Here is a 275,313-nt window from a genome sequence, read left to right as displayed (position 1 = left end):
TCCCGACTCCTGAGGGTTTACATTTGCAACAAAAACCGAGGGGTAGTGTTTTCGCTGGCTTATAAACCATCAAAAGAGTTTAATTTGAAAAAATACAATTTACATTAAGGCGCGTTATAACGAAACAATTATAAAGCATGTTCATGTATACAAATGTTGGCGAAATCGCGAACTAAAACCGACGAGTGTTTTATCCAACCTATGAACCGTCTTTATGCAAGAAATAACAGAAAAAATACTGAACCAATACAGTATGTCGCGGTACATTTGTATATGTGTCTTCGATTGTCCTAGCGGTGCAGCGTCCGCCCGCGTCATACCAAAAGACGTTAAAAGATGGTACTTGTTACTCTGTCGGCATCAGTCCGGACCAGTACAAGCAGACCCCCCCCCCCCCCCCCCCCCCTCCCAACACACACACACACACACACACACGTGCATGCACATCGCTATATAAGTGCAGTAATCTTGGACGCGACGTTAAACCCAATTTCGCCTCACCTCACCTAGAACTCTGAACGTTTGAAAAACCAAGTTAAAATTTCATCTGCTACTCAAATGATCATGTCTTACTAGGAAAAAGTAACACCTCATATCCAGCATGAGGTCTTACTTGGAAAACCTCCCATTAGGTTATTACGAGATAGGGAGATCAAAACCATCGTTATACATGTGTCTAGTGGTTTTGGGGAGTTTTATGTAGATTCTAGAGTCGAATTACTAACCAGTAATCTATAATAGATGTTCATTCTGTGAGTGAAACAATCATTTGGAAGCCTTACAAAATTGTAGAACCCAACTTTAATGAAATAATCCATTTGTACAATAAACACCAGACTCTAGAAAGAATATTGTGGACGTTTTGTCTTTCATTTTTCATGGTCAGTTCTTGACATGTTTCATTCTTTACACCACATGTTGTTCAATATAAAAATTCAACAATTGATGTTGTTGTACAAATATTGATTATACAATCAAGAGTAAAGACTCTACAGCTTTACAATCTGTATTTGCTTACACATTTACAAGACGTTGTGAACGAATATTTCATCAATGGTGTAACAACAATTGATGTTGTTGTACAAATATTGATTATACAATCAAGAGTAAAGACTCTACAGCTTTACAATCTGTATTTGCTTACACATTTACAAGACGTTGTGAACGAATATTTCATCAATGGTGTAACAACAATTGATGTTGTTGTACAAATATTGATTATACAATCAAGAGTAAAGACTCTACAGCTTTACAATCTGTATTTGCTTACACATTTACAAGACGTTGTGAACGAATATTTCATCAATGGTGTAACAACAATTGATGTTGTTGTACAAATATTGATTATACAATCAAGAGTAAAGACTCTACAGCTTTACAATCTGTATTTGCTTACACATTTACAAGACGTTGTGAACGAATATTTCATCAATGGTGTAAGTAAGTTTGTTCTAGGCCGCAGTCAGCAGACAGCAGTTGAAGTGACCAAACTCCGCACACAGTTCAAGGACCAAGCACCAGATGCCCCCGCCAAGCCAGCACAGATCCTCGCAAACGGCATCCACACAGCACCTGAAGATTCCGTGCAGAGCTCGGGAGACCATATATCGGTGTATGGCCTCTGGCAGCACTCAGCGTTGTATCTGTCGACATAACAGACGACAGTGACCCTTGCTGATCCATGACAGTGACACTGAATCATCAGACCGAGTGCTACTGGGAATGCTCTGCTCCATTTGGTTGTATCTAGTACTTGGTCAACGTGTTTTAAGTTTAATTTCCTTAAGACATAAGGGGTGTTTAACCACTCCTTTTAGTCGTCAGGTAAACTACGACACACAAATTGGATATCGTATTCTGCGGTCAATTTGTGAATAATCCGCGGATACGTTGCGAATAATTCGCGAATAATCAGCGGATTTCTGCGAAAACTATTTTATAGCTATAGCTTCATGGCTCTAATTGGACATTTTATCCCCCCGTCAATGCTTTGCGGGCCATGGCAATACTCTCTATATATGATGCTACACTGTGAATTAACTGCAGATTATATTTGATAAATAAACACCGGTTTGTAAAATATTCCTGCCAAAATAATGGTGTTTTTAAATATTCTTTTTGACCTGATTACTTTTATTTATGATCAACTGGAATTGTGTCTCTTTTTTGTCTACTACGAATCTATATGTCCATGTACTTTCATACAGTAGTTTGATAAATATACCACTGTGATTGACTGTGGAAGTGACAGTGAGAGTTGACGTATGTAATGGGTGTAAAATAGATTTGAGAGACATCCTAATTAGTGAGGTCATGCAGTTAACGTTGATAACAATATGAAGTGCATGGCACCCACAAAGCTTCTAATAATATTCGTTTTGGGTTAGACACATATACTTCTATTGCCAAGTGAATGACACTAATCAATAACATCACAAATACCCGGCATAGATAATAGCAGATAAAACGGTCGATATTTACCTGTAGATACCTACATAACGTACCTCAGAACGCAGAACTGATAACAACCAGACATTTTGTAGACAAGGAATTGTTACATAACAACTCAGATAATCGATGTTAAAATCACCATGTTATAGTTACCATATTCAGATCAATAGCATCTTTAATAGATTGTTTAATCGTATCAAAAAAGCGTCACTTATGTCAGATATATAATTATACGTTTCCAATCAGGTAAGAACTGTATTTACATTTAACTTGTACCCATGTTGCCTGAAGCCCACTTGGATGTAGCTGGTCCAAAACCTCAAATGAAGATAATCTTTCACATATAAAGCAACGCGAATTTAGGTCGCTTCAACTTAAAAGACGAGAGTGCATAATTTGACAAAACCATTTTCAAATCCTAATCCTAACGTATTTACTAATTGTGAGGTCTTTTTTCAAAACTATTCAAGTTCGAAGATAGTCTAATTTCTTGAGGTAGTGCATTCCACAAATTAACGGTATCTGGTAAGAATGATTATAACATCGTGTTCTACATTTTAAGGAAATTATTCATTTGAATTTTGTAAATTATAAAATATACCGGGAAAGATATTTTCATGAACAAGGTTGCATAAATATTCAGGAGTTTTTCAATTAATTATGTTGATATTTGTGCAGTTTGCAAGCACCTCTCACCACAAAAGGAAACAGAAATTGAATATGAAATGAACATGTTTCAACAGCATCACGTTCAGTGAGGACAAACATGACAAATGAATTAAAGTTGCATTGCAGTTACGGTTTTAACCACAATGTTTACGTGAAAACACAATATATTTCCCCACATGGACTTGTCAAATAAATAATTAGCATTAATAGTTTCATCATCACTTGTCAAGTTCACTAAAATGTCACCAGCTGGAACTTGTCACAGATAAAAACGTGACATGATTTCGTGACTTCCCACAGAAAAAAAAGCGACAAAACCCTTTCCATATCCAATAGAAATATCGATTGTACGATTCCGACTATATCATGAGCATGTGTTTATGAATCACTATCAAATAGTGATGACACCAGGCGTTTGCGAAAAGGTGAGCGTACCCTGCCCCGCCGGTGGCATCCGCCACAAACACATACAAAGAAAGCATTATAATCCTAAAGACATCTACACAGACAAACACATGCAAAGAAAGCATTATAATCCTAAAGAAATCTACATGGTGTTCACTACTAATTTCCTCTGATAATGAACTGTTACCTTTTGTATCCCAAGGCACCAATATTCAATATGGTCACTGGACAATTGTTAAAATAACAAACCCTTATGAGATCCTGTATACATGTCTATGGTAGTCTCTATTCATTTCCTGTGTAACGACTTTGTAGTTTCTCCATAGATTTATAATTTGTGGGGTAAGTTGGAAAAACACCTTTTTAAAAGATATCCCGAGTCCCGAAGTCTCCTCTTATTAATTCTTTAAAAAAAAAAAAGAAAAAAAAAGTGGGGTGTTCGGAAACTACAAAGTCATAACATTCTCGTCCTGTGACCCCCACCTGTCTAATTTTCCTTAGGGGTTGCTGAAAATACTGAAAAAAAAAATATTGCCTCAGGTTTTATAAATATACACATATCACTTCTGTAGACACGACAGATGTCTCGAAAATATGCTTTTTAAGAACCAAAATGTTCCTTTCAGACAAACACATGTTGGCTAACAAAGTTCCCATGCCCCCAGGTCCAGAAGAGACGCAGCTACGGAAAACGTAATATAAAACGTCATTTTGCCATGGCCACGGTCAACGTACTAGTACTATGTTTCAATTGTCACAGATAAAAACGTGAAATGATTTCGTGACTTCCCACAGAGAAAAAAAGCGACAAAACCCTTTCCATATCCAATAGAAATATCTGCATAAAGCAGAGTCGATTGTACGATTCCGACTATATCATGAGCATGTTTTTATGAATCACTATCAAATAGTGATGACACCAGGCGTTTGCGAAAAGGTGAGCGTGTTTCAATTGGTATGGCGGTACACAGTTGATCTTAGACATGGATATTGATTCACAAGGATTGATGAATGGAATCGGGATGCTTAGAAGCCTCTCTATGTGTACCTACAATGTAGCAATGACGCCCGTAACAATCTCACACAATACTGCATGTAATCCCCCTGAAGTGAGTATAGTCTGACGGCATTAGTGCATTAACATACCGCCTTGGTATTTATTCAATACATATAACAATAAACCAAAAGATGGCACATTGCAGTGATATAGATCTACACGCAGCAGGTATGGAATAGCAATATTTCGGGGGTTTTAACTTTTACACAAATGAAGAAATAAATCTTAATTGTGAAAGGAACCATTTGTCTTCCTGACCAGTGCGCGGTCAAGGAAAAAGAAAGCCATCAAAGAAGGAAGGTAACCATTTGGCTTGTGGTTCTAAACCAACATTTTAGAACCATTTAATTTGTTCTTTAATTTACTTTTCAAATATTTATACGACAGTAAATGCTTTTAATAATACTTGTGAGTTAATAAAATTATTTTTTTAATGATTTTAGTTATAATTATTTTATCAATACAGCTGCATCTTTTTTTGTGAGTAAACGTTTTAGAATTCCAATATGGACTCATAACATGTTGTATTTCAGAATGTATGTGTAGCGAACTGATATAGTTCACCACTCCCACGATAACGATTCTATCTTATATCTTTAACCGACTTCCCAATGTCAACAATTGCTGTTCATGATGTTCACAATGGCATGTTTCGATCCACAACATGGACAAGATATTTATAAAAGGAATTGAACACATGTACTCCCAAAATGGGTGTTTTTGTCACTATTTGATGTGTTAGCCTCACCACAGGGACAACCTGATATTGTTAATCTGTCGGGACCAGTGAATAGGCCTTGGTCCACCTTGCAAACCACTCGTTGATAATAAGCTGTGGTAAACGTATTTGTGTACAGAGCTACAAGCTGTTTCATAGCGTGCTCCTAATAGATTACTGAATCGGAGCATAGCGCACTAACAATCCTGCCATAATTTAAATGAATCGTAATCCCACGAAAACTGCAATATAATTTGCTTCCTAAAATACTTGCCTTCAAATATGTACTGTACTTATGTTTTCAATCATGCAACAAGAACATATCGGGTTGGGATGATCGCGACCATCCAGTCTTTCCATATTGATATATAAATATATTGCTGCACGATTTAAAATATAAGTACTCGTATTTGAAGTGTCTCATGAAGTAAATTATGTTGCGTTTGTCGTCAGATCGCGACGCATTCACTTTGCTGAAGGGTATAAAGTGCGGTGAAGATTTAGACCTGGAACATATTCAGAAAATACTATGGAACAGCCCGTAGCTCTGACAATTCCGTATCAAAATCGTTTATAGCAGCACAGAGACACGGTTACAAACCAATGGTTGATAAATAGCTCGAATGGATTAACTCGGATTCCAATTCCTTGTATTGACACAAACCCATAAAACATATCATCGATCATGTCGATATTGACCAACACTATTGACTTACATAACATACAGTTGTAAGAAGTAGATATGCAAATTTAACATGTTTTTTTCTTATATCGATAATCTGCAATTAGTGAGTGAGTGAATGAGTGAGAGATTCTTAGTTAAATGGATTTAACATTCATAGTATGCTGATATTTCCTTAAATGCTGCTAGTCAACAAGTTGAAAGGAATAAAACTCACTTCAACCTGTCTTTTAAGTCTTGTGGTAGCTAGCCACGCATTCCCACAAACATTCTTGAGTGAGTGAGTGAGTGAGATTATTAATGAGTGAGTGAGATTCTTAGTTAAATGGATTTAACATTCATAGTCTGCTGATATTTCCTTATTTGTTGCTAGTCAACAAGTTGAAAGGAATAAAACTCAGTTCAGCCTGTCTTTTAAGACTCATGGTAGCTAGTCATGCATTCCCAGAAACATTCGTTTAATGCATGCATTTTGTGAACATGAACTACCTTCTTAATGTTACCATGGATATCCATTATCTCGAGAAGGTAAAAATTGTCATTATGACTGCTGCCAGTATTACAACCTATAGCGTTATTTGATGCAAAATCAATTTTATGACATCAAATGTGGTTTAAATAACATATGTAGAATTATCACGCACATATGACATTTTTACATATTTATTATGTCTGTATACGTGTACTGTCGGCGACAAATGCTAAGTAACATTTCTTGCAGCTAAATATCGGGGGTAATTTCGTGAACAAAGGCACCCAGATAGTTCACGGTCACTTCCGTTCATACCTATTTACCCTTACCTGTGGTAATTAATTACCTCGGGAGCGATGAGGTAGCCTTGCGGTTAAAGCATTGTTCGTACCGATATAATAAGCTGACCTAGCTGCGCTCTGTGCTAGGTAATGTTGGTGTCCTTTGTTATCACACAAAGGTTCTAGCTATAGTCTTGGGACCTGGATCCGCATTATCTTTGCTATCTCTGAACATCAGACAATCACCTATCAATATTTAGCTTTGCTATCCGTTATATTTCAACCTTTCATTTGGGATTCCCGCCATCAAAATGCTAAAACTAGGCGCATAGGCGCAAATGTTAAGCATATCGCAACAGTGTCCCAAATATTGGCCGTGGTTGAATCCACTTTCCAATATGGTATTTTCCCAGATATGTATTTCAAGCTGAGAATTAACTGACAACAACTCTTTGTAAATAGCAACACAATTCTTCAAAAACCAGAAATTTGTCCTCAAACCATAGTCCATTGTCCATTCAGACAATATCATAAGCATATGTTTGTGAATCAGTATCAATTAGTGATGCTACCAGGTTTTGATAATGGTGAGCGTATCCATCCATCAATGTTTTTTTTTCAAGGTCAACTGACCCTTAATCCGTACAATGATATCCAACTACCGCGCAAAAGAAGGTATACACCCATGTTTGATGGTGGTCAAAATGAAAATAAATTATGGTTATTCGATGGTGATGTATTTGATAAGGATATTGTGTGCTTTTAGCCTCCTAACGTTTTGATAACGTTTGCAATTGTTGGCAAAATCTATTTTTTAAGTGTTTGCTTTCATATGCCAGTCAGGTTAGTACACCTTTACATCACGCATTTACATCATATCACCACGGATATATTAGATATTATATACATTTTTTCTAACATGAATAATCTTTCAGTGTTTTCAGTTACAAAATTATGACTATAAGCAGGGTAAAGTCTTAATTATACAATTATGTCAGGAATTCGCTATTAATTCTTCATATAATGGAAAAGGAAATAGAATATATTTTTCATCTTCAGTGACATTACACAATGGACAATGGATATCTTTAATACCAAACAGTCCATTTCTAACAGTTTGTATGCCCAGATATTAAAAGATTTTCTGAACATAAGTAATGTCTTTCTAAAATCTACTGTTGTGTATTCATTGCAAATATAACAATAAAATCCTAACCTTTACCGATTTACAAACATATTCTGTACCAATTTTCATTAATTGACTTGATCGAACCAATATCCAAGTCCTATTGGATTAAGTCAGCAGAACACACCAATAAATTTCCTAATGGATACGTGAGTTATGTCAGATGCTTATCCTGTTAAAGGTTAATTGTGAGTCGAGCACAATGCAAGGCAGCTGATACATGATTTCAACACAATCAGGAGGATTTCAACATAATACTTCGTGTACTTACTTGCACCTTACGTGTATATAAAACGAGTTTCGGCTGTGTATCATTATGAATAAATATACAGTCGAACCCCCCAGTCTCGAATGTACCGATATCCCGAACATATTCTCGAGCCCCGACCGCTTCACCTTATAAATGCATATTAATTTGCCCGTTAATCCCGAATGTGCGATACTCACAATATCCTAGCTGTGAATTAACATTCTTGTGGAGAGAGAGAGAGAGAGAGAGAGAGAGAGAGAGAGAGAGAGAGAGAGAGAGAGAGAGAAGAGAGATGTCATGACTGAATCAAAACACTTACCATGGTCTTCCAAGTGCAGACAACCGTAGGTCTTCGTTGTGAAGGACAACATGTGACAACGATTTTTCCCATTTATCCCGAATGCCCGATACTCACAATATCTAAGCTGTGAATTAACATTCTTGAGGCCAGATAGAGAGAGAGAGAGAGAGAGAGAGAGAGAGAGAGAGAGAGAGTGTGTGTGTGTGCGTGTGTGTGTGTGTGTGTGTGTGTGTGTGAGAGAGAGAGAGAGAGAGAGAGAGAGATGTCATGACTAAAACAAAACACTTACCAGATGGTCCTCCAAGTGCAGACAATCTGAGGTCTCCATTGTGAAGGGCATATGTGACTCCTGAAATACCACAGGTGGTAATAACAGTTCGCCCGTACCATGACAACAGCTGGACAATCGACAGTAGTTAATGTCTTAAAACGAACGAAGCATAACATGTCATTTGTATTTAATAAACGCGAAATGTTGTGATGTCGTGTAGATACACGCTATCAACCAAGTCATCTCGTAAGACCAGCATGGTTTGCTGGGGACCCTATCCAACTTGCAATACCCACGGGGTGCACTCGATTAGTTTTCAGTTAATGAGAGATGTTAAGGGCAAAGTCCTTTCTTCATCACTGATTTGAGATGACCTTTATGGATGCATTGTAACAGGTTATATCTTCACACTCAAGGTAAGGAGTGAGTGAGTGAGTGAGTATGGTTTTACGCCGCTTTTAGCAATATTCCAGCAATATCCCATGTCGGGAATTGAACCCGGGTCTTCGGCGTGACAAGCTTTAACCTCTAGGCTACCCGATCGCCCCTCTCAACGTAAGGAAAGGAAGTAAGCTATTGTATTCATTATTTCTTTCGCAAACCACCTACAATCTAACATATTCTACACATCTGATAAAAAATAATCAGAGATAATTTCTACCTGTTCCGCAGTGGAGATTTGTATTTTTCCTGGCGCGCTGAAGTCGATATTGATATATCAACGAGGCTTCACGGAGGAGTGAATAAACAACGCAACTCAATTCTCACTATACATCAATAACATGCATTGTGAATTATCTAATGCATACGAGATATAACACGCAGTTTAACAAACATGTGCGACGTCAGTTGACTTATATTATACAATAGTTGGTGATGCGACTGACTTCGATTTTACTGATAGCATCATCTCTGTTAATAACTTAACGGTGTGATGTTGTCCTTCATGTGTAACGTCATTGCGTCGCTATGAACCACGATCACTTATTGATACAACAATAATAATGAAAAATCAAACGAACTGAGTTGATAAAAACTGTTACCTGACGTTTCAGTCTGACTAACACAGCACACCTCACTGGTCATGGCGTTTGCCCGGAGAGCGATAGTTCGAGGTTTCAAGAACCGGTCGCGTCAAATGACACAAAACGTTAAAAGATGGTACTTGTTGTTACCCTGCCTGGCGCTCGGCATTAAGGGAATAAAACAAGGACTGTGTCTGAGCGGGATGGCATCTCAGTGGGCTTACACAATAAAAACGGAGTTAGTCCGGATTAGTTCAACACACACACACACACACACACACACACACACACACACACACACACACACACACACACACACACACACACACACACACACACACACACACACTCACACACACATGGGCATCGATATAAGCAATTGGTACACGATGACATGCATCAAGCATGAATTAATATATTAGTTCTATAATCAATAGAATAGAAGACAAACATAAGTTCAGATATACAATGATCACTTTCTAATAACAAGATAGTGTAATAACAGCATTAAGTCGCATACTTCAGTACATATACGGTTTGTTGACGTGGTATCTTCGGTATTACGAGGTCATGGTAATGTCTTTGCGTTAGGGAAAAAACATAAAATCCCCTCTACACAACTGCATTTGTTTGTTTTTTTTGTTTTGTTTTTTAAAATTGCGCACTATACACAAGAAAATGCTATACTCAACAATTCCTGTTTCTGTTCTGTCAGAGTTTGGTACCAAATATATTGTTTTTGACAACCCGACCGACTAGATGTTTTCAGACAAACAAAAATTGAAAATGCTTATTTATTATTCTTTTTTATTTCGACCTTCGACTTCAGGTTTTGAGAAGACATATCCGTAAACCAACCAATATAAGGCCTATTATGACAGGAAATAACTTAGGAAGTATTTTTTTCGAGAATCTCAACGGTGGTTAGATGGTTTTTTGGTTGTTGCTTTTTGTTGTTTTACGCCGCACTCAGAAAATATTCAAGCTTTATGACGGCGGTCTGTAAATAATCGAGTCTAGACCAGACAATCCAGTGATTGACATCATGAGCATCGATCCACGCAGTTTCCCACTCATCTTGGGAGTTCCTGGTCAAGTTCAGCCAACGTTGTCGGCGGCACCCTATCATGTGTTTTCAATGGGTGAAAAATCTGATTGTGATTGTGATCATGAGCATCGATCCACGCAATTGGGATACAATGACATGCATCAACCAAGTCAGCGAGCCTGACCACACGATCCCGTTAGTCGCCCTGTTACGACAAGCATAGTCGCTTTTACGGCAAGCATGGGATGCTGAAGACAACTATGCTATTCTAACCCGGATCTTCACGTGTCCTCAATTTATCACTGTAATACAGTTGTGAACACGCAATGCAATTTATAAAGTGGTCCAATGTTATAAATGTTATATTGGGGATAACTCTTTCTCAGCAAAGTACAGATTCTCGTACTTTTTTTGGTTGAGTCCCATCCGGACTCATGAACTCGTTCGAATCCCGGATGGGACTCAACCAAACAAAAGTACGAGAATCTGTTATCCCAAATATAACATGTGTTACATATGACCACTTTCTAAATGGCATTGTGTGTTCATAGCGTTCAGCCATGGGAGCCGTGCCAAATTACACTTGTCAGAGGGGTACACAAAGTACGTAATCTAGACTTCCAGTTGTCGGACTGTCATTTTGTGGAAGCCTCGGTGGCTTAGTAGGTTAAATCGCCGACTTTGTGTGCTGACGATTATGTACCTCACTCTGGCAGTGTTGTTTCAAATACCGGATGGACCGCCTCCGTGGCCTAGTGGTAGAGCGTCCGCCCGGAGAGCGGAAGGTCCATGGTTCGATCCCGGGCCGCGTCATACAAAAAGACGTTAAAAGATTGTACTTGTTGTTACCTTGTCTGGCGCTCGGCATTAAGGGGCTAAAAGAAGGACTGGTCGGCTCGGAGTCAGTATACTGTGTCTGAGTGGGGTATTCATGTTAAACTGCGGCATGGTATCTCAGTGAGCTAGCACTATAAATCGGCATCAGTCCGGACTAGTACAAGCAGCCACACACACACATACACGTGCATGCACGTCGCTATATAAGTGCAATAATCTTGGACGCGACGTTAAACCCAATTTCACCTCACCTCACCTCAAATACCGGATGTGACTCCACCCCTGAGAATACAGTAAGAAAGTGTTATCCAAAATATATCATTTGTTACATGTAATACAGTTGGTTAGCAAAGCCGCTTGTGTATAGATAATCTGATTTATTTAGTCAGAGATAATTGTCAGTATAGATTGGGTTTTCGATCTTTTTGTTGTCATCAATTGGTACAATTAGGTGCTGGTAATAAACCTGTGAACTTATTACCACGTTTTCATTCTTACTTTAGTCTTGTTTAATGACACCCCAGATCATTGGAGCACAGTCTCTGATAGTACCAGTCAAAAGGGTAAAACAATGCAATGATATAAATGATTATTATTATTATTGGGCACATTTGAAACATCGGGGCTGGAGAAATCATATCAACCTACCGAACATTGGACACTGGTGTTGTTAAGGTGGTAGAGGGCCGGGAGTAATTGGTAGGGTCAATACTTACGAGTCATGTTTTGAATACATTCGGCTGAAACTTGCGCCAAAGCTGGGCATCCACTGACAATGTGTTGGACAGTCCCATGAAATTCACTGCATATTCTACATTCCATATGTACATTGTGATGCAAAATCACACATTAACAGTGTCGAGTGTGAAGTGACTCGTCCTGAGCAGCAAACAGAAAGCCTTCTGTTTCACCTATCAGGCCATATTATAATTATTATTGGACACATTTGAAACATCGGGGCTGGGGAAATCATATCAAGCTACCGAACATTGGACACTGATGATGTTAAAGTGGTAGAGGGTGTAACTAGTACGGTAAATACTTACGAGTCACGTATTGAATACCATCGGCTGAACATGAACCATAGATGTTGACTACAACTGCTTACATACGTTTGTAATGAAGGAAGGCGAGCGTGATAAGGTGGTGAAAACGTTCACTCGTTACGCCGACGACCCTGATTCGATTCCCCACATCGATATAATCTAATGTTAACCACATGAAATCTTTGGTATACACCATTAGAAGTATATTTATGTTATTGTCATATGATGTTTTAAATCTGATTGTATGAGAACAATAATTAAATTTACATACCCCCACCAATGGTATGTTCTGTTGAGTAAAACACAAGTTACTGACCACAAAAGCCGCCAAGGACATGTACTAAAGAGTCACTGACAGTGAATCCAAACCTGCTACCTGACTGATACCTTTAGCCATCCCAGAAGGGTGGTATTATTAGGGGAAGATCACCGGGAGCAGTGGTTATCATCGGATGCACTGGCGTTTTTCCTCTCTCTCTTTTTCCATAAATTAGATAAAAATATAGAACATAAAGCCGAGAAAAAAACTAAATTTCCCCAAAATTCTAAATCGTAAATGGCAACAGGTTAGACTGACATATAAGTGAAAAAGTGATAGAAAATATTTAACGTCTTTGAGTTATGCTCCGGAAACAAACGGATGGACGGAAGGATGGATGGACAGTACTCAGTCCGAAATAATATCTATCCCCGTGCTACTTCGAGGCGGGAAACAATAAACGTCTAAATTTGCGAGGAGTCATGCCCATTCCCCATTCATTTTGTTTAAATATTGCTGAAGTCAGAGCAGGACAATGCCACACACACACACACACAAGTATTTGTAATGCCGGTTTGTCACAGAAACGTATGTGTTTAAAAGGGAAATAGCGACAGTATTTACCCTTCTTCAGATCCATCATCAATCATTGCAAAACCAGATTAGACACTTGATTGCTTGGGAAGATCAGAATATGCTTACATTTGCTATCGTTAACAATCATTGTCTGACGTAGAGAAATATGTAAGACAAATAATTAAGCTTTCCTAGTGTCTGATAGAGATTTTCTTAATCGGTCGCAAAATAAAACGAAGGTAATAGAACAAGTATTGACAACAGCCAAGGCGCATCTGGTAACAACCTCGAAGGTGGAATCGACTGACCAATCCTCTGGGATTCACATTGCGTATTGCTATCACAATTAAAGACATAGACATCACACTCGTGATTAATCTGCCACAATTAGCACTCGGCATAGCCTCGTTCTAATCGTGACAGATTAATCACTCGTGTGTAGATTTTTCGGTAACAACCGAACACAGTGGTTAATCCTTTTTCTCCCATAACAATACGCCATAAAAGGTCGAGTTCGTAGTTGAAGACTTCCCTTGTTTAGAAACCACTCTGGATTCCCTCCAGCCTCGTTTTCGAATATGGTTAGTAAGACAACTGCACCATAAACAGGTAAAAAGGATCTAGCGAAGACAACCCACACTAGTTTTCCCGTGACAGGCAAGCCACTTGTTAGCATTCATGTTATGTTTTTTGTTAACTATTAAAAGCTGATGGGAGTAACGTTTTGAGAATTAGTAATGTGAATTGATATTTGTTAATGGCTTTGGAGTACACGGTCCATAACTTTATTTGCATTCGTCTCGCCGTGACTATCATCTCACTGCGCAACACTAAATAGGCCCACCTTTTAAGTGTATGTAAATACGTTATTCGTTTATTTGTCCGCTAGAAACAAATGTTATAAACCCAATTAAGAGGGAATTAAATATTGTCTTAAATATTGTGAAATATTGTTTACGAAAAACAAGGGCCCAAGGAATTGTCAGCAGGATTGATCAGGCAAGATTCTATAAATACCATCTCAGGCAACTGATCAACTGATTACTGCTAGGTAAATCTTCTCAAATCCATCAATGGATTGCAATATTTTTGAACGAATTTTCCTCTTTAAAACTAATTTTACAGTGAATAATTTAATATGTAAAATGATGATTATTTAATGTCATCCTTTTTTCTTTTTCTTTTGTTCCTGAACATGGTGAGCACATGTTTTTATTATATAATTCTTTTTTATTCAGTTGACAATATTTCTTTTGAACATAATATTTAACATCATGACACCAAAAATGTTACTAAATGTGTTATCTAATTTCCACATATTTGTTAATGACAAGAAACAATGTGAATTTGACAAGCACAATACTTTATTCTTTGTGAAACATAAATACATAGGATATATGTAAACAATAAATTATCATTTCAATAGTTCTACAAATATTTGAATTTTAATACCCTTGTAATGTTACATTGTTATTTTACTGCAACAGTTACCTCCAAACTCTAATCTTTTCTTATTTTATAAGATAAGAAATTAAGACTTACTGATAACAGGTAATTTAACATTAACATTTTCTTCTTTTTATCTTCATGAAAACAAGACTCATAATAAATTTGTATTTTAGTGACCTGTTCATTTATGTTTTTTTTGTAAAAAGTATTAAAATTAAAATTAGACATTGCTAATGTAAGGAAATGAGGTTTATGGTAAAATGTTTTAAGAGGACCTCTGTTGGTCAATTCTTCATCACCCATAAATTTGAGTTTTTCTTTACTTACCATGTTCTGAAAATTTACACATTACACATTAAAATAATTTAAGGTCTCTGATTACAACAGCGACACAGCTTTCCACTCTCAGGCAACCAATTAGATTATGTGAAAAAAAACACTGTAAACCTTGTAATGGGAGAATAATAAATAAGAATACATTTCTTATTTTGTCATATGTCCAGTTTATCATCCCAAGAAATGCTAAATAATTATCATTAAAATTTAGCTAGCTATGCATATTGGGGATCTTTATCTGCTATGATAATATAACAATTGCATTATTAAAGAAGTGTTGTTGTTTTTCAGTAAACATGGTAAATAATAAATCTTATGTCTTCTACATGTCTTTAATACTCTTGTTTTGTCTGTTAATTCTGAAAATAATTAACTGTGATATTGAGTTTCTACCTAAAACTAATTATATGAAATTAGTTTTAAGATTATTTCATCCTATGTAAAATACAAAATATATTTTAAGATGCATAAATGTAAACCATTGTTGAAAAAAAAAATGTTTTTGAAAAAAATACCTTATAAGGTTGATTGGTGCCCACCATGTTTATCTTCATCGTTTTGTCTGCTCCCTATAAGAAATCAAAATAGTAAAGAAAAAATATAAATACATACATTACTTTTTTGAGTTTACATAGATTTAAGTATGACTAAACACATTCAGGTTTAAACGTGTTAGTGTTGTTTTTTATAACGAGTTTCTTAATTGTCCTGAGATAGTATGTTTAAATAATTGAAGTGTTCATGTTTAAAGAAAACAAATAATTATAGGCCAAAATAAATTAATTAAATTGATCTGGATAAACTCCACCCGTTGAAAGGGGAATCAACTGCTGCGGTTGCAAAACATCTTGGTCGTGATATGTACAGTCCGTCCGGCAAAGATTGATCGTTTCCTGCATTAACATTGAGTATTGCTTTAGATCCAAATTATTTGAGTGTTTATTTTCTTAAAATATGAAATTTAAGTCTCGATTATTTTAATATAACTATGAAATATGTTTCTGATCGATCGGCTCTAGATCAACACTTCGTTATAACGTGACATTTATTATGTGGTTGATAGTTGTTGTTTTTTAAAATACCAAAAACAATATGGTTTGTTTCACTATTTCATCAGTATTTTTACATGAATGAATTAACTGTTTCATTAGCTTTGTTATTAGCCTTGAAAACGCCCAGAAAAGAATGTACCGGAGTGGCTCACCTGGTCCCGTAATATCGATGCTGTATCTCGCTTCGGTTACCGTCTCCCCATTCTGCAACTGAATCTCAAACCTCATCATGAAGACTTCGAGATATAGGGACATGGCACCAACATGTTCTTTTCTATTAAAGAAAACAACGACGAGTGGGAGTTGTTTGTCATACAATAAAACACTGCAGGGAGAATAAGGGTTTATTCTACCTGCAGTGGTTTATCGTACGATAAACAACGACCACGAATCGTTTATTTCTTATATGAGATATCAATATTATATACAACCTCTTTAAGGATGTTAATACAATGTGTAAGCTTTAAAAATGTTTACCTATATTTAAATAATGATGACTCCCTGAATAGAATCCAAACTCTATTAAATAGATCATTCTAAAAGTCTCTGGAATGAGATGGCTGTATAAATAACCAGTAAGGCTTGTAATCAACAATGATTGGTTCTTTTCGCCTTGAAATAGCGATTGCCTACACAGTTCCTACACATTTAAAGACGCTGAGGTACATGTACTATATCGCCTTTCACAAAGCTATTAAAAACTACTGGGATAAGATGGCTGTTCCACATATCAGGTAAGACTGATATTAGGCAGTAAAGGTTCTTGTCACCTGGAAATAGCGATCGGCTTATACATTTCTGATGCCAAAACAGTCTGAGTCTTCTACAGTCTTAAAGGGATGCAACTGATACAAGTACAAGGAAAGAGGAGACGCAGTTCATTTCATCTTTTCGAATTGTCGTGGAGTTTTTCATTTGAAAGAAAATCATAATAAAACAACTGGAGGCAATAATAAATTAATACCCACGTACAATATGAATCTGTGTTTCTTGGACACTGGTAGCTGTAGCATTCATCTTTATTCACTGATGATGGCGACACAACACAAAAGGCAATCCTTGACTTCGGTTCAAGGTATGCAGTTGAGGACTGTAAATCTCATTTCATACTTGAGAAGGATTAGCACACGGGACACCTACAAGTATTTTACATATTGAATATCAGTACAATTGATAGAAATGTATGGAATTGAATGTAAAATGGAAACTATCTGTATTTGATATTAATATTATACCATAACAGTATGATTTTATTTAGAAAACAGATTGAAGTAGTAAGAAAGAAGTGGACATCAATATTTGTAGTCTTTTTTTGGTTTTGATTTTGTAAATCTTTTTTTAATTTTAATTTACACATTAAATTCAACTTAAACATTTGTTCGTTATTTTCAATTCTGCCTTGATTTTGGAACATATTTGATTCTGATTGAATCAGAGGTTTAAGTCACATTTATATGACTTTTTTTACATGCCTTTCTCAATACCCAGTATGAGTGCATTGTACGTATGTGTTGTCATGCATGTCGAACAATTTAACCGTTCGACTTTATCCCAATAAAGTTACAGGAACTATCGCTCTACCTTGAAAACACAGGATGTTTACAGGTCATGGGAGAACATGTTTAATAATGGATTGTAGTTTGGTAAAAGGAACTTCAGGATTGTCCTTAAACAAACACACGTAAAATATTATAGTATAGTTCCTATTGTGAAAAAGAAATGATAGCTGTCTTGGTCAACACGTGATTGATTGAATGTATGTTGAACCTAAGATAAATTTCACAATGAGTTGTAAGTGTATTTAAATAAACGTTGCAAAACCCTTTCCATAATCAAAGAAATGACTGATACAAGCAGAGGGACAGAGGTAAACTTCGTACATGACAGATTATTTCCAGTTTTTCTGTAATTATAAGCAACAGAATATAAGCACTTGTACACAACAGAAGACAATCAAAATTACCATATCGTCTTTAGTTACATCAATATAGTAAGTGCGCTATCGCGCCACCTTGATTTTCTTTTCCGTCACTTGTTCTCAGGCCGCCGTCGCATTGTAGGATTGCGTGCAGCGACAGGCAACAAACGCGTACTCTTTTATGCAAATTGTGTGAGTGGCGGATACTTCAAGTAGGGCAGGACATGCGAACATCTTCGCGAACATCTGATGTCATCACTGATTTTCATTGATCCTTTCATATAATTTTACTTCAATTTTGCCCTCTGTTTCCCCGGATCATAGACACTGGTTGCTGTCTTTGGCTGTTTGTTAGAACATTCCTTACTGTAAACTATTACTCTAAACACGTTTTCGATCGATGATCGAAGGGAGCCAAAGCTCTGTTACGAGGACAGGCGGGAAACGTTGTCCAGGTTTCCGTGTAGCGACGTGTGAGCTCTTTCATACAGCGTTGATAATAATTGATGTGCCAGGCTACAGGAGTGAACATACAGTACCATAAGCATTATGGAGGTAACTCTCATAGCATCCGCACTCACAATTTGTTGGTTTAAATTGTGTACTATAACTGTGTTGGGCACTTGCAAACTAGAGGATGTGTTTTGGTGTTTTGTTTTACAGAAATAAACGTTATTGCATAGAATTTGTGTGGCCAACACTTACCTTTGTTCTAATACTTGGTATTAATATTCCATTTCATGATTCCTAACTTTTTAAGAGTATGTTACCGTTTCATCTCAACCTGATTCATCCACCAGAGTCTTGTCCGTTTCGCGTACATTCGTCAACGCTATCACCCGAATGTCGCACTAGAATTATTACGAGGTGCGCTTTGACCTCGAAATGTGTTGATTATCATACTTAACTATTCTTTTATATCTAATCAATCTTTCAAATTGTCAAAAAAGAATTCCGTTGGGAGCACAAACCAGCTTCTGGGCATGATGTGGATGATTATATCACCTGACCAGTCTCTCTCATGGGACTAGATATAATAATGATTATTATAATCAAGCCACTTGTAAAGCACTGAACTCCTAGCCTCGTGGACATGCTCTAAGCGCAAACAAACTATTGTTACAAAGCCATCAATATGTGATCAGACTATCACTGTTCCATTGCTAATAGGGGCGGTCGGGTAGCCTAGAGGTTAAAGCGTTCGCTCGTCAAGCCGAAGACCCGGGTTCGATTCCCGACATGGGCACAATGTGTGAAGCCAATTTCTGGTGTCCCCCGCCGTGATATTGCTGGAATATTGCTAAAAGCGGCGTAAAACCATACTCCCTCACTCACTCCATTGCTAATATTCTTTGTTTGTTTGTTGTTGAACGCTACACTCAGTAATATGTCAACTATATGACGAGGGTATGTAAATAATCGAATCTAGACCAGGCAATGCACTGACTGATATCATGAGCATCGATCTTCCATTGCGATATGATGACATGCATCAATGAAGTCAGGCAGCCTGACTACCCGATCCCGTTAGTCGCCTCTTACGACAAACATGGGTTGCTGAAGACCCATTCTAACCCGTATCTTGACGGGTATGGTATTATATATTTTGCACACGCACGTGAATTATTCACTAACATTTCTACCCTCCTAACAAAAACAATGGATCATGTTATTATTATTATTATTATTATTATTGACAACAGTATCATCAAGTGAAAACACATTCTTCCTTGTTAAAATCAGGCATGGTTTAATCACAATATCTAACCTTTCAAAATTAATCAAGAGGGGAATATATCATCAGCAAAGTGAAGCCAACTGCCACAACACATAATCTGAAGGCTACCAAGTTGTGTGAACCTCCCAGAACAAGGAAATAATTTGCCAGGATAATGTTCCCCAAGAGGACAAGAAACAGTCATTTGATCTCTTCGGTATGTGAACGATTCAGGAAACCAGACGGAAATCGAGTGCACACTGATCAAATGACCAGGTTACTAATGCAGCGCTTTGAGCATGCTTTAGGGTATGGATTTGGTGCATTATAGATATGCACATTATTATCATTCTTATTGCTATTATTATCATGTACAGATTAAAATATAAAATGCAGCAGAGAGGGTTTGGGTGATCCTGGCACAGTCAGGCTGGTAAGGCTCATCATCAGTATTTGATATTGATATTATAACCTAACAAATTGACTTTAATTATTAAGAAAACACTAATTCTGTCAAACAGTAGTAAGAAAGAAATGGACATCAATATCCGGAGTCTCTTTCGGGGGTTAGATTCTTTTAATTTTAATTAATTGTAATTAACACATTAAATTCAACTTAAACATTTGTTTGTTTCTTTCATTTCTGCCTTGACTTTGGAACATATTCGTTTCTGATTGAATCAGAGGTTTAAGTCACATTTAAATGTCTTTTACATGTTTTTTTCAAGCCACAATTACATTAGAGCAGCCGATTTGAAGGTCACGTCAGTGCGGGAACTTGTGTTTTTCTCACGTCACTGATCGTGGTTAGTAGGTAATTAGACAATACCCAGTATGTGTGTTTGTTTGTTGTTTAACGCCGCACTCAGCAATATTCCGGCTATGTGACGGCGGTATGTAAATAATCGAGTCTGGACCAGACAATCCAGGGATTGACACCATGAGCATCGATCCACGCAATTGGGATCGATGACATGCATCAACCAAGTCAGCGAGTCTGACCACCCGATCCCGTTAGTCGCCTCTTACGACAAACATAGGCGCTTTTCACGGCAAGCATGGGTTGCTGAAGACCTATTCTACCCCGTATCTTCACGGGTCCCCGGAAGGTGTGCATTGTACGTATGTGTTGTAATGCATATCGAACAATTTAACCGTTCGATTTAATTCCGATAAAGTTACAGAAACCACTCCGCTACATTGTGAACGCAGGATGTTTACAGGTCACGTGGGAACGTGTTTAGTAATGGATTGTAGCTTGTTGAAAGGAACTCCAGGATTGTCCTAAAACGAAACACACGTAAAATATTATAGTTCCTATGGCGAAACAGAAATGACTGTTGTGTTGGCCAACGCGTAATTGATTCAATGCTGATCGGTGGCTAGATGTATGTTGAACCGAAGATACATTTAATCATGATTGGTAAGTGTATATAAACATAAGCTAAAGAATTAAAAGAAATAATTAAATAATTAAAAGAAATCAATGATACAATCAGAGGGGCAGAGGTAAACTTCGTACTTGACAGATTGCTCCCTGTTTTTCTCCCTGTTTTTATGTACTCACAACCAACAGAATGTAAACACTTGAACACAACAGAGGTAATTTAAAATTACCATATCGTCTTCAGTTCCATCAATCTTGTAAGTTCGCCATCGTGTCACTTGGTTGTCTCGTTACAGGTTACACACAAACAAATGTTTTCCCATAGACTTCTATAGTAACGTTATGATTTTTTTTTAAATAACTAAGCATTCAACCGCTATTACCTGTATGTGTGTGCACAGTTTGGCCTTAGAGCAGCAATAAAAAATGACCAGCTTAGTCAGCTCTTTTTCCGAGTACCGGAAGCTAAACACACCACCCCCAGTTTCGCACCAAATGTCACCTACTTGAAAATAGCTGTGGTAACATTCAGCATAAGTCATCATGTTGAGAAAGACAGTACTAAATATAGAAAAACATGGTCAGTTTTAATAACTGGATGGATGTACATTTGAAAGACATAAAAATCTTACAGAATATCCCCCAATCACAGCCTGCAGATATCTCTCGATCTACACTGAAGGCTCCCTACGAAAACCGCACTGTCCAAACTGGTTCTGATTTGGTGTAGTAGAACCTACAGGCCGCCGTCGCATGACAGGATTGCGTGCAGCGACAGGCAACAAACACTTACTCTTTTATTGTGTGATGCGGATGCTACCAGTCGGGCAGGACATGCGTACGCTCTTCGCGAACACCTCGTGTCGTCACTGATTCTCAGTGATCCGTTCATATCCTTTTTACCGCTAGTTGCTCTGTACGCCACATGGCACCTGTTTCTCCGGATAATAGACACTGGTTGTTGTCTGGCGTTGACGTTTAATTACACGACGCCATGCGCCGTGCTTTATTTGATTTTTGGTTTGAGAAAGTTACATGTGGATGAGTAACAGTTGGAAAGGTGTAGCAAACTTTCTAAAGAAACCTCATCATTATCTCGCATATGTATGAGTAGATGTGTATGTGTGAAAAACATGTATTTTCTTAAACATTCCTTACAGTAAATTATTGCACGAAACATGTTAGTTTTACTCGGCCACAATGATCGCAGGGATCGAACTCAAAGATATGAATAAATGTTAGATAGATGTAAACAAATTCTTAAAAGAAACCATATATTTGTCTCACGCATGTATAATGATATGCCTACGTAAAAATGTAGAAATCGTTATGAAAATATTTGTTAAAACATACCTAACTGTAAATTATTACACTAAACACGTAACGCTGTCCAAGCTTCCGTGTAGCGAGGTGTGATCACTTTCGTGCAGCGTGAATACTTGATATGCCAGGCTTCAGGAGTAAACATACAGTACCATAAACATGGAGGTAACACTCATGGGGAGGTTTGATTCATGGTTATATAAAACATACGTTCTCACAACGTTGAGGGTTTCACTTTTAACTATATCTGCATGTCTCCTCCCCCACCACACCCTACCCTAGCGATATTCATGTGTCCACTTAGGTACAAATGTAGTTCAGTTTAAAAATAATTCTTACAATGAAACTACTTTTAAATATTAATTATCTAAAATTATCAATAATTTTACCACTGTAGATATGCAAAACCTTTTTTAATATTATTCGGTATATCCATTGCGTCATTTCCATGATTATTCTTCAAGACAATGCAACATGTATCTAAAGCCTTTATGCCATTCTATTAATATTTCAAACTTTTATCATGCATACCTTGTGATACCCATACATCATAACAAATGTTTCACAAATCATTATTGCGAAAACATAATACTATGGAAGAGAATTTGTGGATGTCAAATTCTTTATTGTGAGGAAACACGGAGTACTTACTTATTCATTCATCCATAACCTCTCTTCCTTATGTGTATCACTTCTAAATGCCATTCAAAGACTTAACATATTACTAGTTTGGTTTTCAAGATATGTTTGTTTTCTATTTTTCTATTTTTCACATGCGTCATGATCTCATTCCTGATTCTGAAGGTGCTGTTAGCTTATGGGGCAGTCAGGAAACAGCAGTGTTTACTTTTATTCAGGTATCGATCGTACATGGATTCAGCTACTGTCTGTCATGTCTCTCGAGCAGATGGCTCACGTCCCTTGAAACAAAGACTCCTAGAAGATCCCTGTGGTATAATGTTACCAGTGTAAGGTCAATCTGTTCACACTCTTTATATCCACTAACACAACACAACAGAACTAAGATATATTAAATGAGAGCGATATTCTTGTCTGAGAATAACGTTTCGTTCTGACGAAAACCTACACTGCTGATCTTACTGATCTACTTCAAACATGCGATCAGCCTTTAACTTAAACTCTCACATGGATGCACTTATCATGCTAATCAAACTAATGATTGTCATTGTTAGGGGGGATGCCTTGCTTAAGTTAAGTTTAATGCCTTTTCACATATCAATTCTTGTTGGCAGTCTGACAACACAACCACTGCTGGTGGTAACAATGCTCTTCACGGTTGGTCTGACACTGGTCTGTTTTGGAGCAGGTGTTGGCATCGTTGGTGTGGGCATGCTGCCCTTGGGAGGTGTTGCATGCGCAGGTGCTGGTTGCAGATGGATTCTGTTGGGTCGGAACCATGTTCTGTCTTTGGTGACGACACGGCAGGAGCCCATGTTTTGGTCGAGGCATGTATACGGATACTGATTGTCTGGGTATGACGGTAGGCAGTTATGGAGAAGCCCTGGAGTATTGTAGTTTCTGTTGAAACTGGCGGCGTTCAAGCTCTTTGAGATTACTGTAAACTTCTTGAGATCTCTGTAGTTGGCCAGTACAAGGTAGCTGAGTGCGATACTTGCTACTGTTGAGCATTGTTGCTAGCCTCATGTCAACATATGTTGTTCTGTGGGTAGGTAGAGCAATATATGAGTCTTCATCAGTTGTTTCTTGTTTCTTTAACAGGTTTTTGACAGCGTTAACCATCCTTTCAATATGTCCGTTGCTTTGAGGATATTATGTTGAACTCGTGGTATATTCGATTCCCAATTCGGCACAGAAGGTGGTGAAGTTGTGACAACGGAACTGTGAGTCATTGTCTGTTATCAGTACTTCCGGAATTCCATACTCTGAAAACATGGACTTCATGTGCTGTATCAAGTTTTCTGTGAATCTAACTTCCTGGTCAACATGAACTTGCTGTAACAGGTATCGGGCGTTCTTGTAATGAAAGTCTTGAAAAGTGTTACCGGCATAAGGGTCAATCTGTTCACTGGTACCACATGGAAATTGCAATTTATTTCACCTTCTTGGTTGCATATGTGTGCTGTATGACAGCATAGTATCAATAGGTAGGTACCGTATGCTACAAAATGTCTTTGCACCATGTTGATCCTCGGGATCAAAGTTGTCTTGTATCTACACTGATCGGGATGTACAAGGTGAATAGGTTGGAAAAAACCTTACACCTCGCCAGAGATGCATGAAATGAATTGATCATTTCGAGTTCCAAAGTTAAAAAGATTCATTTTCGGCGAAATGTATGTGTGTGTGACAAAAGGAACAGGGTCAATTTGACGTGAGAAGCAAGATTTACTTACGTCACATAATACATTATGATGTCATGGTGTCGAAACATGCCGAGGAGTAAATTTGTGATGTTTTGGTTTGACGGCAGCCAGCCAGTCAGATATATATTGATCCTTTAACAAGTTGTCTACAACTTTCTTGGGTCGGTCACACAGCCTCATAACGTCGACTAGGCAGCATTTTTAAAAAAGCAAGGCAACAACATATTGACATAAACATCATGTTCATGACAAGTTAAGCACGGATTGCTTTAAATTTCAAATCAAATTATCATTTTAAAAACTGTTTGTATTAGTTTTTCTGTCGAAAAATATGCTTTGTTAAATGTTATCACTTTAGAAATAAACTTTTGAAGAAAGTTTTCCGTGTCGTGAGTTCGATAAGGATAAACCTTTGTTTTCGTAGCAGTGTTAGAACACTTTCACTGAACTTATTTTTAAACATATTATTAACAAGTAACGAACTTATCAATAATTAGTCAGAGGGAAGTGAGGACAAGTGAATGGATAATATTTGTGGGTCTTTTTAGAAAAAATAATCTGTCATATAATACATGATGTTATATGCCATGGTGAACACCCATGGACAGGAGTAAATGCTGTATTAAAGATAATTGTAGTATTTGCCGTGAACGTGTTTCTGACAAAAGTCGTCCGTCAATGGCGATGGAGCTATTGGTGTAAAAAGCGGATAATCCTTTTCACTGCAAGGGCATTTCGGAACGTAGAAGATGTCACAGTGCTTACCCTGCTCATGACTTGACAGCGGTGACCAAGCAGCAACGTCTGATTCATCTGTCCAGCAATGGTGGCGCATTCCAAGGTGAACATTCAGTCATTGATCAGTTGTTTACAAGGTGTCACCCGTCGTGACTTAAGACGACGGACGTACTAAAGATAGCTCAATATCAATTTCTGAGACTAGCTAATTAAAGCCGAAATAAAAGCGTCCAGACAATGGATCAATCATTCAGGTAATGTTTCCATGTGGTAATAAATTTAATTAAGAGCTATCAACTTTGTGTCATTGCTTTGGTTCTTAAAGACTAACGATGCAGGATATAGCTGTACAGCAAAACACGGTTAATTGTTTACATGGAATCTACATTTTCCATTAATGTATCTCCAGTGTCTGTGCAGAGTTAAATCCCATAGGCGTGCCAGAAACCTATGGCCCTGGGTTTGAGTGAGTGAGGTGGGTTGGCACCGTTATTAACAGTATTCTAGTTATATCACGGCGTGCCAGCTTAATGTGGGAGGAGGAAAGCTCGAAGTGATGCAGGTCTCAGACGTTTACCACTTCGGTGAAACCCACGATCACGGGTATGGTGCTGACAAACCTAGAAACATAATCGGAGCGAACCGGGAATCGAAACCACAAGGGACGCAACTCTGCACAGCGAATCGCGGCGCTTTAGACGACTGGTCCACCCGTGTCGTCTATGCTTCTTCAAACTCAAAAAAAAAATTCTTTTCTTTCCGAAAGGCATTTCACGACCTATATGATTATTTGTAATGACGTCAATAATATACTGATGATCCACCGATACTAAATGACGGTTTGCCTGCCGATACAGCGAAATTATCCGATGGTCGGTCGCATTTATTGACCTAAATGTACCTTGAACAACATTGAATTATTTCCAACACAGCGTGTATGTATGTTCTCCTTACAAACAACCAAAAGAGGGCACATAAATAAATAGAAGACAAGTTTGACGGCAAGTATTGATCATGTTATAAAGGTTCTCAACCACAGGCTGTTGTACACTTGAGTGGGTGTGTTGGGTTCAAACAAGTTTGTTTGTTGTTTAACGCCACTCTCAGTCTAGTATTTCAGGTATATAAATGCGGTCTGTAAAATAATCTAATCTGGACCACACAATTTAGGGACTGACAACATGATCATCTGAAATACGATGACATGAATCTTGTAAGTCAGTGAGCCTGACAACCTGATCCCTTTTGACACCTCTTACGACAAACATGGGTAGCCGAAGACCAAGCAGAACCGGATCTTCAAGGATCAGACAATTCTTTGATTAATGAACATTCACATATTGGTGTAGAAAGTCCAAAATAACTCACAACTTTCACGGAACTTTCATAGCAAATCTGGGATTCGAACCGACAATGAGCAAATTCTTATGTGGACAAGGGAAGGAACACTGCACAGCGAATTGCGGTGCTTTAGACAAAGAGACCACACTTGACTATAAATGAGAAGTGTGCCAATGATATGAAATAATCGATGGTTAACTGGTAAAACCTGCCATTGAATGCCTTTTCATAAACACATGCTCATGATATAGTTGGAATCGTACTATCGACTCTATGTTTAGCCGATATTTCTTATGAATATGGAAAGAGTTTTTATTTCCATAGTCGATAGGGATAGTTCAATTATATTACTCCTGAAATTTCTAAAGTGAGTAATCAATTTTCACAGCCTAAACACATATGTAATTATGTATTAGTGTATCGTATACATGTTCAATTATCAATTTCAATTTTCTATTTATATGAAATGGAAAACCAACCGTTGACCCAGTTGTCTTAGGAATCCTTATAGCATTGATGGGAGCTGGCATCGTAACCCATCTCAGAACATGTTATTATATTCTCCTCTCGTAGAATGGCAGCGTGGGGGAGACTTGGAAGTCAGCTAGTCTGTGAGCATAGATGTGAGCACCATCACTCATTCCTGCTACAGTTTGTTAAAAGTTATCTCTGGCTTGGTACATTTATGTAAAAATAAATTGGTTCAAGGAAGACCGGGGTACGAAATGTATTTGCAAACACAGGACCCCTGCCATGTTTGAAATGTTGTAAATTTGTCCCGATAAAGGCAAATTAATTTATTTTCAAAGATATGATGGCTAACATACCCATCAACAGGTTACATTACGCCATTTCTTAAATAATTGTAGTTTTAATCAAATTATATTTTAAAAAATACAACAATGTCGAAGTATTCTTGCGTGCTGACTTAGCGCCAGTACAGTTCATTGTTTGGATATAATGTCGCTTTAGTTTTTTTCAAATGAAAATCAAACATATGATAAAATCAACTGAGATATAATTTCTTTTGCTCCTCAGTTTACATTTGCCTTCTTCAAAACAGGATACGTATCATTTAAAAACGTTGTAATTACCATTTCAAATCGGTGTACCATTCGACGTTTCCTTGAACTGCAATGTAATTGTACCACTTATGGGGGTGGTATCGTTCCACGTTGTGGTCACAAAGATTGTTGGCACACACGAACTATCAACCATCTTTTGTCATCTACTTCGCTTTATTGCCGAAACATCGATGCAAGGTAAAAGCGTTTCTGCCTGAACTCTCTTGTGTTTCCTGCTGTCTCCTTGGTATGAATACAATGACGGTCTCACAAAGATGGAACAGATCTTCCTTCGGGCTGTCAATAGGAACTCTTTGTTTTCCCTATATAAACGTTGTTGCAATACAGGAATTACTTAAAGATCAAAGAACACTTAGCGATGAAGATAAGCTCACTAAAGTGTATGTTGATAACGATTATGTCAACAAGAGCAAACCTCCCAGACTTGTCAATGTCCATCTTGAATTGTTAAGGCACATCATCTCGACTTGTGAAGGACTCACTACAAAATAGCAACAGCAGAAAGCCTATAACCCCAAAGAGATAACAAATGTAGAACGCAAGCCTTATATCAATGCCTCATCAATGAAACAATCTCATTAATCGATGACCACGCAACAACGTTTCGGTTTAGCGTTTTATTTTACTATGGAATTATCAATACTACAGTTCGATGCTTGCAAGCAGATGCAACACACTCTGGTATGTGTAAACAAAAAGACATTTATAACCTTTAGTCAATAACACTGATGGCTTGAATGCTTCCTATAATAGAATGAAAACTTAAAATGTTGTTTTAGCAAGCATCAGTCCAAAAGTACGTGCGTGCATGCATGCGTACATGCTTGAGTGGGCGAGTGCGTAAAAGACATTTACCACTTTGGCGAAACCTCTGAGCACAAGTAAGGTAAACACCCAGAATTATAATCTGGGCAAATCTTGGATTCAAAGCAACTATCGCTTGATTCTGGGACACCTAAATGAGACAACTCTGCATAGCGAATTACAACGCCCTAGAAGACAAGACCAACTGTGTCCCTGGAGATCACATATGGATTTGTAGGTAAACTGTATAAATAAGCATTATTCATGTAACTATCTGGCTGTACCGGTGTGTACCATTCCCTGCATCATCGATCGATACTTAGCAGTTGAATCAAAACAATGACACAAAGTGCTCAGCTTTTTATTTAATATTTTATGACCATAAATTAATAGCTGAACTGCGATACCTTGGATGACTTGGCAAGGCGTTCCCCTCCGGTAGGTTTATAACTCTAAATGATAATTTAGAATAACAACTTGGTATATCAATGTTCATAGGGTTTGTTAGGCACGTATTTAAGTTACTGGGTCAGTCAAATGGTATGATTCATTGCTACACTGCATAAGTACAAAGCAACGTCATAATACAAGACCCTATTAAAATCCCCAGAGAGCCATTTTAGGATATTTTGAGTGATTATATGTCAAAGCATACTGTGCTAGCAATTAAGTTGAGTAAATATTGACATTATTTCACACACAAATATAGTGCATATTGTTAAGGCTTACGTCCTGGTGGCAAATGAATAGATGTTAAAACATCAAAGGACCAGTGCCATTAATGTGAGACCGGACAAAAATGACAAACAAAATATTCCCGTGACATTGGATCCCAATGTTATCTCAATATTAATTGTTTGGTAGATTTGGACATTTGAAGTCACCATCGAGCGCTCGTTCTAAGCCCCCGTTAATGCAAAACTGAGGCCATACATTATCAAGCTAGCATTAATAGCACTGGCCTTTTTTTCTATACATACGTCATAAAACAGGTGTTATTGCATACAGAGAATTCTCCTGGGGTGTAGTTAGGTCACGTGTTACTTACTGTGCCTCGGCCTTTGGGAATCGGTCGACCGCTACCATTAAAGCTTCAAATAGTTCTTTTGACAGAAGCAAAACAACGACGCGTGCAAAATATTTTGAAAAGAAAAATGAATTTTCAAATATCGAGACGCCGGAATATTTCCATTCGCTTCACTTACTTCGGTTTACTGTAACTGAATTCGCACTTTATCATGCAGCTGTTGATAAAAATGCCGAGGATATGATCATATTTGTCAGACACATTATTTTTTGTTCTTATTTATCGATGGTTTCAAGCTTGATGAAAGCTTTTCGTAGCGGCAAATGAGTTTATTTTTAATGGTATCACATTGTTGTTAAATATAGATGCTATTTAAGTGGAAGGTTATTTTCCAGTTCTGATGAATTCACAGGCTGTAAAAAAAACCTCAGTAAATCCCCCGTTGAACCTTTTGCAATGTTAGAAATAAAAGAAAATATTACAAGGATTGCCCCATTCTGGCTCCCGAAAGGTCAACACATTATTTATCGTGAACATGGACACAATAAGCCATTGCGTTTTCGATATTATATTCATAAGTCAAATAAGAGATAAATGTCGAAATTTGACGTAAACAAGTGTCTAAAACCCCATTAACATTTGCAAGCAATATTCAAACACTTATTCAAACTTTACGGAATAAAGAGGGTGTCACCTAAAGAGTCTGCTAAGCAATCTTAACTGTCAGATATACATCCAGTCTTGTGCATGTTACACGGCAGGCGGGTCACACGATGAGCGAATACACCAGTGAAGGTCGACCCCCCTACCTAATGGGATTTAACGGCCAAAAGTGAGCGCTGGGTGTTACATAGTGCCTGTTCATACCTGAACACAAAACAACTTTTCAGTCAGTGACCTTCCATCCTAGTGGTCAAAGCATTGTCTATGCTTGTCGTAAGAGGCGAACAACGGGATCGGGTGGTCAGGCTCGCGGATTTGATGCATGCCATCAATCCCAATTGCTTGGATCGATGCTCATTATATTAATCACTTGATTGTCTGGTCCAGACTCGATTATTTACAGACTGCCGTCATATAGCTGGAATATTGCAGAGTGCGGCGTTAACCAACAATCCAACCATCCAACCAAAGCATTGGCTCGAACGCCGAGCAAGCCCGGGTGCTCTTCCAAACAGGGTACAGGCTAGGGCGTGAATCCAATTCTTGGGGCAACAAATTATTCCCTTTTAATTTAGCAGAACAACTGCGAAAAGCGTCGGAAATCCATACCAATACGAATCTCGTCTTCTTCCAATACTTATTCACCGCCGTCATATAGCTGGAATATTGCTGAGTGCGGCGTTAAACAACCAACCAACCAACTCTCACTCCCTGCTAAGTAAGTGTTGTCAAATACATCTCCCCAATCACGATTTGGTGATGAAAAAATAATAACGAAGCAGATATCTGAAAAAATATGAACAATATATGTTAAGATATAGGACCATCGTATATTTGCCCGATGGCGACTGTGACGGCCATCTTGGCAAAAGGATGCAAGGATTAATGATGTATCCACCACAAGTCAGATTGGTGTATTAGGATGCACTGGCCAACGGAAAACGTACCAATTCGCTTATCTGTCGTTCAACACTAAGCCCACAGAACATGGGTGTCAGAAGGCTTCTCAAAACAGAGTTACGCGTTTTCAGATTATATATTTGGGTGACATTAAGTTGGTCTGTTCGTGCAGTCAAGGCAGAAAACATATTTTTCCTTCTTCCTGCAGGCCCTAGCTTTGCGTTGAATGGGGGAGAAGCTCTTTTTGTCCCGCAGAAAGAAGGGGTTCACACGTTTCATTCACCTATGGGTCGACAACCAGACTTGAGTTTTCCCTTACCCTGAACCATATCACCAAGGGTTTAGTATGTCATATTGGTTAGCTATAGAATTCGTTTACCTTGACTAAAGAGTGAGTGAGTGAGTTGGGTTTAACGCCGCTTTTAACCATATTCCAGTCATATCGCGGCGTGTCAGCTTAATGTTGGAGGAAAGCCCGAAGTGATGCAGGCCTTAGACGTTTACCAATTCGGTGAAACCCACGAACACGGGTATGGTGCTGACAAACCTAGAAACATAATCGGGGCGAACCGGGATTCGAACCCACAATTATAGATTTCTGGGGTGCCCAAGAGACGCAACTCTGCACAGCTAATCGCGGCGCCTTAGACGAAACAAATACACAGGCAGGCAGCATATTTCTGCATCAAAGTGACTAGGAATTTCTTTGTAGATGAAATACAAACATAATTGGCTGCCGCGCTGTAATCAAGTATATCCACAGCCATCCATGCGGACAGTGTGTAAACTTTTAGGGGGGGAGGACGACCCTTCCTTTTTGTAATTAATAAGGGTAGGGCAGAGGAGTTCAAGAGGGGAGATATACTCAAAGATGGGCCAAGATCAGGAAGACCTTCAACCGGCACCACTAAGAAAAGTTTTGATAAAATGCATGATATGATTGTGAATTATCTCCGACTCAACACACGCCACATATATAATACGCTAGGCGTGTGTCATAAGAGAGTTGAGAACATTCTGAAAAGGTAAGGATAAGATATAGATAGATAGATTGTATGAACAAGTGTTGCCACTTGTTAACGTAATGAGAGACTAGTAACATAGTTTCGCCCCATATCTCAAGCTCAAGGTCTTTCATGCACACAGGCAGTCCACCTAAGAAGAAAGACACGATAACATCATCATCATTTGACCAAAGGTCAACAAAGGAATTCGCATCTGTGATATCAAAGATATTTTCGAACATTTCATTTCTTTCTTGCGTATTTACAGTACATGACATAAAAATGTGTTTGACTATGTCATGGGCTACAGTTCCGATATGATTGTGAATTATCTCCGACTCAACACACGCCACATATATAATACGCTAGGCGTGTGTCATAAGAGAGTTGAGAGCATTCTGAAAAGGTAAGGATAAGATATATGGTTAAACAACTTCTTTATTACAATTAGTAGCGACATATCGGTGTGTTGTGTTGTATAAGTAAAAGGATTTATGACTGATTGGTGTCTTTGATGTGTATGTAATAGCCTTGATCACGGTTGATTGATTGTTGGAGTCTTATGATGTTGATAACTACTTAGAGTTTTTTTTATTTTGACGTCTTTGAGGCTGGTTGTAAGGACTTTGATTATGTCCCACTGGATGCTATTACAGACCTGATTAATTATCAAGTCAAGAGGACCCGGAAACTAGCTGATTAAAATATATCTGAACGTTATCAACAACTCATTGATTTTCAGTAGGATAAGCCTCTGCCCTTAAAAGCCTGGATACGTAAGCGACCCTCTCCCTCTGCGGTTGACATGGATTTCAACCATCGAGGCTTTAATCGAGAGCTTTATCACCCTCAGAGGGGGCATCGGCCTACTTACACCACATGGGGTACAAACACACGACGTAGACGTCGTTATGTAACTAAACTATTGATTAAGCTCAGTCAGCCCTGACCGTGAAAATTCAGATCGCCATGAATAATTATATATGGAGCAAGCATTTGTAAACACTATGAACACATCATAAATACTCGTCACTTATTTTGAAAGTTTCAACTTTCAAACATTAGACTTTAAACTCAGATCAGTGTAAAGAACAGAAAAATATAAATACAATGCATCATGTAGTCCAGTTATTGTCACAATGGTACGATCACGTGAGTAAAAAACTCTAGGTATATATATAGTTTTGACAAGATTTCTCCCGTGAGGATACAGGGGATAGATCACATACGAGCAGCCTCAAATTTGGATCAGGTAATAAGATTGTCGGTGTGTTATTGTATCCAAACGCCGTTCATCGTTCTCCTTACTCTCAACCACGGGAAATTTCCCATCTGTGGAACATTTCCTAATCTTGAGCTTTGATGTTCTTTAGTTCGGGTTTTAAGGGGCCTAGATGTTTAACCAATAGAAGATTGTTCACAATTACACGGAATGTGATGCACTTCTAATGCCTTTCAAAGAAGTTATTGTGAAAAGGCTTCAGCACGCTGGGTTCCAAGGTTTCCTATTCCCGATGAGTAACGCTTCAGGTTCATCATCTCTCGTGACCTAGCCAGAGACTAGACAACAGACAAAGCATTGGAAACATAAACGTCTTCTCCGAACTAGACGGCAAAGTCTGTTACACAAGCTTGCGAGGTGATGGCTTCGATTTTCCGGGGATTTCAAAGGAATCCTACTGGCTTTGGACTACCTCCCGCAAGGTCAGTCACTACCTCCCGAAATAGCCAATATTATGCTCATAGTATTAGGTAATTGGGTGAGAATATCAAGGCCAAACGTCACCAAAAGCTCATTAAATTAAAAGCTTATGCACATACACGTAAGCCTATTTTGGCATTTGAACTCATTGAACGTGCATCGTATTCACCAAAATCGTCACCCTCAACATTTATAAATGATTAATTTCATCCGTCCAGTCGAGGAATACATGGGAATATTTAATGTCCCGTATCAACCCTGCATTTAATCCTATAAAAAGCACGAACGTGTCAATAATGGCTCCCGGGAGGGAACCAACACAAGTGATTTCTAGCCAGCACTGTAATAATTAATACCCCCATTGTCAACCATACAGACATCCGTTACCAACACTCCTGTTTCGATTATTGAAAATCCACCGACGGGTGTTTCTCAGAGACAGGCATTTTCAGAAAACCTCGGTGGACTGTATAATAAGTGAAACTCGATCACTTAACAACCACCTTCTGGACAAATTGATCGTCATCTCTGGTTTTGGTGTGACGTTTGTCTGATCAGTAACCATTCATCAGAATGTATGGGATGGCTTTACATTGACCTTATCATTTTCAAAGGATTAGGACACACGCTTCGGATTCTGTGCGACAATATTCGAAGTTAGGAATATTGTTTAGAATTTCGTTTGATATTGTTCCTTCAAAGGTAAGAAATGTTTAAAAAAGTCGATTAGTTGTTTAATGCATGCAGTTTTATGTGTTAAATAGTAATAGTGATGCCATTGTGTATAAATACATGTATGATATAGTGGGAATTTACAATGGACTCTGTTTGTAGAGACTTAGAGAACAGAGATTGCTTATTATTATGGAAATCTCTTTGTCGCTTTTATTTACACGTACACGACGACCATGATGAGTACAAATTCTAAAGATATGGTTTGGTATTGTTTTTGTTACTTTGAGGGAATAGTAAATTGCGAAATTGTCTAATGCATGTTGAAATGGTGACACTCCCTGTGACATATGATCTTAACAGTTTCAAGGCATTTTATATGGCATTTTCATCATGACACAAAGTACAAGATCGATAGACGGCTGTCATGACCGTGTTAAGCTCATTGTGACACCGCCAGCTTACAGTTATTAATGCAACACACATATTAATCAGGTAGGACACCGAGTGTGTATGTGTACACATGGTACACAATCTATAGATGGTTGTCATGACTGTATGTACACGTGGAATCAAGGCTCCTGTGTCAATGTGTCCTGCAGGGATAATATATATATATATATGTATATATATAGGATGAACAACCTTTCAAGGATAATATATATAGGATGAACAACTGTCTTTATTACAATTAGGAGCGACGTTTCGATGTAGCTTGCTTGATACTGGTGTTGAACCTACAATGTAACATCTCTCCTAATTTTAAAAGAGAGGTTGTTCATCCACATATCATATCCTGACTTAGTACTTCAACTTCTAAATGCCTTTCAATGCCTTTATCACGTTAAATCTGAACATGTTGGTAATTTTGCTTTTCACACAAACAGGGTTTCTCTGGTTGACAGTCGAATAAACTTCCTCAAATGAACTTCTTAGATTGCTTTTTAGAGTTGAAGCCAAATACATATCCCGGCAACATATTTCTGCAGGCATCGAAGTGACTAGGTATTCTCTGTTGATAAAAACGAACGTAATTGGTTGGCGTGTCGTCATCAAGTATCTCCTACTGAAAAAGCCATCCCCAATAGCCATCCGTGTGGACAGTGTGCCCAATTTTAGGGGGTGATGCGCTTTCCAACTATATTGATACGACCATTTAGGTTTATGTTCAGCAACAGTGTAGCATATAACATTCTCAGTTGATAAGCTGAACATACTGATTGCCGCATAACATCATTTACAGTCTTTTCTTCCAGCGCCTACAATTTATTTATATAGGCTTTTGTAAATTAAATACGTTGATATACGTAAATACTTGTCTTAATTAATTATAGTCAAAAACAGTTTTCATCGAAGTTGAAGGGACCCACATAAATAAACCAAAACATCATTAATAAAGAAGGAATACGCAGGGACTAAGCTTTTACTTCGAGGCAAACGTAAGTTCGACACATCAAAGCTCGATACAACAGTGTTTGACTGTAGTTGATAAAGATGTTAGTGAGTGAAAAGCTTTACCGAAACATCGCTGTCAAAATGAACGATATAATAGACGAAGTTGTTACAACACGATAACACACCAACTGCATCATAACATATGCTTTGACATAAACAAAATGCACTTAACGTTTTAAGTTATTGAACGAGTCCCCGTGTGATGTCATGTTTTTTGTAACAATGACACGGGGAGTGGAAATGTATTTTTACGCACTGAATGTTTGCACAGTTTACGCGTTGATTAGAGGCGTCCTTCGTGAAGGCAGACCATGAAATCATAAAAGAACGCCAACGCAACCTCAAGCAAACTTGATAATATCCAAATAAGTAGATAAATTAAGGAACATCTGCATTCAAAGGAAACATCGCATATTCATATTTGTTTGTGTGTCCAAGTGTCAGATCTACGAGATTTTTTTAATCTTTGGGGCCAGATGATTAGGTCACTAGTATCCAAATGCAATGCATGGCGTAAGAACCGTTTCACACTATCGACCGCTGGTTTGCCTTACTCCGGCTCGATTAATTGATACAGGCTGACATGGCAGCTGGCATGTTGTGTGTACATAAAACAATATTAACTCACTGAATTACAAACTTCACTAACAATTTGATATGTTTGATACAAGCATACTTCATGCAGTACGATAAATACAGGCTGACACGGGATGGCTGGAATACTGTTGTGTGCACATAAAACAACATTCACGCACTAACTCATTTCACTAATAAAGCACAAAGTAGGCAGCCATAGTGAGTGAGTGAACAATATTTTAGTCACATGACGGCGTGTCAGCTTGATATGGGAGGAAAGTGATGTCAGTCTTAAACGTTATCTGAAACACACGAGGGACGCCACTCTGCATATTGAAGTGACATAGATGACTTAGTCATCCGTGCACAATTGGTGCAATGTACCGTTACAACTGTAACGAATACCTGACACATGAAAGGTTGAGGGTCTGATATAACGGGTGAGTCACACATGTACATGTGTGCGGAGTAGATTTTTTCATACTTTCTATACGTGTACTGTGCTAGCGTCCACTTTCTGACGTATTCTTTACTCCACGAAGAATGCAGATAATCTGCCCATGTTTTTGAAGCTGTGCAGTGATGATCAGTATTGCACGTGGCATGATGACCTTCATCACAGCAGGTTAACGTAGACAGCTGTTGAACAGATGATGTCAGCTAGTTGCTAAACAGAAGGCGCATTTTAAGAGTTAAAACTTAAATCTGAAATATATTTGCAGTCTGGTTCAATATATATAGATGGATCCTTAGTCATACGTATATGACTAAGTAATTCATACACGAAGTAATTCATAAATTCACACCCAGCACAATTTAATTCGTTTAAAAAAAAATATTTGCAAAACTATAACATTCTCTTTTCTTGTAATATACCGATGAATCGCAAGAGATCGCATGAACAGATTAGAAACAGTTCACAGAGTGTTCCAATGTAGAAATATCAGCAAGGAAATGTTCCCGTATTCGCATGTCAGTATCATTTTGAAGTCTAGTCCTTTATCATATACGAGAATGAATTTGCCTTATAACAGCGCTCAAATGGCAAGAAAAATATGATTAGATCACGACAGCTTGACTCGGTTTGCAAGTAGTCTCAATAAATATAGTAGTGTGACTTCAATGTTTTGTCAGTTGCATTGGCAAACCGATAATCTAAATATGTGACATGGTCGTGGTAGACGTGAACATAATATAAGGCCTTGAAGATCATCATATAACACTCAGAGCTTTAACAGAAAGATTCAGATATCAAGACGCATAAATCGTCATCGGTGAATGCAATCAAGCTATGGAAATGGAATGGGCACAACATAACATCAGTCCGTTGCATCTTTGGCGTCGTAAAGTGATCAATGGCAAATCATTCGAGACTTTTCTCTTACTGATTCGTATTTACAAACCCGCGACATGGTGGTGGCTGGCTCAATGATGGTGTTGGTTGGCATCATTTATAGCTACGAAACAGACATACCTCATCCAACTTGATGGTCGACTCGCAGATGTCAGTTTGGAATCCATCTGGATAACACCAGATGAAACCATGCTAGTGTGTCAAAATGGGTTAAGTTCAGGAATCAGAATATAGGGCTATTGCCCTGCGATGCTAAAAGTCACCATCGTTTACGTTGGGACAAACTCAAATGTCGCACGCACTAACATCTCGTAGAACCTCATTTGGACCTGGAGGCACGGGTGGCACAGTCGTCTAAGGCGCCGCAATTTTCTGTGCATAGCTGCGTCCCTTGGCATACCAGAAACCTATGACCGTGTGTTCGAATCTCGAGTCGTCCCGATTATGTTTCTAGGTTTCTCAAAGACAGCTCGTGGGTTTCACCAAAGTGGTAAATGTCTGAGGCCTACATCACTACGGGCTTTCTTGTCACAATAAGCGGACATTCCTTGATACAACTGGAATACTGTTAAAAGAGGCGTTAAACCCAACTCAGTCACTAACTCACTCACCTGGGTCTGTGTATTCGGATCACATGTATTGTCATTAAAACCCTCACCCAGAGCATGCTCATATGATGTCAAGCCATGTTCCGGGCCACGGACTTCACAATCATTATGAAAGTCACTCCCCTTGTCACATCCTTGATGTAATAACATTGTAATAACATGCAAGTCATGACCATTAGTCCATAAGTAATTTATTTAGATTATTCCTGCAGGTTTTATATAGTAATCTGTCTGTGTTTAAATGGTGATTGCATGTTCCAAATGATAAAAAGTCGGAATAAGAATGATTAATAAGTAAGCGGTACTTTGAAAAGGATGGCATAGTTTTGTTAATAGTAGAAATTGGCGGTCCGCGTCCACATACTTCTACTTCCAGACAGATGGATGAGGTCATAATATGAAATGTCTTCTATTAATAGTGATTCCATTGCCAGATTTACGATGCGAGGTTTTTAAGAAAATGCAAAGAAAATGCGGAGGACAGTCACAATCGAACATGGCACATTCTAGAGAGAATTTCATCGTACTAACATCGAGTTTGCGTGCAAAGATACTAATACTGAAAGACTGATTCAATGAAGACTTACGATATGGTAACTGTTCAAGTTAACCATCGTGACAAAATGGCGTTATTCATAAGCATTACAATGATCATGCTTCTCACTTCAACCGTGGGAAGATTCCATGTCTTGGACTGAAGAGGGTCGGGTGATGTGGATGGTTGTGTACAATAGTACTCCGATGATCTGACTTGTTTCTCCTGCTTTCAGTCACTGGTTCAGTCAAGTTCAAACTCGATTATGTACCAACAGCCGTGATACACATGTAGCTAGAATGTGCTAACTGGGCGTTAAACAGTATTCACCTACTAACTCACTCAGCATCGGCTATGTCTTCAAAATGGGTGTACAGGTTTTCCCTACCGACAGTTATTGTCGTTGGCGGTATTTCGAAGAGGTACAAAGTCACTATGAGGTAATCTGGCTGAGACTTCCATTAGACATTATCATTAAATAGTTCCATTGTTTGAAGAATGAAGCTGGACATACTATACAGTACATAGACCGACTGCGTGGTTAAAAGGAAAGGTTGTCTGCCTGAAGAGCGGAAGGTCGGGGGTTCAATTCCCGGTCGCGTCATACCAAAAGTCATTAAGGGGATAAAACGCACAGCTTAAAAAGTGTAGGTTTTGGTTTTCCGGAAAAGTGCCGGATACCGGCTCACTTTGAATCCGGCCCGGATATCTTCCAGATACCTTGCCCAAAAATTGTCAAAATGTTGAGGATGCGTTTGTTCTCCCAGAAGTGTGAAACGCATAAAAAATATTTGAAACTTATCAAGAAAATTGAAAATAGCTTGAGGTATACAGGCCAGATTCAAAGCGGAAAGGTATCCATATTAAACTGTGGCATGGTATCTCAGTGTGCCAACATTTTGACAGGCATTAGTCCGGACCAGGACAAGTAGACACACAGACGCGCTATATATGTGCACTAATGTTACTCCGTTATGCACCAGTCAGCTGACCTCTTTGTACAGGCACAAGAGTGAACATTTGATTGATTAATATCAGTTATTTCGAACACTGATAAATGAAATACATTTGTACCTTTGTAACACATCCGAGCTGACGAGACACCTTGGGGATATCATGAAGAGACACCCTTTTGTGGACAGATATATAACTGGGAGAGCCAAACGTAAAACGTAAAAACAAAATAATTAAAATGCGCTTAATGTACATGTGGATAAGGTTGTGAAAGAGATCAACTTTGTGTCTTTAATTCTATTCAATGCATGTTTGTCGGTTTCTAACATTAGTACGAGTTCTTTTACATGTTTTATTGTAGTCCGTTCTTGCACGAATAGCAAGTCTATTAATAATTTTCGATCGCACTTTAATATTTGTCCCAAGTTGTTGATTTCTAAAGCTGAAATCAGTTTCCAAATGCAATCTGTTAGGTAAATCTGGTGATTATTGTTAGCAAACACGTCATGACACTCTATACCTTCCTCGGTTTCCACCGGCAGCGTCAATATAAGTGTTTTTCTACTGCACTACCCACTTTACTACACAATAGAATAATAATGCTGTCATTGTGGGTAGCAAATTATATTCTTTCTATCTCGAACAGCAAGCAGTAAATGACGACTGTGATCAATAGTTTATTGACGTGAGGACTTGCTAGAAACCGTAGCATGCCGTGTGCCACTGTTGAGGACATACCTAATGTTTCGTGACTGGACTGTGAATAGTGGGGCAACCACTTGGCGATTATAAAGCTGTCATTTGAGGGTAACCATTACAAGTGAAGAGTAGCCGGTCCAATGCTGCTGTAAGTTTACATTGTAAACATCGTGTTCGGGTTTTCTTGAAACGCTTCACTTATTCTATCCCTAATACTGAATGGATACAATTAATTTTTTACAATGTTAAATGAGTTTTCAATATGTGATAGGTAGATATCATATTGTAATTATTGTTGCCGCACATAGTTTAATTAAAGTATCATTCGCCTATATACATTATCCAAATACACATTAGTTTACTTTTTTCGCCATCTGCTGGCGAGATAGATGTCCTGACTGGGTGCTGCAGTTTAACAATCCTAGGACGTTTCGTAAAGATGCACATCATGTTTGTATTTCAGTGGTACAAAATTCTATAAGCAAACCCCGAATTACCGTCCACCATATTCAACACAAACGCCTTATTTGTTGTTAAGAGCACGGAGTGCCGATGAGACTATTAATTGTGTTCTTGATGGTCGCATGTGTTCGTGTATATTTGCACTGCAAATTTCTGTCCCATGATGCCATTATCGAAACTTTGAGTGAATATACTAGTCTCAATCCAAATTGGTTTAGATATGGTTTTTCGTTTCCTATGGTACCAGCTATCATATCGAGTTATTGATAAATGAAATGTATTAAAATTATTTAATTGACCATGACTAGATTTACAGATGTACAGATTAATCAAGTTACCCTGTACACAACAAAACACTTGTTAAGTGATCATGATGAGGTGCATGATGTCCCCACAATGGATAACTGAAATGCTGTATATCTCACAGTTAACCTTAACGTTTGTCTTGAACTAAACCAACAACTGACCCATGAAAAAAAGACTTTGAAATTATGATTGAAAAAATGGGCACGTCGTTTTGGCCCATTAAACACTTGGAATAAAAACGTTCTCAGTTTTTTATTTCGAGTTGAGCGATGATCAAATATTTGCTTGACTTTGAGCATATTATTTTGACGTTACAAATATTGACTGATAGTTGATCGTAATAGAGTACTAGTTCGTCAATCATGCAATTAATCTGTCCTGATGTTAATGCCTCCTGTTTTACCTTCAACTTTGAGGATAAGCGTGAACTTCATAAACATTATAATACCCTACCGTAACAATAGTAAAATGAATTTTCAACAACACGTAAAATTGATAACACCTCAGAGGCAGACAGTAAGCGTACTTTATTGGCAACAAATATATACCTTGAATAGTGTTAAGCACTCCCGCTTCACAACTGTCATGTATCTCGAACTTCCATCTGTCGTTTGAAAAATATACATTATTACATTGATGTCTTAACTGCTGGTAGGTTGGTAAAAGAACACTGTGTTTCTCCGCATGAACACAAAGTACCGAGTCATACCATTGGTTCAGAGAAATAGCGGAAGCATCTGAAGGGTTCGCCAAATAACTATTGCCGCAGCAGCTACAAACCATATTATAAGATATTCGATTTCGGTTATCTATTCCAATACGAGTAGAAAAATATATGAAAAATGCATAATGGTTACGATCGAAAAAATATATTATTAAATGGTGCTTAACTTTTCTTAGGTATAATATAAATGTGAATGTATATTCAGAACTATATGTCAAAGATGTCAAAGATAGCATCAGCTTTTTTGATTAGATTGAACAAAAATGTGTGGCATATTTCATTCCAAAAATGATGGCATATTTCATTCCAATAATGACAGATCCATTGAGACACATTGTATACATGTGGCTCAACAGACAGTGGTATGTAAAAGCACATACACGAAAACAAACGCCTGGATATCGATTACTTCATCTATAGTTGTATTGTTCACCCAAGTCAGCTGGGGCGCTGTGTTAAACAATACCCCTTCACAATGTAACAGGATACTGAGGCTGCACACAATATTCAGACATGAAACATTGATAGAACTACACAAACCAATCTATTTACCTTCATCCAAGTACTATCTGTATCCAAAGCGATCGAATTAAAAACTGCATAACGATGAGTAGTGTATTGTCTAATATGATGAAGGTATTACAATATTCTTATTTCACACAGATGGGTTTTATGTGTAAATGTACTATTGAAAGTCTCAGTGTAATGGGTCACAATCTACTTACTAGTTGAGCCGTCACGCCGAAGAATCGGGTTCAACTCGCCACGTGAGTACGGTGTGTGATATGTATGGAATAGTCGTGATAAAGACGTAAGCCACAATTGACCAGTATCTCAATTAAAGCCTACATGAACAGAAGAGCCTGGCAATTGTCAGTCATAAGAGTCAGATACATTAATAGGATTCAGGTAATCTACGTAAGGTAATTTAAATATCCCTATTAACGATGACGTGTAACAGAAGGGCCAGTGGCACAAACCTATCGACATATGTACACAATGTTCATGCTAGCATTTAACACGACGCCGGTGCATTAACTAACCAATCTATTGCAATATTTACATTCATCAGTAGTAATCCTGCATTCCATCCCCAGCCAAAGTGTTTATGTGGGGGACTAAGTGCCCTTAAACATGTGCGGCCATAAATATTCCATTAGATTAATGATTCCAGTTTTAAAAGAGTAGTTTCTAGTGGGTCCAGACACATATTTTACGTATTCGACTACATTTTGGATTTAATGGAACATTTTATGACCCCCTAACGTTTTAAGCATGTTCTACCCTTCGCTCATTTAGATAAGTAACTATTGACGCGGATGGTCGACTTGTCAAAAGTGGCAGTTTAATTGCAAAGCATCACAAGAGACTTCCGCAGCCTCTACGCTTGTGCCCATAGTGACGAGAATACATTGACTCAAGCATCGAACCAAAAAACCTCAACTACTCTGAAACGAATCAGTGTTGTGACTGTCCCGCTGGAGTCGGTCGCATGCTTTGGATCGCTAAGCTGGAGGAATTGCAGATCTGAAATAACATGAAACGCGGTTCTGGACACTATCACTAGACAACAACACACCTGACAGGCGGTTCACTGTGGCAGCATTGTGTGAGTAGCAACTGAGTTACCCAGAGGATATGTTTGGCATGCTTGACCCAATATCTTTGTTCTCCCATATGGAATAAATAATACATTATCAGCATTCATTTATTGCATGATATGTGAACATATGTATTTTCTCGCATGCCGTGCGAACATATGTATGTTTAACAATACATCAAACAAGATAGGTATAATTGCAGTGCGACAGCTTAACGAACTTGTGGACTTCGATGGATCGGTGTTTTATTTATAGGTTGGATGTAACATGAAATTCATGGTGGACTTCGATACAGGAGGGACTCGTGTCATGAGAGTTCCTGTGGAGATATTGAGAACAGCAGTCCTGTTCGCTCTTTGTGCCTCCTTTACAACTGGTGTTGATATAGGTATGTATATTAAATCATGACTATTTAACTCTTTTGCGATCAGCGTTCCTTGTTCTAAGCATTATTTTAAGAACTATTCGCCATTCTAATCTGGGTAAGGTTTATATCACAATATATCTATAAGCAAACAATGTGGTTGGCCTGTCACCACGGACCTTGGACCTCTTGTTATAGCCACGTCTATAACTGCTATAACTGGATTAACAACCCAAACCCAAGCCCCCCTCTAATTATTGACTTGAACCACATGTTCCCGTGTTTGTTCAGATGGACACTTGATTTGCCTTGGCATGTGATTGTGACGGGAGGAAAGAGTTTTGTCACTGTTATTTATGCACAGTGACACAGATGATCCAGTTGTCTAAAACTTCACAATTTGCTATGCAGAGATCAGAAGCATAGGATGGTTAGTTCGATTCCCAGATCACCCTGATGTATTTTTAGGTTCGTCAGCACCAAAGTCCTAAATGTCTGAGACCTGCATAACTTCGGGCTGTCCTATGTTAAGCTTACCCACCGTGATATAACTGATATACTGTTCAAATGGCGTTAAACCATATTCACCAACTCTCTCATTATAAGCACAATCAACAATGCAGAAATGGACATAGTATCAATTTGTATAAAAAACGTTTATTTTGCAGGCATTATTGAGAGCCATGATGTTGAAGAAAAGCACATGAAAGCAGCGCTGAATAATGTAACAAACATCCGCTTCACACGAATAGTCGTTCCCCTTGAACAACCCTTTGTCCTTGTCCGGAATGGTACGTTCAAAGTTCATAGTCATCACTTTTTGGTTCTCTTTTCATGTAGGGGTTACGTATCCTAAACATAAAGCCAGCTCTCTGGAACAGGACAAACAGGAAGGGAAACACAAACTCATCAGAAAGTCATTAGAGAGAATAAATTTATGAAGACGGTAATGACACAGAAGAGACTTTATCGACTGGCTGTTACTAATATCAAAAGGATGATGCTCTCACCAATACAGTGCTCGTGTATTTCACCATATCGGAAGATGTTTTAGATCTAAATGAGCTACGGCCTCCTCCCCACAGAATACTGACACGTCTTGATATTACAGAAATATTGTTTAAAGCAGCGTCAAGCCCAAATCACTTGCACTCATAATGTTTTCATATATAGGGTCAACACATTTAACATCAACATTCATTACCTTTAATTGAACAAGACATTCATATATCAATCTCCACTTAAGAGTTGAGCTACGATAATGGTAATTTGTTTCAGATGTATTCAACATAATAAATAGTCTACCGATTCTTCTGGCACCGATGGACACGTGCAGCACCATACAGATCCTGCTGCGACATTACGGACACAAGAAGAAGAGGGTCACGTGTTTCAGACCAAATCCACAGCCAGAAGAAGAGGTCTTCTTCTCCCCTGCGTTACTCTTCAGTGCGAGTATTTTAACTGCCATAGAACGACTTAAGTGGTCAGCCGTCATCATAATCGGCGATAACGGCAATGGTATGTATATAATTAATAGAGTGTATATGTCATGCTGATTTTACGCCAAGAGTGTCAGACTGGTCGAAGTTTCGAACAACAGAATGATACACACAATGAAACGATTGTCCCGTTATTATCAATGCATCAAATTATCTACGATACGATAAACTTGACGTCAGTAATTTTAGACGATTAAAATTCATTGATATTATGACGCCATGCCGCAAATGTATCCGCACAATCTCTAACGAAATGCCCATTATACATCTGTTTATGGTTAATTTTTTATGAACTTGCCATCGATCTTGCACCATATGGACAAACAATCAAATACTCGACCACTGCAAGGTTAATGTGGCCCCAGCTCGCGACATGCACGACGGTATTAAAGCTGCAATACCGCTCATTACGTTATACGTGATATTTCCCTCACACATATTATCCATGATGGAGGCCAGTGACATAAGATGTTAATTAAATGTAGGTAACCATTATACCAATACCTTGGGGAGACATGGCTACACGGTGTGAAGCCCATTTATTGTGATCATGATGTGGCTGGAATATTGCTAAAAGTGGTGTAAAACCCAACGCAAACACTCACGATAGTCAGTCATACAGGCCCTAAAACAAATATATCCAATCCAGCCCATGCAAGTCAATAATGTTTGGCAAGTCTAGATTACTGCAGTATCAGGGTCTGTACAAATCTGAAAATGAAGAAAGTCTCTGGGCTCCTGTTTATTGTATTTCATACCTATAATTTAACAACTGTTTTTCTGTAAAGTATGTTCATTTCAGAGACTAGATGTTAGTCTAACACTCACTACATCTAGATCTATACATAGATCTGTACCCGTGTTCGTCCGTATACAAAGCATATGCACGCTGTTGACCCATATGGACATACCATCTAAGACGATGTACATGTATCTCTAGGACCACTCCCCATCACCACTATATTCTATCAGTGGATCGTTTCCCTCGAGTTATCTATCACTTACATATTATATATGTATATTCGACCAATTTCTCGAGGCTCCACTGCATGGTTTCAATGTTTATATTAGTATTAAGATATCAAACGTCTGAAGAATTAACAATGAATATTCAACGTGAGTTCATGTAAATAAATGCAATTTGGTCTCTTCCAATTCCACTAACTAGATCATTCCTATTAGCGGTGGCACTTTCAATTCCCACCGCAAACAATATCTACGGACGTATCATCAGAGTTGCAATGAAGTCAATAGATGATCATTGTTCTCAGAACCGCCATAATGGACTTTATTTATTAACTATTAATCATTCAGAATACCCGCGAAGGGCCGAATGGACAAGGTATGTGGGTAAGCATGGCACCCACAGCTTAGCATTAGGCCATACAAATCAATACATAGAATGCTTACTGTTGTAATCACTTCAAATTTTCCTGCACATACATATAGAACAATTCCGATCATTTAGTTATTTTAATTATGAAAGGTGAAATAAACACTTATACGTCATATCAAGTTTATGTTTTGTTTCAACAGCTACATGTTATTTTAGAATATAATATTATCTCCAAAAAAAACTAAAGACTTAAATGAACTTTTAATGTCCTAAGCATTAGAAAAGCTAACTTCATGATAGAGGGAAAATTGAAACCCTCATAGGAATAGACAAACACGGCAGAAACTTGATTTATCAAATACATCTATCTTCCTGTAATGAATAGTGTGACAGTGTTCGTTACGCATTCAGAATCGATTTTTCGGACAAGTTTCATTGTAATTGAATGGTGTGCTTACATCGGGTAACAGCTTGAACGTTATCGGTTGACTGCGTGCTCGTTTCGAGTTAGATGACAAATTGTGAGGCTGTTATACTGAAAATAACTGTACCAAACAGGCGTTGTTTTAGGCGTTGTTTAGACAGAATTATCAGTGAGTTCCGCACTTTAGTTTTAGTATGTAAACGTTTGAGATAAATCTTAGATGTCAGATCTGTTACAGTCCGTTTGATTCCATCTGAGACCGATGAATTGCTCACTAACTCAAAATCTAATAATTGCAACAAAACCAAAATGTGCACAGCGACATGAATTGGACAGACCAACTCTGATGGTTTGTCTCATAATTTTGGACACCCGAATAAAAAAACTGTTTAACAAACGATCCTCATATTGTTGACATTTTTCGCCATCCAATACCAGGGAGGACCAGTCGCTCATGGAATAGCTAGGTAATGAACAGGCATGTGCACCGTATATGGGGGTCATCTCAAAAGCCGTTTTGGGTGTTTAATCGGAGTCACAGTTGCAGGTTTCTGAAGCCGTGACAGTGCATTCGGAATCGGTGTCGCTGTTGTCCGAATCGCTATCGCCGCTGTCCGAGTCTACCCTGATGATCACTGGCTTGATTGTGGCATGGTCCAACCCACTATGTTCCCAATAATGTCTCTCTATTACATTCTCAACTTTCTCAACACACTTTTGCCACGTTTCCTGCGTGATGGTGTCTATTGATTGTTGAACCAGTTTGAATATTGTATTTTGCCTGGCAACATCCGATTTAATGATACCCCAAATTAGTTCTATTGGGTTTAAATCACAAGTTTGGGCGGCAATCGCAAAACTGAATGGCCATGTTCTTTAAGATACTCGTCAACTTTAAAGACAGGTGTGGTTTTATTAGACTTTATAATATCATACAGAACAGGTTTCGTTGCTTTTTGTTGATACGGTATTGCTTTGTGTGTCAACCATTCAATCATATCGCCCTTCCTACTGTTAGACGTTGGGGCTTTTGTGTTAGGTACCTGAACGCCATGATATGGAGCATTGTCCATGACAACCAGACTCTTGGGGGGCAATACCGGTACCAGTTGCGTTTTAACCCATTCTAGGAATACCCCTCCTTTTATTTCGGTATGATAGTCTCGGTTGTCCTTGGATTTTGCCTTGAAGACTAGCGAACAGCCTGGTAGGAACCCCCGACTCTTGCAGCCAGCATGGAGCACAATAAGCCGCTCACCCTTGCCAAGTGGCAATTTCCTGGCACAGAAATCAGAAGAGGAGCTAGGGAGCCATTGTGTTCCTGTGGTATGGGAAGCGTTTTACCACGTTTCGTCAAAGTATACGGGCTCATAACCCTCGTAACGTTTTTCTCGTATTGTGCGTAAGAAATGGTTCCTTAGTCGAACAATATCAGACCTTTCGCATTATGCATGTCTATTTTCGGAGCCTACTTTTTTGTAACGGAAACTAAATTGGTGTAGCAATTTCCATAACTGATATTTTGAAATGGTCAAAGAATGATTTGTCGCCATATATTTTTTTAGAGTACGGGGGGAGACATAGATATTTTGTTTATACAGAGTCTTAATGGCGTTTCTAACCATCTCTTATTGAAATGAATCGACTTTAAAACATCGCTTGGGTTTTGAGATGGTCCCCTCAGGTGTGTCACTGCAGGTTGAATCAGTACACCTTTTTAACATAGTTTTTAACTTCCCTTCTGTTATCCCAACTGCACGTGCAGTTCGTAAACGATACTTTTTCAAAGCATATTGTGGTCTACCTCTTTCACATTCATTTTAAATTTTTTTGAAGACGTTGCAAATTATTGACTTCGCGTCGAGTGATGTTCTCACTGTTTCAGGTATAGCAATCACACATCTATGGTTTGCTCAGCAAGCCTTACGTCACTTTCGCACATGAAACTCGCCCACCTGGCTGTTCTATGAGCGACTGGTCTTCCCTGGTATGGGATGGCGAAAAATGTCAACAATATGATGATCGTTTGTTAAACATTTTTTTTATTCGGGTGTCCAAAATTATGAGACAAACCATCAGAGTTGGTCTGTCCAATTCATGTCGCTGTGCACATTTTGGTTTTGTTGCAATTATTAGATTTTGAGTTAGTGAGCAATTCATCGGTCTCAAATGGAATCAAACGGACTGTTCTTGTGTTTTCGAATTAAGAATTAATGTTTAACCCAACGCATGAGTATAGTGAGCTGTACAAGTTGTACAATCGGAAACGTCAACGCGAGAGCATGATCAGTCTCGAAGGTAAAATAGTGATGACAATTCTAGGAATGGATAACTGAAAATCAGTGATTATACCAAGTGTTCACGAAAAGTTAAAGCATGCCCTGCTTTACCTCACATGATTTCCATTAAAAAGTGCGAATGAGGAGGGAAGTGTGAAATGCCATGCTGAGATCATATATGGGATAGCATCGTGCATGACGTTATCGTTATGACATTCTTCTCAGTAATATAGGGTGACACAGTTTACCTGTCATGTTGGTATGTACAATTATGTAAAGAACAATGTCATGCTTTCTGTATTTCTTGCAGAGGTCTGGAGTATATCTGAAGTACTTACAGCAAGAGGGTTACTTTGCCTCACCTTTACATATAATGCGTCTGATTCAAATGCTGTTATACACGAACGGATTATGAATTCGACAACAATTGATAGAGGATTTCCGTGGAACTATCTTTTGTTTGGTTCAGACAAAGGCGTGCACTTAGTGTTACATGAGGTAAGTTGTTGCTAGAATGAATGAATGAATGAATGAATGAATTAGATATATGTTAATTTTGCATTGGAAAGGAATGTAGTTTAGTCTAAGGAAAACTAGTGTTTAACCTACGGTTAACTTGCTAAAGGTAAATAGCTAGCATAGGGATTAATGGAAGAAGAGGGCACCAAATGATGATGATGAGTTTGTCTGGTTTCGTTGTATTCGAAATATTAACAACGGGTCATCACGAAAACGAATTTTATAAGACAGAATAATATAATGTTGACTATCCTGAAAATAGTTGAAATCATACCTTGATGTGACAGAAACATATCAACCATGAATGCTCATGGTTGATATGTTTCTGTCACATCAAGGTATGATTTCAACTATTTTCAGGATTGTCAACATTATATTATTCTGTCTTATAAAATTCGTTTTCGTGAAGGTATTCAACTTCAGGCTGCTATAACCTTGCATTTCACGATAACACTGTTGACTTTTTTATCTGTTCTTAACTGAGTGACAAGGTTTCAAAGTCACTGGCTTTTGAATCATTTTGTGTTTGTGCATTGAATTGGTATTTGCCTTTTTGTCATCTGTGTCATTACTGCTTCGTAATTAGATCTAGTGGAGGGTCTGCAAAATGAAAAATAATATCACAGGTAAATACGAATATATACGTGGTCCAAAATAGGATGCAGAATGGAACCATTTGAGAAGATTGTAGAGATCAAGTCTGAGAAAGCCCATATGGTTCCAGGATTGTGCAGAAGGAATTGGCGTAACGAAGTTGTTTGAATGTCTTTGCTGGTGACGCCGATTTGAGATGAATACCCTTGATATGTGTACTCTTGTGTGAACTCATGTCGTTGAACAACAGGAAGTTTACAGTGTACGTGCATACGTGTAAGAGTGTGCAATCTTGATATAGAATTATGTATCTCAAATTAGTTAGAAATCTAATTATCGCTGGTGGATAAAAGGATATATTTACTTGTCAAAGTGCATAACTACCATTTAGAAATATCAGTAACAGACGGGTAAATAATAATAATTGTGAAGGGTCGCTTAGCAGCCATGAACATTGACACTAATTGGTATTTGAAGGAAAAATTAATTCATTCAGAATTAATCCTTTCTAAACAAAAGTAACCATTATATAATTAGACATTACATATTCTTTCTAATGTATTCAAATATTACGCCGTTCAATTTAGGATTATTATATAATTAGCCAAATTATGAGGTTTTATGAAATTGATAGTAAATTTATATTTGATTTGTCTGTGCTGATAATCAATTCAAGTCCATATGGTCTTTCATAAAATATCCTTCCGCGCCCTATTCATATATCAATACATGCACACATTCTAGCTGTGAAATGGCAAAGTGATTGATTATTTCTCAAACCGATCCATCTAAACGTGTTTTACTTAGGGGGGAATGTATGGGTAACTCTCAATTCTTTGAAAATATTGTGTCCAATACCCCCGCCAGGACGGACGCCCAATCCTTTTAAGGAAAGAATAAGAATAGTAGAGAGGATATACCCCCATTATAACACATATCACCCTATACACTTTCACAAAACATGCTCTTGTGGAAAATATTTGAAACACAAACCAGAGCTCTTTGTAGCCTGCATTTAAACGGCGTTCATGGCCTTTGTCTGATCCACGTGGAATGTGTTCTCTTCTACTGTTGCACATGCCGGGGTTTTGCATCAATGATTTGCCTAATTCAACGTGAACAATGTCATTAGTAATATGATGAAACTCAAAATTATGCATATTAAATTCCAACGATTGTACAAATAGTTCATTTCATTTCCCCAAATCATAGGCTACGGGTTGGAAAACATGCTAGATTGATAAGAGAAATATATACTAGCTTTACTTGTTTTTCTTTTTTCTCTTTTTTTTTGTAGATGGGGGGTGTTTGCATCAATTATTTGCCTAATTCAACGTGAAAACTGTTATCAGTAATATGATGAAATTCAAAATTATACATATTAAAGTCCAAGGTTTGTACATGTAGTTCATTTCATAACGTCTTGTCATGCGTCGCAGGAGCCGAGGACCGCTATTAGGTATCCCCAAATCATAGGCTACGAGTAGGAGCACCGCTGGCGAAATATGCTTCCTGACAAAGTTGAAGAAGTTCACTTGAGTGTCAAAACAAAATGTGGCACTTTCTATTCCAAATGTACATTGATTGAATTGTTGGTTCAGTATAATCACAACCAACTGTCCATTCCTGAAAAATAATGTACCGTTTAAATGTTTGAATAACGTTACAGATGTGCGTGCTTTAACGACACCAGTAAACCAATGAGCGAGAAAGATCCATAACCAGGCTTCATGAAAAACAAATTGAAATTAATAATTCTTCCAGTTTTTCATTTGTGCTAACTATAAAATTACCAAAAGAAGAATATATTTCTGAGACTTATTCCGATTGTGGATTTCTTGTTGACGACAGTGATTTCGATTATTTCGAGAATTTTAAGAGAAACTATTTTTCGTATCGTCTGAGGCGCCGCTATTCGCTGTTCAGAGTTGAAGACCTTGGCCATTCCGGAAACCTACGATCCAATTTGTGATTTTCGGCACACAACACGAGCTCATTCACTTTATTGAAGCGGTAAACGTCTACGACCTGCGTTACGTCGAGCTCTCCTCCCACTTTCAACTGGCATACTGTTCAAAATGGCCTAAGACCTTAGACCTGCATAACTTTGGACTTTCCTCCCACTTTAAGCTTACACGCCCTGATATAACTGTACTGCTATTAAAGCAGCGTTAAAACCAACCCACTTAATGACTCCAACTAGAATATGGATGAAAAAGACGATTCCTTGATAACATTGACTGAAATGGTCACGGCGGTTCCAGTTCACGTTAGAAATGAACATGGTTTTGAGGATAAAATTCTCAGAAAGACAACTTCAAAGAAACTGATGATAGAACAGGCTATTAAAAGCAGTATATTTAACATTCAACCACGAATTTCGTAAATACTTGATTTTGATTGGTCAATCAGAGGTATCAAATTACAATAAACTCTCTCTTATTGAAACAGATCATTTGACTGTCGCATCACAGTCAGCGAAGCTTATATTTTTAGAACATGACTTCTTTTACAGTCATTGTCGGTAGGCATATTTAAATGATTATATGTACACTTATATGCTACAAAATGCAAAGTTGCGGTTACTACCGTATACAAAGGATGTGTGGCAATATTTCCATGCAGAAAACACGATAGAAATCTGCAGAATGTATTTCAAGCTTTCAGGACAACAGAGAGCTTGGTATTTGGCGCTTTTCTTTGTACGACTGTGACGTCATATCTTTTGCGTCACAATGAAAGATATGACGTCATAATAGTGACGTGTGGTGAAGAACGAAATCTAAACGATTAGTTTTCTTTTCGGATGCCCACCTCATGTTAGCTTACGAAGTGGATTACTACATGGTTTCAGTGCCTGCCATAAGTTCGTGTGATGTAGTAAACAAACTGCTCGAGCACACAGAGCGCCATATTTGTTTTTGAAGGCTGTTGTCCGTGTCTCCGTAATTTCTTTTTATCAAAAACCTACACAAAACACTGGACTCAACCATAGCCGCTTCACTCAATGTGGAGCGGTCGGGTAGCCTAGTGGTTAAAGCGTTCGCTCGTCACGCCAAAGATCCGGGTTCGATTCCCGATATGGGTACAATGTGTGAAGCCCATTTCTGGTGTTCCCCCGCCGTGATATTGCTGACATATTTGCTAAAAGCGGCGTAAAACCATACTCACTCATTCAATTCACTCAAAAGTTCGCGTTATATTTGGTCATGGAGATAAAGATACCGTGTTATCAATGTAGAGCGAGGTTACCTGTAGAATTAAACACGCTACATTGAATTTGGAACCGAAAACGCAGCGTAATTATCTCCTCATCATATGTTTATTATAGGAGAGCATAGTTGGCCACAAACTGAAAGACAGAAAAGGTCGATAAAACAAACGAGCCGCGCCGCGGTGAACGTTATGTATACCGTCGGTGTTTATGTTTTGTGAATGTTCATCTGGACCCTGCATGGCTGCGGAAAAGACTATAAAGAAAATAAATTTGTCAATATATAGTCTACTCTTACTTTTACGTTCGGTGTAAACAAACGTACCGCTTTAATTGGCTGACTGTTTTTGTCCTTCAGCTCTTGAATTGTGATCTACACTAATGGCTATGTTTGGAAGAGGCAGCAACTTTCAAAACTGGTATTTCGTAAACTACTTTTGCGATTACGTTAAAACAAGACATTCGTTTATCATTCTTCATTTTTAGTACAATATCATCTGAAATAAACAAGAACATGTTCACATATGTATTGTTGAATGTGACATATATAGAATCTCACCCGAGTGTCTTTTGATATCAAATATATCAAAATGAGTTGATAAAAGTGGAAAAACTCTAAGGCTAGCGCTTGCTTCCAACATCATTCTTCCAACTTTTTCAGTTTGTAGTCAGTAATAAGCAGTGTCTTAAGTGTAAAAAGTACCGCTAACAACTTCAGTAGCAGAGCCATTAGTGATTTCATTTGATTGTGACGTCATCGTAACAATAACGTCACAATGGTCAGCAAAGCATTGTGATACAATTTCATTGCAGCTGTATCTTCCATGTAGATATCGCTTTTATTAACCCAAGCGATATCGCCTGTGGGAGGCAGATTTGGATGATACAAAATATTACTTCACTTGGTTTTTTTTAAGGCTGAGAAATTTGACATCCTGAACAGACGTCGAAGCGACATGCGGTCGACATCCCAGTGGCTGGTGGTGATGCAGGAAGGGGACCTGGAGTTGTTCCACACCGACAGCTGGCTCGACAACGTCGCCATCATGGTGTACCCCAACATCTCCGCTGATTGGCCCATCATGGTAAATATCGTTCAACAATCATTTGAAGCTCATTTTCAACAATTTCGAGAACGCCTGGTGCCATAATTGTTTTTACATTGATGACTGTATTTATGTCATGTTATTAAATCTTGCTTTTACTTTTTCTTTGGCATGACATTAATCGCTGCTTTTTCTGGTCCAGTTTCAATAATTTACAGGACTCCGTGATATACAATGTATCTGGAACTAACGTTTTAGGAACAGTTCATGCCATGAAATACCATGGATTTGTTTATACATATAACCTATATCTACAAATAACAGAATTATGTTAAATGTGAAAAAGTTTCCTTTTTTACACATCTTTCCTTTTTGGGTCCTTGGGCAACATGGTTTAAAATTTAAGTGTTAATTTTATTATATTTATGTTTTTCCTTCTTTAATATGTACCCATGAAAACAGCTTGTTAAATTCTGTAAATACATTTGACCGAGACCGGTCGGTTTCCGGAATTAAACTGGGTCGTGTTTAAATAACATTGTTACTTTGCGTGATTGATCTAAAGCGGGTTTCTTAACAAGCTGAACATAATATAGATACAGTTCAACCTTTGTAAAGAAAGTGGTGTGTGTTTGCTTCAAAGTACCTTCAAAGTTATCAATTATACAGGACGGAGAATTCACAATTCATGTTGCTATGGCGTTTTCTGTTCAACAAGATATTTTCATGTTTGTCTGAAGTAATTATAAACTGAAGTCTAAATACACACTCAGTGAAGTCGATATTGCAAAATTCAGCACCAGTTGACATAAACACTCATGGCTTCAATGCTTGTTTGCCAAGTATGCAAAGCCTCCTCCATGGAAAATATTGAGTGTTTGTGAATCACTGTCATTTAGCCGATTTGATGTTAGATAAAATGTATGCATGTAGGTGTATAGGGCCTATATATATATATATCTAGTGGCATTAACACAACAATGATATTCATGTGTGATATGTTGTCCGATTTCAATGACATCACTAGCGTTCATACATTGGCTAACAAACTGAAGTTTGCTTATAGCATGTGTTGAACGTACTGTTCTGAAATCAACCACATTGAAAGTAATTGTTCAAATAATATTTGGCCTCCTAAATAATGACTGATTTGTTTGGTTATCAAACGGTACTCGGTACATAAAAGTTGACATAAGAGAATGGGACATATCTTAGGAACGGTTATGTGTCCGTAACCGTTCCTTAATTATGTTACCATTCCCACAGGGAAACAAAATATTAAGAGGAAGAAGGGACGAACAAACATATAATTGGCTGTTGGATTGACAAGAGTTGCTTGACAACTGTGTGAGGATTTTAACGAAACGTGGTATCATAATAGAATATAGAAGTTGTCATTCATAAAATACCGTGCCTTTACTGATATAATTGGCTCTCTGTACACAACGTAAGTGTAAGTATAAGCTACATGTAGTGAGGTGAGGTGAAATTGGGTTTAACGTCGCGTCCAAGATTATTGCACTTATATAGCGACGTGCGTGCACGTGTATTTGTGTGTGTGGCTGCTTGTACTAGTCCGGACTGATGCCGATTTATAGTGCTAGCTCACTGAGATACCATGCCGCAGTTTAACATGAATACCCCACTCAGACACAGTATACTGACTCCGAGCCGACCAGTCCTTGTTTTAGCCCCTTAATGCCGAGCGCCAGACAGGGTAACAACAAGTACAATCTTTTAACGTCTTTTTGTATGACGCGGCCCGGGATCGAACCCTGGACCTTCCGCTCTCCGGGCGGACGCTCTACCACAAGACCACGGAGGCGGTCAGCTACATGTAGTAATAGCAAGACATTAACATTATTCATCAACATATTTTATGTTAATTCTGTTTCGGTCCTACACAGGCTCCATAGATTATAACTTAAGGGATAACCCTAAAACAGTGAAGTGTAAAACAAAAGCATGTACAGATTCATTTATACGAGGTGAGGTGAGGTGAGATTGGGTTTAACGTCGCGTCGAAGATTATTGCACTGATATTAGCGACATGCATGCACATGTGTGTGTGTGTGTGGCTGCTTGTACTAGGCCGGACTGATGCCGATTTATAGTGCTAGCTCACTGAGATACCAGTTGTAGTTAAACATGAATATCCCAATCAGATACAGTATACTGACTCCGAGCCGACCAGTCCTTGTTTTAGCCCCTTAATGCCGAGCGCCAGACAGGGTAACATCTTGTAAAGTCTTTTGGTTAAGAGGTGGCCGGGGATCGAACCCCGGACCTTCCGCTCTTCGGGCGGACGCTCTACCACTAGACCACGAAGGCGGTCTTCATTTATACGAGCTACAACACGACATTGGAATAGGCTACCAGAAAAAAACCGTTACTTAATGTAAGAACGTGGTACATGGAAGGGGATTTCAAATATTGAAACAGGTTGTGTCAAATTATTCACAGTCGCCACAAGTGTGGCTTCAGTGATTAAACGCAGATCAGTATAATAGACATATTTTGGATATCTCTGTGGATATCAAACGAAAGATGTTTTACATGTCTTTTTCATGTGTACAAATTACTTCAATCTTCGAAATGAAATGTAATTTTACCAACCTGGATACTCTTTACAAACACTGCGATGCGGAAATTCGTATTTGAGTAAGGTGAGGTGAAATTGGGTTTAACGTCGCGTCCAAGATTATTGCACTTATATAGCGACGTGCATGCACGTGTATGTGTGTGTGTGGCTGCTTGTACTAGTCCGGACTGATGCCGATTTATAGTGCTAGCTCACTGAGATACCATGCCGCAGTTTAACATGAATACCCCACTCAGACACAGTATACTGACTCCGAGCCGACCAGTCCTTGTTTTAGCCCCTTAATGCCGAGCGCCAGACAGGGTAACAACAAGTACAATCTTTTAACGTCTTTTTGTATGACGCGGCCCGGGATCGAACCCCGGACCTTCCGCTCTCCGGGCGGACGCTCTACCACAAGACCACGGAGGCGGTCTATTTGAGTAAGAGGTCAAATCCAAATATTAGATTTTGTTTAAAACTTTGTATAATTCAATGGTTACAGTCATCCTTCACTGATGTAATACTTTATCATGTTTTATGTGTCACGGAGCGGGTTTGACACAAGCGGTTCGCTTGTTTTCCAATCCATTTTCATATTCTAGAGAAAATATATGTGTTCAAATCAGGACGAAGTTGTTGCTATATGAAAGCCGCATGCCAATTTCCCGATGACGTTATGGTACTACAGTATTCATGTTCAATAGACGAATAAAGTGGTCATTCTACCTGTCCACTAAACCAATCGTGATTGGAAAAACCCCATTATTTTTAGGTCCTAAATTGTGCACGTATCTGTCAAACGATTTGGATAATTTCCCGGGCGTAAGCATTTCCTCAACAACACAGAAAAGTGTATATTTAAGAACAACTACTAAAACCCTTACCAGTCGATATGACGAAGTAACACAGGTTCGAATATTAAGGGATTAAAAAACCAATAAAACATAAGGAGCACATATGTACATTAAGCCATTATGTTATTCTTTGCTTATAACGCCGCAGTCAGCAGTATTACAGCTATATGACGGCGGTCTGTAAATAGCCAGGTCTGGACCAGACAATCCAGTGATTGACATCATGACCATCGATATACATGTACGTAATTGGGATACGATGACATGCCTGTCCACCCGATCCTGTTAGTCGCCTCTTACGACAAGCATAGCCGCCAGTTACAATGGTTGTGAAGACCTAATTTAACCCGGATCTTTCTATAAGGCATTCTGACATGCAGCGCTATGTGTATACGGTTGATCCTCACTTTGCTACCACACTGATGGAGATTAACGGTTACCGTGTTTATACAAATTAAGCGTCAAAACTTGTTTCCATATTCATAAGAAATCTACGAATCGAACATTATACCGCGCATGTGTTTTCCAATCATTTTCAAATAGTGATGACACCAGGTGTTCACGAAAAGGTGAGCGTATCCTGCCCTACCGGCGGTATGTGTCACAAACACATGCAAAGGCAAGTCAATTGTTCACCTGAAAAATACACAGGAACATATGGTGTAAGTCCAAATATGGAATTACACATGTTCTTCTCCAACACAATCCCAAATATGTATTCTCACCCGCCATGTTGGTTTGGAAAGGCGACGTTTCCCTGGCAACAACCTAGATGGCGTGAAAGTGACCATATATGTCTGTGCGGTAGACCTAATTGTGTGTCTTGACCAATGTTGCCAGACATAAATTGCCTTGTGTATCATGGGCTTCACTTAAAAGCCCAAAAGATCGATGGAATCTTAAATCAAATACACACATTTCAAAGTGGTTAAATGGAACTTGAAGTAGAACTATTTATTTAAATTAGCATATAAGGGCTATCCGCTCTATACCAATAATAATATATTGAAGTTTGAAACAAATCAACGTTCAATGAGTGTTCATCCAATATTGTGATACCCTGGCCTATATTTATATCCGTTAACGTAGGAGTTTTAGCAAAATAAAAGTTACTGGTAATTTAAGTGGGAACATACTTTTACGTGCCTCTGATCAATTCATGTACGCATCTCTATCAACTCGTTTGTTGCGTTGTTGCGTCCAATCATGACAATATCTGCTTGTCTTTGGTTCAGATCCTTAGTTTACCCAAGTATATCATAGCTGGTCTGTAAGCATCCGTGCACGGATTTAACATGGTAATAACATCGACGACTTGAGTCACATCGGACATTCTTTTTATGAATCTATCACCATAGGATATAACAGAAATATTACCGAAGGTAGAGTTATAAACCAATTTTATCATGTAGGCTGAAGCAATTCTAAAGAGGTATAACCAAATTTTCTTCTGATAACGAAACCATATTGCCGTGATTCATTGTTGAATTTACAAGACTCATCAGAAAACAATTGTCCAAAACACAATCGTACAACGTAACACAGTCTTTGGAATCTGACCGTCTTGACGTCATTTGTACCATACACTGGACATGTTGTTGTACAAGCAGGGACAGGGGGATTAGATTAATACACACATGATGTACAAACTACAAACAAGTTACAAATACAGTAAACTACGGTTATAACGAACACGCTTATAACTCAACTGACCCATATAAGGAACCTTTTGTTGTATATATGCTATATATCTGCTTATAACGAACTACGGTTATAACGAACTAAAATTAGTGGTCCCTTTGAGTTAGTTATAACCGTAGTTTACTGTACATGAAATCTGCTGACCGTTGTTGGTTTTGAAGACAACAAAGCCGACGATTCTGCAATTAGACACATCTACACAACTCATAATTTTTTTTTATTGCTGTGTATGTCGATCGATGTAATTTGCGGTTGCCCACCACTAGTTAAACAAAATGGACGCACACATATATCCTTTTTTATCACATAATTAAAGGTAAATGCTATTTATAATAATATTCCCTATAATATTTAAGAAATAAACAACGACCACGAGTCGTTTATTTCTTATCTGAAATATCGACATTATTTTCTCTCTCCCTGAAGATGTTCATAAAATTTGCAAGGTTGGAAAATATTTACCCCGTATTTAAATAATGATGACTTCCTGAAAACAATCCGACCTCGGCCATGTCGCAGAAGTCTGTTTTATGAACAGGGGGTTAAGTTTGATATTTCTCCGATATTTTCACATTTCCTACGTCTATTATCTGTACATTTTCGTAGTACAATGTGTTAGCGTTAAATATACCACGCTTCGTCATTGTTCTTTGCGATTTATCGCGTAGCTATCGTGTATTCATCAATAATTTGTTTACTCCAAAACCAATTAATTATAGGAAGGAGTAAGAAAAATGACGGTAAAAGGTGAAATAAAACAACAAGCAGGAATTAGATCACCCTATAATACACTAGGGGGTTTGGAAGAGCGTCGCAGATTGTTACAGATCATTTATTAAAATTTTAACATTTTATGATAAAAATGACTGACGTTTCACAATCTGGCTTCAGCGTATATGTAGCGTTATATTTCAGCGTTTTTCAAGCACTGAAACCAAGTGCAAGTAGTTTTTTTAAAGTTTCCACACGATATTTACTTTTTCCAAGCTACCACTGATATTGCCGTTGACATTATTTCCAATGTGGCGTCGACTTTAACATCCTTGTGTAAAGCCCATTTACGTTCTTGCAGACAAAAAAGACGAAAGTGTTTATAAAATAATATAAATTGCAAGTGTTTCCATTGCATTTGAGTGTATTACCAAGCAAGATTTTTTGCGTTTGTTTCCATCAATCTGAAAAGATAAGGACACGCCCAGGAGGAGACTACTGTCTCCTGTTTACTTAATTATTTCAGAACTGACTTTGAGATGGATGTATAAACAAAACATATTGAAGTCAATTCTAAATTGAACCCAGATTGGGAATCGAACCCGGGTCTTCGGCACTGAAGACGAGCGAAAGCGATAGCCTTAGGCTATGCCCAAATCCATTACTTTTTAAAAAATATATATGCTGGTTGCGAATAACATTTATCTATCTGCACTGCTAGCTGTTGACAATTGACCGAAATGTACGAGAATATCGCGTACGTTTATTGATTTGACAAGACATACGACACTGTACTGAACTGCACCGTATGACTGTATTCCCAACTTATAATAAAACTCACAGAGTGTCGATTGCCATGTAAATACTAGTACATGGCATGGCGGAGGATACAGGCGAAACTTCCTTCTACATAATTAAATAGTTTGTGCATTGGTGCCTGCTCTCGAAACAATGTGATTCATTTGATTAAGCACTGGTATTTCCCCTGTGCAAACTCATTCGAATTGTTCGCTCTTCGACTACTGAGTGTCGGATAGAGGTCACGAGATAGATTTGATATTTGCAACTACGTTATGGTGACTATGACAGTATGTTTGAACATATATGCTTTTCGCGAGGCAATGCCATGACATACCCTGATAACTTTTAAATCAATGTTTTAAATCATATGTTTGCGGTGCGAGTGCTCTGTCAGGCTTATTCATTATTACCATCATGAAACCTGGACTACATATTTATTAAACAGAAGAGTCCTTTCCGAAACACAGTCAGGTCCGAGAGGGCGCACATTTTCATCACCCAATCCTGAGTATTGTCAGGTCTTAGAACATTCGGGTACTCGAACCTACATGTATTCTACCCTTAAGCCGTAAATTATGACGTTAATTAAATATCGTTTCCAGAAAATATATACAAAATGAAGTTAGAGCATGCTTTAATTTGCGTTTTTGAAGCAGAGTGACAAGACTTGCTGGGGTGACATATACACCTTGATGTATCGTAATGTGGGGGACGAGCACGTCAGCCGACGTCTGGCACACGTGGGCAAGTTCAACTGCAGCGGTTTCGTCTATAACTACACCCAACTTCTTCCAAACCTGGAATACGGCTTCAATGGCAGGCTCTTTGTAGCATCAACAATGAGGGTATTGTTAATTTCCTTTAACCTATCATTCCTACACATGACACTGAAAGTTACTTGTATTCTATGAGGTTTTGTGGAATTGTGGTATCGTTGGTTGTTTAGCTTTAACGGGATACTAGGATAAGGTCAACTGGCAATGCCAGCATGTTTGATTCAAGTTATTAAGACTCTTCTCAGCTAGTTTGCCATGTGATTATTATGCATGTCGGTCTTGCAGATAATGATTACCCTTAATGCACAGAGATAATGTCGGTATTTCAAACATAATTTCGAGAACCGAAAATTTGTACCCGACAGCCTTGTTAATGCTTTTAGAAGGGACATATATATTTATTTGATTGAGTAATAGACTACAACAATGTTTCTATGGACCGAGTATCTCATTCTCCCAAGACATGCAACGTCTTTCTTTAAATGAACCACACAGGCGGAGGTACAACATAATTTCATAAAGACAGCCAGTGAACAATGTGAGACAAAATTAACTCCACGCACCAAACGAAACCCGCAGCATATAAAATGGTCGGCATATAAAATATTTTAGATGCAGTCTTACTTCTCATGATCGATTGAATCGATTCTAAAATTAGTTTACGCTTTGCTTCACTGTAAGCACGTGGGTGTTGTTGACATTGTATTGTGAAGTGATGCACTTCGGTGCTGATCGTCAGTTCGAATACTTGATTCACGTTCATTATGGCTTATGATCTTTTTAGCATCAGCCAAGTGATAACCGTAAACTTTGGGTATCCTCCCAAATTCACAAGCCGTGATATAACTGAAACTGTTCAAGCTGTGTAACCCTACTTACTCAGTTACAGTCGAACCCGGTTATCGCGAACCTAGCGGTGTTCGAGATATCCGGAGGTTCGAGACAACGAGGCATGAGCATCCAGAGAGATCAAGTAACAATTATGTATGTGAACCTGTGAACTACACTTCCTTTCAGTGGGTTCCTTTCACGTTTGTACACAACATCTCCGGGCAGCTGCAGTTCGAGGGCCTGTGTGTAGATATGCTGCATGAATTATCTCTCACACTCAACTTCACGTACGTCCATTTCCTTTGACAATACCTTGAATAAACCAACTCAAATATCACGTCCACCATGCAATTCATTCTGATGTGATTCCTCCATGATGTATTGTTCCTTGTTCTTGTTACCTATTCAGAAATATTAACAAACAAGCTTCTCCCTTCTCTCTCATCAAATGGTATCGATTTATCTCTTTTCTTTGTAGAATACAAAAAGGCTTTCAAGACTATACATTCATTTTCAATAGTTACTTAAGTGATGTGCAGTATCTTTACATCAAGGCTCTTATGATTGACTATGCTGATAAATTCACCATTGTGGCTACCTCTTCTCCAGGTACAAAGTCAAGCTCCCTATTGATGGGGAATGGGGCCTCGAGATAGCGCCGGGTGTGTGGACTGGAATGGTTGGAGAGCTTCAGAATAATGTTAGTCATGTTAATATATACCACAAAAGCTTTGATAGATATATCTCATTAATTTCGTGAATTATATATGATATGCATTTGTAAAACGTATCGAATATCTCAGTAACCCTATGTATGTTGATAACTTAAGCCCCGTTAAGTCGAATTCTGTTATCTTGATATTTAGTTTACGACTACTAAAGAGTAGTCCCCGTGGAATCGTTATCGGTACTACAAGTATGATCTGAAACTGCTTCCTCTCGAACAACAGATAACTCGACATATATTCGTGGGCCTCACATCATACACTACATGTACCTTTCTTTTGATGTATATTGGTTCTAGAATGATATGAATAATCCAGGAAGGCAGATTACTAGTCGTTTGATCTCTAGTCTCCAAGATGTGTCACTGTCGGTGAACTCTTTACATGGACACCGGGTCATTGTGTCCATTTCATACTTGCCTTCTGTGATTTCACGTTTGAACTGATCATGAACAACCTATGATTGATTTTGTATGGACCAAAACATAGAACCTGCGTTATCATGATCATGATAGTCAATATCAGCATTTGAATGAATGTCATAAATATTAGAAAAAAACGCTTTTGGCTGACGTGATGCGTGTTGATAGACAAGATTCACAGACTAGATATACAACTATTGCCTATGACTATTTCCTAACGATTATGTCAGATCTTATTTGGACACTGATCCAAAGTCAGCTCTACCTTCGATAAGGACAATTGACGGATGAGGCAGTCGGACCGTTTTTTGTTTCGCCTTGTATACTTTTCGTTGTTGTATTTAATCCGACGTGGTTGGTTACAACTATTTATTAAAGCAATCTCACATTTCACAGTCACTATTTTTTATTATCCTCCTTCATGTCTACACTTTCAGCAAATTGACCTAACTGTGGCAGCATTGACCATCTCGTCTTCTCGGCTTAAAGTGATGGACTTCACATACCCGTTTGGGTACGACAAGGGTGTCGGAGTGTACCGCATCCCGAGTACTGAGTCCTCACAATGGAAGACTCTGTTCTTTCCTTTCTCGTGGCAAGTGCACATGTGTCTCGCCATCTCCTTTGTGTTCTCCGTGTGTCTACTCTACTGCCTCCAGTGGGTGAGCAGAGATAAGGCGAAGAACGACCTGGATTTGGGAGATACCACTTTACTGATCTGGGGGATGTTTATTCGTTACAGTGAGTAAACTATGCGAATGAGCAATTCATAATGCACATGACAATTTCTGAACAATCCCATAGGTGTATTCATGACAATTCTTAATGGATAGCAACTTCTTATTTTCTTTGTACGACGTTTCAGAGCTACTTCTTGCTCCTTCACCAGGTGAGTTGGGTTTAACGCCGCTTTTAACAGTATTCCAGTTATATCACGGCGTGTCAGCTTAATGTGGGAGGAAAGCCCGAAGTGATGTAGGTCTCAGGCGTTTACCACTTCGGTGAAACCCACGAGCACGGGCATGGTGGTGACCAGCCTAGAAACATAATCGGGGTGAACCGGGATTCGAACCCACAATCATAGGTTTCTGGCGTGTCCAGGGGACGCAACTCTGCACAGCGAATCGCGGCGCCTTAGACGACTGGGCCACATCCCCACCCCCCACCTCCCCCCCTCCACCCCAGGAGGAGCAAGGAGAGGCACTGTAACGTCGTACAAAGAATAAAAGGAGTTGCTACCCCCCAAAAACAAAGTGTCATGTATTCATGTTCTCCCAACTTCTAAATACCTCTTAACGATTAAATTAGATTAAATATCAATAATGAAATATATACCATAGGTGTACATCTTTCGCGGATCCAGAGGGGTGTGGTGTAATGGAGTGGGTGCTTGAGATGAAACACTACCGATAGTTAAAACAGTTACCATAATATAGGCTATATTGTATATTAAGTTAGTTATATTATCTTCCTGTTGTTTTATATTCTCATATTGTGATTGTGAATTTTCATGCAGAGATTCCAATATGCATAGGGAAACAGAAAGTTAAATTCGTTCATTGCAAGGGCAACACCGTTCTTATTGTTCGTTGTGTGGTATCACCCCATGTCCGATTCTTTCTCGTTACATACGTGAGTGAGTTGCGTTCGACGCCGCTTTGAACAGTATTCCTTTTATATCACTGCGTGTCCGCTTGATGTGGTAGGAAAGCCCTCAGGGATACATGTTTTAGACCTTTACCATTTTAGTGAAAACCACGAGCACGAATATGGTGCTGACAAACCCGCGACCATAGGTTTCTGGCGTGCCCAAGGGACGCAACTCTGCATAGTGATTAGCGGCGCCCTCAGACGACTGGGCTACCCAAGCCCCTTGTAAGATGCGACTAAAATGACTGGGTCAGTTAACATCTCCTCGGCTATATGTTGACTGTATGCTATCGTACGCCGACGGTATTTGTTCGTTTTCCTCAGACTCGACTTTATATGTAGTGGCCTACAGGAGAGTATAATATCATTCACCATACTTCCTTGAAATTTCCCTTGCAAATTTAAGTTTTTATTTTGGGAATTGACGCGGAAGATATTGCTATGTTTAACTGCACAATTACCCCCTGGGTTTAACAACTACAAGTGTACCTACCAAGGATTTGATAAATAATAACAATTGCTAAGGTGCATGGTATAGCTACATCTTTGTGAAATATGTACTTCACAAATGATAATATATTTCACTTTAAGTTAGTAATATTTCCTTTTTGTAAATGGGACACAGGGATTAAGGCCCAGTTGCAGAAAAGACAGAAACCTATGATCGTGGAATTCGAATCACGGTTTGCCATGATTATGTTTCCAGATTTTGTCAAGATCATATGTATCCTTGCATGGTTATCCATGGTTGTCATACCATGATTTGTCCCTGTGTGATATAGGGGCACGAGTGGTCTAAGGCACCGCACAATTCGCTGCGCAGAAACCTGTGATGCGGAGACGAATCGCCGACGAATATTTGTCAGTACTAAACCCGTGCTTGTGGGTCTCACAAAAGTGGTAAACTGCTGTGTAACATCACTTCTGGCTTTTCAGCCACATCAATTGACATGCTGTGACGACAAGCTTTAACGTCATCTTCCCCTTCTCCACAGGCTACGACGTGAAATCGACATCCCTAGCGACCAGCTTCTTCATCAGCTTCGTGTGGTTGTTTGGTACCGTCACTACTGCCATATACTGTGGAAACCTGATGGCATTCTTTGCTGTAGCCAAGGAAACGCTGCCTTTCCGCACAATACCGGAAGTAGCAGCTCAAAGCGAGTACAAATGGGGCACACAGGGGGGCTCATTTTGGGTGAATATATTCGAGGTGAGTATGAGGCCTTGTTCACAGTAAGTTTATTGGGAATGTAGGACGTTCTTTAATATCAGTATATACTGCCCAAAAGAAGAAAATGACCACCGGTTCTACCATATTTCCATAGTTAATCTGTCATCGCATGACAGATTAAGTATAGTAATATGACAGAATCGGGTGGACCTTAACTTCTTTTGACCAGTATAAAGCATAAGGCAATAGTAGAAAAATATACCTGAAAGAGGTTCGTTTGCTCGCAAAAACATCGATGCCAGCGCTGGGTTAGAAGAGTTACTTCCCGTACATTTCAAAGTTCATGCCAAGGAAGATATTTTACTGACGCTACAATCGTTACATATGCTATTCCCTTGATCTTTTGTGTATGTGTTTTACGATAGGGTGAGTGAGTGATTTCAACTGTTTTCCAGAAAAGGGGCTACAAAGAGAATAAGCGAGCGAATAACAGCCAGCTGTAAATTATCACGGCGGCCTGTAAATAATATTCTATATCAGGATGATCAGCGATTCTGGTCTTAGAGGCACAATACCATGCGATAGCTATGATATGCCATGATGAGGTGAAATGGGGTTTAACGTCGCGTCCATATCATTGCACTTATATAGCGGTCCTTGTACTAGTCCGGACTATTTTATAATGCTGTCCCACAACAGAGGTACCATGCCGCAATTTAACATGAATACCCCACTCAGACACAGTATACCGACTCCTAGCCGACCAGTCCTCGTTTTAGCCCCTTAATGCCGAGCGCCAGACAGGCCAACAACAAATACCATCTTTTAAACGTCTTTTGGCATGAGGCGGCCGGGGATCCAACCAAAGGACGCACCACGATATAAGTGGAATACCCAAAACAGCTTTCAACCCACAAGGATTTGACATGAAACTCCTGAACTATTCAACCTGGTCACACATTTAATCTTTGCGCATCACCACGTGTGAGAAAGGTGTTGTTGGGTCGCGGGATGTTCTGGTCTATCACTTGATTGTTTGGTTTAGAGTACTGCTGTGCGGCGTCAGGCTACAAGCTAAATACTTCCTTTTTTAGAAAATGGTATGAGTGTTGGGTGCCACAGGTAGGACAGGACATGCTTAACCTGGTGTCATCGCTGATTTTCAGTCATATAATTGTCAGCTCTATTTTACCTTTTAGGACCAGAGGAATCTGCTTCGTTGGATAGTAGAGACTGGATATTGTCTGGCGTTAACATTTTATATTTACTTAAATACAACGTTCTCATTGACTCTCTTTATTTTGCAGTTTGGTAAATCCAGTGATTACAAAGCGATATGGAGCGGGATTAAAAAATTCAATCAGACGGACCCTAATGTGCTACACAGCGATGAATATTTGCACCGCGAAAAGGTTGAAGCTGGTAAATATATATTTTTTGTGGAAGCGGACATGTTAAAGGGCTGGGCCAGTGAGAACTGTGAACTGAGGCTACTGGAGGACTCCGTATATCAAGTACGCTATGGAATAGGACTGCCAATTGATTCTCCATACACAAAACTTTTCTCTCAAAAGTGAGTTAAATTATTTGCATCCGATTGTTCTTATCGATGGCGTGGATCTGTGTCAGTATTGTCACATATTCCTATTGTAATCACACCGTGTCTCAGAAAATTCTCTCTCTCTCTCTCTCTCTCTCTCTCTCTCTCTCTCTCTCTCTCTCTCTCTCTCCCTCTCTCTCTCTCTCTCTCCCTCTGAAATTGTGAAACTTGTATAACTGTTTCTGACTTCCGTTGTATCATGACTTGGCTTTAACTATGAAGGCAGTCGAAGCTGTAGTATCAGTGAACACAAGTTTTCAAAGACTTCAACGAAATATAACGAAGTGACAAAACCCTTTCCATAGTCATAAGACATCTCTGCTGAAATAAGAATCCATTGTACGATACCGAATAGGTTCATAATGGGATGTACGATTTAACATGTACTAGCAAATGTGTTCCCAACATTAATCGGGTATCAGGACAAACAAGGTTTCATGGGATATAATGGTCATTCAGAGGCGGATAAAAAGAACTGAGTCACCGAAGAATAACTTCAAATAAATCATTATTAATGCCTGAATAGGAAATCATGTATTTCCCTCATAACTTTTTGTCATTTTAACGCGCAGGTTGGTGGCATTCTCCGAAGAAGGCTTGTTTGTCGCCTGGAAGAAAAAGTGGTGGCGAGGGGAGGATGAATGTTCAGACGGGAAGAAAATGGCAACACGAGCCATGACACTGGGGGACTTGCAGAGCGCGTTCTATATCCTGGTTATTGGCATTTTCATGGCGATTTTGGCCATCATGTATGAAAAGGTAGTACAGTGTCGACGGCGATCAAAGTCGGGAGGTACACAACAGCATCCTGCTTCATAGTATTCAGCTGAGACTCCTCTTCTTGGAACATGGACTATTTAACAGTGTTGCTTTAATGACTTATGTGCCAAATTATCAATACATGGTGAAGGTGTCATGTTAACTGCCGTTTTGAAAGTATTTTAGTTCTATCATTGCCTGTCAACTTTAGGGAATTGGAGGGTTTGTATCGTTTGTTAAATCTAAGAGTACGGGAATGATGCTGATCAATACAGAAAGCATCATGATCTTGGCGGAAAGGAGATTCGAACCTTCGAGCCTGGGATCCCGGATGCATCATGTTAGGGAAGCATCTCCGGCTGATATTGTAGTAGCGCTTTGACTACTGGGCCAGTCCTGCCTTCAGCACCTGTATAAATGTACAAATATACTTGATCATAATTGATAAATATTCTGAATATAAGTGTCCATCCACTATTGTATTATTAAATCCAAGAGGATCGAATCATACACGTACACGATTATATATGTATGATGTGTCTATGTATGTATATGTGTGTATATTAATTATATAAATTATGATTGTATATACCGGATTGATTTATCTCGATTGCATATATCAATTTTATGACAAGAGTGTTTTACTAAATTATGTGACCAAACCACGTCCATATATGCATACATGCTTGCAATATTCAAGCGGTACAAATAATATTAGCATCTTACAGTAACCATGTTTCGGCATTATGGACGTACCATTTCATATTTATGGAGATTTGGAATTTATTGGAAATACATAATTTTGCTTCAGATTTGGAAGAAGCAAAAATAATTGGCATTGTTTGATGCCTTGTTATTAATGTGTTCATATCTTCCTTTATGAATGACTGCCAAACATTTGTTTGCAAATCCTACCCCTAACCCCAAATAGTTAATGGTCGGTCCCTACTACATAACGAAGCTGTCATGAGGTCAACTCTATTTGTACTTTCTTATATCAATAAACGTCATATATGTATATGTACAGAACTGTAGTGTTTATACTTGCTGTGAGTACATCTTTAAGCTTTAGATATGATGTGTCTTAAATTCGAACTTTCCATAATCGATAGGGAACCCTCCCGGTATTGTTTCAAAAATGACAATATCTATAACTTCTTATATTCTAATTTGTGAAAGCCAGTATGAAACAAATTTGTTTAAGTAGCAGGTTAGGCCCTATACCACAGTTCAGTGGATTTGCCTCCCTTCCACCAGTGTGTGTGGGTAATCGCAAACAGATCACGTGACGAAAGTGACCTCATCCATTCGTGACCAACTCGTGTTATTCCGGGACAAGCCGAATAGCGACTCGTGCCCCTCTCCTGTCCATTTTTGCGACCGGGTTCTGTCTTAGCACAAACGTACATACCTAAAACAATTGTCAACTCGTTGTGTAATGGTTCACATATATTTCCCCATATATTATATATATTTCAGATGGAAATTAAAGCACATCGGGAAATGCGGAATTATACAGTATGATTGAACAAATTTAACTGTATCTTTGGTTTATTTTAAGATGCAAAACATATGTAAAATCAAAAATTATTTCTGATGGATTCTTTGACCGAAGAACTTGAAATCATACGCGCATTCTGATTGGTTTGTCGTATTTTCGCACCTAACATTCATCGATAGGGGGACGAGTCTTCTTGCAGTTTACGGAAAGGGGAGAGTGGTGACGAATGAACATTCATCGATAGGGGGACGAGTCTTCTTGCAGTTTACGGAAAGGGGAGAGTGGTGACGAATGAACATTCATCGATAGGGGGACGAGTCTTCTTGCAGGTTACGGAAAGGGGAGAGTGGTGACGAATGAACATTCATCGATAGGGGGACGAGTCTTCTTGCAGTTTACGGAAAGGGGCGAGTGGTGACGAATGAACATTCATCGATAGGGGGACGAGTCTTCTTGCAGTTTACGGAAAGGGGCGAGTGGTGACGAATGAACATTCATCGATAGGGGGACGAGTCTTCTTGCAGTTTACGGAAAGGGGAGAGTGGTGACGAATGAACATTCATCGATAGGGGGACGAGTCTTCTTGCAGGTTACGGAAAGGGGAGAGTGGTGACGAGTGAACATTCATCGATAGGGGGACGAGTCTTCTTGCAGTTTACGGAAAGGGGCGAGTGGTGACTAATGAACATTCATCGATAGGGGGACGAGTCTTCTTGCAGTTTACGGAAAGGGGAGAGTGGTGACGAATGAACATTCATCGATAGGGGGACGAGTCTTCTTGCAGTTTACGGAAAGGGGAGAGTGGTGACGAATGAACATTCATCGATAGGGGGACGAGTCTTCTTGCAGGTTACGGAAAGGGGCGAGTGGTGACGAATGAACATTCATCGATAGGGGGACGAGTCTTCTTGCAGTTTACGGAAAGGGGCGAGTGGTGACGAATGAACATTCATCGATAGGGGGACGAGTCTTCTTACAGGTTACGGAAAGGGGAGAGTGGTGACGAATGAACATTCATCGATAGGGGGACGAGTCTTCTTGCAGTTTACGGAAAGGGGAGAGTGGTGGCGAATGAACATTCATCGATAGGGGGACGAGTCTTCTTGCAGGTTACGGAAAGGGGCGAGTGGTGACGAATGAACATTCATCGATAGGGGGACGAGTCTTCTTGCAGTTTACGGAAAGGGAAGAGTGGTGACGAATGAACATTCATCGATAGGGGGACGAGTCTTCTTGCAGTTTACGGAAAGGGGAGAGTGGTGACGAATCAACTTCATCATACATCTTCAAGAGTACACCATCAATCAGCCACACGCATATCTCATAGGCGCTAAAACAATTGTCAACTCGTTGTGTAATGGTTCACATATATTTCCACATATATTATATATATTTCAGATGGAAATTAAAGCACATCGGGACATGCGGAATTATACAGTATGATTGAACACATTTAACTGTATCTTTGGTTTATTTTAAGATGCAAGAGATATGTAAAATAAAAAATTATTTCTGAGGGAATTCTTTGACCGAAGAACTTGAAATCATACGCGCATTCTGATTGGTTTGTCGTATTTTCGCACCTAACATTCATCGACAGGGAGACGAGTCTTCTTGCAGGTGACGGAAAGGGGCGAGTTGTGACGAATGAACTTCATCATACATCTTCAGGAGTACACCATCAAGCAGCCATAGGCAACAGATTATTTATGATCTTAGGGTAATTTCTTGTCCGTACGTTTGGTAAGAAGAATGATATCAGGTCGGAGATCGAAGAAGCGGAAGATCCAAGCATCCAGTGACCGGAAATCATCACGGAAATTGGCTCGAGTCAACAAATCACCGAATCGAGGTTCTCAGCCCGGCGATGCAGACAGCATGGCGTCAACTACTGTCCCTTGGTCGTCGCAGCCCTTCGTCACGAGGAATGGATCAGGTGATGTATTACCTCATGTTTTCGATACTGATGCACGATCTCATGTAGTGATAGGCTGAGATATCCCAAATATCCCACTAGTACAGTCAGTAAATCACTATTCACACGCTCTCGCATCTGTTGCCATTGACAACGATACGCCTCACATGCCTAATGCTTTGACTGCATGTACTGGTGACAAAATGGTGGCTTTGTCAACTGACAGCATTGGTTCTTTCATCCCACAACCAATAAGGGATAAAATACACAATGGAGAATATGTAGATCTGGCCACCCTCATTAAGGGATTGGATAAGAAGAAGAAAAAGAAGAGGAAAATTATTTTATTACAGTGCCACCTGGTGTTTAAAGACAATAAAAAACATTACACGTATACATACGTATGATATATAAAAAACATCAGCCGACCCATGAAGGATCTATGAGGCACTTAAAACCATTAAATTATCCATTAAATTGGCAAGAATAATACACGAACATAATCGAAAGCACACAAACACACACATACACACACACACACACACACACACACACACACACACACACATAAATATTACACACATTTCATTTTTTAATAACACATGGAAGTTCACCACATCCACTCAATATCACGTGCGCATACATCACATACAAACACTGACCACATACTCAATTATCATTCACAAAAACATATACAATATATACATCACTGCCCGGCACGTTGTCGCCGGAGAAACATTGACGTCACTGTTGCGGCCAGAGGTTTACACAAACTGACACACTGCATAAGGAAGCGAAGTTGATAAGGAACAAGGTAATGATAGCACTATCAGAGTAAACTCAATGGGTCATTTGAAAATGACATACAGTCAATTGAAGAGTGGACAACGGCCTTTATCATAATTGTCAGCATATACCTGGATAAAATCCCCGAAAGCCACCAGCAAATGCTTATATATTTACACACAATTAGATTGGCCGCTAGCAGGGGCCAGGGATGGCAAAATTTTGATACGCAGTTTAGGTTGCGCATGGGTAGATCCACGACATGTCATGGGACACAATCAACGCGGAATTGTTGATGCTATGCCTGAATGTCACTCCCCAACACGTGAACCGCAGTTTCACCACTTTCAAGCAGGCTTCACAATCCCCAAATGCAGATACCTTAAAAGTTGTTTTGGAGGGGATTTCTATGCCCCTGGTAAATTTTGTTGCGGGCAACATTGCCGCTTTCTCCATGTTTGTTATCAGTGTGGTGGCAGCCACCTTTTCCCAAAGTGCTAATTAAACTAAGCAGTTACAGGAAATCAACCAACCCAAGATGTTATTACAATTCAGTTTCACAACAGAAACTACCCAAAACATGCAAGCATTGGGCCATTCACCTATCAAAGTAGATTAAAATATCAGCATACTTGGAGTCCATTGTTAACTGATGCCAGTATTCTTCGTTGTAGTTTCACGGACGGATTTCATTTACATTACACAGGCCCCAGAGAGACAAGTTTAGTTTGTATTAACCTTAAATCACCTCAAGATGCCAATATGGAACAAAATGTACTACGGAAACCTTCCAATGATGTACAATTAGGCCGAATGCCCGTCCATATCATAACCTACCTTTACCAAACCTGAAGATCTCTCCTATTGGAATCGTTTAAAAGAAAGAAGTAGACGGGTACTGCCTCATCCACCACTTATTGTATCCAGACGAATGTCGGTGAATGTTTCATCAACCCAAGCCTTTGTTCAGTAACCTATTCATCCATTGACGATTGCAATTTTGATTATTTAGGAGCTTGGACCGGGGGCATACTCAACAAAGGCCGACATGAAAAGCGTTTTCCAGTTATGCATAGTGCATCCTCATGATTTTCACTTACAAGGAATAAAATTCTTACATAAATTTTATGTCGACAAAGCATTACCATTTGGGTGCAGTAAAATGTGCTCAATATCCTGTGGATAGTTCAAACAAAGTTAAATTCTCAAGGTGAGTTAATGCAATACTTGGACGACCACCTGTGCAGAGGATCTGGAAGAGATAAGTCAGAATGTCAGTTATTTCTGTCTAAGTTATAAGCAACATGCGACGAACTCGGAATCCCAATAGCCAGTCACAAAACAGTAACACCAACACCATTAATCAGCATCAGTTGAATGTCTCATTGGTTCACTGATGGTAGGGCCATTCCCATTAACAGAGCTTTCTTGCGGAGATCCATTGATTCGATTTGTTGTATTAAGAAGCTCCTTCATAAAGTTAGGGTAACTAGGAATATGAAAGATGATTTTCAGAATTGGCTTTCATTCGTGGACAATCATAATGGAACGTCATTATTCCTGGATCAATTCTGGATTAACAATGAAGCATTTAACTCTACACAGACAGTGCATAGGATTTGGAGCATACTTTCATGGACGCTGGACCAAATGTTCATGGCCACAACATTGGAGCACTTCAGGCCTAACACGAAACATCACACTGCTGGAATTCTTCCCAGTCCATGTTGCGGCTAACATTTGGGCTGATGACCTCAGGGGCAAAAAGTTATTAATAAACAGTGATAACCAAGCAATTGATGCCATACTGAACAAGCAGTCAACTAAATGTAAGAATACTATGCAGTTTGTAAGGCAGTTTGTCCTTCATTGTCTCAACATAACTTTATTAGTCAAAGGTCAGTATTTACCTGGTTTGAAAAACAGCATTGCAGATTCCTAATCTCGTTTGGATCTCCAGACGTTTCGTCAGCTGAAACCAGAAGCAAGATCCATCCCGACACCAGTACTCAAGAATCTGTGACTTATCTAAAATCCGAACCCTTTATTTCAATAAAAGCATCAGTGTCGAGCAATACGCAACACAACTATGCAAATACCTCTCATCTGGCCTGCGCCGGTAGATGATATGAAGGCCTTTGCAAGCTCAACTATAGCTCAGCATCTCTCAGCTCTTGGCAGACAAATGAATAGCTGGTCCGATCCTACTGAAAACTTTTTTAGTTCCGAAATGCATGCAGGGATACAGAAATACAGCAGCTCTGGTGTCGACGCCTGACGCAAGATACCCAATCGCAAATGACACGTTGAAGAGGCTGCTCAGTGCCCTCTAGGCTATTTGTACATCAGGTTATGAAGCTTGTTTATTTTCTGCCATGTTTGACTGGACTTTTTTTGCATTCCTTCGGACTGTTGAGAAAGCGCTTATGTCCAAGATAAATGAGGACAGAATACTAAAATTGACATGTCGGTATCAGGCCGTGCACGTTAAGATTCCCTTTTCGAAGAATGATCAACATGGCAAAGGCACATCTCTGATAATCCCAGCTAAGTCTAATCCTACAATTTGCCCAGTCAGGTCATTAACCGCATACCTGTCTTTACGCTCAGCCCAACCAGGCTAGTTCTTCATCCATTTGAATGGTAAAACTGTCACCAGGGCCCACTTGCACAAAGCGATCTTAGCGCTGCAACTTTTGTAAGCCTATGTTAAAGTATGGGAGTTACGATCATTTTAGCGCTAAGAACGCTTTGTGCAAGTGGGTCCAGATATTAGTACTACTTAGTACTCCTGAAAGCCTTGCAGCTATTCATCATTCACACAAAAATACTATACCACACAGTCATTCAGGGTTGTAGCCGCTTCACATGCAACAACACAGAGGATACCCGAGAGCTACTTTGCACATGGGGATAAGCACATTCGCATCAATGTTATAACATCAAAAGTAAGTTGAGTCTCAACGTACTAACTGCAGCTCATGTAGTGTACCAAAACCACAGAATGGACTGGAGCTAACGCCTCACGTTGTGTTTAGGGACGGAGGATGAACTGAACTGTCATTCTGGCCAATTTGGTCATGAGGGGTATATTCCGGCGCGGCCCATGTGGTCATGATGTGTATATTCAGTACTATTTTGTCATGATTTTGTAGTTACTCCATTGCGTCACGATCTGCTACCAGCTAAGCACCGGACTCAAACAATGCAACTGCATTTCTGTGTACTGTGTAACACTGCTTGTCGCGACTACCGCCTGTAATGTTATGTAATAGAGCTGTGCCCGTATTTTGCCACTGAAGCATCATGTTATCTTTTGTATCATTTGATTCACACTTTAAGCCTTGCTTCAAGTCTGTACTGAATTATTAGTCCATTGATGTACATGAAATTCTATCCTTATAATAGGCAAGTGCAGATTAACTTCATTACATCTTTGGACGCCGGTCTTAAAATGTCTGTCACCTAGAAATTATTTTAATATAATATTCATTACCTTAGAGACTTGTGCAAGCCTATTTCTAATAGTAAATGATACATCCGAAAACATCTATGAAAATTTATATATCCTTAATCCTTTCTTCTTTAATCCTTCAAAAGACATATCATCAAGCATTTGAGCAATTATAAAAGATGAGGAAATATTAAACGTCCTTGGAAATCCGCGACAGAATGAATTTGCAGTAGCCTATCTTTATTGGATTAATGGATTATTAGAGAACTAAGGGAAATAATGAGCTGATTGTTTCTGGATTCATTCGATTGACACATTTCCAAATGTGTCTCTGATTTTGCACTTACTGACATCCCGATGCTCGCACACCAGACTGCTGGTTAATCCAAGGAGATGTGACTTCAGATAATCCTTACAAATGGTAAGCACAAACAGTTTGATGGTTCACATAAACAGACCATTCTTCCACCCATCCAAGTGTCCTTCAATTTTCAATTGATGCAGCAGTGATAGTCGAAAATGTCTTTTTTAACTCAATAATGATGTTATTAAGTTTTTACGGACCTTGCCGACTGTAATTACATACGCCCTGAAGTGCCCCTAATTGGTGGCAAAGAAGAAGTAAATAATGATCCACGACAACAAACCTTATCAGAAGATTCTTTCTTTGGTTGTCGTAGGAGGCGACAAACGGGTTCGAATGGTCAGGCTGGCTGAGTTGGTTGATGCATGTCATCGTATCCCAATTGCTTGGATCAATGCTCGTGATGGCAATCACTAGATTGTCTGGTCCAGATTTGATTATTTACAGACCGCCGTCATATAGCTGGAAATAAGCTGAGTGCGGCGTTAAACAACAAACAAACAAACAAGATTCTTTCACGCTTTCGATGCAAAATGTACAGTTTGTGTAATGTCCCATTGTCGTTACGGATCTCTGGCAAAAAATGCCAGAGAAGAATATGATTAGAATAGAAATATCATCTGAGAGAGAGTAAGCTAACAGTGGCAGTCAATGAAATCGATGATGCCATTTCAACAAAGGCCGTTGTTTACACACAGAATCGATAAACAGTGATATAGCGTACTCATTAAGTTATACGCACGTCCGTGGTTTCAACTGCTGTCGTTGCACGTGGTTAAGTAGAACAATGATTCATTGGTAAATAAGATAAATGACGAGCGAAAGATACATGTGTCCCAAAGTTCAGTCTGGAATCATCCACAACGTTAGATATTCTGTAAGGACGACAACGGCGTCATTCCCAAGCTATGAAAGCCTGTTTCTTCTTTATCATACTTATATATATGGACGTCACCGGATCCCTTAGCATAGGTAAGTAAAGTTAACATTGAAAGCTTCCTTTCTGGTTTTTAAACGGTGGTTCGTTACATATCTTACCCAGTATATGTTTTTATAAAAACATAATGGTGAGTGGGACGGTGCTTGGGAGTTGTATGGTTTTACGGCGCTTTTCGCAATATTGCCTTCACATCACCTTGCCAAAAGTAACATCGTGTCACCTCTTCTTCCTCTTCTTAGAATGTCAACATAAGACTGCATGGCTACTCATTATAAACTGGTGTTTTTCTTGATAATTACTTATGTTCCAATTCATACTCCCGTGTGGTCCTGTTTATCCACGTTATTCCACGTAATGTTTAGTTTTGTATAGATGGTCTTGATAAAATAATTTTTAACCCGCCTGGAAGGGAATTAAATCTGAGAGGGAGAATCAATCCCTAGTACGAAGCAAACGCTGCTTACGAGTCTATGAAAGTCACGTTAAACAACACTAGTTAACCTTAGCTGAATCGTTCAGATGTTGTTGTTTTTTCAATTCTTTTACAATGGCAGACAGAAATATGTCGGCAAGATAAACCCGTTGTGGCGGCTCGTGATATAAAACCTGACGCGGGGAGCATAAACCGCATGTACCCCTCGTGAAACTGCAGCAAATTATGTTTATTTCAATGGTATGGGCCATTTTAATATCCCAGAATCCATGTAGTGAGCTTGACGAGAAAACCATGGGATGTCCCTGAACGCACGGGTATACGATGTAGCCAAAGTGAGGCTAAAGTACAGGCTGGTCAGTACAACCAACAATCCAGGATTTGGTGGCTTTTTGCATTATATAACGATTATATAATGAATAGTCTTTATCATCCAAAACTGCCCCCCAGAGGAGATATCGCTTGGGTGAGATCAAGCGATATCTACATTGTACAATGAAACTGCATATCAATGCTTTGCCGACCATTGTGGTGTCATTGGTTACCATGATGTCACAATCAAATGACATCACTAATGGCTCTGCTACTAAAGCTGTTAGCAGTACCTTTTTACACTTAAGACACTGCTTAATACTGTCTACAAACTGAAAAGGTTGGAAGAATGATGTTGGATGATAAATAAAATCTCACCCTCGTGTCCTTTGACATCAAATATATCAACACTCGTTGATAAAAGTGGAAAAACACCTCGGCAAGCCTGTGAGTTTTTTTCCTTTTATAAACTCGTGTTGATATATTTGATATCAAAAGACAGTCGGGTGTGTTTCTCTATATATTATTATTTTGATGACATATAGTTATTGTTGAATAACGACGTATAAGGAGTAACACATACTAAGTGTAACACGCAACAAGGATAACATTGTGTAACATGTAACACATGTGACATATAATGGCAATTGTCATTATTCAAAAGAGTCTGTAGGCCATCGGCCCATATCACATAAAAGTACAGAGAGGCAACATGTTCAGTCAAATCATTTATAAGTAATAATGTGTTATACTCATACATATGAATCTGATTTGACAGCGATTCATTTTTTGGTGACATGAGTAAATTGAATTCACGAACAGACGGGTGAACATGAAAATTTGAAGGCAAGTAATTACATGTGATTGAATGGTATTTTTTTACAGACAAGGAGCAAATGATATTCATCCGCACTATAACCTTCTTTGCATAATATACACAATCTTTCATTTCTTGGTTGTATCTACCTGTTTCTATTCTTAGTTGTGCGAACTGCATCTGTGCCTTGCTAAACTGCGCTTAAATTGTGAAAAGTTTTTAGATATAACTTCATGACAAATATTACTTTTAAAAGAGGACAGGTATGTGTTTTTTAGCTGTTTAAAAGACTGAAATCGAAACGTAAATTCCGAAATAAATGTTTTCCTATTCCTAATAGATTGCTGTTTCCAAATATTTCCAAAATCTTTAGAAAATAAGATAGTCTTTATCCTAGATACCAAATTCACTTTACCGTTTTAAGTAGCTAGTAACAACATTTTCATAGCATTTTTAACATCGAGTGAATCAGGTAAATTAATTATGCGGCATCAGTATTTTACAGCACGTTTTATGGTATATATAAATTGTGGAATCTACCCCATTCACCCCGTACCCTACGACTTAGAGTTGGAGAGTTAACACGGCAAATCAATTTCTACAGTTTCTATAAAATTTTGCAGACCCCAGATTTCACAACCAATAAATATAATAATTTTTTTTTAGAAATCATTACTCCAATATATTTATAAATGAAACACATTCCAACAGAACTCCACGATAAAACCATTTGCCATATGTCGATAGATGAAAAAAGTTCTTGCATTGATTAAGCTAAGTTGACAGGTAGATTATATTTATGTCAAAGGCCCTCTATAACATCTATTGGAGACCAATAACTGTATCAGAAATAAGAGTCGCATCATTGGCGAACAAAAGGAGTGTACAAATTCTGTAATGAAGTTGTATATCATGACTACAAGACGTTTCTATGTCATTAGCAAGCTCATTAAGGAACATAGAAAGTAACAGAGGGCTTAATATACATCATTGTCCCAAGGGGCATTCAAAAGTGTCTCATAAAACATTAATTGGATTTTGACACGTGCCTTGTAGTATTTCTTCATGCGGTACAAAAAAAATTGCAACACGTATTTCGATAACTGATCCTGAATCCAAATATAACTTGACAGCTTAAACATACTGCACAATCCCGTTTAAAGACATATAATGTCAAACTAAGAACGTCATATATGGCATTGAATCTACCCTTTGTAGATTGAGTTATGCTGGAGAGGAACAGAAAATATCGACACGAGTGAGACAGCATAGATCGCATGCGCTGGAATTGGAATTTTGCAAACAAGGGAATTGATGCTTTAAATTTAAGCACCATTTTCAGACAAAAATCAGCTTTAAAAAATGTCCCTCAAAATTTGTATTTCAGGAGCCACCAAAATTTTCATATTCCTAAACAAACACTATTCCATCAAGGTTGGTCAATTATAGGAACGTGTTGCAGATCACTACTTGTGGCTGCCAAAACGCATCATACTGCTATCAGTAGGTCATATAATCACAGGTGACTTCTCTATTGTTGACAATAACAACCTTCGTCAGTTAACCTCAAAGACTAACCATCATCCTTAATAAAATCAAATTTGGGGGTAAGACATTTAGGCAAGAAGTAGGCATCCCCATATGCACCCAGTTGTGCTCGCCTTCTTGCTGATCTGTTCCATTATGCGTATGAATCGGGATATCTGCTCGGATTGGCAAAGTCAAAACAAGGTAATTTGGGCAAGAAGTTTTACTGATGCTTCAGGCATATCGATGATCTGATCTCGTTCAATAACTATCAAATAGCCAATTCCCTTCAGCTGATATAACCACCTGAACTAGAAATAGGGGAGACCCGTGACACCAACTCATCTATTTCATATTTAGATCTATGGAAAAAGATTCAGAGTGACAAAACACTCTCCACAAGACTGTATGACAAACGGGATGACTTCAACTTTTCAATGGTCAACTTTCCCTTCATGTCGAGCAATAGTCCAGCAGCCAGCCTTTGGTGTTTACATTTGCGATACAATCGAGCATTTTGAGATACAATCGAGAAAGCTCTTTCCACCAAAGTTTCAAACAGCCTGGTTCCCTGGGTATGCTGCGCTGGCGCTACACTGACCCAGGCAAGGACTACACAATGGCCGCCTCCACAAGACGAACAAACATGGCGGACACGACATGTATTTACTATAGAGTGAAATGTAAACAATGACACACACCCGATTTTCAACAGTGATATGTGCGTTGATATTTCGTGTCAGCTCACTGTTGTCATGAAATCGTATGCATAATACATAGAAGTAAACGACCACGTCAATGAAACACCGTTAGCATAATTATTTTAGCAAACTTGAATACGCAAATGTCGCCGATTATGCCCCGTTTTCCCCCAATGTGAAATGTTGGTTTAGCGGAATTATTGAACGCCAAGTATCCGTAATAATGTTGTTTAATGATGGGGTCTGTCGTTGATATTTGGCTTCTGGATTTTATTCACACGAAAAGCCATTTATTTGGCATTTGTTTTCTTATTACTCAATGAAATTAATCATAAATAGATCTATTAATTTTGGAAACATATAGGATTAATTTCAATCTTGTTTCTGAACTATATGTGTGCTTGTAAGAATGTCTGGGCTAAATAGGATAATAATAAATAATATGTTCATAAGTTTTAATTAATTTGGTACAGTGGTATACACATCCATGAGTATTCTAAATGATGCACTATAGCCACTGGGGAATCCGTGTACAGAGCAACATAAAGAAGTATACCATTATTATTGAAAAATAGTTATGATTATAATCATCAGGTTAGATGAAATACCTGTGTACGAAATTATCTACAAATAAACTACACAATAAAAGAAGTTATGTTACATTATTGTTCAAGCATAGGAAAAACAACAAGTATGGTCATGATGGTAATATATAACATAAAAAAACTGGAGACATGTGTACTTTCCACTATTTATTTGTGAACTGTTTCACTAGGGGTGATGATTAACCGGTACCAATGAAAACTGTCTTGACAATGAGTACCATAGTTTTGGGGGCTCAAAGACAGTATCAAAGCATGTACTGACATTATTGAGAGCATGACATACAAGTAGATCTGACAGAAGTAATAAATCACAAATATGTATTATGATGTCATCATTTATTCAGCCAGTGGTAAAATGATGTATTTGAATCTGATTCTGCTTTGAATCCAGGAGAATTTATACTGAACTTGTTGACCAATTTTGCATTGTAATTTACATACTAACAAGTTCCAAAACTGATTATGGTAAATTTTGTTTTTGCTTTTATTCCGGACATCATATTCATCAGCTTTGATTGTTTTTAGATTGTTCAATTTGTAAACCTCTTTGGAGTTAATGTAGATTGGTCAGTAGATACATCTTAAATTACAATTATTTTTAATTTGCTTGAACGTTATGGTTACTTGCTACTCGCATGTGTGTTCCGTAGAATGCATTATTTGAAGTTTGATCATATTTAATATGTATCATCATAACTTGGTGACAACCCAACCTCCCCTACCCCAAATATCATGTTTATGACAATAGACAGATGGTAACATTATTGCATTTTACCAACTGCTTTGCCTTTTGCCAAATATGTCTTTGATAAACTACAGCCCTTGAAACTGTGTGTGTCACACACACATTCCTCTGGTTGTCTTGACAAAATCAGTGGCCATTTTCAGGACAAACTGTTTGGGTGTCTGGATCTCAAACAAGGCAATGGTATCTAGTTGAATTTCATGGCATAGTGATTTTCCATATCAACAAGAAAACCTGCCAATGGTGTGATTTATAATAAAGTTTCTACAATCTACAGTGTCTTCAGTTGATTAATTGCCACACCGTGGCAACTGTTACATTATTTTTTTTTCATCCTGTGAAAAAGAGAAGACACATGGATGTGTATGCCACGGTACCAAATTAATTCAAACTAGATTGAAATTAATCAATTACTTTTCCAAAATTATTAGATCTATTTATGATTAATTTCATTGCGTAATAAGAATTCAAATGCCAAATAAATGACTTTTCATGTGAATTATTGCAGAAGCCAAATGTTAGAACCAATGACAGACCCTATCATTAAATACCAATATTACGAATCAAAAGTGTGTTGTTTTTTTAGTGTGACGTAAAGCATACGAGTAAACTCACTCGCTCATTCTAGTTATTATACTGGGCGTTCAATAGCTCACCCACCACTCTACAATGGGGGGAAACGGGGCATAATCGGCGACATTTGCGTAATCAGATTTTTGCTAAAGTAGTTATGCTAACAGTATTTAATTGACGCGGTCGTTTACTTCCATGTAGTATGCATACGATTTCTTGACAACAGTGAGCTGACACGAAATATTAACGCACATATCACTGTTGAAAATGGCGTGTGTGTCATTGTTCACATTTCACTCATGTGACGACCACTTTCGATTCCCGAAACAGTTTAAATAATGTTTTCCTTCACTAAAAGTAACAATGGACGTTATTTTCGTGACGTATACATTGCAAGAGCATTCATGAAAATGCTAAGAAAAAAATTTAACCAGTCGTTCAAGCGTTTTTGTATAGTAAATACATGTCCCGTCCGCCATGTTTGTTCGCCTTGAGGAGGCGGCCATTGTGCAGTCAGTGTAGCGCCAGCGCAGCATACCAAGGGAACCAGGCTGGGTTTGAAAGATCGTCATACGACTCTTACTCAGTTGTTTGCTCAAGATTACATTATTCAAGGCATCACTGTAGCTTTCAAAACGTTTTATGGTAAGTTGCTGGAGTGTCTGTGGAACACGTGGTTGACGTCGAAGGGGCCGATCCATCTCATCCCACATGTGCTCGATTGCTGAGAGATCAGGGGAGCGAGCCGGGCACGTTTCACGTTTTCACGTTGCTTTGTTGAAGTGAATCCTGAACAAGTCGAGCAATATGAGGCCGGGCGTTGTCATGCTGAAAGGTAATGCCTGGGCCATGACGACGCAAAAACAGTAGAACAACAGGGCCGATGATATCGTCGCGGTAGCGCTGTCCATCGAGATTTCCCTCTACCACTATCAAACGGGGCCTCTGTCTTGCTGTAATCCCCCCATACCATGACGCCTCCGCCCACGAACCGATCTTCTTCCATGACACAATGATTGACGTAACGTTCACCTCGACGTCGGTACACTCGAATCCGTCCGTCGTTGTGGCTGAGGTGAAAACGAGACTCGTCAGTGAATAGAACTTGTCGACGTCCCCACTGCATGACCCTCCAGCGTAGACGCTGTCAGCACCACTGTAGACGTGCTTGACGGTGGTTTCCTGTCAAAATGGGACGTCTGGCGACTCTTCTGGCGACACTCCCTGCACATCTGTGGCGACGACGTACGGTTTGTGAAGATATTCGTCGAAGGCCAGGGATGCCTCTTGCAGTCACTGTTGCTGGCTGGTGTGTTGTTCGAATCCAGTTGTCATTTCGGTTATCGGTTACGCGTGGCCTGCCACTCCGAGGATGGTCTCTGACTGCATTCGTCTGTTGCCAACGTTGCCACAAACACTAAATGGTGTTTCTGTGGACGTTAAATTGTCTTGCAACATCAGGTTGACTCGATCCTGCTTCAAGCATACCAATGGCTCGCAGACGCTCATTTTCGGACAGGCGTGGCATTTCGTAATGTTGAATAATTGCGTAATTTTGTTGTTTTTCTGAGTAGTTGCCTTTACATAACTGAAATGCTTTTCAAAGCGGCGTTCTCACACATTTCACTCACTCATACAAACTCTCGAGTGAGCATGACAAAGCAATACATCTTATTTGTTATATTGTTCTCTTTATATATAGGTATATTTGGCTACAACGCAGATGATGAAGTCGAATTGCACACTTCACAAGACTTTTTAAAAGAGAATATCACCTTCATCAACATTTCACTTGGCTTCCCCTTTCAACTGGCTCAAGGCGGTGAGTATCGGATATAATATAATCACTGGTGACAACGGTGGGGCAGGTTACCTAAAGTTTTCGTGAACACTTGGTATCGTCACTAATTGATAGCAGTTCATAAACACATGCTTTTGATATGATCGGAATCGTAAAATGGACCCTGCTTTCATCAGATACTTCTCATGATTATGAAAATGGCTTTGTCGCTATTATAATGTCACTATTCGTGTTTTATAAATGTTTTATTTTTATTAATATTTTTTTTCCATACCCCCCCCCCCCCCCCCCCCCTCCATATGGGGGGTGGGGGGTGGGGGTGCGTGCACGGTCGTCCTGACACGCCGCGATATAAATGTAACACTGTTAAAAGCGGCGTTAAACCCACCTCACTCACTCCAACCATATGATCTCGGGAAAAAATCAAAAGGTTTGAATAGTTACCTACTTCGAAATGAAATTATGTATTGCATATCATATCCTGCATCCTTTACTATCGTTATAAATATGGAGATAATTTACAAATAGATAGACACGGCAAGGCGCCTAACAGTAAGAATAACCAACTGCGATTCTCAGTCTATCATTTTGGAGAAAAACTCCGCACATTGTGTAAAAGACATGACACTTTGCATGCAGAGTTTGTTTTCAAGATTATGCTCAGATATGGGGACAAACAAAACACAATATGATCGCCATTACCAATGGACACCACCGGGGAACAGAATCACGTTAGAATGTGTGGAAATAGAATCTTTATAGGCATTAAGATATTGGATACACTTAAGGCAAGGCACTCCTTTATTGCATGTACACGCCGTTTCAAGGCGACTCTTTTCCTCTTTATCAGGATAGTAGAAAAAATCTACACCTCAATGCCTGTATAAACATTTTCCAGACTCTAACTGGAAATGTGTGAACGGTAAACATACTTGTGTACGTATATTTTAGTTATTAATCATGTAAAAGAGTTTTCTGAGCTATTATTGATTATCATGGCATAATAATAAGTATTACCGTACGTATTCTAATTGATGGTTATTAACTACTTTACAGTTACAAGGCGCTTGATACAAGACCAACATGTGCTTCTGGTCCCTGAAAACATGTGCAATACAATGGTTTCCAATTTCAATCAACAACGACTGGAAAAGTCTATAATATGTTTCCGGTCAAGCTCCCCAGATCTGCCGTCGAAACCAAACTACTACCTCCCTATACAGCAGTTTAGATCTGGCATCTGTCACTTGTTGCAACATCTTCGATGGTCACAGATTCACATATTTGCAGAGGATAATGATGGTACGTATCAGTCAATGTCATTGTTATCTTGCTTCTTCGATAATGATTTACTGCAGGATGGCAATATGTTTCTTTCAGTCTTTTAGCCATACCTCTTTTCTAATGATGGCATAACCTGTTACATCGCGTTTCAGGATTGGTAACATTTCTACAACAATTCAATGGAATGGAAATGTTTCAAACAATTTCGCTATTTGCTAATTCTAAGATTGATTTCTTTTAAGATTGATTGCTATTAATCATATAATAATGATTTTATTTACTCAATAAGCTTCATTGGCTTTGACCACGGCACTGAAAGCAAATGGGATAACCAGTTCCTCAACCCTGTTCAACTCGTCCAGTAGCCCAGATCTACAGACCATGTTATGGAGAGTTTTAGGTAGTGTGTATCCTTGGCACATTATGGTACTAGGTAGGCAAGAGGCAGTGCATCATCTTCTCAAAGAGGTACAGTAGACCACAAACACAAATACCAGTAACGTAAAACCGGCGTGTCACTATTTGTAGGAAAATATCTGTAGTTGTTTGACTGCTTATTGTGTTATTGAGTTGCCATGCAGCGTTGTCCGTCGAAAACCGCTTTATGTTTTTGAACTCCCACGGTATTATGATGCAAAGCTGAAACGGTCTATGCATGATCAAAGTACTAGCGTCTCTATAATGTCGTCATCCTCAAATTACATGCCAGAGAGCACTTTATCTTGTGCTCTGTTGCAAATACTTTTTGGCCTTGATACCGATCACGACGGGTGCTTCAGGCTCACTCGTTTCACAAACCTGGTTTCATTGTTGTGAAGTTGAATGATATATCAGTTGCTAATCGCTTATGTATTGTGATATAGGAATTGAATATGACTATCCGTAAAGCGCTGACGCTTATGACTAAAAATGACCACACTGACCATTACTCTGACATGCAGGCATTATTCTGGAAACTTTTTTTTAATGTGAAGCAGATGTGAATTTGCCAACGTCATCACTCTTTGGTCTTGAAACAGAGTCCTTAAATATAGTGATGCATTTGCCTATGGGGAATGTAGTTTTGGTTACCGCATGGATAAGGTAATGGATGGAGCATCTGCCGGGAAAACGGAAGGTCTTATTCGATCTCCAGTCATACCAAATGAAGCTAACAGATAGTACTTGTTGTTACTTGTTGAGTGAAGTGACCATGTTATACTGTGGCGTGGCATCTTAAACATATGAATATCCATTAATTGTCATCTCTCCAGTAATATTGTGGCTACACTCAATAACCTGCAATTGGTCATTCCAGGCTAATGCGTTCGATGTACGTCACGGGCGTCGAACCGACCTGCGATCCGCTTCCTCGTGGCTGGTGGTGATGTCAGAAAAAAATCTGGGGGTGTTCCAGAACGATAGCTGGCTCGACAACGTCGCCGTGGTGACATTGCCTGTTGTCAACATCCGTCATGTCATAAACGCAAACGTAAAAAGAAAAAATTCAATTCTAATTTTGACACCATTTGTTGATTTCCCCCCTTGGAAGAAATGCCTCATACATAGGGACCCTCACATAAGTCAAATGTAGTAATATTCAGTCAAGAAGGAAAACAAGGATTTAACTCACGTGTCGTACTATTTGAACGACCATTACTGCATATGGCATGGGAATTAGTCCATGGTCCGACATATGCTACATAACTGTTGATTGGATTGAGTTGAAATTTGGTATTGATTTTTCTCATCACAAGGATAATTTAGGATTGCAAAGAGCATGAAAATAGGAAGCTCAATATGGCGAGGCAATTTTTAAAATGTTCTCATGAAAGGTTAAACAAACGAGATGGAACGTTCTGGTCGATACGGCGAACATGGATAAACAACTTTTCCAGGCATTTTAATGTCAACGTATGATGTCACACACTCTCGCCCTGCAAAGCACTCTTTTGCGAGAGATGTTTCATGTAGCAAACAATTGCAAGTCTCATGTTTCATTCTTAGTTCGAGTATTCACAAATAATTCTATTATACATATGATGTGCAATGTATGAATGTCTTTTCAGAATCCAATTGAAGACCAAACAGGCGATATTTTTACTCTCATGTACAGAAAACATGGCCGGGAGTTCGAACACATTGGACGATTTCATGTCAATGGAACTGTTGATGTAAACAACAACATTTTCCCTAATACTCACCATGGTTTGAACGGGAGGCCTTTTCTTACCTCAACACTTCGGGTAAATGAGTTTATCAGTCTTTGTGTGTGAGATTTATATAAGCATAAACGGAATACTGGGAACATTGATGTTAACTGAAATTGTTTCAAAAAGACATTTCTAGTTCATGAATGTTCCATTGAGATACGCCATCATTTGGTTTTGTATTGACGCCGTCCTGTCCCCAGGTCATACGTTTTTGAAAAGATTCACGCCTTCGGGGTTGGTTGACTCGCAATCAGCAAAGTCGCCAAGCTTAACCATCCAATGCATGAAGTCGCTTCGTACGAGAAGCATAGATTGCCGTGGACCACTTCTTACCAAGAATTCCTACGAGATTATTGTACAGAAAGGGTTGCGTAACAACAGATTGTCAAGGAAGCGTAGCCATATAAATGACATGATTCAACACGAACCTAAATTACTGTACACTAAATACGGAAGATGTCACATTGTGACAGTATGGACAAAGATAAAATTGTCAAGCCTATTCTCATATGACAGAAAAATACGTACAGTCATTGCTGGTTTGATTAAATATTTTCTTTGTTTCAGTGGGCCCCATACACATACATCCGAAATGAGTCAGGAAGGATTGTGTTTGAGGGAATATGTATCGACATCCTGAAAGAACTCTCCATTGTTATGAACTTCACGTATGCCTAATCTGTACTTTTAAAGAGTTAGATGTTATAAGTGTTGCCACTCAGTATTGGTCTAAAATGGCATAATGGAAGGATTACATTGATCACATGAGTTATTGATAACTTCTCTACTTTCATTATTCCGGTGGGACAAGGGCATCAAATATTGCCCATTCGTTAGGTCCTCATTTAACGTCATGCAAACATCAATATATCAACATCACATCAAGAGATCAATGAATATGTGTCTATTTGCAACGTAATGTAACATATTTTGTTATATCTATCTATCATCCACATCTGTACAAATATATCACGTTAACATAACACACAATTTTAGTTTTAAGATGATTTTTCCTCCTGATTTGGAATGGGGAGAAAAAAAGAGTGATGGCACGTGGACGGGTCTTGTAGGACAAATTGAAAGAAAGGTATGTTTTTTTGGTCAATATATATATATATATATTCATTACTCGCTCGTCATATTTGATAACAGCTTAACAGTTTACTTATTTTTGAGAATTTGGATGTTGTGATTAGATCACTCAGTGATTCTTTCATCGATCACTCACACGAAAATACGTGCAAACTGTTGTATCTCCACTTTATAAATTGCGTTATGTTCTTCAGGAGATTGATATGACCGTAGCACCTCTTGGCCAAACTTTTGAGAGAAGGAAAATAATGGACTTCAGTTACCCAATAGGTTATGACATCGGCGCTGGTGTGTACCGTCTACCAGACCTAGAAGCTTCAAGATGGCAGCTCTACCTCCAGCCATTATCGTTATATGTCCATCTTTGCCTTGTCACCTCATTCCTGTTGCTGATCCTACTTCTGTATACAACGCGTCACTGTCCGATGGCCACTAGAGGAGGAGAGGACGTATCGGACACGTGGCTCCTAGTGTTTGGTTTGATGATACGACAAAGTAAGCAAGTGTCCATTTAATGTTCCTTTCATTAGTTTTAACTTTAATGATGAAGGCTTCACGACAAACATTATATTCTTTGAAAAGAGAAGGGAAAATGTTTAATTCAGACCCACATTACTCGTTTTCGAGCAGTCTGGTTAACAATTGTTTTCGTGGTAAAACACGGGGCCTTATTACATTTTGAAAGCTTTTGGGGGACAGTTTATTTTTCTTCAGTAACCCATGCCTGCTATAAACACGCATCCCTTGCAATGTTTTTTGTCATTATTAATGAAAATGTAATCTTTTCTTTCAGGTCTTTCTGTAAATCAGATGAGGGCCTCTAGTAACATCCTTTTCAGTTTTATCTGTGTGTTTGGGGCGATAACAAGTGCCATCTACTGCAGCAATATGATAGCTTTTTTCACGGTTTCAAAGCAAATGGTACCGTTCTCAACCTCAGAGGAAATGGTACAACAAAACACTTACAAGTGGGGAACACTCGGTGGATCTCTGTGGAGCGATTCATTTAGCGTACGTGTTGTACCATTACACTTTCGTGTCATGGATTTTCACGAAACCGTTCGTATATTTTTATTTCATGTTGAATTTGACCATTATTATTTGCTTGTAAACACCTCCTTATTATAGCTCAACACTTGATATTATTGGTGAAAGTAGGCCCACGGCAACTTATACTTACTGTCAGAGCCAACAACAATGATTTGTTGTTTGTGGTTAATCTCGCACCGAGCAATATTGCATTAAAAGACAATTCAGTGATTGACATCATAAGTATCGACCCTCGCAGTTGGGAAACGATTGGATCAACCAGGTCACCGAGCCTGATCACCCGATCCATGCAGACGCCACATAGACAAGCACAGGCTACCGGGGACCTATAATTTTACCTGAAATTCCCACAGGTGCTGACCACCTGATCAATTTGGTCGCCTCATAGACAAGCACAGTTGCTGTGGGCCTATCTCAATTGTCTCAAAAACGTGGCCTTTGGCCTTGCTGTCAACCACTAGTTTCCATGACTCAGGCATGATTCTTTACAAGCCATCGTGGAATATTGTTGACTGTGGCGTAAAACATCTCTCATCCGTCTTATGATGCTGTGTTTTGGTTCAAGAAAACTCTGAACAGTTCTTCTAATATGAATGCTATTATTATCCAGGTTTCCAAAGACCCGGTTCATCAAAGCTTTTGGCAAAGTGTCATAAACTTCAATAAAAGTGACTCGGATGTACTCCATGCCTCCGAGCTGGTGCACAAGAGGAAGGTGTTGGCGGGAAAATATGTCTTTGTAGTTGAATCTGACATACTTAAGACATGGCTGCAAGATGACAGTTCATTGAAGCTGATTCCAGATGTAGGTTTCCCTATGCAGTACGCCCTTGGTCTACCATTGCATTCACCATTTACAAAGACCGTTTCGGATTGGTAAGAGCTTTATATATTGGTTTCTCTGAATGCTACAATGACTACCGATATACAAAAATCCAATACATGTTCATGCAGATAAACTATTGAATGCTTAGGGCTACGACATACGAAGTTTAGACGACTTTCAGTGATAGCAACCTCGCAAAATACTCTTTAAATTCCTCTGAATATGTAATTTGTTGAAAAATGAAACAATTCGTTAAAGAGGCTTAATACATACGCAGCTATCCCCCAATTACAACTCCATGAACATACATTTCTTTCAGGTTAATAACCTTCTCCGAAAGAGGCCTGTATGATGTCTGGAGAAGAAAATGGATGTCAAAAGATGATTCTTGCTCAAAGCAGCGCGAGATGAAAGGCAAAACTGTCACAGTCATCGACTTACAAGGTTCATTTATTGTCCTTGGAATTGGAAGTTTTATGGCCGTTTTGTCATTGATGAGCGAGATTTGGTGGGCACGTGTCAGGGATAGCAAGAGACAACGACCATGACTGAGACGTGCATGTTTGTGACACTTGTTAATGACCATCTCTTGAAGAAACAGGTGGTATGAGCCGAGACTCTACTGCTTGCTGTTCATATTTAGAATTGAAACGTTTGGACATCTACAGCTTCTGTGAGATTAAAAAGGAATTGGTTTGCAAGAAAATAATCATACCAAAAGATGACATATAACAGGTGTTATCTGTATCATACTGGAATGTGTAACAAAATATAATAAATCTACCCATGTACAATACCCTTGTTATACATGTATAAGCGCTTTTGTGAATACATTGGGGCGCTTTTGTGAATACATTGGCGCCTGAATTGTCATAGAGTGACCCCCCAGCTTTTCATATACTGGTATCAGCGTCTTTCCCGTGATAAGCATGTGATCATCTAATGCTTTCATTCGTCGTTTTTGCCATAATAGTACTGGCTAATCTACCAATGGCAATATAAGACTCAAAGGGCACATGCCTGTGTGAAAACCTAGGCCTTGACCTAGAATTGTTTTCCGGAAGATCGCCAAAATGGCTGCGTTTCCATTGTTTATAATGGTTGATTATTACCAAAAGCGTCGGGAAACATCACCCTCACACTTAAATACATTTTCCACCCCGCAGTGCAAAATTCCCTGGTTATAATGTCATAATTGCTTCATTTTGAAACTTGGCAATGGAGTTAATGTTTTGGAGATATCACCACTTCTATATCAACAATCTAATTGCATTGATCTCAGTTGTGTCCACAGCTAATCCCCTGAGCACATGTCACATGTTACGAATGATTTGCTACTCATCTACAACAAGCATTCTACAAGAGTTAATATTGAGACCAAGAGTATTGCCCTTAGCAAATTACATTGTGATGTGTGTCAGAGGGTTATGCATGTCGAGTTAATATTGAGACCAAGAGTATTGTCCTTTGCATAATACATTGTGATGTGTCTCAGAGGTTTATGCATGTCGCTGGAAGAGTGAAATAATCTTGAACGCGGCGTTAACTATGGGAACCAATGGGAGGTGAAAATGTGGCTGACAAGGATGCTCCCTTTGTGTAAATATATTACACCATCCCCAAAAGATTACCAGAAGATTTCATCAAAGTGTCTATTGTAGCATATGCGCATAATGGCATTTTGTGTTCTAAATCAGTATATGTGCACAGGTGAAACTGATTATATGTTTCAACACGCAACCATTCAAAACTTTTCCACTGTTAAAAACTAAGGTAGAAGCATATTATCACAAAGTACATGTCACCTCTGTCCTTTCTATGCCATATGCGTCATTGAAGAGGGTTTCACGTCAGTATCAACTCGGTTACATTAATAGATAGATAGGAAAACTAGAATACCTAGCTACAAGATCATACACTCACTAATCACTGACCGAGTAGTTTAATTACACCACGACAGGTCAACCATCAGGAAGACACTGACTTACTGTTGAAGGACAAAAGGATCCCGTGGTCTTTACAATTTGGTGAAATCGACAACACAGTTTAAAATTCGGAAGATGATTAATCAGGAAGAATCTCGGATTCTAACACGAATTACGGACATTGGGCAGCCCGTGCCTCCAAAAACATACAATGCCAACACAATCCCATTGTAGATTTGTGTCTGATTGAATGACACGGCTATTTCTGTTAACCTTTGGTCTTTCAAGAACTTTCCAGAAGTGGATGGGTGAGACACCAAAAACAAGTTTCACATATCGAACCCGGTCTTCGGCTGTGAGGACCCAACACTTTAACCACTCGGCCACCCCCCACCCCTCATTCAGCTGAGAAACGCCAGCTCTGTTCAGATATAATCATAATACATGTTTGTGCCAATGAAACATTCACCATCTAGTCTTTCGCTTAAAGGCGTTAGTCTTAGGTAAACCGGCTCGATAAGAAATGTATGACAAATATCTTAAATAAATGTTGGAAGCACATTCTGTGTTTTCTAGTCGCTAATTAGTTCCACGGGTTGTGTTGATTATTGAGTAAGAAGTAAATAAGATGCACAAAAATTGACATGTCGTATGAGTAATTCTACCAGAAATCGTTATATTTGATTTAATTATTCTGGTCGCACATTGAAAATTCAATTTGAGATATTTTACACATGATAATCGATGGATTCTGTCGCATTCCAACTTCATTTCTGGACGGAGATACATTTTATCTGTCTTGCTTAAAGATGAGAGAAGAGTTTGTGCGTGATATCTTGACAGTGGTGGCAGTATTCACATTGTCGTTCTCACATGGTGAACATTCTTTAAATACAAGAGGTAAGACTTGTACTTCTTTTTGTCATGGTTGTGTCTAATAGTATAGACGCAAGTATATCTACAGTAGGATTAAATTATTCCTGAATTCCTGAGCATCTCTCATACTTTGCCGTTAGGTTAAAACTACTGAGTACTTTTGCTGGTACGGCTATTTATTGATGTCAAACAGAATAAAAATGTGTACTATGAAATTGAACGAGTGAGGACGGTTTCAATCCGTTATTCGAAAAGGAAATTATGTCCGGGACACGCCGACTTGACGGTACCTTGAGGGAGAAATCTTTGAGGGGATCCATGTCTTCAAAAAGTATTTTCTGAGCGAAATCCATAAGAGTTGCTATGTTGCTCAAACACTATGGTATTCGAACTCGGTTCTGCAACGCTTGAGGGAAGGCAATTCTGAACAGCGGATTGCAGGCGTTAGACCACCTGGACATATTAACCCTCCTACATGTAGTTACAGAGACGTGGTGCTAACTACGTGTGTGTAGTGTATATGTATTACTCCTTAAATTGAAAGGTGGTGAGGTTCAACGTCGCATCCAAGATTATTGCACATATATAGCGACGTGCATGCACGTGTGTGTGGCTGCTTGTACTAGTCCGGACTGATGCCGATTTATAGTGCTAGCACACACTGAGATACCATGCCGCCGTTAAACATGAATACCCCACTCAGACACAGTATACTGACTCCGAGCCGACCAGCCCTTGTTTTAGCCCTTTAATGCCGAGCGCCAGACAGGGTATCAACAAGTACCATCTTTTAACGTCTTTTGGCATGACGCTCAATTGAAAGTAAACAATTCAGGCAGAATAGTAGTTGATGTTAACCCCAAGAATCTTCTATACCCTGTTTCTGTTATCTTACCGAGACAATCAATTGTTGCTCATTTCATCATCCACTGATTTGTGTTCTGCTTCAATCGTCAACACGACCACATCGGCGGGATATAATTGTTCACTTAACTGGAGAGCAAAATAAACTGCACCTCTCAGTTGATTTTATCATATGTTATTTTTTCCAACTGAAAATATCCAAAGTAAGCGATAATCCAAAACACTAACTGTACTAGCGCTTAGTCACCACTCAAAGAATACTTCTACATACTTTTATTAAAAAAACAATGATTTATAACTTTTAAAATTATATAAACATATCTCGGATGATACACATAATGTCAACAAGTCAAACATGGTGGGGGTCATGTGGGTGCAAGTGCATTTCACACCCAAGTCTTCATTAAACCAATTTATTTTTACACAAAATATCCCAGTACAGATTACGTTTTACAAAACTGTAGCAGAAATGAGTGATGGTTAAATAAAACCTAATCAAAACAACGGTTCTTTCAATTTTCAAATACATATAATATAAATTATGTGAGGTAACATGAAGTTCCACAGACGTTTCAAAATATTCAGTTCTGTCATGACATGTCTGCTTGGTGTGGGATGAGAGTTTGAAGTGGTCAAGGCCGTGTACCACTTTGATGAAACCAACGAGTCCGTGAATGGTGCTAATAAACCAAGAAACACAATAATGTTTTGTCTCGTTACTGAAGATTTTCTCGTTAATTGAAGTTTATCTTTAAAAAATAGAAATTTCGATTTTTTTCTCGCTGCTTTGCTTTTATTCGCGGTACTTCACATATTTTCTCGTAAATTCGATTACTCTCTCGTTTTTTCAAGTTTATTTCAAAATCTTGATTTTTGTTTTTCCGACTATTTTTTCGAAATTACGCGATTTTTTCTTACTTCGATTTATTTTCGCGTTATTTCAATTATTTTCTCGAAATTTCGCTTTTTGGAAATAAATTTGAAATCACGAGAGAGAAACTCGAAGAAACGAGAAACTAATCGCAATACACTTGACAATTCGAGAAAATAAACAAATAATTGAAATAACGAGACATTTCGTTTTACAAATAAATATATATGCTAGCAAAGTGGCAGCATTTAATTTAGGATTTCGTATAAATGACGTTAGTTGTCAGAAGTAAATGCTTTTTCAGAGCTGGAATGCAATAGCCATGGATCTGGGTCCGGAGGAGGTCCCAGTAACTCACACAACGGACCAGACTATCAGGAATCCTCGCATGGTGATGATACCGCCCAGCTTCCATGTTGTCATGTTGATGAAAATGACGTTGACTGCAGTTCTCATACATCTTCAACCGGGAAGCTAACTTTTCAGCAGTGTCAGCCCATCTCTGACTTTGCTGTAACGGTGGTCAATAGAATAATGGCGCTCCTCGGATGGAACACTCTTGTTGTCATATGTGACACTCAAAATGGTAGTGTAGCTTTAAGTTTCTTGAATTTGCACCTGTTTTATTTATTTTATTTTTTTAAGAATAGAAAAAGGGCCACAATTTGAAAAGAAGAAGTTCTTCGAAAACACAATGCCATTTCATCGTAGTCAGATGTGATATCGATATCACTCACACACGCATATATATATGGCACTGGTATAATTACTTGATTTAATCAGCATATATATAATCATTGACCATAAGTTTCTTTGGAAATGCAATGCATGTTTCTGTACGTTGTAATCACAGATTGGCTTAGGCGCGTCATGATGTTAGGATCTTGGGGTGGAATCCCCGATTCGTTCTGATTATAAACATATTGGTTTGTCAGCGCTATAAAGGGTAAATGTCTCAGACTTGCATCTCGATGTCATATAACTGCAATACTGTTCAAAGCAGCGTTAACCCCAACTCACTCACTATCGATCAACGAGTATGAAATATTAGGATATTGCTAACAGCATTTGATAATTGGATGATTTAACTGCAAAGAAATGTGTTTATACTAAACTAGAACCATACTGAACCGCAAAAGAAACGTCACCATGGATATATATATGAGAAACCTTATTTGTCGAAACACTGTAAACATACATCGAGACATATTAAAAAGACGAAACTTGGCAAAACTGATCATCAAGGTTGAAATGTTCTTTAAGTGAAACACAACACTAGTCTCTGAGAAAATGGCATCGCAAGTCAGTGTCTCGTGTGTCCGTCATGTGCATTGATGACTGCCGTGCAACGTCGAAACATGGAATGGATGAGGCGATTGATGAAGGCCATAGGCACTTGAGCCCACACTCTGAGGAACGCCTGACGCAGTTCAGATGCAGTCATTCAGCCGTCTTTGAATTTCGTCCCATAGGGGCTCAGTGGGAGTGAAATCGGGACTGAGGACATGGTTCTGATGCCATTCTGCTGGAGGAAGTCTCTTGTTGCTCTCGCAGTGTGGGCACGGGCGTCATCATACTAAAACCCGTGGTTGCGTCGAATGAGGTATGGCGTGTGGTCTCAAGACTTGATCAAAGTACCGAGCTGCTGTAACACCATTGCCTCTCCCTGGACCGATGTTCTGGATGTTCACAGGGCCAATTTCACCCCAAACCATGATGCTCGGACCACCCCATGAGTTTTCTCTCAACAACACAAGCATCCGATTAACGTTCCCTACGGCGTCGCCTGACTCTCGGTGTGGCCTGTGACAGTGGAGGTGTCTGCTCGTCAATCGTCGACGCACGGTGTCCGCACTAATGTGTCGCTGTTGTGTCCCCATGGTCTGTAGAGCAGTTTCCGCAGCAGTAACAAAGCGATCTTGAAGATGATTTGGCACAATCTGACGATCCTGACGTCGGGTGGTGACCCTTGGTCTTCCACTACGTGGTCGGCCATCTGTTGTGTTGGTGGTATGGTACAGTTTCTGGATCCTGTATATGGTCCTTACGTGGACTTGAAATGCATTAGCTACTTGCTGGGCGGTTTTTGTCCAGCTTGCAATCGTCCAAGGGCTTGGTGTCGCTGATTTCTTGTCAATCTTGGCAGGTGTTAGCAATTCAATAACGAATGAATGTTATCCGATCTGGGTGGAATTTTATGGGGCAAGAAATGGGGGAACGCATGTGCATTTCTATTTGCACGGAACTCACGTGCATCGGGTTACCATGGCCGTTGCCGAGATGCGTTTGGGCGATCGGTTTTAATGTCATCTGCTTTGTTTTTTATCATCAAATTTCATTTTTTCGGACAAGGTAGTGTTAAATTTTAGAAACTTTGACAAACATTACCCAGATATTTAAATGACAGCTTTCCATGCAATGTTACTTGGGGTGACGTTTCTTTTGCGGTTCAATATAGTTATGGCATCATAAGTCAAGTTAATGTTGACTAATTCCTATATCAGTATTTGCTTTAATTTTATTTCAGAACAGAGAGCACTGGATGTAGCACAAGCATTTGACACAGGCCTTAGGACATGGACGTTGCTAGTGGCTCAAATCCACGGCATCCTTGATTTGTATAGGGAACTCCTGCACCTCCGGTATTTGACACAATTTCAAGTTCAATACCTCAACGTTCTTGTTATTTGCAGTGGGGAAAACCTACGCTACGCTATTGAACAGGTAGTGTCTAAGTATTGTGTGTGCAATTGAATTGGTATAGATCATAGAGAACAAGTAAAGAGGCATTCATCATAGTATGTGTACACTTGAACATGTGCACACCTTCGTATCTGTGTACAATTGAACAATTGTGATGTCAAAAACTTCATGAATTATTTTTCATCATACATAGAACTTTAGTAGTGATCATTGATGCTTATGTTTTAAGGCAGGTGTATTTCAAGCCGAAACAGAAAGACGCCAAGAAATAGGGTATGTGTCAAAGTGGCTGTTTGTCTCTACTGCCGGAACGGGTCAACGGGATATTATTCGATCTGGGCTGGACAACATTGCACTAATTGAAGTTCTAGACGTGTGTGATTGCCACCAGCAAACATTAGAGGTGAGAACACACGAATCACGGTCTCCATCGAGTGTGTTAGGGAGTTGGGTTTAGCGCAACAATCTTTCAGTTACATCGATAAAAGACCGTCATTACAGTTGAATTTAGCATATCAAAACGAGGATCGTTATGTACGTTACGTGATATAACCATCATTCAGATGTTGTTGTTTATTCTGGCGGGGCCAATTTCATGAACGTGATATCAAGAGGTATACATGTACAAATCTCAGAGCGGGAGAATAGCAATGCGAATCACAAACACGTGTAAGTAATTATTTAAATACATATATTTTAGCTGTTTGGCATCGAGGCCTACAAATCATGTAAGCTATTTGTAAAATATACATTGCAGTTCTAAGTGGATACTGAGAGAATACCCGTGCTAAGTGTTTTTCCTGTGTATCCCTCTTGTTCATATCATGTGATCCTTGACCAAGTCCTTATGTCATTGTGTCATCATTGACACGTGGCCCTATATCAACATATGACCATTGACACGTGTGTCCATATAGTCATGTGATCATTGACAAGTGTCCCTATATCATCATGTGATCATTGATACGTGTCCCTTAGCACCCTGTGATCACTGACTCGACATACATTGCCCCAGTACATGCTTGAAGAAAATATCCTTGCTTCATACTGTTAAATATCAGATGATCGGCCCCTCAATGACAAGACATCTGACGTACTGTACAAATATATCTGTATAATTCGAAATAAGGATACTGCGAGATGTAAACCCTGAAGTAAATGAAGGTACATGTACATGTATATTTTCTATAAAGGCGTCTTCCGGTGCATGGGTAATGATTAATTGATTGACAGTTGTGTAAGCTGTGCGAGCAATGTCCTCCTCAGGTTCATGAATATTTATAAATATATATCTTGATTAATTGATTGACAGTTGTGTAAGTGATGTGCACGTGTCTGCTACAGGTAGATTGCTGTAGCCCGATACCTGTACGGACGCTGATGTATGGTGCAGAGCGGTCACGATATTGGGACGTCGTCGGGAACGTCATGACGTCTGGGGAGGTGGAACTGTCTGCCGCAGCATTCCCTAACACACAACATGGTCTGAACATGCGACAACTTGTCATAGGCACGAATGAGGTGATAAACACCCCGATGTTATAGCAGCTTGAATTTGTTCAACATGAAATCATCTTATTCTTTTAGGAAAGATTCTGACAAAATACAGAAAATAAGAAGTTCGTTTGACAGTATTATATTTTAAATAACAGCAATTGCATCTTTTTAAGTGGCCACCATTCGTTATCCGATCAGCGGAAACTGAAACCCCGAGATATACAGGATTCTGCGTTGAAATGCTTCACCATATGGCTGTCAAAACAAACTTTAGGTAAGAAGCTATGTGCCGTTGACGGAGTTGTTACCTTTGAGTTCGTTTGTTTATTTGTTTGTTGTTGACAGCATTCAACAATAACCCAGCTATTTGAAGGCGACATGTAACAAATCGAGTTACTAGTGATTATAATTATTAGCTACGATCCACGCTATCAGGGTTCGATGTCACACAATTATCGAGGCAACGGGTTTGAACACCAATTACATTTAGTCGCCTTGGTTGAGACATAATATAACATGTTTTTCTTTATTGTAGAAGGAAGGCAGTCCTTATAAAACCGCATAACACAACAATAATGAGTAATGTTGTTCCTACCAGTTTCAGTAGAGAAGTAATAATATGAATCTTTGTTTCTATTCTGTTTCTATACATTATCCTTATGTACCCCTTACGACGAAAGGGCATAGTCGCAAAAATAATCTGAACCAGTCTAGTTTCACAGGTACATTATACTTGAATGTTTCAATAAATATGTCACTCTTTGTAGACATAAAAGTTTGACGATTCTGTATTTACAAGTTGGGGCAGTCGTCTATGGCACCGCAATTCTCTTTTTTGAGTCGCGTCCCTCAAGCGTGCCAGAAACCTTTGGTTGCGGCTTTGAATCTCGGTTCGCACTGATAATGTTTCTGGGGTTGTCAGCACCTTACCAAAGCTCGTAGGTTTCACCAAAGTGGTTAAGGTCGAAGACTTGCATCACTTCGGGCATAACTTCCACATCAATCTGACTCATGTCTAATCCAACTCACTGTATTTACAAGCTATGTATTCGAAGAACCGCCTGATGGAGAATGGGGCAGAAACGCAAATGAAGAATGGACTGGTCTAGTTGGGCAGGTGCAGCGGAGGGTGCGTGCAAATCTGTTGGAACTAAGTTAATACTTTGTAACAACATAACTGTCATTTATAATTTGTCGTACAAATGGTTGTTTTGGGTGAAGGTCCTCTTTGCGTTAATGTCCAGGCAAGTGTAAGTATCGTACTTTAGACAACTGGGCCATGTACAAGACATTTCCTGTTCATAGCCCAATTGATCTAATATTATAGAGTATGAATATTTTGTTAACATTTCTTTTGAATTTACTAACCACAGCAACAAGGCCCAGAATGATAATAAAACTCAAGAAATATACAATTATTGTACTTTAATTAACTTTAATAAACTTTAAAGTGTACTTTAATTATTGTATTTAACCCTAATCAGACAACAGGTGTCAGGCCACAGTGCTGACAGGAATTATTTCCCGTCCATAACGTTATAACGATGTTTCAAGCTAAAGCTGGACAATGCTCGACCCTCTGTTGCAAATTTTCAGTCCTGGTCAAGATATTGTCAAAATAATGACATTTGAGCAAGTAAACAATGCGTTGAACGAAATGAATCACACATGCTGGGGCTGCCATATTGCCCGAGCCTTGTTCCCCATTAATTGAATTAGGATTAACTTTGTCTTGTTGTACACAGGCTATTCGAACAAACTGATTACATTTGGTTTCAGGAAGTTGACCTTGCGATGGCACCCTTAACCACGTCGGTTGATCGAGGCAGGGTTGTTGACTTTGCCTACCCCTTTTATTATGGTTACGCTGGCGGTGTCTTCAAGTCACCTGCCCTCAAACATAAGGCCATGAAGACCTTGCTGGAACCCTTTCAATACCCCGTCTTCCTCTGTCTCGCCATTGTCTTCGTCGTCCTCAGCATACAGTTGTACCTCGGAGAGAAGTACGGAGGCAGTACTTCACAGAATTATAGTAGTTCTCCGCTGTGGGCAGATACAATCATGTTTGTGTTTGGAACCTTCGTTAGATGTGGTAAGTATCCATAGATAATAGCATAGACGTATTTCACTATGACAGTTAGAAGGCGTTTTTTATTGGCAGACACCTTTAATATGATATGTCAAAAAGGTAAGGGACAGTGAAGGATAGTAGGAATCATCAAGACATATCTTAGAAATAGTATGACATGGATGTTTTGCTGTTCCAGGCATCGGGTCACAATCCTGACACGATAAGCACGTGCATTATCATCTTGAAAGATAAAACGTTGCCAAACCCGTTGCGCAAAGGGCACCACGAGTGGTGCAATGATGTACTACCGAAAGGAGAAGTGACTCTACCACGGACAATATGGAGAACAGTTTGGCCAGTCATAGTAATGCCATCAAATGGCATTATGGACCCACTCCCAAAACGAACTTGTTATACGATGTTAACGTCCACATAACAGGACGTCACCAAACCCGACTCCTTCGTTCGTTCATAAAACTCGATTTGTCAGAAAACAGTAGCCCAAAGTCGATTGTCCAACTGCTGACGTTCCCTACACCATTTTCGCCTCTGACTACCAGTGACGATGTGGGATGACACGCGGACGTCGTGCACGCAAATGCTGTAAGACAGACGATTTCTCACCGTCTGGCCAGGTACTCTTACACCAGTTGCCTGTTGCAACCGGCCCCTCATCTGAGTGGCAGTTGCAACTGTTTTCTTCATGCCATCGTTCTGAACAATCTGTCCTGGGTCCTTGGGCGTCCAGAGCGGCGTCAATCATCGACGTTATGAGTTTGTTGATATCTGGCCCGCAATCTGATGATGACAGATTGAGAAGCATGCAGCGTTTAGGCAACACTATTCTGACGTGTGCCCACCTGCAACATGGCACGTTAACGTTCAGCACGTTGCAAACGTCGCATGATCAATGTTGTTGCTTCCTTAACGATTAAGTGTGTTTAATAAAGTGTCTTTGAGCGTTTGCTTAAAAAAACAATATCCATCTGCTCACACCCATATCTCTGTGACAATGGTAAATCTGGCACACCAACTGAGCACATCCTTGATTTCTTCGGAAAGGTTCTTGCTTGCAACATAAATCATTTACCATTGCTATACATTGGTGTATTTTCCTTTAGTTGCACCTCAACACAAAATATCCCCAACTTCTTTTACATACTATAATATAAAAGTCTGACTTTCAAGATAGAAAGTTGAAGAGTTGTTGTAAATTCAAAATAAAAGTTGCAATGATAAACAGATGAACGTCCAACAGACATTTTTTTCATTCATAGAGAATCTCGCCAGTGTGATGAGTGAGTGAGTGAGTGAGTATGGTTTTACGCCGCTTTTAGCAATATTCCAGCAATATCACGGCAGGGAACACCAGAAATGGGCTTCACACATTGTACCCATGTCGGGAATCGAACCCGGGTATTCGGCGTGACGAGCGAACGCTTAAACCACTAGGCTACCCGACCGCCCCTCTAGTGAGATAAAGATCCAAAACTGTGATGTAAAAGTAAAGAGTGAGGGTAATTTTGAAGAATCAATTAATCATTCTGAACATTGAACATAGTGCCTTTTCAAACTGGAATTTTCCAGAGATATACATCTTTTTTGCTTCATTAGGTTGTTTAAATCATTGATTGAAGAGTTTTATGCTTTCCTGATGAGCTTTCACTGAAACAATGAAAGACACTGCTTAGAAACATCCTAATTGGCGTTGCAGTATGACGAGAACGCTTAATTATTGGAATAGTTAACTTTTAAGAAGCTAATGACTTCTTTTAAGATACTTTTCTTTCATAAAAACGGGAAAAGAACCCTTACGTGTATATCTCATACACATATAATTAAGTTCGCTAGTTAGTAAATATAATGTTAGTTACGGTAATATTTTGGTACCTTTATGACACCGAGTTATTCCCTTTTTGATACCTGTAAATGTTAGTTCATTTTACTGATATGTATCACATAATTAGTCGCATGGATTATAAAAATTCAATTCGTTACATTTTGATGTTTGTAATTTCTTGGTCAAACCAAGTGTTCTACTGCGTTCTGTATTTGCCTCACAGTTCGTGTTGCATTTGAAACGGGAGACTTTCCTCCCACGTCAAGCTGACAGGCCGTGAAAAGCTGTTCAAAGTGACGTTGAGTCAAACTCATTCATTAATTATTCCTGCCAAAAACGTTTTTGAACATCTTATTTAGCACGCCTAATTAGTTTCTGTCAGTTTTCACAGTTTTCGCCATTTCATCAAAGAAGATGTTCTTGCAAGATCGTCCATTACATATGAACAATGACTTATGAAGTTTTGCCTTTAGTTACCGAGTGTACAGTGGTCTCCAGATCTGGCCGAGTGTTAGTCATTTCACTCTGGATTTTCACCATCATCATCGCGGCAGCGTATAGCGGCAACCTCATGGCCATCCTTACTCTAGCCAGGGACAACGCACCTTTCAACACGATTGATGATGTAACCAAACAGACGGAATATACATGGGGAGTGTCGGGAGGTACAATCTGGTACTCTAAGTTTGAGGTAAGAAGTCTACAGTTTATGACCACAAATACCATGATTTATTCATATATGCAACTATGCCTTCCTGTGGTGGAAGGGGCGGTCGGTTAGCCTAGTGGTTAAAACTTTCGCTCGTCACGCCAAAGACCCGGGTTCGATTCCCGACATGGGTACAATATGTGAAGCCCATTTCTGGTGTCCCCCGCCGTGATATTGCTGGAATATTGCTAAAAGGGTCGTAAAACCATACTCACTCACCCCTGTGGTGGATATGACCAGATTCCTACGATATTACTACTACTACTACTACTACTAGTAATAATAATAATAATAATGGATGACCTTGAACTTATTGCCAATGGAGGATCCACACTCAAAAAACAGATTCTTCTTGTCGAATCCTTTTCTAAAGATATCGGCATGTCCTTAGGACTCGACAAATGCAACATTCTTCATCTGAAACGTGAAGACGGAGAAGAGGGAGGATCACTCAGTTTACTTGGAGGAGGAATTATTGACCATTTCGTGGAAGATCAGGCCTATACGTACTTGGGGATGTACATTAGGGACAAACTCCAGAATGCCCATAACAAGGAAAAACTTCGGGTAGAGTACAAATGTAGACTTAAGAACGCCGAACGCTCGCAATAAAGTAAAAGCCACAAATACTTATGCTGTACCCGTCCTTTCATATTCTTTTAGTGTTGTTGATTGAACGAAAAAAGAAATTCAGGGTATTGACACCCTCACACGAAGAATCATGTCAGACAATAGATCCCACCACCCTCGCTCTTCTCTCAATCGCTTATATTTACCAATTATTATAGGAGGACGTGGTTTGATTAACGTTGGGGCTCTTCGTGATAGAATTGTTTGTGCACTTTTGCACTTGTGAAGCATGTCAAGACTCATGATGAAAACAAGGCATTCCACAGTTTTCTAAAACGAGCCAAGGATGTGGGACATAATCTCAATGTCGGTGTTGATTTTGTTGATGATTCTATACTGCTGGACGGTACAGAAATGAGTGTCAACCAAGCGAAGTGCCATTGCAAGTCGGCCCAGACTCAGTTTTTCAAGGAGAGGCTATCTGAACGACTACTGCATCGAGTTTATTTGCAGTATGTTGAGAAGATCAGCAATCCTGCAGAGTCCTTCGCTTGGATGAAGTCGTCTGGCCGGAAAAGTGAAACAGAAGGCTTTCTGTTTGCTGCTCAGGACCAGTCACTTCCCACTCGAAACCGTCCGTGAGTGATTTTGCATCGAAATGTAAATATGAAATGTAGATTATGTAATGAATTTAATGAGACTGTCCAACACATTGTCAGTGGATGCCCAGCTTTGGCACAAACACAGTATCTTAAACGACATGATGGTGTAGCTCGATCATTTTATTACTGTCTTCGCCATGCTTGTGGTTTTGACACAGAGGTCCATCAATGGTACGACCCGGAATATGTAGAGGGCGTCATGGAAAATGATACATACAAAATTCTTTGTTGTCCAACAAACGTAATCCTGTACTTTTTTTATAAATCCAATGAAATCATTTATATCATTGTATTCTCTGTCCCTTTTGACACAGTCTTGATGGGTTCGACTTGGACGCTCCTCCTGGGAGAAGTCCAATTCACTGTCTGGGCTTCGTGTAGAGGGGGCAAGGGTGAGCTGATGACGAACCGTTTCAGGCCACCGGTCTCTACTCTGCTGCATTACATATTTTTAATCTGTATAATAATTAAAAAATATGATATGATCACCAATATGATACCGGTGCATTAGCCACTGTGACCTTACAACAATGTGTTGCAATGAATATGTTACAGACAGAACCGGACTTCAAAAACGTATGGGAGGGTATAAAAGAGTTCAACCGTACTGACCCAAGGGTGACCTCCTTTGACCAAACTGCTCATTGTGATAAGGTGAATGAAGGATCGTATGTGTACTTCACGGAACTTCATATGGCGTCTGTGTGTGCTGGAAACTCATGCGGTATCCAGGCTATAACAGAGACGTTCTACCGCATCTCCTATGCCTGTGCCTTTCCAAAAGGTTCGCCCTTTGCACAAATCTTTTCAAGGGCGTAAGTAAATTGTATTCTGTGCAATATATGTAGCTTATGGTACAAATGGTGGAGTTGTCCTTAGTTGTGAAGGTTGTACTTGTCGGAAGATCCGGTTACATTGTCCATATGTTGCTTTTCCTTGTTAATCTTATTACGTATTGTATGATGGTATCGACAGAATGAGTTAGTAGTTTATTGTGATAATTATAGTACTTAAAGGAACTTCAATGCTCAGTTTGTACAGTTATTTAAACACTGTTTAAGTATTATGCGTCACTTGTTATTTCATTACACATGCATCATTGTCCTGACACCAGATGTCAGAAAATTGAGCTATCCAAGTTCTAGATCAAATTTCAGAAATTGGAAAATTATCTTCAATGGTTTCTTTCACATAACCTTTACTTCTAAATTATATTTTTATTTCCTGATACATGATATTCAACTGATAGATTCGGACTAAAATGAAAATGCGTTACGAAACAGAACAAATGATAAAGATGGCCCATGTGACTCATATATCATTTGAAATCATATGCCAGTTGTACATTAGCATGCCATTTGATGAAGTACCTTACTCACGAAGACAAGTACATTTATATCGCAAGAACAAGAATACTTCAGCTTGATCAGCAGATACAATCCTGTTACAAGTTAAGGTGTTTGGTTATTAACTAATTATTTTCGACATCAACGATGCTTTAAGATGTAAAATACTGTATACCACTATCTTTTTGCATGCGATATAAATTTTGTAATTAACGTTTACTTTAAGAACGATGGACATGGAGAACTTTGGACTGCTTGGTTCTTGGAAGGAAAAGTGGTGGCCCAAACAGCCTTACTGTGATAACAAGGCGACATCCCATGACGGAATAGAGCTCGAAGACGTGCAGACTGCATTCTATCTTCTTGCTGGCGGGATAGTGTCTGCAGCAGCCGCCTTGGTGATAGAAAAACTGCTTAAATATTACAAGATGATCAAACAGCAAACGGTTGATATGGAAGGACGACCATGTCCATTTGAAAGATAGATTTGTTCTGCGTCAAAAATTGCAGTGGCAATTGAAAAACGTTCAGTGAGTGGAATTGTGGTACAAGGATGATTTCTGTTCAATAAACCACGTCTGAATTTCCAGGAGTTTATTCTCTTTTGGTATTGAAAAGTGATTTTGGAGGTAAAAATACATTGAAAGAAATCGCAAGCAAACACAATTGGCCACAGATGACTATCTCTCAGCAGAATCGATACTAACCAAGCAGGAAGAGATCAGAACAAATTGAAAGTCAATCTTCTGCTGACAATCAGACGTTTACCTGAGGCCATTCGACACTGAACGACTGTTGTAAAGGAAATCGAAAGGTAAATTTAGTTCCTCATCAATATTTGTCAGGATGTGTAGTTTTCCAGTCACAGTAAACACCACCAAAAGAACAGGCTTTGTGAGTATTTATCTGAGATCACTTGTAGGCATGGTTTCTGGCCCCTTTGCCTGTTAATTTGGTATAATGAGATCGAGCAGTTGCCTGTTCTGCATCAAGAGGCCATATACTTTAAATTAGTGCCCACCTTGTGTTGATCTGAATCTAAATACACATTGAATGTAAATATACAAGAGGATACGCTCATATACTCATGTCAGTCCGTGTGTGTGTGTGTGTGTGTGTGTGTGTGTGTGTGTGTGTGTGTGTGTGTGTTGGGGGATTCTCCTTAGGCGCCATACTTCACCGTGAATAGTGGAGTTGCGTACCTTAGTCGTCTCAGACAACAGGGGTTCAAATCGAAGATCCGGACTGACTTTGTATCTGGGGTTGTGAGCACAGTACCCGAGGATTTTACTAAAGTTGTAAACGTCTAAGACCTTAGTCACTTCGAGCATCACTTGCCCAAGCTGGCACGCCGTTACATAACAGTTATGGTGTTCAAAACAACGTAAAACCAAACCTATTCACTCAGTTATATAAATCACGTAAATGACCATTCCAAGCCACACTAGATACAATGCGTTCGAATAGAATCCGAGTAGAGAATTAAGTGATATTCGTTCCATCTTGTCAACAACGTTGCTGGTTGTCAGAACCTACTGTATTGAAGACTTTGTTCTCAACACGTGTGATCCAACCTTTCAAAGACTCCGTGAAGTACAGGCCTATGTGGTATTGATGGGCAATTGTTAAAAGCAACGTAAAATATTACTCAGGCAATCAAGTTTATTCGCTGAGGAAGGAATCAGCTGTGGTCATTATTAGTGAATGGAAACGGTTAATCCCATGCACGCTCAAATTACCATTGAGGATTATTCTGACACATTTTAGTGAGTGAGTGAATTATCAGCATTACTAAGGGACCCAACTTTGCGTAGATAATTGCGGCATGTTCACGACTGGGCTGCTACTACTTTTTTTGGTATGTCATAAGAAAGACATCAGTGTAGACCTAGACAGTATTCCAGACAGTATCACAACGTCTTATGAATAATTGAGCCTGGGTCAATGGTAGACATAACAAGTATTTGTCACAAAGTGACGAAATGTCCCCCGCCTGTATATACACCACAGTACCAAATATGAAGATAATCCAGCGATTAGTTCTTGAGATATTGCGGCAACACCGTTTTGCAACTCCAAAGCAGATTTGCCTGCTGTGACCTTGAAAATGGGGTCGAGGTCACCAAAACCGACTGGTGTCTGAGGAGTCTGTATATACACCATAGTTCCAAATATGAAGACAATCCAGTGTTTAGTTCTTGAGATATCGCGGCAACAAACAGGTGGGACGTACGGACGGACGTACGTACGGTCGTGAATACTATATCCCCCGCTCCGCGCTTTCGCGCGGCGGGGGACAAAAATAATTGGAATGAATTTGACGACCATACTCAATCAGGGGGACAATAATTTTACGCTACTTTTACCCCCATCAAAGGCATAGACAATAACAATCTCAGTTAATTATCATATACTTCCAGTTTATAAAATACATAACCTTCTACATCAAAAATCAAAAATCCATTAATTCTATTTGTTTTAAACAACCCATAATCAATGAGCACTTATTAGATTATTAAGATCATATTATGGATGAAACCTTGAAATAGTTATCACTTGTGATGGAAAAATGAACACAGTCAAGCAGGACAAGGGATACAGAATGGAGGATCCTCACTTTTCAATAAATATTCATGTGTATATCTCCAATGGCCAAGACGACATCATCGGAAAATGACCACTTCAAGACCCGTGAAGATCTGGGGTAGAATAAGTCTTCAGCAACCAATGCCGTAAAAGGCGACTATACTTGTCGTAAGAAGCGACTAACAGGATCGGATGGTCAGGCTCACTCACTGACTTGGTTGATGCATGTCATCGATCCCAATTGCGTGGATCGATGCTCATGATATTAATCACTGGGTTGTCTGGTCCAGATTCGATCATTTACAGACCGCCGTCATATAGCTGGAATATTGCTGAGTGCGGCGTTAAACAACAACCCAACCAACAAACGTCCTCTTCAAATCTGGACTGACAACCCGAGTCGGTTTAACCGATGTTTGGTTTGATTTCATGTAACTTATTCTTTCGCACTTCTTTTGCATTAGATTTCGGATGTAACATCCAACCACAGGTTTGTAATCACTGAATGGTGTCAGAGATTTGTTGAGAGCTGCTTTTGCTGCAGCATCTGACATTGTGTTACCTTTTATGCCCACATGACTAGGCAACCAATAAAAGACGATGTCGTATTGGCCAGTTGAAAGATCATTGTAAAGTTCTAAAATATCTAATAAATTTGGATGAGACATCTTTCAGTGCCTGAAGATAGAGAATCAGAAATGGTGATAATCTGTTAACATGCAGACTGTCGTTGAATGTATACTGTACTACATAGACTGTAAGGAAAGCATTGGCCTCAGCTGTGAAAATAGTGCTATTGTCTGATATTCTAAATGACATAATGTTTTATCCAAAGACAGTGGAACCTGAAACATTGACACCATCCTTGGATTCATATGTAAAGATTGAACGATGATTGTCATATTAAGTTCGTAATTGTATATATCCCTGTTGATATATTATTTTATTTGTGTCAGATTTTTAAAACTTAGTGAGAGAAAGGTCTACTTCAGGCCTGACTTATTGCCAAGGAGGAGTAGACAGAAGCCGGTATGGAGATATGATATCTTAGTCAATATTAGCAGCAGCAATAAGAGATTACATACAAATCTCAAGTGGCAGTACAAGTTTGGGCTTGTTTCGAAACAGTTCCACATTAAGAGCACGCAAGACGCAATTATAAGCTGGATTTAATGGGTTTGAACGTAATTTAGTGAAATACTGAATGTATCACTTTACGTGGCGTTGTGTTAGTGAAGGTTTATCAGCCTGAAAAAAAACTACTCTTCAGATGTCATTAAAGCTCCTAGACAGAGCCTCAGACCTTGATGACGTATGCTATCTAATTTCCCTAAATTACTTCTTGAAGCTACGTCATATACAAAACGACAAAACCCTTTCAACATCCAATAGGAATCTCTGCATAAAGCAGAATCGATTGTACGATTCCGACTATATCATGAGCATTTGTTTCTGAACTTTTGGTGGATGCATTACTCTTGTCCATTTATATTTAGATGTAAGAATAGGTGCACAATAAAATACAATACCACACCGACATAACTCTAATATAAACCAAGTCTCCTTTGACCGTGAAATAGATTACTGAATGACAACATATTTTTTTTACCTATTATTTACCTTGTTGATAGAACAATTTCATGAAATTCGTCTGTCACTAGCCGGACTCGATTCTGCACCGAAGGCTTACACATGTAGTCTTCTACCAGGGTGGCATGGAAGAAATCGTATGATATTAAATGAATACTTAATATTTACTAACGTTAGGCCTAATTGTTTATCTATTTATAACTGAGAATGATGTGTTACTCTATGCATTGTAATCGGATTCAAATGTTTCATCATTAAAGTGGTCAGTTAAACACCTGGGCGTTGACCATCTTAACGATTAACTATCGGATCCTCGTGGTCTAACCTTCAAGTAGGTCATCACCAGATCAATTACGTGGTTGTTGATGAATTGCTATAGTACTGTCATATTCACACAGCTGTACAAATGTTTTCACATCTACTTCTTGTACATATAACCCTAGGAAATCTTTACTCGTTCAGCTAGGATTTTCTGAAGACTGTTGGTCGGTACATATTCGACAATAATGGTTGCAATTACGCTTCTGTTCATTTCGATTTACTCTGCTTTTGTGGAGGGATCAAATATTGGAAAGTTTTCATTATTTCTATATCACTTTTGAAATGTATACAATGGACTGAGAGGTGAGTTACCAGCTGAAGGAAAGCAAGCTAAATTGATTTACACCAAAATACCAAACAGAATTTCTTTTCTTAACATTTCTTATTGTACGAACTTTTCTACACTAAGAATATCCGCCATCATTGATGTGGGACAGCAATTAGTGACCAATCTATCGACCAATATTTTCTACCTCTAAGACAGTCCATAATGTGCCACAAAGGCAAGATGAAAGAAACAGAAACCGATTTAAAGTATCTTCCAATGTTTACTATACCATTTCATGAACTTCAGTCCTTTATGAAAATTCATACAGACCATTGGTCAGTCAAATGCCATGGGAATTCACATCCAATTATTCTAATCTTGTATCTCAACTGTCGATGTATATGAATATGCCAGTACTACTTATTTCCTGGGGTGGATCAAGTGTATTTTATTATAAGTGTTGTCTATAGACATGATAAGAAGAAATGCATTGAAGATCTACACTAATTTGTTGCAGTATATATTGCTGGTGAAAGGTCATCACGATCAGTACCTCGCCATGTCAACAAAAATGTTTTTGGGAGAGTCTGTCTCAGTAATCAGCATCAGCAGCAACAATTCATATCAGCTGTGGAGAACAGGTACTGGCTTTTCAGTCTGTGACTCATGACTCTAATTGTATGTATGGAAAGGGTTGTTAAGTTTAGTGTTTGTAACAGATGTCATTGTCCATTTAACTTCAATATCAATCTGGAAGCCATTTTAGATGATACGTGCACAGTTTACTTCGAAACAAAGCAACGCCACATTAGACAATACGGTTTTGGTGAAAACAGGAATATCATTACATACTGATAATATTTATGTTACAACTTCAGGGGTACCTTCAGATAGCCCGACATAATTATAAAATAGCTTCACGGCCTTGGAGTTAAGGTTTAGCTTAACATTATATGTTTCAGTGTATTTGACCTGTCTATAATGGACACTAGTATTGCTGACCAGCCAGTGACTCGTGCTATTGTGCGGAATTTGACCTCAATATCTGGAGGATCCCCAATGTTACCTTTAACATCAACCCTGCTCTAGGGCACGTATAAGCAGGCCAACTTGTATACATGTCACCAGAAAGAGGATCCATGACCTCACGTCAGAAGAATGCGACATTGAAAGTTTTGAAGTGGCCTTTTGTAAATATATTCTATGATGATTCTATATATTACATATATATGTTACAGTATCAATGGTGATCAACGTAACAAACACGGTTATATACAATGTCCCTGATGTCTCGAACCCCGGATAACTATTTTCCTGGTCCGACACAACGAGGTTCGACTGTATTTGAAAACATATGAAGTATTTGAATAAATCATATTATGAAAATACCATGTTGAGGTATCTAGTGTTACTAACATAAGTTTGTTTTAACCAGCCCATAACCACATATATTAACGAAAATATCATCCATTATGACTTAATTGCTATAAAAGCCATACATCAACATATTATCGGGTTCGAATTGATGTTCTTAGCTGGAAACAATTTAAATGTATTTGTTATGATGGTTTCTTATTTAAATTATAAAACAAATATCATCGATTTCTAGTTGGTTTCTTTCAGCTGGTGAGGTGAGTTCTATTTCCGACGAGATATACGACGTCGGGGTAAACGTCCGCGTGTTCTAAGTGGGACACCATCAGACAGAACTGTCCGCACACTATCCACAAGTTACAGTCCCGGACCAGCGAGCTTCTATCTTGTCTTCTGTACACAAGGCAATCAGAGTAATGTCCAGACAATGGTATGGAAATAGTCAATTCAGAATTAATAATACTGCTAATATTAACTCATGATGATGATGATGATGATAAGTGCATTGATTCCAAACCGGATAGCTGCTCACCTTAGATACATAACATGATGCCCAAGTCACTGGATCAAAGGATCAGTGTGGGCTCAAACTTCAATGTCAGTTACCTGGGGGTACACAAGCCAAGCAGCTGCCTTATGTGGCCTTATTAGAATGTTAACCGTCACAATGCCATATCATCTTTCACTGCTGGGTGCACAGAGGCATATTTTGAACAAGGTCACTTACCTCTGGAGACAACCCATGTAAAAACTACTTTTGTGTGGGACAGCGCCAAAGTTCCAGAAACTCTCAGGACAACACGTTTACCCATCAAGCTACCATCGTTCTTGGTCGAAAATAACAAAGTAACTTAACCTTGTATCTTAATGAAGGCAAACGTTTTGTTGTGACGAAAGGACGGCGCTCTGCTCTGAACATGTTCACAAGATGGCTGCTAGTTGATACAAACAACGCAACAAAATAATAACATCATTTACAATCTTTACAATGTAACAGTTCATATGGTTAGTGTTCCCTCATGGTATTAAGTCAGCTGGTATAATGTTATCATTTTATGTTACTAATTATCATATAGGAGTCTGTATAATCTTTGTAAGCCTGTACATGCATAAATAATCTGGTATTGCATATGGGAATCTTTCACGAGACATTTCTTCTACTAAACTATGTTCATATGCACATAGACACAAAGGCTAAAGCAACAATTAATAAATCGTATCCATTGATTGATAACTGATTTTATTCATTTAATTGCGTCAAATCAAACTATTTTATGTCTGATTAGGACCAAAATAGAACGACAAATTGATTCCGGGGTAGAATAGGTCTTCAGCAACCCATGCTTGCCGTAAAAGGTGACTATGCTTGTCATAAAAGGCGACTAACGGGATCGGGTTGTCAGGCTAGCTGACTTGGTTGATATATGTCATCGATCCCGGTTCATGTTTTAATAATAGTATTTTAAATAATATATTTCTGTTGATAACGACAGTTTTGTTTTTAACATGTAACTTATTTCTGGTCGGCAGAATATAAAAACACACTTACACCAAGTTTTTAGAAAGTATGGCCTTATTATTATTGGTATATTCAACTTCTACATGTACATTGTTACACGTTGCTGTCCGATGAAACTGGTCTAATTGACCTGTGGAGAAAGAAGAGTTGGCCATCACAATCCCAATGTGTCTGGAAGCAGCGCAAGGGTCAGCCGATCGTGGATGTACACAGTGCATTCTATATCACTGGAACAGGATTAGCACTCGCTCTCGCCTCACTGGTGTTTGAACTTTCGTATATGTGGTGGGAAAAGAGAAAGTCATTGTAGTATTTTTTTTACTATAATCTTTACTACAAACCTGTTAATCAGTAACCCTGACGGATACCACGACTGTGGTGTAGAATCTCACAACCAACGGTCAGTGGTGCAGCCAAATGACGCAAGTCTGTACTCAGAATTGTGGCGTCTTGGACCTAAATTAATTGTAGTGGTTATGTATCGAAACATGTAGTATACATATGAAGTGTAATATATATATTACTTTTCTCATTTTGCGTACAAAAATATATCTGTAGATTTATGGAATATATGTAGGTTCATGTAATGCCATAAACAGTGCTGTAACGTGCATCCTGAAATAGATTTGCCTGATCTGTGAAAAACGTTCACTGGGATAGTCTTGTATGCTCATTATTGTTGTATGGTGCAAAGATGCAGCTTTGGTATTCTTGAAGTACTTCAATTGAATCCTCGGTTGTCATCGTAGGAATGTGGAATATTCCCATGTTGACACAATGGTGTACGTGGAGTATTACCCCTGGGGTAAAGGAGACCAGGTCTTATAATTAACCGTTTACCACTTTTGTGAAACGCAAGGGTATGGGAATGACAATTAAAACCTCCAACATAATCAGGGCGGTCTAGAATTCGAACCCACTATCATAGGTTTCAGGCCCGTCTGAGTGACGCAACTCCAGACAGTGAACTGCAGTGCCCATGCTCATGATAAAGTCGGAATCGTACAATTGACTCAGATTTATGCAGAGATTTCTATTGGATATGGAAAAGGTTTTGTCGCTTTATTTAGACAACTAGGCCACTCGTGCCATGGGAAACTATAGTAAGCATACTGTGGAAACTAGAGCAATAAAAAGCATACTGATTAAATTACGACTTCCGAAATTATTTCGAAGCTACAGTTACATTACATCGTTCTGTGAGGTTTGACAGTGAGATGGCAACCTATGCTAATGACAACATGTAGATGCATTCACAGACTTGAAGCTATTTCATCTCGGGTAATTCAATCTAACAAGTCAGTCGGATTATGGATTACCTCCTCGTCGTCAATAAATGGTGGACGTCCCGATCAATCATTCACTCGGGATAGAGAATGCGTAATTGAACATAGCTCGTAGGTTATTGTCTCAGGATCTACTTTAGGTGGGGAGTAAAAGGATGTTTGAAAACATCTGGTATCTACTTCTACATGAACCTCGAACATCCGTACATCTTGACATATTTACTTATCGACTTTTGACACGGAAATGTTATGTCATTTCTTGACACACAGTCGGTGGCATTGTTCCTGCCTGGTATCACACGATGCAGACCGAGTAATCGGAATGATGGTCAAATTAGGAATTTAAAGTCGTTGAAATGTAAAAAGGAAAACTTCATAATTGATATTGAAATATAGCAATCATTATAACCGAGACTGATCTGCATCCTCCTCAGTTGTCTAGTGTAGTATATCTACATTATATTACGATTAGTACCCTGGCCCCACTTGCTTCCAATACACTGTATTATCGAGGATGGATCTACATGTAAATATATGGCGGCACAATATACACAAACCAGTTATCACGTGATGTGTCAAGACTAGGTGTTATTTTAAAATCTCTTGCTTCTAAAAGAACTATCTATCGCTTTTACACTGAAAAACAAACAGCTACCCGAACTCATAAGGTAAGAGAGTGTGTTAGTGGTTGAGTGGGTAGTTGGGTGGTAGAGTGACTCACTTCTTTTCAACGCCACAGTAAGCAACACTCCAGCTATTATCAAGTCGAACTGTACATGCAAATGATCTAGTCTCGACAAGGCAAACCAGTGGTTATAGGTATGATCAACGACTGATTGGGGCACGAACCAGGAGACACATTGTGACCGCCTGCTTGTCAAACATTTGTGCCGTGGAAACACTACGGAAGACCTAAATGAAATATACGATGCTGAAAAAATAGCAAAGATTTGATGTCAATAAAACGGAATGAAAGACCCGATATACACTTGTCTAAAAAAACAAACAATACTGAATAGTAGAAAGTGCAAACACAACATCTATAATAAAAATAATGTCCTTTAAGAAGTATTAAGATGACACAGAAACAACCGCTATAATGTCAGCCAGGTGAGAAGAATAAAGATGACACAGAAACACAACACAATAATGAGAATCAAGTAAGAAGTGTCAAGATGACTCAGAAACATAACACAATAATGAGAATCAATTAAGACGTATCAAGATGACTCAGAAACATAACACAATAATGAGAATCAATTAAGACGTATCAAGATGACTCAGAAACATAACACAATAATGAGAATCAATTAAGACGTATCAAGATGACACAGAAACACAACACAGTAATGAGAATCAATTAAGACGTATCAAGATGACACAGAAACACAACACAGTAATGAGAATCAATTAAGACGTATCAAGATGACTCAGAAACATAACACAATAATGAGAATCAATTAAGACGTATCAAGATGACACAGAAACACAACACAGTAATGAGAATCAAGGAAGAAGTATCAAGATGACACAGAAACATAACACAATAATGACAGGCAGGTAAGAAGTATCAAGATGACACAGAAACACAACACAATAATGAGAATCAAGGAAGAAGTATCAAGATGACACAGAAACAACACAATAATGAGAATCAAGTAAGAAGTATAAAGATGACACGGAAACACCACACAATAATGACAGGCAGGTAAGAAGTATCAAGAGGACACAAACAAAACAGCTATAATGAGAATCAGAATGCTACAGAAACAGATTGTCTCCATTTCTATCTGGAACCATTCGTGCGACTTGGAAGCTGAATCAAGAGCGTTGTTCCTTCTTTGAGCTAATTATGCGTGGCTTATTTTCACCTGTACCCTGTACGTCAAATGTTAACTTGTTTGGTGATCTGATCCCAGCTGTATGCTATTGCTGGCGGGATAGTGTGTTCAGCAGCCGCCTTGGTGACAGAAAAGCTGCTGAGATATCACAGGAAGATCAAACAACAAACGATGGAAAGGGCAGATGCACGACCACGTCCTTCGGAGAAATAGATTTGATCTGTGTAAAACATTGCAGTGGCATATGTTCAAAAACGTTCAATGAATAGCATTGTGCTTCACACGCTGAATAATATATATATGTCACGTAATGTAAAGAAAAAGCTGTCGAATAACAATATTTAAGGATTATTCATGTTTTATAAATGACGTCTGAGTGTGCAGGGTTTTTTTCTGTTTTGGTATTAAAACTAAAACAATCATTAAAAGAAATCGGATGCAAACACAATCGACTGCAGAAGACTGTCTCTCAGCAGAATCAGTGAGAGATCAGTATATATTGACAGTCAATCTTCTGCTGACAATCTGCGGTTTACCTGAAGCAGTTCAACACTCGAGAACTGGTGAAGGAAATCGAAAGAAAAACTTGTTTCCTTGTCAATATGTGTCAGAGTGTGCAAAAGAACAGTCGCTATATGAGTATTTATCTGAGATTACTTATAGGCATGGTGTTGGACCCAGTGCTTGTTAATTTGGCATAATGAGGTCGAACAGTTGCCCTTTCCGCATCAAGAGACCATAAACTTTGAATAAGTGTCCAATTGTGTTGATCTGAATACAACTGGATGCACCTATAGTATGTAGGCTCCGTACTTCGCTTTGCGTTCCTATGGCGTCAAGAAACCGGGGAGGTCAAATCCAAGTTCCGGCCTGACTTTATATATAGGTTTTATGAGAACCATACCCCCAGCTAGAGGGTTCCACCAAAGTTGTTATCCGGGATAGAATTGGTCTTCAGCAACCCATGCTTGCCGTGAAAGGCGACTATGCTTGTCGTAAGAGGCAACTAACGGGATCGGGTGGTCAGGCTCAATGACTTGGTTGATGCATGTCATCATTGCGTGGATCGATGCTCGTGATGTCAATCACTGGATTGTCTGGTCCAGACTCGATTATTTACAGACCGCTGTCATATAGCTGGAATATTGCTGAGTGTGGTGTTAAACAACAAATAAACACCAAAGTTATAAACTTCTAAGACCTTCATCGCTTCAGACATCACCTGCCCATCAACCTGACACGCCGTTGACATAACAGTTATAGTGGCGAAATTAAAACCAAACTCATGCATCCAAGTATATAAATCATTGAAATATTGAAACATGCATATACAATTCTATCCACACTATATACAAAGCGCTCGAACGTAATCCGAGTAGGGAATCAAATGCTGGGTGTCAGAACCTACTAAAATAAAGATTTTGTTCTCTCCATGTATGACACAGTTGATGATGTGTCTTTGTAACCAATTCAGTCTTGCCTTTCAAATACTTCACAAGTACAGTCCTCAGTTCTATTGCTGACTGCAACGAAAAACAATGTTCACACCGTCAAGTTAATTTGCTGAGGAAGAAATTCGTTTCGGTGATCACTTAGTGAACGGACACCGTTGAACCAATTTACACTCAATTTGCCATTGATGATTATTCTTAGACATTGTATTGAGTGAATGAATTATCAGAACTTTTCTGGGATTTGAAACCAACAGTAGATTCTTGCACTTTCAACTTTGCATAGACCATTGCGGCGTCTTAAACGACTGGACTGTCCCCGGTCCCTTACAAAACCTCCTTTTACGGTGTTTCATAAAATAAAGCGACAAAACCCTTTGTATTTCCAATAGAATTGATGGTACGATCCGACTATATCATGAGCATGTGGTTATATATTACTATTAAATAGTAATGATACCAGGTTTCGCGAAAAGCTGAGGGTATCCTGCCCAAGCGGTCGCACACGTCACAAACACATGCAAAGGCAAGGCAATTGTTCACCTAAAAAACACGGGAACATATGGCACAAGTCAAAAAAGGGAATTGCATCGGACGTAATGGTTTTTACCGATGCGTCGAATTTAAAAATGTCCTCCAAATGTCTACCATAAAACTTTTTGAAAGCTTTACTGAGGCCTTGAAAAATCCAGTAAATATAGACATCAGTATAGACCTAGACCTAAGCATTCCAGCTACATCACGACGGCTTATAAAAATCGAGGATGGGTCAGGGAAACCATGAGTCGATGATCAGCACTAGCGACTCATGCCCTCGAAGCAAAATTGTTCACAATCAACACGAGACACGATCTCTATTTTGGTCGGCTTCTTGTATAAGCCTAAGCTGCTGGGGAGCTACATTGTATAGAGATGAAATTGAAACTTCTAGAGCGTTGTTCATGTAAATACTCACATAATACGTCGATATCAGGGAATACACATCTGCTGCAGCCGATCTGTAGGTGTAAGTGTTCACTTCACTTTGAAGACCGGTTTTTACGAATAATAGTGCGTGAGTACGGTTTTACGCCGCTTTTAACAATATTCCAGCAATATCACCGCGGGGGACAACAGATAAGGATTTTACACAGTGTACCCATGTCGGGAAATCGAACTCGGATCTTTAGCGTGACGAACGAACGTTTTACCAACAAGGCTACTCCACCGCCCCTTTATTGACATATAACTGAGGTATGTAGATGGAATATGCTGACTGTGGCGTAAAACTCATTCTGTTACATTGTCCCGATTATATTTCAAATTGTGCAATAAAACTATGATACTAGGGTGATGGTTCATTATCCACCACTTAGTTTTGCAAAACAAACAACTACGTTTGTATCTGTGAAAGCTCACACGTTACAAAAGAGCATAAAATCCCACAAGGTTTATGATCGATTGTTCAGTGAAAACATTATTGAATTGATAAGTGATTATAGATCTAATGCTGTTGTCCTGGTAGTGCTGAGGAACATATTCCTGAATCTTTTTCCTTACAATTTGATGCACAAGCCGCCCAGAGTTTCAGTGATATTTTGAAGTCAGTTGTAAACCATTTACACGGTGAATGCATTACTCTTGTCAATTATTTTTACGAATAAAGCTCTAATATAGGTCAGTCAACGGGTCAATGGCGTAGTTCTTGGTGAATCAATAATAGCACACAGCTGTACAAATATTCTTAGGTTTTGGTACATAAAATCATAGGGAATCTTTACTCATTCAGCTTGGATTAAGAAACACTGTCGGAATGGTTGCGATTACGCTTCTATTTATCTCGTCTTGCTTTGCTTTTGTGGAGGGATCAAATATTGGTAAGATTCATAATTTCTATATCACTTTTGAAATGTGTAAAACAGGCATAGAGGTGAGTTATGACACGGTGGCCACAGGTAGGAGCCGGCATTGATGTAGGATAGCATGACGTGACCGACCTATACTTTCTACCTCTAAGATCGCAATAGTCGCTAATGTGCCACAAAGGCAAGATGTGAGAAAAAGAAAACGATTTGATGTACCTTCAAATTTTAAAAACAGTCCTATTTAAAATGCATAAAGAACATTGGTCAGTCAAATGCCATGGGAATTACCATCCAGTTATTCTAATCTAGTATTTCAACTGTCGATGTGTATAAAATGTTGACAGTGCTGCTTATTTCCTGAGATGGATCGTGTGTATTGTTTATGTGTCGTCTAGTCCATTGAGAGTGCATTGAAGGTATACACAACTTTGTTGCAGCATATCTCGTCGGTGACAGGTCATCAGTACCTGACCATGTCAACATAGATGTTTTGGGGGAGTCAGTATCAGTAATCAGCATCAGCAGCAACAATTCATATCAGTTATGGAGAACAGGTACCAGTGTGTCAGTCTATGACTTATGGCTCCAGATGCCTATGTAGAAAGGATGATTAATTTGGGTGTTTGTAACTACGATATCAATTTTTCAGATGATAAATGCACTGTTTAGTTGACACAAAGCAAAGCCTCATGAGACAATAAGGTTGTTGTGACAACCATTACACGTTGATTATATGTGGTTATATCCCATTAGTTAGACGTCCCATTAGTTAGACGTCCCAACTGTTAGACATTTTTATTTAGGCAAAGAGGGAATATACCTACAGGTGTAATGGATCTGTCCTAATTAGATTAAAGTACTGCGTAGGGATAGGGGACTCACAGTTTAGGGAGTATATATGTTACAATTTCGTTTAATTAACCAAAATTACCTTACTCTCAGCACAGGTTCAATAGGCATGAGATTAACTATGTAAACTATGGAGTAGCTTAATTGTCTTACTGTATGACCAGTTGAAGGAGTTGAGTTTAGGTTATCTACTTATCAGACAAATAAATATGATATTGGGGTACGAATCAGTATCAGTATCGATAGGGCTGGTTTAAGGAAAGTAGAGAAAATCACCTCTCGGCGTGGAAGTAAGCAGTTGATATTAGATGGATATATTTACAACAGAAACCGTGAGAGGCAAACCTGCACACATTGGAGATGTGTCGTCAAGACGTGCAATGAGAAATGTAGGACTGTCGGTGATAAATAAACTGTAACAGTTATTAAATGTAAAGTGTACATTACCAAAAACTGTCACAAAGTGTTGTTACAAACTGTATAAAATTTATCAAATGTAAAGTGTCATTAAATGTTAAGTATAATATTAAAGTATCTATTTAAAGCTACTTTGCTTTGTTTGTCAGATCTTATCTGGACTATTCTATTTTAAAGTCTGAGGTAACAAGCATAAGGATTAGTGTGCACTCAACCGTTTAAAGTGTTGTTATAAGCTGTCTAACTATTGGGACGTATAACTAATGGGAGGACACCTTATATGTATGTTACAACTTTACGAGTACCTCTAGATCTCCCGGCATAAATATAAAATAGCTTCACGAACTTTGAGTTACAATTTAAGTTTATCATTATATGTTTCAGTGTATGTGACCAAGAATATATTTGACCTGTATATAATGGACTCTAGTATTGCTGACCAGCCAGTGACCAGTGCTATAGTGCGGAATTTGGCCGTACACATGCTAACCATTGATCAATATCTGGAGGATCCCCAATGTTACCTACAACATCAACCCTGCTCTAGGGCACGTATAAGCAAGCCAACTTGTATACATGTCACCAGAAAGAGGATCCATGAAATCACGTCAGTAGAATGTGCTGTTCTGGCGACATTGAAAGTTTTGAAGTGGCGTCTTGTTAATATATTCTATGATGACAATACAGGTAGGCTTTTCGGTAACGTTGCACATCAGTATACATGATGTATTTGGGTTCCACGATTTCAATGGCATATTAAGTTTTAAGTTGGGGGTCAATTTAACTTCAAGGATATGTTAGTCGTGGGTTCGAATCATGAAATATATCTGTGTCAGAACATGTATATATGTTACAGTATCAATGGCTTTCAACACAAGAAACACGTTTAATGGGTTAATTGAAATATTAGGAAACATAAAGATGAAGATTTTGAACATATAATATTGTGCAAATACAGTTTAACATACAGATGTTTTAACTAGTCCATAACTATGTGTTTTAACGAAAATATCACCCAGAATAACTTAAATTGCAGAACATATTATCGGGCAAGTATTTGGTTGTTGTTTTTTACTTGATTGGAACTGACGTCTTAGCTGTAGGACGTCGCTGTATATGTGCCATAATCATGGACGCGACGTTAAACCCAATTTCACCTCACATCACCTTAACTGTAGGGCAAATTAAATGTCTATGATATAATGATTTCTAATTTAAGTTATTAAACAAAGATCATCGAGTTCGGCTTGGTTTCTTTCAGCTGGTGAGACGAGCTCTATTTCCAACGAGTTACACGACATCGGCGTAAACATCCGCATGTTCAAAGTGGGAAACAATCAGACAGAACTGTCTGCACAGTTATCCACAAGTTACAGTCCCGGACTAGCGAGCTTCTATCTCGTCTTCTGTACACAAGAGTGTCAGACTGATGTGCTGACAATGGTATGGAAATAGTCAATTCACAATTACTACTACGACTACTACTACTTCCACTACTACTACTACTACTACTACTACTACTACTACTACTACCAATCGCCTCAATTCCAAATTTCATAGCTGCTCACCTGGGATACACAATATAATACCCGTCACTGGATCAATGGATCAGTGTAGACTTGAATTTCATTCTCAGCTCCCCGAGGAGTATACAACTCAAACTTCCTCATGTGGTGCTAGAAGGTTAACCGTCACAGTACATCAAATCCTACCGGGTACCCATTAACTGCTGTATGTTGACTTTTGTATTGTAACGTAGGCAAAACGTTTTGATGTGACGAAAGGACGGCGCTCTGCTCTGAACATGTTCACAAGATGGCTGCTAGTTGATACAAACAACGCAACAAATGACATCATTGGCCTGGCTTCAAATCTTTACAATGTAGCAGTTCTTACGGTTTGTGTTCCCTCATGGTAATAAGTCAGCTGGTATAATGTTATCATTTTCTGTTACTAATTATCATGTATTTCGAAGCATGTACATGTACATACATAAATAATCTGGTTTTGCATATGGAAATCTTTCTCCGAGACATTTTCTTCTTCTGCAAAACTATGTTCATGTCCGCATGGACACAAAAGCTAAAGCAACTATATATAAATCGTATAAATTGAATGATAACTGATTTTTATTCATTTAACTTCGTCAAATCAAAATATTTTATGTCTGCTTAAGGCAAAAATAGAAAGACAAATTGACAACAACCATTGATGAACTCGTCCGAATTTCAAGATTTATTTGCCTAAGATCTGTTTTTAATAGCCTTACGATTTTTCTTACACAGACCGAGCTCTCCTTGTTGACAGTGATGTACACACAACGCGGTAGAGAACTGGCCATGATTCACCAGATTAGTGTTGGAGGGGACATTCCATCAAACATTATTGTTTTCCCTAATACTGAATTCGGATTTAATCTTCAAAAGTTTGAATTGACTACTTTGCCAGTAAGTTGCATTTCTCATGCTTGATGTTCATTCTCAAAATATCGTTACCGTCTTTGCAAATGATTATTCTGAAAAAGGGACCTTTGAAACCAATTCACACGCCTAAGGATATATTGCGAGGTGATGAAATGGTGTTCTATTTAGAAAATGGAATTCTCACCCAACGCACAATACATATAGTCTCCAAATTTAACATTAATACCTATAAACAAACAACTTTCGAAAATGTAAATAATTCTATCGTCAGCTTGAAATAGATACTAGGTGAAAAACCAGAAAGTGGCATTTTCAAAGCGTGTTGATGTACAATGTATGATGAAATATTGCTGGGTTAACATGTTAACATTGTATTGAGTGAATTATCAGTTTGGCCTTTGTTTCTTCCCCAGTGGAACCCATTCGTCATGCGTACAAAAGAAGGTAATGGACGTAACACCTCTTACGCCGGCTACACTATTGACGTACTCGTGGAATTATCAAGGGTTTTGAATTTTACGTATGTATATTTGTAATAAGGAAGAGAATTTATGGATGTGAACTTCTTTATTCTGAGGAACACAACGTTTCGGAGTATATGCTTACTCCTTCATCAGGTGAATGAATGCTATGAACCAGAGAGCATATTTATGTACATGCTCTATGGCTCGTGGCATTCATATACATGATAAAGGAGTACTAAGCATATACTCCGAAACGTTGTGTTCCTCAGAATAAAGAAGTTCACATCCATAAATTCTCATCCTTAGGTGTATCACTTCTAAATGCCTTTCAAAGACCTATATCTTTAATGTTTGTCTTCTACAAATGAGGACAATTAATAGACATAGTGAACACATAGATAGGCCATTGTTCCTATTTGGATCAGGTTTGATTTACATTGGAAATTCAACCACACATGTGACCTACCGATGTTACATGTAATATATCATAGCCTATAAAGACGTGTACATGTATGTTTCAAGATACCCAGATATACCAAGGTATTCGTTATTACAGGTAGATAACACGTGAACCGCGTCTGACATTCTGATCAGTCTGTTTATCGTCGCTATAGAGACCACTCAAAGAGTGTAGCTACATACGCGTATAGATCAAAAGGACTTTTACAAATAGGTTAAGTAGCCAATTAGATTTCAAAGAGTTCTTCATCTCTTCAGAAGCAATGTCAACATGTAAGATGCTATAATAAAATGGATGGTTGCAGTTGTAGTTATATTAATAATGTCATGTTGGCCCATTATAAATTAATTTGTTCTTGTATGTAATTTTACCCTGCTGTGACGTTTTACATTCACATTTACGCATATGTGACATATAGCATCTTAAAAAGCCAGATTGGTGAGGCTGAAAGCTTCGTATAAGCTTGCTTTAATCGCATCTCACGAATCTCCTCACATTATTTTTAAACGTGGCAGTCATGTCGTCGAAAATGACATTTGATTCACGTATCAGTGTGACATGTCTTATAAATAAGAGCTGAAACACCCTTTTTCATAACCAATACAATTTGCTGTTAAAAGCACAGTCCATTGTATGATTCCCACCATATCATACACAGGTGCAATACGACAGGTTATATTTCAGATACAACATTAGGGAACCAACAGACGGCGAATGGGGTCGGGTCCTTAATGGCAACTGGACCGGCATGATTCAAATGCTGATGAGGAATGTAAGTGACACGGGTCGCTCCTCTAGATTACCGTCGTTACTCAGGTGATAGACAATGGTAATACACAGTGATATCCATACCCAAGGGGAAAATTTCCCCTACCGGTGATTGCCTTAACAACTAGGCCTCCTCTCGATCAACCAGCAAGGCTACATAGTAAATGAAAATTTCATAGCAATTACAATAGATCCCCTTGATACCAATAACAATAGATCCCCGTTAACGCCGAGTAACGAGTTGTTTTTAGTTGTCTGATTTACTCATACAATAGCCAAGATCCGACAAATGTAATGCATGTAGTAAAGTTTTATCATCTCTCGGTCAAATTAATGTCTCATCATAAGCAATGAAGTTTTTTCCACAAATTCAGGAAATAGACATTGCAATGGCCCCTCTCAATCCAACAAGTGAGCGTCAAGCAGTGGTTGACTTCAGCTACCCCATGAGCACTGACGTCATCACAGTCCTTCTCACAAAGAATGATTCTCAGAGTGAAAAATGGAGGACTTATCTGCAGCCATTCAGCCAACCCGTATACGGCTTCATAGGCCTGAGCTTTGTCCTTGCTACCATCATGCTGACTGTGCTAGAGAGATGTAGTCCACGTACCCTGGGACCTCGCCGGGTGTCCAGCAAATCACTATGGGACATGTCGTGGCACATGCTAGGTTCCCTGTTCGCTCAAGGTAAATCTGGATCGTATACTTCTGCTATGTCTGACCGTGCCTTCTCCTTTTGCAGTCCACAGTTATGGAACTCTTTGCCTTTGAATCTGAGAAACTCTGCTCCTAAGGAAACGTTTAAGTCTCTCCTCAAAACCCACTTCTTCACTTCAGCTTTTCAATAGATCTCCTGATTGTTGGCATATGTACATAGACATTACATTTTAACTTTGTCACAGCGCCAGTGAGCAACTGTCGATTGATATTAGGCGCTTTACAAATCAATTATTATTATTATTATTATTATTATTATTATTATTATTATTATACACTCCGTTAATCAGGACGGTACCGTGCTATCTCAAGCCATCCGGATGAACACATTTCCGTATTTTAGAGTCGTAGGTATGCTATGATATCGCTAATTCTTGTATCATGTTTGCATCAGAAAAAGGACACAATGGTACAAAGAAGGAGAAAACGTTCTGCCATCTTGCAAATAGAAAGCATAAAAGTAAACTCATTACATGTATATAGTCTTATAAATAAAAAGAAATCCTCGATGGGCCAAATAAACTAGATGAAAAGAAACTATTCTATCAACGTATTTACACTTCAATCGTACCTATTGATGAGGTCAATAAGATTATACTCAATACTATGTAAGTGCCTACTTTAGATAAACATTCAGCAACAAGAACAATATGTGAACATTGAAGAAACAGCTGTAGTCGTTAAGTCAATGAAAAATAACAAGTCCAGGACCAGATTGATTTCCAATTGAATTTTTAATAAACAACCAAGAACGATCTCATTTTTTTTATTTCTAGATACTAGTGTTTATAAGAGGTGTTAAAGATTAATGCTGTTGACAATGACAATGGATAATAGAGTTATAAAACTCGTACACCATAAACTAGTAAAACAGGAGATCATTTAAAAACATGCAGTCAATCTCTTTTTGAATACAATTTCTAAAATAATTAGTTTTTGCATTACTATAAGGATTAAGAGAACTCTCCGACTGCTTATCCATGAAAGCCAAACTGGATTTATTCCATGCCGGTGTATTAATGACAACACTAGACAATTATTTTGTTGGTTTGGGAAAGATGTGGGTTTGAACCTTCCTTTAGAAAATGGGTATATGAGGAACTATGATTAGAAACATCGTGCGCCATACGCCATGCCAAGACATACGAAGAATCAGAAGAACCACCAGACTTTAGGACGTGTGTATTTTAGGAAGTTAAAATTATGAAAATAGACATCCAATTCTACAGTTCCTCATCACTATAGTGCTTGTCGTAATAGACGAGTTTACTGGATCGGTGATCAGCATCGATGACCTTTTTTTGCTGTGGGTACCAGTACGGCACCCACCTTGTTGCTTATTATATAAACCAATATTTTGTCTGTCCAGTGTCTGACTCGATTTTTTACAGACCTCCTTGATATATTTGGAATATTACTAACTGTGCCATGGAACAAATAAAATAAAAACATGCCAAATCCGATAGTGATTGCCAGCATTTTGCAAGACGTGGTAAACATTTACTGATAAAAGATTACCCTAGGTGGTGTTGACCCTCCGCGTTCCCGCCCTGGCAACGTGATGATGTCGTTCTGGTGGCTGTTCAGCTTCATCATGGCAACTGTCTACAGTGGCAACCTCATAGCGTTTCTAACCATCAACGTAGAACATCCGCTATCCGACGGACTCGAGGACATAGTCAATCGGGGCGACTACACATATGGTTATGTTGGAGGCTCTTCGTATGATACTTTCTTTGAGGTAAGGAAACACTGCTGCCATATGACCCTTCTGCTTGTTTGCAGAACTGATGAGGATGAGGATATGAAGTTGTTTTACTGTACCAGTGAGTGTTATTGAGGTTTTGAATTGGGCTGCATTTGTTGAACTGTTCTCTATATATGCTTTTTAATATTACTTACGTTGACGTTAATCATCAGAACAATTACATTTCATATGACAATCAACAATCTGAAAACAACCTTGTCTGTATCCGCTTGACTGGAGCTTAAATAACAGATTCACTGCAATATGATAAAACAGATACTCGCTGATTTCACAAAAGTGGTTAACATCAAGCCATTGCATACATTTGTCTTTTCGCTGGCACATCATTTACAAGCCAATATATCATTTAAATCTTTCATCTATGTGATGCTCCGTGTTATAGAGATCTTCCTTTGACAGGGTACGACAATTCCCTTGTATACGACAATGGGTAAGCGAATAAAAGAATTCGCAAAAAAGGACCCATCACATCTCAGCAAAGACCTTGATGTGCATTTACAAAAGGTGAAGGCCGGATCATATGCATTTATTGGTCCTCGGCTCCTTTTCGGCCTGTGGATGGTTGATAACTGCGACCTGACCGTCATGAAGGAGACACTTGTTCCATCATACACAAGCTTCGCTCTGCCAAAACATTCAGAACTAACAAAAATATTCTCGGATCAGTGAGTATACAATGATATTATACACCATGACACACGATGTTGTATTCTGGCTAAAATAAGTTTAGGGGAACACAAAATATTTAGTCTTTGTCCTGTTAATTAGAACACACGTATTGCTCATCTACTCTGAAATTGTGAAACTAGTATTTCTGTTTCTGACTTCCGTTGTATCATGAGTTGGCTTTAACTATGAGTGAGTGAGTGAGTATGGTTTTACGCCGCTTTTAGCAATATTCCAGCAATATCACGGCGGGGGACACCAGAAATGGGCTTCACATATTTTACCCATGTCGGGAATCGAACCCGGGTCTTCGGGGTGACGAGCGAACGCTTTAACCACTAGGCTACCCGACCGCCCCCTTCAACTACGAAGGCAGTCGAAGCTGTAGTATCAGTGTTCCGTTTGTTTCCAGTTAACAATATACCAATGAGAGAAAAACAAGACAATTCAAGATTATGTCTCAGCCAGTGAACGAAATAACATTTCATATTAGTTATAACATCGGCTTACGTATATCACTTTCATATTTGAGGGGGAAATAGTAAAGTATTGAAAATTGCAGACTCTAATAGCTTTTTCTCTACCAGTGTTTGCTTTATACTGTTGTTACTTCCGTTCCCCATAGTGGTCGCATTTCATTGTAAATATCGGTTCTAATATAGACAGCAAGACATGATAGTCGTGTGGAATGACTAGTTCGGATCGATGGGGTATGGTGAGTGACATGGAGGATCTTGTGGCATCGTACCCCAAAGCGTAGATAGCTTCTGATGATGTGTACCACTGGTATGTTCGACATAGGTAAATTGAGATAATTTACCTCGATACGACACCTCTCTGTATCTGAGGACATCTCGTAGAAGGTCGTGTCAGCTGAACCCTGAATGGCAAGGGTCGATTTACCAGCTCGATACTGACATTGCTGTTTGAACAAAAGAAACCCCACGCAGAATAGAAACATTCTTTCAATGATTTTCCCTTTTGTGTCGAGGTGGCATGTAGCTCAGTAACAACAGGCTTTCCAGATGCAGAAATTAGAAATACTGGTCCGAATGCTTTGCTCACTTGTACCGATAATTTACAATTTAGAAACCTAGACACTGATTGGCCGACAAGAAAATTGAAAATTGACCCGGCTTCCTATGGAGGCGTTCTCCGACCTTTACACAGAGGTGCCGTATCGGAGTAAAAGATTTGATTTAAATGAGATCGGTGTGTAGGACTACTTACAGGTCGTCTGACAGGATAATTGCCGACTGCGTTGTAAAACGACATTCACTCTCATACTGTAACTGTCAGTGCTACCATAGCCAGTCGCGTAAGCGTTCTACCATCTTACGTTAACCCTTGGCGATACAGGGTAGAATAGGTTTTCAGCAACCCATGCTCGTAGAAAAGGGCGACTTTGCTTGTAAAAGGTGACTAACGGGATCGGGTAGTCAGGCTCGCTGACATGGTTGATGGTCAATCACTCGATTATGTACAGACGGCCGCCATATAGCTGTGCGGCGTTAAACAACAAACAAACGTCTTAACTCTATCAACATGATTCCCCATCTTCTAGGGATTATAAAGGTAATAGATAAATGATAATAGGTACCCATGATCGGATGTAAGAAATGCAACAATGTACTGCAAATAAACCACGTTAAATGCATGATCATTCTCAGAGGAAACAGTGGTGTAAAAGTCACCATCGTAGATTTTAAATTGCCATTGTTCACCGACTCAAACTCCGTATAGATTCCATTTTAGAATAGGTCTTCTGCAACATGTACTGGACCCGCTCCACAAAGCGACCGTAGAGCTAAGACTATCATAAGTTTATGTTACGGTATGTGAGTTACAATCGTCTTAGCGCTACGATCGCTTTGTAGAACGGGGCCGTAAGAGGCGACTTAATGGATCGGTTGGTCGGACTCGGTAACTTGGTTGATTGCGTATCATCATCGTACCCGACGGCGTGCTCATCACCAATCACCAATGAAATGTTTAAAGCTGTACAACCTCCACCGAAATTGAAACATTTTTTCTTGCTTAACGCCGCACTCAAACAAATAAAACACGTTCTTAAACAAAACAACTTGTCTATTTTCTTGCCGTACTGTTTATTTATGTTAGGCCAGACTTTGTTGGGGAGTGTACGGATTTTTGGCCCATCAAAGCAAATCGGTATGTCAAAAATATAAAAATTACAAAGATTCAATTTCAAATAAAGAAATTCAGAGTTTAGTTTTCCCTCGCGATTCGCCAGGATTCTTTGTGTTTTGAAGTTTTAAGATATATTTATTTCATCAAGATATAATTACAATATTTTTAAAAATATATTTCTCTTGATAGCGATAGTTTTGTTTTTAAAATTTTACTTAAAGCTGGTCGGCGCACTAAAAAAAAAGCAACAACTTTACAAGTATTTTCTTCACATTTCAGAATTTTGGAGTCGGCGGATTCGTAAACAAAATTCTTTAATAATCTGACCTTATTATTGGTATGTTAAACTTCCACATTGTTGCAGGGTGCTGTCTTTCTATGAAACTGGTCTGATGGACCTGTGGAGAAAGAAGTGGTGGCCATCACGATCCAAGTGTGTCTTGAAGCAGCGCAAGGGTCAGCCGATACGCCTCGTGGATGTACAAAGTGCATTCTATATAACTGGAATAGGAATAGCACTCGCTCTCGTCTTACTGGTGTTTGAACTTTCGTATGTTTGTTGGAAAAACAAAAGGTCATTGTATATTCTTTAACTATAATCTTGATTACACGCCTATTAATACGTGAGGTGAAATGGGGATTAACGTCGCGTCCAAGATTATTGCACTTTTATAGCGACGTGCATGCACGTGTGTGTGTGGTTGGTTATGGGCCGGGAAGGCGAAAATCAATCCCTCAGAGTTAGAAATTACGTTCGCCTTCCCGGTCATCACAAAAATTCTTATTATGGCAGATGATCGCCTTCCCGGTACTTGTTAATTACAAAGAAAACACCAATGAAATGAGGACACTATTTAATCTGGGCAACAAAGTCAATATATAACAAGTATAGTACAACATATCATATATCATGCATGTATTTGAAGATGTATATAGACATACATTTTATCATTTATGTAATAATTCAGTTCATTCCCAGTGCAGCAGATCTGCCACATCGTCAGTGTAGTCCATTGTTGTCGTCAATTGGTTCAACAGATCTTCTTTCAAGGCACGGAGTCTAGAGTCAATCACTCGGTATTTTCTCTTCCGAGCAGGTGCTCTTGGGTGAGCGCCTAGCTGCTCAATCCTCACTTCTGTTAGAGATTGTTCACGTTTCAGAAGATTCACTTCCTCGAAGATGTTAGGGTGAGTCTTCTGGGCGCTCTTGTTCAGGTGATGATGCCATCCTTCAAGGTTGTTGTTGCTTGTTGACCGGACTGATGCCGATTTATAGTGCAAGCACACTGAGATACCATGTCGCAGTTTAACATGAATACCCCACTCAGACACACTATACTGACTCCGAGCCGACCAGTCCTTGTTTTTGGCCCCTTAAAGTCGAGCGCCAGACAGGGTAACAACAAGTACTATCTTTTTACGTCTTTTGGTATGACGTGGTCGGGAATCGAACCCCGGACCTTCCGCTCTCCGGGACGGAACGCTCTACCACTAGACCACGGAGGCGGTCATGCATATTGAAAGTCACACTACGATTATAGTGTTGACATGGACTTTTAATTGTGATCGGGTAGAATCTCAGATAGCGAATACTGGCACAGCCTTAAGACGCAAGTCTGTACACTGAATTGCGGCGTCTTGGACCGCAGCGCAACCTAATATGTTTTAGGCCTCTGAACACAAGTAATTGCAGAGTGTGTTAGCTACATTGTATAAAACAGCACAAAACGTAAATTTGTCATTGTTTATTTTTTGCCAGTGTGAAACATTGCGTAAATACATATAGTATAAAACAATATTTTTGTATATTTATGTTATCTTTTCTCATTTTGAGTACAAAAAATATAACTGTCGATTCGTGGAATGGTATAATATATGCTGTAACGTATACCCTAAAATAGATTTGCTTGATCTGTTAAAAATGTTCACTGGGATGATCTGGGATGCTTTTTAATGTTGTTTGGTGAAAGGATGCAGTTCCATCGTTCTTGAAGTCTTTCAACTTGTACCGTTGGTTGTCATACTAGGAATGTGGCATCATCCCATGTTGGCTATGGTTTACTTGAATTATTACCCTGGAGTAATGGTGAGGGAGTGAGTGAGTATGGTTTTACGGCGCTTTTAGCAATATTCCAGCAATATCACGGCGGGGGAAACCAGAAATGGGCTTCACACATTGTACCCATGTCGGGAATCGAACCCGGGTTTTCGGCGTGACGACTTGGAGTAATGGATGTCAATTGATGTGTTAGTGCACCATGGGTATAACCTTTTTACGATACGCATACTGCAAAGATATGCAGACTTCAGAAACTACAAAACTAAAATAAACATTCTGAGGAGCAATGATTGACTGGTTTAACGCCTCTTTGAACACTAATTCAGTTACATCACGATGTGTCAGTTTCATAAGGGAAATCTCAAAGTAATGAAAATTTTATATTTAGCCTTTGACCACTTTTGTGAAACCCACGGGCACGGATATTTGCTTAATCAGGGCAAACTGGAAGTTGAACCTGCAGTCATAGGTTTCTGGCACGCCTAAAGACGCAACTCTTAGATTCGATAGGCGATTGTGCCAATCGTGCCTCGGAACAATAATAAGCATACTTGGAAACGGTACTCCCATGCTATTCATATGTCACAACATTCTTTAAGGTCTGACGTTGAGATGACACCATATGCTAGGGACATACATCCTCTGCTACTTGAGCTCAGTAATGTAGTTGCATTTACAGACCTGATCATATTTCATCTCGGGTAATTCAACTAACAAGATACTTGGATTATGGATTACCTCCCCCTTGTCAATAAATGTTGGATGTCCCGAGCAAACATTCACTCAGGAGAGAGAATCCGTAAATTGAACACAGCCCGAAGGTTCTTGTCTCAATATCTACTTCAGATGAAAAGTAGCATTTTGTTTGAAAACATCATATATCAATATTCTACTTGTACTTCGAGCCATCCGTGCAACTTGGTCATACATATAATATTCAACATTTGATAGGGACATCTCATGTCATTTCTTGATGCACAAAATGTTCGTTGTATAGTTTGTGCCGAGTCTTACACGATGTCGTTCGAGTTATGTTCAAATTTGGCATCTAAATGGTTTGTGGAAATAAATGAACTATTGCAATCATTATCACCGAGACAGATCTACATCCTCCTCATTTATGTTGGGGAGTATCAGAGTGAGTCATTGCTTCCAATATACTGTACAATCGAGGATGGATCTAAATGTAAATGTATGGCGGCACAGTATACACAAACCAGTTATCAAGTGATGTGTCAATATTAGGAATTTGCTTACAAATCACTTGCTCCTGAAAGATGTACTCGAATTAAGTGTAAATTATTTGTGAAAAAGACACATGTTCCCTCCAATCCAACGCCTCATAGTTCCACAAACCATGGCGTGTAGGTGCCTTGCGCGGCTTCGGGGAACTGCAATAACAAATACTACAAATACTGGAAAGATTATGAATAAATAAAACAGTTCAACAACAATACGTTATTACTTGTCCACTGACAAAGGTCTACCCGAACTTATGAATCAGTGAGTAGGTGAGTGGGTGGATAGGTGGAGAGGTGGGTGGTTTTTGTTCAACGTCACAGCAAGCAACGCTCTAGCTATATTACGTGGAACTAAAATACGATCGCGCGTGGATCAGACAAACCAGAAGTTCGCGTCCGGACCAGACAAACTAGAAGTTAATGGTATGATCAACGATTGTTTGGGGCACGATGACAAACAATCACCCAGGCCACACATTGTAACAACCTGCTCCTCAAACAATCGGCTCTTACGATACGGATATTTGTCCTCCACAAACACAAGGGAGGGCCTAATTAAACTTTGTTTGTTGTTTAACGCCGCACTCAGCAGTTCCAGCCACATTACGGCGGTCTGTAAATAATCCAGACAATCCAGTGACTGACATCATGAGCATCGATCTACACAATTGGAATACGATGACATGCATCTACCAAGTCAGCCAGCCTGACCACCCGTTCCCGTAAGTCGCCTCTTACGACAATCATAGTCGCCATTTACGGCAAGCAAGGGCTGTTGTAGACTTATTCTACCCCGGATCTTCACGGGAATATGAACTATAAGATGCTGAAATAATAACAATAATCTTTATCAATGCAACTTATATTAACAAAAAACTGATAAACTCTTTGTGGCTAAAACACACAAAAAATGCTGGATCTAAACAAGTGGCAACACAACAGCCGTACCAAAACAACCTGTCCCGCAAGAGGTATCCAGATGCCGCAGAAACACAACAGCTTTGAGACAGGTAAGAAGTATATCGTATCAAAATGCAACAGACACACAAAACAATAATGACTGTCAGGTAAGAATAATTAGAATAATGCAGAAACACATCGTCTCCATGTCTACCTGGAACCATTTGTGCATCTTAGTCAGCTATAATAGCAAGAGCATTGTTCTTTCACCCTACCGTTGATAACCAGAGTTAATCATGTACATCTTATTTTCACCTTCACACCATGTACGTCTCACCTGTTTGGAAAACTGATCCCGGCACGCCATCCGGATCTTCTCGGGCGTGGCCGGACTGTCCAGACGGAACTCACGGCTCTCTCCCGCGTCCTTTCGTGCCGATTTGATGGCGTCCTTGATAGCAAAAAATACCGACGACGCCAGGAACAGAGGAGGTTCACCGATACCCTATAGAACGTTTCAATCATTTATGATGATAATGATTGCCTTTCAAGAAAATGTATATACGTTTTCATCGATTGGTGGATGATATCATGAATCGATTGAATATCCTAAAGTTGGAAAACTATATAGAACCTAAACCTTTTTTAAAAAATAAAACATAGATGAATTGTTTTTGAAAATATTTTGGGTGGCAAATATAAGAAAATGAATTGGCATGGTTACCTACAAATTGGATCAGTCGGGTGATTGGCATGGGTGAATGTTGTTTTATGTCGGAGTCAGCAATAGTCCAATTATAATACGGACCCGTGAAGATTCCGAGATAGAATAGGTCTTCAGCAACCCATCTTGCCGTAAAAGGCGACTATGCCTGTCGTCAAAGGCGACTAACGGGATCGGGTGGTCAGGCTCGCTGACTTGGTTGATACATGTCATCGATCCCAATTGCGTGGATCGATGCTCATGATGTTAATCACTGGATTGTCTGGTCCAGACTCGATTATTTTACAAACCGCCGTAATATAGCTGGAATATTGCTGAGTGCGGCGTTAAACAACAAACAAACAATTATAATACGGCAGCCTGTGTAAATGATCAACGTGGTCGACAGAGTGAGCAACGTTCCTCGTTGTCGGGGAATACATTAAGCTAAGTCACAGACCCTGGACAACCAATCAATAATGACAAAGTCGACTCATAATAACGTCATTCATGGGTTGCTTGGAACCACGAACCTAAACACATCGACCCTTTATGCCAGATATCGTACCATCATTATCATCACCAAGTGTGGAAGCTTACCTTGGAAGAGTATACTGCACGTTTATTGACGCTGTCCTTCAGCAAAGTGACGTTCAGTGTGACCGGGATGTTCTTAAAGCCTGGAATCTTGTATGTTCCCGGGCCTCGAGTAAGGACAAGTCCTGCTGGTGAGATCTTCTGCTGTTCAAGACAGAATAACCCGTATCCCTGAGGAATAAATTATGGCGGTTATATATGTAATAAGTATGGTTTTATCTAGTAAGAAAACATAAGAACAGAAATATTCAATCCTCCAATTTCAAGCAGTTAGTCAAAAATATTACATGAAAAATAATATAAGAATAGTCAAATTGCACGGCTTTCATTTATATGGCTTCCTCGAACAGCAAGGAAACTTAGAAACAGAATCTGTTCCAATCCTCTTCTACTGACTGCCGAACTTGATCAGGCCTTTGTTTTAATAAGTCCATATGAATGAAATGGAGTTTATGAGTGGCATAGCTACATGTACAACGTACGGCCGATTATTGAACGTGATTGAGTCAACTGCGAGGAGCACATTTCTGGCACCCAGTGTTGACAAGAATCAACCGGACTGACAAGTGTTACCTTAGCACCCGACTTATAACGCATAAAATGCAACCTTGATACAAAATGGCTGCCATTAGAAGGAGAAACATAAATGCCAGGTGTATCACCATTAAACACAACGATCAACGTATAACTAGTGTTTCATTGCTTTCATCGTGCCCTTTTCTATTTAATGGATGTAAAATAACAAGAAAGTTAAAAAATAGCACAGCCCAATCAACATCATTTTTTTAAAATCGAATATCATTAGTTAAATTTCCCTAGCAATCCCTAGTTACTTATATTCATATATATTCAAATTCAAACGAATCTGCCATTTTTAAATGAATAAATGAAACTAATTAGTTTTAGCGATGACGTCACTTGAAGGCAGGTAACCAGCATCTCTTGGGTTCTACCTTGGTTAATGCGGGTTTATCATGGTCGTCCAGGCTTTTTAATCGAACGCGAGCAACGTTGTCTGCAAGTTGATGAAGGATAGGCAATAACATCTTTTTGTAGGTACGTCCCTACAGCTGCACTACATACGTCCCTACAGCTGCACTACATACGTCCCTACAGCTGCACTACATACGTCCCCACAGCTGCACTACATACGTCCCTACAGCTTCACTACATACGTCCCTACATCTGCACTACATACACCTGTACAGCGGCACTATATACGTCCCTACAGCTGCACTACATACGTCCCTACAACTGCACTACATACGTCCCTACAGCTGCACTACATACGTCCCTACATCTGCACTACATACACCCCTACAGCGGCACTACATACGTCCCTACATCTGCACTACATACACCCCTACAGCGGCACTACAAACGTCCCTACAGCTGCACTACATACGTCCCTACAGCTGCACTACACATACGTCCCTACAACTGCACTACATACGTCCCTACAGCTGCACTACATACGCCCCTACAGCTGCACTACATACGTCCCTACAGCTGCAATACATACGTCCCTACAGCTGCACAACATACGTCCCCACAGCTGCACTACATACGTCCCCACAGCTGCACTACATACGTCCCTACAGCTGCACTACATACACCTGTACAGCGGCACTATATACGTCCCTACAGCTGCACTACATACGTCCCTACAACTGCACTACATACGTCCCTACAGCTGCACTACATACGTCCCTACAACTGCACTACATACGTCCCTACATCTGCACTACATATACCCCTACAGCGGCACTACATACGTCCCTACATCTGCACTACATACACCCCTACAGCGGCACTACAAACGTCCCTACAGCTGCACTACATACGTCCCTACAGCTGCACTACATACGTCCCTACAGCTGCACTACACATACGTCCCTACAGCTGCACTACATACGTCCCTACAGCTGCACTACATACGCCCCTACAGCTGCACTACATACGTCCCTACAGCTGCAATACATACGTCCCTACAGCTGCACAACATACGTCCCCACAGCTGCACTACATACGTCCCCACAGCTGCACTACATACGTCCCTATAGCTGCACTACATACGCCCTTACAGCTGCACTACACATACTTTCCACACTGTGGTATGCGAGGCACTTATTTACCTGCATGAAAGCACCCTCAATCTGGCCGATGTCGATCGAAGGGTTCAGGCTTCTGCCAACATCCATCACAATGTCAGTCTGCAAAACCTGAAAGAAATTTCAGCGCCACAGCGAAATTTTTATTTATGTAGGTACGTATGGTTCTGTAATGTATACATATCTAGTCAAATATACTGATTCAATGTACTTATTTGACATTTGTATTGAAGTAAAACATATTATAGTAACTTAAAGGTACATGTAGAATCGGGTCAAACAAGCGAAAGTAGGGTACGTGTAGTAGTGTACATGGATCGGGCAAAACATGTGAAAGTAAGGTACGTGTAGTAGTATACATGGATCGGGCAAAACATGTGAAAGTAAGGTACGTGCAGTGGTGTACATGGATCAGGCAAAACATGTGAAAGTAAGGTACATGTAGTAGTGTACATGGGTCGGGCAAAACATGTGAAAGTAAGGTACATGTAGTGGTGTACATGGATCGGGCAAAACATGTGAAAGTAAGGTACATGTAGTAGTGTACATGGGTCGGGCAAAACATGTGAAAGTAAGGTTCATGTAGCAGTGTACATGGATCGGGCAAAACATGTGAAAGTAAGGTACATGTAGTGGTGTACATGGATCGGGCAAAACATGTGAAAGTAAGGTACGTGTAGCAGTGTACATGGATCGGGCAAAATATGTGAAAGTAAGGTGCATGTAGTAGTGTACATGGATCGGGCAATACATGTGAAAGTAAGGTACGTGTAGCAGTGTACATGGATCGGGCAAAACATGTGAAAGTAAGGTGCGCGTAGTAGTGTATATGGATCGGGCAAAACATGTGAAAGAAAGGTGCGAGTAGTAGTGTCCATGGATCGGGCAAAACATGTGAAAGTAAGATGCGTGTAGTAGTGTACATGGATCGGGCAAAACATGTGAAAGTAAGGTGCGTGCAGTGGTGTACATGGATCGGGCAAAACATGTGAAAGTAAGGTTCATGTAGCAGTGTACATGGATCGGGCAAAACATGTGAAAGTAAGGTGCGAGTGGTAGTGTACATGGGTCGGGCAAAACATGTGAAAGTAGGGTACGTGTAGTAGGGTACATGGATCGGGCAAAACATGTGAAAGTAAGGTTCATGTAGTAGTGTACATGGGTCGGGCAAAACATGTGAAAGTAAGGTACATGTAGTGGTGTACATGGATCGGGCAATACATGTGAAAGTAAGGTACATGTAGTAGTGTACATGGGTCGGGCAAAACATGTGAAAGTAAGGTGCGTGCAGTGGTGTACATGGATCGGGCAAAACATGTGAAAGTAAGGTTCATCTAGCAGTGTACATGGATCGGGCAATACATGTGAAAGTAAGGTACATGTAGTAGTGTACATGGATCGGGCAATACATGTGAAAGTAAGGCGCGAGTAGTAGTATACATGGATCGGGCAAAACATGTGAAAGTAAGGTTCATGTAGCAGTGTACATGGATCGGGCAATACATGTGAAAGTAAGGTTCATGTAGCAGTGTACATGGATCGGGCAATACATGTGAAAGTAAGGTACATGTAGTAGTGTACATGGGTCGGGCAAAACATGTGAAAGTAAGGTGCGAGTAGTAGTATACATGGATCGGGCAATACATGTGAAAGTAAGGTTCATGTAGCAGTGTACATGGATCGGGCAATACATGTGAAAGTAAGGTACATGTAGTAGTGTACATGGGTCGGGCAAAACATGTGAAAGTAAGGTGCGTGCAGTGGTGTACATGGATCGGGCAAAACATGTGAAAGTAAGGTTCATGTAGCAGTGTACATGGATCGGGCAAAACATGTGAAAGTAAGGTTCATGTAGTAGTGTACATGGGTCGGGCAAAACATGTGAAAGTAAGGTGCGTGCAGTGGTGTACATGGATCGGGCAAAACATGTGAAAGTAAGGTTCATGTAGCAGTGTACATGGATCGGGCAAAACATGTGAAAGTAAGGTTCATGTAGCAGTGTACATGGATCGGGCAATACATGTGAAAGTAAGGTGCGAGTAGTAGTGTACATGGATCGGGCAATACATGTGAAAGTAAGGTTCATGTAGCAGTGTACATGGATCGGGCAATACATGTGAAAGTAAGGTACATGTAGTAGTGTACATGGGTCGGGCAAAACATGTGAAAGTAAGGTGCGTGCAGTGGTGTACATGGATCGGGCAAAACATGTGAAAGTAAGGTTCATGTAGCAGTGTACATGGATCGGGCAAAACATGTGAAAGTAAGGTTCATGTAGTAGTGTACATGGGTCGGGCAAAACATGTGAAAGTAAGGTGCGTGCAGTGGTGTACATGGATCGGGCAAAACATGTGAAAGTAAGGTTCATGTAGCAGTGTACATGGATCGGGCAATACATGTGAAAGTAAGGTACATGTAGTAGTGTACATGGGTCGGGCAAAACATGTGAAAGTAAGGTGCGAGTAGTAGTATACATGGATCGGGCAATACATGTGAAAGTAAGGTTCATGTAGCAGTGTACATGGATCGGGCAATACATGTGAAAGTAAGGTACATGTAGTAGTGTACATGGGTCGGGCAAAACATGTGAAAGTAAGGTGCGTGCAGTGGTGTACATGGATCGGGCAAAACATGTGAAAGTAAGGTTCATGTAGCAGTGTACATGGATCGGGCAATACATGTGAAAGTAAGGTACATGTAGTAGTGTACATGGGTCGGGCAAAACATGTGAAAGTAAGGTGCGTGCAGTGGTGTACATGGATCGGGCAAAACATGTGAAAGTAAGTTACGTGTAGCAGCGTGGTGTATACGGATCACGTAAAAAGTGAAAGTAGGGTACGTATGGTTCCGTTGTGTATACGGATCATGTAAAACATGTGAAAGAAAATAAAGGTGTGTGTCGTAATGTGGTGTATATGGATCATTTGCATAACTTTATTCTTTGCAAGATTTTCAAATTAACAAAGTGCAAGTGCTAAAACATGCGCTTCATTTCCATAATTCCTGAAGATCTAATAAAACTCCTTGACACAACATCCCATTTAGACATGGCCCAGAGAGAGCAACCTACCTGGTGGTCACCTGTAAGACAATCGATCTCCACTTCGGAGCAAGCCACTCCACATGAGAAGTAGTTGAAGAACGTGCCCTTGTTTAGTTTTTCGTCATAGTCCAAACCTTTCGTGCTGAAATAATTCAGAAGGCACTGTAAATAGTCACTGTCTCAGCAGTCATCCTTGTCCACCTCTATTAGATGCATGGTGCTGCTATCTGCATTACAACATACGGCACAGTGCATTCTCTTTGACTAAGTCACTGGATGCTTTTAAAGTCTGCAATATTTCAGCTATATGGCTAAAAAATGTATAAAAAAAAGGAGTCAGGGTCGGCCACATCAGTGAGGGAGGCCATAATCCATGATACACGCCATCCAGGTTCGGTGATACACAATCATCAAAGCCACACATTGTAACAACTAGCTACTCATTTTAGTCATATCTTACGTCTGGTACTGGCTGCCGTACTGATAACCCACTACGGTTTGGTAGTCAAAACATATTTAAAAATATATGCACATGACATATTCTCATAGTAGACCACTCGTACTTCTTGTTAGTTTGGTTGATGGTCGCTTTGAGCAGTATTGCAGCTATATCACGGCATGTAAGCTTGGTGCTATGCTGGTCTTCGCGGCTTATCTCCAGCTGCAATCTTGTAGCAATCGGGGCGAATCCAGGATTCGAACCTATGATTTCTAGCTTACCTTGGAGACGCAACTCTGCACTGCGAATGGTGGCCAGAAGACGACTGGACTAACCCTGCCCTATTATAACTAGAACTATAACAAGTAAACTGGGTTTTATTTGTTGTGATTGATAATGGGTTACATATTGTCTATGCAGTATGAATTGTATGGCACAGTAGTATAACAATGAGTCAAACCAGTTGAGGTATAAAATTACTTACAAGAAGGAGCCTGAGGCCGACAACGGAACACGATCCATGTACGCACTGCTGACCTGTGAATCAGAACAAACCATGATGTCTTTTACTGTACAGTACAATCATTGTTAAGCAACAAATAGTCAACATGAGATGGGAGTGTATTGACATTGATGTCATCATTCGTGAATATACCCTCTTCAAAAAAAGAAACGCATAGTTATAAAATAAGGACATTCATTAAGCGGATGTAAAAGTATCTACACAGAATATGCGTGAACACAATCAAATGAAATTAGACACAGTGATCGACAAAAGCATTGTCGTCATTGTCAGCGTTAATTCAGTTCAGTCATTGCACATGTGTAGCCACAAGGGGGCGTCATGGTCAGTACCTGGTCACACCACCTCTTGCAGCCGTCACCTCCTGGCACAGATTGCGCAAGTGGGGAATTCTTCGCCATTCCTCCTGTAAGGCGTTGGCGAGTTGTGCCAGTGTGTGGGGACGCTGGTGACGTTGACGGATGCGTCGATCACGTTCGTCCCACAAATGTTCAATCGGGTTGAGATGAGGCGATTTGGAAGGACATTGATGTTCTCATTAACAAGGAAATTATCTGTTGCACGTGCTGTGTGGGGCTGAGCGTTGTCATGTTGGAACAGCTCCCTCTGGCGTTCCAAAGTTGGGAGGAGGTGAGGACGCAGAATTTGGTCTATGTATCGGTTTACTGTAAGATTGCCCTGGACAACCACTAACTGTGATTTACCCGTGTAGGATATGGCTCCCCACACCATGACACTCCCTCCACCAAATCGGTCCACCTGTCGAACGCAGTTCGGCGCAAAACGTTCACGTCGACGTCGGTATACACGTTGTCTTCCATCCCGTCGTTGAAGAACAAAACGTGACTCATCGCTGAACCAAACGCGTTGCCAGTTCCTGAGATCCCATGCCTGTACCCTGTTGCACCACCGGACACGTCGTTGACGGTGTAGACGTCGCAAGAAAGGTCCAACATTTGGTCGTCTCGCTCGAATTCCCACTCCCACAGACGATTTCTGATGGTTTGGTCGGAATTTCTTCTCATGCCAGGCACTTGTCCTGCAGTTTCCGTTGCTGTAGCAAATCGATTCCGAAGGGGATGCAACCGGATGTACCGATCCTGAGCAGGGGTGGTCACTCTTGGTCTTCCACTTCTGGGATGATCTTGAGTCGAATTAGTGCGGGTATATCGATCCCATAGTCAAGATATGGTGCTTTGGTGAACGTTGAAGTGTCGGGGACTCCCCTGCTTCCAAACGTCCAATGGCGATATTTCGGTCAGCTGCAGTTAAATCTTGGCATTTTTCGATCTCCGTTTACGTCAGAAAATTCGTAAAGAACTTATAGTCAGTGTCTCTACTCTTGTTTCCAACATTTTGCACGTGCATTGTGCTGAAAACATTTTTCTGAAAGCAAATTCCGTGCATCCTTTGCATTTTTGCAGAAAAACGTTTACCAAAAACATTTTGAGATGTGTTTGCGCGCAATGCACAACAAACATGACATGATTAACGTCTTTATGACGATTACTGGATAAAGAAACTAATTGGAATTCTCAAAACACCTATGCGTTTCTTTTTTTTTGAAGAGTGTAGTAGCAATTTTCACATTAACTTCTAAATATGACCCATATCTCATTCTTTAACCTGATATATTTAACAATATGAAAAGACGTACCCAGTCGGACCAGTTTCCCTTTGGCTTGGCCTTGATGTAAGGCTCGAGACGTCCTCTGAGTATTTCACAGGCATTCTGAAAGGTGATCAATGTAATTTCCAAACTGTTAAGAACATAACTTCTTTAAGTGGCATTTAAGAACAGTTAAGAACATACGTTGTCTTCTCAATTACATTTTCATAATCGACATGCAAACAAGTGGATCTAAGGCACACATTATAACCCCATGTTTCATCAGAAATCCTCCTGTAGTATTATGGGTGTTCTTTTTTCACAAGTATAGGATTACATATTACATTAACCCCTCTCATTGCTGAAATAATACTTATATTTGAATGTTTGTGTGACTCAGGTTATGTTCTTTCAGGCCATCCGGAGCCTTCAATACTGCTGTGCACCTTAACACTTTATTAGCCAAATACTATCATTTAATGTTTGAGAAACTTCGTTTCTAAAATTTATTTTTGACGTTTCGACCTAACCTCTCGTCAAGAATGGTCGAAGAGGAGACGTCATGTCTCTTAATCCCCTAATCCCTTATAATATTTTTTCTGGGCAGGTCATTTTCAGAGCTGGATTGACAAAAGTTATTTCTTAGGCAGGAAAAGCAGGATGGGAAGCGTGATTATGAAAATACGCCGCCCACACACTGTGCCCATCCAGGTATATACTCACGCACCTGCACTGCTCCTCCATTGAGATCTGACCCGGAGCTGGCGGCGGTGGGACTGGTGTATGGGATTTTGTCTGTTGCAGTATCATTGATGAAGACATCAGATGCAGGAACACCTAACGCTCGACTCGTCACCTGTCAAATACAAAAATAATTACTGGAAATCATGCATCATCACTGACACAAATGACCTTTTGTGATACATATTCACCGACAAAAGAAACGCGAATACCATACCATGTTGGTTGATATTTAAAACATTACTCATATTCAAGGAATAATAGATTGGTTCGACGCACAAACGAACATACTGGTATGTTTCGTATCCACGCTCATGCACGCATCACATGTGACGTCATAGACCAGTGACTCGAGATGCATCATTTGTCTGGTGCAGGATTAGCGTGTAAAGTTTGGAAATCATGTGCAGCATATCGTGATAAGAACAAAGACACTGTGGTAACACTTAACTGATTGTTAGTTTTGTCACATTGTGGTACACATCTCTTAAAGTACATACTTCTCAAAATGTTTCTTTGGTTCGCGTTTCTTTTGGCGGTAGTATATAATTATCAGTGAGCTGTTAAAAGGTCAGTATATATCACCAACACAACGTTTCAGATTGAATACATAAGTATAAACAGTATGCACGTAATATAGCTAGAGTATAGTATTATGTTTCAAGGTCAGCAAATAGCGTCAACACAGGGTCTCAGCCTATATGGATGAAGGCAGTATGTATGTAATACATCTTCAGTATAAAAGCATTATGAATTAATCAAACATAACCATGTATGCACTAATTTAGGAATTACCTGAATCATCTTCGTGTGAAGGCCCTGTCCCATCTCTACCCCGCAGTGAGATACCAACACAGACCCGTCCAGGTAGAGCGTCACCAGGGCACAGGCCTGATTAAGGAACTTAGACGGAGCCTCATACGACAGGCCGAACTTGGTTGGAATTACGCACAATCCACGCTTCTTCCATCGGCTTTCACTGAAGTATATAAAGTCAGTATATTTTAATGTAAGTACCACTGAGTTTTTGTAAATCTGATTTAGTTGCTTTGGCTAGTTTTTCGATTTGAAAGGATTAGTTGTACATTGTTTTGTTGTGCGTCTGGGGAATAACACCGGAAGTGACGTCAGTGGGTTTTTTCCATTCTTTCTTAAATGTAAACCTCTCTCAGGATACATATCTTGTGTCGCCTCTTGTCATCGTCCTGTACTCCAGACGTGGTCACGTATATAGGTATGAGGTCAGAAGTGCTAGGTTACACGTCTTGCAGGTAACGTTATCATGTAATGCATTTTACAGGACCCGTGAAGATCCGCGGTAGAAAAGGTCTAGAGCAACCCATGCTTGCGGTAAAAGGCGACTATGCTTGTCGCAAGAGGTGACTAGCGGGATCGGGTGGTCAGGCTCGCTGACGTGGTTGATGCATGTCATTGTATACCAATTCCGTGGATTGATGCTCATGATGTCAATAACTAGATTGTCTGGTCCAGACTGTTTACAGACCGTCGTCATATAGCTGGAATATTGCTGAGTGCGGCGTTAAACAACGAACAAACAAACAAGCAAACAAAGCATTTTACGGTATCACCAATTTGAACATATTTTGTGTAAATATACACAACGCCATGTTTATTTGTTTATTTTAGCTTTTGTCCCATTGAAACCTGAATCCAGTTTGACCAGGCCTGTGATTGATATTATTGGTAACGTCCCATATCGAAGAGGTAGGATGACATGCCATCAAGCAAATCAACGAACCAGTGACCACACCATCTATTTCGTCTCATACGACAAGCATAGGCTACTAGATTCCTAACCAGGACAAATTATATTAAGATAGACAGGTAATGATGTAGCACATAATTCATACCAGTATCCGCCATTCCCTTTACTAAATCTCAAATGTTTGTCGGGCACATAATTTTGGGTGCATTATATATTAATGAACGCCGATTTGATCGTATTCATGTCTTGTGTAAGGGGTGGAACAAACAAAATAGATAATATCGCATAAATAAAAGTACCTGTTAAACTTGTCTACTTCTTTTCTTCTCTGTGTAAAACCGCTCTGTGACACACATTCCGACCAGAGTCGTGGCAGGTGCGCGTCAATGACAGGCTGGTTATAGTGGGTTAGCTCCCCTTCCTTGTACAGGTTCTTGGATCGAATCTGAAACATTATTCACACGTTTCGATATATTCATAATTGTTTCACCATAAAGCAGTGTTTAATTCAAAATTTTAAATTGCACTGTGCACAAACAAGATTCAGATTTTCGATCCATGGAGAAGATTGCGTGTTTGAATCCTTAAGCAACGCTTACAGCAATTTATCGGAGTCGCCTATTGCGTTTTTCACAGACCAATTGTTGTCTTGTATGTGGATTTTGATGATCCCCTTCCCCGAAAGAGAAACTATCTCATGCAAAAAAATAAAAAGGCACAGCTAATCCTTAATCTATATTCATGAGAAATGCATTTGCAAAATACAGAATGAGACATTTATTGTAAGCTGCATACATTTGTCACAGGTTCGTGGCTTCAAACTAGGACGAGAAAATAATTTATATGTTCGAACCTCTGCCGTATATCAGTACAATGCCTGGATTCTGATTTATCACAAAGAAGCAGTTTACAGGTAGAGGAATGCAGGCTCAATGGTGTCACTCTTGACCCCTTACCACTTCTCCTGGTATATTGAGGAAGTCCGCCATCTTGTCTATCACAGATTCGGTCACAAACATGCCTTGTGGCGCTCCGAATCCCCTGAAGGCGGTTGCTGATGGGATGTTTGTCTTACACATGCGGCCCACGACGTTGATGTGGGGAATGAAGTAGGCGTTGTCAACACCAGACACGGCCTTTGTCATCACCTGGGTACATGCAATCTATGTAAAACCATCTGACTGCAATCCGGAAAAGACCTAATGGAGGGATGGATGGATGGATTGAGGAGGAGGAGGAGGATGATACCGTCACCTTTAAATACAGTTTTTTTGGGTTTTTTGTTTGTTGTTTAACGCCACATTTAGCAATATTCCAGCTATATGAAGGCGGCCTGTAAATATTCGAGTCTGGAACTGATAATCCAGTGTTTGACATCATGAGCATCGATCCACGAAATTGGGATACGATGACATGCATCAACCAAGTCAGCTAGCCTGACCACCCTTTTACGACAAGCATAGTCGCCTTTAATGGCAAGCATGGGTTGCTGAAGACCTATTTTACCCCGGATCTTCATGGGTATACTTTCAACACAGATTTTAATCATTCTATTGGCAATCTATTTATATGTTTTTACTTTATGGTACTCTGTCCTTTACCTCTGGCGAAAGATCAATGGTGGAACCACTGTTGGAGAAAAGCTTCACATCGTACGCCATAATCCTTCCCGTGGATGTGAACCCAACCTGTTGAAACAATACACATTTTTGAATAGTGTAATAAAATAATTTAAACATTTTACTTATATTATACAAGATTCAATACCGAAACATTCCATAATCGGAAGGATAAATACATATTTAGACAAACTATTGACAGCAGTGTACCTTGACCCCGTGGGGATTCGGGAACAGAATAACTCCGGAACACACATATTCATTATTTGTATAGCTAGCTTATCCGACGGGGCCCATAGCAGCATATTAAATTGCCAGAACCGCGTCCTCAAGTGCTTTAGACATTTTGGTATAGCCGACTGTACCTTGTGCTTTTCGTAACTTAAACGGATGAACAGACTGAAAGTGTGTTATCGTAGTTGGATGGATTGTTGCTCATGCTTTCAACCACCGGTTGATACAGAGGTGGGGCGCGAATGCTTTTTTCCGACACCTTATTTAACTGGGCATTTGGCTAAATAACCTCGTGTCCTTGGTATACACACCCTCCACACTTCTGTTTTTCAGAATCCTGGATTCGCCGATGTTAATTTTAACCGAATGTTCATTGGCCCGGGTTAGATTATTCACAGGCCGTTGTGATAATGTCGGAAATGTTGCTGACTGTTGCAAACACGCTTATTCACTCCCTAAACTACCCCCCTCCCCTCCTCCCGTCCATTCGTACATCCTTTATTTCAGCTCACACACAGAATACCTTATATCTGCCGATGAATGCATGACGTGTTCCGGTGATAACCATGTCCTCGTCCCTGTCAAGCATACAGCGGACGGGTCGGCGAAGTCTGGAATGTGATGTAGAGACGTGCATAATAGACGTTATTTCTTGTTAAAATTGTAGCCAACAATTTCGCTCACAGGTCTGCCTGGCAATTGGTTAATTGCTGAATTGGTTATGGGATGGAGGTTATTTAACATCGATCTGAGATGGTCTGTATGTATAACTTAATCACGAGATTGCATGAGAGACAACTGAATTTACTGTGATGTTTAGATATGGTATCACACGCAGTCCAATACCGGCACATTCTGACCTTGCCGTCGTACGTCTTTTGGACGTTAAACATTATGTAGATCAAAATATAATCTTGATCGCCTGGGTAATTCCGCTGTTACATTTGTCAATGAATGCATAGGACAGTCTTACTTTAAATTTACATGTTCTCACAGCAGGCAGTAGATATTGATTGTAGAGAGGGAGACAGAAGAATAATATAATATTTCGTTACAAAAATAAAACAAAACTTGTTCTTGGCCGTACTTGTTTGCCGCGACAGCTACGGGTAGTGCAACTGAGATAGTTCGGCTCTGTTTCCCTCCGAATCCTCCTCCTATGAATGAATGAAACAAGTGAACACATTGTTTGTGAGTGAGTGAGTGAGTGAGTTAGGTTTAACGCCTCTTTGAACAGTATTGGTGTTATTTCACGGCGTGTTAGCCTAGGAAAGATTGAAGTGATGCAGTTCTGTCTCCGACGTTTACCACTCTGGTGAAACCCACGAGTACGGGTCGGGTGTTGACAAAATATATCGGGGCGGGCGGGGATTAGAGACAACTCTGAGTGAGTGAGTATGATTTTACGCCGCTTTTAGCAATATTCCAGCAATATCACGGCGGGGGACACCAGAAATGGGCTTCACACATTGTACCCATGGAATCGAACCCGGGTCTTCGGCGTGACGAGCGAACGCTTTAACCACTGGGCTACCCGACCGCCCCAGAGACAACTCTGCACAGTGAATTGCGGCTTCTTAGATGATTGGAACACCCGTGCTCCCAAAAGGCAGTGTGAAAGAAAAGATCATCTGATATAGAGAATATAATCAACACCAGGTCCTTTAACACTCAGGGTATGAAACTTCCTGAAACGCACTCCGATGAAGGGCACCAGAACAACTGCATTTTACAAATAGTACCCGTATCAAACATGTCCTTTCACGACGAGTCAGCTGGTGTTATCGCCGAAAGGTCACTGACATGTTTGTGCTCATGATCAATGCTGTATTTGCATGCTACTGAGCGCGGGTGGATCAACACTATACAAATAATTACTCTTGACGAGGTCAGTATGCGAGTGAGTGAGTGAGTATGGTTTAACGCCGCTTTTAGCAATATTCCAGCAATATCACGGCGGGGAACACCAGAAATGGGCTTCACACATTGTACCCATGTCGGGAATCGAACCCGGGTCTTCGGCGTGACGAACGAACGCTTTAACCACTAGGCTACCCGACCGCCCCGGTCAGAATGCGAAAACAAGGACACGAGAACCCGACCCCTGAGGTGGTCTGAGAAACCCGAAGCCACAGCTCAAGGTCACGGTCAAATCACCGAAGGGGTCGGGTCGTGACGGTTTTGTTATACCGTTTTGTTAAACCGAAACTCACTTTAAAGTTTATGAAGCCTTTAAACATGGTTTCGCAGACGAGACAATATTCATCACGTGACAGGTCAATGCTGATCATGTGACGCGTCAATATTCGAGATCAGTGTCAGTCACATGATTTCGGGGTCTACATTGAAATGTATTGTTTGGTCACGTGGTACGGATTAACCAATGGAATAGAATATAAAAGAGGTATAACAAATACGTTTGCAGAGTAGCATCATTTCACTAATCGCGAGTTCCCGGATTTGCAATGATAATATTATTATTATCATATTATACATTTATATACCGCAGGTATCCAGATGTAGTATCAACTCAAAAGCGGTTTTATCGGTGGATCCGTTCGCATTCCGGTTCGCATTCCGCTTATCATTCTCAACTCCCTGGGGAGTATACAACCCAAACTGCATTATGGCGCTAAGAAAGTTTTTTTCATCCACCTCACATATCGGGCACCCATTCCGTGCTGGGTGAACAGAGGCACATTTGAACTAAGTCCGTTGCCCTGCGTACACAATTTTTGACGCGTGTGTTTCGTGTGTATGTACGTATTCGTGTCCTTGACCTTGACCTTTGGGTTTCACACAGTTGTAAACTTTAACGTCCATCGTCACTTTAGCTTTCTTCCCACATTGTTTTTAATTTATTTATTGTTAAACCCTCAACTCAGCAATATTTCAGTTATACACCGACGGCCTGTAAATAATCAAGTCAAGACAATCCAGTGATATATATTGTGAACAAAGTCCACGGTGTTGCGTGATACCACCTACCTATTCTTTTAACACGAGATATCACTTTGTTGGCTCTCACTCCCAGTGTTTCTGCTACCGTGTGCTGAAATATACCCAGTGATCATTATCAATTGTATGATTGTATTTATTATAACACCCCGTAACACTTTGACATTCAGACACATTTCACTTGTCAATAAAGAAACGTAATCATTTCAGTTTACAGACTTTATCGACTTATACTACTTCTGTGAATCCACATATGTGTTTTCTTTGTAGTTATTCATGGAAATCAAGATGAATACGATCATAATAGTTTACACATTGGATACTGCTATATGACTCCATGTCTTCAAATGATGAGTCCACGAGTGGCCTGCCCTGTGCAGAGTTCCGTCTCCTAGCTGTGTTAGAAATCATGATCAGGTGTTCGATGTCTGGTTCAGCCTGATTGTGTTTCTAGGTTTGTCAGAAGCATGTCCACGCTCCTGGCGTTCATTAAAGCGTCTAGACCATGGGTCACTTCGAGATTTCATCCCACTTCAAGCATCAAGCTTGATAATAAAACTTATTCAAAACGTTAAACAGTCGCACTGTTCAATCAAGTCAGGTCAGGTCCTCAGCAGGTCCAAGGAAAGACGTGGAAGAGGATGATTTCGATTTTAATAGATGACGAGCTTCATTATTGCCAACTGTACCTGTATTTGAGACGGGAACTGTGAGTTAGTGTACAACTCCATGACGCCCTCTTCCCGACTAGGAATTGCTGCTGCGGCCTGAGTTTCCAGATAGAAGTGTTCCTGAGATCCGATCTCTATCTCACCTTCCAGAAAGTGATCGGATTGGCTGAAACCGACTTCAAGGTCACCACGTGACAAACTGGTCACTTTGTCGAAGAAAGATTTCGCCGCTTCTGCTTCCTGGAGGTTAAATATAGAAACAAGGTATTCTAAACATCACAATTATTACGCGTGTTAGCGTGTACAGATTTGTCATCACGAAACGACGAAACCAGAACTCTTTGTACACTGTACTAGCGTTGTGGGATGAAACATGCACTGTGTACTCCAAACTGCTTAAACTTTATACCGTCTGGATAAAAACGAATCATTCATAATATTTCAATATTTCATTTAGTAACAATGAAATAATTGTTGCAAGTCATTTATGAATAATGACGGACAATTTAATATTTGAATCGTAAATTACAAACACTGAACTGAATTAATGTTATTGTATAAAGAATCCAACAATCGGGTGTGTTGTCTTGTACATGATTGCGCAGGCAATTATTAAAGTCAGCAGAATTTAGTTAGAATTTAGCAGATGGGGCCCAGTTAGAGATAGTCTACAGGCTGCTGAGAGTCACCCTCGGCTACGGACAAGATGGTGCTTCAACATATGGTAAAAACCTACATTTGTGTTATCCCTACCTATCTCTAAAATTTCTCAGCGATACCGCAGGTCTTTTATATACTATTGTCCTGCTGTTTTGATGTTGTTATAAGTGTTTTTGACAGTAGGGCATTCGTGTTTTAAAGTCACTTTAGTTGGTACATATGAAATGGGCCCTTTTCTGGTGAAACGTTTTAGAGTTGAGGATTGCTTAAAGTATATACTGTAACAGATATTTATGCAATATCACGTTGGTTCACAAAAAACGTTATATGCATTGTTAACCCTGTTTCTAACCATGTATCATTACTTGCATAATATTTGTTTGTTTGTTTGTTGTTCAACGTCGCACTCAGCAATATTCCAGCTATATGACAGCGGTCTGTAAATAATCGAGTCTGGACCAGACAATCCAGTGATTGTCATCATCAGCATCGATCCATGCAATTGGGAAACGATGAAATGCTTCAACCAAGTCAGCAAGCCTGACAACCCGATCCCGATAGTCGCCTCTCAAGACCGCATTGTCGCCTTTTACGACAAGCATGGGTTGCTGAAGACCTATTCTACCCCGGATCTTCACGGGTCTACTCACATATTCAGTCATAGGGTGAGCATGTGGGGTTTGTTCAGAAAGCAAACCTTTATTGTGATGATTGGTTGGAGTTCCTCATATACAATCTTGACCTTATCTGCTCCAACACGAGCTCGCTCTTGTGTGTCAGCAACTACGGCACCGATTATCTGCCCTTGGCAAATAACCTAGAATTGTAACAGAGATTATGTTCTGATTAAATACCAACGGCAATGCACACAAGCAAAAGGCCTAATTTGCTAGAGGTATTGATATTGGATCAAAGCCGCATGTCACAATACTTGCAGGCCTTCACGGTTTAAGAGTGATGATTAAACATACATCACAGTCATAGGGTTTGGTGGGAGAGCCTAGTGGTGAAGGTATTTGTTTGTCATACCCTTCATGGGAATAACATGTGGAGGCCATATCTGGGATATTTCTAACATCAACTCACTCACTCACATAGTTAAAGGGGGCATTTGACATCTATACTGGTAAGGGATCGGAAGGAGTGAGTGAGTGAGTGAGTTGGGTTTAACGCCGCTTTTAACATTATTCCAGTTATATCACGGCGTGTCAGCTAAATGTGGGAGGAAAGCCCGAAGTGATGCAGGTCTTGGACGTTTACCACTTCGGTGAAACCCACGAGCACGGGTATGGTGCTGACAAACCTAGAAACATAATCGGGGTGAACCGGGATTTGAACCCACAATCATAGGTTTCTGGCGTGTCCAGGGGATGCAACTCTGCACAGCGAATCGCGGCGCCTTAGACGATAAGGGACGGACCAAAGTTACTGCAACTAATGACTCCTCGTATGACAATATCATGAATGAGTATGGTTTTACGCCGCTTTTAGCAATATTCCAGCAGCATCACGGCGGGTGACACCAGAAATGGGCTTGACAATGTCATGAAAGCTAGCACAAAACACAATCATAGTTATGATATAACTTAAACCGAATTCAGGGGAACGGGTCGATTGGTTTACAGTCTTTTTGAATTCGCATCGTTTGAATGAATTAATTTACAACTTGGTTTTTCATTCACCTCATTTGCTGCAAAGATCTCTTCTTCATAGGGCACAACGGCCCCCCATCTCTTAGTACCGGGGATATCTCTGTGGTCTATGTAGTCGACCACGCCGGGTAGATCCAGAGCTTCAGATGAATCCACTGTCACAAGGCGAGCGTGTGGCTTGGTACTGATCACCATAGAAAGGTACAGTTCATCTGAAAGACATGAGGGGCGGTCGGGTAGTCTAGTGCTTAAAGCCTTCGCTCGTCACGCCGAAGACCCGGTTTCGAATCCCGACATGGGTTCAATGTGTGAAGCCCATTTCTGGTGTCCCCCGGCGTGATATTGCTTGAATATTGTTAAAAGCGGCATAAAAACACTCACTCACTCACAGAAAGACATGAGTCAATGTTACTCCTATAAATTCCCGAGTGAAGCATTCCAGCCCATTACTCGGTCTGTATGTTAATACATTTTCAATATGTTCACCCGTTGTTAAAGCGATTCTGGGCAACTGTTGTGATTCTGGTCTCCGTGATCCTAGAGGGTCCCTAATGGTGCTATGTGGCTGATATCTTGCCCAGTGCAAATAAGAAAATAGTGCTCTGGACAACGTTGAAATGCCTTGCCAGTGATGCTTGTGATTCATAAGACTCAAGTCAACCAATAGCGTTATTTCTCGCATTATTATTGAGTCTCCGCTAGACGGTCTTTAAAATTCACTTCGTAAAGTGAATAAACTTTCTCAAGAAACTGGTGATGAATTCAAGCAAATAACTTTCGTTGACAAAAAAACTTTCTCGTTTTGAGCTCTCATGTCACATCAGTCCCAGATGCCTTGTAGAACTGAAAAACTGTCATCCGTGGCATTAACCTCAACTAACTCACCTTCGTGTTTAGGGAGATCGTCAACATACACAGCCTCTCCTGTTGTCTGTTGTTGGGCGGAGACATGCACGAGCGGCCTCCCAACAGCGTCACCCGGGGACTGTCCATCCGGCACATCCTCAAACACCTGGACCCCTTTACTGACCGCTCGTGTGATGTCGCCACAACCAGACACAATCTCCGAGACTATTTTGTTGTTCACGTCATGTCCCTACAAATACATAAAAAGTTTAATTACCAGATTTGCCTTCGTGCTTTCGACGCAGTTCGAAGGTTAAGCATCAGATATACTGTCACTACGTATGAACTTCTGCGCTATTTAATATCATATCAGTTACGTTTGATATTTTAGTTCGTCACGCCGAAGACACGGGTTCGATTCCCAACATTGGTACAATGTTTGAAGCCCATTTCCGGTGTCCCCCGCCGTGATATTAATATTGCTGGAATATTGCTGAAAGCGCCGTAAAACCAAACTCACTCACTCATTACGTTTGATATGTTCGAACATAAATGAAATTCCTTGATTCGCGACCGATGATCAATAAAAGACCCAACGGTTTCTGTGAGGAACGTCTTCATAATTAAATACCAAGAACATCATTCTCTCACAATAACTTGGTTCTGCCGAAAGTTTCACTGATTAACGGTTTTCTTTCCAAATGGTCAAATTAAAAAAATAATTATAAAAAATGAAATAGCAACAGGAGCCAAATTTAGACAATCGAACACAAACAGTGTTCTTCGAATATACATCCTAACTTTCATATCAGTATCTTCAATGTTTTCAAGTCTTTAAGTGTGCCAAAGGAAGGACACATCCCGTTAACTTTACACGGCTAATCTGGCGGGGAATAACTACTATACGAGAGAAAGAAAATACATCAATGTTGATAATAACATTAAGGGTATGTAAAACGTACTTATGTTTGCACTGAGCGACTTCGAGGGAATTATGGTATTGTACATGTACCTTATCAATAAGTCTCTTCGTGACAGACAGGTAGAACTTGAAGAAGAAGCTGGTAGTGAGAGTACGGCGGTACTCCACCATGCCACCTGGTGAGCCAGGATCCAAGGGGAGATCACTCTCAAGGGTTCGGCAAGCTTCGTCTACAAGCTCATCATTCCAGGAGCTGAAACAGACCAATCAACATAGAGAAATTCTAAGAATACTGAAGTAAATAATTATAATCACAATTTTAGCGCAACGAATTAAGTTTGCATCAATAACCCAAAACATGATCACTGATATTATACATTTGCATGTGCACATACCGTCCCACTAGAGCCTCCATAGTCTTCGTGGCGAGGACTATTGTTGGGGCCATGCCACCATACGCAAGAGTAATCTCCCTTACGACGTCAGTCCCTTTCAGAAACTCCACCTTCATGCCAGCGTTCACAATGGAGATGTCGTCATCTTTGCGATGGGCCTGCTTGAAGCCGCTGAAATATTCGTTCTGAAGGCGAAACGAATTGTTAAGTGCTTAGTTGTGTTCTTATCTGTATGTTGGAATAGGATAAAGTTTTGAAACGACGTCCTTGAGCGGAACTGGGTTTAACTTTTTTATATGCATTTTTAACATTTTTGTGTTGATATTGTAAAGATTTGTAACTTTGTTACTACATATCATTGATTACCTGTAATTTAACTATCATTTTATATACAGTTGTACCTAGATGACCCAGATAAATGCAATAGCCCAAACTTACTTGGGAGGTGTACGGTAAGTGGACAGATACCAGAACTTCTTCTGAAGCTATGGCTGTTTTTCGATATCCAGTGAAGAAGTGTTTGTCCATTTTAACCACGCGGATCCCATTTGCTGAAATAAAACAGTTTCTAAGGACTTTTACCATGGAAGACGAATATATGTAACAAATGCGTTGATCACATGAATTTCACACTGACAAAATTACTGTTGGAAGGCTACAATACCTTTTGTGAGAGAGTAAATGGTATTTTGCCACAGTCCACAATATTCCAGCTATTTCACCGCAGCCTGTCAGTCATCTGGTTTCACTCTGATTGATATGAAACATGTTGACGTTAACAAAAACAATTCGCCATGGTCCCCTTAACATTATGGCTATCGTTAGCCAATGTTTTAGTCAGGGAGTTACAACCATCTTCACGCCTAAATCGCTTTGTGGAAGTGAGCCCAGGTCACACATCGTGTTTTACTCGTCCCGACTGTTTATAGGCTCTTTCGACAAGTACGGAGAATTTGGGGCCTATTTATCCCAAGATCATCAGGAGTATACAAATCGTAGATAAACATTATGTGTTTTCAGATTTACGGATGTTATAGAGTATTCAATGCCGGGAAACCGACGGTGAGAGCCGAAGGTTCAAATATCAGAATTTCCGGCATCGAATACCTCTATTTGATTTCTTACAATTTCCATGCATCAAATACTTAATACCATCCGCAAATAAAAAAAATTTAATTTTTTGTCGACATTATATGCTTCCGTGATATCTGAACTCTCCTGGTAAGCTAAATGTGCCAATAAAATACTAAAACGAATTTTTCCTGATGTACATTGAAGGGGTATTCATTTCGCCAAGACAAATGACCCGTTTTTTTAAATTTGGAATTGACAAGAAAAACGTTACTTATCAAGAAAAAAGTATTCATTTGCATTGAGAAGTCCGAAAAACTTCAGGTATTTAATTCCCATTAACAACTGTTTTTAGTTTTTTTATATAATGTACTCTACAAACGGCGTGACATTAATAAACTATTTTGTATTTCATTTGTATTTATTTAAACCAATCATTTTTCAGCACACACCCATTCAGTTTACAATACCTTTCGATCCGACAGTGAGCTCCGCGCCTGCAGCAACGAAGAGCGGATTGAGATCCGAGATAGGGCTTGCTGTCATGACGTTACCGCCGATACTCTGGTGCAGTAAGCAATATATATAATGTTTCAATCAGTATAACCAGCGGATTTATTTGTTATCACCTGCAAAGCTCCAATTGTATTCACGTGTGTGAATTTTCAATCGTACACGTATTAGTAATAAAACATATCTTACTTTTGAAACAAATACTAGTTTTAATTAACATTGACCGTAAATGTAGCAATATTAAAGCAATATCAAGGTTTGGGATACGAAGAACACAAAACACCAATGATGAAAACCAAAGCCGGGCGAGAAAAAGCGAATGCCAGAAACCACGAGACTGCATTGATTCCCTGACTGAGTTCATGAACAAGCGCTTACCGCAACGTTTCTGATTTGATGACCCGCGAACCATCGCAGCATTTCAAGTATAGAAGCGAAGACACGTGTTTGAGACTCTGGAGAGACATATAATTATAGTTATATCAGCAAGCTCCCAAACACAACATTGTGACAGTCAGGAAGCACTTGAGTGAGTGAGTGAGTGAGTTTGATTTTACGCCGCTTTTAGCATTATTCCAGCAATATCACGGCGGGGGACACCAGAAATGGGCTTCACACATTGTTCCCATGTCGGGAATCGAACCCGGGTCTTCGGCGTGACGAGCGAACGCTTTAACCACTAGACTACCCGACCGCCCCAGGAAGCACTTGACTTCGGACAGCACGCGAATGGGATGGTTTGCCAGATTTACCATTGTCACTGTGAGCAGACACATATTGTTTACTTGGACCCAAACGCGCTCAAACGTACTTTATTAAACACATTTAATCATTAAGGAAGCAACATCATTCATCATGCTACGTTTGCAACGTGCTCAACGTCTACGTGCCACAGGTAGATTAGTCGGAACCATGACATAAAGAAGTCGGTGGCATCTTTCAGGATGATAATACAAATGCAAATAGTACCAGGATTGTGACTCAATTTCTCCAACAGCCAAATATCCATGCCATGCCATGCCATGGCCAGCACTGTATCCTGACTTTTCCCCATTGAACATGTCTGGGTCGTCATTGGCAGCTCAGACACGTACGTAAAAGTCAAAATCAACCAACCACTATCAATGATATCAATGCTGATCTCATTGATGAGTGGACCAACATGAATCAGTCTGACATTTGTCGACCCATCAGAAGCAAGCCTTGAAGAAATCGTTCATGACTGGTCAACAGCGGTGGTTTTACCCAATATCAGTGACGTTGGCTGCAAAAATACAAATTTCAAATTGGCCCAAAACCTCTTTAACGCCCGAGTGCGCCACAATCTCATTACATCAACCATTAGCACCCATTATACGTGAATTTTGCTTCGATAAATGAGTTTCACCTGGTCTTTCAGCTACAGCCTTCTCTAGGACAGCCTGCAGGGTTGAGAGGGTAACCGAAGCACCGAACACCAACCCTGTGTCTGTGACTCGAGTCTGCATCAGTTCAGTGATGTGAGTAGCAGCAATCAGCACTGGGTAGTCCATCTTCTTGAACTTTATTTCAATACCTGAACCATATGACAAAAACACTTTTAATTTATGGGTCAGGTGGTTGTACTTCACGTCTATTACATCTTTAATATCAGTCTGGGTGGTGACTGCAATTTTATTACAAGCACTATGTTTAGAATTTCCCTCATTTGTGTCTGATGAAACATTTGCGAATAGTTCGTGGAAAACAGAACACGGTTAAACAAAAGAGTCACAAGAATTATTTAGCATGATACGCCATATTATCGCTGTAGTTTATTTATAATGGATCGTAATGGCGAACGCTAACTAACGTTTTAAGTATTTCATTGCAAAATGTTTCTTGTTGTTTGTTTAATTTTCATGACACATCAATCAGGATTGATCGATGCTGATTTTCTTTACATGTGTTTGTGACAGGTGCCACCGGTTGGGCAGGATACACTCACCTCTTCGCGAACCGCTGGTGTCATTATTATTTGGTAGCGATTCATCAACACATTCTCATGATATAGTCGGAATCGTACAATTGACTCTGCTCTATGCAGAGATTTCTATTGGATATGGAAAGGGTTTTGTCGCTTCATTTACTGAGTTCGGTAAACAAAGTACCCGTCATTAGCGACTCGAGAGCGGGCAACTCTCTATTATAGCGGTGTCACTTTTGTAAGGTGTGATACGTGTGGATTGTTTTGGATTATGCACAATCAGTATGCATACGACCTAAGTAAGGTCAAGGGGCATCGTTCAAACAAAAAGGTTCTTTTCTTACCAATTTCGAATGGAGGTACATGTAGGGGCAATTCCACTTCAAAAACATTAGAAAATCTATCATAAGAAAGTGAACCTGTATACTTAAGAGTAGCCGTGACATACCGCAACGAGTCCTGAATTCGACCAAGCGATGAAATATCGTGCTTAGATTTTCCTAAGTAGACAGTCAGCAGGGGGTGTTGATTATGAAATTTATCAACACCGCGATAATATAGAGCCCTCGAAAATACTATATATCGAGATAATTATTCCGATACTCACCCACTTCCGTATTACCAACAACCATTTTGGCAGAAGGAAACTTGGCTTTGAGTTCATACACCTCCTCCAATGACACTGGTCTGAACCACGTCACTTTGTCGTTTTTGTAGCATAATGAGGTTTGAAAAGCGCTGTGTCTCGTCTACAACATATGTAGAGGACGTCAATAAACTCCCTCATAGGTCCCAAAAAGGTTTCAGTTTGAAATAATAAACCACTCGCTCTAAGCTTCACATGTAGATCATTGTCGTTTACCTTGAGTTCTGGAGGGAATATTGGTTCTTGTGACGGGTCGTAAGGCATTGTGTTGACTCCATTAGCTGCCCCGTTACTGACTCCGTCACTGCTTGGATTATCCTGGAAACGAAAATGGCTTTAACTACTTGTAGCACAAATAAAGACTTTGGAACCAAGTTTGAATCGAACATTTGCAATAAAATAAATATACAAACAGCATGACGGTATATATCTATGAAAGCGTATTAGTGCCACAGCCACAGATGTAATTATCATCGATATCTACGAAGATGTAGGTATTTTTTTTAGACTAATACGCACTAATATGCTTCCGTTTGTATCCCACTAAGGTACATCCGAAATCCGCTTCAAGATTATAGCTGACTTATTCGTTTATTCCGAAATGTGTTGTTCCAGACACTTCACTGACCAGGGAACACAAAAGAACAGAAGTTTATCCACTCAAGGATTTAATGATGAGTTTACCGAGGTCGATTGTTTTATGACCGACTGAACTCTCAATCGACATAGGAATATTTATTTCAAGATCTGATCCACGATCTTGACACATTGATATATATTGTACATACATTATATTGCTTTGAAATACGTACATGCGCTCCGTTGAGTGATGACCCATTTCTGTTCCTGCAGCATGCCTCGCCCATGCCACAAACTCCCTGACCGAAAACAAAATTATCACAAATAGGAATATGGTTTATGTTTATATGTATGAAATGCCAATCCAGTAGTGTTTCATATAGCAATAATAGAGATGAATTGGATACTATTGGTATATTTCTCAATTAGAAGACATTCAATTATAATCCCAAATGAAATTACTCCTTTTTTCAACCGTTGTTCGTTATTCAACCAATTTCAATTGCAAATAAACATTTGGTCTGAGATAATACTTTTGCTAATACAAAAATGTGTCAACCTTGGTAAATGACTCGAATCCTTGAAGAATTGCCCTGTATCCTGTACACCGACACAAGTTCCCTGTCAATAAGTCAAGATATTTCATCAAACCATGCATCAACAGTCCTTACTGGTATGTTTATCTATTGTACATTTCTACAAAAACAAAGAAAATGTCAAAAATTCATATACAAAGCATGAAATTATTGAATGCGAGATTATTGCTTTACATCGCATCAGCAGGTTTTCAGATGTTCGTGACAACATGAACGCAGTGATTCAGGGTAATACCGTCAAAGTTGTCCTCTATCTGTTCTTGTGTCGGCTGTGGGCTGTTCCTGAGCAGAGTATACATGGACATGACGATGCCCGGAGTGCAGAACCCACACTGAGACCCGTGGGCTTTAGCCAGACGTTCCTGGAAACAACAAGCATAAGTTGTTATGTTTTAACTTAGTTTAGAATAACATTATAATTTTCAATGATAAATTACCTGTACTGGGTGTAGCCTGGTTTTGGTGCTGCCTATACCCTCTACTGTAGGACAGCCAGATCATGGATAGAACAGACTTACCTGTACTGGGTGTAGCCTAGTCTTGGTGCTGCCTATACCCTCTACTGCAGGACAGCCAGATCATGGATAGAACAGACTTACCTGTACTGGGTGTAGCCTGGTCTTTGGGCTGCCTATGCCCTCTACTGTAGTGACAGCCAGACACCTATACTGGGTGTAGCATGGTCTTGGTGCTGCCTGTACCCTCTACTGTAGTGACAGCCAGACCATGGAGAGAACAGATTTACCTGTACTGGGTGTAGCCTGGTCTTGGTGCTGCCTATACCCTCTACTGTAGTGACAGTCAGACCATGGAGAGAACAGACTTACCTGTACTGGGTGTAGCCTGGTCTTGGTGCTGCCTATACCCTCTACTGTAGTGTCAGCCAGACCATGGAGAGAACATGGGTGTAGATCTTGGTGCTGCCTAAACCATCTACTGTGGTGTCAGCCAGACCATGGACGGAACAGACTTACCTGTACTGGGTGTAGCCTGGTCTTTGTGCTGCCTGTACCCTCAATTGTAGTGACAGGCAGACCATGGGGAGAACAGACTTACCTGTACTTGGTGTAGCCTGGTCTTGGTGCTGCCTGTACCTTCTACTGTAGTGACAGGCAGACCATGGAGAGAACAGACTTACCTGTACTGGGTGTAGCCTGGTCTTGATGCTGCCTATACCCTCTACTGTAGTGACAGCCAGACCATGGAGAGAACAGACTTACCTGTACTGGGTGTAGCCTGGTCTTGATGCTGCCTATACCCTCTACTGTCTGTAGTGACAGGCAGACCATGGAGAGAACAGACTTACCTGTACTTGGTGTAGCCTGGTCTTGGTGCTGCCTGTACCCTCTACTGTAGTGACAGGCAGACCATGGAGAGAACAGACTTACCTGTACTGGGTGTAGCTTGGTCTTGGTGCTGCCGTTTCCCTTCACTGTAGTGACAGCCAGACGATGGAGAGAACAGACTTACCTGTACTGGGTGCAGCCTGGTCTTGGTGCTGCCTATACCCTCTACTGTAGTGACAGCGAGGCCATGGAGGGAACAGATGGGCGCCAGACACGCATTCACTGAGTAGTGGCTATATTTGTTAAGGTCATTGTAGCTTTTGTGAATTTTGAACATGCTTCAATAGGTTACATTATTACATGCCCCTTAAAATAACAACAGTGAAAAAAATATATATACACGATGTAGCAGTGTTGTAAAGTGTTTTCACATAAGAGGATACGATATGGTGTCCGTGCGGCTGTTGTATCGGGACACCATGACGGTGCACGCCCCGCATCCGCCCTCGCCACATCCCAGCTTACTGCCCGTCAGACGTACTGTAACATATACGCGAATTATTATTTCAAAACTTAGAAACTGAAACTAAGCAAATAATGATCTTATATATGCCGAAGGAAACTTGAACAATTCATTAGACTGAAGGGAGAGTACTGTACCTTCAATCGAATTTAATTGTCATGTAAATGATTCCATATTTGAGAACAATTTTCATAAACGCCCAATACAAATGTATGCATATGTGTGTATTACATGTACATAAGAAATTTAATGTGCTTCATCAGGACGTACAACGCCTTTCAAAATATAACCAAAAGAGGACACCAAGACCATGCTACACCCAGTACAGGTAAGTCTGTTCTCTCCATGGTCTGGCTGTCACTACAGTAGAGGGTATAGGCAGCACCAAGACCAGGCTACACCCAGTACAGGTAAGTCTGTTCTCTCCATGGTCTGGCTGTCACTACAGTAGAGGGTAAAGGCAGCATCAAGACCATGCTACATCCAGCTCCCGAGACCAAATTTGTATTGGTAGTGAATGGATCAGTGCACTTCACAAAGATGGATATCCATTTTATTTTGGCAGACAACGTATACCTCAACTGGTTGGTGACAGAAATGAAATGTAAATATGAACTTATGCAAACGAATCTAATACTACCTGGGGCATGTTATATTTCGAAGTCACGTCCCTTACCTACCTTGATTCGCTGACGAATGTCGAATTACGCGTTCGTGCCAATAATGTCATAAAGAACATACATAACGGGTTGACACTCATGAACGACCATATGGATGACTGCTGGAGTTAACCCTTTGTGCTGGGTGAATGACAGCTATTTGATAACAGCGTGGTTGCCAATACTTCCAATTTTTATCAACAGAGAATACCTTGTCACTTTGAGGTCGGCAGAAATATGATGTCTGGTTATGTATTTGGTTCAAATGTGGTCTGTAAACATGGGAAGTATTGTTTTGAATACATACAAACTGTTAGGGGGTATAATATACATCCTTAGCATCTATATTAGGGTCAGAATTTTTCAGCCACCCCTCGTTTTAAAGTAAACTGACTGTGCTTACGTCTGTTTCTCAAGTACTGTAGTAACGTGACATGAGGATCGGGATTCGGCTCAACGATCTGTAAACATAAAAAAACTTAATAAAAACAGTGTACAGTTATATTACTGGACCGATCAACAGAGCGGTATGATGACAGCAAATGAAGCGACAAAACCCTTTTCGTAGCCAATAGAAATCCCTGCATAAAGCAGAGTCGATATTATAATTCTAGCTTTGTCATGAGCATGTGTTTATGGAATGGGTCGTCATGTATTAGACGGAACAATCAATTCTGTGTTATTTGGGAAATCGTTTTGTGGTGGGCTGACAGGCAATCGACACGATTAAAACTATGTGCAGCATACGTATCTCAACATATATGGGGCGGCCGGGTAGCCTAATGGTTACAGCGTCGGCTCGTCACGCCGACGACCCGGGTTCGATTCCCGACATGGGTACAATGTGTGAAGCCCATTTCTGGTGTCCCCCGCCGTGATATTGCTGGAATATTGCTAAAAGCGGCGTAAAATCATACTCACTCACTCACTCAACAGATATACTTACTCTTAGACCATTAACGAAGAAGATCAATTCATCCGTAACCTCGCCTCTGTGCCCCATTGCTATAGAACTTTCGTAGATGCCGTCCTGTCTGCAAACACAGATAGAGGTTATTGGTGAGGGTAAAATACTTATTATGTATAGGTTAGACCACGAGGACACAGTGTATAATCGTTGAAATGGTTATTTAAACTTGTTGCTCTGGGTATTATGGCTGTCTCTTGTCACAGCGTGAGTCTCATAACCACATACACTCTTAAAAAAAAAGAAACTCACAGGTAGATTTTTAGTCAATTTATTGTCGATATATTTAATTTAATATCATAGACACAAATACGAAATTTTGGAGCTCGATATTCACATGTTGTCGTTGTACAAAGGCATTGAAAACTGTTCATTGTCATGTCACATAAGGCCACAAAGTTGCGCTGAAATCAGTATCTCGTATGACCGCCCCGGGCAGCAATCACGGCTCTGCATCTCCTCGGCACTGACTGGATAAGTGTACGAATTCTGTCCTGCGGAATTCTGCGACATTCTGCTTGTAACGCGTTGGCCAGTTGTGGGAGTGTCTGAAGTTGACGAACAGGAGTGTTCTGACGTTGACGTACAGGTCGACCGAGTTCATCCCAGAGGTGTTCGATTGGGTTGAGATCTGGAGATCTTTTTATGAAGAGTGTATACACCAGTTGCTCAGTGTATGACATTTAGCAACAAACTGCAGTCGAACAAAACGACCATTGTTGCTTTACTTTCCCCATGTTCGTCCCACGGCGACGCCATATTACGCTCCGGGCGTCGGTTGCGGTATCATGTAGCGCAAACAGTGTGATGGAAACAAAGCTGCAACTTTTACGACAGAAAACACTTCAACTCACAATAACCAGCGTTTCAGAACATCGACTTTGTTAACGCGTGTCAGCTTGGCCCCATGATGTACTTGTGGAATGTTTCGAGACAAGCCGTAGACTTTGGTGCAAAGCCCATTTCTGGTGTCCTCCGTTGGATATAACTTGAATATTGAATTCATGCTTTTTAACGCCTATGGATTCGTGACCAAAAGATTAATTCAATATAAGTCTCCTTTGTGATCAAATCATTGTTGTTTATTAATGAGTACATTCATAATGATGTGAACTTGATCTACCATAAGCAATATAGGTAGGTGCATGCATGTTGTTAGCTCGTTGTTTAACACCGCACTCGGCAATATTCCAGCTATATATATGGACCAGCACAATAAAATTAGTCCGGACTAGTACAAACACCCGGACGCACGTATATATATTATATATACGACGGCGGTTTGTAAATAATCGAGCCTGGACCAGACAACCCAGTAATGATCATCAAGAGCATCGATCAATGGCCACTTGGGTACGGTGTCATGCATCAACCAATTCACCGAGCCTGACCACCTGATCCTGTTAGTCGCCCCTGACGACAAGCGCAGTTGCCTCTTACTGCAAGCATGGGTTCCTGAAGACCTATTCTAAACCGGATCTTCACGGGCCGTGCATACATGTAGTTTATTGATAATTAAGCTACAGTTTTGGTCAATCTTGACAAATACATGAAGATTATCTTGACCTGGAAAACAAGTGATTGATATCATGAGAAAGGTCAAGCCATCGGGATAGGATGCAACACAATCAGCCAAGTCACCGAGTCTGACCACCCGATCAAGTTAGCCACTCCGTACGACAAGTATAGATACTGGGAACCTGTTCTAATCCGGAATACCCACGGTGATCATTCATTATTTTTTCATACTTGACAGAGTACCTTTAATCCTTTACACCTGACCGCTTCCGTGGTCTAGTGGTCAAGCGTCCGCCCGGGGAGCTGAAGGTAGAGGGTTGGCTTCCCGGCAGCGTCATTCCAACGTACGTTAAAATATAATACTTGTTGTTACCCTGCCTGGCGCTCGGCATTAAGGGACTTGAATAATGACTGGTCGGCTCGGTGTATACTCGGAGCATATTGTGTCTGAGTGGGGCATTCATTTTAAACTGCGGTATGGTATCTCATTGGACTAGCACTTTAAAATTAGTCCGGACTAGTACAAACGCACGCACGCACGCACAAACACACACAAAACAACACAAACACACACACAAAAACACACACATACTCAATCTTGAACGCTACGTGGATCTTGAAACCCCATTTCACCTCTCTTCTTGCACATCTGTGGCTGAAAAACCCATTTGAGATAACTGGTATAAAAACATGTGTGAGATCGAATTCCACGTCCGTGACTGGGTTCTCCATGACCTGCAGTCAGATTAAGACGGACTACTTTCCTGTAATTCATTGTAATTCATCGATAAGGTTCTCGTGCTTCAGTCGAATTAACCCACCTCTGTGTCGAAGCTTTATGGTTTTAGAATGAATAAATATTCTTTCATCTTACCTATTTTGCTTTATTGTCATTATCGCCTTGAAAGTCAAGAGATGTTACAGAAACGTTTTTGTTAATGTGTCACTGCTATCAAGAGAATAGACAAATATGCATTGCTTCGTAAAATTGACCAAATTTAGAGTGTAAGAAACAGATTACTGCATTTGTGCCTGCCATGTATCATTTATCTTATAACTGGTTGTAAGATATATTTAATCTCACGGACACAGCTGTAGTAATCTCTATGTAAGAACTGGAACTAACAGATGTTGCCATGTGTGGCATTCACACTCTCCCTGTTGTAACAAGACGTGTGTAATGAACTGAGCCTTGTTAACGTTCTCTCCAGGTGTTAGGTTTGCGGGCTCAAGATACGATTATCTTATCTCACCTTGGCCCACTTACTGCAGAATTAGTATCTGATTCGTGACTACATTGAATATGTTACAATTTTCCGCAGCGTGTTGACGTCCTATTCATGTTAATTTCCGACTGGGTCCAAATATCGTTGATGGAAACACAACACCATACCCTACTTTTTACGTTTATCGGTCGGTATCTCGCGGAAGATCTATCTGTGTATGTGTGCAGTTTAACACAATGTTTAGTGCACCCGTGAAGATCCGGGGTAGAATAGGTCTTCAGCAACCCATGCTAACGGGATCGGAGCGCCAGGCTCTCCAACTTGGTTGATGCATATCATCGTATCCCAATTGCGTGGATTAATGCTCATGATGTCAGTCACTGAATTGTCTGGTCCAGAGTCGATTATTTAAAGACCGCCGTCATAGAGCTGGAACACTGCTGAGTGCGGCGTTATACAACAAACAAACAAACAAACAATGTTTAATGGCGTGTCATACAAGAGTAAAGTGTAAAGGTAGCGCACCATCATTTATGAAGACCTGTCAGAGCCGAATTTAAAAAAAACACACAAAATAATAATTTTAAACTTTGTATTTGTTTAATGGACAAATGCCACAATTACGAATAGGGCATATATACATGAGTGACGTCATCCAGTATACTGATAACTGGTTCAACCTTGTGTTTCCCTCCACAAAAACGTTCGTGTGACATCTGTGGATTTTCAAGGCGATGATGATGTTGCGGCAAGAAACACAGTATGGTGATACTCTCTCACGGAAGGTTTATTACCGGTTTCGCGTGCACAAATTCGCGTGTACTTGTAACATTATAGCGTTGCAGCGTTAGCGTTAATAGAATATAAAGGTTATATTGTTGAGCAATAAGGATGAGTTTCAGAAAAAAAACTACAAAGAGAAATACACCACTTGCAAAGTATACAACACAAACCTGTCAAAGTATACAATTATTCAAATTCCAAATTGTCTAAGTAAACAATTGCTTAAATCAAATATGTTCTATTTTAGATCGTATCTACATAAAGACATTATAAGGTAAGGAAAACAAACCTTTATCTGTTTTCTGCCGTCCCCTGGAGAGGGTATGTAAAACCACGTCTTTCAAAGTAGATTTATTCTTACCATATCCTTTAACCGTAGAATATATGTTGTTTTAATATGGCTAAAGGTGTTAATAATCGCCAACACCTGAAGGGATGATGTAAATCCAGCTGGGGTCCATGCAGGTAGCAAAAGTACTGTTAGTCCCCATGGCCCCTAGTATGGTGATCTACGTTCAGTTGTTGGAGATCATACCCTGTTTTTATAATGTATTGTTATGTATCGTAATATCAATTTTATGATTCCATACTAGTTTTAATATTTTTCTGTGATAAGTCTTCAAGTTGTTATTTTACTGCCCATCGTTGGCAGGTTTTTTTATACGTTTTCAAAGTATTTATAATCTTAAACCTTTGATAGTCACGATATGGCTGAAATATTGCCGATGTGACTCAAAACTTAACTCGCTCACTCACTCACTGTTTTCTGCCACAACAAACCCCCAAGCCCTGGTCCAAACATAGAGGCCTTCTGCCCAACTCACAACATGTGCTCCTGGTCATGTGATCAGGAGCCAGGATGTAGATTATATAATAAAGTTGCAAAAGATCAAGCAACAACCTGGCTTTGAATCCGGCACCTCAGTATTACTTCAGGCGGAACTTATCGTTCCCAGTGTTTTTATTCATTATACCAAAAACCCGAGTGTTCCTATTCAAAGGATTCAGTTAATAAACCCAGCATACAATGTTACAAACAAGAAATAGAACACTTTATTCCTCGGTTGCCATGTGACGACCAGTGATGAGACCTGATAACCTAATTTTTTTATCAGTGACACACAAAGTAACTTTGACGTGAAGCCAGAATGTATTCCTCACGTTGCATAAAGAGTAACCTGTAATTGGTCATTGTAAAGGGAAATATAAAACGTTTTGCACAGGTCACCTTGTCCCATTTGATAATAATTTTGCAGAATATATAAATACGTATTTCTGTGATCAAGCAAGATTGAAAGGGAAGGAAACATTTGTTTTTGCGAGTCCGCGTATACGCTGATAATAACAATATATACATAATTGTATATCATTTTGAAAATGAAGTTTATATCCTACCTAGACATGTAGATGTTAGACTTAAATATGATGGTAAATATCTTCGTAAAGCCTACACATATACTTTTGTAAACTTACCACAAAATGAACACTTTGATATCATATATTACATTACTTTATTCCTATAACGTATAAACACAATTATTAGGGTCTAAAATACCTCAATCAGATTACAATATTCCATTTTTACCATGTATATGGTTATCAATGATATATTTATATGCACACCTATTCGTGAAAGGACGCATGCATGACATTCAGTAAACTGTCAGTATACTAGCGAATAAATTAGCGAGGAATTTGAGATTCTCTTCATCGGGACATCATAAATATCCAACATCACAGATCAACAGGTCATGCATCGTCACAATCTCGGAATGTGGGGACATTACTAGCAATGGTGATGGATAAAAAAACTCCGTGAAAAGATAATTAAAACCACGTCACGCACACTTATGCCTAGTTAGTACAGTTCAAGCATATTCTACGACTACATAACCAGTTGATCCCGGTTTAGGAATAATGACATGTAGGCATACGTGGACACAACCAGTCGCACATTTAATTGCTTATGAATAGTCATTTTTGGTCCCAAAAATGTAGTTTTAGAATATAATAAGTCCGAATGTGATCTAATTGTGGGTCACATATATGGTCTCTGTATTGCCTATAATCCCCGTCATCATTGTTTTAAATGTGCAACGATTGCTAATATGTTTGTTTAGGATGCCTCTACATTGTGAAGAGAGGTGCATCAAGGATTGTAAAGATCGGGACGCCATGGAGATTGGCGTATGTGTTTAACGACCAGAAGTTGGATACGACCAAAAGTGGGATAAAGCCTACAAAAAGTTATATGTGTCACATACAACTATGTACTTAAAACAGTTACTAAGAGGCACACTCACCACGTGTTGTTAGTATGAACTCCATTTAATAAATTGTGCCAATCGGAGGGGTACTGGGAACACATTCCACGGACATCACAGAGGTGATTAGGGTGTGTTTTAAGTAGGGGCAGACACTCGTGACCCCCCATCCCTTGAGATTAGTTACTAGTTCACGGACCTTCCCTTGATATGCAAACAGAATATGACACGCGCACCTTTAGCCATTCTCAGATACAATGTACACAGATTTCAAATGGTGTTTTTAAGCAGTGAAACTCACCTGCTATGTGATACACGAAACAGGTCTGTCAGGTCATGTAAACACGTGTCGATACTATCTGTCTCCAGCTGTGCTCTCAGGAGATGGACAGAAATGTGTCAGCATGGACGCATACACTCGCTATATTTATTCTTTGTCACGTGACTCCAGTTGATACGTCGCTAACACACGCATGGTATTTTGAGCAATGTTTGGTATCAAGTACCAACTATTTTATCCTCTGTATTATCACCATGTCGATATGGTGCATCGGTGCGGAAAACATAATTACATGACACGAAAATGTGGATTTGTTGGGTTTGGAATCAGTCGGAAATACGTAGTAAATGAACGACTCTCATTTGATGTTTATATACTCGAATGTACTGAACCTGTGTTCGTTAATTTCAGAGATCAATTAGTAAAAGGCTTTCCCCAATGGCAGGTTCAGTTTCACGTTTCTAGTTTATTTGTATAACTTTACATGAATAAGCTATAATTTATTTCGAAATCATCCATGATCACTTAGGAAAAAAACGTTGAATAAAATCTAGTTACTCTTTTTGTCAACATGATATGACATCTTCGCACTCATTCATTAGGTTTAATATATATCGTCTTTAATCTAAAACCGCCTCCGTGGTCTAGTGGTAGAGCGTCCTGCCGGAGAGCAGAAGGTCCGGGGTTCGATCCCCGGCCGTGTCATAACAAAAGACGTTAAAAGATGGTACTTGTTGTTACCCTGTCCAGCGCTCGGCATTAAAGGGCTAAAACAAGGTCTGGTCGGCTCGGAGTCAGTATACTGTGTCTGAGTGGGGTATTCATGTTAAACTGCTGCATGGTATCTCAGTGTGCTAGCACTATAAATTGGCATCAGTCCGGACTTGTACAAGCAGCCACACACAAGTGCATGCACGTCGCTATATAAGTGCAATAATCTTGGACGCGACGTTAAACCCAATTTCACCTCACCTCACCTTAAATCTAAAATACTATAACAGTGCTAAAATCTTTACATTTTTCTTCAAGTTTTTATCAAATTCAAATATATTCTACTACTTTAGGTTTCACAATCTCAAGTGAGTAAACGCTACATAGTTTACAGCACGTGTATCATAATACGTAAGGCTTGGAGATGCACGCTGTCGAAACCAATCAAACGAGCTGGCAGATGCTAATCAGCTAGCGCTATTGAAATTCTAGACCCGATTGTTCAGTTTCTGACACAGCCGACCAGCCTATAAACAGTTAACTAAGCAAAACAGCACATCAAAACCTGCATAATTTGACAAACATGTGGGAAGCCATTGTTATGAATTCCAAACTTGACAGATGGGTAGTGACATGCTTTCAAACGTGGAAAGGAGGTCTCGGGTATAAATGCAGGGGTATCTTCGCATTGAGTCATTCCTGCATTTCGCCTGAGAACCTCTCTGTCTGTTTTTGAAGGTAACTTACTTTTACTTATTACTTAGCCATTTTTGTTAAACTTGCTGTGTAGCAGTGACATTTTGAGGGTATTTTAATGTCTTAACTTTGTTTCTTTGTACATATCTATTTTATAATTATTGGATGTAACATGGTGTTTTATATTTTATGGTTTAATGGTAAAATAAGAATAAAAATAACGTATAAGTCATAAAAAAAGGTTGTTAAAAATATTGATGGTTGGTGGCAGTATTCTAATGTTTGTGGTTTTAAGCGAATTTCAATTAGATTGACATTTGGTTTTGTTTATATATTAGTTCATATGAATTTCATTCATCTGAATGGTTATGACGTCAGAGTTATGTAAGGTATAATGCTGGATCAAGAGTATTGTCTCATTCTGGATCCAGGATGAAAGTTGCTTACCACCTGACCCTAATTCTTAGCTTCTCATTGGCTAATTTAAAAACTAAGATAGTCTTCTTTGCACCAATCTAACCACCTCACAATCACAGCACAGTCAAAGTTAAAGTCCATGTGGTAGTGTAGAAAGTTGCAACAAATGTTCTGATTAGAGTTAAAAATAGTTATTAAACGTCAGCTTTTGTCAGTTGGCTGTGTGTGTATATACTGAGTCAAATTAAAAACTTCACATTTTTAAAAGTAATCCCATATATGATATACAACGGACAAATGTATCAGAGAAGGTAATTTTTAATCATTAATGTCCAAAGAAGGGTTTTAATTAACGGTGGTAACAATAATTTGTTCTAAGCACCTACGGTATTCGGTAATAACATCAACAGTTTAAATCATAAGTCCCAAGCACGAGAATCTGATGGCACACAAGTTCAGTAGCGTGTATGGCCACCATGTGTGTTGACAACTGCCACACAACGCCTCCGCATGGACCTTGTGATGCTTGTGGACACATGATTGGGAAGACGACGCCATTGTTGCTGCAATATGGTGCCAAGATCTTGCAAATTCTGTGGTTGGTTCTGGAGAGTGCGCAGACTTCTGCCAAGAGCATCCCAGACGTGTTCGATGGGATTGAGGTCGGGAGACCTTGACGGCCAGTCCATGACGTTGACTCCCGCATTCTGAAGGAAATTCCTTGTCAAAATTGCTGTGTGGGGTCTGGCATTGTCGTGTTGGAAGATCAAACCGGGTCCATGTGCTGCCTTAACAGGCAGAAGTTCTGGTGCCAGTACCTGGTCGCGGTAAGCAAGAGCGTTGAGGTTGCCACGGATGACAAGAAGCCTGGAACGTGCATTGCCACAGAAAGCACTCCACACCATGACATTTCCGCCTCGAAATCTGTCAACTTCCTGTACACAACACTGGGCGTAACGTTCACGACGGCGCCTCCACACCCTCGCCCTACCATCAGCAAATCGAAGATTAAATCGAAATTCATCACTGAAGAAGACTTGATTCCAATTCCTCTGAGTCCATCGTAAGTGTCGCTGTGCCCACAATTGACGTTGACGTCTGTGTAATTGAGTCAGAATCGGCCCGCAGTATGGCCGTCGTGCTTGAAGGTGAGCAGTTCTCAGACGGTTTCGAACAGTTTGCGCACTCAGTCTACCCCTAAACAGTTCATGTCTGGTTGATGTAGCCGTCAAAAATCGGTTACGAAGGTGACGTAAGACAATCTGACGATCCTCTGCATGTGACGTCACACGTGGTCGACCTGGCCGTGGGCGATCCGCGGTGGTACCAGTTTGCTGTATACGCGTCTGTAAATCATAAACAGTCCGTCGACTACAAACCCATCGTCCTTGCGACTTCAGCTACGGACGTTCCCGTCTGCAACATGCCGATGGCACGTTCACGTTGCACATTTGAAAGGCGTGGCATGACAAATGGCCGTAAAGACTTTTGTTTTCTTGTGTTTTTCTTTTTTTTTGTTAATGACTGCTAACAAGTATGGCAGCAAACACGTGCGGTATTATGGCCACGTGATCAGTTGCACGTGAAAAACCACTTTTGCCACTGTAGTGCTGTGCACACGATTTTGATCGATTCACCTGCACAAAAACGGGTGTTATCTGAAGACAATACGTGGCCATTACTGTTTAAATACACAATAAGGGCCCACAATGATAACTGGTCAAAATGTATAAATTTTAGGATTGTGAAGTTTTTAATTTGGTTCAGTATATATCAAATGGTTTTGTTTGAATTTTGTGAGTGGAGACCCTGAGTGATGGTGAATGCATTGTCACAACGTTGTATGATGGTGTTTGTGAATTACAGGCAATGTATGGTCATCGAGCGTTAATCACCACGTTCAATTCCATGGCTCAATTCCACAAATAGGTAAGGCTTATTAGCATGTTTAAATATAAACTGACGTCCAAAAGAAACTTTACCAACTGAAAATATAAATTTCAGACAAAGTATAATTTTTTTTCGATGAAGTCTATCTAAAACACATAACCTAAATACAACAATAGTGTATGCAGAAAATGTTAATCGCGAAAAAGTGATAAACACGTGCACCACGGACAACTGCAAATGCACGTGCGGGTAAGGGTATAAAACGATTGCAACGGCAAGTCAGACATCCACAGTGATAAAAAAAAACACAAAAGAAATGCCACGACTCACAGTCGAACAGGGGGCACGGGTGGCCCAGTCGTCTAAGGCGCCGCGATTCGCTGTGAAGAGTTGCGTCCCTTAGGCACGCCAGAAACCTATGATTGTGGGTTCGAATCCCGGTTCGCTCCGATTATGTTTCTAGGTTTGTCAGCACCATACCCGTGCTCGTGGGTTTCACCGAAGTGGTAAACGTCTGAGACCTGCATCACTTCGGGCTTTCCTCCCACATTAAGCTGACACGCCGCGATATAACTGGAATATTGTGAAAAAGCGGCGTTAAACCCAACTCACTCACTCACTCACTCACTCACTCACTTACAGTCGAACAACGTGAACGAGCCTTGGGTATGGTACAGATGGGAGCCACCCACGCCCATATTGCACGAACCTTCGGTTGCTCCCGTGTTGCCGTTACCAACTTGATGCAACGTTACAGACAGACAGGGCGGACCGCTGACAGGCCAAGAACAGGCAGACCCAGGGTGACCACGCCCCATGATGACCGGTACTTGCGTACCGTGCACCTCCGAAATCGCTTCCTGACAGTGACGTCATCGGCGACAAATGCCTTAGGTCACAGGGTTAGTCAACAGACGGTGTCCAGGAGACTCAGGGCTCATGGAATTAGGGCTTTTAGACTATACAGAAGACAGTTATGGACAGCGCAACATCGTCGTCTGCGATTGAGATGGGCCCGGACTGTGCGACGGTGGCAACGACGTGACTGGCAGAGGGTTGTCTTCACTGACGAAAGTCGATTCTGTATGTTTAGGGCTGATGGAAGACAACGTGTTTACCGCCGAAGGGGTGAACGAACGGCGGCGCGTTGCGTGCAGGAGGTCGTACCATATGGTGGAGGGAGTGTCATGGTGTGGGGAGAGATCTGTGGGCAGGAGAGGACACCGCTGGTCATCGTTGACGGAAACCTGACAGCTCAGCGTTACATTGATAACATTCTTCGTCCAGTTGTCCTACCATTTCTCCATCAGCAGCCACTCGGTGTCATGTATCAGCATGACAACGCTAGAGCCCATACAGCCAGAATTGTCACTAACTTCCTCGCAGCCAACAATGTCAACGCCCTGCCGTGGCCTGCACGCTCACCCGACATGTCCCCCATAGAACACCTCTGGGACTTGATGGATCGTCGTGTTCGACAACGACCACACTCTCCAGCCAACCGGCAAGAACTGATCTTGGCCCTCCAAGAAGAATGGCGTCAAATCCCACGTGACCTCATCAGACGACTGACTTTTACTGTGCGTCGAAGAGTTTTTGCGTGTATTGAGGCATCTGGTGGTCACACACGCTACTAATGACTTGTTGTTGAACGTGAGCAATTGTTTATGTACTCTGCCTATTGTCCATGACTCTGAAATATCGAGTTTTGTACCACACCCATCTTTGGGGGGCTCTGACGTCATTCTCGGTCGCGGTATGATTGTCATTTTCAGTGTTGATTATGTTGATATATTGATCTTCTCAATACACTTTACTTCAAGCAAGTATGTTTTGTTGTTTTTGAGCAAGAGTGATTTCAAACTCTGGTAAAGTTTATTTTGGACGTCAGTTTATTTTATCTTCATGTACACTTTTTGTGTAACCTTTGAGGGTTACGACATGCTTATTTAAATGTACGTCATCTTACTTGTGGAATGATGTGTATGTTAGGTATATGTGTAAATATTGTTTTAATTTTGAGTGTTTGGGCAAAAAAATGTATTTGGTGGGAAATTGTCTCCCTTGGCGTGATAACATATGTCATGACTAATTGATAAATTTGTAACAATTTACAATGTGTTATAAGATACCATAGTATCAATATATTCTTTATATAAGCTACTTGTGATAGGTATGTATAACTGATGTAATTTATGGCCGTTATTATTCTGTTGTAATTGTTTCAGAGCCATTTTAACATTTATACATCTCTAAATCTGAAAAAAACCGATCCCCACAGCGAGTCATGTTTGACCCTTGGCGTTTAACCAGCTGTAACAGCTGTTATGTTACTCTAACTTTGTTACTCTGCTGGTACAATGAACTTATGATACAGTTAATAAAAAAGTACGTTTCGAAATCTACGATTTGTCAGCTATATGTTAATTTCGTGTACTTCAACTAGACATCAAATACTGTACTTAATAACAGAGAATATTAGAACGAGTTGGCGACTATATGTTAATTTCGTGTAGTTCAACTAGACATTAAATACTATACTGAATAATAGAGAATAATAGAGAGTCCCGGATAAGATACTAGCGTTAGTATTCCAGTAGTTTAAGTATCAATCTAACATATTACGCCATTTTCGTCATGGAAGTCGTAGATGCTTATTAAACACTATGTTCAACGTGTATAACGTTTTCTGTATCAAGTGACTTGGTATTATCTGCATTTATTTTTTTTGTTTGTATTTTCACGGGAAACATTTCATGTTTCAATATAATGAGTAGCATAGCATCGGCTACTAAATGTATTTAACCAGTCTGTGACCGTATGTCAAGAATACAATACACGAAAATCACTGCAAAAAAAATCCATATATTCAAGCTTGTATATGCTTTGGAAAGATGATATATCCAAAGCATATACAAGTTTGGAATGATGAGTTATACAAAAATATACGAGTTTGTATATATGACATATACAAAAATATACAATTTTCTATATATGATGTATCCAAAATTGTTTTTCTTTTGTATATATCAGAAAAGGGAGATAATTGTTATGTATTCGTGTATAATTATTGTATATGTGCAAAATGAAGAGTTTTAAGTTGAGCACTGTGTTGCTTTGTAAATGTTGGTAAAGGGGGATATTGCTATGTATTATTCTATAATTGTTTTGTATGTGCAAAAAGCCGATCAAAATTATTAGCAAGTTACAAATAAAACTGATATAGTGGCGTGTAACATTACTGGAATGTTTAATTAGTACTCCTCACTGTTAGCGGGAGTCCTTTCTCTCCTTGCAATGATATTGACGGGTAAGCGATTGAGGCGTCTGGTACTTTTCCTGGCGCGGTGCTTATAAGTAATTATGACATGGTGTATATTGTTTAGGGTGTTACAAAATGAAACATATCTATTTCTTTTGAGTGATTGAGTGATTGTTGTTTAACGCCGCACCAACAATCGTCTAGCTATTCGCATCGATTCTTCCCAAGAATTATGGCTCACATTTAACCGTCCCGTTATTTTGCAGATTGTTCTCTTCATTGGTGAAATGGCACACACCTAAATCCTTCACTTTCCCCAACATTGTTAAATATGTATGCAAACTGATCAACCTGTCTTTATGATATTTGATAAGAACGTGATTTTATGGAATGTGTCAAGGCTACCATAGTGCTTTACTAAGACGCGTTTGCGAGCATGTGCACGTGCATTTATATTTGTGTACGCGAGGTGCTCATGTATATTTGTATATGCGAGGTGCTCGTGTGATATATTCTACTATAATCCATGGGGTATGGGAGGGGAAGGGGGAATGGGGTGATCTGTACAAGATGTTAATGTATTCATACTTCTCACGATCTCCAGATAAGCTGCGTATTTATAAAATACGCAAACTGCATTTGTAAATCACCATAAACCTTTTGAGTTGCTTGCGTACACAAATTATATAATCCAATATGCGTAATAACCTAATGTAGCTTTTCAGCTCGCGCACACAGATGTTTTTACATATCTTTTCTTACGGACTGAATGCAGGCATCGTGTACACACGAATTCCACTGTAGTGAATATTGCACAACTGTGCAACATCTTGCTTATTGTAACTTGTATCACTGTAACGAAATTATGTAACACATCAACACATGTTGAGTAGAAGTTACAATTATTTTAAACAGAACCACTCGTAGGTTTGCAATTAAGGATTGACTGTGTATTGTTTTCGGTTCAAACTGTATGAATCCGTGTAGCGGATTCTTACAAAAGTTTGCACATCCGTTTTTCGATACATATCTCAATGAACCGAAAAGAAATACACAGTCAATGCTTGTAATTAAATTCGACAACGTAAAACATGTTTTATCTACAATAGTTTAACCAAAAACAGTTGTATATATCAAAACAGACACAAATGACGAGATTGAAAAACATGCCAGGTGTATGAATACATACTGTGGCGTGACATGAATCAGGTGGTCGTTTAATTTATGCACATAACTTGACACGCCTACACGGTCAGTAGCCAATAAACGGAGGGTAGGATCAAAACAATGTTCATTGGACCTGTCAATCAAGGCAAGAGAGGAGAAGAACTGCAACAGTCAGACTGTAACGAACCGGAAGAAATGTGTCCGGGAGAAGGCGGCTGTTTCAAATGACATGGTCTGCAAAATAACGGTACGGTAAAATGTGAGCCATAATTCTTGGGAACAATCCACGCAAATAGCTAGACGATTGTTGATGCGGCGTTAAACAATAATCACTCAATCACTCAAAAGAAATAGATATGTTCCCAGAAAACGGGAAAACACAGTTTGAAAAATGCTAGTTAGAAATTAAACCCGAAGACATGAAAGTTGTGGAACCGAAGCAAGTGGGGATAAAAAAAAAACAGGCGAGCGAGCCTGCACGTTTGCTGTTTCATTCCTTCTCGGCCTTCGGTTTCAAAGGGTACTTTGGACAATGAATATGCATGAATGTCGCTAAATGTCCTGTGCATGACGATACACGTAAGCAGAAAGGGAATTCCCTCGACGGTAATATACGGATTCCCCGACATTCCGCAGTAATAAAAGTAGTCCGCCTCGGTGGGCATGGCTTAAGTTTTTACATTCATTGGGAAAGGAATGCAAAAACATGTGAAGAATTTAGCTAATCGGAATGCAGGAATTTCAATGAACACAGCGAAAATTTAATAATTATCCTATAGACGGGACGAGAGTAATAATACACTGAATACCGCAACATACTATCGATACCCAATGTGAATTATAACATGTGAGTGAACGCTCAATGGCTCAGTCATTTATCGGAAGCCCTGGTCTCCAACACTCCCACTCAATTGTCAAAAGAACTGGCAACCTAGTGAAGGGAAGCGATTAAATTGATGACCTAATGGGAACGTTTCAGCTTGCATAATAGTGTTTTATTTAACCAGAACCATCACAGAAAGGTTAATAAACCTTGATGGCAAAGGTTTAAGTATAAGTGAAATTATAGTTAACCCAATATTTAAAATGGTGGAAACGTATCATCATTTTATTTTAGTACCGATAATATGAGCATAAACTATTCAAATACATACCTTTGATATCCGGAATGATACATAACTTTCTAAGGCTTGAAAACATTTGAAAATTATATATTTACAAATGTTTCCCAACCTAAGGAAACGTTCATATTTCAAACCCTAGTACACTTAGAAAGGACTGGGAAAGCTCAGCACCTATTACAATAAAAAGGAATGCATGCGAATACTCTATGATCAAGTATTTACTGGGGTATCAACTTTTTATTTAATGCCTTGGAAATGTCAGAAAAGCCGATCAGAGCATTCAGGACAATGGTGCCTGTGCATACAACAATACACGGTGATCATATGTCTCAAAGTTGAAGTTCCATATCAAATAAAAGCCCAAAGTTAATTCATATCGGATAACACAACATAAAGCCGGTCACAGCATTCATTTCGTATTGTATTTGCGTTTGTTTCAATGGTGTAAAATCCGGCTTTTAGAAACTTGTAATGTGTTTCAAGATAGAGAGCAAAGCAATATATGTATATTAAATACTAATCACAAATAATCAAGTCATTGTGATCCTCACGAGTTATGCAGATTCGCGTATCATTCAGTTATGTGTTAGAAATATTACATTGACAATTATCTGGTCATATCCATTTTATTTAATAACAGTAACTCCAACGTATGTTTCTTGACGTCCCCTGAGGCGGTCGGGTAGCCTGGTGGCTCGTCCCGCCGAAGACTGGGGTTCGATTCCCGAATTGGGTATAATGTATGGAGCCCATTTCTGGTGTCCCCCGTCGTGATATTGCTGGAATATTGCTAACAGCGACGTAAAACCATACTCACTCACTCACTTGACATCCCCTACTGTGTGAAATTCGATGCTGAGTGAAAAGCTGATTTAAAGGGCATGTCATTCTTTGTACTAATACAGTTAATCTATAAATTCCAAAAAGATATTTACTCTGGTAAAGGAATTCTCAACTGAGCCGCAAGCAGTATATGCCCCAAACAGCGATGGAACATTGTTCAGCGACATTTGGGTAAGCGATTTATGCCGCACTGAGAATATGGGTAAGCTAGGGTGCACCGACATCGGCAGATCGACAGATTTGGCGTTGGCAGCAAAATAATGTAGGCAAATTTCTCTCACACAGGTAGAATATACCTAGTGCCAGGCAACTGAACGACCCAACGCTATTGTGATGAAACTCTTCAGCCGCATGTTGTTTCCATCAAGTTATCCTTCAACACGACAATTTTGCTACATTTGCTATAATTTTGCTATAATTTTGCCATAATTTTGCTATAATTTTGCTATAATTTGCTAAGCAATTGCATAAGCAGCTGGTTGATCGGATTTTAATACGAGTTTACAGTGCTTCGTTGCTGCTAACAGTTTTCTGACTTTATCTCGTTCGAGCTTGGTATAAATAACATCATTTTCGCGTAGACATTCCTCGAATGAATCTCGATCTTTGCAATGTAACAGGGCAACCCATTTGGTCTGCTCTCTGAGATCTTTCAGGACAGAGTTGTATTTTTGAGTAAGTACCCAAACGCTATGCTGAGTATGCCGTCCGGAGAATGCTAAATACGAAAGCTTATCTTTCTTTTTGGTGAGTTCTTTACTCGCACTGCAGTCGTCTATTACGAAAAGGGTTGATTCTCCTTTGTATTTTTCGTATCATACAGTCTTGTAAACGATCGCCCGGATCAACTCTGTGTACCCCGTCGTCATTCATTACCCAATCTCTCGATAGGTATGTTTTATTAACGCTTATAGTCGGGCACAGAATAATAATATGATCGAAAACGTCCCTATAATGACTTTCTAAAATATCTAGAATAAAAGCTGTTTTTCCACAACCCGTTTGCCCGCATATGATAGCGCAGTGTGGTTCTTTAGGTAAAAGATTATCAATAGATTGCTTGCACGAATCGTCCATTCTGTATTTTAAGTTGCGCTTCCATAATCACGTACAAATATATGTTTAATTTACCAGCTGATTCATGGAGCTTCGTTATCTGTATGGTGACACCCTCGCTAGCATTTTCTATTCTCCTCCCACTGCCGTGTAGTTGGCCATCGTCCGTTGTTCGCATGTCGAGCCATAGCGCGTACTTCGTGGTGAGGTATTCACCCATCGATACACCCCCGAGAGACAGATCTTTCGCGACCGCGTTAACTTCTGGGCTTCGTTTTATAGAAGGGAGTGTTTTAATCTCATCCCATTGTTGATACGCTAGCATTCCTTGACTATATAGTTGATTAGGAACGCCCTCGATAGTCAATTCTACGTTTGTAATTTTGGGATTGTAGAACTTCTCGGTATTTCTTTTAAATGCATCGGAGGGGTCCTCGAACAACATTAAAATACCCTTCAACCATCTCGTGGGGACGTTTAGATTGATATTCCACGTTGTATCTTTTTTTTTCCTCGTGATCTTTCGGTGTCGAAGCACGCGATCGTACAAAATGGCTAAACTTCCTGTATACTGGTTACGAATTTGTCTGGCTAATTCAGGATCTGTTATCATATGGTACTCCAGCGAGATATTGTCAATGGAATAGCTAGCATCTTCAGCAGCTCTGATTACTCTACTGTAGTCATTAAAAGTGAGTTCGTATTCTAACCTATCTCCTAGGGATCCTTTACGACGGTATTATCACCATTTTCAGCACCTAAACGCAGTTTCAATGTGTTCCGATTACAAATACCTTGGTATTGTAAGTTTTCGCGTTCTTTATCTGTTCTCCAGAGATCCATGTAACAATAGTATACAGCGCTATCGTCGATACTCAAAACCTCATTACCGCTCATTTTAATCGCGATTTTCTTAACGATAGCACGACCTATGTTCTGAACAGGCTCCCTGTTAACATCGGCAGAAGTCAAACTAATCGTAAATGCTAGTCGGACAGTTCCCGGAACTAACACATCGTGTGCGCCGAGATTAGGAAAGCGAACCAGAAGCGTTTGATTCTGATCGTTTGTACTCGGGTTATTGGTTATAGTTACAGACTGACGAATTGCTTTGACCCCTAATGGATCTATAAGTCTACGTTGTGGGTTTAACTTGCGTCCGTATTGCGAAGACATTGTTATATTGAAATTATGTATTAACCTTATGTTTAATATAAAAATGGATGATTTTAATCTAGATGATTTTGATTACCCTAGTACAATTGAAGAGGGTACTGATGAAACCAGCTTTGTTGGCATGAATCTTAACGATGAACTTTTACAATCAACCGTCAATAATTATTACGATACCTTTAAAGAAACCCGAATTGGTCATGACTATTCAAAGTTTGAATTAGATAGTAAAGGAATATTGCGACTGCGTGGCGCTCCGGATATTGATCTTATGAATTCTCGTACTCGTAAGCCCCTAGCCTTGCCTACGATAGCCGCTAATTATAAACACGGTATCAGCACTGTTTGTGATGAATTAAGTTTTGTGGACTACTCACGACGAGAAAAACTTTCCGCGAAGACTACTAAGGTTCTTAGGACTGTGCGTGATGAACTCGGTAACAAAGATAATTTGGAAGAAAGCTCGAAGGTGGCATCGTACGGTCTCGGAGAAATCTTGGATACCTACTACGATAATTCCACGGTCTCAGAGTTCAGTATTAGGGAATTACGAGGTCTTGACAAGGCAATGCAAACAATGCGGGGAGAACTCATCAATAATATAGCCAAGCTATCCGAACTCGACAAGCATATAGCTTATGAGAAAACAAAACTTGAACAGGCGGGTGATGAATTCAGTAGACGTCGCGTTGCAGAAAGATTGCGTAACCTAGAAGACGAAAGATCGGCCCGCCTCGAGGCTGCTTCGAGTAATAGAAAGGCACTTCATTCACAAATCAGTCGAATTCGAGAATCTATCGATCCAGTCCTCAACGATGACACTACACTGGCCGATAAAATTAAAACATTGTTCAGAGAACAGGGGATAACCATTGCCAGTATTTTAACCACGTTGGGATTTATTATATCGACTTTGACTCTCTCGTTAACCGGTGGCAGTGGACCACCCACACCCCCTAGTGATGGGGGTGGTATAAATGTGGATAAAAAAGCATTTAAAAGCATTAGGTTCAGCACTGGGAAAGCTCGCTTGGAAAGCCGCGTCTGCACTTCCTGGTATAATAGGGAGTATAGTTTTCTGGCTCTTGAATTTATTAGCTAAGACCACCACTAGGGCTTAGTCAAAACTTGTGGGCACTGATCGTAGCAATTGCAGGGCTGTTGTACGTATCCGCTAAAGACTATTTACCCAAATCAGTTCGCTAAGAACTATTTAACCAAATAATGAGTAAACCAGCCGCGACTCCACCTACTACAAGCGCTGTTTTTTCATCGATATGTTGTTGATTTTTAGCCGCAATATGCGGTGGTACTTGTGGTTGTGCGTAAGTAGATGTGTTAGTAGATATTTGTGGCTTGACTATTCCCGTTTCGCCTGTGTTTGTTTGCGTTATTAATTCGGTGTTAATATCTGAATTTATACCTGTTTTTTGTTGATCGGTAGCAATAACAATTTTATTATTATAGCCTATCACTTGACCGATCTTAAGTTCCATATTACTCGGAGACATATATAGTCCCGGCGCATAAACGTAGTCCACTTTGGATTGTGCGTACTGTAATACATCTTGATAACGCTTTATAGAAGATGGTATGTCAACTGGTGAATTAATAGCATCCTCCACGTTTGCAACAAACTGTTTTTGTGCATCGAGCGCCGTCCCAGAACCAATAATGGACGTTCGTGTTTGCGATTGTGCACCAAGAATTGCCCATACATAAGTTCTTATTGATTCATTAACTCTTACAACTCCTGGGTTAGTAAAATTATTTTCTGTTTTATCATTAAGAAATTCATTCCAAGCATTTCCAGGTGGTTGCTCAACCTTTTGGACGGTGAAAGCAACACCACCCTTAAAGTTCATACGATCATCTCTCCACTCGTTACTTGAGAGAGCAAAGCTCGGAAGAAGCTGACCTCTTTTCAGTAAATCATCGCTGACTTCTTTAACAGAGTGTGCACCAGCGTACAGAATACCTAGACCATGGTTAACTCCACTCAGACGCCAATCTGTACTCGTAGAAATATTAAATTCCTGGCAAATACGTTAGAATGACCACCTATTGTACGGATTATTTGATGCATTCCATGCTCGATCCTGCGGTAATGGGGCACTAATTTCTTTAAGTATACGTCTAATCTGATAATACACGTGAAATGATAAAACAGACTTATTTAGTTCAATTCCTGGGGCATAAAGAGATACACCACATCCTGTTGTGGCACACCATATGGCAAAGTTTAACTGATTCTGCCAAAATTGCATCGGATTGTGGTACCAATCGTGCACCATTTTATCGCTAGTTGCGGTGAACCTGTATTTTTCAAAGATATTAGGGAATTCAACAACAAAATTAGCACCAGAGGCACTTACTAAAATCGACTGATTAGTAATATAAGTTGATTTCATATATAAGTTATGATATAGTATCATTGTATATTTAATATGTATGTTAAACTCCCGGGAATAATAAATGGTCAGTCTATTCAACTGCTTCATACTATCGATAACTCGGATGGACAACTTGAAGTCGCCCTATGCGATGTAACGTATTACCCGCGGTGGACCAATATAAATGCTGCAAGAGATAATAATGAGATATTTATATTAGGTGAAAACAATGTTATTGACAAATACATTATTATACCTGATGGGTATTACAGCGTATGCTCACTCAATGATGAAATTTTTAAGCCTAATGGAATTAGTCTCACACAAAATGAGTCGAATTGGATGTTGATTTTGAACGCTGGAGAAAAGGGTGTAAAGCTTTCATGGAAATTAGGAATTACACTTGGATGGGGAGGAGAACTAACATTAATCGAGACATCAACACAGGGAGATAAATTACCCGATTTAGTTCCCTATAAAGAGTTGTGCATCCATCTTGATCAGATCAGTACAACTGATAATATTCAACTCGAAAGTCCTTCAACTCTACTCAGAGCTGTTCCAGTCAAAGATGAAAAATATAATAGCGGTTGAACGGAATCTTTCTCATCAATATAAAAAATTAAAGCGTGGTATTATTTCAGACCTCAAAATTTCTGTATTAGATGTAAAACATCAACCTGTCCATACAGGATACTTAAGTGTAACACTCCATAATATAAATAATGGTTGATTCATCAGGCCCTGGAACACTCAGACAATGTAATACAATTGCGCTTTCCGATCTCCGATCTCGGAGACACAGAAGGATTCGGTAAACCCGGTACCGATGGCAAGTTATACGCTTTACACTTACAAGATAATGTATACAAGTGGAAAGAAGTTACATTCACAGGTAATCTAGGAGATTTAAGCGATGTTGACGTTAGTAGACTCCATAAAAACACTTCGTACAATCTTATTCTCAACGGTGATAATAAATTGACTATGGTCGAAGCAAACATCGAGTGGCTACTGAATATCGTCATTACCCCACCGTATGTGACCGCGGTTTATATCCCATCCAAACGAAACAGTGTGTTAGTCACCCCCCTGCCAGAAAACCCAGGTCATATGTTATATAGTCGTCCGGTTTAAGTTGTATATAACGTATGAATCCCTTCTCAGATTACTTTATCTCATTTCTATATGACGTGCTATTTTACTTCTCTGTGTTTTTCTTGTTTTCTCTTCGGTGTGAGGTTATACTGTATCATTTTTACTATTTTGATGGTTGTGGTCAATCAGTTTCGGTGTGTCTTTTTAACAAGTTGTTCTTCATTAAGATTCACGGCCAGCCCGATTGTAACAATTACATGTACACTTTGCTTTGACGATGCCGGTTGATGTTATTCAATACAGGCTGGGGTGGGTTTTTTTAAAAATCTATTCTACATGCTTATCATTTCGGGAAGATGATACACATTTCTCTATATTTTGGGTTACTTTGCTTATCTAATTTCCGATTATCATTCTTAGTTTTACTTTTTCTCTTCGGCTGCGGTGATATCCATCCGAATCCAGGACCTTTGCATAGTCCAGATTTAAAGATTATATATCTAAACGTACGCAGTCTTAAAGACAAAGTAGATTTTATCAGTGCTGAATTAGATAGTTATGATGTTGTATGTTTAACAGAAACCTGCTTGCACCATGATATTCTAGCCACTGATATTACACTGATACCATTTTCAAATCGTAGCCTGTATTAAGGAATATATTTTACATCTTAAATCAGAGTATAACGGACAGCCTGAGCTGGAGGCGCGCGTGGATATGTTGACAGTTTTTACGTAGTTAGTGGTAAAACCGAATGTTTGCGAGGATTAATAAGATTTCTGAATTCTGTTACAACAGTAACCGTACATGTATTTGTTACATTAAGTCATTTCATTCAAATTTGTTTGGTATGATTATGTCTTATAATTATTTTAGGATGGAAGGTACAGTTACCAAATAAAATATGCTGAAATATCAATTCATTATGACCATATTTCATAATCTATTTTTTAAAGTAACCCTCCTTACATTAAAGATAACTATTTAAAGAATATAGTACTGAAAGACATTGCAACAAACCGAATAATCAGGGGGGAGACTTTATACTGAGGGGGGCGCGAAACATATCCGCCCGGGGGAGATTTTATTTCAGAACAGATTCTCCGGGGGAGAATCTGTACCGGTATAAACTCTCCGGGGGGAGAATTTGTACGGGGGAGAGTTTATACCGGGACACCGGCAGTAAAAAATGTTAGTTTAAATTTGGTTACTGAATTCAATGATATTAAACAGAACTTGAGTGCAATACCTAATATTTCTACGCTTATTATTGAAGTTTTGTTTGGAGATGCACCGGAAAATGCCTTCAAAATATTACCAGGTCTATTGATTAAATGGCTAAAGAAACACCAACGTCAACGTTGCAGTATTATTCATATTGGAGCATCACCCGTTACAACCCTTGAGGGGGTCCAAATTATTAAAAGTGGTAGTATTTCTCTTACTAAGATATTCATGCCGTATAATATTCATTTGATAAGGTTGATGTATACTCTCAAAACATTTAAGCAAGACCAATTAAAGACTATTATATGACCGTAATATACATTATGAGTTTATATCCGGCGCTCGATGAGGCATTTGAAAAGATGGATACTGTTGATGGATTTCGATTACATCAAATAAGCGACATAAAACATTGAATAGAAAAGGAGAGGGAGTTTAGACTTGGATTGTATAAAAAGCATCGCAGAGCCGTGAATGCTCTCGACGGAGTTGACACTGCACTTGTGACAGCTGGCATTATCAACTATAATCGCCGTGCCTATCGTACTTGGCATGGAAATAGCGGCCGGAGTCTCAGGACTGGCAGGAATAGCGATAAAATTCATTTCTCGTAAGTTGCAAAAGAAAGCATTAAAACACGATAATATTCGGATACTCGCCGAAGCAAAGTTGAACAGCGTTGAGGATCATATTTCAACAGCAATGGCTGATTGTAAGATATCCGAGGATGAGTTTTGTTTAGTGTTGTCGGAACTCACCAAATACAATGTAATGAAGCAGGAGATTCGATCCAGAGGTATTAGCGAAGACGAGAAAAAAAAGTTCATAGAACAGGGGAGACAACAAGCGCGTCAATTATTCCGTGCCAAAAGCAAAGAACTGGTTGGAGATTAAAAATAGATTGCTTACTATCATTAGATCACATTGAGAAGAATGCTTATAGGCCGTGGGCTAGGTATGACCCACGAGCACCCCCCACACATCCAAACCCCACTTAATTTTTTTAAAGCCCATAAACATACTAAACATGATTTTGAATGTTAACAAGAAAAAAGTTGGGACGAACTTGTTGTTACAGCCTTTCAAAGTATGGTACCCTATATCGCGTTTTCGCCCGGTTTTGCCGTATATCACTTTGGGGTATGATTACGTTTTGGGTTGTCATCTCACTAGTGATCCACTGATCGTCAAGTGTGATATACCACTGGAATTCATATATAAATACCTCTCCAATGAGGTATCAATAATTGGTATTGAGTGAATATGGACCAACCCATGGCAAATCGAACGTCATACATCCCGACGAAACTAAATTCTTCTCGCAGAAACCTTTAATCCGGTATATGTTCTAGGTACGTGTGCCTGATTCCACTATAATCTTCTAACACATGTTCCAGTACATCTCTTGAAGTACGTACTTAACATGTGATGTTACCAGGTGAAAATCTTTTGCACAATTTGGAACAAATTTACTCTTATAATGTCAGAGTAGGATACCTAATATTGCATTCTCGGCTTAGCTACATCGGAACAACGCTTGGATGTATGCTCAGGATTTCGCTTGTCATCTTGTGTGTTATTCACCGACCTTGATGTGTTATATGCTATAGGAAACCATATATAAACACCATAATTTGATGTAGGCTGATTATTGATCTACTTTTGGACAATCGTATAGAATACTTCTTGACAAATCTGATATCACTCACTTTTGTATGCATATAAGAGGTTCACAGCATAATGCTCGAGTCGATTTCAGAATTTTGAATGAAATGGACCTTTGTGTAACATATACAAGATGGCAACCATACAGCTGTGCAAAAAAACTGATCATAATGTAAATGTTATTTATTTCAGCAAATATACAAATCAATTTCTTGGACGCAGGCTTGATATTTTGACAAATTTTGCCATTTCAAGTTGAGTTTCAGATGTTTTAGTACAGCTACTAGTTAAGGTGAATTTGCTGGGGGCACCACCGAAGGTAAAAGACGAATTCACTTACTAACATTTAATTCATACATCACTTAGCTACTTAAGTTTCCAGTTTACAGAAATTGTCAAAATGCAAAACGTCCGAATCGTATATTAATGGCTTGAATTGAACAGGGACCATGCATTCACAGAAATAAATTATATTCCAATTACATACTTAAGATTCCCTTACAGAATACCCAAGTTAATATATAGGGAAATGTCCCACCTTATAACAATGTCATCACCATGGTTATGTGTCTTTTGAGGTTGAACTGTTGTGACTGAGACCAACATCTTATACAACCGGGAACAACTCGAAGACAGCTTTGACATCTCAACCAAAACGGAAACGTATCCCCAGTGATCCAGAGCCAGGGTGCATCATACATGTGCCTGGCTTGATGTATGGCCCACTACAACATCTGAGCAAAGCCAAAGATCCTGATGAGAAGATGGAAAAGCTGAAGGAGCGATCAAAAAGCGCAGAAGGATGACAGAACCTCCAGAAACGCCAAATCAAATGGAAGTGTCATGTACAAGCTTGCCGGCAGTTTTGGAAGAAACCCATGGCTATCACAGAGAATATTATCAGCGTTTTATAATGAACCTTGACAGTTTGTAACAACCTGAAATTGAATCTTAGGAACTAGCTTGCCGCCCAATTCAGCGTCCATCCTATGAGCCCATCATCTTCCAACCTAACTGCATCTTTTGCACTTCGTATTCATAAAAGAAATTCAAGTCAAAAGGAAGCTGGACAACAGAAGGGCTCACAAACTTCAGTCGGGATGGATGGCAGCATGTCATTGAAGTAGCTCAACGTCAAAACGATGAGCCTCTCCTGCTGCGGATCAGAGGGAAGGATCTATTTACCTGTGAAGCAAAATATCAGAAGTCGTGCCGAACTGGTGACATACAGATTCCTGAGAAATGGCGGAGCTCTCAATCGTCGGAAGTTATCAACAGCAAGATACTGAAAGAGAAGAAGTTCTACTGAAGGTGCATACCGATAGTCTTCAGGACACTGCACACCCAAACCCAGACTACAGGAGTACCAAGTTAAAGAAGAAAATTGTCACATGGAACATTTCCAATCATTCATCGTGTACAACAGATTAATGTTGACTCAGCTGTGAGAAACGCCTACCAATTAGGTTCGACTGACACGCTTGTACTTTTCTTCTTTAACTTGGTTCTCCAGTAGTCTTCTCTTTCAGTTTCTTGCTGTTGATAACTTCCGACACTGATATCATTGCTTTCGTGTGTGCCTCTTCTATTTGATGCTGTCTAAGGTGTTCCTACAGTTGAGAGCTCCGAAATTTCTCAGGAATCTGTAAGTAACCAGTTTGGCACGACTTGTGATAATTTGCTTCACAGGCAAATAGTTCCTTCCCTCTGATCCGCAGCAGGAGAGGCTCATCGTTTTGACGTTGAGCTACTTCAATGACATGCTGCCATCCATCCCGACTGAAGTTTGTGAGCCCTTCTGTTGTCCAGCTTCCTTTTGACTTAAATGTTTTCATGAATACGAAGTACAAAAGATGCAGTTAGGTTGGAAGATGATGGGCTCATAGGATGGACGCCGAATTGGGCGGCAAGCTAGTTCCTAAGATTCAATTTCAGGTTGTTTTAAATGGACAAGGTTCATTGTAAAACGCTGATAATATTCTCTGTGATAGCCATGGGTTTCTCCCAAAACTGCCGGCAAGCTTGTACATGACACTTCATTTGATTTGGCGTTTCTGGAGGTTCTGCCATCCTTCTGCGCTTTTTGATCGCTCCTTCAGCTTTTCCATCTTCTCATCAGGATCTTTGGCTTTGCTCAGATGTTGTAGTGGGCCATACTTCAAGCCAGGTACACGTATGATGCACACTGGCTCTGGATCACTGGGGATACGTTTCCGTTTTGGTTGAGATGTCAAAGCTGTCTTCGAGTTGTTCCCGGTTGTATAAGATTTTGGTCTCAGTCACAACAGTTCAACCTCAAAAGACACATAATCATGGTGATGACATTGTTACAAGGTGGGACATTTCCCTATATATTAACTTGGGTATTCTGTAAGAGAATCTTCAGTTTGTAATTGGAATATTATTTATTTCTGTGAATGCATGGTCCCTGTTCATTTCAAGCCATTCATATACGACTTGGACGATTCGCATTTGGACATTTTCTGTAAACTGGAAACTTAAGAAGCTAAGTGATGTATGAATTAAATGTTAGTAAGTGAATTCGTCTTTTACCTTCGTTGGTGCCCCCAGCAAATTCACCTTAACTAGTAGCTGTACTAAAACATCTGAAACTCAACTTGAAATGGCAAAATTTGTCAAAATATCAAGCCTGCGTCCAAGAAATTGATTTGTATATTTGCTGAAATAAATAACATTTACATTATGATCAGTTTCTTTGCACAGCTTTATGGTTGCCATCTTGAATATGTTACACATAGGTCCATTTCATTCAAAATTCTGAAATCGACTCGAGCATTATGCTGTGAACCTCTTATATGCATACAAAAGTGAGTGACATCAGATTTGTCAAGAAGTATTCTATACGATTGTCTAAAAGTAGATCAATAATCAGCCTACATCAAATTATGGTGTTTATATATGGTTTCCTATAGCATATAATACATCAAGGTCGGTGAATAACACACAAGATGACAAGCCAAATCCTGAGAATACATACAAGCGTTGTTCCGATGTAGCTAAGCCGAGAATGCAATATTAGGTATCCTACTCTGACATTATAAGAGTAAATTTGTTCCAAATTGTGCAAAAGATTTTCACCTGGTAACATCACATGTTAAGTAAGTACTTCAAGAGATGTACTGGAACATGTGTTAGAAGACTATAGTGGAATCAGGCACACGTACCTAGAACATATACCGGATTAAAGGTTTCTGCGAGAAGAATTTAGTTTCGTCGGGATGTATGACGTTCGATTTACCATGGGTTGGTCCATATTCGCTCAATACCAATTATTGATACCTCATTGGAGAGGTATTTATATATGGATTCCAGTGGTATATCACACTTGACGATCAGTGGATCACTAGTGAGATGACAACCCAAAACGTAATCATACCCCAAAGTGATATACGGCAAAACCGGGCGAAAACGCGATATAGGGTACCATACTATGAAAGGCTGTAATAACAAGTTCGTCCCAACTTTTTTCTTGTTAACATTCAAAATCATGTTTAGTATGTTTATGGGCTTTAAAAAAATTAAGTGGGGTTTGGATGTGTGGGGGGTGCTCGTGGGTCATACCTAGCCCACGGCCTATTACATATGTATATAATAATGGAGAATTACAAACCAACAAAGGAAGAACTCGAAACATTTATGCTCAGGGACAAATCATCAAATGGAGAGAATTACCACAAGGTATATATTATATCAGTGATGTCAAACCAACCAAATACGGTCATCAATTGTTTCTTTCCCATTTCCAAGAAGAGTATATAGTCTGGTCTCCTAGTAAAATGAACGAAGAACTTAGTAAAAATGTTGAATATCACTTTGTTAAAAATAATGGTATACGTATTAGTAAAAATAATAGAGAATATTTTCATTACAATTTAGTTTAATCTCATGACTATCGTTGAATCGCATCATCATTTTTGCATTAAAAATTCCATCTGTAGTAGCAGTATAGGTATATAAATCCGGCTCCAGTAGTGGAGTTTCAGCAGAATCACCATTACCTATAATAAATTTATATCATAGAAGCATTTATTGACTCCAGGTGGTGGTGAGCTAGAGTCAGTTTAGCTTAATCTCATGATGATCGTTGAATAGCATCAGCGTTTACACATAAAAAAATCCCCCTGTAGTGGTGGTATAGGTATATAAATCTGGCTCCAGTGGAGTTGCGGCAGAACCCCCATTACCTATACTACTTGTGGTATTATTTCAAATTGCTTCAGTTTAACTTTATGCACACATATAACTTGACGATTGTTCGTTGACATGTATCATGGTGACATGCAGTTCATACCGAAATAATCTTCCAGATATGATTTTGTTTCTTAAATGCGTGTTACACGAATATGTATTGGTAGAAACATCTGCACACAAGTTGCACGTCAAAGTGTTTGCAGCGGGTGTTATTCTTTAACCAAGGACTGTCTCCTTGTGTATGGTCTTCATTGTTAACACATGAGATCTATCTATTGTGGCCCGATTACCCGAAGCTTGTAAATTATAGTGACGTAGTCGTCTTACTTCATAGGATAAACATATTTAAACAGAATGTTAACAGCAAAATGAGATAAAATGGCGCTCCAATTATTCTGGTCAGACTGATCATGAGGTCAATAAGTCCACAGCAAGGCTATTCCTTCCACCACATGTCTCTCATTGCCTTGACGGTTACATAACTTCCTGACCTCCATGTGTTGATGTTTGTCTCTGAGCGGGACAGAGGCTGCTGTTACCATTTGGCCACAATCAGTGAATCATAGTCATTAGTACAACGAGAAACAAAGGATCAGCAAGCTTTCATTATGTCAGCCATATGTTTCATCAGTTTTCCCCACAACTTGGAGTACATAACACAACCCTGATAAACCAAGTTATTTTACAGTAACCGTCTAGTGGAACCAGAATGTGTCTACAGACTTGAGGAAGAAGTGAACGTTCGCGTTTGGGGCCGTGATAATGTTCCTTCAATTTTAATTGACAATGTGAAAATAAAAACTGTATGAGCATATACACGATTATTAATACCAAGAATGTGCCTGCCTAATTGAAATAAATGATGACATGAACATGACATAAAACATATAACGAGTATCCATGACCATTTTGACTTTTGAACACCTGTCTGTAATAACCTATTCAGTTTGTCCTATTTATTGATAATGACGATTTTCACATCAACAATATGTTGAATCGGTTAAAAAATCCTTATTAAATTATACGCAGATTAGACGTATCCTTGCAGATTACCACAGGATGGAATCCATCAAATTGTCAATACAATCAGCGGGCATATGATCATATGTATGGTGAAATTGCTATTTCAACACATTTAGATTGGCGTCTGCATGGAGTTAATCAGGGTCTTGGTATCCTATACAGTGGCACAGGCTCTGTTCAAGAAGTCAGCAATAGTTTATTGAAGGTGGTTGGCATCGATAGGACATTGCTCTCTATTTTTGGATATACCATATATACAAAATTGTATATTTTTGGATATACCATATATACAAATTGTATATTTTGTATATATTGGAATTTTTCCTTGTGAAAGTAACACTGTTTCTGTAGCTAAATACGCACAGACTTGGCAATGTCTTTTAAATATTTATCATATAAGTGTAGCAGGGCAGTGAATGAACGATAGGCAAACACACGCTACGGGTGAGAGACGTTTATTCCGCCAATGGATTTGTCATTTATATATCTATCTAAACTAGTGTCCAAAAGAAACGATACCACCTGTTTGCAACGACATAAAAGAAAAACTAAACAGTGCAGAAGTTTAGGATTGGTGTTATGCTTTTGAGAAATCCTTTCACAACATCTGTACAAAAATTTCATTTCAATAAAATCTGTACAACCAATATGACAAGCCTTTAAAGATGGGTGGGGTCGAAAAATGAACATTTCGTTAGAGCACTGATCACAGAAACAACGGGAAATGTCACACCACACGTCTCAAAGTCAAGTCAGTAGCGGGTATGTCCACCCTGAGCATCAATACATGCCAGAACACGCCTACGGACTGATGACGTCAAACGTCTGATGACGTTGGAAGTGATGCGTTGCCATTCCTCGAGGAGACATCGTTCCAAGTCCTGGACGTTGACTGGAGGCACACGGCGACGTCGGATTTGCCGATCGATGTGGTCCCATAAGTGCTCGATGGGATTCATGTCCGGTGAACATTCGGGCCATGGCAAAACCTGTACGTTGGCGTTGGCAAGGAAGTTCTGTGTCAATCTTGCTGTGTGTGGCCTTGCATTGTCATGTTGGAAAAGGAGTTCACGAGGCTGTTGCTGAATAAAGGGCACCACAACAGGCCGTAGGATGTCATCAAGATAACGCTGTGAATTCAGGTTTCCACGAATTACGACAAGCATCGTTTTGACGTCACCACATATGCCACCCCAAACCATTAACCCTCCACCTCCAAACGGCCGGACCTGTTGGATACAGTTAGGCGCCAAACGTTCACCAAATCGTCGGTATACAAGCTGCCGTCCATCGTTTCTGAAGATGAGGAATCTGCTCTCATCAGAGAACATAACACGTGCCCAGTCCCGCCTGGCCCAGATCAGTCTGTTGTTCCGGTGTCGAGGCGTCAGGAGCGGTCCGCGGTAGGGATGACGTGGCCGGATACCATACTGCCGTAGTCTCCTGTAGACGGTTTGTCGACTGATCCTGTGTCCTAGTGTTGTAGCCGCCGTGGACGTCGCTGTTACGGTGCGGTTCCTCAGGTGTAATACCCGGATGTAACGATCTTCACGGGGCGTGGTTACTCGTGGTCTTCCACTCCTGGGCCTGTCTGACGTCTGACCTGTCTGACGTAACCGCTGCATCAACCTGGTGATAGTGATGCGTGCGCAGCCCAACCTTCTGGCGACGTCGACGTGTGACGCTCCTTGTTGGACCATTCAAACGGCTCTCTCTCTCTCTCGATGGCTGTCAAACGTGTCATATCTTGTGTTCTTTTTGTTGCTGTGATATCAACGTGTCTGATCAGCCATTTTATACAGTTTTTCTGCACGTGCAGAACATGCTAGAGAGGGAAATGTCACTTTCACGAAATTTACGTTTTTTCGCGGAAGTGATCACGTGTTCCCGGTATTTTTTATCGACTATGCTGTGTTTGGGATGTGCAATACGAATTGGCATGTTTTCATACTTGACAATTCACTGAGTAAAAAACAGATTTGAAAATAAGTTGGTATCGTTTCTTTTGGACACTAGTTTAGTATCTACACCCTGAAACATATTAAAGGAATGATAAGTAATATTAACAATATACATAATGCAGTCATCAACATCACAGTATTACAAACCGTTTTACATTACAAACACATCTTATTCATATATAAGTTGTTATACTGTACAGCAATCTGCTAACTGATGTAAGGACCAAATAGAATAATTTAATATATTATATCCATCCATATCCAGACATCCATATATAAATATGTTGGGTTACACAGTAAATGTTCCTGTGTTCGGATATTGGTACCTTGTTCGTTTGACCAAAGTGCTCCGGGCTGCCGGTCTATATATATGACTTTATGGGTGTGACACACGTATGTGTTACACAAATATAGAAACTCACTATACAAGTTATTATGTGCCTACCCTGTGGGTGAAACTGAGGTGTCTTCCCGACTAGCGCCGCAACTTATAAATTCCGAATATCTTATTAAAACATATACTTTGATAACAATGACTAATACAACTATTTACATACACGTTAAAATATTTCTCCGGATCCCGTATAGTACAGACTGTATATTATACAGAACTGATCACAAAAGCATTTAAAACATAGCCTATTCCATATGTGGTAGTTGGGCTAAAAATAGATCGTAATTTATCGGGTAGTATGGCGGCAAGTTTAATTTTCATGTACGGTAAGGGTTGTAAATTATAGGGCTTTGTAGTGCTTCAGCAGGGCTGGTGGAAGTCGTTATCTTGTAGTCAATTAATCTATTTATTACTCACGTTTGGCAGTAAAATTCCATTGGAATTCCCTGTAACGGTTGCGAGGTCCGCATGTCTTCCTGCCGTAGCGTGTTTCCGGTTCTATAGGTGTCGCCGAGCACGCTTTGTTAGGAATTATCATTTGACCAATGAGAAGCTTAGAAGATTGTATGACCCGTGACCTATGAATATGGTTAGCTCCGTGAGTATAAAAGCCTGATACGACCGGGATTAGTCGTCTGAAGTTTCGGGTATCCCGACAAGTAAGTCCACAACACCCACTACGGGGGAACATCCCTCTAGGCAATAAGGTTTTCTTTACGACTAGTTTTAGGTGTAGGTTTAGTTTATGTGGTAGTCGGGTGGGGGAAAAGTAGTTGTAGGAAAAACATGTAGAAATAAGGATTTAGATAGATTGGAGAGTAAGAAATAAGTTAAAATGTAGGTTTTGTAAGGTATTTATTTAGTATAGTTATTGGAATAGTTGTGTGGGGGTGTAGGAGAAAATAGGCAGTAAATTAGGCAGTTAACGATAAAGACATTTAGGCTAATAGTAAAAGTTTAACTGTGTGTGAGTGCTTTCTTTTTGTATTTTTCTGATTTACTGTTAATTTGTACATTTTGTTAAGTTTAATAAATCATTTAATTTATGATTTTGTCTTAGTTTTGTTTTAGCAAAGTTGAGAACCTGACCAACCATAGAACCTCGAGAGAGTACACTGTTCATGACTGATCACAGTAGAACACAACGCAAAGTCCGAAATTATATGAACAGGGTTCGAACTTAGTACTCTCCGATTACAATCCTGTCACTGGGCAGCCCGCCAGAGGGCGCCTATTACACATAAAACAACACATACTCTTCCTCATACATACAAGAATAAAGAGACAAAAAAGTGATATATTAGTAATTACCAAAGCTTACAATTTATAAGTCTCGTTTACCACATTTACTTAAATAGATTGTAAATGAAAATATGATAATATTAAACACGTTTAGTTAAGTTTAGTATTATAGGTTTAATATACTGCAACATTTAACTGCAATTATAACACACAATACAAATATGCACAAACATATTAAACTAACCTGATTTTAGATGATTTCACTTGTTAACATGTCTGTAAGAAATGTGTGCAGACTGAGAACATGCAGTGAGACAAAGGGTCAACTTTGAGGGTTAGCTTGGCCAATCAGTTGAGCGCGTCATGGCTTGGGTTTGTTAAGGCTTACAACATGAAGGACACAGCAACTACATTTAATCTATCTTAACTAATGATAAAACATAAAAGTTGAACAGTTGACATGGAGATGTTAGACTTAAATATGATGGTTAATATCTTCGGAAAGCCTACACAATCTATACTTTAATAAACTTAATACAAAATGAACACTTTGATATCATATATTACATTACTTTATTCAAGCATAGTCGCCTTTTACGGCAAGCATGGTTTGCTGAAAACCTATTCAGTGACAACCGAGAGAACTTCTTTTATAGCTAAGACTGACAATATGGAGTGATGTATGTAAGCAGATACAAGCATGGTAGAGATAACCATTTACACGTGTATACACTTATGCCCAAATTTCTATCCTGAAAAAAAAGGGGCGGTCGGGTAGCCTAGTGTTTAAAGCGAAGACCCGGGTTCGATTCCCGACATGGGTACAATGTGTGAAGCCCATTTCTGGTGACCCCCGCCGTGATATCGCTGGAATATTGCTTAAAACGGCGTAAAACCACACTCACTCACTCACTATCCTGAAAAAATGTATTTTTTCCAATGGAACCTTTAGTCTGCATGTTAACACAATAAAAAAAAGTCACGAGATGCCGCTCGCAATTTTTTTCATGTCAAAAGTTGGCTGGGCCATTTCTTATTTTTGTGACATTAGAAATGCGTGATTTAAAAAGAAATCCTAAATGTAAGTTTATTTTACAGATATTGACGAATGGTCAACCGACTGACCAAGGGAAATACCGCCAATCTTCTTCGGAGACCTGAGATATGGCTTATTAATCGGTACTTCATGGAATGTCGGTGATGAAGGCTGCACTATCTTTCTCCTCACCTGGACCGACATGAACAGTTTCTGATGCCGGATGGTCGAATTCCGAAGTTTTTCGCTTTTGCTCGGAGCACCACTATCTGAAACACGCTGTCGCCGCGTCTACTGACCGTCCCACTCTCATTCTTTATGATGGACATAAGCCCCATGTATCTCTTCCATTGTTAAACTCAGCCCGTGAACATAACATCATTCTGTTTATTTTGCCAGCACATACATCCCACGTCTTGCAACCTGGTGCGGAATTTTCGGTCCGTTTTTGCAGGGTTTACAACAACCTTAAACACAAGTTCATGCGAGACGATGCTACAGGCTCTGTAAGCAGAGATTCAGTGTGTCATTTCGCCCGTCAAGCCTGTTCATTATCATTGACTCCAGCGAATCACCCCGCCTCTGGCATTTATCCTTTTGACACGCTGGCTGCTATGACCCGAATTAACTTTGCCCCTCCAGCTGTTTTTCAAGAGGAGCAATCGTCAATTTTTAAGAGCCGAGATGGAGGTAGAAGAAGGGCAGCAGGACTGTACAGAACATTCAGTTATGCAGGAACACAGTATGGCATTTTCAGTAGACAACATAATGTTCTAATGAAGAAATCACAGCCGACAAAGAAAAGGAAAGTCATCAGTGCAATCGATGGGGGCAAGGCAATTACGGGGAACGACCCAAGGACCTCCGAGGAATAATGTTCTAATGAAGAAATCACAGCCGACAAAGAAAAGGAAAGTGATCAGTGCAATCGATGGGGGCAAGGCAATTACGGAGAACAACCCAAGGAACTCCGAGGAATAATGTTCTAATGAAGAAATCACAGCCGACAAAGAAAAGGAAAGTGATCAGTGCAATCGATGGGGGCAAGGCAATTACGGGGAACGACCCAAGGAACTCCGAGGAATAATGTTCTAATGAAGAAATCACAGCCGAAAAAGAAAAGGAAAGTCATCAGTGCAATCGATGGGGGCAAGGCAATTACGGGGAACAACCCAAGGAACTCCGAGGAATAATGTTCTAATGAAGAAATCACAGCCGAAAAAGAAAAGGAAAGTCATCAGTGCAATCGATGGGGGCAAGGCAATTACGGGGAACGACCCAAGGACCTCCGAGGAATAATGTTCTAATGAAGAAATCACAGCCGACAAAGAAAAGGAAAGTCATCAGTGCAATCGATGGCGGCAAGGCAATTACGGGGAACAACCCAAGGAACTCCGAGGAATAATGTTCTAATGAAGAAATCACAGCCGACAAAGAAAAGGAAAGTCATCAGTGCAATCGATGGGGGCAAGGCAATTACGGGGAACGACCCAAGGACCTCCGAGGAATAATGTTCTAATGAAGAAATCACAGCCGACAAAGAAAAGGAAAGTCATCAGTGCAATCGATGGGGGCAAGGCAATTACGGGGAACGACCCAAGGAACTCCGAGGAATAATGTTCTAATGAAGAAATCACAGCCGAAAAAGAAAAGGAAAGTCATCAGTGCAATCGATGGGGGCAAGGCAATTACGGGGAACGACCCAAGGAACTCCGAGGAATAATGTTCTAATGAAGAAATCACAGCGGACAAAGAAAAGGAAAGTGATCAGTGCAATCGATGGGGGCAAGGCAATTACGGGGAACGACCCAAGGAACTCCGAGGAATAATGTTCTAATGAAGAAATCACAGCCGACAAAGAAAAGGAAAGTGATCAGTGTAATCGATGGGGGCAAGGCAATTACGGGGAACAACCCAAGGACCTCCGAGGAATAATGTTCTAATGAAGAAATCACAGCCGACAAAGAAAAGGAAAGTCATCAGTGCAATCGATGGGGGCAAGGCAATTACGGGGAACGACCCAAGGAACTCCGAGGAATAATGTTCTAATGAAGAAATCACAGCCGAAAAAGAAAAGGAAAGTCATCAGTGCAATCGATGGGGGCAAGGCAATTACGGGGAACAACCCAAGGAACTCCGAGGAATAATGTTCTAATGAAGAAATCACAGCCGACAAAGAAAAGGAAAGTCATCAGTGCAATCGATGGGGGCAAGGCAATTACGGGGAACGACCCAAGGACCTCCGAGGAATAATGTTCTAATGAAGAAATCACAGCCGAAAAAGAAAAGGAAAGTCATCAGTGCAATCGATGGCGGCAAGGCAATTACGGGGAACAACCCAAGGAACTCCGAGGAATAATGTTCTAATGAAGAAATCACAGCCGACAAAGAAAAGGAAAGTCATCAGTGCAATCGATGGGGGCAAGGCAATTACGGGGAACGACCCAAGGAACTCCGAGGAATAATGTTCTAATGAAGAAATCACAGCCGACAAAGAAAAGGAAAGTGATCAGTGCAATCGATGGGGGCAAGGCAATTACGGGGAACGACCCAAGGACCTCCGAGGAATAATGTTCTAATGAAGAAATCACAGCCGACAAAGAAAAGGAAAGTCATCAGTGCAATCGATGGGGGCAAGGCAATTACGGGGAACGACCCAAGGAACTCCGAGGAATAATGTTCTAATGAAGAAATCACAGCCGACAAAGAAAAGGAAAGTCATCAGTGCAATCGATGGGGGCAAGGCAATTACGGGGAACGACCCAAGGAACTCCGAGGAATAATGTTCTAATGAAGAAATCACAGCCGACAAAGAAAAGGAAAGTGATCAGTGCAATCGATGGGGGCAAGGCAATTACGGGGAACAACCCAAGGAACTCCGAGGAATAATGTTCTAATGAAGAAATCACAGCCGACAAAGAAAAGGAAAGTGATCAGTGTAATCGATGGGGGCAAGGCAATTACGGGGAACAACCCAAGGAACTCCGAGGATGTGCATCTAATGTGTTTGTGGCCTGGGCCCAGTGCACGCACCCCTCTTGTCAGCTTTGGGTACATTTGAAAGTGCGTGGGGGTAGTACGTGTGCATTCGGAGTTCTGGTGTCCATGTCACGAAGAAAAAGAAGAATGAATAGGACACCTGGGACATGTACATGTCACAGGAACAGCAAAGTTCGTGCTCTGGGCTGATGTTTTATTTATGATGAAGAGTCCTGTAATTATAACAAAATGACATGTTCCATGGCTTGGTGGTCCGGCATGGTGTGTCCTCACACTGATCATGTAGTTGTTTTTAACTACTATATTATTGATATTTATTTCAATAATAAAACAGTTATCTACTATATTATTGATATTCATTTCAATAATGAAACAGTCATCTACTATATTATTGATATTCATTTCAATAATTAAACAGTTATCTGGACTAATATAATTCACACATGAAGAATTAACCTATTTCAATTTAGATATAAAAAAAAGATTAAAAAGAGCACTCACGCAACTCATTCAACATACCTGTAATTATAACAAAATGACATGTTACATGGCTTTGTGGTCCGGCATGGTGTGTGCTGGGTTCCTAACACATGCAGTCTTTATAGAGGACAGTCATATGATCTGCCTCTACATCATTTGCAAGGACTGCATGTGCCAGGGCCCAGGATGTACCTCACAGAATTTCCGCCAGAATTTCTTTTTATGGTAGCCATGTTGAGGACGTGTTCAAATTTGAGGCATGTGTGACAGAAATGATGTCCGATGCAATTCCCTTTTTGGACTTGTACCATATGTTCCCGGGTTTTTTTTCAGGTGAACAATTGACTTGCCTTTGCATGTGTTTGTGACAGGTGCCACAGGTGGGGCAGGATACGATCACCTTTTCGCGAACACCTAGTATCATTACTATTTGATAGAGATTCATAAACACATGCTCATGATATAGTCGGAATAATTAATCGACTCTGCTTTATGAAGAGATTTCTATTGGATACGCTCACCTTTTCGCGAACACTTTGTATCACCACTGTTTCATAGCGATTATAAACAGCTCATGATATAGTCGGAATGGTACATTCAATGCTGTTTTCGGCAGAGATTTCTTAAGAATATGGAAAGGGTTTTGTCGCTTTTATATATTCGAATCCCAGATTCGCTCTGATTATGTTTCTGAATTGTCAGCATCAAACTCACGCTCACATGTTTCACCAAAGTGGCAAGCATCACGTCTGACTTTCCTCGGACACTGAAGCTTATCACTGACAGGCAGTGGTATAACTTACTGTTCATGGAGGCGTTAAACCCGACTCACTCAGTCCGCCATCTCACGACGATTTTTGATCTACACCTACGGCCAAACAATAGCAAGTAAACAAACCCATTCCCCAGTTAAGCCGGTTCTACCTACAAGCATGGTGTGCCGATGACCAATTCTGACCCGGAATCCGTAAAGGAATGTGTTGTGTCCACACCGGTGTACTTGCCCCAACTCCTCCACCCTTGGTGGAATGATCTGAGCTTAGGTTCATATAACCTTGGGGTGATTTTGGCCTAGGCTCAGATCTTCTGGTATGTTTGTGTATAAACTTATAGATTTAAAGAAGGCGTATGTGGTTGGTGACGTGGGGTGTGCGGGCTGCCACCCACCCACCCCAACCAAACCCCCCCAACCCAACCCCCTCAGACATTATGCATCCTGAAGCGCCCTGTTCATGTGGCCACGACTTCGAGGATCAGTATGACCACGTATTTATTTGTCCATTCTTTACAAACTAACGGAAAAAAACGAATATTTTTACATTAGACATGTCTCAATTGGGGCTGATGAAACCTTTCTGGACTCTTATGATTGAGGAAGAGGATTTGTCGTTTAATTTTACGAATTGTATAAAAAAAAACTTGTTGAACCAGTTGTTAGTGGGTTTTTTAATGTATATGAATTATTTTTTATATAGTTTATTCGAACATGGCATTGATGTTATTATATATGGTACCTTTCCCAGCGCGTGTGTATATGTTGGGTTGATAATATGCAAATAATCGGGTCAACAGAACATGAAAATAGTTCAGATTCTCATTGTAACACCTCCATGCACTAAGAACGACAAGCCGTTGTGGTGGCAAAGAATGGTTTCTTTGTTAACACAGTAGAACTACCGAACCGGACGATCAATAGTTAAAGAGTCGAACATAGGAAGACGACGAAGTCACGTTGACACTTGGGCAGCTGAGGGCTGGACTGGCTGGTCAGTGCTCGTCTCTCCTTGTCCCTAGTTTTCCTCTCTACTACTGCGACTGCGCTCCTCCGATGGTTTGCCGGTTCTCCCTTGTTAACATAACCTGCCTGTTTTCGAAGGCAGCGGACCGATCATCATTCTGCTGAGCTAGTCAGTTCTGATTTACTTGACAGTCGCTATGTCAGCAATTCTGCTGTTTATATAAGTACTTGACATTTGTTATGTCAGCAATTTGTCTGCTTATATACGTACGTCAGCTGACCAATTATTATTCGGCTGAGTTGGTCAATTATACAGTGCAGTTGCACGACTATTCAGTGCAGTTGTTAGGGCTCACGAAATGCCCATGTCAAATAGTGTTACACCATGTAACCAGGAAATATATTTCTCCTCGTTGTCCAATGCTGTGGTGTTTATGTTAGTTATAGGCACACTGTGATGTCTTGTATGAGGTATTTGGATAATTCAACACTCATTCTGGTCACGTGCTTCTACGTGTAATGATGAAATCACTTTTGTCTTAAGCTAAATAGTCCTTAAAGTAGAAGTAAGAATAATGTGGATATGATGTCAAACAGCAGCTTGTGCTATACAAACTGGTTGATGTACATGCTAAGTATCAAATAGATACTGATAACTCTACAGGAAATATATTTGCACCCCGTAATTTGATCGGGGTAAATCCCATTACGTGTCCAATGGTATGGTGTTTAAGGAAGTTAAAGGCACACAGTAACATATTTTGTGTACAGAATACGACACACATGCTCGTTAGACACTGGATCATTCAAAGGCCGCAAGTGCTTCTTAATGTTACAATAAGATCACGTTTGTCTTACGCCTTAAAGTAGAAGTAAAAATAACATGGATATGATGACAAAAGCAACTTGTACGTTCCAAAGTTATTACAAATTGACATATTCATGCTTACTTTAGACTGATAAAAGACAATTTATAACTGGTGAGAACAGCATAGACGTAATACACGAATGGATGATGATAGCAATGACGTAATCATAAATTACTCCAAAAATGATATTTGTTCTACATCAACAATGATATTTGATTCATCGAAAAATCCAGAGAATGTTCTTCGTATTATGTTTTATTTTCTCGCTCATCTAGGAAAATATCGATGATAAATATAGATATAAATATTTATTCTTTACATGAAATTTCTTATCTGTTAATAACATTATAATCTCTATCAAGCGATATAAAATCGGTCGATATTTTAGTCGAGTGAAATAACATTTTATATCGGATGTACTTTATGTCCAGCATGTTGACCTCATCGTATGACCCAAGGATGTTCACATTTTGACTATAAGGCTTTGTCCGATCCTGAGATAAGATCAACCTATTATTTAGCAAGAAATGCAAATACCCTGATATGTATTTACACGACACACGTGTGCTATATTCATTCAGGAGTTTCTACACAGCAAGAGCAACACTGCTGAAATGAAGGGACATTCAACATTCGTAATGTAACATACTTGATATAACCAATTCTATTACCTCAAATTATGTATTTTGAATGAGCGAGAGGCTAATGCACCGTGATTATCAGATAAGAAAACAGTGTTGTTTTTGTGGAAATGTCGTTGTCCTTTTGACTTACACAAATAAGATACAATGTTACACGTCTCTATGTTGGCACTGGGACCTGCCAGGTGGGATCAAGATTATACGTGGTATTATCCGTTCACACTCAACCGATATTTAAGAGATAAAACTGAATATGTTGTAGTATAGTACGTGTATTTGGTCTTGTGTTCTTTTTTGGACAGGTGTTGTGTTCCCGGGCAGTGACACCAACGCGTCTTGTAAGCCTCGACTAAATGCATCTCGTGATCAGACTCAGTGACGTGGTACACCGTGTGTCATACCTCCATGGATTGGGACACCGCTCAAATTAAAGATTTGATTCCATGTATGTACACGCCACCATGGAGCTTGAAAACAGCTACGAGGGGCGTTCAATACGTTTTGCAGCTGCAATATAATGAGTGAGTGAGTGAGTTTGGTTTAACGCCGCTTTTAACAGTAATCCAGTTATATCACGGCGTGTCAGCTTAATGTGGGAGGAAAGCCCGAAGTGATGCAGGTCTCCGACGTTTACCACTTCGGTGAAACCCACGAGCACGGGTATGGTGCTGACAAACCTAGAAACATGATCAGGGCGAACCGGGATTCGAACCCACAATCATAGGTTTCTGGCGTGCCCAAGGGACGCAACTCTGCACAGCGAATCGCGGCGCCTTTAGACGACTGGGCCACCCGTGCCCCCGCTTCAATATAAGACCAAGTCGTAGAATATCTTTTGCGGTTTTATTTTTCAATATAATCTCCATTCACCTCAATACACTTATTCCATTTGTCCTTCAAGCTTTTAATACCACTTTTATAGAAATCCGCAGATTGGCCCTCTAACCACGCCTCTGTGGCAGCCTTTATGTCCTCGGCATCCTCGAAGCGTCTTCATTTGCCGGAACAGGAAATAGTCACTGGGGGCTAAGTCTGGGTTGTACAGTTCAATCACCCACCCTACAGACTAGCGTGTGACGTTAAACAAAATTTACATTGCAAGGCCAAGTTTTCATCTTTGATCCACTGGTCTTGAATTCTTATCCCAAATCGGTTCTGTTCGAATACATCTCTAGGACAATGCATATCTACTGTTGATGACCATGTGCAATTCCAACATGTCGTGAAAACCATTTACAGTGACCTTTGGAGACGAAATATTTATGTATCAACATATGATCATCTTGACTGAAAATGATTGCTTGTAGCAGGTACAATATGTGTAGAATTCAATAAGGTAAAGATATTGATCATAATGTATCATTAAAATTTGACTGATTTGTATGTTGATCTATTTCACACCTCTGTGTTCCTCTTCCTCTATGAATGAAGTGGATGTAGTTAACATTGTCAGTTAAGCAGGTTGTTTCATTTGACACATTAAATTAAGTTATACGAATGAGCTTCAGAATTACAATTGAAATTCTAAAATATGAAATCCCACTAAAAACGACTGTGCCTTTGTCATATATCCAGGTGTATAGTGTTTTTAAGATTACCCACACAACACCGGCCCATTAAACATACAGGTTGATAGAAATACAGACAAACACTACAGTGAATTAAACTCAAACAGTGGCAAATATGTCCTCAAGAGTGAGGGTTGCTTATGATGCCGCAGACTACTTTTCAATGAAAACACCAATAAGCAAGACATTGGAAAGACAGCTTATTAATTATCACTGTGCAGAAAACTAGTAATAGTAATAGACTTTCGAAGTAAGAATTCCCCAAAAACACCAGTGACTAATAACGGATTGTATCGGCTACCACCTCCCTGTAAACTGTATCGTCTGCCACCTCCCTGTAAACTGTGTCGGCTACCACGTCCCTGTAAACTGTATCCGCTGCCACCTCCCTGTAAACTGTGTCGTCTACCACGTCCCTGTAAACTGTATCGGCTACCACCTCCCTGTAAACTGTATCCGCTACCACCTCCCTGTAAACTGTATCGGCTACCACCTCCCTGTAAACTGTATCCGCTACCACCTCCCTGTAAACTGTATCGGCTACCACCTCCCTGTAAACTGTATCGGCTACCACCTCCCTGTAAACTGTATCCGCTACCACCTCCCTGTAAACTGTATCCTCTACCACCTCCCTGTAAACTGTATCCGCTACCACCTCCCTGTAAACTGTATCCGCTACCACCTCCCTGTAAACTGTATCCGCTACCACGTCCCTGTAAACTGTATCCGCTTCCACCTCCCTGTAAACTGTATCCGCTACCACCTCCCTGTAAACTGTATCGGCTACCGCCTCCCTGTAAACTGTATCCGCTACCACCTCCCTGTAAACTGTATCCGCTACCACCTCCCTGTAAACTGTATCCTCTACCACCTCCCTGTAAACTGTATCGGCTACCACCTCCCTGTAAACTGTATCGGCTACCACCTCCCTGTAAACTGTATCCGCTACCACCTCCCTGTAAACTGAATCCGCTACAACCTCCCTGTAAACTGTATCGGCTACCACCTCCCTGTACATTGTATCCGCTACCACCTCCCTGTAAACTGAATCCGTTACCACCTCCCTGTAAACTGTATCCGCTACCACCTCCCTGTAAACTGTATCCGCTACCACCTCCCTGTAAACTGTATCCGCTACCACCTCCCTGTAAACTGTATCGGCTACCACCTCCCTGTAAACTGTATCGGCTACCACCTCCCTGTAAACTGTGTTGACTACCACCTCCCTGTAAACTGTATCCGCTACCACCTCCCTGTAAACTGTATCGGCTACCACCTCCCTGTAAACTGTATCCGCTACCACCTCCCTGTAAACTGTATCGGCTACCACCTCCATGTAAACTGTATCGGCTACCACCTCCCTGTAAACTGAATCCGCTACCACGTCCCTGTAAACTGTATCGGCTACCACCTTCCTGTAAACTGTGTTGACTACCACCTCCCTGTAAACTGTGTCGGCTACCACCTCCCTGTAAACTGTATCGGCTACCACCTCCCTGTAAACTGAATCCGCTACCACCTCCCTGTAAACTGTATCTGCTACCACCTCCCTGTAAACTGTATCCGCTACCACCTCCCTGTAAACTGTATCGGCTACCACCTCCCTGTAAACTGTATCCGCTTCCACCTCCCTGTAAACTGTATCCGCTACCACCTCCCTGTAAACTGTATCGGCTACCGCCTCCCTGTAAACTGTATCCGCTACCACCTCCCTGTAAACTGTATCCGCTACCACCTCCCTGTAAACTGTATCCTCTACCACCTCCCTGTAAACTGTATCGGCTACCACCTCCCTGTAAACTGTATCGGCTACCACCTCCCTGTAAACTGTATCCGCTACCACCTCCCTGTAAACTGAATCCGCTACCACCTCCCTGTAAACTGTATCGGCTACCACCTCCCTGTACATTGTATCCGCTACCACCTCCCTGTAAACTGAATCCGTTACCACCTCCCTGTAAACTGTATCCGCTACCACCTCCCTGTAAACTGTATCCGCTACCACCTCCCTGTAAACTGTATCCGCTACCACCTCCCTGTAAACTGTATCGGCTACCACCTCCCTGTAAACTGTATCGGCTACCACCTCCCTGTAAACTGTGTTGACTACCACCTCCCTGTAAACTGTATCCGCTACCACCTCCCTGTAAACTGTATCGGCTACCACCTCCCTGTAAACTGTATCGGCTACCACCTCCCTGTAAACTGTATCCGCTACCACCTCCCTGTAAACTGTATCGGCTACCACCTCCATGTAAACTGTATCGGCTACCACCTCCCTGTAAACTGAATCCGCTACCACGTCCCTGTAAACTGTATCGGCTACCACCTTCCTGTAAACTGTGTTGACTACCACCTCCCTGTAAACTGTGTCGGCTACCACCTCCCTGTAAACTGTATCGGCTACCACCTCCCTGTAAACTGAATCCGCTACCACCTCCCTGTAAACTGTATCTGCTACCACCTCCCTGTAAACTGTATCCGCTACCACCTCCCTGTAAACTGTATCCGCTACCACCTCCCTGTAAACTGTATCCGCTACCACCTCCCTGTAAATTGTATCGGCTACCACCTCCCTGTAAACTGTATCGGCTACCACCTCCCTGTAAACTTTATCGGCTACCACCTCCCTGTAAACTGTATCGGCTACCACCTCCCTGTAAACTGTATCGGCTACCACCTCCCTGTAAACTGTATCCGCTACCACCTCCCTGTAAACTGTATCCGCTACCACCTCCCTGTAAACTGTATCCGCTACCACCTCCCTGTAAACTGTATCCGCTATCACCTCCCTGTAAACTGTATCCGCTACCACCTCCCGGTAAACTGTGTCGGCTGCCACGTCCCTGTAAATTGTATTGGCTACCACGTCCCTGTAAATTGTATTGGCTACCACGTCCCTGTAAATTGTATTGGCTACCACGTCCCTGTAAATTTCATCGGCTACTCCCACCCTGTAAATTGCACCGGCTACTCCCACCCTGTAAATTTCACCGGCTACCACGCCCTGCACATTATTTAAGCTCCCACGTCTCTGTACATTGTCGAAGTTACCAAGTCCCCGTACATTCTATCGGCTACCACTTCCCTGTAGATTGTCTAGGCTGCCACGTCATTGTACATTATTTAGGCCACCATGTCCATGTACATTATTTAGGCTACCGCGTCCCTTTAACTTGTGTAGGTCACCATCTACCTGTACATTGTTTCTCACATACCACCGATCTTCAATTGCCGTTCCGCTAGCAAACAAAGAAGGTTTTCGTATCAACATTCGCATAATTGAAAATATGTCATCCCGTCCTCATAAACAAAGGTGTGAATGCTCTGTTTCATAAAAATACCCGCGCTGCATTTTGTCGAAAGGCTATTTCACAGAGAGGACAATACGCTGCCTTTTTCTCCCCCTTTTTATCTTTTAGGCCCCCAACACCAATTCAGCATTCAAGGGACGTAGAATATAGCACACAAACGTTATCCCTTTAATAGCCAAACGCTTTTGAAAAGTATCCGAAATACTTTGTGGATTTGTGAGTCAGGCATTTAGATTGTGAATGATGTTCAACAACCTACAAATTATCAACCAATGGCAGAGGAGTTTTTTATTCCGCCGGTCTTTGCTGTTTTGCCTATCTGATTACATGTAGCTTAATAATAATATCAGCAAATAATAATAAAAAGTATTCACGTACCTGGCTCTAACTATATTTTCCGAGTCCATGACACGCTCAGTTAAACATTTGTGGAGTCCAAGGCTTGAACATGGCGACATAGAAATTTGAAACTGCTCCTTTTAAATGTATATCCGATATATGAGGTCTAGTTGCTCCGTGCACATAATGTGGTTAACACACACAATCTTTTTTGTAACAAGATAGTTCGTTACAGCCTTATTTGGCCGACCGTCGAAAGATAACACCTACTGCAAAAATAAATCCCCATTCAAACCTGTTTTTCCAGTGAGCACATCTTCAATTTTGTGTGGAATTTCACTAGTCACTCATGCAATGTTGTATGTTAACTACATGTAAGTGAGTGAGTAAGTGAGATTTTGACAGTATTCCAGTTATATCACGGCGTGTCAGCTAAATGTGGGAGGAAAGCCCAAAGTGATGCAGGTCTCCGACGTTTACCACTTCGGTGAAACCCACGAGTACGGGTATGGTGCTGACAAACCTAGAAACATAATCGGGGCGAACCGGGATTCGAGCCCACAATCATAGGTTTCTGGTGTGCCCAAGGGACGCAACACTGCGCAGCGAATCGCGGCGCCTTAGACGACTGGGCCACCCGTGCCCCATGTTTCAACTAAGCATATCAGGACTTGTTTCATACTCAGATCTATCATGCATAAAGATTCAAAGTGATGAAAAAATGCCTACAAAACTGTATGAAAAGTGCGATGACTTCAACTTTGCAACAGTCAAATATCCTTTTTTCAAACAATATTCCAGCAGCTCCAGCCTTTAAGGTTTAACGTTAAAGGTACATGTACGTTCTCGCCATCGAATGTCATGTTCATTTCTCTTGCTATTCGGGATCAGTTTGTCAGGCACTTTCGCTTGCAAGGTTGAATGTCCTGGTACCCAATGGCGTGGGTCACTGTTTTCGTGTACTGATGCGCTCGGTCCTGACACGACCATTCACGAGTCGCCGAGACACATGTAAACAATTGATGACAGCGGCAGTACACAACATTCACTCACATAATCAAAAAACGCATTTAACAATATTGATATTGGGAAAGTTTATTTTCGATACCTCCGAACATTTATTGTTTTTGTATCCAGGTTACGTTTCATTGGGTTGTAGCCATGTTTGGGGCGGCTGGGTAGCCTAGTGGTTAAAGCGTTTGCTCGTCACGCCGAAGACCCGGGTTCGAATCCCGACATGGGTACAATGTGTGAAGCCCATTTCTGGTGTCCCCCGCCGTGATATTGCTGGAATATTGCTAAAAGCGGCGTAAAACCAAGCTCACCAACTCACTATAGCCATGTTTTGATAATCGTGTATATATAAGTCCCATAACCATGCGTATTAGTCATCGTACATAACTGATATTAATATTCGCTATGCCATCATTAAGCCACCAGTGTTTGTCCTCGCACAAAACATTAACATGATTACATAGGGCAAAGGGGCGGTCGGGTAGTCAAGTGGGTAAAGCGTTCGCTCGTCACGCCGAAGACCCGGGTTTGATTCCCGACCTGTGTACAATGTGTGAAGCCCATTTCTTGTGTCCCCCGCCGTGATATTGCTGGAATGTTGCTAAAAGTGGCGTAAAACCATACTCATTCACACACATAGCGTAAAATCAACATCCAAGCCATTGTTTTCCGTGTAGGTTGTTATCGAAACCTCCAATGTGCAGTGTTATTACGCATCTATGCAGCATTCATATATATTTAATGATAGTTGAGTCCTGGTGTTCCTGGTTCCTCACAGCTCCACGTACCATGGTTTGAACGTCCCTTCCTCGGCAGGGGCAAACTGGAAGGAAAGGGAGAGTAAAACTCGGATAATACTAAGAGCGTCCTGGCACGATACAGCCCTGCATATGTCTGTGATCCCTCGACCCCGTGGGGATTCCGGGTACGAAGTGATCCCCAGCAACCTTGCTGATCGTAAGAGGCGACCAAAGGGATCTGGTGGCCAGACTCGCTAACTTTGCTGATTGCGTGTCATCGTACCCCGACTGCGTGGATCTTTGCTCATAACATCAATCACTGGATTATCTGTTCGATACTTGATTATTTACGCGCCGCCGTAATATAGCTGGAATATTGTGCAGCATTAAACAAACAAACAAACAAAAGTAGATCCCTGGACCAGAGTGTCTCTAATGCTAGTATTAATATTCATATATTAATATTTGCTCTACAAAGGCATAAATGTGTAGAGTTCACTTGTCTCACCTGTTTGGTGAACTGATCCTGGCATGCCATCCGGATCCTCTCGGGCGTGGCCGGACTGTCCAAACGGAACCAACGGCTCTCCCCTGCGTCCTCTCGCGCCGACTTGATGGCGTCCTTGACGGCAAAAAACACCGACGACGCCAGGAACAGAGGAGGTTCACCGATGCCCTATAAAAGTATTCCGATTTGAGTGATCACAAACCTATTGGCACCATGACCGAGCAAATGTTCCAGAGAACTATCAATAGTTAAGTTTTCATGGCAGTAATCTTTGCAACTAGGTACTGGATATGTCAGGTATATTGGTTCTAGTTACATATACGCAGTAGATAAAAACATGCTTGTGTTGTTGCGAACATCTACATGAATTTTACTGTGACGTCCGATTATTAGAAAATAGACCCTGTGAAGATTCGGATTAGAATTGGTTTTCAGCAATCTGTATGCATGCTTGTCGTGAGAGGCGACTGACGGGATCGGATGGTCAGACTCTCTGACTTTGTTGATGCATGTCATCGTATCCCAATTCCGTATCACTGGATTGTCTGGTCCAGATTTCATTATTTACAGACCGCCATCATATTGCTGAGTGCGGCGTTAAACCACAAACAAATAATCCAAAACATAGATTTATTGCATAATGTTAATGCACAAAGCAATATATTATCATATAATCCTGTTTATTGGTAGTATCTAATCACAAACCTTTGACGAGTAGATGGCCTTAGGGTTGCAGCTTTCCTTGAGTAGACTGACGTTGAACTTTATCGGAATGTTCTTGAAACTGGGGATTTTGTAGGTCCCTGGTCCCCGTGTCAGAATGCTCCCCGAGGGCGTGGTCTTGTGTTGTTCTAAACAGAACAGCCCATATCCCTGGGAAACAGGCGTCAACTGCTTAGATACTATTGAAACACATGTGTACTCTTTGTCTAGAGTGTATTTCGCTGAACGTTTGCCATGGTTCCTCACCCAATCAGGCATAAAACACGACAGGAAACATAAGGGACGTTAACCTCTATCTGACTTTAAAGCCTTCCTCTTTCAAGGAGACCACGGGTGGCCCAGTCGTCAAAGGCGTCGCAATTCGCTGTGCAGAATTGCATCCTTAAGACACGCAAGACACAATCCCACCCCATTTATGTTGCAAGGCTTGTCCACCATATTCTGAGACGTGTACGACTTTGGGCCTTCCTCGCAGATCGACTGAATATTGTTCAAAGCGGCGTTAAATCCAACTCACTCACTCCTCTTTTACGTTTCCAGGTCGTTATGTGTGCATTTATCATTTACCATGTAAGCATTAAAGAACCATGCTTTTTCAATTTTACAAGAAAGAAGTGGCGTAATTCTGTTGGCGCAGTCTGATATTCTGGATCCTACAATTGCACATCACATCACGGTGTTCATGTACGTACCTGCATAAATGCCCCTTCTATCTGACCAATATCTAGGGTGGGATTGAGACTCTTGCCCACGTCCATCACAATGTCAGTCCGTAAAATCTAAAATACAATCATTGTATATAGGTAAAACTCTCCGCTCTTCTTAAGTGATATTACATGGGCCCATAGTAGCTTAATTTTAAGACATCTGCAGAGTACTGCTTCTCACTGTTGAAGGACGCCATTTGACAAAACCAAGAGTGATGAGATTTTTCTCTGGATGCCACTGTGTATTCGCATGCCTGGCAGTATGAGAGATGCTCATACTATCACCCATTGGGTGACAGATCACCATGTTATATTACTGATATATTACAGTCCATTCTCCGTTCTTGTTTGCTTGTTTGTTTCTTTGTTGTTTAACGCCGCACTCAGCAATATTCCATCTATATGACGGCGGTCTGTAAATAATCGAGTTTGGACCAGACAATCCAGTAATTCAGATCATGTGCATCGATCCACGAAATTGGGAAACGATGATATTGATCAACCAAGTCAGCGAGTGTGACCACCCGATCCCGGTAGTCGCCCCTTACAACAAGCATGGGTTGCTGAAGACCTATTCTAACCCGGATCTTCACGGGTACCCATTCTCCGTTCTATTTCGGTCAACTACAACGAATGATTCGTGAATATAGTACGTCAGTTCAGTTGCATCTGAATGAACATTATCAATATGTTTATGTTTATTAATCACTGATCGTGTCATGTAACCTGATGGTCTCCCGTGAGACAGTCGATCTCCACTTCAGAACATGCTACACCAGTCGTAAAGTAGCTGTAGTAGCGGCCCTTCCCTGTTGCAGGATCCACTTCCAACTCTTCTCCTCTGGATTTGTAAATATTTGAGTAGAACAGACTACATTCAATATAAGGATACATGGATCTGCTTCGCGAACTCTTAAGGAGAAACGAACCCGGGGTTGTGCGTACCGGGACAACGCTCGAACCACTGTGCCGCCTGACGCTAAGGATCCTCACTGAATACAAACCTCTGGAGAATATTGTGGTGGTCTACTACTTCTGTTCTGGAGTATTCATGACCACGAAGTGGTTGATTGACCGTGCAACCCAAGCTGTGCTTGATTTAATCATGGACAGATAATATAGGTGAAACCGAAGTGATTATTATGAAACCTTTGGCTTACATAATTCAGCGAAACAAGACTTAATCTATGTCATGGCATGTGTCAACGTGAATAAAAATCTACAACTCGAACGTATATACATATTTTGATAAATTTTGTTCGTCATTCTTTACACATTGGAAATTATCAATATTTCATGGTGTTTTTATCCAGCAATAGCTTTATTAAACAATGTTTCTGTGTCTCACTTCGTTTGAAAGATTTTATGCATATTTAAGCACATTTACTCTCATATTAATTTTGAATTAAAAGATGGCCAAACGACGTTAATATAATGAAGCCAAAATGGTTAAATCTCAGTGCTCGAAGGAGTGAGTGCGTGAGTGAGTGAGTGAGGGAGTTGGGCTTAACGCTGCTTTTAACAGTATTCAACCTATGAGATGAAAAGGGACAAGTGTTAGGTAGTCACCGTTAGTAACAGCTTGATGTATATACATTTCATCGTTTCGCGAAGCTTATGTACATTTTACCTGTAAAACTTCTTGTGTTGAGAGTGAGTGAGTGAGTTGGGTTTAACGCCGCTTTTAACAGTATTCCAGTTATATCGCGGCGTCTCAGCTTAATGTGGGAGGAAAGCCCGAAGTGATGCACGTCACGGACGTTTACCACTTCGGTTAAACCAAGAGCACGGGTATGGTGCTCAAAATCTAGAAACATAATCGGGGCGAACCGGGATTCGAACAGTGCACTGGGTAGCCCTAGTGGTTAAAGCGTTCGCTAGTCAGATCGAAGACCCGGGTCCAATTCCCCACATGGGTCACAAAATGTGTGAAGCCCATTACTGGTGCCACCTGCCGTTATATTGCTGGAATATTGCTAAAAGCGGCGTGACACCCAACTCACTTACTCATTCACTTGAACCAAATAAAAAGCTCAGAAAGGACAGGAGTTCGGGAAGCACCTGTAAAATCCCGCTGCTGACAAATGTATCCGATCGAAGTATGCGGCTGTTACCTGAAATATCACAGAAATATACTTCAACTGATGAATCATAATTGATATTAACTTTTATCAAAATATATCAGGCTATCGTTCTCATGAGCATTGGAGAAATTACTAACAATTACATTGACACAAACATTGTATGCATGAGGTACCACAAATACATAAACACAAAAACATGTATAATATTTCCAATACATTATTGTCAGCATTTTCTGAATGCCCTTGATATTCACCATGACATTCGACAGTAGGCGACGGCTTTATAAATGCATCTACGATTCATCATAACATAAGGTATTTATTAGTTTTGGTATGAAGTAATTTCTTGCGATTTTTGCAGTTGTCTTTAATAGATTTTATCACAATTGTTCCAACCGTAGAACTAGTCCTAAAATAATAATCACTCTGAGCCAATCATACGTGTTACGAGTGTTTGTAATGAATTCGAATACGGTTATGATATGTTGTTATTTGGGCATGTCTGGCCCGTCGTCTGAGGCGCCGCAATTCGCTATGCAGAGTTGCGTCCCTTGGGCGTATTGAAATCGCGTCATAAGTTTTCATGATCTTTTGACCTTAACTGTCAGCCAATCATATATTGCAAAGTTACCCGTGGAGATGTACACCCTAGGAGCCGTCAAACCACAGTCGGTAGCGTGTGAGTGAATGAGTGAGTGTTTGTGGGAGGAAAGCCCTAGGAAACATTGGTAGAGCTCTGAGTCAGTATTTTACCACCGCTCCTTGTTATGATCATGCATGTGAAGAGTGGTCGCTATCACGTCATCATGGGTATGGACGCTCACCCAATCCTTCAACGTCCCTTTCGGGTTGGCGTCCCTGTAGGGCTGCAGTCTCTTGGAGAGAATCTCACAGGCGTTCTGAAAAACGAGGATGAACAATAATGTCACTACGTTGGGATTCCGGGTTAGGATAGATCCCCGCTACCCATGCTGGTCGAACCCGGCGACAGGCTATAATATGCCGCAGTGTGGCGTCAAACAATAAATAAAGACTATGACAATGTTCTACTGTCAATATGCTAAACATAGATATTGTGTGTGTGTGTGTGTGTGTGTGTGTGTGTGTGTGTGTGTCTGTCTGTATGTCTGTCTGTCTGTGTCTGTGTCTCTCTGTCTGTGTCTGTCTGTCTGTGTCTGTCTGTCTGTGTCTATCTGTCTGTGTCTATCTGTCTGTCTGTCTGTCTGTCTGTCTGTCTGTCTGTCTGTGTCTGTCTGTCTGTGTCTGTCTGTCTGTGTCTGTCTGTCTGTGTCTGTCTGTCTGTGTCTGTCTGTGTATGGGGGTGGGGGTGTCTGTGTGTCTGTGTGTCTGTGGCTGCTTGTACTATAGTCTGACTAATGCCGATTCGATATTGCTAGCCCACGGAGAAACCATGCCGAGGTGTAATATTAAAACCTCACTCAGACACAGCATACTAACTCCGAGCCGACCAGTCCTTGTACATGTTTAAGTCCCTTAATGCCGAGGGCCAGACAGGGTAACAACAAGTATTATCTTTTAACGTCTTTTGGTATGGCGCGGCCGGAGATCGAACCCCGGACCTTCCGCTCTCCGTGCGGACGCTCTGTCACTGGACCACGGAGGAGGGAAATTACAACATCTTGATACATGATGAAGTCATGCCACAATACCTTAACAGCGCCCCCATTGAGATCAGATCCAGTGCTGGCAGCAGTGGCACTTGTGAAGTGGATTTTGTCAGTACACACGTCCTGTGTGTAGATGTTCTCCACGGGGACCCCCAGTGCGCGGCTAGCCACCTGCAAGATGCTCACTTAAATTTTGCTTGCCTTCCAAATGACAACTGAAAGGCCGTCTATCCGTGGTACTGTCTTCAAATACCGTATTCGACGTAAAAAGTTAACAGGGCGCTCTCAAACTTAGAAATAGGGGGCTCTTATTAGAATATTTTTTTGGTGAAAAAGATAAATTTCGTGGTTTATGCTGACAGCCTGAAATGTTTATGTACGACATATATATTTTTCCCAGAATTAAGGTTGCATATAACATACGAGTGCATATTAAACGCGAATAAATAAGTCTTGTATACATTGCTCAATCGGAAGGGGTGCTATTTGGGATAGTTCACTAGTATTAGCAAATATCGCCGTGGGCGCTTTTTAGAGCGGGGCGCTTATTACGGCGAATACGGTATATGTTTAGTATGCATAATCTAACATGCACACACACTCAATGCCAGCTGCACATGCTGTAGCTCACCTGTTTCATCTTCGTGTGCAGTCCTTGTCCCATCTCAACTCCACAGTGGGCAAGCAGCACCGAACCATCCATGTAGGCCGTCACTAGAGCACATGCCTGGAACACAAGGTTAAAAAAATATTAAAAATATGGAGATGACTTCTCAAATGATAATTATTTATATAAGGGTAGGGTGTAACGTCGCGATCAAGATGATTGCACTCAGAAAGCGACGTGCGTGCGTTGTCTCTTTTTTTATAGTGCTAGCCCACTGTGATACCATGCCACAGTTTTAACATGAAAACCTCACTCAGACAAATTATACTGACCCCGAGCCGACCAGTCCTTGTTTTAGGCCTTTTATTCCGAGCGCCAGGCAGGGTAACAACAAGTACAATCTTGTAACGTCTTTTGGTATAACACGGCCGGGTATCAAACCCCCCGACCTCCTTTATATGAGTGCATGTTATTGAACAAATTCTATTTTTTAAACAACCAGTATAACCTACCCATCCGAATATACAATGTTCGTCCCTTAATCCAACCAATAGACGTGTGTGTGTGTTTGTGTGGCAGTGTGGCTGTGTGGCTGTGTGGCTGCTTGTACTAGTCCGGACTGGTGCCGATTTATAGTGCTAGCTCACTGAGATACCATGCCGGAGTTTAACATAAATACCCCACTCAGACACAGTATACTGACTCCTAGCCGACCAGTCCTTGTTTTAGCCCCTTAATGCCGAGCGCCAGACAGGGTAACAACAAGTACCATCTTTTAAAGACTTTTGGTATGACGCGAACGGGGATCGAACCCCGGACCTTCCGCTCTCCGGGCGGGGGCTCTACCACTAGACCACGGAGGCGGTCAATTCTTTAGTCCTGGCTACAATAATAATAATAATAATTATCAGATTTAATTTTGAATAAAACCATTCTTGTTACGCCACCAATACTGGCGTTCATGTGTATAAAAACACCTGCGTCACTCTGGTCTTTCCTCCCACATAAATCTGCCGTGACACATCATGACAGAATTGAAACACTTTTCAAAGCAGCTATACACCCCAACTCACTCACTCACTCACTCCCATATGCAACACTTACACACCTGGTTCAGATGATTGATGGGAGCTGAAAACGACATTCCGTACTGGGTAGGTATTAGCGCCAGCCCTCTCTTCTTCCAGCGATGTTTGCTTATATACATTCAATACATGTGTCAAACAACATTTAGTTAATATATTCAGACAAAATAAAACTGAAAAAATAACAGAAATATTTTGTCCATGTTTGACATAATGTAAACCTTATTTTTACTGAGTCTCATAGGGAAGGTTCTTGAACATTCCATGCCAAATATGTAATGCCGAATGGAATGTTAATTTAACCACACGTTAGAACTGATTTAACCAGTGACAACTGGTTACAGTTACAGTTATTATTAAAGAACTCCTAAATGTATGTTTAACACACCTGTTATAGTCGTCCACGTGGTTCCGTCTAACGACGTAATCTGATTGGCTGATACATTGATCCCACATGCTCCTGACATTGGCGTCCTTGACCTCCATTCCATAGTAGGTCATCTCACCCTCCCTGTACAGATTTATTTCTCGTACCTTGTGAGTGTCGAAAATATCTTAATTAGAGAAATGAACTAGTGAAATCACAAATTCATGGTATGAAAATTACATTGGTTCTTACATGGCGCGCTCAAATCATGTAATAAATATACTTACAATTTCACCAACAAGCAAATGCAAAATTATACCGTACAATCTATACAGAAATAATGTAGATTATTCATTAAGTTATCTTTAGCAAAGAGTGAGTGAGTGAGTGAGTATGGTTTTAGCAATATTCCAGCAATATCACGGCGGGGGACACCAGAAATGGGCTTGACACATTGTATCCATGTCGGGAATCGAACCCGGGTCTTTGGCGTGACGAGCGAACGCTTTAACCACTAGGCTACCCGACCGCCCCCTTTAGCAAAGAAATACGGTACCTCAACAGCCGATCTCCCGACGACGTCCGCCACAGCATCCATCCACGTCTCCGTCACCAACATCGCCTGGGGAGTACCAAAACCCCGGAATGCTGTGGCTGAGGCAGTGTTAGTTTTACACACATGCCCCGTCACCTTGATATTGGGGATGTTGTAAGCGTTGTCGCTGGAGTACAGAGAACGGCCCATCACCTACGGGTAGGAATATACAGTGTTCATTATATTCATATTTACTCGCGCAAACCTGCATCACTTGAGGCTTTGCCTCCAAATCATGATCAAGCTGACATGCCGAACAAAATGTTCAAAGCAGCTTAAGAACGAAATCATTCACGATCATTTTAAATATGTTGCTTCACACATTAAACTTTCACATGATCACATCATGTTTTTTTATTACCACTTTTATCAAAGAACATAATAGAATATTATTATGAATTAGACATTTCCAAATAACTTCTTTTGAATTTGGTGTTATCGCTTATCATGTCCTTGAAGGAACGTCCTTACTACAGTGAGGGGCAAAAGAAAGTATACCGAGTTTGTTTTTTATGAAATTGAAAACTGAAAGAACTGTTGTAAAATTTGACTGTCTATCAAACCATCACTCATTCCTGCACTATACAGTTTGTAAAAAGTAATCCGTAGCTGGGTCAGTTCGTGTAAAAAACTGGTCCAATGACCACATGACCCCCACCATGTTTGAAATGTAATTTTGTGGTGAAACAAAATGTCTAAGATACGGATCAGTAGGTTTTAAAAGTTTTAAATCAAAATATATTTTAAAGAAAAAAGAATAAAATGGCGTAGAAGTATTCTTTGGGTGTTAACGAAGGGCCAGGGCAGTTCATATTTTTTAAGTATAATATCGGTAACTTCATATATTTTTCAACAACTACTGAAAATAAAAAATATGATAAAATCAACTGAGAAGTATAGTTTCTTTTGCTTTTTCCAGCTGCAAGACCATTAATATGCAAAGTGTAAGTCCAGTCATGACAAAAATCAGTGTTCACAATTATATCAATAACCAGTTGCAATAATAATATTAGAATCTCTGGATATGGAACTGGGGCGTTTTCAGACTAACAACACAACTAACACTGTTCTCAACATAGCTTACTTGATGTGACAGATCAATAGTGCAGCCGGCATTTGAGAAGAGATTGACCTCGAGAGCCTTGATCAGTCCAGTCTTCGTGAATCCAACCTAAAGGGAGGATACCTTATCAAATGCGAGCAAAGCCTTACACGACCCATCGACTGAATAACAAGAGTTAAAATAAACCGATAAGATGTAATACTTATAGGAAGCCATCGATCGATGCTCAAAGACTGAAAGACCTTAAGTAACACGTGACCTAAATGCGTCACAGTGGAATTCTATATGTGCATAAAACGGTGGTGTAAAAATAGCACAATAATGTAAGTGAGTGAGTTGTGTTTAACTCCGCTTTTAACATTATTGCAGTTATATCACGGCGTGTCAGCTTAATGTGGGAGGAACGCCCGAAGTGATGCAAGTCTCAGACGTTTACCACTTCGGTTAAACCTACGAGCACGGGTATGGTGCAGACAAACCTAGAAACATAATCGGGGCGAACCGGGATTCGAACCCACATAGATTCCTGGCGTGCCCAAGGGACCCACCTCTGCACAGCAAATCGCGGCGCCTTAGACGACTGGGCCACCAGTGCGCCCTAATAATATCGGAATACCATACTTTCATGAATCAGTATTCTACAGTGCAATGGCCCATCTCTATATCTCCATGGCTAGCATTTCGGTAAACCTTCACTAGGACCTGGATCAATTCCCGTGGTTCTTGCAATCGTAAAATACCCGCCATTGATTTTCATTAACAGTTTACCGACCAATCAAACGTCGACATAAGGGAAACGGTAAGGGAGGTAATTCGTATTACCTAGAAACCAAAGTCACCGCCCATGAAGATATCCTTTCCATCAAAGAGATTTTTGATGGCTTTCATTTGCGTGTCAGTCAGTTTTTCAATTTCTCGCAAACTTGATCATATTTAATGGGACTGACCAATCCAATATTGAGGCTGGTTTGTAACTCGCATTCTGAATGGTCCGTTAGACCTCGTAGCGTAGCCAATCATATTTGCCAATGGAAGTCAAGGTACGAGTTTTGAGATTGCAAGACCCACGGGAAGGTTTACCGAAAGGCTAACCCTTGAGATATAGAGGATGAAAATGGTCTAGGAGACTCTTGTTATTTAATAAGACTATCAGCAGGTCAGCAACGTCTGTTCAACAGACATTCTAGACATGTTCACCCACTGCCCCGCTTGACACAAAGCAGTATCATATAGCTATAAACAAACAACTAGGGTGTCTGGTTGGTATAATAGAAACAACGTTTGCATCCTGAGCGTATTGTCTAAACTTCGCCAAAATCGACCTGCGATCCTGCGGACTGTGACAGTCACCAGCTGTTAACAGGACAGAGCTCAGGCAGCGGTTATTATATTATTTGATTTTCACATACTTTCTGCAAGTACAAACAAAAATGCGGGTAAAGGAAATGTTGTTTACTGCAATATTGTGAGATAGCAAAACGCCCAAACCAGGAGTTTCACAGTGACCTCCTCCTGACCTTGTATTTGGCCAAATAGGCGTGCCTCCCCCCTGTCAGCACCATGTCCTCGTCTCGCTCCAACATGCACCGGACTGGGCGGTTTAATCTGCGCGTTGACACACAGAATATCTGATGAACCCATTAAACAGTTCGTAGGTTCAGTATGACATAATATGCATAACGTGTATAACGGCTCTCTGATAATCTGATCTTACTGTTCATTGATTCAAATATTTCGACGGGTCTGGTTTGGATGGTAACGCAGAATAATATAACATTTTGAAAAAGCATTCTACATTTAAATGTTTGTCGTTGCTGAAACACCATTTAAGTCCTTTACATACATCAGTTTTACATATAATTGTCATTAATGTAAAATAATGTGTTATAAGAGGATGTAATAAAATGTTTTCGAGGCATGAATTACAAATACATCTTGGTCTTACTTTGCTGCTGCTACCGCTACTGGGAGAGCTACCATATTCGTCTTACCCTCCTTGCCTCCAAATCCACCCCCTGCATCAAATACATAGGGGGAAGAGTGTTGATATCGAGTGAACCGCAAAAGAAACGTCACCATGGATAGATATATGAGAAACCTTATTGTAAACATACTTTGAAACATATTAAAAAGATGAAACTTGGCAAAACTGATCATCAAGATTAAAATTAAAGTGTCAAATGTTCTTAAAGTGAAACACAGCACTAGTCTCTGAGAAAATGGCATCACAAGTCAGTATCTCGTGTGTCCGCCATGTGCACTGATGCTGCCGTGCAACGTCGATACATGGAATGGATGAGGCGGTTGATAAAGGCCATATGTACTTGAGCCCACACCCTGGGAAACTCGCAACGCGGTTCAGCTGCAGTTGTCGGCCTTGGTCGGACGTCATTCAGCCGTCCTTGAATCTCGTCCCACAGGTGCTTGGTGAGATTTAAATCGGGACTGAGGGCAAGCCACTACATGGCTCTGATGCCATTCTGTTGGAGGAAGTCTCTTGTTGCTCTCGCCGTGTGGGCACGGGAGTTATCATGCTGAAACTCGTGGTTGCGGCGACGTGCCAAATGAGGTATGGTGTCTGGTCTCAAGACTTGATCAATGTACCGAGCTGCTGTGACACCATTGCCTCTCCCTGGACCGATGTTCTGGAAGACCACAGGGCTGACCCTCTGTGCAAGACCAATTCCACCCCACACCATGATGCTCGGACCAACCCACGAGTTCTCTCAACAATACAAGCAGCATCCGAATAATGTTCCCCACGGCGTTCGAAGATTCGCTGGTGTGTCCCCATGGTCTGTCGAGCAGTTTCCACAGCAGTAACAAAGCGATTTTGAAGATGCTTTCGCACAATCTGACGATCCTGACGTCGGGTGGTGACCCTTGATCTTCCACTAAGTGGTCGGCCATCTGTAGTATCTGTAGTATCTGGTACCGTTGCTGTAGCCTGTATATGGTCCTTCCGTGAACTTGAAATGCATTGGCTACTTGCCGGGCGGTTTGCCCAGCTTGCAATCATCCAAGGGCTTGGTGTCGCTGATTTCTTGTCAGTCTTGGCATGTGGTAGCAATTCAATAACGAATGAATGTTATCCGATCTGGGTGGATTTTTATAGGGCAAGAAATGGGGGAACGCATGTGCATTTCAATTTGCACGGAACTCACGTGCATCGGGTAACCATGGCCGTTGCAATGATGCGTTTCAGGCGATCGGTTTTATTGTCATCTGCTTCATCAAATTTCATTTTTCCGGACAAAGTAATCTTAAGTTTTAGAAACTTTAACAAAAATTACCAAGATATTTAAATGACAACTTTTCATGCAATGTTACTTGGGGTGACGTTTCTTTTGCGGTTCAGTATATATGAATGGGCAGGCTCGATCAAATTAACAATCCCAGCAAATTAGATTTTACCATGTACAATAGTATGCCAGTTAATGATTACCATTATTACAAGAGAACAATGTATGAGACTCATTGCATCGTCTTTGCCGACATTGAATATTTGGATGAAAGACCCCTGAGCCTGTTGCCTAGAGATACTTAGTGTAAATATTGGCTATTTAGGTATTGTATACTGGCGATATATTGCTCAAAGATATATACAACTATTGACTAAAAGTCGGAGATGAAGTGATATTATGAGGGTATACAAACCTAAACGCTTCACTCTCGACACTACTCGGTTTGCCGGGATGTTGAGTGCTGCTGCAACTTTGTGCTGTGATGGGAGACAACACAAGCCTATACATTACCTAAATATGTATATTTTATTTATATTGTACACATCTACATATACATGATTATCTATAATCTACAAATATAATACACCCGTCGATGTATCTTTAATCTCTACACGTCTAAACCAAATATACATATGAATAACTACATGCCTAATCAAAAATGCTAAAAACGGCCAGAAATTGCAATGTATACCTGAGTCCCCGACGGAAACTGTGTGTTAGAGATGACCTCTATTCCTCCATCCTCATTGGTGGGTCTCGCTGCGGCCACTTGAGTCTCCAGGTAGAAATGTTCCTGAGGCCCAATATGAAGCTCTCCTCCAATGACATGATCGGATCCCCCGAATCCTTCTTCCAGGTCACCAGTTTCGAGTGTTACCTCAGGTCCGAAGAAGGAATTGGCCTCAATGGCTTCCTACAATTATATGAACACATATTCACTTGATTTACCCTTTTCGCCATCTTGTTTATATTTTGGGATTCATGATCAATACAGGGAATCTTATCTAAGAGACGTATGCGATATTTCTTGTCTTCACCCTAGTTGGTAAAACGTTCGCTCGTCATGTCGATGGCCCAAGTCAGATACCGGGAAGACCATTTCTGGTGTCCCCCGCCATGATGGTGCTGGGATATTGCTAAAAGCGGCGCAATAACAATAATCACTCTTAGCTTCAGAATCCTCAATATTGTCACTGAATACTTGAAGCGCCATTAGAAATGAATACCGTAACAATGATTCGTTTACCAGGAAATTTGATTCACTTGGAACGTTTCTGTCCTGACTTAAAACAGTCTAATATTTAAATACTTATTCCGTATAAGAGAAGAGTTATATTTTCCAATTCCTTCTACTTTTGCATACCTTTATTGTAATTACTGGTGTCAGTTCCTCGTATTCAACCTTGACCTTCTTGGCTGCCCTCCGAGCCGCCTGTTGTGACTCTCCTACTATGCACGCGATCACCTGGCCTTCGAATATCACCTGGACGCCAAAGGTTAATCATTTGCATAATTAACACGTCCCATTTTAATTCTGGAAACCCAAAAGTCCAGAAACTCTACGCTCTTTCCCCAGTCTCGGTTAAAGGTATTTACAAAATTAAACATGCCGTTTTCATGGGAACATACCAAGGAAGAAAAAATGAAAAAAAAATTGTTTAAAAACTCAATATTTAGACTATGTCGCCCATGGGCCTGCCCATGGGCGAAGTCTGGCCCATGGGTAGGCCCATGGGCAGGCCCATGGGCGAGAATATGTTCCTTTACTTAAAACTCATGTTTTTGTTTCGCAAATACATTTAATGTATTCATTGAAGTATCATGACACAAAATTTAACTCATTTTAACTTAATTCAACTATTTTATAGCGATATTGAAATATTTCCCCCATGGGCGAGAAAAAGGTTTGGCCCATGGGTGAGAATATGTTCCTTTACTTAAAACTCATGATTTTGTTTCGCAAATACATTTAATGTATTCATTCAAGTACCATGACACCAAATTTAACTCATTTTAACTTAATTCAACGATTTTATAGCGATATTGAAATATTTCGCCCATGGGCGAGAAAAGGTTTGGCCCATGGGTAGGCCCATGGGTAGGCCCATGGGCAGGCCCATGGGCGAGAATATGTTCCTTTACTTAAAACTCATGTTTTTGTTTCGCAAATACATTTAATGTATTCATTCAAGTACCATTACGCCAAATTTAACTCATTTTAACTTAATTCAACTATTTTATAGCGATATTGAAATATTTCGCCCATGGGCGAGAAAAGGTTTGGCCCATGGGCAGGCCCATGGGCGAGAACATGTTCCTTTACTTAAAACTCATGTTTTTGTTTCGCAAATACATTAAATATATTTATTCAAGTATCATGACACAATATTTAACTAATTTTTACTTAATTCAACTATTTTACGGCGTTATTAAAATATTTCGCCCATGTTTTCGTCAGTCCCTTTCAAGCATCAACTAACTGTTTGCAAAGTATATTGTATCATGTGAAATATACTTTATATTATATCATTACATTACTATTTAAAAAGGGCATTTGGTTGGATGTTTCCTTTAGTTCTACAAATTTCACCTGTTTTACATATTGTAGCAATCTTTAATGAACCCGGCCTTACCTCTCAAAACGTTTTGACAGTTTATCATACGAATTCATGTGCGTGTACTCCAATTCATTGGAGTTGTTTTCCACAACATTAAATTTTAGTTAGTTTATATTTCATTTCCCGTTTTATGTCCCGTTGATACATCACACTGGGCAATTACGTGACACTAGGTATGCAATATACAGGTACGGGTGCGCGTATTTTAATGAAAAAAACTATTCGTCTTTTATTGCATAACGTTTGGCTGAATATCTTACATTCTAACGAAATCTCGAAATAATTATTTAATTACATGCGGTTCCGAACTGACCAGTGGGAATTATGTTTTAATGCGATTGAGGAAAACGTGAGTGAATATTGTGACACTAAAGCAACTTTTAACTGCATTGTCACTTTTGGTATGAAAATGGTAACAGTTCAGAAAAAACAACAGCCTTCTTATGATAATTCTCATTAGTACGTTGTATCTAATTACAGTGTCGGCCTTATTTACAGGTGATTCTACAATACCTGCTCTCGGTCAATTACGATCTACCACACCACGCGTGAATAAACAGTTCTGCAGGTGTTGCTGTGGGCAAATACCTAGCCTGAAAATGTTTATTTTTTTTAGGATACATGTTTTACAAATGTTCGTTGATATGTGGATATATTAAGCACAAAGACAAAAAAATGTTTATGAAAGATGAATTAGTGCCTTGATATATTCATCGAGATGTGTATCATCGTTTAATGGGGTCATTCAATAAACGTATGTTTGGAGGAGATATCAAAGGAGCCGCCCAATATACACAGTGTCGTCCGGTGAACTACCAACCCACCCTGTCCATTAGAGTTATGTAATCGGTACACAAATATATTTGATGCGGTGTCAGTGCGGAAGGAGTTTGAATTACGTCCGCCACTTGCCACAGAAATCCTCAAAGTATAGAAACAATAAACAAGGTCAATCCGTACTAATTACCTAGTGACGCACGTAACAACGACTGTCAATAGGGAAAATGGTGAAAACAAATTGAAATAGATTTTAATAAAACATTATTGTACTAAATAACTCGCAAAAGCGGTGCCTAAAATTGTTTGACCGTGTTATGTGTGTTGTAAACTGACGAATAGCAAGTAATTGTCATGCTGTACGCATGGTTCCATATGCAAATTCAGTTATACAACCGGTATGAAACTGAGAACTGAGATACCAAGTACAACCTGCATTCACACACGGAAGCAATATACTTGTGTGTATGCCCTCTCCTCTACAAAATCTATCACTAAAGTATCTGCATTGTAATAAATATAGTAATGATAAAACTTGGTAATTTGGTAGGTCTCCTACAGATATGATTTTCATTTTTTTTACACCTTTGATTGATACGGATTACGTACCTGTAGTCTAGTCACTGTCTCTAATGTATCTGCTTGTTAGAAATTTCAAATGTCTTGTTGTAGCACTGTTCCTAAAATACGGCAGTTTCTTTTATCGGGTATAAATAGTTGATTCGTCTTGTCACGCAGTCATTTTTACTTGATCGAATGATTTCCACAAAAAAATTACGGCAGAGAGTTTTGTATTTTATTATATTTTTAGAAGATTTTAGAAGATGCTTACATCACTGTATCTCAGAACGTAAAACTGATAACATTCAAACATGTAATTAGTACACAGTTAATTGTTACATATAATTTCCTGCATATTCCTTTTTGAACAAAAAGCCTACATGTATACTGATATCGGTGTCCACTGTTAAAAGGGTATTAGTGCAGTCAGCCATGGTAAATAGAGAGACAATAATAAGGTGATTAATTATAGTCTGTTGCAGAATATGCGGTATAAGTGTAGTCATTGATACATATACACATTACACATATACAGATGAAATACACGATATGATGCAGTGCAAGAACAAATTAAGATACGGTTTCTATTAAAAATGATTATACGATTTTGGATTTAATTAGCATGTTTAAATTTTCAGGCCAACACGGCTGAGATACAGCATCGGCATACTCAACTGGAGTTGTGTTCTGCCGGTCGTAAGTTCATTGTTTGACTGAGCACACTCGTGTCGGGGTTGCGCTATTTTCTTCTCTTTGTTGGCAGCCTGCCACCGGTCTGAATTTTGAGAAAGGTCTCAGCATGGGACTGTTAATTACTTCTTAATGATGTCTATAAGTTTACAAACTTGTAGATGTTGGGTGCGGTTAGGACCAAACTTTTTCAGCTCAGAGTGTTAGTGGTCCTGGAACCCATAGTGTCAAACAGGTTCTGCACAAAACGTCCATCAGATTCTACTGTTCAGCAACATTGTCACTGAATTTCAGAACTCTGGCATGATATAATAATCAAGGATTTCGAAGGTGAACGAGGGGAAAGGCAGACGCACGTGGATTTACCCTCAGGTTATTATTGTCTGGAGTTCACATTTTGGGGCATTTCATATACTAATTGAACAGAGTTCACCTGCACATGTCCACTTTAGTGATACAGACTGTAACCAAAAATGCAATGAGCCGTAGCTCTTAATCCCTTATAACAACGGTAACAACAACCAGGGTGAGGACACAGTAAGGTTAAACCGTGTCCAACAGACAAACTGAGGTGGCTATCTCCCATCAAGTCAGCTCTGTTTTTAAGCGCATAGTTATGTTTTTACAAATTGAAATAAAAGGAATTTAAAAAATCATATTTAACAAACCTACACATTACCAAATACAAAACTTTATAACCCTTTCTAGACTTCGTTCCAATTAACCTGGATCATTCAACTCGCTCGCGAAGGTCGTATGCGACTTTAAAGTGAATACGTCTACAGTGTACAAGTAACTTTTAACTGTATCATATATACTCACGACAAGCAATTATTTTCGTTCCTAATTCGAATGAGCACATTCTGAGGCTAAATCTGCAAAAGGACAGTAAAATATTTCTTTGTACAATGCAAACGATCGGACGTAGCGGCTGATAATAGAGACAATGATTTAATAATCTGCAATATATCAAGTGTTCTCGTTCAATCTATTGTACATATTGAAGTGATTGTAAAGTTTCAAGGAGTACTAAAATGTTGTGGTATTATGAATGTATTTAGAATATGAATAGCGAAAAACAGTCACCATATCGGATGTACATGTATAACTTGTCTTCCAACACCACGCTTGTGCCCAGGCCCATGGTCATAAAACTAATCGGTCCCATAAAAGGAGCAAATAGTTTCGCAGATACTTCTTGCTATGGTTCACTCCCAATTGTCAGACGACCTAATCATCAGTCAGACCAGTCAAGTGTGACCAGCGTACCTGTCTGGTTTTGGCTCCTAATTACTGAACTGCCCAATACTGTCATACTGTGGGCAGAGTAAGCGGCCTCGTTGAGTGATACAGACTAACCAGATTATGATTGTGTTTGTAAGTTGCGTTTAATCTGTGTCGGGTTGCAGTTGTTTTATTAGTCAAGACTAGGGGTAGTTTTTTCAATGAAACCTTTTAGCCGTTGAGTTTGTTTTGCATTCATTTCATTAAATACATTGTTAGGTAGAATAATAACACGTTATATGGATTAAACATCTCCCTAATCTGAGTATAATCTCACATGTACTCTAAGTACCGTACTATATTACTTTGCGGAGACACTGAGTATAATTTTTAGGTGGCATTGTATGCTGTCTGATGACTTTATACAAATCCCTGCATTCAATAGACCCGTGAAGATCTTCAACAAACCATTCTTGGCGTAAAAGGGCGACAGCGCTTGTCGTAAGAAGCGACTACCGGGATCGGGTGACTTGGTTGATGCATGTCATCGTATCCCAATTGCGTGGATCGATGCACATGATGTCAATCACTGGATTGTCTGGTCCAGACTCGTTTATTACAGACCGCCGTCATACAGCTGAAATATTGCTAAGTGTGGCGTTATACAACTAACAAACAAACAAAACACAAAAAGAGAAAGTGTATGAGTACTAAAACTTGCAATAGATATGCGTACGCTACGTACACACATGAGTCCCATTCGACAGTCTACAACACACGAATAACTGTCAAACAAGTTTGGGTACCCCTTCTGTTCAGGCAAGTTATTTAGTTCGATTAATTTTGTATTAAAATCCTTTTCAATTTGTTTTCATCCTTTGTCCCTATTTCATGCATGTTTATGTTGCTACATCTTATTGCTCATGTTTCCAAGTATTGTAAAACACTTTAATGTTTCTCCTTCTTAATCTAACGTTATAACATTTCCGGTCATTGCCATCATCTAATACACAAGAGATGATACCAAGACATATTTTGTTCGGTTTTATGGTCTATGCGGTCTTACAATTGATTTTATTAGTCTTTAAATCTTATGTCTAGTAAATATTTTCACAAACAGGGCTGTTAACTGATATAAGGAATGTGACATCCAGTTGAGGACTGAATACGACGTACGTTAGTCTGGTAACGACATTTCTACTTTAATTTGTTGAATAAACCGTTAATACGCCAGTTGTGACAGGGATGATGGTATGGTAGATGTAGCAGACATATTGACAGCCGTTGTTACGAGAGTCACTAGGTTATTAGTACGGCATTGGCCTTGTTGATTGGTACTATACTTTCTGTGGCCACTGGCGGACGTAATTCAAACTCCTTCCACACTGACATCGCACCAAATATATTTGTGTACCGATTACATAACTCTTACTGACAGGGTAGGGTGGTAGTTCACGCGAAACGGACGACGCTGTGTATATTGAGCGGCTCCTTTGATATCGCCTCACAACATACTTTTAATGAAAGACCAATTAAACGATGATACACATCAGGATCGCGGAGAAAATACAAGCATCGTTCGCGTTGAATATATATATCAAGGCACAAATTCATCTTTCATAAACTTTTTGTGTCTTGGTGCTTAATATATCCACATATCAACGAAAATATGTAATACATGTATCCACAAAAATATACATGTACAGGCTAGGTATTTGCCCACAGCAACACCTGCATAACTGTTTATTCACGCGTGGTGTGGCAGATTGTAATTGACTGACAACAAGTATTGTAGAATCACCTGTAAATAAGGCCGACACTGTAATTAGACACAACGTACTAATGAGAATATAAGAATTATCATAAGAAGGCTGTTACGTTTTTCTTAACTATTACCATTTTCATACCAAAAGTGACAATGCAGTTAAAAGTTGCTTTAGTGTCACAATATTCACTCACGTTTTCCTCAATCGCATTGAAACATAATTCCTACTGGTCAGTTCGACACTGCTTGTAATTAAATAATTATTTCGAGATTTCGTTAGAATGTAAGATATTCAGCCAAACGTTATGCAATAAAAGACGAATAGTTTTTTTCATTAAAATACGCGCACGCGTACCTGTATATTGCATACCTAGTGTCACGTAATTGCCCAGTGTGATGTATCAACGGGACATAAAAAACGGGAAATGAAATAGAAACTAACTAAAATTTAATGTTGTGGAAAATAACTCCAATGAATTGGAGTACACGCACATGAATTCGTATGATAAACTGTCAAAACGTTTTGAGAGGTAAGGCCAGGTTCATTAAAGATCGCTACAAAAACATGAGTTTTGAGTAAAGGAACATGTTCTCGCCCATGGGCCTGCCCATGGGCCAAACCTTTTTCTCGCCCATGGGCGAAATATTTCAATATCGCTATAAAATAGTTGAATTAAGTTAAAATGAGTTAAATTTTGTGTCATGATACTTCAATAAATACATTTAATGTATTTGCGAAACAAAATCATGAGTTTTAAGTAAAGGAACATATTCTCGCCCATGGGCCAAACCTTTTTCTCGCCCATGGGCGAAATATTTCAATATCGCTATAAAATCGTTGAATTAAGTTAAAATGAGTTAAATTTTGTGTCATGATACTTCAATAAATACATTAAATGTATTTGCGAAACAAAATCATGAGTTTTAAGTAAAGGAACATATTCTCGCCCATGGGCCTGCCCATGGGCCTACCCATGGGCCAAACCTTTTTCTCGCCCATGGGCGAAATATTTCAATATCGCTATAAAATAGTTGAATTAAGTTAAAATGAGTTAAATTTTGTGTCATGATACTTCAATAAATACATTTAATGTATTTGCGAAACAAAATCATGAGTTTTAAGTAAAGGAACATATTCTCGCCCATGGGCCAAACCTTTTTCTCGCCCATGGGCGAAATATTTCAATATCGCTATAAAATAGTTGAATTAAGTTAAAATGAGTTAAATTTTGTGTCATGATACTTCAATAAATACATTAAATGTATTTGCGAAACAAAAACATGAGTTTTAAGTAAAGGAACATATTCTCGCCCATGGGCCTGCCCATGGGCAGGCCCATGGGCGACATAATCTAAATATTGAGTTTTTAAACAATTTTTTTTTCATTTTTTCTTCCTTGGTATGTTCCCATGAAAACGGCATGTTTAATTTTGTAAATACCTTTAACCGAGACTGGGGAAAGAGCGTAGAGTTTCTGGACTTTTGGGTTTCCAGAATTAAAATGGGACGTGTTAATATTTTATAAACTACAACAAAAAGACAACGCCAGATATTATTCTCTAACAGTGTCGATTACCCGAGGAAAGAAATTCATTCAGACGTAAAAGGCAAAACAGTGATGGAAAAAAATTGAATAGATTATTAGAAATCATGAATGACACCAGGTGTTTGCGAACACACAATTACATCGAATGATTACATCTTATAAAGAATCTTCATGATTGTTACATACATCCTCGGTTATCTAATTCATTTTCTATGATGTCAAATATGTTTAATGGAATGAAGTTATGACACAAAGAATAAAGCGTCATTAATATGAACCTTCAGTACAATGCCAACCTTTTCAGACGCAAATATTTCCTCTTCGTCAGGTACAATCATACCCCATGTTGTAGATCCGGGGATGTCCTTGAGGCTGACGTAGTCGATAATCCCACGCATGCGTAGTGCCTCTGAAGGATCTACAGACACCAGTTTGGCATGTGCCCTTGTACTCATGACTAACGCAGCATACAGCTCACCTGCAAGAATAAAGTCGAATTAACTGAACGCCTGTATGTCGGCAGGCTCTCTTAGGCATTGTATTGTAATGTTATCCTTGTTGTCTTGTACTGGTGATATCTATCGTAATTCCCTTTGGATTTCCGTTAAGAAGAAGTCCCAAATACGTCATGCATCTCGTCTACAATAACGTAGCAATTGTGTGGAATTGTACCCAGACTGATAATCCTGCTATCATTGTCCAGTGTATTGCCCAGTATATTGCCCAGTATATTGCCCAGTGTATTGCCCAGTGTATTGCCCAGTGTATTGCCCAGTATATTGCCCAGTGTATTGCCCAGTGTATTGCCCAGTATATTGCCCAGTATATTGCCCAGTGTATTGCCCAGTATATTGCCCAGTGTATTGCCCAGTGTATTGCCCAGTGTATTTCTAATTATAGTCCCTGGTGTTGTTGACTTAAGAGTTTGTTTGTTTGTTGTTCAACGCCGCACTCTGCAATATTCCAGCTATATGACCGCAGTCTTTAAATAATCGAGTCTGGACCAGACAATCCAGTGATTGACATCACAACATCGATCCACGCAGTTGGGATACGGTGACATGCATCAACCAGTATTCCAGTTTTATCACGGTGTGTCAGCTTAATGAGGGAGGAAAGTCCGAAGTGATGCAGGTCGTTTACATCTTCGGTGAAACCCACGAGTATGGTGCTGACAAACCCAGAAACTTAATCGGGGCGAACCGGGATTCGAATCCACAACCAAACGTTTCTGCGTGTCCAAGGGACTCAACTCTGCACAGTGAATTGCGGTACCTTTGAAGAATGGGCCACCCGTGCCCGCGGTTGGCGTGTTACGAAATAGATCACAGTGATTCTCATAGACAGGGAGGAGGGAATACAATCGGGGACACGTTGACAAGACATTCAACATTGCCAAACGAATCGTGGGGCATTATACAACTTTGGGCTACTGTACAATTTGTATTCTGCATTATGTTCATGTCGATGTTGCATACAGTCTATCTCTAACCTTCGACCTTTGGCAGGTCGTCCACATATATAGCCTCGCCTGTCGTCTGCTGGAGAGCGGAAGTGTGCACAAGTGGTCTACCAACTGCATCATCCGGGTCCTGTTCGGGTGCCACAGCTTGGTACAACTGCACGCCCTCACTCAAACCTTGTGTTACATCCTGTGTAACATCTCCTGTATCATTCTGTGTGTTTTCCTGGAGAAGACATCAACTCTATATCATATTTGAGTTCATTATTATATCACAGTCAATGGCAAAAATACATGTTCTTTGTCTCGTAGATATTGCTTTATGTCATGTAAGGTTTCGGGGGCATGGGTGGCCCAGTCGTCTAAGGCGCCGCGATTCGCTGTGCAGAGTTGCGTCCCTTGGGCACGCCAGAATCCTATGATTGTGGGTTCGAATCCCGGTTCGCCCCGATTATGTTTAGACCTGCATCACTTCGGGCTTTCCTCCCACATTAAGCTGACACGCCGTGATATAACTGGAATACTGTTAAAAGCGGCGTTAAACCCAAATCACTCACTCACTCACATGTAAGGTTTCAACCCGTTTTTAAAGAATATTATTAACACCACGTAACAGAATGAAAGCTGCATCTGTTTTCGAGAATTTAACTGGAGAAGTTGACAGATGGAAGAGAAACTGCGAAAGCTGAGAAACGAGCTGTGATTGAGTACCAGCATAAAATATGAAATGGTCTGCTGGTATTTAACCGAGGATGAGAAGCACAGACGATGAGCCTTTTGACCAGGATCAGCAGAATCCTGATAAAGTGATGCGAATTGTAACCCAGGATGAGAGCTGGGTCATCACGTAGGAGCAAATTAAAGAGTGGACACATTCGGCTTTAACCCCATCAAAGTACAAACGAGTGGCCTAAGTTGGCAAAGTCGTGGCCTTGGTTTACTGGGACAGTAAAGTGACATTCATGGTTTTACTATCTGCAGCGAGGTCAGACTCTCAATAATAATAACAATAATAAATAAAGCGACAAAACACTTTCCATATCCAATAGAAATCTCTGCATAAAGCAGTGTCGATTGGACGATTCCGACTAAATCATGAGCCTGTGTTTATGAATCACAATCAAATAGTAATGATAACAGGTGTTCTCGAAAAAGTGAGCGTTTCCTTCCCCACTGGTTGCACCCGTCACAAACACATGCAAAGGCAAGTCAATTGTTCCCCTGAAACAAACACGGGAACTATAGTACAAGTCAAAATAGGGAATTGCACCGTCCTTTACTGAGGCCTTAAATGTTGATCAAACAATGCCACAGACCTATGGTCGATTGATAGAAGCCATCGAAGAAAATATCCTGACCTAGCACCATCAGACTTTCATCTGTTTCCGAAACTCAAACCACAACTGCGTTGTACAGTTGCTGCCAATTATGATGAGGCGATTGCCGCCGTCGAGGCCTTTTTGGTGACCTTTCTTTTCCATTCAAACAAACCTACAGCCCCACATAACGAACCTGTACAAATGTATTTAAATTAGCACATCCGCGCTGTAAATAAACCACCTTATCAGATTTTAATCTTTATACGAATCTCAATCCATTACATTAATCATCCTACCTTACAACCGTGCAGCTTTTCTCTAACATCAACAAAGAACTTGAAGAAGAAGCTGGTTGTGAGAGCACGCCGGTATTCTACCATGCCACCTGGTGAGCCAGGATCCAAGGGGAGATCACTCGCAAGTAACACACAAGCCTTTTCGAACAGTTGGTCGTTCCATTCCCTAATGCACAAACAATGATATGTCAATCTTCTTAACATCTGATTGCACATTTCAACATTCGGAGCGTTTGTTGTGAATGTAACAAAAGCAGGCTTGGCCAGTCATTGCAACAGTATTGATAATTAGTATGTTCACTAACTGTTGACGGAGTCCTGCCCGAGTGTTTGATGCCAATACTGTTGTTGCTGCCATGCCGCCGTATACCAAAACAAGGTCTTCCACGACGTCGGTTCCTTCCAGGAATCTTACCCGCATGCCGGCGTTCACTATTGAGATGTCATCCTCCTTGCGATGAGCCTGCTTGAAACCTCTGAAATACTCGTTCTGAAGTGATAGGTTGATTTTTTTGTATTTAAAAGCCAGTAAAATATATATCGGTATTTCTATTGGGGTAAACGTCATACAATCCTCTGAACAACTCCAAATGATACCGAAGTTACCTTTAATGTGTATGGTATCGTTACAGATATCAAAACATCTGTAGCTTGGATTGCAGTCCTCCGGTAGCCCTTGAAGAAGTCTCCATCCATGACGATATCTCGCGGGGCACTGTCTGCAAGAAATATACTCTTCTGTTCAAAATAAACTCCCCGTGATCGCGACAGGGACGTGATAGATTCCCGTCACGTTTGCTTTCGTCGGAATGGCTATTTAGTAACTGCTATTTAAACAAACGTAAACGCCATCGCGAACATTACGAGAAATTGCTTCTACTTGTTAAGGTGGAGGGTAAATTTGTTTTGAACAGTATGTAATGTCTTGATCAACCTTCGGAAACGGCCCAAATCAAAACCTCTATACGGGTCATATTTACAAACATGAACGGAGAAGTGAAATATAATTCTATCAAACATGTCAGAAAAAACGACTTATCGACAATGATGTAGCTGTAATAATTTTATGTTATCGTTTATATTTCACTTATTTCAATCGCGTCATTATATCACATATGAATACATGTACTTGGATTACGGACGGCCTCCGTGGTTGTCATACCAAAAGACGTTAAAAAATGGTACTTGTTGTTACCCGGTCTAGCGCTCGGCATTAAGGGGCTAAAACAAGAACAAGTCGTCTTGGAGTCAGTATACTGTGTCTGAGTGGGGTATTCATGATAAACTGCGGCATGGTATCTCAGTGAGCTAGCACTATAAATCGGCATCAGTCCGGACAAGTACAAGAAGCCACACACATACACACACATGCATCCACGTCGCTATATAAGTGCAATAATCTTGGACGCGACGTTAAATCCCATTTCATCTCATCTCACTTGGATTACGCAAATACATACACATCATTATTGCATATAAAGGAACGAATACAAAAAGAATGTTCTCACGTTTACTTCCCACAGTGAGTGTTGCCCCAGCCGCGACAAGGAGAGGATTGAGGTCCGATATGGGACTAGCCGTCGTTATGTTTCCACCGATGCTCTGAAGACATACATAAAGTCATAAGTGGGTGAAGCCGCCACCGTGGTCTAGAGATAGAGCGTCCGCCCGGAGAGCGGAAAGTCCGGGGTTCGATCCCCGGCCGCGTCATACCAAAAGACGTTAAACGATGGTACTTGTTGTTACCCAGTCTGGCGCTCGGCATTAAGGGGCTAAAACAAGGACTGGTCGGCTCGGAGTCAGTATACTGTGTCTGAGTGGGGTATTCATGTTAAACTGCGGCATGGTATCTCAGTGAGCTAGCACTATAAATCGGCATCAGTCCGGACTTGTACAAGCAGCCACACAAACACATACACGTACATGCACGTCGCTATATAAGTGTAATAATCTTGGACGCGACGTTAAACCCAATTTTACCTCACCTCACCTCATGAGTGAATGAGCAGTGTTTTACGCGGCTTTTAGCAATATTCCACCAATATCACCGCGGGGGGCACCAGAAATGGGCTTCACACACTGTACTCCATGTGGGGAATCGAACCCGGATCTTCAGCGAGACGAGCGCACGCTATAACCACTAGACTACCACAGTGCCCCTATAAAGTCATGATCTATATTAGCATCATGTAAATGTGAGTATTTACAAAGAATAACAGATAACAGATGGGCATCACACATTGTACCCATATGGAGAATCGAACCCGGGCGGTCGAGGTCGAGAATGAACATTATAACGACAAGGCAATCCCACCGCAATTGTTTTCAAAGAATATTTGCAATATACATAATCTGGAGTGTGGATTTAAAATTGAACGTTATTCAAATATGAATAGCAGATAATTTACAAGAATATATTCAGCATGGAGGATAATGCATGTGCTATTTTATTGTGCATTTTTTTAGCGTCCTCACCGCCACATTTCTGATCTGATGACCGGCAAACCATTGCAGCATCTCTACAAAGGCTCTGAAGCTTCTAGTCTTGTATTCTGAAACAGACAACAATATTTTAGATTTTTAAGCAGATGCGTGTTTCTTGTTATAACATATATTCGGAACTTGCATTGTAATTATTTTATAGGCTATACACATATTTACCTGGCATATCCGCAATTGCCTTACGGAGCACATCATCAACGGTTGCAAGTGAAACTGATGACCCAAACGTGATGCCTTTGGTTGACGTCTCAACTTGATGCAGCGATGGGATGTGAGTAGCAGCAACCAGTATGGGATACTCCATGTTCTTTAACTTGGTTTCAATTCCTTTGTATGCAAAGAATAATACATTTAGATAAACCTTTATTAAATAATCACGATATTAGATAGATTGAACATTAAGGGATTGATGGATGGTTTTAGCATCCGTGAGATTGTCATCCTAATTGGCTGCCCAACTAGCTGCCAGTGGCTACTGACCTACTTCTGTGTTGCCAACCACTATCTTGGCAGTGGGAAAGTTGTTCTTTAAGTCGAAAAGTTCATCCAGGGTGACAGGACGATGCCAGGTGACGCGTTCAGATGAGAATCTCAATGAAGTCTCGTACAAATGAGACTTGGTCTGAAATCAGTACGATCAGTTATTTAATATGAGAACAGTGTACTTCAAAATGCTTGTTGTGTGGACACACATTTTCAGGACATATGACACACATATGACAATAGGACACTTTGACAAAGGTGGGAGGACAACACATTTAAGGACTGATTGTCCAGTTAATTTCACCTTTAATTCCGGAGGAAAGATCGGCTCCTGTGTCGGATCATACTTTAGGTGACCATCAGCCACACCGTTCAAGACATCACTTGAACCAGCGTCGTCTGACCCTTTTATGGCGCCAGGAGACGAGTCCTGGAATTTAGAGAGTTACACGTCTGAGTATTGATTTGCATATATTATTGACATATATCCATCAGCGCGTTATCAGAGAAAACAGGATAAAATTAGTTGCCTTAATCTGATACTCCGGAAGGAGTGAATTAGGTGTAACGCCAAGTATTTCATCATGACAACATGTCGAATTATGTTGGAGGGAACTCCAAAATAATTCATATCTTAGACGTTTACTATACCACTGAAACCCACGAGCACGGGTATGGTCCTGACAAACCCAGAAACACAATCAGGAATAACTTGGATTCGAACCCACGAGTGAGTGAGTGAGTTAGTGAGTTTGTTTTTACGCCCCTTTTAGCAATATTCCAGCAATATCACGGCGGGGGACACCAGAAATGGGCTTCACACATTGTACCCATGTCGGGATTCGAACCCGGGTCTTCGGCGTGACGAGCGAACGCTTTAACCACTAGGCTACCCGACCGCCCTCGAACCCACGAACACAGAATTGCTACCACATGTTAAAGATTTCATATGTATGTAATTAGTGTAAATATGGAAATATCATTGAGTTACTCTGATGTGGCGGTCGTATGGTATCAAGGAAATTGCTCACTGAGACATTCACCCGGCAACATCGGTCTCCCATTCTGCAACCACCCTGCAATAATACATACATCACGATGCGTGAATGTTCTTCAATATGAATGATTAATAATAATAATGTCTGTGAGCAATGTATATAAATAAACAAAACAAATTAACACTTCGAAATGGTTCATTTCTTGGTCCTACGTGAGAGAGAGAGAGAGAGAGAGAGAGAGAGAGAGAGAGAGAGAGAGAGAGAGAGAGAGAGAGAGAGAGAAAATGATTTTACGCCGCTTTATTCCAGCAATATCACAGCGGGGGACACCAGAAATGGGCTTCACACATTGTACCCATGTCGGGAATCGAACCCGGGTCTTTGGCGTGACGAGCGAACGCTTTAACCACTAGGCTACCCGACCGCCTGGTCCTACGTGAGACTTCGTGTAGTAAACGTTTGGGAAACTAAGGCATTTGGGCACTCTCCATTATAGAAAGAAGGGTAACAACAACATAATAACCTATAACGTTATATACTACTCGAGAATAGTTAAGAACCACGCGATCCCTTCATATTACTACAATTAATCTGTGTTGCCATGACATATTATAATAACTACAGTGAGTGAGTGAGTATGGTTTTACGCCGCTTTTAGCAATATTACAACAATATCACCGCGGGGGACACCTGAAATAGGCTTCACACATTATACCCGTGTTGTGTATCGAACCCGGGTCTTTGGCGTGACGAGCGAACGCTTTAACCACTAGGCCACCCGACCGCCTCTATAACTACAGTAATATCAAAGAATCGGGTAGTCCTTAACATTTTAGTGGTATTTATGCATATATATATATATATATATATATATATATATATATATATATATATATATATATATATATATATATATATATGCAGTAATTCCACCTGGGGTAAGATATATGTAACACAGACACATGAAAACGGTAACTACAGACATACACAAAGACATATAGTGTAGTGTCAATGAATGTCGCAGAAACAAACCACCCTATAACTTCTGAACCAGATCTGGTGTCTCCCGACGTGATATTGCTGGAATATTGCTAAAAGCGGCGTAAAACCATACTCACTCACTCACCAACTCTGAACCAGACGTTGGTACAAACGTAAGGAACCTACCTTGGCAAATGATGACATTCCTTGAAGTATGGGTCTGTAACCAGTACAGCGACATAGGTTTCCTGTCAACCGAATCTGTGTTACTAACGATTGATGCGTAAAAATACACTAAAATGCAATAAATAGAGGATATTTCATGTGTCGAGTGAAATATCTCCCTCTTCCCCGTCACGATATGAGAGAAACATGATATGTCAGGAGACATATGGAATATCCTATTTATTATATACTTGTAATTGTCTACTCGAAAATAAAATTATTTCATTACAAATGTAAAATCTTGAAACGTAAATTCTCCCTACCTAACACACAGGGACGGTTCACCACCCCTTGTATTTGCGACTTAAAAAGTAGTTTCGTATTCTTAAATCTTAAACAATGTAAACAAAAGTATCCAAAAATATTAAGGGTCACGAAAATTCTTTATCATACATCTCGAAATGATAATATACTAAATTAACTTTTAAAACAAATATTCTTGCAAACGAGGAGACCGCTGATGGAAGCGAAAGAATACACGCTGGGCAAGTAACAAAAATGGCGCTTAGCGAGACAAAAAGTCTCCACTGATGAGGGAAATGCGAAATTTACAGTTTAATACGAAATATTTTCGAGAGATTAACAAACGGCATAAATGACCATCTGTCATTATGTTTCCTTGTAGATGTGGAACTAACGTGAGGAGGACGTCAACAGTTTGTGTACGGGCTTGACACTGATAAAGGGAGACAATTTAAGGGAAGGTAACTCTTGTATGACAACAGTTCCGTCAAAGTATTATGTTCACTGCAGTGAAATATCAAGTGTTATGTTCACTGCAATGAAATATCACGTTTCTCAACTTCAGAAAACTCGATCTTTCACACTGAAGTATATAAAAAAAGAAAATATGCATTATTCAGCTGAGACGACACATGTGTCCTGTTACCCCGGGCTAGTCTAAGGGTTTAGTGCATTCAGCGACACAATCTTCCCAGTACTTTAAGTGACAGTAGCATCCATGGTTATTCCAGGCTTGTCGTAAGGGCTACTAAATGGATCGGCTGGTCAGGCCTGGTGACTTGGTTGATGATGTAATCTAATCCCAATTGATATCCAAAGTGATATCAATCACTGGAATTTCTGGGCTAGACTCGATTATTTACAGACATCTGTCAAATAGCTGGACTATTGCTGAGTGATGTGTTGAACAACAATTAGAACATACTGTGTTGTAGCTAATTGAGAGTGAGTGAGTGAGTGAGTTTGGTTTTACGCCGCTTTTAGCAATATTCCAGCAATATCACGGCGGGGGACACCAGAAATGGGCTTCACACATTGTACCCATGTCGGGATTCGAACCCGGATCTTCGGCGTGACGAGCGAACGCTGTAACCACTAGGCTACCCGACCGCCCCAGCTAGTTGAGTGAATAATGGACACAAGAACCGTGGTGCCCCGACGATGTGGATCATTGCACTGGATACCAATCACTGGCGTACGGCGATAAGGCAACAAACACTGACCATTTTATGGAAATTGTGTGAGTGCTGATTGCTTCTGGCAGAGCAGGACATCCTTACCCCTTTCATCTAAACTTGTGTCATCACCGAATTTCAATGGTCTATTCATATTATTTTCATTACTATTTTGCCTTTTACGCCCTATGGAATCTGTTTCGACAGATAATCGAGATGTGTTGTGTGGTTGACGTTTTAATTGTGTATGCTGCTCAGTTATATAGTTTGTTAGAATGTAAACTTAAGTTACTGTGTATTGATATCTTATGGACGTTTTATTTGCACTATTACATGCTTTACCTGATCTTATACATGTATGTTAACCGGAAATGATGATCAGAATTAACTGTCCCTGATGTTTGAATATATGTGTCTGTTGACATTCATGCATCGTCGATGTCAGACATGTGTGCTCTGTGAATAAATCTTTTATCCAACGAGTGTAGTTGAAGCCTCTCTCAAACAAAAGGTTAGAAGTATGGCGAATTCAATATAGTGCATTATTGTACATTTATATAGTCCATCAGTTATACACATTCAAGGTCTCAGGAAAGCTTTCCAAAAGTTGTTTTTTTGACATGTGGAGGATATTTCCAAATTTGATGCTTCAGTGACAAAAATGATGTCCGATGTAAATCCCTATTTTGACTTGTACCATATGTTTACTTGTACCATTTTCAGGTGCTCAATTGACTTGCCTTTGCATGTGTTTGTGACGGGTGCCACCGGTGGAACAGGATACACTCATCTTTATGCGAACACCTTGTATATTTACTATTTGATGGTGATTCATAAACACATGTTCATAATATAGTCGGAAACATTCAATCCACTCTGCTTAATGCAGAAATTTCTAAGGGTTTTGTCGCTTTATACACTTTCTCTGTACATTCACTATATACTACCATTACTATGACAATGAAAACTGGATGAGCGACGAGCACTTTAATCATTTGAGGTGCATTGTATACGTACCACTGAAATTGTCCTCTATCTGTTCTTGTGTCGGCCGTGGGCTGTTCCTGAGCAGAGTATACATGGACATGACGATGCCCGGAGTGCAGAACCCACACTGAGACCCGTGGGCTTTAGCCAGACGTTCCTGGAAACAACAAGCATACGTTGTTATGTTTTAACTTGGTTTAGAATAACATTATAATTTTCAATGATAAATTACCTGTACTGGGTGTAGCCTGGTCTTGGTGCTGCCTGTACCCTCTACTGTAGGACAGCCAGACCATGGAGAGAACAGACTTACCTGTACTGGGTGTAGCCTGGTCTTGGTGCTGCCTATACCCTCTACTGTAGGACAGCCAGACCATGGAGAGAACAGAATTACCTGTACTGGGTGTAGTCTGGTCTTGGTGCTGTTTATACCCTCTACTGTAGTGACATCCAGACCATGGAGAGAACAGAATTACCTGTACTGGGTGTAGCCTGGTCTTGGTGCTGCCTATACCCTCTACTGTAGGACAGCCAGACCATGGAGAGAACAGACTTACCTGTACTGGGTGTAGCCTGGTCTTGGTGCTGCCTATACCCTCTACTGTAGTGACAGCCATACCATGGACAGAACAGCCTTACCTGTACTGGGTGTAGCCTGGTCTTGGTGCTGCCTTTACTCTCTACTGTAGTGACAGCCAGACCATGGAGAGAACAGACTTACCTGTACTGGGTGTAGCCTGGTCTTGGTGCTGCCTTTACCCTCTACTGTAGTGACATCCAGACCATGGAGAGAACAGACTTACCTGTACTGGGTGTAGTCTGGTCTTGGTGCTGCCTGTACCCTCTACTGTAGTGACAGCCATACCATGGAGAGAACAGACTTACCTGTACTGGGTGTAGCCTGGACTTGGTGCTGCCTATACCCTCTACTGTAGTGACAGCCATACCATGGAGAGAACAGAATTACCTGTACTGGGTGTAGCCTGGTCTTGGTGCTGCCTGTACCCGCTACTGTAGTGACAGCCAGACCATGGAGAGAACAGACTTACCTGTACTGGGTGTAGCCTGGTCTTGGTGCTGCCTATACCCTCTACTGTAGTGACAGCCAGACCATGGAGAGAACAGACTTACCTGTACTGGGTGTAGCCTGGTCTTGGTGCTGCCTATACCCTCTACTGTAGTGACAGCCAGACCACGGAGAGAACAGACTTACCTGTACTGGGTGTAGCCTGGTCTTGGTGCTGCCTATACCCTCTACTGAAGTGACAGCCAGACCATGGAGAGAACAGACTTACCTGTACTGGGTGTAGCCTGGTCTTGGTGCTGCCAATACCCTCCACTGTAGTTACAGCCATACCATGGAGGGAACAGATGGGCGCCAGACACGCATTTATTGAGTAGTGGCAGTGTTGTTAAAGAAAATATGAACGTGTATATTTATCTATTGTTGATAAATTTAATGGTCGGTGATTATAAGACGTATGTGTGAGCCAATTATGTTTCTTTGGTGTGAACAAGTGCAAGTATTTGGATACCAATGTGGCTTGGTGATGAAGTAATTCCTGTTACTATGTCAAAGCACACCATCGAATTCGATGGATCTATTTTGACGGTTATCTGTTTTCACATAAGAGGATACGATATGGCTATATTGTTAAGGTCATTGTAGCTTTTGTGAATTCTGAACATGCTTCAATAGGTTACATTATTACATGCCCCTTAAAATAACAACAGTGAAAAAAATATATATACACGATGTAGCAGTGTTGTAAAGTGTTTTCACATAAGAGGATACGATATGGTGTCCGTGCGGCTGTTGTATCGGGACACCATGACGGTGCACGCTCCGCATCCGCCCTCGCCACATCCCAGCTTACTGCCCGTCAGACGTACTGTAACATATACACGATGTAGCAGTGTTGTAAAGTGTTTTCACATAAGAGGATACGATATGGTGTCCGTGCGGCTGTTGTATCGGGACACCATGACGGTGCACGCCCCGCATCCGCCCTCGCCACATCCCAGCTTACTGCCCGTCAGACGTACTGTAACATATACACGATGTAGCAGTGTTGTAAAGTGTTTTCACATAAGAGGATACGATATGGTGTCCGTGCGGCTGTTGTATCGGGACACCATGACGGTGCACGCTCCGCATCCGCCCTCGCCACATCCCAGCTTACTGCCCGTCAGACGTACTGTAACATATACACGATGTAGCAGTGTTGTAAAGTGTTTTCACATAAGAGGATACGATATGGTGTCCGTGCGGCTGTTGTATCGGGACACCATGACGGTGCACGCCCCGCATCCGCCCTCGCCACATCCCAGCTTACTGCCCGTCAGACGTACTAGAAAGTATCATTTTTATTAAAAAATGACGTCGGCTGTTTCGTCAAGTGATGCAAAAACACATGTCCATCTATCAGTCCCGTGCTTTAGTTCATTTTCAGTGTGATATCAAGCATTATTCCAGCCATAGCACGTTGATCGGTATATACTCGAGGCAAACTAGAGGTTGATAGCAACCAGGTCACACATTATGATCATCCAAAAAACATTGCTCGGCAGATTGACAATCAGGGTACCGATTGTAATACAGAGTCCCAATGAGGTTCATATATCTTTAAAATAATACATATTATTACTACATCGGTAACATATTATAACATATTGTACAAACCTAAGTAATTACCAGAGTATTTAATATAACAGAAAATTGGTGAACTGAATTTGAAAACAGTTTAAGCAGCAGGTTTGTTTGTTGTTTGTTTAACGCCGAACTTAGCAATATTCCAGCTACATGGCGGCGGTCTGTAAATAATCGAATCTTGAACAGACAATCCAGTGATTGACATCATGAGCATCGATCCACGCAATTGGGATACGATGACAATCATCAACCAAGACAGCGTGCCTGACCACCCGATCCCGTTACCCGCCTCTTACGACCAGCATAGTCGCCTTTTACGGCAAGCATGGGTTTGTGAAGACCAATTCAACCCCGGATCTTCACAGGTAAGATTGTGTGATGTTAAGACTTAAATATGTTGGGATTAAAGTATCTTACACTTGGTCCTCAAGTACTGAAGAAGCGTCGTTTCTGGGTCCGGGCTCGACTCCACGACCTGGTACAGTGCGGAGCAATCGTTTTATGGTTGAATGCTATGATTCAGTCATTCTGAACCCCCACCAAGACAAGTTATAATAGAAACTCTATTTACTCACACATCATACATGGTACATGTAATTTTTGCAAAATGTAATTTGTCATTATCATTTGGAATGTTCTGCAGTTATAAAGTTTGATTCCCCATTAATTTTAAATGTCGTTTATTAAACTTACAATTCCAAAGCTCGAGATATCTTCGGAAATAAAACCCAAATCCGTGAACTTAGAGAATATATACTTGAGGGTAAGGTTCCTTTCCCACTTCCACAAAAGAAGCATCAACCACGTACAAAGACAGTACATCCAAAGGTTAGATCTAAAGTGATGTATAAACAATGACAATGGTTTTGCCAACGAATCGATTCCTTAATTATGTGTTTCGAATTAACACTAAAGACAACAAGCTCAACCAATGCATCCATTTCATATCTCGTTATAGTCCTGTGATTCACCTTAGGACAAGCGTGGAAGCGATAATGGTTGCGGCAAATACGCTGCCTATGCTTCCCACTTTATGGCAACTAACAGAATCAGAAGAAGCCAATATGTCCAACCCCATTAAAATCAGATCTTAGTTCCCGCTACCTCAAAACAAAGATCTGAGGACATCCCATTACGGGCACGTCAGAACGACCTTTCATCCGACCAATCAGAGCGTCGCTTATCAGATCGGGAAAGTGATCGGAAACGGAAAAAACATTCCACAGCCCGTAGTAAATACTGCCGTATAATATCGATCATCTATTAGACATTCCAGAATGTCCTTGGTTCTGTTTTCAAATTTTGAATTGATATAATTTCAAAGCATAGTCGCCAGTTTGAAGCAAGCACAATGAAGCTGGTGAAAGCTGCTTTCTGAGTGGCTGGTGTAGACTTTTTGTTAGTCATTCATTGGTCGGTCAAAGTTCGCGAAAGGTCGTTCTGGCATGACCCGTAATGAGATGTCTTTAGATCTTTGATTAGCGATAGCGAGAACTATAATCTGAATTTCAGTGAGATTGACAAAACGACAGGATTAAAAGTCCTGAATGCAGTATGTTTATTGAGATTATTATATGAGCGTGTGTGTCATACTGATTTCACGAAACGAGTGTCAGAATTCTTGTATTTACCGACCGAAAGAGAAGCTAATACACATGCGAGTGTAATAATTTCTTTATTTCTCAAACTGTTTGAGCTCCCATTTAGAAAAATATCACCGTCTGAGAAAACCACAATTGTCGATTGACAATTTTTTATTTATCTTCCTTTCTCTAACCCACTAGGTGCGCTGACAGCACATGTGGTATGTGCGATACGCTCAGTATGTACGTGTGTTACTATCACACCTATATAGACAGTTAACCAGTGTAGGCTTTCACCTCCATTGGTAACGTTCACGCTGGTGTAAGGAAAATATATCCTTTCATCTAAATAATGATCTATCTGTTGTCATGTCTTGAAATATATGATACATCAGGGATGACAACGACTGCTTACATTGTGATAATAAACCATTTAAAGGCCGTTCGAAGCGAGGCGGTGGGATCAGCTAACCGTTCATTCTAGGTCGTTTTGCAATCGGTAATTTAAGTGTTGCCCTTGATGATTGTATATCACACTTTTAAACCTAAGTATATTTTCATTGTATACGTACCCATATCTGTGTCGTATTATCGCGCATGCATTTATCTACAGCGGCACGTTGCAAGAAGCGGTACGCGACATGTGAAGGTCTTATGCAACGTAAAGTTCGTCAGTAAATTACAATGACAACGGATGACGTCAACTACACCGTCCAGATGACGTCAACTTAACCGTCCATATGACGCAAGCAACACACCAGGGTGAGTGACGTGATGTTTTCACCAGTATACATATGATTTTTATAACTTTTTTTTTTCAAACACTATGTGTAATAAATAGAGGTTATTCCATGTGTCGAGTGAAATATCACGTTCTCTGTCAAGTGACGTAGCCACTAGTTAAAAAATCTTGTTTCCTCCGTCGTGAGAAACAAGTCACGTGGAATATTATATTAATGATATACCTTTTGTGTAGTTGCGTAGTTAATTAAAATAATTTATTTCAGAAAAGGGAATAGATTATTGAACCTGACGAAAGCGAGCGACTGGTAGAGCAGAGCACAGATCTAAAAGAAATAGAACGGAGTGAGTGTGAAAAGAGAAATAAGGACAACATAAATGAACTGAAGCCTGCGGAACGGGGATAGATCAATCAGAGAAAGAAGACTTGAAAGGTGACCATGTCGATGATGTACAGCTACAAGAAAAGCACAAAATAGAACAGACAGAAACTTAACAGTCAGGGGGTAAACAGATAGATGGGCATGACAACCAACATCATATACAACGGAGTGAAGATACAGAAGGTAAGGACAGGTGAATGAACAAACAGAAAACTGTTCAAGCAGACATGGAACTGTTGGAAAGAACAACAAGCACCTAGTTGGATGACAATGATTTTGAAAGTTCTGATGAGCCCCTGGTAAACTCTTCAAGTGACAGAAGCTGTCAATCACCTTGAGATGAATAACTCCGGAATGAAGATGGCTTTTCTTCTGATAGTGGTTTATATGTCAAGCAAAAGTAATACACCAGTGAAAGGTTCACGGAAAAACAACAAGGTAGTGAAAAACTCATGCAACACGAATGAAACAGATACGTTCAAAACGTTTAGAACAACTTGCCTCCTGCAATGGATACGAGAAAATCCAAATACCTGCAGACGGAAACTGCTTTTACAATGCTGAAGCTCACATCTTGGATATAGACGGCAGTATATCAGTTCGGACTTGTACAAGCAGCCACACACACACACACACACACACACACACACACACACACACACACACAGGCTATATAAGTGCAATAATCTTGGAAGCGACGTTAAACCCGAAATTTATTTCACCTCTAATGTAGAGGAGCGGTGGGGTAGCCTAGTGGTTATAGTGTTCGCTCGTCATGCTGAAGATCCGGGTTCAATTCCCACATGGGTACAATGTGTGAAGCTCATTTCTGGTGTCCCCCGCCGTGATATTGCTGGAATATTGCTAAAAGAGGCCCAAAACAATACTCACTCCAGTGTAGAAAGGTAGGGGTAATCGGAGGTGTACGTCTCTGGGTATGTGCCCTTCATTTGGAAGGGTGAGACTCAGAGGCTTACATCACCCGTGCTCTAAGAATCAAGGCATATTTATAGGTACTGACAAGCGTGGAAAACACATACCCCACAACAGGACTGCCGACGAAAGATTAGGGTATGTTGTCAGTCCCAACAATGGATGCCCATTACACCGGCAAAGACACTAACAGAAAATATCTCGGCCCTGAATGTATGATTTGTATAAAGAAAAACGTGAGACACGTGACATTGGAGCGGTCTCTGCTGCCCTTTAGAGGAAATGTTTCAATCATTAATAAATAAATTCATTTCATGTTCACAAATAAGATCGGTGTTCCTTGTGCCAGAGGTTTTACAGAGGGAGAAGAACAGCGGTTCTCTTACTGAGCAGCTACAAACAGAACACCAGGAAAGAAAAATGAAAGCTTGAGAGGCAAAAGTTAAAGATGAGGATCTTACAAAAAATGATACCTTTACTTTTGCTGGAACATTTGACTTGCACTGAGCTGCTTGCACCTTGTACTTTAGTCAGTGATATTTACTACGTGCAAAAGCTGAGAAATACTAAAGAATATGCGGGTTATAATTTGTGCAAGCAAGCCCTGACTGCATCATGTTCAAGCCTGACTACTGTGATGACAGTTTCAGTGAAATCAAAGTAACAGGAGCAAGAGGCAGAGGGAGACCTCAGGCCTCAGACCTCAACAGACTCACTCACGGGAAGATATGAATAGAAACAATAAATATATGCAGCCAAGAAGAAGGATCGGCTGAAAGTAGTTATTCCAATTGAATATCGCGAGTTCTACAAAAGCCTGCCCTCTCATGCTGGCTCTCCTGATCATCTGCCAAGGCCAGATGCTCTCGAGGACGATACCGACACAGATGCTGAGTGAACTACGTATGTGTTCAACATTGACATTAAGTCTCATGATGAATATCACCATGTACCGTGAAATATTTTCAGACCAACGATTTCAAGTTATTTGGAAGCTTTACATTTCAACAAGTTTGTTGTCATACTACATAGTGTTAGCAATTGAATGGATTTATCTTTACAAGGGGTGTCCCCTGCCGTGATATTGCTGGAATATTGCTAAAAGCGGCGTAAATACATACTCACTCACTCACTCACTCACTCACTCACTCACTCACTTTACAAGGTATATATTACAACATGCTACAGATGTAATTAGTACATTAGTACTTTGTACTAATATTTTCAACTGCGTATTTAAAGTGAATCTCTCTGGTAATACTGGTTCGATCAGTTATCAGTGTTAGAAAAAACTTATATATTTAAAGTTAATGCTCGTATTAATCTTATTAGAATAGTCTGAATTGCATAATTGAATAAATTTACAAAATTCCTCCCTTCTTCAGAAGTATATTAAACGCCCCACAGCACGCTAGGCGCTCATTTGGTTGGATGTATAGTAATATGAGCATTTAAAGAAAGACACACAAAGTATATTTCTAGTATATTAAGTTATAATAAATATCTGAAATATTATTACATTTTTAAGGATAAAAAGAACGTATTGATTACGTTATGTATCCATATTTCAGATTTCTAGATACACTACTTCTAACAAATATCAACTATTGTATTACATGTATATATTTTTTAAATACTTTGTATTGGAAATTATTATTTTATTTCATGTAATACATATTCCATTATTTATTTGTTTAGGATATTGCTAAAATATTGTATTGCTGGAATGCTGCTAAAAGCAGCGTAAAACCATACCCTCTCATTCCCTCACTCACTCACTCATTATTACTTTGGGCACATAAAACTCTTACTAAAAGACATATTATCATCTTTCAAAATAGCAAGTGTAATATGACCTGTATGATGTTATTAAAATACATCATATTGGAAATTATTATTTTATTTCATGTAATACATATTCCATTATTGATTTGTTTAGTCTATAGATATAAATTGTCAAAGCAAGAGAAAAACCAACCCAGATAGATAGAGAAATGTTTAATTAAAATTCAGATGAAAACAAATAATGAATTATTCTGAAGTTCATTGTTGTATTTAGAAGATTATTTTTATCAATATAACGGAAGATACCTGTACACGGTTTCAGGCAAAAGTCCTCGGTAAAATCAGCCGGGAATGCCAACTTAAACTGGGAGAGGAGCTATCTGACAAATTAGCTTTTATTGCTCTTAATTGTCCCCACACGCAGACAGCCGTCCCGGTGCTGTTAAGATTGGGAGAAGCGGGCACAACTTGAAACATTATACACTGCCAAAAGCTACCACTCGCAGCTAACGACATTTTGAACTGGGACCTTGGCGCTTTATCACAGTGTCTCCCTATCTTGAAGACAGATAACGACAGTTTCTCGCCAGCAGATGTACTCCACATTCGCATCAGGGAATCACACAAGAACATGTATTTTGCGTTGACGAATTGTTTACCTATCTCAATCTATGTTGGCATATCTGATTTCAAGTTAGAACAGACAGAAAAGGAAACCCAACACAAACAAATCATTTCATATATAACTGAATGTGTTTACTTTTAAGCGTCTTTTAAACGTGAAAGTGCTGATTTCTGAAAACGGCGAGGGAAGGAGATAAGTGGTTTTGGCACTAACCCCTCAATATATGTTTCTACGAATCATTGGCATCAGTGCCCACTGTTACAGAGGGGTGGCGATTATAGCTTTTTAATATAAGGCGACTCTTGTTACTATTCTGTGGACACTATGAAGCTCTGTTCAAACTAACCTTTGGCAGTGCATCAGTGTAAACTAATAAGCGTGTTGAACATAGTACTTTTCGCTATAAAGACCTACACATGTAACGTAAATGCAATCAGCCTGTTTAATTGAATTCTAAAATCTTACCTTGTTCCCATTGACAAAGAAAACCAGTTGTTGATCCATAGTCTTATCTGTACCAGGCAACTCAACCTCCCGATGAGCTGATCGAACTAAAATAGAACGTTCCAAAACCCAACCTTTTATACAAACGTGATGTAGTATCTCTATGGACGACTTCATTTGCAGCGATAGGGTACTGTACATATATGCAATTAGGTTATCAGTATACGTGATCCCGCATTATCCTGAATAATACCGTTGTGTTTATGGGTTGTCAACTAACCTATCGCGGTACAGCTGTTGCCTACTCCCTCCAACTAAATTTAAACCTTAAACAATTGACTTGATATTTCAATGATTAATATACCCTTTCAACTAAATGGAACAGCTTGAGGCAAATTCCAGTTCCATTTGCAGTATCAGAATATCATAGTCAGCAGGATTAAATGGCAATTACATAAATCATGGATGTCTTCAAGCATGCCACCAGAAAGAGTGAGTCAGAGATTTGGGTTTTATGCCGATTTGAACAGTATTCCAATTACTACTTTATCACGGCGTGTCAGCTTAATGTGGGAGGAAAGCCAAAGTAATGAAGGTATAGACGCTTACCTCTTCGTTACCTGCTGACAAACCTTGGACCATATTTGGGGCGAACCGGGATTCGAACCCACAATCATAGAATTTTGGCCTGCCCAAAGGCGCCTTAAACGCCTTGAATTACAAGTATACAGGTTCGTATCTGTATTTATTCAGTGGTTCTTAACAAAGAGCTGCTTGTGTTTGTCTGATTTAAAGCCACAATCAGCAATATCCCAGGTTATGTCATTCTGTAGGTATCGTATCTGACCCGTGAAGATCCGGGTTAGAATAGGTCTTCAGCAACCCATGCTTGTTGTAAGAGGCGACTATCCTTGTCGTAAGAGGCGACTAACTGGATCTCAGGTTCGCTGACTTGGTTGATGCATTTCATCGTATCCCAATGGCGAAGATGGATGTTCAGGATGTCAACCACTGGATTGTCAGGTTCAGACTCGATTATTTATAGACCGGCGTCATATAGCTGGAATATTGCTGAGTGCGGCGTTAAACAACAAACAAATAAACAAATAATATCGAATCTCTGTTCGGCAGCCAGTGCTGGTTAGCATGCTCAGGTCCACGCATTTGGTAACCATCCAATAACCAGTTCATGTGGCTCTTACGACAAGCATGAGGTAGGGTGTTGAGACTAGTACTGTAGTACAATAAAACGGCTGATCCATGCATAATTTCCGTTGTCGTTGGTTTGTACCTCTTTGTTGAAATAAGATCGTCTTTAAATGAAACATAAAATATCTTCTCAAAATTGACCAATCAGCAGATCAAAGCAGCTTTTGACGTGCAGGTGTCATGTTCAGAATTAAAAAAAATTAGAAAATTTAACAAAAATAAAAAATAATAAACTTCCGGGCAAAGGAAAGTATACACCCATGTTTGATGGTGGTTGAAAAACAAGATATGGTTATTGAATGTATTTGATATTGGTATTGTAGGCGATATTACATGAATCATATCAATGAGTATCTAACAATAGATGACGTGCACATGGCGTCACAAGGCTCACAGGGATGGCAAGCTCACGCTACACGGTAATAAATGAAGCAGGTATTTTCAAGTGCAAACGTTCTTTTGTCCGGCAGTGTATTATATATTGTCATGTTCATGTACAAAATGCTTACAGAAATATGCAAATCAAGATATCCACAGTCAACAGCCCACTCTATGATTGAGTGAGATAGGGTTGGATGGGATTTAGTGTAGCCTTATATAGAGATTTAGTTGCATTATCTTGGATTCATAAACCAATTAACAAAGTCAGCGTTTCTTAATACGCTCACGTTTTCGCGAACACCTGGTATTATAACTATTTGATAGTGATTCATAAACACATGCTCATGATATACTCGGAATCGTACAGTCGACGCTGCTTTATGCAGAGATTTCTATTGGACATGGAAAGGGTTTTGTCACTTTATTGAAATAATACAAACTTGTAAAAAAATTAATGAATCTGACATGACCCTAGTTGGAGCTATTCGCATCTTCTTGCCATGACGCTTGTATTGCATATATGGGTGCACGTTGTGGTCAGTTATAGTCGGTGATAAATGCAATATACAAATGTACTCCATATCATGTAACATCCACATAAACATCAACGAATCAACACCGGAACAAAAACTTCCCCCTGTCCAAAGGTATGTGAGGTGAGGTGAGGTGAGGTGAGATGAGGTGAGGTGAGGTGAGGTGAGGTGAGGTGAGTCGAAAAGGGTTTGACGTCGTGTTCAATAGTATTGCACTTGTATAGCGACGTAAATGGTAGTGTGCGTGTGTGTGTGTGTGGCTGCTTATACTATTCCGGACTAATGCAATTTTCTATAGTGCTACCCCATTATAGTCGGTGATAAATGCAATATACAAATGTACTCCATATCATGTAACATCTACATAAACATCAACGAATCAACACCGGAACAAAAACTTCCCCCTGTCCAAAGGTATGTGAGGTGAGGTGAGGTGAGGTGAGATGAGGTGAGGTGAGGTGAGGTGAGGTGAGTCGAAAAGGGTTTGACGTCGTGTTCAATAGTATTGCACTTGTATAGCGACGTAAATGGTAGTGTGCGTGTGTGTGTGTGTGGCTGCTTATACTATTCCGGACTAATGCAATTTTCTATAGTGCTACCCCATTGAGATACCATGCCGCAGTTTAACATGAATATCAGACACAGTATACTGACTCCGAGAAGACCAGTCCTAATTTTAGCCCTTAACGTCGAGCGCTAGGCATGGTAACAACAAGTACTATCATTTAAAGGTCTTTTGGTATGACGCTGCCGGGGATCAAACCCCCGATCTTTCGTTCTCCGGGCGGAAGCTCTACAATTAGACCACGGAGGCGGTCTGAAGGTCTATGAAAAAATGTATATTGTTTGTGAAATTTATATCTGTCCTTCAAAAGTATCAATGTGAAAATAGGTCGTCTTTGCTTTCTTTTTCACAACTATTATAAGCACTATTGTGGTTGATCCGTGCATTGTTGATAGATACAGTTATCAACTTACTTACTCCCACTTATGTTTATACCCCCTACACTCGATTTAGACACTCGGGCAACTATGACGCTACACATGTATATTATCTACTCCAATCACACATTCGTAAATCATACGGGCGTAGTCACAGGACGACATTGTGCCTCAACATCGCATTAGGGCAGAAACATTTGCATGAGCCCTGAGTTATACGCTGCGTTATATACGAAGGTTGATGCACAAATCTGGTTTTGTTTTTTCTGATACCTTGGAGAGCTTCATCTTATTTGTTGGTGTTCAGAATTCACATTTTTTGCGTTGTAAGTCAAATGAGGCATTACTAACATTCTCAGCAACAAGAATATGTCCTGTTTACCAGTTTCTTTTTATATGTACTTACATGATACACAGCGTTAATCCATCCGAACGCCCTGGCCTATGCTCAATATACTGCTCTCACAAGATAGGGCATGTCCACTCTATCTAAGACAACACGAGCAAGGAGGGTACGAAGTCCCACCAACAGCGATATCACAGACGAATCCGAGTGCCAAGAATCGCTAAAAACAATGTTTATTCCCAATACATGAGATTTACCATCCCCAAACACACTCGCGTGATAATCTATATATTCACAGAAAGTATTTGAGACAATTAATTCCATGTGGATTCTCAAAAGCTCTAAGGATTTGCCCGAGTTTTTGTAATCTCAGAAAATAACCAAGGTTAAGTTAAGTCAAGACATTTGATTTTTCAACTTTGTACACGACTATGCCACAGGACCATTTAGGAAAATTTACATCTCTGTCGTCAAGGTTCAGGACAATTTGTCACAAATGAAATCAAATTTCATCAGAAATTCACTAAGAAAACACTTTGAAAAATGCTGGATTTCCTTATAGATAACACCTCTGTGATATTGGAGGATAAGACGTTTAGGCAAGAAGTAGACAGACCCATGGGCACCAATTGTGCGCCCCTCCTTGCTGATCTTTAATCATATAGGTCAAATTTCTTCTCGGATTGGCAGAATTAAAACAAGGAAGTTTAATGTAAGGTAGCAGAGGTTGGCACATTTCTAGCAATCGGGGTTGACGAGAGTCATTTTTAATTAGCCAGTGTTAATCAAGAAAGAATCTGAAATAAAACATGGTACCAATTGACCACGATTGGTTATCAACTAGCTTCTTGCTGTTTTCGTAGGGCACTTTCAACGGCCTCATTATTCAAATTCCTCTGTTTCGAGTTACATATGTATGTCACAATAGTGATCAAATATTGAAAGTGGTAATATACTTAACATTTAAATTAGTACAAATTCGCTTCAACAATACTTCAAATATAATCGACAAGAAAGTGTAGAAACCAAATATACCCCAACAGATGCAAAATCAACATGAAATTTGCATTATTGACGCAAATTGTCATAGCACCAATAGAAAGTTTAAGCATTCTGACGTATATCAAAATACATACATATTATAAATACATTCACATTATAGTGTCTCAGATCGCGGTTTTTAAAGAAAACAAGGGGCTCAAAGTGAAGCCCTTTCCCTCTACATTCACAACATAGTCTCTATCAGAAGTGTTTGGCTTGTGTTGGGTCCGACTTGGCCCGGGCGGTCAAAATCAACTTTAAACGCATAGATGTATCTTCCAATGTGTTTACATCTATAGATTAGTATTATATTTACCTATACACCACTTTATAATGTCACAGATCGCAGTATTTATAGAAAACAAGGGGCTCAAAGTGAAGCATTTTACTGTATTTTCTTAAGAAAATCTATGCCAGAAGTGTTCGTTCCGACTTGGCCCGGGCTGTCAAAATCAAATTAAACCGCACAGATGTATCTTCAGATGTGTTTACATCTATAGACCATTGTTATATCTACCTAAATACCACTTTATAGTGTGTCAGATCGCGGTATATAAAGAAAACAAGGGGCTCAAGTGAAGCCCTTTTCCCTCTACAATCTCAACATACATGTAGTCTCTATCAGAAGTGTTTGGCTTGTGTTGGGTCCGACTTGGCCCGGGCGGTCAAAATCAACTTTAAACACACAGATGTATCTTCAAATGTGTTTACATCTATAGATTAGTGTTATATCTACCTATATACCACTTTATAATGTCACAGTGTATGGCATTTAAAGAAAACTGGGCCGTTAAAGGAAAGCTCTTTTACTGTATTTTCTTAAGAAATATTATCAAATAAGAATATGTGATTGATCACTTACAGACTTTAATGGTTTCACAAAAGGAACGACATTTTTCTTCTGACATGCTTGATTGTATTGCAGTCATTACATTTCCCCAAGACTCTGCACCAGTTTGATATAACGATTGTTACAACAGTGGAATTGCTATAAACGCATTGACGCGCGAAAGGGACGCGGTAACTAAAGAATTAAAACATTAACATAAATACAAAGTTTTTTGGATTTTTTTAGATTTTGGGATATTGAGATCCCGCCTTGTGTTATATGGCATAACGTGTTTAGTCAAAACACACCGAGCCTCTGTTCCTTTTGGGACTTAAATCTAAATCCTGAGAACCTGTTGTGTTTACCGTGACACACTTTTTCTCACCGTAGTTTGCTGTATGAACTTACTTTGATATTCCCAATGGTGCGTGAATGTTACTGAGTCTCTTGTGTGTCGGGGGCACGGGTGGCCCATTCGTCTAAGGCGCCGCGATTCGCTGTGCAGAGTTGAAGATACAAGCCAAACACTTCTGATAGAGACTATGTTGAGAATGTAGAGGGGAAAGGGCTTCACCTTGAGCACCTTGTTTTCTTTAAATACGATGTACCGTGACATTATAAAGTGGTACATAGGTAGATTTAATACTAAACTATAGATGTAAACACATTGGAAGATACACCTGTGTGTTTTAAGTAGATTTTGACAGCCCGGGCCAAGTCGGACCCAACACAAGCCAAACACTTCTGATCGAGACTATGTTGAGAATGTAGAGGGGAAAGGGCTTCACTTTGAGCCCCTTGTTTTCTTTAAATACGATGTGCCGTGACATTATCAAGTGGTATATAGGTAGATATAATACTTAGCTATAGATGTGAATCCATTTGATGACACATCTGTGAGGTTTAATTTGATTTTGACAGCACGGGCCAAGTCGGACCGAACACTTCTGACTTGGATTTTCTTAAGAAAATACGGTAAAAATGCTTCACTTTGAGCCCCTTGTTTTCTTTCAATACGATGTACCGTAGCATTATAAAGTGGTATATAGGTAGATATAATACTAATCTGTAGATGTAACACATTTGAAGATACATCTGTGCGGTTTAAAGTCGATTGTGTCACAATTTTTACTCACGTTTTCCTCAATCGCATTGAAACAAAATTCCCACTGATCAGTTCGCCACCGCATGTAATTAAATAATTATTTCGAGATTTCGATAGAATGTAAGATATTCAGCCAAACGTTATGCAATAAAAAACGAAGAGTTTTTTTCATTAAAATACGCGCACGCGTACCTGTATATTTCATACCTACCCCTTTAAACGATGATACACATCTTGATGAATATATCAAGGCACTAATTCATCTTTCATAAACATTTGTTTGTCTTTGTGCTTAATATATCCAGATATCAACGAACATTTGTAAAACATGTATCCACAAAAAAATAAACATTTTCAGGCTAGGTGTTTGCCCACAGCAACACCTGCATAACTGTTTATTCACGCGTGGTGTGGTAGATCGTAATTGACCGACAGCAGGTATATCTTTAAATAGTAATGTAATGATATAATATAAAGTATATTTAACACGATACAATATATTTTGCACACGGTTAGTTGATGCTTTAAAGGGACTGACGAAAACATGGGCTAAATATTTTAATAACGCCGTAAAATAGTTGAATCATGTGTCATGCTTGTAGACACACCTTTATGTATTTGCGAAACTAAAACTGTTGAGCAAAGGAAAATATTCTCGCCCATGGGCCAATCTTTCTCGTCCAGGGCGAAATATTTCAATAAAGCCATAAAATAGTTGAATTAAGTTAAAATTTGTTAAATTATGTGACATGAAACTTCTAAGAACACTTTTATGTATATGCGACACTAAAACATGAGTTTTGAGCAAAGGGAAATATTCTCGCCCATGGGCCTGTCCATGGGCCAAACCTTTTCTCGCCCATGGGCTAAATATTTCAATAACGCTATAAAATAGCTGAATTAAGTAAAATTGAGTTACATTATGTGCCATGAAAATGGTAAGAACACCCGCATGTATTTGCGAAACAAAAACATGAGTTTTGAGTAAAGGAAAATATTCTCGCCCATGGGCGAAATATTTCAATATCGCTATAAAATCGTTGAATTAAGTTAAAATGAGTTAAATTTTGTGTCATGATACTTGAATAAATACATTTAATGTATTTGCGAAACAAAAACATGAGTTTTGGGTAAAGGAACATATTCTCGCCCATGGGCCTACCCATGTTTAATTTTGTAAATACCGAGACTGGGCAAAGACCGTAGATTTTCTGGACTTTTGGGTTTCCAGAATTAAAATGGGACGTGTTATTGTTAATTCATTACAATATGTTATTCAGGATTGAGTCAATCATTCAAACCAAAAAGCTCAAACGACGATCTCGCTTGGAGGTTTCTTACCTGCGTACCGCACCCCAAGGGTTCATGGGTTGAATACGGATGGTATGGTAAGACGTCAACCCGTTAACATGGGCTAACACTGGTAACCAAAGCTAATTTAGGTCAAACTTTGGTCAAAGTGCGTTGACCAGCGTCGTCGAGGGCTTTCACTGATTGTGCACAGTGACCTATATTATCGTAGTGATAAATATTGTAGAAGTGAATGAGAAGTATTATGGAAATGAATTACGTATGTATCGTACACAATATCAGAGATAGATCGTTCATATTCTCTTTTAACATGTGTAACATTACAGGAGCGCAAGAAAAACAGGGTCACTTTTTTCACGTCGTTGATGATGGGTACTGCCCATCAATTAATACACTCTGGGACATTTTTGTCATTCATAAACACTGTAGGTCATCGGTCCATATGAGAATGAAGTAAGGCAAGTTCTATGGATGAACAACTTCTTTATTACAATTAGTGAGACGTTTTGGTGTAGATCCTAACACCTTTATCAAGCAAGTGATACTTCATCACACCAACTTCTAAATGCCACTGAAAGAAGTCATATGAGAATGACCAAAGAGTTTTGCTAACACAGTAAGTATAAACAATGAACATACATGTATGTGCTTGTTTGTTAGGATATTGGCTTGTGTCATGATACCGTATTTTGTACAAATTGTCACACTCTGAAAACACTTTCGGGTAAACAACTGTTGTATGAAATAGTTTTAAATTAACACATAACTGCTATACTGGACAGGGTTTACATACTGTCCTCACTATACTTAACAGTTTATCAGTAAGACGAGTCTAGGTTAGTGATAAGGGAGTGTAAATAGCTGACTGATGATAGATGACCAATGTCATATCTCGTAGCCTGTAGAAATATGCGAAAGGTTTCAGCAGAGTAAATAGTTAATTACATGGCCAATAGTCCACACTTCACCTGTAAATCAAGTGAGTGAGTGAGTGAGTTGGGTTTAACGCCGCTTTTAACAGTATTCCAGTTATATCACGGCGTGTCAGCTTAATGTGGGAGGAAAGCCCGAAATGATGCAGGACTCAGATGTTTATCACTTCGGTGAAACCCACGAGCACGGGTATGGTGCTGACAAACCGAGAAACATAATCGGGGTGAACCGGGATTCGAACAATCATAGGTTTCGTCGTGCCCAAGAGACGCAACATTAGGCCCAAGACTGGGTAAAACGACATAAACAATGTGACTAATTGCAATATCTATTCACAATATATATCCAAAGATGAGCTGTATAATTTACTCAACCGGTAAAACGGGAATATCACAAAATGTGGTGTTTTATTCCCGGCACACTGATCTATGTGTTGACTGAATGGGATACACCGGCAAGAGGGGTCCCTTATTTGTTGTCGGTAGACCCTCACTCTCGCTCTTTGGGTGTCCCCTGTCTGTCCAATGTATTCGGACTTGCATCCAGCACATTGTATGACATAAATCAAGTTTTCCGAAGCACTATTCATATTTCCACGGACATAGAAAGTTTTTTTGTCTTTGAATGTAAAAGAACAACATTGTAAAACATTAGGGCAAGTACCACAATTTGGTCTGTTACAATTTTGTACGGTTTTACATTCTTATTTTCCATTTAAGAAAGAAGCCCTCGTAAGAATCTGTTTCAGATTTTGGCTCTGTCTTTTACTTTTAATAAGTTTATTTTGTGATGTTTATTTTGTTTTAGTTCTTTACACTTTTTTAAGGAACACTTCCATATATACTGAACCGCAAAAGAAACGTCACCATGGATAGATATATGAGAAACCTTATTTGTCCAAACACTGTAAACATACTTTGAGACATTAAAAAGATGAAACTTGGCACAATCGATCATCAAGGTTGAGATTCGAGTGTCAAATGTTCTTAAAGTGAAACACAAGACTAGTCTCTGAGAAAATGGCATCACAAATCAGTATCTCGTGTGTCCGCCATGTGCATTGATGACTTGAGAGAAGAAGTTCATTCGATCACCCAGATAAGAGGGTTTTTTTATAAAGGAGGGGAGCTTGTGGAGGATGTGAAGAAGGATAGTGAGATGAGAGATAGCCAAGAGACACCTCTGCTTGAGGATGTCTCTCACAGTGTGGGCACGGGAGTTACCAGGCTGAAACTCGTGGTTGCGGCGACGTGCCAAAGTAGGTATGGCGTGTGGTCTCAAGACTTGATCAATGTACCGAGCTGCTGTGACACCATTGCCTCTCCCTGGACCGATGTTCTGCAAGACGACAGGGCCGACCCTCTGTGCAAAACTAATTCCACCCCACACCATGATGCTCGGATCACCCCACGAGTTTCTCTCAACAACACAAGCATCCGAATAACGTTCACCACGGCGTCGTCAGACTCCCCCTCTGCCATCTGTCATCTGCTGTTGAGATACAGTAACGTCTCTCGTCTCCACTGTTGGTGGCGCCAATGCTCGTGCTGTGTTGCCCACTGAAGACGGTCCCGGCGATGACGTGGTGTCAGAATGGGTCATCAGTGTGGCCTGTGACAGTGGAGGTGTCTGCTGGCCAATCGTCGACGCACGGTGTCTGCACTGATGTGTCGCTGGTGTGTCCCCATGGTCTGTCGAGCAGTTTCCGCAACAGTAACAAAGCGATCTTGAAGATGCTGTCGAACAATCTGACGATCCTGACGTCGGGTGGTGATTCTTGGTCCTTACATGGACTTGAAATGCATTGGCTACTTGCCGGGCGGCTTGTGCAGCTTGCAATCGTCCAAGGGCTTGGTGTCGCTGATTTCTTGTCAATCTTGGCACGTGTTAGCAATTCAAGAACGAATGAATGTTATCCGATCTGGGTGGATTTTTATAGGGCAAGAAATGGGGGAACGCATGTGCATTTCAATTTGCACGGAACTAACGTACATAGGGTTACCATGACCGTTGCCGTGATGCGTTTAGGAGATCGGTTTTATTGTCATCTGCTTTCTTTTTTATTATCAAATTTCATTTTTCATGAAGCATCTAGGACCTAAAACACAAGTTGCAATTAACTCCGATCTGATGGTCGTAAATGAACTTCATTAATAAATATGTGAAGGTAAGAATAATATAGAATAATATAGAAGTTGAAATCTAATTAATGTATGCTTTGATGGCAAAAATTATATTGCTGTAAGCTTAATAGGATCAAAGTGCTGACGCCGTTGTTGAGTTGATGCGTTTTGGGCCGTGTGTGCTAGTCACGTTCATGGCTTGATTCTGGACACGCTTTATGTACATGACTGAAACAACATAACATATAACTATAGCATTCTGGAGAGAGCGTACCTGAAACAGACAATAGGAGTTATATTTACTGTTTTCGGAACGAAGCAGACCGAATATGAGAAGATTAAGAGAGATAAACGTGAAGTTTACTTTTATTACAAGTCTACATTTAAATATATTTTAAGATATTTATTTTCATTGTTATTGAAAAATCATCATAGATTTTCGTTGAACTTGTTGATAGCCTAGTACATAAACTGTTTACACTATTCGAGATCCTGTCGAGTTAGGCATATGTCGTAATGAGAAAGTATTTCATCTGTGTTTGAACCTTTCTCACCATTTTTTATGAATTCATCCATGCATGTCATACGTATCTGGTCAGGAGTAGCAGGACAGTCGAACCGGAAGTAGCCCGTATATCCGGGATCAGCGCGCGCAGATTTGACGGCGTCTCTTATGGCACAGATGACGGAAGTAGCAAGAGCAAGGGGGGCTTCGCCAACGCTCTGTAAAGAGGAATGTCGGTATCACGGAATGTATTTGAAACAAGTGCAAATACTACCATGTTGGTTCTCCCAAACTCAAAAGATGTAATCTGCTTGAATCTTTGCAACCTCAAAAAGTACTAATTTTATTTTTCAACAAGTATCAACATTTCAATTGAATTTTCAACTTTGTACACCACTATCCGACACGACAAACCTAGATGAAAAACTTCATTCTTTGATCCATGGACATTAGTTACTGAACGTGGTGACCATAGATATAGTTACACATCTATCTTCAGAGGGTTTAGAAAATGAAAGCAAATATCACTTGATGCTGGACTTCTGAATTGATGACATCTATGTGACATTTGGGGATAAGATATTTAGATAAGGAGAAGATTTGATACCAGTGAGACAGCCTCGTCTTTTTCATAATTAGATATATGCATAAATATTCAGAGTGACAAAAAACTCTTTACAATACTGTATGACAAGAGGCATGACTTCAATAGTCAACTTTGCCTTTATGACGAGCAATATTCCAGCATTCCATTATTTGGCAATGCTGTCGCCAGAACCTGCAAGAAATAGTTTCGCATACTACTGGCCAGACATGTTTAAAGCATCTATAGAATGACTATGTACTTTCTCAAAGATTTAAGATTTTAACATGTTGAATGAATCAACCTATTTACCTAAAATACTCACTACATTGGGGAAGGAAGACATCATGAAATATACGTACAACATTGGACATGTCGACGGACATGCCACAGTTCAGATAGTATTGCACATCAGGGGCAACATACCTACTTTGGCACGTCGCCGCAACCGCGAGTTTCAGCATGATAACGCCCGTGCCCACACTGCGAGAGCAACAAGAGACATCCTCCAGCAGAATGGCATCAGAACCATGCAGTGGCCTGCCCTCAGTCCCGATTTAAATCCCTTTGAGCACCTGTGGAACGAGATTGAAACACGACTGAATGACGTCCGAGCAAGGCCGACAACTGCAGCTGAACTGCGTCAGGCGTTCCTCAGAGTGTGGGCTCAAGTGCCTGTGGCCTTCATCAACCGCCTCATCCATTCCATGTATCGACGTTGCACGGCAGGCATCAATGCACATGGCGGACACACGAGATACTGACATGTGATGCCATTTTCTCAGAGACTAGTCTTGTGTTTCACTTTAAGAACATTTGACACTTTAATTTCAAGCTTGATGATCGATTGTGCCAAGTTTCATCTTTTTAATATGTCTCAAAGTATGTTTACAGTGTTTGGACAAATAAGTTTTCTCATATATCTATCCATGGTGACGTTTCTTTTGCGGTTCAGTATATTTGGAAGTGTTCGGGGAACACTGTATTCCTTAAAAAAAGTGTAAAGAACTAAAACAAAAATATATCACAAAATAAACTTATTTACAGTACAAGACAGAGACAAAATCTGAAACAGATTCTTACGAGGGCTTCTTTCTCAAATGGAAAACAAGAATGTGAAACAGTACAAAAGTGTAACAGACCAAATTGTGGTTCTTGCCCTCATGTTTGTTCTTTTACATTCAAAGACAGAAAAACTTTCTATGTCCGTGATAAAATGAATTGTGCTTCGAAAAACTTGATTTATGTCATACAATGTGCTGGATGCAAGTCCGAATAATTTGGACAGACAGGGCACACCCAAAGAGCGAGAGTGAGGGTCCACCGACAACAAATAAGGGACCCCTCTTGCCGGTGTATCCTACTCAGTCAACACATTAATTGATCAGTGTGCCGGGAATAAAACACCAAATTTCGTGATAGTACCGTTTTACAAATGTGACAATGATGCACTGAGAAACATAAAAGAAAGTTATTTCATTAATACTCTCAAACCAAAATTAAACGGCATGAAATAATAATTGAATTATTTTATACAATTACATGTATTGTATATTTTACTTATTTCTGTATGTGTCGTACGCCTGCCAATTCGTCACCACTCGCCCCTTTCCGTCACTTGCAAGAAGACTTGTCCCCCTATCGATGAATGTTATATGCGAAAATACGACAAACCAATAAGAATGCGCGTATGATTTCAAGTTCTTCGTCAAAGAATCCCTCAGAAATAATTTTTGATTTTACATATGTCTTCCAACTAAAAATATACCAAAGACACAGTTAAATGTGTTCAATCATACTGTATAATTCCGCACGTCCCGATGTGCTTTAAATTGTATCTGAAATATATATAATATATGGGGAAAATGTGTGAACCATTACGCAACGAGTTGACAATTGTTTTAGGTATGCCCGTTTGCGCTAAGACGGAACCCGGTCGCCAAAATGGTCACGAGAGGGGCACGAGTCGCTATTCGGCTTGTCCCGGAATAACACGAGTTGGTCACGAATGACGCCTGCCCTATCGTCTTACGCCTGTCCTATTGTGACGTCACAAAGTTAGATTGCACTATGACGTCATACCATGTTAGAGTGCACGGTGACGTCAAAACAGCGTAACGTTTTAACCCTCTTGGTGCCACGGGACTATATACGGTCCCTCACTTTTCACACCCGCATAGTGCCAACGGACCATATATGGTCCCGAGAAAATGCCCTTTTTAAACCTTGAATTAAGATATCAAATACTGAGTGCACAAAAAGTCAATTTAAAACCATCATCACCCCAAGGGATGCCGAGGTTTTTTTCTGATACACATTTTCCTAAGATCGGAAATGTGAAGGTTGTGCGAGAATTACGCTCACGCGGCACTGGATCTACATCTGGTTATAAAATTACGCAGAGGTGGAAAATATTATCACCGATAAAAGTACTGTGCGACGTTTTTTGGGTTTTTTATTTAGAAGCTTTAGGAAACTGTGAGCGAACAAAATATTGCCTAATATCTGAACGACATAACTACAAATCAAATGGAGTTATATGCGTATGTTAACCCTCTGGATGATGAGGGTTTTTTCTGACACACATTTTCCTGAGATCGGAAAAGTGAAAGTTCTGGCACTGGATCTACCTCCGGCTATAAAATTACGCAGAGGTGGAGAATATTAAATTTCCTGTTTGGTGCTGTACATAACTGCAGTTATTACACCGGTTTTAAAAAAGACACTTCTAAGTGTTGTCCGAGAATTTATTCTGCATTGAAAAAAAGTAAATTTATCTGCTTTTTATCGTACACCCATAAAAGTACCGTGCGACGATTTTTTTTTTATTTAGAAGCTTTACGGAAACTATGAGCGAAACAAAATACTGCCTAATATCTGAACGACATAACTACATATCAAATGGAGTTACATGCGTATGTATAACCACATTCATTCAATGCCAAAAATAGCATCCTGTAAATGACGAAACCTGAATTTTCTCTATGACGTCAAAAGGCGACAGAGAGGTTACACACGTACAAAGAAAAGGAAGCATAACTACGCTATCCTTAGCACTAGTTTATTGTAACTCAGGCCACTTGGTGAGAATTAGCTGTGGGTAATGACAGTATATTTTCGTGGTGTTTTGTTCACGAGGAACCAAACTATTCCAACACAATGATTTGATATTGAACAGAAATTGTCAAAGTTGCCGTCCTGTGTGACGCCATGACTGACGCAAACATCACGCACAACGACAACGGTATTTATCGGAATTTCTGACTATTTCCGTTGGTTTCAATGAAAAATACAACAACCAATAACAGTACACATAGATTTTCAGAATGGTTCTGATTACTTACATATCACATTTATGTACATACGATCCCTGAATCAACGAAAGTCCCCTCGTAAAATCCCGCGTACTGTTGACATTGAACACGCAATTTTGTAAAAGTCGGTAACAGGCAGTGATGTCATACGTCAACATTGTTGTACATATTTGGTCATTTCTCTCAGGTGAAGGTCCTGGAATGAGAGTGCACACGATCATTGTATCATTAGGTTTACAGTTTCAGTTATGACGTAGATTTTGTATATCTTTTACACACTTTTTCACACAATTAATTTCTCGTTGGATATTTGTCAATGTTCAAAATGGTATCATACGTAAATATAGGCCACAACATGTATAAACGAACCTTTGATAATATCCTATTTGTTTGAACATTGTTTACATAAATATTGATAGGTTTATATAGTGTCGAATACGAAGTTCATATAACCAATGTCCATGAATATACTACTTGAACAAAATGGATAATATTTCTCGTTAAAATATATGCACACATTTCTGAAAGAATTGTCTTGGTCTTGGAATTGATTTTTAAGTCGTTTGATACTCAGAACAGTGATATCTAACGATTCGCCGGGTGCGCGTTAGTCGCCAACAATTTACGAATTATTCCTGTCGTTTTGCATTATATAATCAATGGGTTCATTCTTTGTTCAATATTGTGATCACAGGATAGTAAACTGTTCACTTTATTTCTGCAGGAATTGTAAAATGTATAAAAATAAAACCCATGCCATGTACGTACCCCGTTGGTTCAACCTTATACGATTATCTTATTACGGTTTTTTTCTGACACACATTTTCCTGAGATCGGAAAAGTGAAAGTTGTGCGAGAATTGGGCTCAAGCGGCACTGGATCTACCTCCGGCTATAAAATTACGCAGAGGTGGAGAATATTAAATTTCCTATTTGGTGCTGTACATTTAAAGGCAGTTATTACACCGGTTTAAAAAAAAGACACTTCTAAGTGTTGTCCGAGAATTTATTCTGCATTGAAAAAAAGTAAATTTATCTGCTTTTTATCGTACACCCATAAAAGTACCGTGCGACGATTTTTTTTTATTTAGAAGCTTTACGGAAACTATGAGCGAAACAAAATACTGCCTAATATCTGAACGACATAACTACATATCAAATGGAGTTACATGCGTATGTATAACCACATTCATTCAATGCCAAAAATAGCATGCTGTAAATGACGAAACCTGAATTTTCTCTATGACGTCAAAAGGCGACAGAGAGGTTACACACGTACCAAGAAAAGGAGGCATAACACCGCTATCCTTAGCACTAGTTATTGTAACTCAGGCCACTTGGTGAGAATTAGCTGTGGGTAATGACAATATATTTTCGTGGTGTTTTGTTCACGAGGAACCAAACTATTCCAACACAATGATTTGATATTTTCAACAGAAATTGTCAAAGTTGCCGTCCTGTGTGACGCCATGACTGACGCAAACATCACGCACAACGACAACGGTATTTATCGGAATTTCTGACTATTTCCGTTGGTTTCAATGAAAAATACAACAACCAATAACAGTACACATAGATTTTCAGAATGGTTCTGATTACTTACATATCACATTTATGTACATACGATCCCTGAATCAACGAAAGTCCCCTCGTAAAATCCCGCGTACTGTTGACATTGAACACGCAATTTTGTAAAAGTCGGTAACAGGCAGTGATGTCATACGTCAACATTGTTGTACATATTTGGTCATTTCTCTCAGGTGAAGGTCCTGGAATGAGAGTGCACACGATCATTGTATCATTAGGTTTACAGTTTCAGTTATGACGTAGATTTTGTATATCTTTTACACACTTTTTCACACAATTAATTTCTCGTTGGATATTTGTCAATGTTCAAAATGGTATCATACGTAAATATAGGCCACAACATGTATAAACGAACCTTTGATAATATCCTATTTGTTTGAACATTGTTTACATAAATATTGATAGGT

The 275,313-nt window shown here is 39.9% G+C and overlaps 6 protein-coding genes and 1 long non-coding RNA gene across 16 annotated transcripts; 3 read left to right on the top strand and 4 right to left on the bottom strand.

Moving 5' to 3' along the window:
* The first annotated feature begins 34,910 nt into the window (after positions 1-34,910).
* Positions 34,911-71,157, top strand: LOC124131798 (glutamate receptor ionotropic, kainate 4-like). 5 transcript variants are annotated; one of them, XM_048403628.1, is made up of 13 exons: positions 34,911-35,027; positions 44,527-44,659; positions 45,304-45,426; positions 45,914-46,156; positions 50,487-50,674; positions 55,421-55,588; positions 62,854-63,045; positions 63,994-64,094; positions 64,417-64,507; positions 65,392-65,695; positions 67,600-67,817; positions 69,086-69,351; positions 69,951-71,157. In XM_048403628.1, exons 2-13 carry the CDS (start codon positions 44,539-44,541, stop codon positions 70,195-70,197), a joined length of 2,262 nt encoding a protein of 753 aa, XP_048259585.1. In that variant the 5' UTR covers positions 34,911-35,027; positions 44,527-44,538; the 3' UTR covers positions 70,198-71,157. The 5 variants fall into 5 exon arrangements, with proteins under 5 accessions (XP_048259585.1, XP_046351225.2, XP_046351226.2 ...); XM_046495269.2 differs by lacking the exon at positions 34,911-35,027 and adding an exon at positions 41,154-41,326; XM_046495270.2 differs by lacking the exon at positions 34,911-35,027 and adding an exon at positions 43,937-44,279 and having other exon boundaries at positions 62,857-63,045.
* Positions 71,158-91,377: 20,220 nt separating this feature from the next.
* Positions 91,378-93,849, top strand: LOC124131769 (glutamate receptor ionotropic, kainate 4-like). The gene is made up of 4 exons (XM_046495230.2): positions 91,378-91,674; positions 91,973-92,190; positions 92,840-93,105; positions 93,375-93,849. The coding sequence occupies exons 1-4, from the start codon at positions 91,383-91,385 to the stop codon at positions 93,601-93,603; spliced, it is 1,005 nt and encodes a 334-aa protein (XP_046351186.2). The 5' UTR covers positions 91,378-91,382; the 3' UTR covers positions 93,604-93,849.
* Positions 93,850-95,789: 1,940 nt separating this feature from the next.
* LOC125384323 (glutamate receptor ionotropic, kainate 3-like) lies at positions 95,790-135,009 on the top strand. Its single transcript, XM_048403301.1, has 13 exons — positions 95,790-95,880; positions 100,119-100,315; positions 101,639-101,815; positions 103,571-103,883; positions 106,176-106,393; positions 108,199-108,427; positions 124,720-124,811; positions 128,341-128,454; positions 128,825-129,140; positions 130,694-130,911; positions 131,443-131,603; positions 134,120-134,234; positions 134,917-135,009. The coding sequence occupies exons 1-13, from the start codon at positions 95,790-95,792 to the stop codon at positions 135,007-135,009; spliced, it is 2,334 nt and encodes a 777-aa protein (XP_048259258.1).
* A 482-nt stretch (positions 135,010-135,491) lies between these two features.
* LOC124131799 (xanthine dehydrogenase/oxidase-like) lies at positions 135,492-201,307 on the bottom strand. 5 transcript variants are annotated; one of them, XM_048403622.1, is made up of 35 exons: positions 200,990-201,307; positions 168,169-168,256; positions 167,626-167,683; positions 166,484-166,580; positions 166,225-166,333; positions 164,990-165,116; positions 164,718-164,779; positions 164,368-164,457; positions 163,796-163,897; positions 163,541-163,682; positions 162,376-162,543; positions 161,367-161,443; positions 160,946-161,039; positions 159,843-159,955; positions 159,405-159,589; positions 159,100-159,262; positions 158,127-158,337; positions 157,272-157,453; positions 156,287-156,406; positions 154,948-155,169; positions 154,289-154,352; positions 152,388-152,457; positions 151,824-151,911; positions 151,049-151,135; positions 150,404-150,595; positions 149,747-149,892; positions 148,517-148,700; positions 147,708-147,836; positions 147,029-147,103; positions 145,333-145,385; positions 144,437-144,551; positions 141,391-141,477; positions 139,259-139,426; positions 138,293-138,460; positions 135,492-137,205 (listed from the first exon to the last, which is right to left on the bottom strand). In XM_048403622.1, the coding sequence occupies exons 1-35, from the start codon at positions 201,040-201,042 to the stop codon at positions 137,155-137,157; spliced, it is 4,140 nt and encodes a 1,379-aa protein (XP_048259579.1). In that variant the 5' UTR covers positions 201,043-201,307; the 3' UTR covers positions 135,492-137,154. The 5 variants fall into 5 exon arrangements, with proteins under 5 accessions (XP_048259579.1, XP_048259578.1, XP_048259580.1 ...); XM_048403621.1 differs by lacking the exon at positions 135,492-137,205 and having other exon boundaries at positions 137,847-138,460; XM_048403623.1 differs by lacking the exon at positions 135,492-137,205 and having other exon boundaries at positions 137,847-138,460; positions 164,392-164,457.
* Positions 201,308-210,544: 9,237 nt separating this feature from the next.
* LOC125384322 (loricrin-like) lies at positions 210,545-214,215 on the bottom strand. The gene is made up of 2 exons (XM_048403300.1): positions 214,201-214,215; positions 210,545-213,749 (listed from the first exon to the last, which is right to left on the bottom strand). Exons 1-2 carry the CDS (start codon positions 214,213-214,215, stop codon positions 211,350-211,352), a joined length of 2,415 nt encoding a protein of 804 aa, XP_048259257.1. The 3' UTR covers positions 210,545-211,349.
* A 1,121-nt stretch (positions 214,216-215,336) lies between these two features.
* LOC124131800 (xanthine dehydrogenase/oxidase-like) lies at positions 215,337-249,538 on the bottom strand. Of its 2 annotated transcripts, none has more exons than XM_048403708.1 (32): positions 249,495-249,538; positions 249,049-249,175; positions 246,575-246,636; positions 245,441-245,485; positions 244,714-244,839; positions 244,407-244,548; positions 244,086-244,253; positions 243,900-243,976; positions 242,933-243,026; positions 242,031-242,143; positions 241,730-241,914; positions 241,425-241,590; positions 239,840-240,035; positions 238,644-238,825; positions 230,529-230,648; positions 229,857-230,078; positions 229,578-229,641; positions 227,866-227,935; positions 227,438-227,525; positions 225,942-226,028; positions 224,819-225,010; positions 224,284-224,429; positions 223,919-224,006; positions 222,835-222,930; positions 222,246-222,374; positions 221,400-221,474; positions 220,553-220,605; positions 219,218-219,332; positions 218,477-218,563; positions 217,767-217,934; positions 217,062-217,229; positions 215,337-216,636 (listed from the first exon to the last, which is right to left on the bottom strand). In XM_048403708.1, exons 2-32 carry the CDS (start codon positions 249,116-249,118, stop codon positions 216,586-216,588), a joined length of 3,645 nt encoding a protein of 1,214 aa, XP_048259665.1. In that variant the 5' UTR covers positions 249,119-249,175; positions 249,495-249,538; the 3' UTR covers positions 215,337-216,585. The 2 variants fall into 2 exon arrangements, with proteins under 2 accessions (XP_048259665.1, XP_048259666.1); XM_048403709.1 differs by lacking the exon at positions 249,495-249,538 and adding an exon at positions 249,251-249,277.
* A 1,734-nt stretch (positions 249,539-251,272) lies between these two features.
* On the bottom strand, positions 251,273-258,273 carry LOC125384448. The gene is made up of 3 exons (XR_007223263.1): positions 258,187-258,273; positions 252,089-252,146; positions 251,273-251,369 (listed from the first exon to the last, which is right to left on the bottom strand). It is a non-coding gene; the product is annotated as an uncharacterized LOC125384448 (long non-coding RNA).
* Between the last annotated feature and the right edge of the window lie 17,040 nt (positions 258,274-275,313).

This window comes from Haliotis rufescens, unplaced genomic scaffold, assembly GCF_023055435.1.
Source record: "Haliotis rufescens isolate VD_foot unplaced genomic scaffold, xgHalRufe1.0.p SCAF_3, whole genome shotgun sequence".
Taxonomy (NCBI): Eukaryota; Metazoa; Mollusca; class Gastropoda; order Lepetellida; family Haliotidae; genus Haliotis; species Haliotis rufescens.
Note: the sequence above shows the minus strand (reverse complement) of the source record. Positions and strands in the feature narration are given on the sequence as shown.

Excerpts from the sequence above, each read along its gene's own strand:
- LOC125384323 (XM_048403301.1), top strand. The coding sequence starts at position 95,790 with ATGAGAGAAGAGTTTGTGCGTGATATCTTGACAGTGGTGGCAGTATTC. Across the intron at positions 124,812-128,340 it reads CTATAGTGCGGAATTTGGCC|GTGCAATACGACAGGTTATA; the intron begins GTACACATGCTA and ends TATCATACACAG. Across the intron at positions 134,235-134,916 it reads AGCCGATACGCCTCGTGGAT|AAGATTCACTTCCTCGAAGA; the intron begins GTACAAAGTGCA and ends TTCACGTTTCAG.
- LOC124131798 (XM_048403628.1), top strand. The coding sequence starts at position 44,539 with ATGAAATTCATGGTGGACTTCGATACAGGAGGGACTCGTGTCATGAGA. Across the intron at positions 55,589-62,853 it reads CCGCTGATTGGCCCATCATG|CAGAGTGACAAGACTTGCTG; the intron begins GTAAATATCGTT and ends GCGTTTTTGAAG. Across the intron at positions 63,046-63,993 it reads TTGTAGCATCAACAATGAGG|TGGGTTCCTTTCACGTTTGT; the intron begins GTATTGTTAATT and ends ACTTCCTTTCAG.
- LOC124131769 (XM_046495230.2), top strand. The coding sequence starts at position 91,383 with ATGACCGTAGCACCTCTTGGCCAAACTTTTGAGAGAAGGAAAATAATG. Across the intron at positions 91,675-91,972 it reads TGGTTTGATGATACGACAAA|GTCTTTCTGTAAATCAGATG; the intron begins GTAAGCAAGTGT and ends CTTTTCTTTCAG. Across the intron at positions 92,191-92,839 it reads TGTGGAGCGATTCATTTAGC|GTTTCCAAAGACCCGGTTCA; the intron begins GTACGTGTTGTA and ends ATTATTATCCAG.
- LOC124131799 (XM_048403621.1), bottom strand. The coding sequence starts at position 201,042 with ATGCGGACCTCGCAACCGTTACAGGGAATTCCAATGGAATTTTACTGC. Across the intron at positions 149,893-150,403 it reads TCAATATACCAGGAGAAGTG|ATTCGATCCAAGAACCTGTA; the intron begins GTAAGGGGTCAA and ends ATAATGTTTCAG. Across the intron at positions 147,837-148,516 it reads TTCACACGAAGATGATTCAG|GTGACGAGTCGAGCGTTAGG; the intron begins GTAATTCCTAAA and ends TGTATTTGACAG.
- LOC124131800 (XM_048403708.1), bottom strand. The coding sequence starts at position 249,118 with ATGTCCATGTATACTCTGCTCAGGAACAGCCCACGGCCGACACAAGAA. Across the intron at positions 242,144-242,932 it reads ACTCACTGTGGGAAGTAAAC|ACAGTGCCCCGCGAGATATC; the intron begins GTGAGAACATTC and ends TATTTCTTGCAG. Across the intron at positions 230,649-238,643 it reads AAATATTTGCGTCTGAAAAG|GTGATATTCGAAGGCCAGGT; the intron begins GTTGGCATTGTA and ends TTTGGCGTCCAG.